This window comes from Hyla sarda, chromosome 4 (assembly GCF_029499605.1).
Source record: "Hyla sarda isolate aHylSar1 chromosome 4, aHylSar1.hap1, whole genome shotgun sequence".
Taxonomy (NCBI): domain Eukaryota; kingdom Metazoa; phylum Chordata; class Amphibia; order Anura; family Hylidae; genus Hyla; species Hyla sarda.
In genome coordinates, this window is record NC_079192.1 from 132,035,546 (window position 1) to 132,323,903 (window position 288,358).

General features: G+C 42.4%; 1 protein-coding gene and 1 long non-coding RNA gene across 14 annotated transcripts; one reads left to right on the forward strand and one right to left on the reverse strand.

The window, feature by feature from the left end:
• Nucleotides 1–13,123: 13,123 nt before the first annotated feature.
• Nucleotides 13,124–23,910, reverse strand: LOC130368464 (uncharacterized). The gene is made up of 4 exons (XR_008892476.1): nt 23,780–23,910; nt 15,976–16,039; nt 15,197–15,256; nt 13,124–13,165 (listed from the first exon to the last, which is right to left on the reverse strand). It is a non-coding gene; the product is annotated as an uncharacterized LOC130368464 (long non-coding RNA).
• On the forward strand, nt 23,814–235,999 carry BNC1 (basonuclin 1). 13 transcript variants are annotated; one of them, XR_008892475.1, is made up of 10 exons: nt 24,095–24,230; nt 129,317–129,422; nt 171,899–171,992; nt 218,650–218,716; nt 220,881–220,983; nt 221,069–221,304; nt 226,349–228,243; nt 231,328–231,797; nt 233,158–233,331; nt 235,799–235,999. XR_008892475.1 is itself a non-coding variant. In XM_056572151.1 (10 exons), exons 6-10 carry the CDS (start codon nt 218,708–218,710, stop codon nt 232,004–232,006), a joined length of 2,922 nt encoding a protein of 973 aa, XP_056428126.1. In that variant the 5' UTR covers nt 24,095–24,230; nt 129,317–129,422; nt 171,899–171,992; nt 172,756–172,947; nt 211,264–211,302; nt 218,650–218,707; the 3' UTR covers nt 232,007–235,999. The 13 variants fall into 13 exon arrangements, 12 of the variants coding, with proteins under 12 accessions (XP_056428128.1, XP_056428126.1, XP_056428125.1 ...); XM_056572151.1 differs by adding exons at nt 172,756–172,947; nt 211,264–211,302 and having other exon boundaries at nt 231,328–235,999; XM_056572150.1 differs by adding an exon at nt 211,264–211,302 and having other exon boundaries at nt 231,328–235,999.
• The last annotated feature ends 52,359 nt before the right edge of the window (nt 236,000–288,358 follow it).

The window sequence follows — 288,358 nt, forward strand, 5'->3', positions numbered from 1 at the left end:
ATATATACATATATATATATATATATATATATATATACATGCGCTACCAGGGGGAATGTATATATATATATATATATATATATATATACATATACGCTTCCAGGGGACAAGACATATATAGCACAGCAGGGGGAAAGATATGTAGAAGCTGTGGGGGCCAGACATATACATTCTCCCCAGCGATTCTATATATCTTTCCCCACCGTAGCGCTTCTATTTGAAAACCCGCCGGGAGCCCTGAATGGCTCCTCATTACTGGCCATTCAAGACTCCCGGAAGGGAATTTAAAAATAAAAGTAAAAGTACACTGTATATGGCTGGGGAGGAGCATGCCGCCTGCTCCCCTGCCTAATAACTCTGTGCGATACAAAAAAAACAGATAAGGGTGACAGATAACTTCCCTGCGACAGAAAAAAAAAAAAGAGATGGGCGACAGATTAGTAAATCAGGGAGAAAAATACTCGGAGTAAACCTGAAATCACTCCAAGGTAAACACGCCATTCTTAGTAAATCAGGGCTATTGAGTTTTATATATATAGATAAGATGGTGCTGGGGCGGGGGGAAAAGGCACACTTACTAAGCCTAGATCTGCTGATTCCCCGCAGCTCCTGTTTACCTCCATCCAGTTGCCAGATCTATTCTCTTTTTCCTACTTCTGAGACGAGCAATTGGTGCAGTAACTGCCTGATTAATCATTCCCTGGCCACAGCAGTACCCCATCTTGGCCAGTGATTGGTTGTGCCAGCAGGTCCTGGAAGCTGGAAGAGGAGAGAAGATCGTGTGATCGGACAAAGGCAATCAGGAGCTGCTGGGGACAAGCAAGGGACTGGGGCTAGGTAAGTATGCCTTTCCCACCCCATCCCAACACCATATTATTTGTAAGACACATTAGAATACCCCATTAGGCTTTATTCATAAGTACAGTATCATGCGTATATTTGACGTGCAGGATTTTATGCTGCAGATTTCAATGTAAACTAAATAACTGAACACAGCTTCAAATCCTGTGTATCAAATGGACCCTTAAGGTTATGTTCACATGTCTACATGTAAAAAAAACTGTTTAATCTAACTTAATGGGGTTGTTATGGCAGCAAGCACATGGATTTCTGCAAGACCCATTCAGATGAATAGCACAGTCCAGAAATTTCTGTAACAAATCTGCTTAATGTGAACAGATCGTAAAAATTCTTCAACATGGTTAGCGTCAGGATAGAAGCTTATTTCTGCTCCACTTTGCAGAAGGACCCCGTAGGCTGCATAGGCCAGCCTATGGGGTTTATAGTAAAAACAGGTTGATATTATTTATAGAGCATCAACGTATTTGATAGCACAGTTAAAAGAGTGACTTATTTGATCCAGAAAACACTGCACCTAGTTAGATAAAATAGTCTTTGTTACAAGAGAGGCTTATTGAGCACATGTTTTTGTATGACACAGTCTGCTTGAGAGAAAAACTCTTGCTTCCATTTGTGCTTTACCACAAACCTTGTGATTTATGGATTACTATATATAATATTTTTAAAGGACACTAAAAGCATTACATCTACTTTGACAGAGACACCAAGACATTGAAATACTAAATAAATCATATTATAACCTGTGGGAACCACTTGAAAAAACATCATCTAAGGAGAATGGTTACAGCTCATTGGAACTCTATTAAGTATATGCTCAGTGAGAGCAGGGCTCGTGGAACAGCTAAAAGCTATGAATGAAAATATTGGCAAAGTATATGTTTGGAATAGCAGTCAGTTCAGTGCAATGTAAGTATGGATTGCACTGCCATTCTCCAGCACTCATAACATCTTCAGTAGACATTATGAATCTTATAAGAGACACTAGAGCAGCAATAGTTGTGAGTGGAGAATAAATCAAGTAAGCACCATTATCTGTATACATGCAATTATGTAAACTTGGACAGGGATTTAGCTGTTGAGGTTATATGAGTACCATCAGCAGTCTGCATAGATAAACACTTTCCAGACTGCATACTATTATAAATCTTTATAGAAAATAGAACAACCGCCAAGGTATAAAATGGGCATCGCTGTCAATCAAAACCAGAGACTTTGTAAACTCTGTGGGGCAGACTTATGTAGCATGGGGTTTCATATAGCAATCTAAAAATAGATTTTGGGAGCTATTCTCAACAAAATTAAAATGTGTACCTTTTCCTGGCCTTAGTAAAAATAAAAATTTTAGACCACATTCCTCCCAGCGAACCACAAGTGAAATTTGTATGCAATTTTGATGCATGCAATTATTTCAGATAATGCTAAATGTTTATACTGTTGTAGCTTATACAAATGCTATATACTGACTGACATCACAGTTTATGTCAAAAACTAAACTCCCCCTGTGTATGTGAAATCCATAACATGTTATGTCTGCAATGCTATCTCTTGTAATTGATTTGGGGTTATTAGCCTAATATTACAACATGAGAAAGCCAAAGGAACAAGCCCAGCTTACAATATTCCTTTTGAGGTCACAAGGACTGTATACCAGATAGCACAAACATGAATGCACTCCAGCATCAAGAGTGAGGCATAGGAGGCCCTACTTGGTCAGGCTGTGACTGGTTTACTACATGAGTCTCACAAGTAGGTGGCTTGCATCTTAAAGGAAACCAAGCATTTCATTTCACCATATAAGATTTTGCCATGGCAAAGCATTATCTATGGTAAAATCTTTGGGGGAAATACATCAATGTGTGTCTGTTTGCAGCCACCTCACAGCCTTTTTTTTTTGCAGTGTTTTTGGCTTTGCACAAAATTTTTGTCAATAAAATGTCAGGAAGGCAATGATAAATCTCATCCTTTATCCTCACCATCTCCGGGAATGTTTTTGGCCGCAGGAATGGTAAGGATATGAAGTTTGAAAGTCTCCCCCACTGCCCCATGAGTAGTCCCCTGGGCTGGAAGCTATACTTACCTAGTCCCATCGCTCCAGTTGTAGAGACGCCCCCTCGGCATGATTGACAGCCTGTGTCACTGCTCTGCTCCCTAAGCAAAGAGAGCAGAGCAGAGACACTGGCTGTCAATAACGCAGAGGGGGCGTCATCGGTTACTACGGTAAGAGCAGCAGGACTAGGTAAGTATAGCTCCCCATCCAGGGGACTACTTACAGGATGGCGGGGGAGACTTAAAAAGTTCATATCCTCACCATCCCTGGGGGCAGAAATGTACCCCGGGGATGGTGACGATGGAGATTTTACCATATATAACACGTTGCCAAGCGTTATATATGGTAGAATCTAATGCTTGTTTCCCTTTAATGCTTCCCTTGATGCTGCCTGGGAAAAACATGATGACGTAATTGAGCACATCCCATTGAGCACATCCCATCCCATAGAGAAGATAACTACGGGCCTATATAGAGGGGGTAATACAGAGGGAAAGCTAACTTTACAGTATATGCTACTAACAGGAGGCAAGGTAATTACAGGGGGCCCTATAATCAGGGGCAAGCTAACAATAGTGGGAAAGCTACCTACAAGGAGCAAGCTAACTACAGGGAGGGCCTTATATACAGGAGGAAAGCTACCTACAAGGAGCAAGCTAACTACAGGGAGGGCCTTATATACAGGAGGAAAGCTACCTACAAGGGACAAGCTAACTACAGGGGTCCTATTTATGGGGAGAAGGCTACCTACAGGGGGTCCTACCTAGAGGGGTAATCTGACTACAGGGGGAAGCTACCTACAGTGGGGTCCTAACTACATGGGGGTCCTCCATACAGTGGGCAAATTACCTACAGGGAAGGGTCCTACATCCGGGGAGCAAACTATCAACAGGAGAAAACTGAACAGGGGAAGATCGGTGTGCCCTGCTAAAAATATTTTACTTGCCGTCTCCCCTGAGCTGAAAAAGGTTAGGAAACACTGGTCTAAGGTATTATGTTAGATGAAACATAACTGTATAACTGCAACATATCTCACTATATATTCACAAAGTGGGATATATTGCTCTCCCTCAGGAGAAGGGCCCAGTGTGGTTTTGATTATGTAATTGTTCATATATGGACAGTTACTGTACATCATTGGAGCTTCCCTGGAGGAGTCAGTTAGTCTTCTCTTCCTGAGCTTCCTCAAAGGAGTGGTACTGCTGACAGCCAGCAAACACATATTTTATTGCAAAATGACGGGTGTCGGAGAAGAGAAAGGAGGTCCCTGAAACTCTGCCTCAGTAAGCTCCAATGATTTTGTCGATAAATGGACAGTGATGACACTGAGAATCCTAAGGTTTCTGTTAAATGGATGGCTGTGACAGATGCTATATGTTGGCATCCACCAACCAAATGCTGGTATGGTACCTGATTGATGGATCAGTTTTTACTAAGAAGACAATTTTTGGCCACCATCTGACAATGGACCCCTTTAGATATGCTCAGCTTGCATGCCTTGGCCAGAGGATTCCTGAGGATCCACAGTGACATCCAAATAAGTAATGCCGAAGTAGTCCATGACTGCAGAATATTGTCGTTTGGCAGTGTCTACAAGAATAGATACCATGGGGATCATGCTCGAGGTCAGTGGGGATAAAGATTAGCTGCATTAAAAACACCAGCTTGCATCCATCTTTATACAAACTGTGCCTCTACTCGAGAACCATCAAATTTTGTGAACCTGTAACCACCACACCTATAGTGCCTCATCGGTGCCTAGGTTTAAGTGCAACAAGTGTTTCTGATAAATTACTTGCTGTGCCATCTCCTCAGCTACACCAGCAGTCCACTAGGTAGGGGAAGTTAAAGATTAGGCATGAGCTGTTGTTACGCCGAGCGCTCCGGGTCCCTGCTCCTCCCCGAAGCGCTCGCGGCGTTTCTCTCCCTGCAGCGCCCCGGTCAGACCCGCTGACCGGGAGCGCTGCACTAACATGGCCGGCGGGGATGCGATTCGCATAGCGGGTCGCGCCCGCCCGCGAATCGCACCCCAGGTCACTTACCTGTCCCGGTCCCCGGCTGTCATGCTCTGGCGCGCGCGGCTCCGCTCTCTATGGCGCGCGCGCGCCAGCGCTCTGAGATTTAAAGGGCCAGTGCACCAATGATGGTGCCTGGCCCAATCACCCTGATTAGCTGCACCTGTTCCTTGCCCTACTTATGCTCACTTCCCCTGCACTCCCTTGCCGGATCTTGTTGCCTTGTGCCTTGTGAAAGCTTTACTGTGTTACCAATACTGTGTTCCAGACCTCCTGCTATCCCACCTTGACTACGAACCTTGCCGCCTGTCCCGACCTTCTGCTACGTCTGACCTTGCTCTTGTCTACTCCCTTGTACCGCGCCTATCTCAGCAGTCAGAGAGGTTGAGCCGTTGCCGGTGGATACGACCTGGTTGCTACCGCCGCTGCAAGACCATCCCGCTTTGCGGCGGGCTCTGGTGAAAACCAGTAGCAACTTAGAACCGGTCCACCGACACGGTCCACGCCAATCCCTCTCTGGCACAGAGGATCCACCTCCAGCCAGCCGAATCGTGACAGCTGTGCTTTAACCCCTTAAGGATGCAGGGTTTTTCCGTTTTTGCATTTAAATTTTTTCCTAATCACCTTCTAAAAATCATAACGCTTTTCATTTTGCACATAAAAATCCATATGATGGCTTATTTTTTGCGCCACCAATTCTACTTTGCAGTGACATTAGTCATTTTACCCAAAATTCCACGGCGAAACGGAAAAAAAATTCATTGAGCGACAAAATTGAAGAAAAAAATTCATTTTGTAAGGTTTGGGGGCGTTCGTTTCTATGCAGTGCATTTTTCAGTAAAAATAACAACTGATATTTATTCTGTCGGTCCATACAGTTAAAATGATACCCTACTTATATAGGTTGGATATTGTCGTACTTCGGAAAAATCATAACTACATGCAGGAAAATTTATATGTTAAAAATTCTCATCTTCTAACCCCTATAACTTTTTTATTTTTCTGCGTACGGGCCGGTATGAGGACTCACTTTTTGTGTTCTAAAGTTTATATCGGTACCATTTTTGTATTGATCTGACTTTTTGATCGCTTTTTATTCATATTTTTCATGATATAAAAAGTGACCAAAAATACGCTATTTTGGACCTTGGAATTTTTTTGTGCGTACGCCATTGACCGTGCGATTTAATTAACAATATATTTTTATATTTCGGACATTTCCACACGCGGCAATACCACATATGTTTATTTTTATTTTTATTTACACAGGTTTTTTTTATGGGAAAAGGGGAATGATTCAAACTTTTATTAGGGGAGGGGTTAAATGACCTTTATTAACTTTTTTTTTTCACTTTTTTTTTTTGCAGTGCTATAGCTCCCATAGGGACCTATAGCACTGCACACACTGATCTCTTATGCTGATCCCTGCAAAGCCATAGCTTTGCACAAATCAGTGAGACAGGGGCTCGATTGCTCAAGCCTGTAACTCAGGCTTGGAGCAATCAAACCCCGATCGGACGCCGCGGAGACAGGTAAGGGTACCTCCGCTTCCGTCCTAGCTGATTGGGACATCGCGATTTTATCGCAATGTCCCCATCAGCCCGACTGAGCTGCCGGGAAGCGGTTACTTTCACTTTCAGATGCGGCGGTCAACAGACGCGGCGGTCTGAAGGGTTAACAGCACGCGACACAACGATCGATGCCGCGCGCTTTTATCCCAGGGTCCCGGCTATGACTAACAGCCGGGACCAACCCGGTGTGATGTGGGGTCACGGCGTGACCCCGTTTTAAACACTGGGACCGGGCATTGGGCGTACAGGTATGACCTACGTCCTTAAGAGGTTATGTGGGCCGGTACGCGCCGGAACTCAGTACCGCGACTTCCAAAAATTGCTTTTGAGCGTACCACCACCTCTCTGTGCACCCAGAACGTGCTTTTAGCATACCGGAACTCAGGCCCGTCGCTACAGGACAGGCAAACCAAGCAATTGCTTGGGGCCCCGATCTGGCCCAGGGCCCCTGAGCAATGCTGGTGTTTGCCTGTCCTATCCTCCTGCGCTATCCCGGTTTGGCAGGCAGCTTGCCCTGTCGGCCTGCCGGGCCAGCAGTGCGAGAGCCTGCCTGGAGCGGGACGGGAGGCAGAGACTAAAGCCGCTGCCTCTGGCTTTTTGTTCCCGCCCCCGGCTCACCATCCGTGCGGCTCACGCTCAGTGACGTCTCGGTCCGAGTCCCAGAATTCAAGGGCCGGCGTTACGTCCTGACGCTGGCCCTAGAGCGTGACGTAATGACGTGCTATGCGCAGTGCGCGAACTGACAGTGGTTTCATTACTGCGAGCGGCGCTATTGCTGCCACCTCACTCTGCCAGTAAGTGTGAGTGTGAATGTGATTAAAGCAAGGTTCTGCCCTGTATTCCTAGGGGTACTGTTAGTAGTACCCCCAGATTAACCCCCCTACAGACGCAGTAGGCATCTGTATATAAAACACCTTCAATATAGTTGTTGTTGCCTCAGGGGAGGAGGGGAGTCAGCAAAAAAAAAAAAAAATTATAATAGAGTACCGCCACCTTAAAGCAGTGGGCATGAGGGAACAAAACTACGAAATACAACTATACCATAGCGATACATAAACAGTAACAGACACTTTTTTTTAGAACATGTTATGCGAAGGAAAGGTGGTATGGCTTACCTCCTTTACATGGGCATATGTTTTGGTGTTTTATGGACATTGCTGGGTACACTTATACAGACTGGACACTCTGAAAAACAGCCAGTAACACCAAGACTAAGAGACACATTTAACTGAAATCTGGTCAAAACAAACCCTTCTCAATGATAATCAGGATTATTTTCTTGGTCTTCAGGGACACCCTGTATTATTTTTATTTATGTGAGAATCTTTAAATTTACTGTAAAATAGGTTCTGTCCTTTTAAAAGGCATGTAATCTTTGTTTCACTTAACAGACATATTGTCTTGCAGAAGAGATATCTCTGACATAGGGGATTAGCTAGTAGCAGTGAATCATCACAGGTCTGGTCCTCCTTACACATTCCACAGTGTGCCACATAAGCAGGATGGCAGGTGGGGAGAGGTCCTTGAGATTACTACGGCTGTACTCTTTCCCAAGGTTTGGAGGTTTGATTTTGTGATGGCAATAATAACTATTGCCACTTTATTATAAATCAGCTATTTCATCGGCTCCAGTTATTTTGCAGACAGTTGTTTTGAAAACATATAATTATGATTCACCATTTGATACTTAGTTTCCATGTACAAAGCATAAAGCAATGCAATCTCTAACTGCAAAACTAGGTGGAAGTAAAGAATAACACAGCCAGGATTAGATGTGTAGTAAATAAATCCAAATTTGGCTTGTAAAATATCCAAGTAATGCAGCTACACTCTCACCTCTCAGACACGCCTGTGCCACGGACCCCTTGGCGGGCCGGCACCGCCCCGGCTTCCATGAACAAATCCAACCGAAGAAAATAGCTGTCCAGCTCAAGGTGATCCGATAAAACTTGCCTTTATTGAAAATTCACACATATTCCACAAGACATAGAAACTGAAAACTTCTGACACGTTTCAGCGCTTTGTCATAGAAAGATAGATTCTATGAATAAGCGCTGTACTACGTGAAACGCGTCAGCAGTTTCCTCTTTCTATGTCTTGTGGAATATATGTGAATTTTCAATAAAGGCAAGTTTTATTGGATCACCTTGAAATGGACAGCTATTTTCTTCAGTTAAATTTGGCTTGTAGGTATATTAACAGGAACTCTGAGGGGAATTTATCAATCTGTTTAGACTGCTTTTTGACCATTGAAGCTCAATACATGTTATACAGTCATGGCCGTAAATGTTGGCACCCCTGAAATTTTTCTAGAAAATGAAGTATTTCTCACAGAAAAGGATTGCAGTAACACATGTTTTGCGATACACATGTGTATTCCCTTTTTGTGTATTGGAACTAAACCAAAAAAGGGAGGAAAAAAAGCAAATTGGACATAATGTCACACCAAACTCCAAAAATGGGCTGGACAAAATTATTGGCACCCTTACCTTAATATTTGGTTGCACACCCTTTGGAAAAAATTACTGAAATCAGTCGCTTCCTATAACCATCAATAAGCTTCTTACACCTCTCGGACAGGATATGAGGATGGCACATAAGGATGGGGTATGAGGATAGCATATGAGGACAGTATATGAGGATGGTACATAAGGATGGGGTATGAGGACAGCATATGAGGACAGGATATGAGGTCGGGATATGAGGATGGGATATGAGAACAGGATATGAGGACGGGAATGAGGTCAGGATATGAGGACGGGACATGAGGTCAGGATATGAGGACGGGATATGAGGTCGGGATATGGGAACGGGATATGAGGATGGGATAAGAGGTCGAGATAGGAGGAGGGGATAGCAGGTCGGGATATGAGGATGGGATATGAGGACAGGATATGTAGTCAGGATATGAGGACAGGATATGAGATTGAGATATGAGGACGGGATATGGGGATGGGATATGGGGTTGGGATATGACAACAATATATGAGGATAGGACATGAAGTAAAAAGCTTCCTCCTTTGTTGGTTTTCCTCCCCAACAAGGATTAGGAAGGAAAAACCAGGCAACGCCAGGTACTTAGCTAGTTATTTAAAAAAAAAAAAAAAGGCATCTGAAAAAGGAAAGAAGAAATTTGATTGGTTGCTACACAGGTTTTGATACCCTCCTCCCCCCACACCTAATATCTATTCGACTTTGATGCTTTAAAGTTCATGCCGGTGAGTTGGTGATGCTTGATACTAATACTTGTTCTCTCAGGGACTGGTGTCTAAAGGGAAAGAAAGTGGACACCAGCTGCATGTTTATATGCTATACAATAGTGTTGTGCCTACTGAACCACACTGAGCAATGTGATAACATTAACTTTCTTGGCTGAGACTTTCTAACCCTATAAGCGTCGCCCAGTTCTGTTTAAAATCTAGTCAGTAAAAAAAACAAAAAAAAACACTTTCTTACTTTTCTCACTTCCGGACATTATGAATCCTAAAATGGTAACATTAAAAAGTACAACTTCTCATAAAAACATATGCCTACATTGACACAAGAATACAAAAGTAATGGCGATGATGGAAAAACAAAAAAATAGCTTGGGCATTACAGATATGTTTACACGTCCGGAACGTCCATGTGGACATCCTGCAGATTGCGGGCACCGGCATTACATGCCGGCACTAGGACCGCACAGGAATTCGCCTTCTCATAGACAACAATGCATTCCGTGCAGATTCTGCAGAAAAAATGGACAGGTTCATTCTTTCTGCGGACAGAGAAATTGGAATTTCCACACCAGATACATCTGTAGCGGAAAATAAGCATTGTGCACAATGCAACAGAATCCCAGACTCTGCTGCTGTGTAATCTCCAGTGGAATACCGAAGTGCGGAATTCCGCACAGACGTGTAAATATGGCCTTAGGTCCACAAAGCATGCAAGGGGGAAGGGCAACAATTAGGCATAACCATCAAACAGATAAGGTTTTGCCAGTAAGCAGCAGGATTTTTTTTTTTTGGACTTGCTGTATGGTTTTTGTGCACTTTGGCACAGTTTTTGTTGTGGAAGTGTGCCAATAATCATTCCAAAAATAGCTTGGAAAAAAAAAAAATTTCATATCTGAGAGTTTTTAGAAGCTGGTATCTTAGATGGTATTTTATACACATGGGGGAGATTTATGAAAACCTGTGTAGTGGAAGAGTGGTACAGTGGCCCATAGCAACCAATCAGCTTGCTTCTTTTGTTTTTAAAGAGGCCTATGAAAAATTAAAGAAGCAATCTTTCTCTACACTGGTTTTGATAAATCTACCCCATGGTTTTGTCCATGTAAATGTTGACATGGAAAAAGATGCCTAAAAAACTCCTCATAAAATGCCATAGAAAACACACAATTTCCATTTCGCATTGACTTCAATGGGAAGGGTTAAAAAAAAAATTGGTTTCCAAAAAACATCCCCCCGAAAAGCTTCATGAAAAACCACATCAAAATGATTCAGGCATCTTATAGCCTGTGTAAAGCTAGGATTCCACTGAGGTTTTTGTCTCAGAAAAAAACACAAGAAAAACTGACAATGATTTTCCCTGTGTTTTGGCGGTTTTTCTGGCATTTTTACCTTTGTGTTGAAATTGCATTTTTGGCCCATTTGGCCTGTAGGCGTTTTTTTATTTTGTTGGATACTAAAACAAATGTAAAAAATAAAAATGATGCAGTAGGGATGGAAACAATTGTAAGGAACAAAATTTAAATAACAACAGGGATCAATTTATGTCAGGGACATAAAAATATAGCAAAAAATAATAAAAATATCTAAAGGAGCCATGTAATTGTAAAAATATTTTTTTAATTAATTTTGTGAAACTTTATTAAAAATGTATTTTAAATATGTGTTTTGTAAAGTGTGTGTAATTTTTACTATTTTAAAATGTTATTCTCTTTATTTTAGATATTATTTTGGTACTACTACTACTCCCAGCATGGAACAGATTGTTCAATGCTGGAAGCTGTAGTACCTGCACTATGGATAGATCACCCTGGGTGCCACTCTTGACACCCATTGCGATCATCCTTTATATTTCTGAGATGCAGAGCGGCTCTCTGCAGGGCTCCACATCTCTGCTCTCTATGGCCGGCCAGTGATGTGAATAGAAATTCGGGAGAAGCTGGCATCATGGCCACACTTTTCTGCTTCCCTGCCCGGCACTGTACTCCTCTGTCATGTGAAGTTCTCTTCACATCACAGATTCATATATGCCGCTGAGAGTTGTGATTGGCTGGCAACATCTGGCCAATCATCGCTCTGAGCGGAAAATATGAATCTGTGATGTGAAGAGCCTGCTTCTCCATATTATAAAGGACAATCACAACAGGTGTCAGGAGTGACACCTGCTGCGATCTGTCTATTAGTGCAGGTACTACAGCTCCCAGCATGGAACAGTCTCCTCCATGCTGGGAGTAGGAGTAGTACCTAAATAATGTCAAACATGAAGAGAATAAAGTTTAAAAGTAGGAAAAATCGCATATACCTTATAAAACACATACTGACAATACATTATTAATAAAATGTTTCACAAAATTAATTAAAAAAATATATTATTTTTACAATTACATTGCCCCTTTATCCATTTTTAATATTGCCGGCTACATTTTTATGTCCCTGCCTGCTCACATAAATTGGTCCTTGATTGAAAATTTATAAAAATTTGGCTATAAAAAATATAAATTTTGTTCCCTACAATTTTTCCATCCCTACTGTATCTTTTTTTTTTAAATGGTAACCTATGAAATAAAAATAAAAAAGCTAACTTCATCCCTTTTTTGGATCGCTAAAGTAAAAAAAAGAATTAAAAACACCCGCAAAAATGCCATTGTTAATACCCACATGGCTTTTTTTTGTGTTTTTTCACTCCCATAGACTTCTAAGGGAGAAAAACACTAGTTTCAAAAGAGGTCTTTTTTTTTAAACTGCCAGGGAGCACAAAATAGCTGAAAAATACCACAAGTAGAGATGAGTGAATTGAAGCTGACGAACCTGAATTTGTTACAAATTTAATGAAATATTGCACAAATCGCTTCATTAAACCCCATTCACTGCAGTCCAGGCTCATAGGCATCTACAATGGCGGATCTCCATGTCAGTACATGGGGCACGGAATCCAAGTAGAGGAGGACGGCACAGGATCAGGTGCGCCATGCTCGAGGATCAGGTAGATCCAATGATAGAAAGAAAGAATCCCGGCACTGGCGTCTTAGATGCAGGTAAAGGTTTATTTACACGTATGCACGTTACAAGACGCGTTTCGGCAATAATAGCCTTTCTCAATCATATACAAACTGAAGTGAACAGTGTGCTTTTATACGTAATGTCCGGCGGTTATGGACTGCAGCTGGCTTAAATGGTGATTGACAGGTCCTGCTGACGTCAGATGAATGTGTCTTTAGTGGGTGGATGAGAACGCCGCACATCAACATCGTATATTCGTAGAACGTGGAGAAGGCCGGTAAACCAAAACATAAACAAATACACGTGGGGCAACATGAGGTAAGGAAGGGAGAGACAAGGGAAAAAGGTAAACAAAATAACGAAAATAATGCATAGACTATGTTATGGGATCGCTAGATTCCGTGGACTCACAAAATTACAAAATTAGTCTAAATTTCCAACAGGGTCACGTACATTTATCTAGGAAGAATAAAGGAGCAATTAGAAAATATATACAAAATATGTACAAGTTATGCAAAAAATCGAAATCATTCGAGAAACAGTTGAAGTGATTTCACTAGATTGATCTGGTTACAATAGGAAACTTGTCAATTCGTAATCTCTAAACGTAAAACGCTTCTCTCTGCCTAAGTAGCCTTTTGATATCACCACCCCCCCCACCCCCGCGGGGTGATGTGACTTCCTCTAAGACCTGGAATTTAAGTTGTGAAATGTTATGGCCGTGTTTCTTGAAATGGTAGGGAATTGGAAAAATTGTATTTTCGCACCTGATGGAAGATTTGTGGCGATTTATGCGATCGCCAACACTTCGAATTGTCTCGCCGATATAAAGCAGACCACAAGGGCATTTGATGCTATAAATTATGTTCTCGCTTTTACAGGTAAAGAAATCTTTGATTGTGATCGGTTTGCCTGTATGAGGGTGATATAGGATAATGATAATATGACTGCACTGTGCGCATTTTAGACATGGATATGTGCCTTGTTTTTAACTTTTAAGAAATTGTTGTTTCGGGATTTTCTTGTTTGTACCTACATCAGCTTTTATCAATTTATCTTTTCAATTCGGGGGTCTCTTATTACAGATTAATGGTGGAGTTTGAAATTCTGAGATTTGTGGAAAGCTTCTATGTAGTATTGGCCAGTGTTCTCTTATGATGCAATCTATTTTTGACTGTAGAGGATGGTATGTTCTAACAAAAGGTATTCTTTTCGTGTTCATTTGTGTTTGTGTTTGTTTGGGAATTTTTGATACAAGTTAAGCAAAAAATCGAAATCATTCGAAAAACTGTTGAAGTGATTTCATTAGATTGATCTGGTTACAATAGGAAACTTGTCAATTCGGTTCAATAGTGTTCAATGGGGCAAGGAACGCTGGGAAGGCAGGAAGGCAAGGTGGGAAGGGAAGTAGGCGGGATGACCCTGAATCACATGCAGGATGCAGCAGCCAGTCACCCCTGTGATGAGCCCTATATATATTCGGCAGCCATTTTGTGGCTCGTCATTTCATTCATTACACTGCATACAGATAGGACAGACATCGCTGTGGGTGTTACACAGAAAAGCTCATTCCAGCAGCATTTCACATCCTAGTCACATCAGCGTTCTGGTGGACAGAGAGCAGTGTTTTTTTCACTGAAAAGGATTTTTGCTGCAGCCATTAACCTCCCAGTTACTTTCTTCAGCATTGTATTACAGAGAGGGGCAGATAGCTGTGTGTGTTGCCTCATACACTTCAACAAGCTGCCTTAACTTCATAAACCTTAGCAGAGGAGGCAGGAATAATTTTTCAGCACAACTGTGTGTCTTTGTTCCACAACAAATCATCTGCTGGTTATATTAGTCTGTAGACGGTATAATACCCAGTAGTCCATTCCTAATAGTCTTTGACAGAGTCAAATTTTGTGTTTAACACAGAGCTTTTTTGTGCTGCAGCACTGTTGTATTCTGCTGGTGTGCAAAAATACTTTTTTTTAAAGCGTACTGTACCACATTTTTCTGCCCTCATAAGTGCATACCACATACGTACATCTAAGTAGTGTACTATTTTATCTGTCAAGGGCCTACATACTGTGAAAGGACAGCCAAAAGTAATCATCGGCTGCTGTTTTACTCAAATAATTTTTGAAGCGTACAGTAGCGCATTTCTCTGCTCTCATAAGTGCATACCACATACCTACATCTAAGTAGTGTACTATTTTGTACCTGTTAATCTTTCAGGGGCCTAGATACTGTGAAAGTTCAGGCAAAAGTAATCACCAGCTGGTGTTTTACTCAAATAATTTTTGAAGCATACAGTAGCGCATTTTTCTGCCTTCATAAGTGCATACCACAGGGGCGTGGCCACAGTGACTTCAAAGCGGCAAAAATATGACAATTCAAGTCAGATTGAGCTCAAACTTTCCTAGGGGGCTTAAGAAGGTATAAAGAATGACCCCACCGACTATGAGCTGAATCGGTACTAGCACAAAGACACCGCTATTCACTCACCGGGCAAATGGGGGAAAACAGAGCTCCAGCCTAACAGTGCTGCAGAAAGTGGTGCCGAAACTACCCTGAAAGACAGTGGAGGTCAGTAACAGAAATAAGGAGCACAAATATCACTATTATTGCAGGGCTTACTGACCTTGAACTAGCTACATCAGATACAGCTACTGAAGTTAAAAACATGCTGCTAAACCAGATCCAGAAAGATACAAAGACTAAAGTAGCGGAGATTAATAAAAGTGTTGACGTCTTGGGAGCACGGGTCGACCCCACTGAAAAAAAGATGGGAAAATAGATTGGCAGATGCTCAATACTTTCTGTGCGACGAGGTGGAGTCCCTTAGAGCAAAAGTCATTGACTTAGAAGACAGACACAGACGTAACAATCTAAAATTCAGGGGTGTTCCGTAAAAAATCACTAACTCTGAAATAGTACCTTACTTACAGACCATGTTAAAGAGTCTAATTCCAGAATGCTCAGACATCAAGCTTACTATAGACAGAGCACATAGGCTGCCCAATCCAAAAAACCTGCCGGACTCAGTTACGAGAGATATAATTGCGAGACTCTTGTTCTTCCATACAAAGGAAACATTTTTAGCGGCAAGCAGAAAAGTTGGATCCCTCCCGGAACCATACAAAGGAATAACAATATTCATAAACTTATCCCCATCTACTCTAGCGGCAAGGAGAAACTTTTTCCCTGTAACCACAGCGTTGAGAAAAAATGGCTTCAATTGCTGATTCAGATAAAAAAAATCATATGACATGTTATTTAAACACCTGTCAAAGTTTCCTGAATCACATTCTGACCTACTAAAAAGTCTTCACACATGGATGCAGGACCCTGTAAGAAAGAAAAAGAAAGGTTTAAAAATGTTTTATATTTACTTTAACGAAGACAAATGGTTAAATAAAATTCAGGTATGACTAGTTGGGAATCAGACATGGGGAAGACTTTCTCTGAGTCCAAGTGGTTGATTTCCTTTAAAATAATTTTAAAAAAGCAACGGTATGCACAAACTTATGGGAACACCATTGTAAACTTGTAAATAGATGGTGTTACACGCCCAAAAAACTATCCTTAATTTTTCCTCACTTATCACCTTTGTGTTGGAGAGAGTGTGGAGAACAGGGCTCCTTAAAACACATTTTTCTCACATGTCCCAACATAATACATTTTATTACAGAAGTTAACAACATGATCTTGAAACTGACCCCTCAAGGTCCACAACTTAAAGATGAACTATTCCTTTTGCTCCTAGGACTAGAAGAATTCCCCAAAAATGTTCAAATTCCCATTGTACACATGTCTAACATTTAGAGTACTACTGGCCTCTAAATGGAAATCCAAATAGGTTCCGCACATCAAGGAGTTGATAAATACTTTGTTAACCCCTTAAGGACGCAGGACGTAAATGTACGTCCTGGTGCGGTGGTACTTAACGCACCAGGACGTACATTTACGTCCTGGGCATAACCGCGGGCATCGGAGCGATGCCCGTGTCATGCGCGGCTGATCCCGGCTGCTGATCGCAGCCAGGGACCCGCCGGCAATGGCCGACGCCCGCGATCTCGCGGGCGTCCACCATTAACCCCTCAGGTGCCGGGATCAATACAGATCCCGGCATCTGCGGCAGTACGCGATTTGAATGAATGATCGGATCGCCCGCAGCGCTGCTGCGGGGATCCGATCATTCAGAACGCCGCACGGAGGTCCCCTCTCCTTCCTCCGTCCGGCTCCCGGCGTCTCCTGCTCTGGTCTGTGATCGAGCAGACCAGAGCAGAAGATCACCGAAAACACTGATCTGTTCTATGTCCTATACATAGAACAGATCAGTATTAGCAATCATGGTATTGCTATGAATAGTCCCCTATGGGGACTATTCAAGTGTAAAAAAAAAATGTAAAAAAAATGTAAAAGTTAAAATAAAAAAAAGTGAAAAATCCCCTTCCCCAATAAAAAAGTAAAACGTCCGTTTTTTCCTATTTTACCCCCAAAAAGCGTAAATTTTTTCTATAGACATATTTGCTATCGCCGCGTGCGTAAATGGCCAAACTATTAAAATAAAATGTTAATGATCCCGTACGGTGAACGGCGTGAATGAAAAAAAAAAAAGTCTAAAATTCCTACTTTTTTTAATACATTTTATTTAAAAAAGTTATAAAAAATTTATTAAAAGTTTTTTATATGCAAATGTGGTATCAAAAAAAAGTACAGATCATGGCGCAAAAAATGAGCCCCCATACCACCGCTTATATGGAAAAATAAAAAAGTTAGAGGTCATCAAAATAAAGGGATCATAAACGTACTAATTTGGTTAAAAAGTTTGTGATTTTTTTTAAGCGCAACAATAATAGAAAAGTATGTAAGAATGGGTATCATTTTAATTGTATTGACCCTCATAATAAAGAACACACATCATTTTTACCATAAATTGTACGGTGTGAAAACGAAACCTTCCAAAATTAGCAAAATTGCATTTTTGGGTTTTAATTTCCCCACAAAAATAGTGTTTTTTGGTTGCGCCATACATTTTATGATATAATGAGTTATGTCATTACAAATGACAACTGGTCGCGCAAAAAACAAGCCCTCATACTAGTCTGTGGGTGACAATATAAAAGAGTTATGATTTTTAGAAGGCGAGGAGGAAAAAATGAAAACGTAAAAATGAAATTGTCTTACTCCTTAAGGCCAAAATGGGCTGAGTCCTTAAGGGGTTAAAGGGGTATTCCAGGAAAAAACTTTTTTATATATATCAACTGGCTCCAGAAAGTTAAACAGATTTGTAAATTACGTCTATTAAAAAATCTTAATCCTTTCAGTACTTATGAGCTTCTGAAGTTAAGGTTGTTCTTTTCTGCCTAAGTGCTCTCTGATGACACGTGTCTCGGGAAACGCCCAGTTTAGAAGAAGTTTGCTATGGGGATTTGCTTCTAAACTGGGCGTTTCCCGAGACACGTGTCATCAGAGCACACTTAGACAGAAAAGAACAACCTTATAGGGGTACTCCGGTGCTTACACATCTTATCCCCTATCCAAAGGATAGGGGATAAGATGCCTGATCGCGGGAGTCCCGCAGCTGGGGACGCCTGGGATCATGCACGGGGCACCCCGTTTGTAATCAGTCCCCGGAGCGTGTTCGTTCCGGGTCTGATTACAGGCGACCACAGGGCCGGCGGCGTGTGACGTCACGCCTCCGCCCCCGTGTGATGTCACGCTCCGCCCCTCAATGCAAGCTTACGGGAGGGGGCGTGATAGCTATTGGTGGGAAGATCAGCTACTTGGCAGTGTGGCAGTTTTTCACCAAGCATCCGGAGGAGGTTCACATAGCCACATGCATGAGATGTCAGCAGAAGGTGAAGCATGGCCAGGGTCCCTATGTTGGCACCACGGCCCTGCATCAACAAATGCTTTGCCACCATAAAGTGGCCTGGGAGAACCGTGGCTTTGATTTAGTGGTCCAGTCTGCTGCATCACCCAGTGGCACACCGCTCCCTCCACCTCAGCCGAAGGGAGCTGTGTGTCATACCCTCCTTCTGTCACTCCAGATGTTCCTGCTTCTCCTACTTCTAGTCAGCCATTCCACCAACAATCCATCGGCGTAACCATGGCACAGAAGCTGAATGTGCTCCTGTCCAAGTTGCTGGTGCTGCAGTCCCTCCCTTTTCAAGTGGTGGACTCTGCACCTTTCAGAGAACTGATGTCTTCTCCCGAGCCGAGGTGGAGAGTGCCAAGCCGTCATTTCTTTGCGAAGAAGGCAGTACCAGCCCTGCAACATGTTGTGGAAGAGAAGGTAGTCAAGTCCTTGAGCCTGTCGGTGAGTACCAAAGTGCACGGCAGCATCGACGTCTGGAGTTGTAACTATGGTCAGGGACAATACATGTCCTTTACGGCTCACTGGGTGAATGTGGTTCCTGCACAGCCACAACACCAACTTGGACAGGTCACTCCACTTCCTCCTCCATGCTCTCAGGCCGTGTGTCCTGTAACAGTGTGCGACTCCACCTCCTCATCCTCCACTGTGTCCTCAGCCTCCACTGCCCAGACAAGTCTCAGTGGCCCTTCAGCATACCATGTGTGCAGGGCACGGTGGTGTCACGCTGTTCTTCACATGGTTTGCCTTGGCAAAAAGAGTCACACAGGGGAGGAACTGCTAAAGAAATCAGAGCATGGCTCACTCCACGAAAACTGGGAACCATGGTGACTGAGGATGGCGAGACAGAGGACCTAGACACATCATGGCAGTATGCAGGGAGTCCCTCCGAGTCACTTGCACAAATGGCACAATGCATGCTCACTTGCTTGCGTAGTGACAGCCAAATTGTCACCATTCGGCAGTGGGATGACTTCTGGATCTCCACCTCATTGGACCCTTGCTACCGCCATAAAATAGGGCCTTTTTTACACCCACTGACATGGAGGACAAAGTGACCTACTACAGAGGCATCCTATGTAGTCAGTTGGCCGATACCTATCGGTGCCAGCGTCATCCTCTCGTAGGTCTGAAGCTGGGGGCCCCCTGCGCTCACCTTCCACTTCCATTGCTGCTGGGGAGGGGTGGGGTGGCAGGAGCAGTATCAGCTCCATCAGCAGCAAAGTGTTCTACACCCCTATTGAGGCTCTGTGTAGTCCAGAAATAGCTGTTTTTAATATAGATTTGCCACAAATAGATACGTATCGAACCAAATTTTTTCAAAAAACTCGGCGAATCAGCCGAATCAAATTTTTCAAAAGTTTGCTCATCTCTAACTACAAGGATTAAAAACCCACCAAACTGAAAGACGGCAAGTGGACATGGCATTTTGCAGTTCCCTATTGACTAGCAGCTAACATTTGGCCATGGCGTTTTTCACTGAAAAAAAGCCATGCGGCAGAATGGGCATTTTTATGGGCGTTTTTGCCTGAAAAACCTTAGTGGAATTTTAGCCTGAATATCCTTTTTTTGTTGCAATTGTTTATTATTTGTTATTTTGTAATGTCTGATTTGTCTTTACATGTATCCCCTGTATTGTAAAATGCTGTAAAATATATAAGTGCCAAATAAAAATGATTATATTTTTATTATGGCCGACACAGCCAACATTCCAATATTAACACTTATATCAGAATGCTTTCTGTAAGATATTCTCTAGGGTAGTTCTAAAAAGTACAGTTAAGTTCATGTGCCAACATACCTATACATATATATATATATATATATATATATATATATATATATATATATATATATATATATAGCTATTGGAAATCCCCACCCCCCCCCCCCAAAAAAAAAAATGGAGTGAGATGAAACGTTGCTGCTTTGCACATATTTTTTGATGGAATAAAGCTTACTTTTTTCACTTTATTGGAGTGCTGCTTGGATTTCCAATTTTTGGGATCTGTGGGAGACTCAAAGGGGTTCTCCGGTGCTTACACATCTTATCCCCTATCCGAAGGATAGGGGATAAGATGCCTGATCGCGGGAGTCCCGCAGCTGGGGACGCCCGTGATCATGCACGGGGCACCCCGTTTGTAATCAGTCCCCGGAGCGTGTTCGCTCCGGGTCTGATTACCGGCGACCACAGGGCTGGCGGCGTGTCACGTCACGCCTCCGCCCCTGTGTGACGTCACGCTCCGCCCCTCAATGCAAGCCAACGAGAGGGGGCATGATAGCTATCACACCCCCTCCTTTGGATAAGATGTGTAAGCACCGGAGAACCCCTTTAAAGGAGTACTCTGGTGCAGAGTATTCCTGCTCCGTCCTGCCCGGGCTGCAAAAAAAATGAAAATAAACCATCTCTCTCCTTCCTGGGTTCCTGCGGAGCGCCACTACAGCTGATCGGTCCTCCGGTCCATCCTCTTCATACTTCCGGTTGTAACGAAACGTCACATGGCGCTCAGCCTATCGCCGGCCGCAGCGATGTTCTACCTCGGCCGGCGATAGGCTGAGCGCCATGTGACGCTTCGTTACACATGGAAGTATGAAGAGGATGAACCGGAGGACCGATCAGCTGTAGTGGCGCTCCGCAGGAACCCAGGAAGGAGAGAGATGGTTTATTTTCATTTTTTTTGCAGCCCGGGCAGGACGGAGCAGGAATACTCTGCACCAGAGTACTCCTTTAAGGACCTGGGGGGACATTTATCATTGGCTTCACACCACTTCAATGTTCTAAATGTCCCTAAAAATTTTGCGCAATTGCATTTTTTGTCGATTTTTTCCCTGCAATTTTTGGTAGAACATCTTTCAAAGTTGTCTACTAGTTGGTGCACCATATCCCACTTTTTGCAGTGGAGCTGTATTTATTATTTGCGCAAATTAAATTTAGAACAGTTTTTTTTCCGCAAAGCCTACATTTTTTGTGCAAACCTACACCACCTAATAGGACACGTACAAAAATGTCAGGTTTTTATTCTTTTTTGGACTTTAGCGATCCAAAAAAGTGATGGAGATACCTTTTTTAATAAAATTTTGTAGGGTACCATAAAAAAAAAAAAAGATACAGTAGTGAAGAAAAAAATTGTATCTAACAAATTTTATCATTTTTATAACAAAATTTTTATTAATTTTTAAAACAGGGATGAATTTATGTGGGCGGGTGGGGACCTAAAAATATAGCCGACAATAATAAAAATGTAGTGTGTGTGTGTTTTTCACTTTTTTTCTTTATTTGTTAAATTTTTTTAGGTAGTACTACTACTCCCAGTATATGTACACATATTCACATTTCCCGCAGAGAGCTGTGATTGGCCAGATGGTTCCAGCCAATCACAACTCTGTGGGATAAAAGAATATGTGTGTATATATAGGTCAGTGCAGGGGACCATAGAAGAGCGTCCGGCCGCATCTTTACATTATACAGGAGGATCACAGCGGGTATCAGAAGTGATATCCACTGTGATCTTTCCTTAAAGGGGTACTCCGGCGCTTAGACATCTTATCCCCTATCCAAAAGATAGGGGATAAGATGCCTGATCACGGGGGTCCCGCCGCTGGGGGCCCCCGTGATCTTGCACGCCGCACCCCGTTTAAAATCAGTCCCCGGAGCGTGTTCGCTCCAGGTCTGATTACTGTCAACGTCACGCTCAGCCACCCTCAATGCAAGCCTATGGGAGGGGGCATGACGGCTGTCACACGGGGCGGAGCCTTGATGTCAGGACACTCCGGCCCTGTGATCGACAGTAATCAGACCCCGAACAAACACGTTCCGGGAACTGATTTTAAATGGGGTGCGGCGTACAAGATCACGGGGGTCCCCAGCAGTGGGACCCCCGCAATAAGGCATCTTATCCCCTATCCTTTGTATGGGGGACAAGATGTCTAAGCGCCGAAGTACCCCTTTAAATGCAAGTACTACTACTCCCAACATGGAGCACACTCTGCTCAATGCTGGGAGCTGTAGTATCTGCATTAATAGGCAGATAGCAGCGGGTGTCAGAAGTTACACTCTCTGCGATCTGTCTATTTATGCAGATACTACAGCTCCCAGCATGGAGCAGAGTGTGCTCCATGTTGGGAGTAGTACCTGCAGGTAAGAACAGATCACAACGGGTATCACTACTGACCTGACACCCGATGCGATCGTCCTGTCTATAGCAGAGATGGAGCTGCTTTTTCCTGCACTCCGCATCTCTGCACTATACTACGACCGGCCACTCACTCACTCATTCATTTATATTTCCCTCAGAGCGGTGATTGGCTGCAACCATCCAGCCAATCACCACTCTGGGCGGAAAATATAAATGAGTGATGTTCTATTCACATCACTGGCCGGAGTGTAGTGCAGAGATGCGAGCGCTGTATAGAGCCGCTCCGCATCTCTGCTATATTATCGACGATCGCATCGGGTGTTACGACTGACACCAGGGGCGATATGTCTATTTGTACAGGTACTACTACTCCCATCATGGAGCAGTCTGTTCCATGCTGGGAGTAGTAGTACTACATAAAAAACTAGAGAAAAAAATATATACCGTAAATTTCGTCAAATAAAAATAGTTTCCATCACTACTGCATCCTTTATTTTTTTTTATTTTTTTTGGTACCCAACAAATTTTGGGTACCCAAAAAAACTGCCAAGGTTCAATTTCCACACAAACGGAAAAAACACCAGAAAAACGGCAGAAAAAACGCCAGACGCAGGAAACTGCACTGGCGTTTTTTTCAGACGTTTTTTCATGTGTTTTTTTTTTCAACCCAAAAAACGCAGGACAAAAAAAAAACAAGTAGAAACTTAGCCTAAGGTTAAACAGTGTCATACATCTGGTCATCACACCGCAAGTATACATCAGGGAACACTCCCAATATACACGTCAGATATATGCGATAGTATAAAACTAGTCTAGCCAGGTGAACTCAGAATTGGAATGATTCTTTTGTACCACTATTGGACGGTCTGTCCTACTCTTTACGCCAGTGGTATTCAACCTGCGGACCTCCACACGTTGCAAAACTACAACTCCCAGCATGCCCGGACAGCCGTTGGCTGTCCGGGCATGCTGGGAGTTGTAGTTTTGCAACATCTGGAGGTCCGCAGGTTGAAGACCCCTGCTTTAGGCCCTCCCTATATGTGTGTATAGAAAGGGTTAAGGCCTCCTTACAAGTGACTGGTGTGTCACACTGGGTGTCTGCATCTGGAACCACTTCACAGGGAATTTCTCTCAGGAACATTTGGGGAATTTTAGAAGGACTTGACTTTCTGAGGAGCAAGGAGGCAGTATGCATGGGAGGGGGCTGCAGCCATCACACAGGTAGGTAGGCTGTGTCCCTCCCTGGGTTTGTAGTCTGCACCTGGTGTAATCTGGGTGGCTGTGCATTTCCTCACAACTTGCAGACCTATAGGAAGTGGCTGGGGATTGTCTGGTACAGCACTAGGAAATAGTCCCCAGGTGTAGGTGTCTGGGGGAGGGGCTGTGCAGGGTTAATGAGGGACATGATGAGGGGACACTGCACAGGGGAGGCCAATCTCTGCTGATAAGAGCAGGTGACGTGCCCCATTGCGCCCCCTGCTGGTGGAAGTGCAGCTAGTGCCTTCAGCTACGGGACACAGAGGTAAGAGGTGACCTGCGCTACTACTACTGTATGTGTGATGGTGGGGGATACAGTACACGCTGCCCTCACAGCAGTGACTGGACAGTATATACAAGTTGCTAGGAATAATGGGGACAGTGATATGAATGTGGGGTCCGGGTCTGGCCACATTCACATGTCATTTGCCCCCAGCAGAGGACCACATGAGGCGCGTACTAAAATGGAGGAAATGTGCTGCAAAAATCCTTACACTGCACTGTAGCACTTTACAGCAGGCCTTGTAGTCATTGGCATAGGATGTGTGTGGAGCTGCATGTGGGGAATGGGTGTATCCAAGGGACACAAATGATTGTGCTGAGAATAACAGTGCAAGTATTATTCGGGGGAGGGGAGAGATTTACCAAAACCTGTGCAGAGGAATTGGGGTGCAGTTGCCCATGGCAACCTATCAGATTGCTTCTTTAGGGTGCGTTCACACGCTCTTTGTTTTTGTGGGTTTTCCGCAGCGTATTTGAAAGGGGCGGGCTCTCCTCGGCTGTCCATAGCAGATTGTCCGCGGCGGAATTTACGTAATTTCCGCTGCGGACAATCTGCTATGGACAGCCGAGAGAGCCCGCCCCTTTCAAATACGCTGCAGAAAACCCGCTAATACAAAGAGCGTGTTAACGCACCTTCAATTTTTAAAAAGGCCTCTGAAAGAGAAAAAGTAAAAAAAACAATCTGGTTGCTTTGGGCAACTGCACCACTTTTCCTATGCACAGGTTTTGATAAATATTCTTAAGTTTTTTTCTGTTTTTTGCTGTAAGTGTTTAATAGATACATAGGCAGCTATAAGAAAACATAAGGCAACATTACTTAAGTTTGTTTCCATAAAATTCCTTTGCTTTTTATTTTTTTATTTTTTTAAAGCCACATAGAAAAGCATTGTGCTCTGCGCTATTCTGCACATCGAGAAAAAGAGAAAAAAATAGATATTTTACTTTAGCTCCATCCATCATAAATTAGTATGCAGGGTACAGGGTAACATAACACTGCATGACATCAAGGTTGTCCCTATTTTGTGTCCTTATTAGCTCTTATTGTTTCCTATTTGTATGTGTCTGGTTTTTAAAACAAACAGTGCAGCTTTGTTTTTGTTTTTTTGTTGTTTTTTATGCAAACTTTGAAAGCTGAAAATACCTTTATAGAATAGATCCATTTTTAAGATGGATCTCGGTAATAAAAAAATAAATAAAAAAGTGTCCAACACTGTGGTGTGAAAAGTGCGCCTAGTTCTTAATCTGCACGGTATGTAAACATTTTGGTCATAATTTACCAAAACCGGTATGGTAAACCGCATAAGTGTATTTCTTACACCTGGGGCTGGGTTCCCATTACGTTTTTTCCCATACGGGAGCGCATACGGCAGGAGGGAGCTGAAACCTCGCGCTCCCGTATGCCTTTCTATGTGCTCCAGTATGTAATCCATTTCACTGAGCCGGCCGGAGTGAAATGTTCGGTCCGGTCGGCTCATTTTTGCACCGTATGCGCTTTTACAACCGGACCTAAAACCGTGGTTGACCACAGTTTTAGGTCCGGGGGAAAAGCGCATGCAGCGCAAAAATGAGCCGACTGGACCAAACATTTCACTCCGACCGGCTCATTGAAATGAATTACATACGGGAGCGTGAGGTTTCAGTTCCCCCCCCTGCCGTATGCTCTCCCGTATGGGGAAAACGTAATGGGAACCCAGCCTTAACCCCCTTAAGGACGCAGCCCTTTTTCACCTTAAGGACTGAGCCCTTTTTCGCAATTATGACCACCGTCACTTTACAAATTAATAACGCGAAAACGCTTTTACCGAATATTCTGATTCTGAGATTGTTTTTTTTCGTGACCTATTCTACTTTTTTTTGGTGGTAAATTTTCGGCGTTAATTGCATCCTTTTTTGGTGAAAAATCCCCAAATTTCATGAAAATTTTGAAAATTTTGCATTTTTCTAACTTTGAAGCTCTCTAATTGTAAGGAAAATGGATATTCCAAATACATTTTATTTTTCTTCGCAAACACAATGAGGGACATTTATCAATGTTTGCTTATGTATTCTTTTTTTTAGTAATTTTTTCCTTACTTTTTTTTTGCTTATCTGTGACGTATTTATCAACTGGTTTCAGCCTGTTGATAATTTTCTTCCACGTAAGCAATTTTTCCTTTTTTACTTTGGTAGTAGCTTTTTCTGCTCCATGTTTGAGCTGGAGTAAATTTAGTCAATTTTTAACGCTGTTGCGACTTTTTTTTTGCGCAGTTGCGACTGTCGCAGTTAATAAATACCTGACTACCCATAGTCCATTTTAAAATTATTACTACATAGTAAATTTTAGGAAAACTTGCTTTTCTCGCTTTCCAGTCAAAATGTCGCACGAAAAATCGTGTAGTCGCAGTTGCGACAATTTTGCGACAATTTTAGTAAACAAAACCTGACTAAACCCGTTGATAAATGTCCATAAATATGTCCACTTTATGTTGGCAACATAAAATGGACATATTTTTGCTTTTTGAAAAAAATTAGAGGGCTTCAAAGTAGAGCAGCAATTTTCAAAAATGTCATGAAAATTGCTAAATCTGAAGGGACAGATGTTACAGAACTACAACTCCTGCCTGGGCAGTCGAGGCATGCTGAGAGTTGTAGTTTGGCAACATCTGGAGGGCTACTGTTTGGGCACCACTGTAACAGTGGTCTCCAAACTGTGATCCTCCAGATGTTGCAAAACTACAACTCCCAGCATGCCCAGACAGCCTTTGGCTCTCTGGGCATGCTGGGAGTTGCAGTTTGGCCCCCCTAGTGGTTGCCACAGTAAAGATCGATTTACTTTCACTTTCAATTCCCCCCCACTGTCGATTCCCTACCTGATCAGGATCCTGCAGGCTCCAGCGAAGATCCCAGGTCCCCAGGCATCTTCGCCTGCAGGTACGGCCTCCATCTTCTTTCCAGAGCCCCTCGACATCCAGGGGCGGGCAGAACGGGGGTTGCCATGGCAACCCCCTGTCCTGCGCTGCCATTGGTCAGAACTCCGTTCTGACTAATGTCAGGGGATAGGAGTAGATCGCAGCTTTGCGACCTCACTCCTATCCTTTGGGCTGATCGGAGCTGTTGCTGACAACTCCGATCAGCCCTATTTTCCGGGTGATCGGGTCACCAGAGACCCGATCAGCCCGGAATTGGAGAAAATCGCATGTCTGAATTGACATGCGATTTTCTCCGATCGCCGACATGGGGGGGGTCTCAGGACCCCCCTGGGCGATGTGCCAGGGTGGGGACCGGATTTCCCACGGGCGTATGGATATGCCCTCGGTCCTTAAGGACTCGGAATGTAGGGCGTATCCATACGACCTGTGTCCTGAAGAGGTTAAAGAGGTACTCCGCTGCCCTACTTCGGAAGCTTCGCTCCCCAGCGTCCGGAAGTTTATTGTTCCGAATGCTGTGTACGGGCTTCCGTGTTCAGGGCCGCCCCTCGTGAAGTCACGCCCGCCCCTTCAACGAAAGTCTATGGGAAGGGGGCGCGACGGCCGTCGCGCCCCCTTCCCATAGACTTTCGTTGAGGGGGCGGGCGTGACGTCACGTGGGGGCGGGCGTGACTTCACAAGGGCGGCCTTGAACACGGAAGCCCGCACGCAGCGTGCGGAACAATAAACTTCCGGACGCTGGGGAGCGGAGCTTCCGAAGCAGGGCAGCAGAGTACCCCTTTAAAGAATGTGTCACTCTCTTGATCAATAAAGTATTAGGCTATTGCGGCAGAATTTATGTGTTTTCAGCTGAAATTCAAGCCCTATTGACTTCAATGGGATTCCACCACGGAATTCCGCAAAATATAAGACTGGTCTTATATTTTTGCAAAAAGCTGAACTTAACGAGGAATGCCTGTCGCAGAAATTCCGCTGTCTGAATGGGAATGTAGAATCCCACTGAAATCAATGGGTAGAACATTTTGATGGAATTCCGCCGTCTGAACGCTCAGTTAGGGGGAGATTTATCAAAACCTGTTCAGAGGGAAAGTTCCTTGAGTTGCCCATAGCAACCAATCAGATTGCTTCTTTCATTTTTGAAAAGGCCTCTGAAAAAATTAAAGAAGCGATCTGATTGGTTGCTATGGGCAACTGTGCAACTTTCCCTCTGAACAGGTTTTGATAAATTTCCCCCTTAGTGTACACTCCTGGTAATTATGCCTTTCTTTCCTGCTCTCCACCCCGCCAGCACTAAGTGACTCCTATACATTGGTAGAAAGACACATGTCACTAGGGCGGGGAGCAGTCACGCAGAACCACCCCAATTACTACTTGCCCGGGTCCTGGCAGACGAACGTTTAAGAGTTAACCACCATAGTGATACCACCCTGCTAGAAAAGGCGCATTCTGCTGGAAAAGGTGACAGGTGCCTCTTAGGTGAACATGGGGAAAAAATCTCACCCTTTTTCATCGCTGCGCTGATGCTTTCTCTGACCTATGGTCAGCATGCGGGTGGGGACTACTGTCCCGAAACTCCCAATAAAGACAATGGAATAAAACCATGTGCAAAGCAGTTACATGCCTCCACTGAATTCAATAAGTGAAACCACATAGTTTTTGACACTGTTTTTTTCTCCGCTTTGACGAAAAAACGTCAGTGCAATTTCTCGCGTCTGACGTTTTTGCATTTGAGTGGAAATTGCTTTTTTTGCCCCTTTGGCATTTTTTCCAAAATGTATTGGGTACAAAAAATATATTAAAAAAAAAATTGTATTTGAAATTTTTCTTTTTTATAACAAAATTTGGATAAATTTTTAAACAGGGATCAATTTATGTGGGCGGTCAGGGCACTAAAAATGTAGTCAATAAAAATGTAGTGTGTGTGTTTCACTTTTTTTCTCTTTATTTTTAAAATTTTTTAGGTAGTACTACTATTCTTAGCATGGAACACATGTTCCATGATGGAAGTAGTAGTTGATGTACTAATAGACAGAGCGCCCCGGGTGTCACTCCTGACACCCGATGCGACCGTCCATAATATAGCAGAGATGCAGAGCAGCTCTATACAGCGCTCGCATCTCTGCACTTTACTCCGGGCCGGCCAGTGATGTGAATAGAAATTCACCTCACTCATTTGTGTTTTCTGCCCAGTGTGGTGATTGGCCAGATGGTTGCAGCCAATCACCACTCTCAGCGGGAAATATGAATGATGAGTGGCCGGCCGGAGTACAGAGCAGAGATGCGAGTGCAGGAGAAAGCCGCTCCACCTCTCAGGGATGAAGGATGATCGCAGCGGGGGTCAGGAGTGACACCTGCTGTGATCTGTCCTTAACTGCAGGTACTACTGCTCCCAACATGGAGCACAATATGCTCCATGCTGGGAGCTGTAGTACCTGCATTAATAGACAGATCACAGCGAGTGTCACTCCTGACACCCACTGTGATCCTCCTGTATAATGTATAGATGCGGCCAGACGCTCTTCTATGGTCCCCTGCCCTGACGTGTATATACACTTTTTCAAATTTCCCACAGAGAGTTGTGATTGGCTGGAACCATCTGGCCAATCACAACTCTCTGTGGGAAATATGAATAGGGGTATATATAGGTCAGTGCAGGGGACCATAGAAGAGCGGCCGGCCGCATCTATACAGAAGGATCGCAACTGGTGTCAGAAGTGACACAGGCGATCTGTCAATTAGTACAGGTACTACTACTCCCATCATGGAACAGTGTGTTCCATGCTTGGAGTAGTAGTAATACCGGGGGGAAAAAAGTTAAAAACACATGCTACATTTTTATTATTGTGGGCTACATTTTTAGTGCCCTGCCTGCCCACATAAATTGATCCCTGTTTAAAAATTAATAAAATTGTTATAAAAAAGATAAATTTGGTTAAATACAATTTTCCAACACTACTGTATCTTTAATATATACATTATTTACTATTTTAATGGTACCCTACGGAATTTTATTAAAAAATGTGTCTCCATCACTTTTTTTGGATTGCTAAAGTCCAGAAAAGAATAAAAACCGCCTGCAAAAACGCCAAAGTTAAAAACCACATGTCGTTTCCTTCTTGGCGTTTTTTTTTTTACTGACATGGACTTCTATGGGAGAAAAAAACAATACGATTTCAGGGGAAAACACGCCAAAGGCTCAACATGCTGCGACTTTGCAAAACAGCCAAGGAGCTGAAAAACGCCCAAAAAGAGTGAAAAAAAAGTCAAAAGGATAAAAAAAAACGCAAAATGGAAAAGAACTTTGGAATTTCTCATTGATTTACAGCTAACATCTGGTTGCAGCGTTTTTTGGCCGAAAAAATGCCATGCGGCAGAATTGGCGTTTTTCCAAGGAAAAGTCGACACTTAGCCTTAGGCTATGTTCACACGGCAGAATTTCCGTGCAGAATTCTGCTAGGAAGTTCCACAAAATTTACTTCACATTAACATTGGGAACTCCACTGCCCCATTCACACAGCGAAATTTCCGCAGTGGAAATTCCACATTCCGATATCACAAAATTATAAGCCAGGTCTTTTTTTGTGCCCCAAAACTCTGAATTCCGCTTGGAAATGCATTGCTGTCCATGAAGACTGTACAGTTCCGAGCAGTTCTAGCGCCGCCAGAACATGTAAATGTGCGAAATCCGTCTGTGGTTTGCTTGTATACCAATTTGGGGTTTATGGAAAATGTGTGTAGGTTGGAAAAAGGTAGGGAATGTACAAGAAAAGGGCAGAAACTAAGATGTTTGTTTGGCAGATTCGTGCTGGAAGAAGTCATCTAGGGGGCCTGGGATGGACAAAAAAGGGAAAGTGACCTGTGAGTCACTACATTTAACTGTATGTAATCCCTTAAATCAGTGGTCTTCTAACTGTGGACGCTGGCTGTTGCAAACTACAACTTCCAGTATGCCTGGACAACCACTAGTTGTTCAGTCATGCTGGGAGTTGTAGTTTTGAAACAACTGAAGGACCATAGTTTGGAGAAGACTGACTTATATGGTACAGTAATCCTGTGTTGAGCTGGAATACACAACTATATAGGGGTAATGTTGATCTTATTATAATGGTTTTATTAATAATGGTATAATTGTATTAGTTACATGTTTATTGCTGATGGTAGTGTTACTGTGTTGGTGGTGTTATTTGGACCTTACATAATGGTATTATTGGTAATGTTGTATAATGACCATAGCATATAGTACAGTTAGTGAATATGTTGTTGGTAAGATATTTTAGATTTTATTTTGGGTTTTTTTGTCATCCTCATACCACAATTGCTGGGGCGGCATTAATAAGAAGTGGAAGACTGATGGGACACAGGCAGAATACACATATTAGTGACTCTCGAGTGTGTGGTCTTCATCTGGCTCAGGCACCAGGACTACTTCCAGTTACATCTTACCTCTGCAGAGTTTGATGCCTGGACATCATTGGCTCTATATGAAGACAATAATAATCATATCCCTGCCAGACACTGCCCCTAATATTTAATCCTGCCACACACTCCGCCTCTGAAAATAATAATGCCACACACCATGCACCTTACTATAACCCTGCCACACACTGTGCCTCCTCTGTCATTGTCCCTTCTTTCTCCCACAAAGCCCTAACTTGCCCTCTGTAATAAAATAACAAGAGGGGCTTCCTTGTGTGATATCCTCCCAAAAGCTAATAGCAAATTGAAAAGGTGAGCCAAGAACTGATTTGTGAGGGGTGGTTGTGCTAATGTCGGCACAACATGTACAAGGCTGCAGCTGCCTCCTCCGACACGCTAGGTTGCAGGTTCCGTAAAATTCAAATCCACAATCGTACCACCAAGGTGGATAATGGAGCCCGGACCACGATTTCTTGAATGATATTTATTTAAAAGGGATTATAAAAAAACGTACAACGCATTTTGAAGCCGGACTGGCTTCTTTCTCAAGTACGATACAACAAAAAAAACTTCTAAACCCATATATACAGAGGACCACCCCCATTAGGGAGTCACATGACCGGAAATACAAAGTACTACATAATTCATAGAAAATACAGTTATATAATAAAATAAAAAAAATAAAAAAATAAACACTGCACAGAAAAAGCCTGAATAACCTAGCAAAACCAATGTTTATACATCATTTGCATATATATTTTACAAATGCGAAATACAAAGTACTGCATAATTCATAGGAAATATATAGTTATATAATAAAATATAATTAAACAGTACAAAAAAAGAACCTAAATGACCTAGCGGAACCAATATTTATACACCGTTTATAAAATAAAAACATATATACAGTACGGGGGATATTCAATCAGATCGCTTCTTTCATTTTGCAGAGGCCTTGTTAGAAATGAAAGAAGCGATCTGATTGGTTGCTATGAGCAACTGGGCAACTTTTCCTCTGGACAGGTTTTGATAAATCTCCCCTTACAAGTGCAAAATATCCAGAACTCAGATGCACAGCGAGTCAGATAGGACGTCCCAGATGGTAGTACGTTCACTGATCTCATTGATACCATCAGGAGTTAACCCCTTAAGGACATAGCGCTTTTCCATTCTTGCACTTTCATTTTTTCCTCTTTACCTTTTAAAAATCATAACCCTTTCAATTTTGCACCTAAAAATCCATATGATGGCTTATTTTTTGCGTCACCAATTCTACTTTATAATGACATCTACGGCGAAACAAAAAAAAAAAATCATAATGCAACAAGATTGAAGAAAAAAAAAGCCATTTTGTAAATTTTGGGGGCTTCCGTTTCTACACAGTACATTCTTTTGGTACAAATGACACCTTCTCTTTATTCTGTAGGTCCATAAGCCTAAAATGATACCCTATTTATATAGGTTTGATTTTGTATTACTTCTGGAAAAAATCATAACTACATGCACGAAAAATGAAGAAGTTCAAAATTGTCATTTTCTGATCCCTATACCTTCTTTATTTTTCCATGTAAGGGCTCATTTTTTGCATCATGATCTGAAGTTTTTATTGGTACAATTATTGTTTTGATCTGACTTTTTGATCGCTTTTTATTAATTTTTTGTAATTGTATAAAAAAGGGACCAAAATACGCCATTTTGGACTTTGGAGTTTTTTTGCGCGTACGCCATTGACCGTGCGGTTTAATGAATGAGATATTTTTATAGTTCAGACATTTACACACGTGGCGATACTTCATATGTTTATTTTTATTGACAGGTTTTTTTTAAATGGAGGGAAAAGGGGGGTGATTCAAACTTTTATTAGGGGCGGGGTTAAATCATCTTTATTAACTTTATGTATAACATGCATTATACAGATTGCAGGCACAGATCAATGTTATGCCATTTCATAGCATTGATCAGTGTTATTGCTGCTTCATAGCTCCTGCCTGGATCTCAGTCACAGATCAGTCATTCGTGAATTCTAGCTGATAGGGACACAGCGGTTTTACCGCGGTGGTCCCGATCAGACCGACTGAGCTGCTGGGAAGTTTTCACTTTAGACGCGGTGATCAACTTTAATTGAGTTTTAAAGAGTTAATGCCGGACATCTGCCTGAGCGGCGATGTCCAGCATTAGCCGCGGGTCCTGGCTGCTGATAGGATTCAAAAGGATTCTCTGCTAATAAGAGATTGAAACCTATCATTTACTTCTGGTGATATGGACTCAATGATGGATAAATGTAGTACATTAATGTTCCGCCATGTTTCATGCAAACATGCCGGGAAACGCTGTGTTGCATAAAAGAATTCTGGATATTTGCCCTATGTTTGTTCATTCTTTGCTGCACAGTCTGTACTGTGCAGCCAATATATAGACTATTACAATCACATGTAAGTAAATAAGCAACATAATGGGAACTGCATGTGGAAGTCCCCTTTACTTCAAAACACTAACCTGTAGAATTCGAGCGTAGACACTGATTATCAGAGGTGGATATCCAGGAGCAGCAGAGACAGCATTTTCCGCCGCAACGGAAAGTCCCCAGTACTTGATTACCTGATCGGGTCACATGAAGAAAGACACCTTATGAATCATGTGACTCGATCTCAATATTGCCTGACTCACTACTCTTAATGTTGAGATCGAGTAACATGATTTACAAAGGCGTCTTTCCTCATGTGACCCGATCAGGTGATCAAGTATGGGGGACTTTCCGTTGTGGCGGTAAACGCTGTCTCTGCTGCTCCTGGATATACACCTCTGATAATCAGGGTCTCCAATATACAGGGTGGGCCATTTATATGGATACACCTTAATAAAATGGGAATGGTTGGTGATATTAACTTCCTGTTTGTGGCACATTAGTATATTTGAGGGCGGAAACTTTTCAAGATGGGTGGTGACCATGGCGGCCATTTTGAATCCAACTTTTGTTTTTTCAATAGGAAGAGGGAATTTCACAAGAAAAACAATGATGTGCTTGGTTTTAATGTAACTTTATTCTTTCATGAGTTATTTACAAGTTTCTGACCACTTATAAAATGTGTTCAATGTGCTGCCCATTGTGTTGGATTGTCAATGCAACCCTCTTCTCCCACTCTTCACACACTGATAGCAACACCGCAGGAGAAATGCTAGCACAGGCTTCCAGTATTCGTAGTTTCAGGTGCTGCAGAATGGGCAAAACAAAAATTGGAACAGGACCCTCAGTTTACGCAGAAGATTTTGTTCAGTGATGAGGCAAACTTTTATGTGAATGGTGAAGTTAACAAACAAAACCACTGCTATTGGTCTGACACTAACCCACATTGGAGAGATCCCTCCAAGACTGTTGGAACACAAAAATTGATGGTATGGTGTGGTATATGGGGGTACAAAGATAGTGGGGCCATTCTTCATCAATGGAAACCTCAAGGCCACTGGATATGCGAAATTGCTCCATGATGATGTGTTTCCCTCTTTATGCACTGACGCTGGCACATTCCCTGAGTTTTTCCAGCAAGATGGTCCGAGCATTCCTAGATGAACAGTTTCCTGGAAAGGGAATTGGTCGTTGTGGCCCAGTTGAATGGCCCCCCAAGGTCTCCCGATCTGACCCCCTTAGACTTTTATCTTTGGGGTCCTCTGAAGGCAATTGTCTATGCTGTGAAGATACGAGATGTGCAGCACCTGAAACTACGGATACTGGAAGCCTGTGCTAGCATTTCTCCTGCGGTGTTGCCATCAGTGTGTGAAGAGTGGGAGAAGAGGGTTGCATTGACAATCCAACACAATGGGAAGCACATTGAACACATTTTATAAGTGGTCAGAAACTTGTAAATAACTCATGAACGAATAAAGTTACATTAAAACCAAGCACATCATTGTTTTTCTTGTGAAATTCCCAATAAGTTTGATGTGTCACATGACCCTCTTCCTATTGAAAAAACTAAAGTTGGATTCAAAATGTCCAACTTCAAAATGGCCGCCATGGTCACCACCCATCTTGAAAAGTTTCCCCCCCTCACATATACTAATGTGCCACAAACAGGAAGTTAATATCACCAACCATTCCCATTTTATTAAGGTGTATCCATATAAATGGCCCACCCTGTATTTTACATTTTGAGCCACAGAAATTATTATAATACCCCCCCCCCCCCAAAAAAAAATATGGCCATAGGCTCCCCACAGACAAGCATGCCCATTTTGCCATCTTTATTATGGACACTAGTTGCAGCCTGACCACAGGTCTAATGACCCAAACTGTTCATATCTCCAGTGCGACAGTTTTCTTAATTACACCGACCGGAGTCACTATCTTACTGCGGTCGGCTCATTCAAATGAATGAGATGCGGGCCAGGTCCGGCTGGGGTATGGGATCGATTTCCACTCCCTCCAGTTAGATCCTGTGACCGTATCGTCAATGTAGTGTGAACCCAGCCTTAGGGGGATGGGACACAGTTTCTCTGCACATCTTCCAGCCTTTCTCAATCTTGTGCCGCACATCCGCCATCCGTCCGCCAGTTGTTGAAAGACTACAATTCCCAGAATGTCCCTGCTGTAGGTGCATGCTGTGGGAGAAAGGCTGTGAATTGCTCCACAGGTAAGCGGCAGGGACATGTGCGTAGAAACTGTTTCCCCGTCCCCCTGAGAGAGTGTGGCAGGGATGGAGTGAGAGGGAGTGGGCTGTAAACCCGAAAACTGTGTCCCTGTGCGAAGGATTAAATTCCGCTACAGGGATAGTTTTCTTTATTACATCGGCTTATTTTTGCCCTGTATCCAGTCTTATGATCGGACCTAAAACTGTGGTACACCACAGTTACAGATACAGGGCAAAAAATGAGCCGATGGGAGTCACTATCTGACTCGTCTGATTCATATGAATGATTTGCCGGCCGGGTCTGGCTGGGATACAGGAGCGCCCTGTTCTCCCATCTCCCAGCCGGATCCAGTCCCCTTGGTGATAAACGTGGTGTGAACCCAGCCTAAGAGAGGATAGCGCTGATGGAGTGACAGGGAGCGGGTTGTGAAGCAGAAAACTGTGGGGTTTTACAGTCCAAAAAACTGTGTGCGCTAATAGCCTAAGGCTAAGTTTCCACTTGTTTTTCATTTGGCTTTTTGCCCCCCCAAAAACGCCAAAACAGCCCCCATGGTGTTTTTTCATTGAAAAAAATGCTGTGGCCAGATGTTAGCTGTAAATCGATGAAAAAAACACAAAATTCTTTTTCCACTTTGCGTTTTTCAGGGTGGCGTTTTTTTCTTTTTTTTTTTATCCTTTTTGCGTTTTTTCACTTTAGAAGTCTATGGTAGTAAAAAAAAAACGCCATGTAGGTTTTAACTTTGGCGTTTTTGCCGGCAGTTTTTATTCTTATGTGGACTTTAGCGATCCAAAAAGTGATGGAGATAATTATTTTTTTTTTTAATAAAATTTTGTAGGGTACCATTGAAAAAAGATACAGTAGTGATGCAAAAAATTGTATTTAACGAAATGTATCTTTTTTATAAATTTTTAAACAGGGATCAATTTATGTGTGCGGGCAGGGCACTAAAAATGTAGCCGACAATAATAAAAATGTAGTGTGTGTGTGTGTGTGTGTTTTTTTATTTATTTTTTTATTTTATTTTTTTGGTAGTACTACTACTTCCAGGATGGAAGACACTGTTCCATGATGGGCGTAGTAGTGCCTGTACTAATTGACAGATCACCCTGTGTCCGTTGTGATCCTTCTGTATAATTTATAGATGCGTCCGGCTGCTCTTCTTTGGTCCCCTGCACTGCCGTATATATACACCTATTCATATTTCCCACAGAGAGCTGTGATTGGCCAGATGGTCCCAGCCAATCACAACTCTCTGTGGGAAATATGAATACGTGTGTATATATAAGTCAGTGCAGGGGACCATAGAAGAGCGGCTGACTGCATCTATACATTATACAAGAGGATCACAGCGTGATCTTTCCTTAACTGCAGGTACTACTGCTCTCAACATGGAGCGCACTCTGCTCAATGCTGGGAGCTGTAGTATCTGCATTAATGGACAGATCGCAACAGGTGTCAGAAGTTACACTCGCTGTGATCTGTCTATTAATGCAGGTACTACAGCTCCCATCATGGAGCAGAGTGTGCTCCATGTTGGGAGTAGTAGTACCTGCAGTTAAGGACTGATCACAGCCAATGTCACTCCTGACACCCGATGCGATCGTCCTTTCTATTGCAGAGATGTAAAGCGTCTCTCTACAGTGCTTTCATCTCTGCACTATACTCCGGCCGGCCAGTGATGTGAATAAAGCATTGCTGATTCATATTTCCCTCTGAGAGCGGTGATTGGCTGCAACCATCCAGCCAATATGAATGAGTGATGTTCTATTCACATCACTGGCTGGAGTACAGAGAAGAGATGAGAGCACTGTATAGAGCTGCTTCCCATCTCTGCTATATTATGGACGATCGCATCGGGTGTCAGGATTGACACCCGGGGCGATCTGTCTATTAGTACATCAACTACTACTCCCATCATGGAAAGTCTGTTCCATGTTGGGAGTAGTAGTTCTACCTAAAAAATGGAATTTAAAAATACACACCCTTTTATTAAATATGAAAATTTTCTTATAAAAAATTGCGTTAAATAAGTTTTTTTCCCATCTCTACTACATCCTACATTTTTTTCACGCACCACTTGTTTATTTTTTTTTTTTCTTCTGCGTTTTTTGGGTGGGAGAAAAAATGCCAGTGCAATTTCCTGCGTCTGACGTTTTTTCTGGCGTTTTTGCATTTGAGTGGAACTTGCATTTTTGGTGGGTAACAAAAAAAAAAAAAAAAAAATGCAGTAGGGATGGGAATAATTGTATTTAAAGGGGTAGTCCAGTGGGGAACAACTTATCCCCTAACCTAAGGATAGGGGATAAGTATGAGATCGCGGGGGGTCCGACCGCTGGGGCCCCCTGCGATCTCTCTGTACGGGGGCCAGGCTCTCCGGCCAGATAGCGGGTGTCGACCTCCGCACGAAGCGGCGGCCGACACGCCCCCTCAATACAACTCTATGGCAGAGCCGGAGATTGACGAAGGCAGCGCTTCGGCTCTGCCATAGAGTTGTATTGAGGGGGCGTGTCGGCCGCCGCTTCGTGCGGAGGTGGACACGCCCCCTTCCCGCGGGCTGTTGGGGCTCCGTACAGGAGATCGCGGGGGGCCCCAGCGGTCGGACCCCCCGCAATCTGCAACTTATCCCCTAAGTTGTTCACCAATGAGTCACCACTGGACTACTCCTTTAATGACATTTTTATTTTTGTAATGAAATTTTATTGACTTTTTAATAAAGTGTCTGCATGCGTTTCACTTTTTTTTTCATATATATATATATATATATATATATATATATATATATATATATATATATATATATAATTATATTTTAGGGAGTAGTAGTACTCCCAGCATGGAGCAGACTGTTTCATGATGGGAGTAGTAGTACCTAGGGATCGACGATTATCGGTTTGACCGATATTTATGGTTTTGGATGTTATCGGTATCGGTAATTACCTTGCCAATAATCCGATGATGCCCCGCCCCCCCCATCACACCGCCCTGACCAGAGACCGCCGCTGCCCCATTGCCTCCCCCATCCTTGCTTTTATAATTACCCGTACCCGGGGCCCGCACTACTACTGGCTCCTGCGGCGTCCTGTGTTACGCTGCGCAATGACGAGTGATGTTTTCAACACGACTTCACCATCAGTGCGCACAGTGACAGGTCAGGACGCTGCCAGAGCCAGAAGTAGCGCGGACCCCGGGAACAGGTAATTATAAAACCGGGGGGGGGGGGGTCAACGGTGGTGGTAGGACTCAGGAGGACCCCAGGACAGGCAGGGAGAGAAGCGAGTGGCGGCGGCAGTCTCTGGCACCGCAAAAGCCGCTGCAGTCCATTGATTTAAAGCGCCCGCTTTAAATCAATGATCTGCAGCAACGTCGCCGGGGGTGGGGGGGGGGGTTGGGAATAAACAGCTGATAGCTTATACCGTTACTCCGGTATAAGTTATCGGCTTTAATCACAGATTAGCGGTATCGGCCCTAAAAAATCGATATAGGTCGATCCCTAGTAGTACCTGTACTAAGTACCGCCCAGAGTGGGGATTGGCTTGATGGTTGCAGCCAATCACCGCTCTCAGAGGGAAATATGAATGAGTGATGTTCTATTCACATCACTGGCCGCAGTACAGAGCAGAGATGCGAGCGCTGTACAGAGCCGCTCCGCATCTCTGCAATAGATAGGACGATCGCATCGGGTGTCAGGAGTGACACCTGCTGTGATCTGTCCTTAACTGCAGGTACTACTACTCCCAACATGGAGCACACTCTGCTCCATGCTGAGAGCTGTAGTATCTGCATTAATAGACAGATCACAAGTGTAACTTCTGACACCCGTTGTGATCCTCCTGTACAATGTATAGGTGCGGCCGGTTGCTCTCCTGTGGTCTCCTTCACTGACTGTGTGTGTGTGTGTGTGTGTGTGTGTGTGTGTATGTATATATATATATATATATATATATATATATATATATATATATAATTAATTGGCTGGAACCATCTGGCCAATCACAGCTCTCTGCGGTAAATATTAGAGATGAGCGAACTTACAGTAAATTCGATTTGTCACGAACTTCTCGGCTCGGCAGTTGATGGCTTATCCTGCATAAATTCGTTCAGCTTTCAGGTGCTCCCATGGGCTGGAAAAGGTGGATACAGTCCTAGGAGACTCTTTCCTAGGAATGTATCCACCTTTTCCAGCCCACCGGAGCACCTGAAAGCTGAACTAATTTATGCAGGATAAGTCATCAACTGGCGAGCCGAGAAGTTTGTGACAAATAAAATAGATACATTTCGTTAAATACAAATTTTTTCCATCACTACTGTATCTTTTTATTTTTTATTATTTTTTTTTCTTAATGGTACCCTATGAAATTTTATAAATAAAAGGTATCTCCATAACTTTTTTGGATCGCTAAAGTCCAAAAAGAATTAAAACGCCTGCAAAAACCCACATGGCGTTTTTGTCTTGGTGTTTTTTTTACTCCCATAGACTGCTATGGGAGAAAAACGCCACGATTTCAGGGGAAAAATGCTTAACATGCTGCAACTTTGCAAAACCACCAAGGAGCTGAAAAAACGCCAAAAAAGAGTGAAAAAATTCCAAAAGGATTAAAATAAGCCAAAGTGAAAAAACGCAAAGTGGAAAAAGAATTTTGTGTTTTTTCACTGATTTACAGCTAACATCTGGCCGCAGCGTTTTTCAATGAAAAAACGCCATGGTGGCCGTTTTGGCATTTTTTCAGGCAAAACGCCAAAAATAAATAAATAAAGTGGAAACTTAGCCTAAGGTTTATTCTAGTGTCCTTCAGCCTACTTTATAAATAAAATAAAAATTATTCTGGTTTATTATGTAAAGTTACCAAAGGTGTGTGTGATATTTTTCTGTCCATAAAACATCATGATGTATAATCTTTCATGGTATACATATGGCATTGTGTAATTGGCACAAAAAGTGGATTTGTGCATATATATATATATATATATATATATATATATATATATATATATATATCTATCTCAATGTATTAAAGGAGTAGCAATTTGCAGATAACTATTATCCTGAGGAACTGAGCATTCTGCGTTTAGTGATCCATGACTGAGGCCTGATGGATAGTAATAGGCGCATAGTGATTATAGCCACCTGTGTAATGTCAAAAGCGTTCAATTGCTACGCTTAGTCATATAACATTAACTCTATAATGCACCAAGGGCCCCCGGCAATATGGATTATGTCGCTCTTGCCCGCCTCAGCATGCAGTTAACCTAGATATGTGTTACAAAACATTTTCATGTAGATTTTTGGTTACGTAAATTACAGAAATTGCTACATTACACATGTTTTGATTAGCAACAAATGATCACAAAGACAAAAAGAACAAGTATCAGAGTGGTGGCACCCAAGTATACAGAGGAAAGAGCCAGAAGTTGACCTCTCCGTACAATGGCCATGATTTACGAGTGGAGTTTTCTTTGTGTTTTTTTTTTATTTATTTATTTTTTTCCTTGGTATTTACTAAGGTTTCCCACCATTTTGCACTTTTACCTACTTCTTTGCCTTTTTTTTTTAATACACATGCTGTGGGGTTTTCCTCAGCTCAAATCTACCACATTTTCTGTGGAAACCTTAGTAAATATATTGGGCCCCCCTTTTCTGATACCACGCCCCATTTTCGGGTTTTCTCAGTAAAATGAAGAGTTGGTCAGGGTTTTTTCAATTCTGGTGCAGACAGCATCTGGCACACAACCCGACAAAACAGTCATCCAGTCCGCCGACCGGATCTCCCCTTATTCATTTATAGCAGTGTCTTTAAGACACCGATACAAATGAATAGCCATGGCCCAGAGCAAGGGAATACTGTGTCCCTGCTCGGCCGTGCTTCTCCTGTGATGCAGGTGGTACGACTAGCGTGGCCTGCATCATCTGGGGTGACCAGGCCTGACAAGAAGAGGCCAGAGCAGCAGAGCAGCGCGGGACCTGAGACAACGAGCCAAAGCTCTCAGGTTAACATTTGTGTTCCCCCACCTGTGACTCTCCAGTTGTTGTAGAACTACTGCTCCCATCATGATCTTTTGTCTGTGCATGATGGGAGTTGTAGTTTACAACAGCTGGAGAGTCACAGTGGCAAATTTCATGTGGGGGCACAGTGGCATCATAAACTCTATGGGGGCACAGTGGCATCATTAACTCTGTGGGTGGGACAGTGGCATCATTCATTGTTGGGGCTCAGAGGCGTCATTCATTGTTTTAGGGACACGGGTACAATTGGTCAGTACAGGGCACAGGGTTTGTCAAAAATTCATTTTGGGGGCATATCGTGTGGCAGTATTATTGCAGGGGAATAGCGCGTGGCAAGAATATTGCAGGGGAATAACAGGGGCCCAGTGTGTGGAAGTATTATATTCAGGAGGTACAGTGGGTGGCAGAAATATACCAGGGGTACAGAGTGTGGCAGTAATATACCAGGGGCACCATGTGTGGGAGTTTTATATTCAGGGGTACAGTGTGGCAGTATTATATTCAGGGGTACAGTGTGTGGCAGTATTATATTCAGGGGGTACAGTGTGTGGCAGCATTATATTCAGGGGGCACAGTGTGTGGCAGTAATATACAAGGGGCTCAATGTGTGGCATTATTATGTTCAGGGGCACAGTGTGTGACAGTAATATACCAGGGGCTCAATGTGTGGCATTATTATATTTAGATGGTACAGTGTGACAGTATTCAGGTAATAAATCCTCCACACTTCAGTCGCTTGTTTTGTGTAAACCAGGCCTTAACGTTCAACTCGGACCTTTACCAGATGGCAGACCTGAGTAAGCGGACCTCACTAAAAATAGTTGAGTACCCCTGCAATATTGTGTGGAGCCCATGATCCAGGCAAACAGCAATTTGGGCTGCTGGAAATCGAACCCAACAATCCTGAGGATTAGCCATCATTGATACAAAAGCCTCTGAAAACCCCATTTGGATACCGCATCCGCAGTGTTTTTTTACACTGAGAATGCATGCTGACGTACGATCCAGCCTTTAAACATTACTATATACACAGGGCTGTGGCCGGTTAGCCCTGTATGTCTGCTCGTAGCAGATCCGCAATGTAATTGCAATTGCTGATGCTTAAGTAGTTTTGGGAGAGCTGAATGACAACCATCATCTATATAATCATGCTATATAAATAAATAAAAATAAATTGTGGTTGTCATAGATTCCGCTAGGGTAGTCGCACTCAGTTTACCCAGGCAAATTCCACCTAGTTGTATAATAGACCCTGACTCTAATCATGGCTCATACATATGGGCCATATTACAGATCTTGTGTTGAGTAAATACTTTATAAGGGTAGGGTCACACGTGCCATATTTTGCTGCATATTTGCTGCTGCATATTTTCCTACCCATTGAAGTTAATGGGTAGCAAAATCCGCAGCTGACTTTGCTACCCATTGACTTCAATCGATAGGAAAATATGCAGTAGCAAATACGCTACAAGTGACCTTACCCTTATGGTAGCCAGAGAAATCTGTGAACCTTTATTATGCCTCACTATGCCCTTAGGGCACTTTCACATATGCATATTTTACTGCAGATTTTCTGCTGCTGATTTTCTTACCCAATAAAGTGAATGGGCAACAGAAATTTTGAACATGAAATATGCATTTGTGAACCGACTCTTAGTATGAAATTTAAATTCATCTGGAATCTGCGTAAAAAAATCTTGGCATCTTCCACTTCATGCAATATTACCGAGGGAATTTAGAATGTGGAACTGTACCATATGGCAGCACATTGAGCGTCTAAACCTCAGTAATGTGGAAACTGTCTGCGTGAGGCCTAACTATACGTTTGCAGCATGTAATCCTTTTCAGACTAGCCGTCATCTAACTCCGCACATATAAGGTTGCAGAATAATTTTTTTTATAACTTTATAACAAAACAATAGTTTGAATAACTAACATACTACTATCATTTAATAAAATGTTTGTCGTGTTATAGAAACATGTCAAAAGTTGTGATGGATTGGGTTCTAGGTGTTCAGACTGCCATCAATTGCTAGAACAAGCCAGTAGAAGCACTCGATTGAGTGCTTCTATCCCTATCTCTCTGCGGAGACTAATTATATAGTAAGTCAATGGAGCCCATCTACAGCAAGACCAGGATAAAAGCATTCAGCAGAGTGTTCTTCTGGATCATTATAGCAATTGGTAGGGGTCTTACTACCCGGACCATGGCCCAATAAAAGCCTTTTAACCCCTTCAGGACCAAGCCCATTTTGGCCTTAAGGACCAGAGCGTTTTTTGCACATCTGACCACTGTCACTTTAAACTTTAATAACTCTGGAATGCTTTTAGTTATCATTCTGATTCCAAGATTATTTTTTCGTGACATATTCTACTTTAACATGGTGGTAAAATGTTGTGGTAACTTGCATCCTTTCTTGGTGAAAAATCCTAAAATTTGATGAAAAATTAGAAAATTTTGCATTTTTCTAACTTTGAAGCTCTCTGCTTGTAAGGAAAATGTATATTACAAATAAAAAAAATTTTTATTCACATAAACAATATGTCTACTTTATGTTTGCATCATAAAAGTGACGAGTTTTTACTTTTGGAAGACACCAGAGGGCTTCAAAGTTCAGCAGAAATTTTCCAATTTTTCACAAAATTTTCAAACTCACTATTTTTCAGGGACCAGTTCAGGTTTGAAGTGGATTTGAAGGGTCTTCATATTAGAAATACCCCATAAAAGACCCCATTATAAAAACTGCACCACCCAAAGTATTCAAAATGACATTCAGTCATCATTTTAACCCTTTAGGTGTTTCACAGGAATAGAAGCAAAGTGAAGGAGAAAATTCACAATCTTCACTTTTTACACTCACATGTTCTTGTAGACCCAATTTTTGAATTTTTACAAGGGGTAAAAGGAGAAAATGTATACTTATATTTGTAGCCCAATTTCTCTTGAGTAAGCACATACCTCATATGTCTATGTAAAGTGTTCGGCGCAGTAGAGGGCTCAGAAGGGAAAGAGCGACAAGGGGATTTTGGAGAGTACGTTTTTCTGAAATGGTTTTTGGGGGGCATGTTGCATTTAGGAAGCCCCTATGGTGCCAGGACAGCAAAAAAAAAACACATGGCATACCATTTTGGAAACTAGACCCCTTGAGGAACGTAACAAGGGGTGCAGTGAGCATTTGCCCCCCACTGGTGTCTGACAGATCTTTGGAACAGTGGGCTGCATAAGTTTTCATTTTCACGGACCACTGTTCCAAAGATCAGTCAGACACCTGTGGGGGGTAAATTCTCACTGCACCCCTCATTACATTCCGTGAGGGGTGTCGTTTCCGAAATGGGGTCACATGTGGGGTTTTGGTTTTTTTGCGTTTGTCAAAACCGCTGTAACAATCAGCCACCCCTGTGCAAATCACCTCAAATGTACATGGTGCGCTCTCCCTTCTGGGCCTTGTTGTGCGCCCCCAGAGCACTTTGCGCCCACATATGGAGTATCTCCGTAGTCAGGAGAAATTGCGTTACAAATTTTGGGGGGCTTTTTTCCCTTTTACCTCTTGTGAAAATGTAAAGTATAGGGCAACACCAGCATGTTAGTGTAAAAAATTGAAATTTTTTACACTAACATTCTGGTGTAGACCCCAACATTTCCTTTTCATGAAGGGTTAAAGAAGAAAATACCCCCCAAACCTTGTAACGCAATTTCTCCCGAGTACGGCGATACCCCATAAGTGACCATAAACTGTTGCCTTGAAATACGACAGGGCTCCAAAGTGAGAGCGCCATGTGCATTTGAGGCCTAAATTAGGGATTTGCATAGGGGTGGACATAGGGGTATTCTACGCCAGTGATTCCCAAACAGGGTGCCTCCAGCTGTTGCAAAACTCCCAGCATGCGTGGACAGTCAACGGCTGTCTGGCAATACTGGGAGTTGTTGTTTTTCAACAGCTGGAGGCTCTGCTTTGGAAACAGTGGTGTACCGGACGTTCTTATTGGGGGAGGGGGGCTGTGTAGGGGTATGTGTATATGTAGTGTTTTTAACTTTTTATTTTATTTTGTGTAGGTGTAGTGTTTTTAGGGTACAGTCACATGGGCGGGGGATTACAGTGAGTTTCCCAGCGCAAAATTTGCTGCATCTCAAACTTGCAGCGAGAAACCCACTGTAAAAGCCTCGCCCATGTGAATGTACCCTGTACATTCACAGGGGGGGGATGGGGGGTGCACCAGCTGTTGCAAAACCACAACTCCCAGCATGCATGGTCTGTTAGTGCATGCTGGGAGTTATAGTTTTGTAACAGCTGGAGGCACACAGGTTAGGAAACACTGAGTTAGAAACAGACAATGTTTCCCAACCAGTGTGTCTCCAGTTGTTGCAAAACTACAACTGCCAGCATGCCCAGACAGCTGAAGGGCATGCTGGGAGTTGTAGTTCGGCAACATCTGAAGGGCCAGATGTTGCTGAACTAAAACTCCCAGCATGCCTGGACAGTCAGTGCATACTGGGAGTTGTAGTTTTGCAACAGCTGGAAGAGCACAGATTGGAGACCATTATACAATGGTCTCCAAACTGGGGCCCTCCAGATGTTGCAAAACTACAACTCCCAGCATGCCCAGACAGCCAAAGGCTGTCTAGGCATGCTGGAAGTTGTAGTTTTCAGACTCCTACAAGCAGCAGTGAAGTTCTTCACTGCTGCTTCTGAGGACCATATACTCACCTGCCGGTCCCGTCGCTGCTCGTCCACGTGGCCGGTCCCGTGCTGCTCCTCGGTCCCACCGCTGGTTCGGGTAAGGCTGCCGGTCCCCACGTGTTCCCCCACCTATGCCGCGAGCCCCCGCAGCCATCGTCCCCCGTTCTGCCCGACTTCCAGGGGCGGGCAGTGCGGGGGATCTGAACTTTCACCCTAGATCACTGTGATTGGTCCACAGGGACCAATCACAGTGATCGCTGACCAGGACCATCAATGGATGGTCCTGGGGGTGAAGCAGAAGTTGTCCCCTGCTGGAAACAGCGGGACTTCTGCCAGTTAACCCATGCGATGCTGTGCATCGCCGGGTTAACTGAATGTCATTTATAAACGCCGGGATGCGCGAACGCACTGCACAACCCGGCGTTTATATATGCCATTCTGCGGGAAGGGGTTAAGAAGTCTTTGACATGTCAATTGTTGTCTGAAATTATAGCAACGTTTTAAAGGGGTACTCCAGCGGAAAACATTTATTATTTTTTTTAATCAACTGGTGCCAGAAAGTTATACAGATTTATAAATTCTATTAAAAAATCCTTAATCCTTTCAGTACTTATCAGCTGCTGCTGTATACTACAGAGGAAGTTCTTTTCTTTTTGAATTTCTCTTCTGTCTGACCACAGTGCTGTCTGTTGAAACCTCTGTTCATGTGAGGAACTGTCCAGAGCAGGATAGGTTTGCTATGGGGACTTTCTGGCACCAGTTGATTTGGTGCGGCCAGATGTTAGCTGTAAATCAATGAGAAATTGCTAAATTCTTATTCCACTTGTCGTTTTTCACTTTGGCATTTTTTTTATCCTTTTGGCGTTTTTTCACTTTTTTTATATTTTTTTATTTTTTGGTGTTTTTCAGCTCCTTGATGGTTTTCCAAAATCGCAGCATATTGAGCCACTGGTGATTTTGCTATTAATCTGTCTATTAATGCAGGTACTACAGCTCCCAGCATGGAGCAGAGTGTGCTCCATGTTGGGAGTAGTAGTACCTGCAGGTAAGAACAGACCACAGCAGGTATCACTACTGACACCCTCTGTGATCGTCCTATCTAATGCAGAGATGGAGCAGCTGTATACAGCGCTCGCATCTCTGCACTATACTCCGGCCGGCCACTCACTCATTCATATTTCCCTCTGAGATCTGTGATTGGTTGCAACCATCCGGCCAATCACCACTCAAATGAATGAGTGATGTTCTATTCACATCACTGGCCGGAGTACAGAGCAGAGATGCGAGTGCTGTATAGAGCCACTCTGCGTCTCTGCTATATTCTGGACGACCGCATCTGGTGTCACGACTGACACCTGGGGTGAGATGTCTATTAGTACAGGTACTACTACTCCCATTATGGAACAGTCTGTTCCATGCTGGAAGGAGTAGTACTTCCTAAAAAAAATAGAGAAAAAAAAAAGTGAAACACACACACTTTATTAACAATTAATTAAAATTGTTATAAAATATTAATTTAGTTAAATAAAAATGTTTCCATTACTACTGCATCTTTTATTTTTTATTTTTTATTTTTTTGGTACCCAACACATTTTGGGTACCAAAAAAAACTGCCAAGGTGCAATTTTCACATAAATGAAAAACGGCAGAAAAAAGCCAGACGCAGGAAATTGCACTGCCGTTTTTTCAAACCAAAAAACAAGTAGAAACTTAGCCTAAGGCTAGTTTTTCCATGCATTAAAGATACTGTTTTTTTTTCATAAAATTTGCAGTATCTTGTTTAGTAAAGGAGATTCTGTGATTATTATTCTGTAGCATGTTAAAGGGGTTATCAACCATAAGGTGATTTTAGTACGTACCTGCCAGACAGTAATGGACATGCTTAGGAAGGATCCGTGCTTGTCATGGGGCAAAATGGCTATGTTATGAGATTAAAATAAAGCTGAGGCTATCTTTTTGTGAACTGGCTATTTCCTTTTGGAGTTTGTTCCCTTAACCGCTTAAGGACCAGGCCCATTTTGGCCTTAAGGACCAGGCAAATTTTTTTTTTGCCTTTTTTTTTTTTTTTTTTTTGTTTTTTCCTCCTCGCCTTCTAAAAATCATAACTTTTTTTTTATATTTCCATTCACAGAACCATATGAGGGCATGTTTTTTGCGTCACCAATCTTACTTTGTAATGACATCACTTATTTTACCATAAAATGTATGGCGCAACCCAAAAATGATGTGGGAAAATTGAAAAGAAAACCGCAATTTAGCAAATTTTGGAAGGTTTTGTTTTCACGGTGTACACTTTAGGGTAAAAATGACAGGTTTTCTTTATTCTGTGGGTTAATACGATTAAAATGATACACATGATATATGCTTTCCTATAATTATACAGCTTAAAAAAATTGCAAACTATTGTAACAAAATTAGTATGTTTGAAATGTTTCCGTATACGGGGCAAATTTTTTGCGCCGTGATCTGTAGTTTTTATCGGTACCTCTTTTGCTTAGGTTTTACTTTTTTGTATACATTTATTCAAAAAATAATTATTTATAAAAAAAAAAATGTGGCGAATTGTTGGGGGAGGGGATTTTTAAATTTTTTTTTTTTTTTTTTTTTTACACTTTGCTATAAATAGTCCCCGATGGGGATATAAAAAATAATTTAATTGCTGATACTGTTCAGTGCTATGCATAGGGCATAGCACTGATCAGTGTTATCGGTGATCTTCTGGTCTGGTCGATGTCAGACCAGAGCAGAAGACCCCGGGAGACGGACGGACGGAGGCAGGTGAGGGGACCTCCGTCTGCCATTATGGATGATTGGATCCCCGTGGCGCTACGTGTGATCCGATCATGCATTTAAAGTGCCGCAGATGCGGTGATCTGTATTCATCACGGCATCTGAGGGGTTAATGGCGGACACAGGTCCGGTGCTCGCGGTCATGGCAGAGCGTAAATGTACGTCATGGTGCGTTAAGTATCATGGCAACATGACGTACATTTACGTCCATTGTCGTTAAGGGGTTAAAGGAGTACTCCGGTGGAAATAATTCCATAAAAAAGTTAAACAGATTTGTATATTACCGTACTTCTATTTAAAAATCTTAATCCTTCCAGTACTTATCACCTGCTGTATGATCCACAGGAATTTGTGTAGTTCTTTCCAGTCTAACTACAGTGCTCTCTGCTGACACCTCTGTCCATGTCTGGAACTGTCCAGAGCAGGAGAGGTTTGCTATGGTTATTTGCTCCTTCTCTGGACAGTCCCGGACACAGACTGAGGTGTCGGCAGAGAACATCGTGGTCAGACAAAAAAAAACTCTACTTTCTCTGTAGTATACACCAGCTGATAAGTCCTGGAAAGATTATGATTTTTTTTAAAAGAAGTAATTTACTTTCTGACACCAGTTGATTAGATTTTTTTTTTTCCACCGGAGTACCCATTTAAACTACAAACCCTATGATTCCTTGTTTGTAGGTGTGAGGTCACTTTTCCCCCTCCCACACATCAGCCACCCCACCTATTGAAACACACCTGTGATCCCTTCAATGCAATAGTCCAGCGTTTTCTGAACAGGGTGCCTCCAGCTGTTGCAAAATCAGAATGATCTTCCACCCACTGAGGCAAATACAGGCTTCCTTGGATCACCTGAGTAGTGATGTAATGTCTCAGGCAGCATGACAAGCTGGGAAAACCTGAGTCACTCATTTTATATGCTGTTAAAAATAAACAATCGGGGCAAAAATCACAGAAGAATTGCGAGATCACCATAAAACATAGGAACAAACACTATATTATAAACTGCAATAACTACACATCTATATCAACTATATCAAATCTCCTTGATTGATCATCCCTGGTGTTTTAAAGGGGTATTCTAGGAATTTTTTTATTGGACTATGCTACAGGGGCTGTAAAGTTAGTGTTGTTCATTATATAGTGTCTGTACCTGTGTGTGACCGTTTTCTCACAAGTCTTCTGTGATTTTCACTCCAATATTTATTTTTACCATCGTACAAAATGACTGTTGTCTCAGATTTTTCCCAGGTTACAATGCAGCTGAGACCTGACTCACTAGCTGATGACAGGGAGCCTGTCTGCTTCAATGGGTGGAGGGATCATTCTGCAACTAATGCAACAGCTGTAGGCACCCTGATTTAAAACCACAGGTCTTTTGAATGGATGCAGTTCATTTATGTTTCAATGGGTGGGATCGCTGATGTGTGGGAGGGAGGAAAATGGAATTGTGGGATTTGTAGTCAAAAACAGAAAAGTCAAACAGGAAACACCAGTTCACAAAAACCTATCCACAGTGTTATGGTAATCTCACAACATAGCCATTTAGCATCAAGACAAGTGCAGACCCTTTTTAAGCATGTCCATTACCGCCTGCCAGGTACGTACTAAAATCACCTTATGGTGGAAAACCCCTTTAACGTATTGTGGATTTTTTGCACGCAAACAAACGCAGAAACTCAACTTATCTGGTCATTGATAAAGTAACCTAACAACAATTGGATTTTGTTAATACAGTATATGCATCAGATTAGTGACATTCTCACCACTAGGACTCCAGCGGATCCTCAGAACAAAGGAACAGCATTGCGGCATTCCCTCACTGTCTTTTCAAGTGAATGGGGCCAGCGTTCCCAGCACAGCTGGCTGACCACCAACAACAACAAAAAACGTGGTCTCAAATGGCTGGAGGTGCTCAATCCCAAATGCAGTTGTGCATATATACTGGGGGAGCAGATCCTGCCCTTGTAGTCCGTTGCTAGGCGCGATCCCCAGCATAAAAATGCATACAATGGAGGATGCCTGCAGTGGACTACAAGTGCCACAATAGAATCCTACACCAGATAAAGGGTGTGGATGTGTAACAATTAGAATACAATACAGAAATGTAGGTGCACTACTGTGGTAGATGTATGGTGGTGTGTCCTTAATATAAGGATACACTGGCGAATGTCTCAATTTTAACATCAGTGTTGAGGGATAGTCAATGTCATTGTATACATCTACCACAGTAGTGCACCTAAATTTCTGTATTGCATTATTCTAATTGTTACACATCCACACCGTTTATCTGGTGTAGGATTCTATTGTGGCGCTTGTAGTCCACTGCAGGCATCCTCCGTTGTATGCATTTTTATGCTGGGGATCGCCCCTAGCAATGGACTACAAGGGCAGGATCTGCTCCCCCAGTATATATGCACAACTGCATTTGGGATTGAGCACCTCCAGCCATTTGAGACCACGTTTTTTGTTGTTGTTTGTAAATTTATACGTGGAGGTGTGTAAACTCCATATGTTAATGCGCCTTGAACATTTTCCAGGCAGCATTAGGGTTGCACCTGTGAGGCCATGCACCTATATCAGCCAACTTGGGTGGGGCTTGTGGCCTCTCTCCCCCTTCCATTGTATGTGTGCTAAGTCACACTGGAGGGAACAGGGAGCAGGCTACATGTCGACCTAGTGCTGCTGTAATTGCCCACTGGCCCCTGGTTTTTGCTTATTACGCACAGGTAGGTTTAGCGTTAGGTCCCGTGCCATCTGAGAAACCTTGGCGTTGGTGTGCGGGCTCTGGTGTGTCCTTAATATAAGGATACACTGGCGAATGTCTCAATTTTAACATCAGTGTTGAGGGATTAGCCAATGTCATTGTATAGATCTACCACAGTAGTGCACCTACATTTCTGTATTGTACAGCTGGCTGACCAGAAGCACCACTGTGCATTGAAACATTGAAGGGGATAGAGCACTTTAGTCTTGTTATTATCCAGATCCTAGGGGTGGAAGAGTTGGGATATCATAGCAATATGCCATCACGTTATAACATAGGAATACCCCTTTAAGGATGAGCAAAAATTCATAAATGAATAAAATAAATGAAAATATATGGATCAGACCCTTTTTAAAACCATATTGTATATTCCTGCAGAAAATGTTCTTATCTTCAGGTATTGAAGCTCAGTCCTATAAATCATAGTGAATCTTAGGTCAGATCTGTGTCATTTGCGCATTAAAAGACACACAGCGCACACAGGACTGCAGAACATTTTGTGCCACTAAACAAGCCATAGCAAGTTTAGAAGCTTATAAGGAAGTCTCGCAGTGATGTGTAACTCTGCCCATGTCTGTGGTTAGGAAGAGGTTAATATGGGTGACCTTAGTAGGAATACTACAGCATGTCCCAGCTGGTGCCTGATTGGAACATCCTGCCGCCTGTGGCAGAGGAATTCCAATACACAATGGTCACATTCACAACCCAACCCTGACAAAGAGCAGGATTGGGAAACTTTCATAAATAATGCCTCAAAACATAAGGATCAAAGATTCCATACCAATGTTTTCAAGGTGTAGTCCCACATCCCACTGAGGGCACAAGGCTGCGAATCCTGAAAGGTTTTAATGGCTTGCATATTGCAGACTATACATATTTTTTCCAGACAGATTTTCTTTTCAATATTGTTTTACTTCACTTAGTGGTGATATTGGATTTTACTCTCCTGCACAGCTACAGTCAGTGTTACATGGACACACTGACACAGAAGAATTGTAATGTTTCCCCTGTATTAACCCCTTAAGGACACAGCCCATTTTGACCTTAAAGGGGTACTCTGCCCCTAGCATCTTATCCCCTATCCAAAGGATAGGGGATAAGATGTCAGATCGCGGGGGTCCCGCCGCTGTGGACCCCCAGAGATCTCTGCTGAAGCACCCCGCTATCATTACTGCGCAGAGCAAACTCGCTCTGTGCGTAATGACTGGCGATACAGGGGCCGGAGCATCATGATGTCACGGCTCCGCCCCCTCGTGACGTCACGGCCTGCCCTCAATACAGGTCGTCACACCCCTTGCCATAAACTTGCATTAAGGGGACGGGCCGTGATGTCACGTGGGGCGGAGCCATGACGTCACGCTGCTCCGTCCCCTGTACCTACCGTCATTACGCACAGAACGAACTCGCTCTGTGCAGCAATGATAGCGCAGTTCCGATCCCGGGGCTCCCCAGCAGCGGGACTGTGGCGATCTGACATCTTATCCCCTATTCTTTGGATAGGGGATAAGACATCTAGGGGTGGAGTACCCCTTTAAGGGGTTAAACAAACCTAATAAACTGATTTTGTTAGAATTGAGAACTACACTGCTCAAAAAAATAAAGGGAACACTAAGATAACACATCCTAGATCTGAATGAATGAACTAATCGTATGAAATACTTTCGTCTTTACATAGTTGAATGTGCTGACAACAAAATCACATAAAAATTATCAATGGAAATCAAAATAAAAAAATCTGTGTGAACCTGCTTTTATCTGTGAAGAGCACAGGGTGCCAGTGGTGAATTTGCAAATATTGGTGTTCCCTGGCAAATGCCAAATGTCCTGCACAGTGTTGGGCTGTAAGCACAACCCCACACCTCTGGGCGTCGGGCCCTCATACCACCCTCATGGAGTCTGTTTCTGACAGTTTGAGTGGACACATGTACATTTGTGGCCTGCTGGAGGTCATTTTGCAGGGCTCTGGCAGTGCTCCTCCTGCTCCTCCTTGCACAATTGTGGAGGTAGTGGTCCTGCTGCTTGGTTGTTGCCCTCCTACAGCCTCCTCCACATCTCCTGATGTACTGGCCTGTCTCCTTGTAGCTCCTCAATGCTCTGGACACTACGCTGACAGACACAGCAAACCTTCTTGCCACACCTCGCATTGATGTGCCATCCTGGAGCTGCACTACCTGAGCCACTTATGTGGGTTGTAGACTCCGTCTCATGCTACCACTAGAGTGAAAGCACCACCAGCATTCAAAAGTGACCAAAACATCAGCCAGGAAGCATAGGAACTGAGAAGTGGTCTGTGGTCACCACCTGCAGAACCACTCCTTTATTTGGGGTGTCTTGCTAACTGCCTATAACTTCCACCTGTTGTCTGTTCCATTTGCACAACAGCATGTGAAATTGATTGTCAATCAGTGTTGCTTCCTGAGTGGACAGTGTGATTTCAAAGAAGTGTGATTGATTTGGAGTTACATTGTGTTGTTTAAGTATTTCCTTAATTTTCTTTGAGCAGTGTATATAGATAAACCAAGGACATGCAGTGCTTACACAAGGTTTACACACAATGGGGACAATTACTAAAGACATGAATGCCATCTTTATGACATACAAAACAATTTATGCCACACTCCCTTCTAAGTGGGTGGGGTTTGGTGGAGAAGAGGTGTGGCATTGGGCCCAAGATATTTAGTATAATTTTATGGCAGAAATGATCATAGCTGATAATAATTTTCAGCATGTGGTGCGTGAGCAGTTACAATGGGACCAAAGGAGGCCTTCTTAACCCCTTAAGGACTTAGCCCTTTTTCACCTTAAGGACTCGGACGTTTTTTGCAATTCTGACCACTGTCACTTTAAACATTAATAACTCTGGAATGCTTTTAGTTATCATTCTGATTCCGAGATTGTTTTTTCGTGACATATTCTACTTTAACTTAGTGGTAAAATTTTGTGGCAACTTGTATCGTTTCTTGGTGAAAAATCCCAAAATTTGAAAATTTAGCATTTTTCTAACTTTGAAGCTCTCTGCTTGTAAGGAAAATGGATATTCCAAAAATATATTTTTTTTAATTCACATTTCCAATATGTCTACTTTATGTTTGCATCATAAAATTGATGAGTTTTTACTTTTGGAAGACACCAGAGGGCTTCAAAGTTCAGCAGCAATTTTCCAATTTTTCACAAAATTTTGAAACCCTCTTTTTTTCAGGGACCAGTTCAGGTTTGAAGTGGATTTGAAGGGTCTTCATATTAGAAATACCCCGTAAATGACCCCATTATAAAAACTACACCCCCCAAAGTATTCAAAATGACATTCAGTCAGCATTTTAACCCTTTAGGTGTTTGACAGGAATAGCAGCAAAGTGAAGGAGAAAATTCACAATCTTCATTTTTTACACTCGCATGTTCTTGTAGACCCAATTTTGGAATTTTTACAAGGGGTAAAAGGAGAAAATGTATACTTATATTTGTAGCCCAATTTCTATTGAGTAAGGACATGCCTCATATGTCTATGTAAAGTGTTCGGTGGGCGCAGTAGAGGGCTCAGAAGAGAAGGAGCGACAAGGGGATTTTGGAGAGTACGTTTTTCTGAAATGGTTTTTGGGGGGCATGTTGCATTTAGGAAGCTCCTATGGTGCCAGAACAGCAAAAAAAAAAAAACAAAACACATGGCATACCATTTTGGAAACGAGACCCCTTGAGGAACGTAACAAGGAATACACTGAGCCATAATACCCCACAGGTGTTTCACGACTTTTGCATACATAAAAAAATAAATAAAAAAATTTCACAAAAATGTGTTTTCCCCCCCCAAATTTCACATTTTTGCAAGGGTTAATAGCAGAAAATACCCCCCAACATTTGTAACCCCATCTCTTCTGAGTATGGAGGTACCCCATAAGTTGGCCTGAAGTGCACTACGGGCGAACTACAATGCTCAGAAGAGAAGGAGTCCTATTTGGCTTTTTGAGACCAAATTTTGCTCGGGGGGCATGTCGCATTTAGGAAGCCCCTATGGTGCCAGGACAGCAAAAAAAAAACCAAACACATGGCATACCATTTTGGAAACTAGACCCCTCGGTGAATGTACTAAGGGGTTAAGTGAACCTTTATACTCCACAGGTGTTTCACGACTTTTGCATATGTAAGAAAATTATATATTTTTTTTTACCTAAAATGCTTTTTTCCCCAAAAATTTAAAATTTTTAAAAAGGGTAAAAGCAGAAAATACCCCCCAAAATTTGTAACACAATTTCTCCCGAGTACGACGATACCCCATATGTGACCCTAAACTGTTGTCTTGAACTACAACAGGGCTCCAAAGTGAGAGCGCCATGCCCATTTGAGGCCTAAATAAGGGATTGCATAGGGGTGGACATAGGGGTATTCTACGCCAGTGATTCCATAACAGGGTGCCTCCAGCTGTTGTAAAACTCCCAGCATGCTTGGACAGTCAACGGCTGTCCGGCAATACTGGGAGTAGTTGTTTTGCAACAGCTGGAGGCTCCGTTTTGGAAACAGTGGCGTACCAGACGTTTTTCATTTTTATTGGGGAGGGGAGGTGGGCTGTGTAGGGGTATGTGTATATTTAGTGTTTTTTACTTTTTATTTTATTTTTTGTTAGTGTAGTGTTTTTAGGGTACAGTCGCACGGGCGGGGGTTCACAGTAGTTTCTCGCTGGCAGTTTGAGCTGCGGCAGAAAATTTGCCGCAGCTCAAACTTGCAGCCGGATACTTACTGTAAACCTCCGCCCATGTGAGTGTACCCTGTACATTCACATTGGGGGGTGGGGGGGGGGGGGGTATAAAAAAAACTGAGTTTCACAACCAGTGTGCCTTCAACTGTTGCAAAACTACAACTCTCAGCAGTCACCGACAGCCAACGGGCATGCTGGGAGTTGTAGTTATGCAACCAGCAGATGCACCACTACAACTCCCAGCATGCACTTTAGCTGGGAGTTGTAGTTATACAACAGCTGAAGGTACACTTTTCCATAGAAAAAATGTGCCTCCAGCTGTTGCAAAACTATAAGTCCCAGCATGCCCAAAAGGGAATGCTGGGAGTTGTGGTGGTCTGCCTCCTGCTGTTGCATAACTACAGCTCCCAGCATGCCCTTTTTGCATGCTGGGAGCTGTTGCTAAGCAACAGCAGGAGGCTGTCACTCACCACCTGCTGCTGCTCCGCTGCATGTCAGTCCCTCGCCGCGGCCGTCGCTCCTGGGGCCCTGATCTCAACAGGGACGCCGGGGATCGGGGTCCCCAGCACCCGGGGTCGTCTTCCCGCTCACGTCCTCCGGAAGAGGGGCGGAGCGGGTTGCGGGAGTGACACCCGCAGCAGGTGCCCTGATTGGTCGGCCGGTAAACCGGCCGACGAATCGGGGCGATCGTGAGGTGGCACCAGTGCCACCTCACCCCTGCTGGCTCTGGGTGGCACTGGTGCCACTGATTGACCCAGAATCGCTGAAGATCGCTGGACTGAATTGTCCAGCGATCTGCGGCCATCGCCGACATGGGGGGGCATAATGACCCCCCTGGGCGATATGCCGGGATGCCTGCTGAACGATTTCAGCAGGCATCCGGCTCCTGTCCCCAACCGGCTAGCGGTGGGGACCGGAATTCCCACGGGCGTATGGATACGCCCTGCGTCCTTAAGGACTCGTAATGCAGGGCGTATCCATACGCCCTGCGTCCTGAAGAGGTTAAAGTCACTTTTATACTTGTTAAACTGGTGACACAGTGTAGAAGGTGTTAACAAAGCATATGCCAGGCTGTAGTTTTTGTAGTTTTTAGCTCTGTAGGTTTCAATGTGGTATGAATTAAAGGAGAATTCTTGTGAAAACATTTTTTAATGGACTTGAAAATCTTTAAAATAAAAAGAATGCGTACTTTCCTGCCCACAGCTCCCAATCCTCACTGACTTACCTTTGTCAATGACTGGTTGAGTAGGCATTTCCTGTGAGCAGAACTGTGGGTGATCAGGAAAGGGATAATGCGTTTAAAAAAAAAAAAAAAAAAAAAATTTTTATAAAGCACCCCAAGTCAACTATTAAAATTAAAATCACCAGAATACCCCTTTAAAGGGTACCTGTCACCAAACTAAACTTTTAATGTATTGTTCCTTGTAATTATAAGACACTTTTCTATTTAAGTTTTTAATGTGATTGAAAAAAACAGCCACTAGGTGGCTCTGTTCTGTTCCCTGCTGCAAGTCAAACAGTTAGTTTGGTCTCCTCCCGGCCTGGCAGGAGACCAAAATCAGGAAGTGCGTGCAGGGCATGGCAAGGCACAGCTCTCACAGGCCTCAGTGATATTGCGCCTTCTGGGGAACACCCACTTTCTCCTGCCGGGAGCTCATACAATGTTAGCAAGGGGAAAGGTATGATACACAGCTTTTTTTAAGCTCAGAAAATTGTTTTAAAGGCAGGAGGGGTGTTAGGAGTAGTTAGAGAATATAATCTATATTGTTTGATGACCGGTACTCTTTTCAAGATGGCGCGCAAGCACTTCATTGTGCAACTATATTTTCGTCTTGTAAAGGTACAGTCATATGCAGCAGGTCTAATGTGGAAATGCCAGAGATAAAAAATTGTTCATGAAGATATAAGTGGGGTTCTACCTGCAGCATATGCATAGATTTCTGCAAGCCACATTCTTATAAATGGGACAGGTGTAAAACATGTCTACAACAAATCTGCTGTTTGCGAATATATCCTAATAATGAAAACATTTTATGCCTATAGGCTACGTTTCCACTTGTTTATTTTTTTTTTTTTTGGGGGGGGGGGGGGGAGGAAACGCCAAGAAAAATGCCAATTCTGCTGCATGGCGTTTTTTCAGAACGCTGCAGCCAGATGTTAGCTGTAAATCAATGAGAAATCGCAAAATTCTTTTTTCCACTTTGCGTTTTTCAGTTTGGCGGTTTTTTTTAAATCCTTTTTGGCGTTTTTTCAGCTCCTTGGCGGTTTTGCAAAGTCACAGCATGTTGAGCCTATGTTTATTTTTTTCCCTCAAATTTTGGCGCCAAGAAAAACGACGTGGGTTTTAACTTTGCAGGCGGTTTTTATTCTTTTTTGGACTTTTGCAATCCAAAAAAGTGATTGAGATACCTTTTTTTTAATTAATATTTTTTTTATGGTACCCTACGAAACTTAAAGATACAGTAGTGATGGAAAAAATTGTATTTAACGAAATGTATCTTTATTATAACAAAATTTACATTTTTAAACCCGGGATCAATTTATGTGAGCAGGCAGGGCACAAAAAATGTAGCCGACAATAATAATAATGTAGTGTGTGTGTGTGTGTGTGTGTGTGTGTTTTTCACTTTATTTATTTTTTATTACATTTTGTTTAGGTAGTACTACTACTCCCAGCATGGAACACACTGTTCCATGCTGGGAGTAGTAGTACCTGTACTAATTGATAGCCCGTGTCACTTGACAACCGTTGTGATCCTCCTGTATTATGTATAGATGCGGCCAGCTGCTATTCTATGGTCCCCTGTAGAGATGAGCGAAGTTATAGTGATTCGATTCGTCACAAACTTCTTGGCTCGGCAGTTGTTCACTTTAGTCTGCATGAATTAGTTCAGCTTTTCAGGAGCTCCGGTGGCCTGGAAAAGGTGGATACAGTCCTAGGAGACTCTCTCCTAGAACTGTATCCACCTTTTCCAGGCCACCTGAGCACCTGAAAAGCTGAACTAATTCATGCAGGCTAAAGTCAGCAACTGCCGAGCCAAGAAGTTTGTGACGAATCGAATCGCTATAACTTCGCTCATCTCTAATCCCCTGCATTGACACCTATTCATATTTCCCACAGAGAGTGGTGATTGGCCAGATGGTTCCAGCTAATCACAACTCTCTGTGGGAAATATGAATAGGTATAAATAAGTCAGTGCAGGAAAACATAGAAGAGCGTCCGGCTGCCCACATCTATACATTATACAGGAGTGACAATCTCTGTGATCTGTCTATTAATGCAGGTACCACAGCTCCCAGCATGGAGCACACTCTGCTCCATGTTAGGAGCAGTAGTACCGGCAGTTAAGGACAGATCACAGCGGGTGTCACTCCTGACACCCGCTGCGATCATCCTTCATCCCTGAGATGTGGAGCGGCTTTCTCCTGCGCTCGCATCTCATTTCTGTACTCCGGCCGGCCACTCACCATTCATATTTCCCCTCTGAGAGCGGGGATTGGCTGCCACCATCTGGCTAATCGCCACTCTTGGTGGAAAATACGAATGTGAGTTGAATTTCTATTCAAATCACTGGCCGGCCTGGAGTATAGTGCAGAGATGCGAGCGCTGTATAGAGCCACTCCGCATCTCTGCTTTTTTATGGACAATAGCATCGGGTGTCAGGAACTACTACTCCCATCATGGAACAGTGTGTTCCATGCTGGGAGTAATAGTGCTGCCTAAAAAAATATATAAAAAAAAAAAAAAAAAAAAAAAGAAAAACAAGTGAAAAACACTCTACATTTTCATCAGTCGGCTACATTTTTAGTGCCCTGCCTGATCACATAAATTGATCCCTGTATAAAAATGTATATTTCGTTAAATACATTTTTTTACATCACTACTGCATTTATTTATTTATTGTTTTTGGTACCCAACAAATTTTGAAAAAAAAAAATCCAATTTCCACTCAAATGCAAAAACGCCAGAAAAAAGCCAGAAAAAAAAAGTCAGACACAAGAAATTGCACTGGCGTTTTTACTGGTGTTTTATTTTTTTTATTTTTTCTCTTTTTTTTCTCTCACAAAAAACGCAGGAAAAAAAAACAAGTGGAAACGTAGCCATACAATGATTAAACGCTTTTCAGCATTTTGAAGTTCGGAGGAGGGGACTTGGGCACCTCAACCATCACATGCGTTCAGTCTAACCATGAATTTTTATGATGTGGTCAGTTAAATAACCTCTGACCAAATATTATCAAGTGCTGACTGAAGAAATCCAACATAAATCATATTTTGATTGATTTATTTTATTTTTTTGCCTCGTGTCCAGAAATTAGTAAATATGATCAGTTTATGCTGTTATTTATCTTTTGCCTGTTGCCAGTCTTAGGGGGGGGGGGGTTATTGGTTCCATGCTAAAATAATAATCTTTAAATTAGGTCGGTAGGGTTTCCCATGACAATTAATTATGTTGCTAACTTGGTTTATCATTCTGTGCTTTGGGGTGTCCTAAATCTGCATAACTCAGCTTCCTCCCTCATTCTGCTGTGCTGGGTCTCTTTATCCAATCACTGTAGGCTGTTCTGTAACTCCCTGCTCTGTTTTTCATGCTGCAGTCTGATAGGACAGGAGTGAGCACAGAGGAGTGCTAGTCAAGCCCACACTTACTGGACTTTGTCCCTGCCTGTGCTTCAGCTTGGACAAACGTTGCTGCAGCTGGACAGGATTATGTTCTGGATGGTGGTAATATGTGCTGCTAATAGATAGAGTTTTCATTCATAGCACTGCAGGGGTATATGTATATAGATGTGCTGGGGGGGGCAGACATATAGCATTATCTGCCCCCCACAGTGCATCTATATACATATGCCGCTGCAGCGCTATGAATGAAAAGTATTTCTGTCAGCAGCATAGGGCTGCCCGATGCTGCTGCTAGAATGCTTTTCACATATAGCGCTGCGGTGGCACATATATAGATGCACTGCGCTGCGGAGGGTACATTATACAGTGATCCCCCGACCTGCCCCGCCCCGACATTTGATAATTTCAACATACAATGGCCTCTCAGAGTGATGGTCACTCACTTGTCCCCGACGTTCCTGGAGGGCGACATCTAGGGTAGCGGTGACTGTCCGGAGCGCCAGGGACAGGTGAGCTTAACTTCCTATACTTTACATTGCACGGATCCCTGAACATACAATGGTTTCAAGTAACGATGGTTCATTTGGAACAAATTACCATCGTATGTTGAGGGACCACTGTACATGCGCTGCGGAGGATACATTATAAATGCGCTGCTGGGGGTATATAATATAAATGCACCGGCAGGGGTCATATCTTTATTAATGCGCTGCGGGGGGCATATTATAAATGTGCTGGGGGGGCTAGATATATAGGCTATATGTCTGCACCCCACAGGACTTTTAATATACATATGGCCCCCGCTGCCACTCAGTACCGGCCATTCAGGGCTCCCCGCGGGGGATTTAAAAATGAGAGTTAAAACACACGATACATAGCAGGGTTGCGGACCATGCCGCCCGCTCCCCTGCTTAATAACTTTAGTTCGCATTGGGTCTCAGAAGTGAAGCCGGTGCAATCAATCCCTCAACCCCTGTACTACAACCCCCATCATGGAACAGACTCTGTTCCATGATGGGGGTAGTAGTACAAACACTAATGTAGCCTCCCCAGCTGTCTGCAGACTCCCGCAGCCAGGGAATTACTACTCCCATCATGGAAAGAAGTCTGTTCCATGATGGGAGTAGTAGTCGTCCCGGCTGTGGGAGTCTCTAGGCAGGTGTTACGGCCATACGTGAGGGATGTTATAACGGGTCTTAACGGATGAATATTTATTCAGCCGTTAGCACTTGTTATTTCATCCGATAATATACATCTGTTTTTACACAGAAAACGGACGTTTAATAATGGATGAATACTCATAGTGTGAAAGGAGCTTAAGCATCACCTGGTTTCTATTAAAATCTGCATTTTTTGTTGGTTTAATATATTATTAATAATAATTTATTATTATTATTATTATTATTATTTATTTCTCTCAAAAATGAGCAACTGCCCTCACCCAAGAAGTATAAATGTCTGGCCCTAGTGTTTTTTATTTTTTATTTAATTTATTTTTTATGAAAAACAGTTGAACTTCATGATAATGTGGTATTTTTTTTTTTTTTTACTGGAGATGTCTATATGAGGTTTTCAGATGACTACCATGTGTTAAGGATCGTTGACACAATTATCGGGAATAGCTGGTTTTACAATTTCATAATGTGATTGTTGGCTTTAAATGTGTACATTCATGTTAAAAGCCCATGGATAATAAGTTTTCCCCCTAGGTGGCATTTACGGCTAAGAACAGTGGCTTGGCATGCTCAGACGGCATCTGTATGCAGTCACATGGCAAGTCACATTCAACAGTATTTAGCAACTTTAGTGGTGACATGCCCTGTCACGTTCATGGCTCCTGCATTTGTAATTATATTTATGACTTCTCGAATGTCTTCTAGCAAGAGCTTTTCTAGTGGTTGGGACCTGCCCAGGTAGCACTGCTATCTAGCATGTTGGAGAGTAAAACAATGTTCCTTTCTATTGCCAGTCTGCCATTGTACAATAACTTACAAGTGCAGAGGTTGATTTTCTCTCAGAAGGGCAGGTTTTGTTTATATACTGTAGATCACTATCAGCCTGTGACTATTGAGAGGCACACGGTATAAAATTTTAAAATATTTTTAGGGCTATATGACACCAGGGGTGGAGTGTTTTACACAAAAGAAAAAAAAAATCTAGGATATGGGACCAATTATCCTCCAATTGTATAGTGTGTGTGTGTGTGTGAAGTGTGTATATACACTGCTCGAAAAAATAAAGGGAACACTTAACACAATGTAACTCCAAGTCAATCACACTTCTGTGAAATCACACTGTCCACTCAGGAAGCAACACTGATTGACAATCAACTCCATACTCCATATCTAGACCTCCATGGGTTGATAAACTTGATTTTCTTTGATAATTTTTGTGTGATTTTGTTGTCAGCACATTCAACTATGTAAAAGACGAAATAATTTCATACGATTAGTTCATTCAGTTCTAGGATGTGTTATCTTAGTGTTCCCTTTATTTATTTTTTTGAGCAGTGTATATGTCCTATCTGTGTGTATTTCCTTATTTTATTTATTTTTTGATCTCCTCACTTAGTCCAAAAACCTAGTTTGCTTAGCAGCATATAAAGGTTTACCCCAATTGGTTGCTTGATACGGATTTCTCTGGACCTATAATGTACCTATACTGTGGCGTGCTGCATTGAACTTAGTATTATGAAAACTGCATTGGGTAGCTCATGTTTTATGATTCTGTAATATGGACCTGTAGACACCATACAGGATCACTGCCCTTGACGTGTGTATAAGGCATGAATTCTACTGCTTATTTCCCTTTTTTATGAACATAAAATTTCAAGATAAACAGATCTGTGGGGGGGGGGGGGAAATGAGAATGATCCATAAAACAAAAAATATTTTTATAAAATAGAAAAGTATACCTATTGGCACAGCAGTAGGCAAAATAGCCAGTTTACAGTGGGGAAAAGATCTTGTTTTACAGTGCCTCCTACTGGAGGTAGCTTCCCTTACAATCTGTGGGTTATCCCCCCAGATTGGAGGAGATTCTTGCTTGGCATATAAAGGAAGCTACCTTCACTGCAGAGCAAGTATTTTTTTCCTTCTGGAAATAAGCTACTTTGCATATTCTTTTCTCATGAAGCATTGTACAACTTTATAAGGCTCCATACACCAGTCTGACAGCCTCCTCTAGGAGACACTCTACCCCTCTAGTCTAAATGTATTATAAGCATTGTTACCATTGTCTTGCATTAAATTGTATTGAAAGCTAAATGATTCAGTATCTCACATAACTGAGTCCACCCCTCACACTAAATATTTTATTATATCTCTCCATGAAGAAATTACATTGGGGGGATATTCAAAGAATTTAGTGCCACTTTTTTTGCTTTAGCTGCGACACATTTGCTTAAAATGTGGTGCACACTATTAGCACCACATATTCAGATAATTAGCATCTGATTTAGTACCCTCTTTTTTTTTTTTTTTTTTAAAGGGTCGTAGTTAGGATTTTTGTGTTTTTAGCATCCAATTTTCAAAGGTTTAGCACCACTCTGGTGCTTAGCGTCGCAGCTAATACAAAGTATACCTGGTGTTCAATGATTTGCTATTTGTGCTATTTGCCCCAAATTTTCAAATTACCAAACATGCTTGGGAAAATGAGGCGCAGTTAACACTCTTTGAGGGGCAAAATAAAGAGCCTGAATAACACAAGTCTTTGAATATCCCCCCAACTGTGTGTAAAGTAGTAAATGCACAGCCTGTATAACAGTGTTTAATGTTGTGTCCCCACAAAATAAATTAGCACACAGACATTAATGACTAGCCTTGTAAACAAAATTGAGTACACCTCTATGTCCAAAATGGGCCCAAAGTGTTGCCACCATTATTTTCCACAATTGTCATAAGCCATTTGGACTTGAAGTTTATCAGAATTTTCCGCTGGAGTCCTCTTTTACTCCTCTGACAATATCAGGGGGCTGGTGGATGTTAGAGGATTTGTACTCCCCACCTTTTACTTGAGGATGCCCCACAGATGCTCAAAAGGGTTAATATATAGAGACATGCTTGGCCAGTCCATCATTTTAGCCTCCGCTTCTTTAGCAAGCAGTGGTCGTCTTGGAGGTATGTTTGTAGTTGTTTTCTTGTTGGAATTCTGTCCTGCATCCCAGTCTCCGAAGGAAGGGGATGATGCTCTGCTTCAGTTTGTCCCAGTACATGTTGCCATTCATGGTTCCCTCAACGAACTATAGCTTCCCAGTTGCCACCACACATGCTTCAAACCATCTGGACCAAATACATTTATCTTGTTCTCATTGGACCACAGGACATTGTTCCAGTAATCCATGTCTTCAGCAAACAATTAGTGGGCTTTCTTGTTAATAATCTTTAGAAGAAGCTTTTCTTCTGGAACAGCCATGCAGACAAATTTGCAATGCAGTGTGCAGCGTATGATCTGAGAAATGACCGGCTGATGCGCCTCTCATATGATGCTAAGCACATGCACTCAACTTTATTCTCTATTATGATGAGGCCTGTTCTGAGCGGAACTTGTCCTGTGAAACCACTGTTTGGTCTTGCCCACTATACTGCAGCTTTGTTTGAGTCTTGCCAAACTTCATATAGCATAGGTCATCTTTGTTATGCCATGAGGTGCTATGTTAAACTTTCTGTAACTAGTATTAGAGAGTGTGAGAGTGATAAGACACCTGCCTCCTCCATTCACACCTGAGACCTTTTAACACTAAAAAGTCACATGACACGGGAGGGAAAATGGCTAATTGGGCTTAATTTCCACTTAGGGGTGTACTTACTTTTGTAGCCATGGTTTAGACATTAATGGCTGTGTTGAGTTATTTTGAGGGAACTGCGATGACTGGTTCTGCCAAAACCCATAGGGTTAATGACTTCTAGCCCTGTTGTTTGTTTTGGCTGCTGGGATGACTCCTCTGTGCTCTTGGGTGTGGTTAAGCTTGCTGAGCCAATTAGAGGCCTTCTGGTTGCAGCTCAGGCATATATAAGGAGGCCCTTTTCAGTCATTCTCTGCTTGTGATAGTTCTTAGTAACTTACCTAGCTATCTCTGTGCTCATTCTGTTTGTTCTGGTTTTGTGACTCTTGGCTTGACTTTTGACTTCCCTTTGATACTCTGTTACTGTACTTTGTGCTCTCCCGGTTTAGACCCTGCCCTCTGACTTTGTATTTTTGTGTGTGCATGATTAGGTTTGTTTTCTGTTAGTCGTGTACCTCCAGCCTTTCCCGACCTTTTGTCAGTTTTGTAGTTTGTTGTTTTGACTTTTTGACTGTCCCTCACTTATTAAGGAAGGGACTGTCACTGTGGTTACGGACCTGTCGTCTAGGGCAGGGACAGGGGAGTGGGCGAGAATAGTGTCCACTCCTTCCCTGCTCAGATATGACAGGAACACAACATTAAACACTATTCGGGCTGGTTCACACTAAGATTGGGCAATTCGGGAACCGGATACGGCAAAAAAAACGGGTGTTCCCGTATCCCAGCCAGACCCGGCCCATATGTAATGCATTTCAATGAGCCGACTGGAGTCTAACGCTGTTCTTTAACCAGACCTAAAACCGTGGTATACCACAGTTTTAGGTCCAGTCAGAAAACCGTATACGGGGCAAAAATGAGCCTACCGGAGTCAGTGTTTCACTCCGGTCGGCTCATTGAAATGAATGGGGTTTGGGCCGGATCTGGACCGGGGCTGGGATACAGGAGCCCCCAGTTAAGGACCAGTTAAGTCCAAAAACATATACTTTGGGGTAGCCAAATCTAAATGTACCTTAACAGACCATTACATGCATATATAGTATCTCACATAAGAGAGTACCCCTTACATTTTTTGTAAATATTTTAAGAGGTACTCCCTTATGTATGATACTATATATGCATGTAATGATCTGTTAAGGTACATTTAGATTTGGCTACCCCAAAGTATGTTTTTGGACTTAACTGGTCCTTCTCCCCAAAACAAATCCTGAACTTTACAAGTTGATGAATGTTATAATCAGATGAATGTTCTAATATTCTAATGTGTGGTGGCCCAGTAAAGGAGTTACCCTGCTGTTCCGTTTTCCGTCCTTTGTGGCAGACTCTATTTCAGTGTCTCTGAGTCCACCTCCATTCCACAATATTTATATGTTAATATGCCTTCAAATGTTGTTACCAAGTCATGTAACCAGGGAAGGTATCAGTGACAAGGTGACTTGTGTGGTGACCTATGGGAGTCCTCAAAATTGCTCCCTTATATACTAGGGAGGAGCTATATAGTTTAGTTGTTGCTGAGCTACAGTACAGTCAAGACCTGAAAGTGTCTGGTGTCCTAAGGGAGACCTAGGCCTAACCACGCAGCCACGCTTCCAACAATGTACCCCTACAGGTGAAAGTCAAAACCTGGTAACAGTCAGTGTGGGTCTGATTCATTCAGTCAAAGTCCATTACAAGACCCAGCGAGCCTGCAAGTCTCCTAAGTCACTGGTCATCTCCTTGGGCCTAACTGAACTGTAAAGACTAGAACACCTGTCTGCCTCAGTAAAGCTGCCGTTGTTCCGTAACCTTGCATTGGAGTGATTATTTGCCCCACGCCTGGCCCAGGAACCAGCGGCCATACCTCTGGTGGTGTAGTTGATCACCACACCCTGGCGTCACGAACCCAAGGGGTTAATGCCATTTTCCTCTAGGGCAATAACATCTGCCCTTTCATCGCACCCTTACCACAACATTTGGAGTCACGAACAGGATACGGGTGTGCGCCTTATGCGAAAAGTACCCAAGCTGGAAGTTCCCTTGTCGCAGCCATCTTGGAAGTTCCGGTTGCTGCGCTCATCTCCGGCTGTTGCCCACAAAGTCAGTGCTGCACTATTTCTGCAAGTATAAAAATCATCAAGATAGAGTCTCCGGTACCAAAGTCTGTTGTCATCATTCCGGTAGTGTCTGCAAGCCTGGTGATTAAGTCTCCTGTTACTGGGTACCTACAAAGTAGAGGGGGGGTGGCTGCTGTTGCTACCCCATCCTTCAAACCAGAGCCGCTGCAGCACCTCTTCAGCTCTCTTAAAGAGAAATGTACCTTATCTCTCTTAAAGCGACAGCACACTTAATTCCACAAGATGTCTGAACCCAGCACCACAGATCAACTGGGCGTCAGTTCCCCTTCATCTCCCACGGCCAGCTAGTGTCCTGGCTCCTGCAAGCATCAACAACCCTGGTATTCCAGCGTCAGCACTGGTATTCTTGGGGAATCCTGTCCTTCCTACCTACAATGGAGACCCCTTCACCCTGAGGGATTTCAATAAGAGGATCCAGAGCTTGTTTGTCTTTTACTCTTTTCCCCGTAACCAACAGGTGCAACTGCTTATGGGACAACTCCAGGGACCGGCACTAGAGTAAGTCAGCATCTGATCAGCATTTGAGAAGGCGACTGTGGAGCAGATTTTTGAAGGAATGTACCAGGTATTTGAGTCACATTCTCCTTCAGAGGTACAGTACAGACCAAAAGTTTGGACACACCTTCTCATTCAATGTTTTCTTTATTTTCATGACTATGAAAATTGTAGATTCACACTGAAGGCATCAATACTATGAATTAAAACATGTGGAATTCGAGACATAACAAAAAAGTGTGAAACAACTGAAAATGTCATATTCTAGGTTCTTTTGCATAGATTACTCCCTTGCACATTCTTGGCATTCTCTTGATGAGCTTCAAGAGGTAGTCACCTGAAAGGGTCTTCCAACAGTCTTGAAGGAGTTCCCAGAGATGCTTAGCACTTGTTGGCCCTTTTGCTTTCACTCTGCGGTCCAGCTCAACCCCAAACCATCTCGATTGGGTTCAGGTCCGGTGACAGTGAAGGCCAGGTCATCTGGCGCAGTACCCCATCACTCTCCTTCTTGGTCAAATAGCCCATACACAGCCTGGAGGTGTGTTTGGGGTCATTGTCCTGTTGAAAAATAAATGATGGTCCAACTATACGCAAACCGGATGGAATAGAATGCCGCTGCAAGATGCTGTGGTAGCCATGCTGGTTCAGTATGCCTTCAATTTTGAATAAATCCCCAACAGTGTCGCCAGCAAAGCACCCCCACACCATCATACCACCTCCTCCACACCAGCACACCTGTGAAGTGAAAACCATTTCAGGTGACTACCTCTTGAAGCTCAACAAGAGAATGCCAAGAGTGTGCAAAGCAGTAATCAAAGCAAAAGGTGGCTAGTTTTAAGAACCTAGAATATTACATATTTTCAGTTGTTTCACACTTTTTTGTTATGTATATAATTACACATGTGTTAATTCATAGTTTTGATGCCTTCGGTGTGAATCTACAATTTTCTTAGTCATGAAAATAAAGAAAACTCTGAATAAGAAGGTGTGTCCAATCTTTTGGTCTGTACTGTACGTCTCTGGCTATATGAAAGGCGACAAAAGCCAGGTGAGACCTTGAGAGCATATGCTGTAGCCCTACAGAATGCCCTAGAGACTGTCCAGAAGTTAGATGGTATAACCCCCGAGCAGGGCAACAAAGTGTTAATGGACAGATTTATTGATGGAGCCCATAATAAGTGGGACAAGGCCCATTTGAGAATGTTAGCAGTCCAAAATCGCATGTCCTTTCCTGCTTTTAAAAACTGCCTATCCGAGTAAATGAGTCCGGGACTGAGTTAGAGGACTCCCCTTACACCTGCTCAGGAACCACTAGGGGCAATGGCCAGGCCTATACCATCTCCGTCGCCTGTACCCGCCCCAGTGCAAACTACTCTGCCAGTCACCACAGTTTCGAATCTACAGAGTGTTCGGCAGGACATTGACTAAAGCCGAACTGTCCTGTCCTTACCTAGAAAACCTTCTGCTCCTGCCCCCCGCAATCCCAGTTACCATAATCCTCCACCCAACAGATATTCGGGGACTCAGAGACCTTATTCCACCTATTGTAACAAGCCCGGCTATTGGAAAATGCAGTACTGGGATTTAAACTCATTCACCCTAAAGTCAAGGACCGGCCCTCAGGAAAACAGTCATCAGGTCCAACACCCGAATGACCTAAATAAGGACTCTCACTTTATGTCGCCTCCTGCCCCCTTGTAACGGCTATCGTAGAAGGTGTACCTTTTTAGAGGCGTTAATAGATACTTGGTCACATTGTGATGCTAGTATATTGTGCGAGCCTGATGATGTTAATTTTAAAGTAGTTGCAGGTAATGGGCAACCAATTCCCAGACATGGATACTGGGAGCCAACCATTCAACTGGGTTAACATGTGCATACAGGGCAGGGAGTGATTGAAACTAATGTGACAGATAAGGGTACTGCTTAATTTAAATTGGGGATGAACATTATGAGAAATTTTTTGAGATCTGCAGAGTACGAGTCCAAGACATCAGATCTGTGACCCTGCAACCCAACACTGGTATGGTGCCGTGCTCATCCCGGAATCAAGAATCGGGATTATCAGGTCCTGCTGGAATCCATGCAGCTAGAAGATCATCCATTAGTCCAAGTTGCGAGAAGTCTTGTCACGACGAAGGAGAATTACATTGGAAGACTACCTATTGATTGGGCCGAAGAGCAAGAGACAGCGTTCCAAGCTTTCTAATATCTGCTAACACAGCCACCCATCTTGTCATATCCGGACTACATTCAACCGTTCCGGTTATATACTGATGCCAGTTTTGATGGTCTAGGAGCTGTTCTGTCCCAAGTTCAAGATGGTCAAAAGAGAGTGCCTACCCCAGTCGAAATCTGCGAGGTGGCGGAGAACGATGCCAATTATAGTTAATTTAAATTGGAACTTCTCGCCCTGGTATGGGCCGTGACAGAAAAATTCAAAGATTATTTGTCTGCCACGCCATTTACTGTCTACACGGATAATAACCTATTGGCCCACCGGAACACTGCCAAATTGGGCGCTCTTGAACATAGATGGGCTTCATGATTAGCTAATTACAGCTTCACTATAAAGTACAGAAGCGGCAAGTCAAATGTCAATGCTGATGTACTGTCTCAGATGAACCCCGGCGAAGAACCACCTGTCAAAGACTAGTGGGAAGACGTGGAGATGCCCCCATTTTACCAACTATTTGTCAACCAGAATGTTGTTACCGCCCTTGTGGATGGTGAGCCCAGATCCAAATGGGTTAAAGAAGACCTGTACACCTGGAAGACTCTACAGGACGAAAGTAGTCATGGGGATCTTTTGGACTACCTTCTGGTGAACTAATCTACGCAGGGCCCATTGTGACTACGAGTTGAAGAGTCTGTGGCGACAGAAGAAGTGACTGTTTGTGCACAATGGACTGTTGTAGTGAAATTCTTTTGGATCCGGTCTCTGGTGATCGACTTCATCAGATTCTAGTTCCCCGGAAAGAAACAGCGATGGTCCTCAACACATATCATGACCAGTCGGGACACTTTGGAGTTCCCAAGACCGAAGCCACAATCCAGCGAAGATTCTACTGGATTGGAATGCGGAGTGACATTGAGAAGTGGTGCAGTGAATGTTCTGTCTGTAACATCACCAAGACTGTGCACAAGGACACGAGCACCTCTCCACTCCATCCAGAGCTACAGACCCAACCAGTTGGTTGCGCTAGACCATGTGAAATTGTCTCCATCCCGGTCCGGGCATACCTATGTGCACACCATGGTGGAGCACTTCTCCAAGTGGTGGTTGTCCCTGTCAAAGATCTCCACAGCCAAGACAGCGGCCCAGATGTTTCACTCTAAGTGGGTGCAAACCCTTGGATGTCCCGATTCTGTCTTAACGGACCGTGGAACGGCCTTTGAGGCCCAACTATTTCAAGAACTGTCATTTCCACGACTGCAAGAAACTCTGAACCACCGTCTATCACCCTCAAGGGAACAGGCTCTGTGAGTGGATCAATCAAGTCTTCGTTCATATTCTGTGAGCAGCTCATACAGCATCTGATAAGTGCTGGAAGGGTTAAGATTTTTTAATAGAAGTAATTTACAAATCTGTTCAACTTTCTGGCACCAGTTGATTTAAAAAATTTTTTTTTCAGTTGAGTACCCCTTTAACTGCTAACTTAATGTTATGGGGAGAAGTAGTGCAAGCCGATGGGCCCCATTAGCACAGGCATCCAGGTAGAGAGCCTTAGGCAGCCCGATCCACAACATCCTACAGCAAGATAAAAGGAAAACTCATAATGTTGTTCATCTCACCCTAGTTCAAATACCCTATTATTTGAGCATGTATGGCTGATGTTCAAAATGCCACATGGACTCTTCCCCAGTTCACCAGCCCCATGAACTGTCTTTACTTCTGGCCTCCAGTGGTCACTTCATCTCATCCGCCCTCCAGGACTATACGCAGAGGACAGCTTCTGTTAAGAGGGGAAGTTTGTGGTGGCCCAGTACAGGAGTTGCCTTCCTGTTCCCTTTTCCGTCCTGTGTGGCAGACTCTATTTCAGTGTCTCTGAGTCCACCTCCATTCCACAAACCCTAAATGGTTAACAGTGCCTTGTTATTTATTAATTTTGTCTTTCTGATGTTAATATGCCTTCAAATGTTGTTACCAAGTCATGTAACCAGGGAAGGTGTCAGTGACCAGGTGACTTGTCAAAATTGCTCCTTTATATACTAGGGAGGAGCTAGCTAGTTTAGTTGTTGCTGAGCTTCAGTACAGTCAAGACCTTAAAGTGACTGGTGTTCTAAGGGAGACCTAGGCCTAACCACACAGCCACGCTTCCACCAATCATGTACCCCTACAGGTGAAAGTCAAAACCTGGTAAACTACAGGGGAGAAGTCTAGTCAGTCATAGTCAAGTCTATTCAGTCTGCTAAAGTCATTCAGTCCAAGTCCACTAAAAGTCCCAGCGAGCCTGCAAGTCTCCTAAGTCACTGGTCATCTCCTTGGGCCTAACTGAGCTGTAAAGACTAGAACACCTGTCTGCCTCAGTAAAGCTGCCGTTGTTCCATAACCTTTCATCGAAGGGATAATTTGCCCCGCGCCTGGCCCAGGAACCAGCAGCCATACCTCTGGTGGTGTGGAGGATAACCATGCCCTGGCGTCATGAACACAAGGCGGTAATGCCATTTGCCCCTAGGGTAATGATATCTGCCCTTTCATCGCACCCTCATCACAAATGAATACATGAGGAAATGTAATAACATAATACACACCTACAGATGTCTTGATCATTTTCCATCTTTTTCTATGCATGATTGCAATAACAGCAAAAATTTATTTTTAGAAAATAATTTGTAACCGCTACATCTTGGCTGAGATTACAGATTATTTAACAATTATTGATTAGAATTAGAGCTGGACGGTATGACCAAAAATGTGTATCACAGTATTTTTGTAAAATAGGGTGGTTCCACAGTATTTAACGGTATTTACCCCCCCCCCCCCATCGTCATGTGACCCGTGGGCGCTGCTTCTCTCCCCCGGTTTATCAGACCAGCGCTGCGCTGTCCCCCACATCAGGGGACAATTCATATGTGGCCCGCATATGAATTATCCCCCAATGTGTGGGGGACAGCGCTTCTCTTTCCCCCCCCCGCCCCCCAAATAATTATCAGCCGCTGCCCTGTACTGTACTATCCTGTGCCCAGGCTGCAAAAATAAACAAAATAAACTTTAACTCACCTTCCTTCGTTCTCCCGTTACCGGCCTCACGGCGATGCGAGCCTCATGCTGCTTTCTGGGGATGGGAACGTTACAGAGCTGTCAGCCTATCACCGGCCACAGCGATGTCCCGCATCGGCCGGTGATGGGCTGAGCGCACTGTCATGTAAGAAGCCGGCCGGTTCCTTACATGACAGTGCGGCCGGTGATAGGCTGACGGCTCTGTGACGTTCCCATCCCCAGGAAGCAGAAAGAGCAGCGAAGGGACCATGAGTCCCGTAACGGGGGAACGTAGGAAGTTGAGTTAAAGTTTATTTTGTTTGTTTTTGCAGCCCGGGCACAGGATAGTACAGAACAGCGCAGCGGCTGATAATTATTTGGGGGGGGGGGGAGAGAAGCAGCGCTCGCGGGTCACATATTAGTCCCCCGTTGTGGGGGACAGCGCAGCGCTGGGCTGATAATTCATTGGGGGGGGGGGGGAGAAGAGAAGCAGAACAGCACCCGCGGGTCACATATGATTAGTTGCCCGATGTGGGGACAGTGCGCTGCGGCTGATAATTCATTAATTCGAGGGGGGCCCAACCGGTATTGCGGTATAGGAAAAATTCATATCGTACAGGAAAAAAAAAAATTCTGTATTCGGTATGAACCGGTATACCGCCCAGCAGTAATTAGAATATTAGAATTATTAGAACAAAATGTTTTTGTTTTTTTTAGGGGAAGACTTATCAAAATCTGTGAAAAGAGAGAGTGGTGCAGTTGCCCATAGCAACCAATCAGATTGCTTATTTCATGTTTCAGAGGTTTTTTTTTTGTTTGTTTTGTTTTTTACACAGGTTTTGATCTGTCAGCAGGGATATGCATGAGTTGGCACTGTTTTCTTAATGCTTTCTCTAAAAAATTAAAAAATTAGAAACTATACGTATATGTCAGAATGAAATAGAAATTGTTTCAGGAATATTTACATATGTACATGTAATCTGTACATCAAAATAAAGAAAAAAAAGTTTGCCTTTAACTGTCTTTGCAGAATATTTCTAATTGTAATCCTTTCATTCCAGATCAGTCTGGAATTTAGAAATTGCCGGTGTTGGAACATTTTTCTTATCATTTCCAGCAAGGTATTTATGTAATGGTGCATACTTGCAGAACAGTGTGATTATATAAATGACCAGTAAATGGGTTAGAAAGAGCCAAACAACTCCTTCAGTGCCAGAGATTCATTGCAGACCAGTACAGATGGGTCTATTCTAACAAACACCAGATACATATACGAGGGAGGAGGGATTTATGGATGCCAGCCTCTCCGAGGAATGTAAGGGCTCCATGAATCAATAATCCACTTCTTATGACTTTTCATTGACTGCAAGAAGTCACCATAAGAAAATCTGAAAAACAAAGGATAAGGAGCAGCACTCTGTAAATTATAGGTCGAAGATGGGTGCACACGGTCGGAATCCCAGGTCACGGGAGACACTTCACAATGTAGAAAGGAGAAGACTGTAGCACTCCAATAAGATGAAAAGTGAATGTGGCTTTATTCCAATTCAAACATCAAGGCAACGTTTCAGCTGCACGCAGGCAGCCTTTGTCAAGCAGTTACATAGTGCACATGGTGCGGTATATATATGGTGGAAGGACATGACGTCACAATTACATCACATCATTAGCATATCAAAACAAACAATCAATATATATTATATTACATCATAATCATTGTATATCAGGCAGTAGTGAACTACAAGTGCATATTAGGTGTACAGTGGTAATAAACGTAAGAGAATGTGAAGAGAACTCACAACGTAAATCTACAGAGACGGGATCACTGGGCGGGTCCTGCGTGATGTAACAGAAGAGCATCGGGCGCTCCGTCCTATGGCGGAGTGGCGCGCGATGTTCAATGCAGCAGAGAAATGCTTGGACCGCAACCGGAAGGTGGGGTTGGAACGCAACCGGAAATGGTGCGATCGCACCCAATCGCATGGGTGGAAAAGAGCAGAGGAGACTGCAGTTCGGGCATGGGGGGATGTCGCGCACGCGCAGTGAGTGGGTATCACATGCGCATGCGCAGAGAGAGCAAGGAAGCATGTCTGGCCATTATTGTTGAGGGCAGCTGAAAGGGCAAAAATAAAATAAGAGAAAATAATAAAGAAGGTAATGAAGAAGTGGCGGAGCAGCAGGAGTATGAATAGGGGTGCACCTAAAAATAGTTGTTGTACTGTGTAAGGGCGAAAAGTCTTATATATATCTCTCGCCTAGCACAGACAGCAATGGATAAATGGGGCCACACAAGCAGAACCATGCATACTGGACACTGCACTCTGGACCCTCTCTAGGGAGTTGGGAGACCTGCCGAAAGGATCCCCAACATACAGATGGAGGGAAGGGACTACCTCTATGTAGATAGGGGAGTCCTGCCCACCAAACCCCAGTCACTGAGGGTGGCCTTTATTTGATGCCCACGCCAGAAGTGTCCATCAAGGACTCGCACACGTCGCTGGCCCACCTATAATGAAGGTAAGTAAGGGGTGCACCAATTAGAATATAGAAAATATGCTCCACCACTGCGGTTAAGAAATTGCAACAGGGGAAAACGACAGACATGAAAAGCAGGCCATATAAGTATAGGAAAAATATAGGAGAATAAAAAGTAAATAAAAAATGCATAAAAAAGAATAATGAAGGCAAAAAATGAAATAAAATAGAACTGATGAAGTTTTTCCGGTTGCTGTTCAAGGTGAGAGGAGCAGGTGAATATAGGTCACGCAGGATCCGTTCCGCCGTCTCTGTAAGAAGGAAATAAAAGGAGGAGATAAATCATCTCGAATGGCAATATGTAAACATACATACTCAGGGGGGCAATCTACAAGACAACAGAGTGTCTGGGGTAACTTAGAGGTTAGAAATAGGAAAATCAATATTCAGGCCGTTAGGTTTAAGACATTTTAATTCAAAGATCCACCATAGTTCTCGTTTATGTAGTAAGGCCATTCGGTTACCACCTCTTTTGAGAGGAGGAATATGGTCGAGAAGTACAAAACGTAAATCACGTTCAGAATGGCCGGACTCAATAAAGTGTTTCGGGACTGGGAGATCCAATCTCCCCTTGCGGATTGTGTACCGGTGTTGATTGAATCTGGTACGGAACTCACCGGTTGTTTCCCCCACATACAAAAGATTGCAGGGACAGAGTAAAGCGTAAATGACAAAACTGGAGGTACATGTGAGGTAATGTCTCAACGTATAAATTTTACCGGAGTTGGGGTGTAGAAAAGTGGGACCTTTTATCATTTTGGGACAGTTGATGCAGTGACAGCATGGATAGCTGCCTCTGCTTCTCACTGTCAGGTAGCGTTGTCCTGTGCGGGATTTATCTGCCACATCTGCCTTAACAAGCCTGTCACGTAAGTTGGGTGGTCTTCTATATGACATGAGAGGTGGTACTTGGAACTCTTGAATATGTGGGAAAGCCTGTTTGAGTAGGGGCCAGTGTTGTCGGATAATGGATGAAATTTGACTGGATTTGTCGCAAAACTGTGTGACAAATGCAATGCGGTTAGAGGGGGACTTAGTTTTTGGTTGATGAATCAGGGACTGACGGTCCATCGCTAGGACTTCCTGTTTGCATTGTGCAGTAAGTTTTTTGGGGTAACCCCGTTTAGAGAAATTGGAGGCCATCTTATCCAGTGTGTCAGAGATCAGATGTTGGTCACTGACGATCCTACGGGCCCTAACCATCTGGCTGCGGGGAAGAGACTTAATCATGGGGCGTGGATGATGACTAGAAAAGTGGAGAATCGAGTTACAATCAGTGGGTTTGGTAAAGAGACTGGTGGTTAGTGTGCCTTCGCTAACAGAGACCAAGGTGTCTAGAAACTGAATAGAAGAGTGAGAGAAATTGAGAGTAAACTGAATGTGTGGACAGATGGAGTTAAGGAAAGACTGAAAAGAAAGCAGAGACTCGTCGGAACCGCACCAAATGAGGAACACATCGTCGATGTATCGCCACCACCCCAGCACTTGGCTGAAGTGGTGGGATACATAGACGTGTGACTCTTCCAGCGACGCAACAAAGATGTTGGCGTACGTTGGGGCCACATTGGTCCCCATGGCGGTTCCGGCGATTTGTGCATAAAATGTGTCATTGAACAAAAAATAGTTGTTAGAGAGAACAAAATCGAGAAGAGAGATAATAAACTGAGTTTCAGGTAAAGAGAAATCAGGAGTGATAGCGTGAGTGACTGCTGCGATGCCTTCCGCATGGGGGATTGAGGTGTACAGGGACACTATATCGAGGGATGCTAGTGTGACATCCCTCGGTAATGGTACTGATTCAAGTTTTAATAGAAAATCAGAGGTGTCTCTAAGGAATGATTTAGCACGAGTGGCATATGGGCGTAGAAGCTGGTCAAGAAAAATGGAGGCATGACTAGTGATGGAGTCCCTCCCGGAGACAATTGGTCGTCCGGGAGGGTCCACCAAGGACTTATGAATTTTGGGTAATAGGTAGAAAATTGGTGTCACCGGATGCGAAACCATCAGAAAAGAACAAAGGTTATCGTCAATCAATTGTTGGTCGAGAGCAGGAGTAAGTATAGCTGCTAATTTACGTTCAATATCATTGATAGGGTCTCTGGACAGTTGTTTATATGTACTGTGGTCATTAAGCTGGCGTAAGGCCTCGCAAATGTATTTGCTGCGGTCGAGGACAACTATTGCGCCTCCTTTGTCGGCAGGTTTTAAAATCAAATTATGGTCCTGCATAAAGGATTGTAAGGCTAAGATTTGCTGGGAAGTAAGGTTAGGATGCTTAAGTTGACCCGGACTAGATCTTAGTGTAGCAACATCTTGGTTAACAAAAGTACAGAAAGTATCAAGTATACTGTTGTTAACAGTAGGAGTAAATTTACTTTTCTTGGGTAAAGCAAAATCATCAAATTTAAAGGAAATCTTAGCTGATTCTGCGGGTGTGGTTCCAGGCCCCACAAGAGCATGGTTGGGGTCAGAGAACCAGAGCCGCAGTTTCAGTTTACGAAAAAACTGTTGTAAATCAATTTCAAGAGAAAACCAATCTACTCTGTTAGCGGGGCAAAAATTTAAACCTTTACTCAAAACATCAAGTTGATCATGAGACAAATTAGTTGAAGAAATATTTACCACGTTTTGTTTTGACGTTTCGTGGTCACTTTCACTGGTTGGGCTTTGGGGGGACGTCCCCTTGTTCTTCCTACGCCTCCATTGTTTGCTTCCTCCCCGTCTGGTGGGTCGCTTAAAGGTGGACGAGGTCCTAAAAAAGACTGGCTATTATGTTTAAGTCCATGTGGGCCGGTGGTAGTGTCCGTTGAAGAAGAGGTTTGTGCAGTCCGAATGTCCTGATTCTTAAAGTCTCTAATCCGCTTGGAACGTTTGTTGGTGACATCATTCCATGTGTACACACGGGCATTCTCATAGTCAAGGCTGTCCCTGTGCCATTTATGGCGTTTAAAGTTCTCTTGCTCGCTCCTCGATTTTTGGAGGGAGCCAATTTGTTTTTGCATAAAGGTATCAACCTCAGTGGAGGAGGAGGATGATTTTAAAGTATCCTCCAGTGAAGTCATTTTAGTGCGTGTAGTAACAATGTCTCTCTGGAGAAAGTCGATATTAAGCAAAATAAGTTCAAGAGAGAATCGATTAGCAATAGATTCATATTTGGTCCGGTATTCTGGGTCACTTGTATATGCATTGTCCTGTGGTTGTACCCTAAGGCCACGGGGAATCCTTTGGGTTTTAAAATATTCGCCCAAGGTGGTAAGATGTAAGGTTAAAGACAACATTTTGCGAGATTCCATTTCATATAGACGTTGAATATCGTTAACAGAAGGGGTATGAAGGAAAGTAGCGTCCCCATCAACACAGGACAGAAGTCTGTCAATGTCCCCATCTGAGTATGTAGATGTTGTAGTTGGTGCCACAGTACCTGTTGGTAAGGAGATGGAAGATGCATCCATATTGAAGGTGTTGAAATCCAACTGTAGGTGCAAGCTCTGATGACCAGTAGCAAAACAAAGGATAAGGAGCAGCACTCTGTAAATTATAGGTCGAAGATGGGTGCACACGGTCGGAATCCCAGGTCACGGGAGACACTTCACAATGTAGAAAGGAGAAGACTGTAGCACTCCAATAAGATGAAAAGTGAATGTGGCTTTATTCCAATTCAAACATCAAGGCAACGTTTCAGCTGCACGCAGGCAGCCTTTGTCAAGCAGTTACATAGTGCACATGGTGCGGTATATATATGGTGGAAGGACATGACGTCACAATTACATCACATCATTAGCATATCAAAACAAACAATCAATATATATTATATTACATCATAATCATTGTATATCAGGCAGTAGTGAACTACAAGTGCATATTAGGTGTACAGTGGTAATAAACGTAAGAGAATGTGAAGAGAACTCACAACGTAAATCTACAGAGACGGGATCACTGGGCGGGTCCTGCGTGATGTAACAGAAGAGCATCGGGCGCTCCGTCCTATGGCGGAGTGGCGCGCGATGTTCAATGCAGCAGAGAAATGCTTGGACCGCAACCGGAAGGTGGGGTTGGAACGCAACCGGAAATGGTGCGATCGCACCCAATCGCATGGGTGGAAAAGAGCAGAGGAGACTGCAGTTCGGGCATGGGGGGATGTCGCGCACGCGCAGTGAGTGGGTATCACATGCGCATGCGCAGAGAGAGCAAGGAAGCATGTCTGGCCATTATTGTTGAGGGCAGCTGAAAGGGCAAAAATGAAATAAGAGAAAATAATAAAGAAGGTAATAAAGAAGTGGCGGAGCAGCAGGAGTATGAATAGGGGTGCACCTAAAAATAGTTGTTGTACTGTGTAAGGGCGAAAAGTCTTATATATATCTCTCGCCTAGCACAGACAGCAATGGATAAATGGGGCCACACAAGCAGAACCATGCATACTGGACACTGCACTCTGGACCCTCTCTAGGGAGTTGGGAGACCTGCCGAAAGGATCCCCAACATACAGATGGAGGGAAGGGACTACCTCTATGTAGATAGGGGAGTCCTGCCCACCAAACCCCAGTCACTGAGGGTGGCCTTCATTATTCTTTTTTATGCATTTTTTATTTACTTTTTATTCTCCTATATTTTTCCTATACTTATATGGCCTGCTTTTCATGTCTGTCGTTTTCCCCTGTTGCAATTTCTTAACCGCAGTGGTGGAGCATATTTTCTATATTCTAATTGGTGCACCCCTTACTTACCTTCATTATAGGTGGGCCAGCGACGTGTGCGAGTCCTTGATGGACACTTCTGGCGTGGGCATCAAATAAAGGCCACCCTCAGTGACTGGGGTTTGGTGGGCAGGACTCCCCTATCTACATAGAGGTAGTCCCTTCCCTCCATCTGTATGTTGGGGATCCTTTCGGCAGGTCTCCCAACTCCCTAGAGAGGGTCCAGAGTGCAGTGTCCAGTATGCATGGTTCTGCTTGTGTGGCCCCATTTATCCATTGCTGTCTGTGCTAGGCGAGAGATATATATAAGACTTTTCGCCCTTACACAGTACAACAACTATTTTTAGGTGCACCCCTATTCATACTCCTGCTGCTCCGCCACTTCTTTATTACCTTCTTTATTATTTTCTCTTATTTTATTTTTGCCCTTTCAGCTGCCCTCAACAATAATGGCCAGACATGCTTCCTTGCTCTCTCTGCGCATGCGCATGTGATACCCACTCACTGCGCGTGCGCGACATCCCCCCATGCCCGAACTGCAGTCTCCTCTGCTCTTTTCCACCCATGCGATTGGGTGCGATCGCACCATTTCCGGTTGCGTTCCAACCCCACCTTCCGGTTGCGGTCCAAGCATTTCTCTGCTGCATTGAACATCGCGCGCCACTCCGCCATAGGACGGAGCGCCCGATGCTCTTCTGTTACATCACGCAGGACCCGCCCAGTGATCCCGTCTCTGTAGATTTACGTTGTGAGTTCTCTTCACATTCTCTTACGTTTATTACCACTGTACACCTAATATGCACTTGTAGTTCACTACTGCCTGATATACAATGATTATGATGTAATATAATATATATTGATTGTTTGTTTTGATATGCTAATGATGTGATGTAATTGTGACGTCATGTCCTTCCACCATATATATACCGCACCATGTGCACTATGTAACTGCTTGACAAAGGCTGCCTGCGTGCAGCTGAAACGTTGCCTTGATGTTTGAATTGGAATAAAGCCACATTCACTTTTCATCTTATTGGAGTGCTACAGTCTTCTCCTTTCTACATTGTGAAGTGTCTCCCGTGACCTGGGATTCCGACCGTGTGCACCCATCTTCGACCTATAATTTACAGAGTGCTGCTCCTTATCCTTTGTTTTGCTACTGGTCATCAGAGCTTGCACCTACAGTTGGATTTCAACACCTTCAATATGGATGCATCTTCCATCTCCTTACCAACAGGTACTGTGGCACCAACTACAACATCTACATACTCAGATGGGGACATTGACAGACTTCTGTCCTGTGTTGATGGGGACGCTACTTTCCTTCATACCCCTTCTGTTAACGATATTCAACGTCTATATGAAATGGAATCTCGCAAAATGTTGTCTTTAACCTTACATCTTACCACCTTGGGCGAATATTTTAAAACCCAAAGGATTCCCCGTGGCCTTAGGGTACAACCACAGGACAATGCATATACAAGTGACCCAGAATACCGGACCAAATATGAATCTATTGCTAATCGATTCTCTCTTGAACTTATTTTGCTTAATATCGACTTTCTCCAGAGAGACATTGTTACTACACGCACTAAAATGACTTCACTGGAGGATACTTTAAAATCATCCTCCTCCTCCACTGAGGTTGATACCTTTATGCAAAAACAAATTGGCTCCCTCCAAAAATCGAGGAGCGAGCAAGAGAACTTTAAACGCCATAAATGGCACAGGGACAGCCTTGACTATGAGAATGCCCGTGTGTACACATGGAATGATGTCACCAACAAACGTTCCAAGCGGATTAGAGACTTTAAGAATCAGGACATTCGGACTGCACAAACCTCTTCTTCAACGGACACTACCACCGGCCCACATGGACTTAAACATAATAGCCAGTCTTTTTTAGGACCTCGTCCACCTTTAAGCGACCCACCAGACGGGGAGGAAGCAAACAATGGAGGCGTAGGAAGAACAAGGGGACGTCCCCCCAAAGCCCAACCAGTGAAAGTGACCACGAAACGTCAAAACAAAACGTGGTAAATATTTCTTCAACTAATTTGTCTCATGATCAACTTGATGTTTTGAGTAAAGGTTTAAATTTTTGCCCCGCTAACAGAGTAGATTGGTTTTCTCTTGAAATTGATTTACAACAGTTTTTTCGTAAACTGAAACTGCGGCTCTGGTTCTCTGACCCCAACCATGCTCTTGTGGGGCCTGGAACCACACCCGCAGAATCAGCTAAGATTTCCTTTAAATTTGATGATTTTGCTTTACCCAAGAAAAGTAAATTTACTCCTACTGTTAACAACAGTATACTTGATACTTTCTGTACTTTTGTTAACCAAGATGTTGCTACACTAAGATCTAGTCCGGGTCAACTTAAGCATCCTAACCTTACTTCCCAGCAAATCTTAGCCTTACAATCCTTTATGCAGGACCATAATTTGATTTTAAAACCTGCCGACAAAGGAGGCGCAATAGTTGTCCTCGACCGCAGCAAATACATTTGCGAGGCCTTACGCCAGCTTAATGACCACAGTACATATAAACAACTGTCCAGAGACCCTATCAATGATATTGAACGTAAATTAGCAGCTATACTTACTCCTGCTCTCGACCAACAATTGATTGACGATAACCTTTGTTCTTTTCTGATGGTTTCGCATCCGGTGACACCAATTTTCTACCTATTACCCAAAATTCATAAGTCCTTGGTGGACCCTCCCGGACGACCAATTGTCTCCGGGAGGGACTCCATCACTAGTCATGCCTCCATTTTTCTTGACCAGCTTCTACGCCCATATGCCACTCGTGCTAAATCATTCCTTAGAGACACCTCTGATTTTCTATTAAAACTTGAATCAGTACCATTACCGAGGGATGTCACACTAGCATCCCTCGATATAGTGTCCCTGTACACCTCAATCCCCCATGCGGAAGGCATCGCAGCAGTCACTCACGCTATCACTCCTGATTTCTCTTTACCTGAAACTCAGTTTATTATCTCTCTTCTCGATTTTGTTCTCTCTAACAACTATTTTTTGTTCAATGACACATTTTATGCACAAATCGCCGGAACCGCCATGGGGACCAATGTGGCCCCAACGTACGCCAACATCTTTGTTGCGTCGCTGGAAGAGTCACACGTCTATGTATCCCACCACTTCAGCCAAGTGCTGGGGTGGTGGCGATACATCGACGATGTGTTCCTCATTTGGTGCGGTTCCGACGAGTCTCTGCTTTCTTTTCAGTCTTTCCTTAACTCCATCTGTCCACACATTCAGTTTACTCTCAATTTCTCTCACTCTTCTATTCAGTTTCTAGACACCTTGGTCTCTGTTAGCGAAGGCACACTAACCACCAGTCTCTTTACCAAACCCACTGATTGTAACTCGATTCTCCACTTTTCTAGTCATCATCCACGCCCCATGATTAAGTCTCTTCCCCGCAGCCAGATGGTTAGGGCCCGTAGGATCGTCAGTGACCAACATCTGATCTCTGACACACTGGATAAGATGGCCTCCAATTTCTCTAAACGGGGTTACCCCAAAAAACTTACTGCACAATGCAAACAGGAAGTCCTAGCGATGGACCGTCAGTCCCTGATTCATCAACCAAAAACTAAGTCCCCCTCTAACCGCATTGCATTTGTCACACAGTTTTGCGACAAATCCAGTCAAATTTCATCCATTATCCGACAACACTGGCCCCTACTCAAACAGGCTTTCCCACATATTCAAGAGTTCCAAGTACCACCTCTCATGTCATATAGAAGACCACCCAACTTACGTGACAGGCTTGTTAAGGCAGATGTGGCAGATAAATCCCGCACAGGACAACGCTACCTGACAGTGAGAAGCAGAGGCAGCTATCCATGCTGTCACTGCATCAACTGTCCCAAAATGATAAAAGGTCCCACTTTTCTACACCCCAACTCCGGTAAAATTTATACGTTGAGACATTACCTCACATGTACCTCCAGTTTTGTCATTTACGCTTTACTCTGTCCCTGCAATCTTTTGTATGTGGGGGAAACAACCGGTGAGTTCCGTACCAGATTCAATCAACACCGGTACACAATCCGCAAGGGGAGATTGGATCTCCCAGTCCCGAAACACTTTATTGAGTCCGGCCATTCTGAACGTGATTTACGTTTTGTACTTCTCGACCATATTCCTCCTCTCAAAAGAGGTGGTAACCGAATGGCCTTACTACATAAACGAGAACTATGGTGGATCTTTGAATTAAAATGTCTTAAACCTAACGGCCTGAATATTGATTTTCCTATTTCTAACCTCTAAGTTACCCCAGACACTCTGTTGTCTTGTAGATTGCCCCCCTGAGTATGTATGTTTACATATTGCCATTCGAGATGATTTATCTCCTCCTTTTATTTCCTTCTTACAGAGACGGCGGAACGGATCCTGCGTGACCTATATTCACCTGCTCCTCTCACCTTGAACAGCAACCGGAAAAACTTCATCAGTTCTATTTTATTTCATTTTTTGCCTTCATTATTCTTTTTTATGCATTTTTTATTTACTTTTTATTCTCCTATATTTTTCCTATACTTATATGGCCTGCTTTTCATGTCTGTCGTTTTCCCCTGTTGCAATTTCTTAACCGCAGTGGTGGAGCATATTTTCTATATTCTAATTGGTGCACCCCTTACTTACCTTCATTATAGGTGGGCCAGCGACGTGTGCGAGTCCTTGATGGACACTTCTGGCGTGGGCATCAAATAAAGGCCACCCTCAGTGACTGGGGTTTGGTGGGCAGGACTCCCCTATCTACATAGAGGTAGTCCCTTCCCTCCATCTGTATGTTGGGGATCCTTTCGGCAGGTCTCCCAACTCCCTAGAGAGGGTCCAGAGTGCAGTGTCCAGTATGCATGGTTCTGCTTGTGTGGCCCCATTTATCCATTGCTGTCTGTGCTAGGCGAGAGATATATATAAGACTTTTCGCCCTTACACAGTACAACAACTATTTTTAGGTGCACCCCTATTCATACTCCTGCTGCTCCGCCACTTCTTTATTACCTTCTTTATTATTTTCTCTTATTTTATTTTTGCCCTTTCAGCTGCCCTCAACAATAATGGCCAGACATGCTTCCTTGCTCTCTCTGCGCATGCGCATGTGATACCCACTCACTGCGCGTGCGCGACATCCCCCCATGCCCGAACTGCAGTCTCCTCTGCTCTTTTCCACCCATGCGATTGGGTGCGATCGCACCATTTCCGGTTGCGTTCCAACCCCACCTTCCGGTTGCGGTCCAAGCATTTCTCTGCTGCATTGAACATCGCGCGCCACTCCGCCATAGGACGGAGCGCCCGATGCTCTTCTGTTACATCACGCAGGACCCGCCCAGTGATCCCGTCTCTGTAGATTTACGTTGTGAGTTCTCTTCACATTCTCTTACGTTTATTACCACTGTACACCTAATATGCACTTGTAGTTCACTACTGCCTGATATACAATGATTATGATGTAATATAATATATATTGATTGTTTGTTTTGATATGCTAATGATGTGATGTAATTGTGACGTCATGTCCTTCCACCATATATATACCGCACCATGTGCACTATGTAACTGCTTGACAAAGGCTGCCTGCGTGCAGCTGAAACGTTGCCTTGATGTTTGAATTGGAATAAAGCCACATTCACTTTTCATCTTATTGGAGTGCTACAGTCTTCTCCTTTCTACATAAGAAAATCTGGAGAGATTTGTCACCAGTGGCAGTGGCTCACAGGAAATAACTTCTGTATGACAAACTTTAGAAAAATGCAAATAAGATTAACTTCTTTAAAGATGTTGGATTGAGACAATTTTTTAGACTGTGTTCTTGTTGTGCAGCAGGACAGTTTTTTTGTTTTTCAGTTTTGTTTTTTCAATTTAATGATTATCTAAAATATTAATCAGCTGCAATAGTCAAATCAATTGTTTCTGCACAAAATTCTGCATGAATATATAGCCATACACTTCAATGAAACTCCTGCAGCAGAAATTCTGCTGTGTGAATGGGACAGTAGAATCCCATTCAGAAATTCTGGCTTGTGAACATTAGTCTTAGGCCGTGTTCACACGATAGAAATTTAGCGCAGAATTCCACGTGTTTTCTGTGTGGAATTCTGTAAAAATTTATGGCTCATTAACTTTAATGGGATCATGCAATGTCATTCACACATTAGAATTTCCGCATGCGTCTGGTCTTATATTTTTCCGTACTTTGGCTGCGGCATTCGCGCAGGATGTGGAATTTCTGCAGAATTTTCCACACCAATTCCGCATTGATTCCGCAAATGATAAAAAAAACAAAACAAAAAAACATTCTGCACAGAACCAATGCGGATGCATAATTCTCGCAGGTATGCACATTTGCCTCCATGTGAACGCAGCCTTTTGCCGCGTTTACATGGCTGAATTTCTGCATGGAATTCTGCATGAATTTATAGCCAATACACTTCAATGGGATTCCACTGTCCCATTCACACAGCAGAATTTCTGCTGCAGAATTTTCGCTGAGGGAATTTCATTGAATTGAACTGGCTATAAATTCATGCAGAATTTTTATGCAGTATTCAGTGCAGAAATTCTGCCGAGTGAGCCCCGCCTTAGAGTAGTCTGTATTTTCTGAAGCATTTACCCACAAATCCTGTTTAAGTAAGGCTGGGTTCACACTACGTTTTCCCCCATACGGGAGGGCATACGGCAGGGGGAGCTAAAAGCTCGCGCTCCCGTATGTCACCGTATGCGCTCCCGTATGTCATTCATTTCAATGAGCCGACCGGAGTGAAACGTTCGGTCCGGTCGGCTCATTCTTGCGCCGTATGCGCTTTTACAACCGGACCTAAAACCGTGGTCAACCTGCCGTATGCGCTCCCGTATGGGGGAAAACGTAGTGTGAGCCCAGCCTAACAGAACTTATGGTCTGCTCACATGCCCTTTCGTTATCTCGGTGAAATGAATCTGTTAACTGATAAATTGATTTTCAATGTCACGTCCTTCATGGCTAAAGAGTTACTGTCCTTTTTAAAACCACATTTGACATTTTGTTCAGATGCTTAGCGACCGCTAGGTGGGAGATCATTCTGCAAGAATTTGCAACAGCTGGAGGCACCCTGGTTAGAAAACACTGGTCTATTGTATTGAAGGCAGCACAGATGTGTTTCAATGGGTGGGGTGGCTGGTGTGTGCGTGTGTGCGTGTGTGTGTGTGAGGAAGAAAAATGACCGCACACTTCCTCAAACAAGGAATCCTGGGATTTGTAGTTTGAGAGAATGAACTCAATCAGGAAATGGCCATTTCACAAAAAGATGGCCTCAGCATTATGTTAATCTCACAACATAGCCATTTAACCCCAAGACAAGTGCAGTTCCTTCCTAAGCATGTTCATTACTGCCTGGCAGGTATGTACTAAAATCACTTTATGGTGGATAACCCTTTAAGGGTACATTCACACGAGCGGATTTTCACAGCGGATTTCGCTGCGGATCCGCCGCTGAAGGACCCTCTATATTCTGCCTTCACATGTGCGTGCTCGGAGCAGCAATACATCGTTACATGCAGACACGCTGAAGCGTTGTGCGAGTCGCCGCGCATGCGCGGTGTACTCGCACACATCACGGCCGCTCTCCCTGCTCGACGAGCTAGGCCGAGAGCTGCCGCGATGTGCGAGTATACTGTGCATGCGCATGGTGACTCGCACATCGCTCTGTGTCTGCTCGAAGCGGCATATTGCCACTCCAAGCAGGCACATGTAAAGGCAGAATAGAGAGGTCCTTCAGCGGTGGAACCGCAGCAAAATCTGCTGCAAATCCGCTCGTGTGAACTTACCCTAAATCTGACCTTTTTCATTGCAGAAGTCTATGTGGTGAAAACGTTGGGTCTGCCGGCCAAGGAGTGGAGCTCGATGCAGCACACATCCCTGGCTTATAACTCAAGAACTGCATGGTCTGGGCAACATGTTATAAGTTGTTTTAAATAACAGTAACTGTTTGTGTCTATTTGACAAGTCTTAATAAGTATACTTTTAAATTTTATTTTTATTTATTTTTAAATCAGAATAAGTAACATGTTAACATATTCCATAGGAATTTTTTCATAAATGCGCGTCAGAGATACAGGGCGCAGGTTTACCCTATTGAATGACCACAAATTTTTGATCAAAGTGTAATAAGTGCCAGAAATACAAGTATTCTTCCACATATTGTACAGTGTACTTTTACTTTGTGAAAAACGACATACCTTTTAGAGGTGCTGGTGTCTTGGCAATAAAATTATAACTTTTCTAAAGTTATACTTTTTATTGTCTTTTTGATTTATTTGCAATTGGAATTCCACAACTAGGTCAGCAATGGCCCATCTGTGTGCCAGTTAATCCTCTCTGGCCCTAGATTCTGACACAAAATAGCAGAAGATAACTCCATGTTGTACTTTGAGAAATGTTTACGCCTTGGGTAATATTATACATGTCTACTGCATATGGGAGGTGTACATGGTAGTTTTGTACTTTTATTTTCTGATTTTAAAATCAAGATTTACCAAGAATCTTTGCAAGTTGCCATAGACTTGTAACTAACTAAAGCTGAAACTCGTCAGCAGTTTTTCAGTAAACTACTTAATCATGAACTTACACAGGTTACTGCAGATTCACAGTAACTACAGACTCATTGCCAAAGAGAGTAAAACTAACCCCAAAATGTTCTTTAACTATATAAATAGCAAAAAAGGTCAAAAATGAAAGTGTAGGCCCTTTAAAAAATTGAGGAAGAAATTATAAACGGTAATCAGGAAAAAGCAAATATATTAAACAAATTCTTCTCCACTGTATTCACCGAGGAAAATGAAATGCCAGCAGTGAAATACAGTGTGATAAGGTAAACTCCCCAGTACAGGTCACCTGTCTAACCCAGGAAGAAGTACAGTGCCGCCTACAAAAAAACAAAATAGACAAATCACCAGGTCCAGATGGCATCCACCCCCGTGTTCTAAAGGAATTAAGTAATGTAATAGACAGACCCCTATTTTTAATATTCAGGGACTCTATAGGGACAGGAACTGTTCCCCAGGACTGGCGCATGTGGTGCTAAAATTTTCCCAGCCAGGGTGCCTCCAGCTGTTTCAAAATTGCAACTCCCAGCATGCTGGGAGTTGTAGTTTTGCAACAGCTGGAGGCACCCTGTCAGGGAAACGGTGTTCTCCATAACCTGTCACTCTCTGAAACTACAACTCCCATCGTGCCCTGACAGATATACAGGCTGTAAGGGCATGATAGGAGCGGCAGTTTTATAGCGGCTGCAGAGTGACTGTTTTTTTAGGGATAATATAAAACTTCAAATCCCATCATGCCCTGACAGATATACAGCCTGTCAGGACATGTTAGGAGTTATAGTTTTAGAGAGTCTACTGTACCCAACATGTCCTGACAGCCTGTATATCTGTCAGGGCATGATAAGAGTTGTAGTTTCAGAGAGTGACAGGTTATGGAGAACACTGTTTTCCTTACAGGGTGCCTCCAGCTGTTGCAAAACTACAACTCCCAGCATGCTGGGAGTTGCAGTTTTGAAACAGCAGGAGGCACCCTGGCTGGGGAACAGTGTTCTCTATAACCTGTCACTCTCTGAATCTCTGCATCTTCATACTGCGACACCCCCGGGGGACCACGACACCAGGTGGGAGCCGCAATACTTCCGGGGGACCCGAAACACCAGGGGGGAGCCGCAACACCAGGGGGGACTGCAACACCAGGGGAGACCGCAACACGAGGGGGGAGCCGCCCACTCCCTCTGTGGGCACCTAGTGGAGGACTCCCCCTTTCTTGCACATATGCAAATATGAAAAAATATGCACTTACCAACTTTCCTGGCTGCTGCTGCTGATGTATGTGCACGTGCTCTGCTCCTGGTGGCCACGCGCTCACACAGGCAGTGAGAGGGCCGGGAGTGAGCACAGGAGGGCGGGACCTGCTGGCAATCAAGGAAAACGTCTCTGACGTAGGCGATGAGCGGGACGTTTCTGACTGGTATGTGTCCCAGAAGGCAGGAGTGGCCAGTTTTTTCACTGGCTTTTTCTACATGAAATCCTAAACCTTTTCTGATGAAAGCAATCTATAACCTATCAAAAGTTTTTTTTTTTTTATCTGACAGTGCCCATTTAAATGGGAGAACACTTGGGACGACTGATGTGGAAAAGGACTTGGGAGTCTTAGTGAACAGTAAATTTAGTTGTAGTGACCAGTGTCGGGCTACTGCGGCCAAGGCAAATAAAGTCACAGGGTGCATCAATAGGGACATAGATGCCCACGACAAGGAAATAATTCTACCGATGTACAAATCACTAGTCAGACCACACATAGAATACTGTGTACAGTACTGGGCACCAGTGTACAAGAAAGATATAGTGGAGCTGGAGAAGGTTCAAAGACAGGCAACCAGAGTAATACGGGGAATGGGAGGACTACAGTACCCAGAAAGATTATCAGAATTAGGGTTATTTAGTTTAGAAAAAAAAGAAGGCTTAGGGGAGACTTAAAGGGGTACTCCGGTGGAAACCTTTTTTTTTTTTTTTTTTTTTTTTTTTTTAAATCAACTGGTGCCAGAAAGTTAAACAGATTTGTAAATGACTTCTATTAAAAAATCTTAATCCTGCCAGTACTTATTAGCTGCTGAATACTAGAGAGGAAATGCTTTTCTCTTTAGAACACAGTGCTCTCTGCTGACATCTCTGTCCATTTTAGGAACTGTCCTGAGCAGCATATGTTTTCTATGGGGATTTTCTCCTACTCTGGACAGTTCTTAAAATGGGCAGAGATGTCAGCAGAGAGCACTGTGGTCGTGATGTCAGCAGAGAGCTCTGTGTTCCAAAAAGAGAATAATTTCCTCTGTAGTATTCAGCAGCTAATAAGTACTTGAAGGATTAAGATTTTTTTTAACCTCTTAAGGAGAGCCTGGTCCCGGTGTTTAAAACCGGGTCAAGCCGTGACCCAGAATCACACTGGGTCGGTCCTGGCTGCTATTGATAGCCGGGACCCTGGGCACGCGGCACAGATCGTTGTGCCGCGCGCTATTAACCCTTCAGACGTGGCGATCAAAGTTGATTGCCACATCGAAAACGAAAGAAAAAGCTTCCCGGCAGCTCAATCGGGCTGATCGGGACTATCGCGATAAAATCGCCCCCTTACCTTGCTCTGTCGCGTCCGATCGGCGTTTGATTGCTCCAAGCTTGAGCTACAGGCTTGAGCTACAACCCCCTATTATGCTGATCCATGCACAGCTATGGCTTTGCAGGGATCAGGGTAAATGATCAGTATGTGCAGTGTTATAGCTCCCCATGGGAGCTGTAACACTGCAAAAAAAGTGAAAAAAAAAGTAAATAAAGGTCATTTAAAGCCCCTTCCCTAATAAAAGTTTGAATCACCCCGCTTTTCCCATATAAAAAAAAATAAACATGTGTGGTATTGCCGCATGCGTAAATGTCCGAACTATAAAAATATATCGTTAATTAAACAATGTCAATGGCATACGCGCAAAAAAATTCCAAAGTCCAAAATAGCGTATTTTTGGTCACTTTTTATATCATTAAAAAATGAATAAAAAGCGATCAAAAAAGCCCGATCAATGCAAAAATGGTACCGCTAAAAACTTCAGAACACGGCACAAAAAATTAGCCCTCATGCCAGCCCGTACGTGGAAAAATAAAGTTATAGGGGTCAGAAGATGACAATTTTAAACGTATTAATTTTCCTGCATGTTATGTTTTTTTTTTTTTCAGAAGTACGACAAAATCAAACCTATATAAGTAGGGTATCATTTTAACCATATGGACCTACAGAATAAAGATAAGGTGTCATTTTTACCGAAAAATGCACTGTGTAGGAAAGGAAGCCACCGAAAGCTACAAAATGACATTTTTCAAAAATTTTGTCGCACAATGAATTTTTTTTTTCTGTTTCACCGTAGATATTTTGGTAAAATGACTAATGTCACTGCAAAGTAGAATTGGTGGCGCAAAAAATAAGCCATCATATGGAATTTTCTGTGCAAAATTTAAACCGTTATGATTTTTAGAAGGTGATGAGGAAAAAATGAAAAAGCAAAAACGGAAAAACGCTGAGTCCTTAAGGGGTTAATAAAAGTAATTTACTAATCTGTTTAACTTTCGGTCACCAGTTGATAAAAAAAAAAAAAAAAAAATAACTTTAATAACTGTACAGTGGTCCCTCAACATACGATGGTAATCCATTCGAAATGAACCATCCTTAGTCGAAACCATCGTATGTTGAGGGATCCATGCAATGTAAAGTATAGGACAGTGGTCTACAACCTGCGGACCTCCAGATGTTGCAAAACTACAACACCCAACATACCCAGACAGCGCACGGCTGTCCGGGCATGCTGGGAGTTGTAGTTTTGCAACATCTGGAGGTCCTCAGGTTGAAGACCACTGGTATTGGAGGTCATACCCACGTGTCCCCGCTGCACCAGACCGTCACCGCTGCCCTGGATGTCGCCTTCCATCGCTGTCGCTGCGTCCCCGACGCTCCGGCAAGGCCTCTGCTTCCCTGGCATCCTTGCTCTCCGTCTCCACCATCACGTCGCTACGCACGTCGCTCCTATTGGATGACGGGACGGCGTGCACAGCGATGTAATGACTGAGTGAGAGTGGCGACAATGCAGGGGATCCCGAAGAGGAGCCCCGAGGACTGGTAAGTGATCGTCACCGGACCACAAGGGGCACCATGACTGCACCTGACTGCTTCAGCTGCCACCGGATAGCCGTTTATGTGATGGCCCCGACATACAAAAGCATTGTATGTTGATGCTGCCTTCAACATGTATTGGCCTCTGAGCGGCCATCGTATGTTGAAATAATCGTATGTCGGGGCCATCGTAGGTCGGGGGGGGGTCACTGTATAAATATATCAGGGGACCGTACGGAGATCTCTCCCATGATCTATTTATACCCAGGACTGTATCTATAACAAGGGGGCATCCTCTACGTTCAGAGGAAAGAAGGTTTCTACACCAGCACAGATGGGGGTTCTTTACTGTAAGGCTAGGTTCAGACTATGGAATTTCGGCCTGCAATTTTGCTTTGAAATTGCAGGCGGAAATTCCGCTTTCAAAAATGTATAGTGTAGTGAATGATTTTCCATTCACAAATTCACACTTCGGAATTTGTGAAGCGGAATTTGTGAACGGACAATCTGCTTGGAAATTTCCGCCTGAAGAAAGGCGGGTCTCTTTCTTCAGGCGGAAATCCAAGCGGAACACATTGCAGTCTATTGGAGACTGCAGTGTCTGCGCGGTCCTATCGCCGACTGATTCAACCGGCGCTGGCCGCACTCGGAATCTCCGGGCGGAAATTTTCTGCCTGGAGATTCCGTAGTCTGAACCTAGCCTAAGTGAGACTGTGAAATTCTCTCCCGGAGGAGGTGGTCATGGGGAACTCTGTAAAAGAGTCCAAAAACGGGCTGGATGCATTTTTGGACAATAACATCGCTGGTTATATATACTAGTAGATTTATAGGGAGAGAACATTGATCCAGAGATTTATTCTGATTGCCATATTTGGGTCGGGAAGGAATTTTTGGCCTTCCTCTGGATCAACTCAGTAGGGACTCATTAGGGTTATAGGTTGAACTTGATGGACTCTGGTCTTTTTTCAACCTTATGAACTAAGTTACTATGTTACTATGTAAAGTATAGATAAACTACAGATAAAGTAAAAGCTGCCACATACAGTAACCGTGTCATGTAAGATCACCCTCCTAAGTACTGTAGATTGACTGACTGACTCAAAGGGGTTCTCCCGTGGAAAACTTTATTTTATTTTAAATCAACTGGTGCCAGAAAGTTAAACAGATTTGTAAATCTGTGCAGAGAAGCATATGTTTGCTATGGGGATTTTCTCCTGCTCTGGACAGTTCCTAAAATGGACAGCAGAGAGCACTGTGGTCATGACATCAGAAGAAATGCATTTCTTTTTTGGATTCCTCTTTAGTATACAGCCCCTAATAAGTACAGGAAGGATTAAGATTTTTTAATAGAAGTGATTTACAAATCTGTTTAACTTTCTGGCACCAGTTGATTTAAAAAATAAAAAAAATAAAAAAAGTTTTCCACAGTACCCCTTTAACTATCTGAACATAAGTTGACTACATCACTTAATTTGGGTCTTTAAAACCAGGTGATTTCTTTCTGCTTTTTTTTTTTATTTTTTTATTATTATTAATAATTTTAGCATTTTTCTGTGAATGACAGAGTTATTACATAACAAAGTAAAAAAAAAAAAAAAAGGCTGTTTTTACATTGAAAAACCTTAGAAGGGTTATTCAGGAGTAGAGAAACCAAGAATTACTTAAAGAAAATAACTAAATAAATAAACATCACATCTTTCCCTGAAAGCCACCAGGGACCAATCACAGCGGTCCCTGCCTGGCAATTCACACACCACCAGGCTATGAATGTGAGCCCGGTGTTCCCTCCACCTCTGAAGCTTCACTTGAGAAGAGGGCAGTGTCTAAGGAGTATCTGTCATGGTGACAGAGGGAGGATGCTCCCTCTGTTCCTAATTTGTGCCCTGCAAAGCGATCACATGGGAGCCAATGGTAGCCTGAGGCAGTCCCTTCTGCTGGACTATCAGCGTAACTCTAATACAGATGTGTATTGCACTGTATTTTGTGCATAAATATGTAACCTAAACATGTAAATAACAATGTCAAAAAAATAAAATATGTAAAAAAATAAATATGTATATGAAAAATAAATAAATATTTAACTGAAGTCTTTAAAGAGTACCTATCATCAACAAAACTTTCCCTAATCCCCCTCCCCAACTGTGAGGGCCATGTGCGAGTGAGTAAGGGGCGTGGCCCGGCAGGCGTGACGTCAGCTGAAGCCCTTCTTCTTCTTCTTCCGCCCTTCTTCCTCTATGTGAACTATAATCTATAAAACCTACTTGCAGAGTTTTTTTGGTATAGGAAGACCTCAATCAGGCTAGGGAAAGGCAGACCCGATCCTTCTTGCAGGGCAGCGCTGCACTGACATTTGGCCAGCGCGCGTCGTCTCTCCTTCTCAGGGGGCGGAGCCTGATGACACAACCGGCCAAGTCAGGAGCGTGCCCTGCTGTGCTGGGAGCACAGGGCTTGCTCCCGCCTGTCTGACAGGCAGGGAGCAGCGCTGTGCTCTTCATGTGTCCCGGCTGCAGTCCGAAATCACTAGAGACTAGAGGCAGGATATGTAGCGAGACCCCTAGTGGTGGGTTTTCCCAAATTAAAGTAAACATGTAAATCACAATTTTTTTTTTTTTTTTTTTTTTTTTTAGGAACTTGTTCAGAATACATTGCATTACAACATATTAAAACTTTCTTTGCAGACAGGTACTCTTTAAAAGTAAAATGATGTTTAAGAAATTATGCCAACGTTAAGTAGAAATATTGTTGATGTGAATAATTTGTGTCATAACTATTTCTTGTATAAGCATACATGCGTATTTTCTGCTGCAGATTTACTGCCTATTGAAGGCAATGAGCAGTAAAATCTGCAGCAGCAGATCTGCAGAAATATTATGCATGTGAAAACGTACACAAAGTCTAGAAAAATGCAAACTTTTAAATATTTTCCTTTTAAGGCTAAGTCTCCACTTGTTTTTTTTTTTTTTTTTTTTTTTTTTGCAAAACGCAAAGAAAAACGCCAATTCTGCCACATGGCATTTTTTTGGTCAGAAAACACTGCGGCCAGATGTTAGCTGTAAGTCAATGAGAAATCGCAAATTTCGAATTCCACTTTGCGTTTTCACTTTGGCGTTTTTTTTAAATCCTTTTGGCGTTTTTTTCTGCTCTTTGGCGTTTTGAAAAAAACGCTGTAATTCCCTCAAACCGGCGTTTTTTGTCAAAATCGTGGCATTTTGCTCCAATAGAAGTCTATGGGAGTGCGAAAACTCCCAAAAAAGCTATGTGGATTTTAACTTTGGCGTTTTTGCAGGCGGTTTTTAATCTTTTTTGGACTTTAGCGATCCAAAAGTAAAGAAGTAGATATCCGTTTTTAATAAAATTTTGTAGGGTACCATTAAAAATTTTTTATCAAAAATATACAGTAGTGAAGTAAAAAAATTGTATCTAACGAAATGTATATTATTGAAAAATAAAAACTATTACTTTTTAAACAGGGATCAATTTATGTGTGCGGGGAAATAAAAATGTAGCCGACAATTATAAAAATGTATTGTGTGTGTGTGTGTGTGTGTGTGTTTCACTTTTTTGCTTTTATTTTTTTAATTTTTTTTTTTAGTTAGTACTACTACTCCCAGCATGGAACACACTGTTCCATGATGGGAGTAGTACTACCTGTACTAATAGACAGATCGCCCACTGCGATCTTTCTGTATAATGTATTGATGCGGCGGCCACTCTTCTATGGTCCCCTGCACTGATGTATATTTACACTTATTCATATTTCCCACAGAGCTGTAATTGGCTGGAACCATCTGGCCAATCACAGCTCTCTGTGACAAATAGGAATATGTATATATACGGCCGTGCAGGGGACCATAGGAGAGCGGCCGCTTCTATACATTATACAGGAGGATCACAGCGGCTGTCAGAAGTGATACCCACTGTGATCTTTCCATAACTGCAGGTAATACTACTCCCAACATGGAGTACACTCTGCCTCATGCTGGGAGCTGTAGTACCTGCATTAATAGACAGATCGCAGCGGGTGTCAGAAGTTACACTCGCTGCGATCTGTCTATTAATACAGGTACAACAACTCCCAGCATGGAGCAGAGTGTGCTCCGTTTTGGGAGTAGTAGTGCCTGCTTAAGGACACATCACAGTGGATGTCACTACTGACACCCTCTGTGATCGTCCTGTCTATAGCAGAGATGGAGCGACTCTATACATCGCTCACATCCCTGCTCTGCACTATACTCCGGGCCGACCACTCATTCATTCATCTTTTCCTCAGAGCTGTGATTGGCTGCAACTATCCGGTCAATCACAGCTCTGGGTGGGAAATATGAATTTCTGTTGACATCAGTGGCCGGAGTATAGTGCAGAGAGGCAAGCGCTGTATAGACCCGCTCGCTTCTCTGCTATATTATGGACGATATATGTCTATAGTACAGGTACTATCACTCCCAGCCTTTGGCTGTCTGGGCATGCTGGGAGTTGTAGTTTAGCAACAGCTGGAGTCTCCCTATCTGGGTAGACACTGGCAGAAGGGTCTGTTCCCATTATCCAAAACGGACAATGTGAACAGAGCTTCAGACTTACTAGCCTGGATCTCGTCTGTAGCTCCGCCCCTAATGACGTCATCACTAGGCGGTGGAGCTACATGGACCCGCGGGTACTGGACGGAGGTAAGGGGACTTCTCCATCTATAGATAGCTGTATATAGTGTATACCGCCCAAAGGGTTAACCTACACTGTCCAGCAGTGTAAGTTAACTCTTTCCTTGCCGGGCTGGCTTAGCGCACAGCTCAGCAAGGGGTTAAGTGAGCCAGCAATGTGAATACTGTATACACATTGCAGGCTCACTGTAAGTTCTTGCTGGGCAGTAGGTATGATGTATACCTACGGCTCAGCATCAGCTGATCTCCCGTCTCTGTAGCCTTGAGAACAGCTGATCCCGACAGTCACTTCAGGAGGATCGCAGCCGTTGTCAGGAGGATTGACACCCGCTGTGATCTGTCCCTTACTGCAGGTACTACTGCTACCAACATGGAGTACACTCTGCTGGGAGCTGTAGTATCTGCATTAATAGACAGATCGCAGCGGGTGTCACTCCTCCTTACACCCGCTGTGATGCTCCTGTACAATGTATAGATACGGGTGGCTGCTCTTCTATGGTCCCCTGCACTGCCGTATATATATACACATATTCCTATTTCCCACAGAGTTGTGATTGGCTGGAACCATCTGACCAATCGCAGCTCTCTGCGGGAAATATGAATAGGTGTGTATATATAGGGCAGTGCAGGGGACCATAGAAGAGCGGCTGCCGCATCTATACATTATACAGGAGGATCGTAAGAGACCCCGGCGATCTGTCAATTAGTACAGTTAACTACTACTCCTATCATGGAACAGTGTGTTCCATGCTAGGAGTAGTAGTACTACCTAAAAAAAATTTAAAAAAAAATAAAAGTGAAACACACACTACATTTTTGTCTGCTACATTTTTAGTGCCCAACCCGCGCACATAAATTGATCCCTGTTTAAAAATGTATTAAAATTTTGTTATAAAAAAGATAAATTTCGTTAAATACAATTTTTTCCATCACTTCTGTATCTTTTTTATTATTTTTAATGGTACCCTTCGAAATTTTAATAAAAAAGGTATCTCCAACACTTTTTTGATCGCTAAGGTCCAAAAGAGAATAAAAACCGCCAAAGTCTCGACAAGAGGTAGTTTTTTAAAAAACTGCCAAGGAGCCCAAAAACGCCTAAAGGATTAAAAAAACGCTAAGTGGATTTGGCATTTTGCAGTTTACTATTGACTTGCAGCTAACATCTGGCTGCAGTGTTTTTTCACAAAAAAAGCCATGCAGCAGAATGGGCGTTTTTATTGGCGTTTTTGTAAAAAATAAATAAATAAATAAAAATAAAAAAGTGGAAACCTAGCCTAAGACACACAGGTTTGAAACATGGGGCTAGGTAAGAATGAGTTATCAGTCAGGATTTGGCCCAGGAGTTGATATCCAGAATGCTAGGGCGAATAGCAGAAGTCCTTTAAAAAAATAAAATAAAAAAAATCAACACTATAAATATTAAGACTTAAATTACATTTTTAAAACCTATGAAATGCTTATTTGTTCTTCAGAAATCATAAAAACATTGGACTAAAAGGTCTAAAACCCTGAAGCAGCAAACTATGTGAAAAATAAAATGTGTAATTCTGAAAACTTTTGGCTATAACTGTGTGCCTTCTAGTTTTGATTGCAGTTTAAGACTTTGTTCATATTCAATTTGTTCACCGTTGTGTGTGTGTGTGTGTGTGTGTGTGTGTGTGTGTGTCTCACATTTTCAAGCTTTTTAAAAAAAAAAATGTTTTGCTTTGTTTTATACACTTGTATTAAAGGAAAACTGTAGTGGTATAGAACTATAACTGACATGCCCCCTCCATGTATCTCTATGGGATATATGGAGAAGGATATGTCGGCCGATGCGTAATGCTGGGGATGGACACGCCCCCTTCCTGCGCACTGCTGGGGCCCCGTACAGGAGATCGCTGGGGTCCCAGTGGTCAAACCCCCTGCGATCTAGAACTTATACCCTATCCTTTGGGTAAGGGATACGTTATATACCACTACAGTTTTCCTTTTAAGGAGCATCTGGCAATTATGTGAATCAGGTCTTTACTTGCAATCTTCAAGTATTTTCCCATTGAGTTCAATGTAAATCAAAGGGATGAAAACTGATGGAAAACGGAGAAAACACTTTAAAATGATGCTTCAACATTGCATTTATTCTGATCAGTAAGGCTATCAGGACTTGGTTTGTATAGAAGTACCAATAGTGTATGTGGATAAGTGTCAGTATTCCAGTTTGTGTTAAGTTTTAATAGCTGCTTTTGTCTGTTCAGTCTATCATGTTATCCTCTGGAATTGTTCCATGCATGTGTTGGAGTTTGGACTAAGATAACATACCACACCCATGTTAATATGTAGAAGATGCTTTACTTGCTCATTAAAATAGCCTACAGAAGTGTTTCCAACTTTTTTTTTTTGTCAACTTTGGGCACACCTACACTCCCCCTTTTGCAGTTTTCCACCTTTCAGGTTGTTTGCTCACTGTAGGTAGGAGCGGCCTGTAGGTAGGACCCCACGGCACGTACTCTGCCCCCTTTTGGTAGGTACCTGTACGTAGCACCCCCTGCAAGCTGCCCCCCCAATAGGTAAGACCTCTCTGCAGGTAGCTTGTCCCCAGTGTAAGGCACTTACTTACATAGTTCATACTATAAAAAAAAACTTCATATCGTGGCAGAGGAGCATGTGACCATAGACACCACTCTGCTTTTTTTAAAGCGCTACACACAGGCTCTGTAGAGGTGGCAGGTTGATGTGTATGGTCACACACCTGTCTATGGGATGTCATAAAATGGACAGGGAAGTCAGCTGTCACACAAGAAAATGGGGCAGCAGACTGGAGCTACAGTTTTAGACAGAACAGGGCTGCAGACAGGATGAACTTCATGTAAGAACTATGCTAGCTTGGGCACACCTACAGATGTGTCACACCAGTGAAGAAAAAAAACTGGCCTAGAGCATCAGTCTGTTCACAATATCACCACAGCTTGAAGATGGAAATTTATACTGGTTACTGTGAGTGTTCATGAATCACAGCCAAGGTTGTCGTAGTGCTAGTCAGTGATGTGTTTCTCCACATGTATGGGAGTATCAAGTCACCAGTACTGCATAGTCTTGTATCACAGGATGCCTGGATAAACTCTTTGGATGCCTTTTCTATCTGATGACCTTGGGACCTGCAGAAGTATGGGGGATTTGTAGAATCCGGAATGCAGACTTTCCACACCAGATAATCTGCCTTGTGAATATTACAGGGGAAATTACATTGACCACAACGTTAACTTCATGTAGCAGAATTTTCTAGCTGAATTTTTTATTTGGATTCCACCAGCACTGTGTGAAAAGGCCCTTAGTGTTCACTGGTTTCTACATGGAAACAAAGAGGATTCCAGCTTCTTATCATCATCATCATCATCATCATCAATCTTCATAATCATCATCATTTTTTCTAGTCATATTTTCTGTGTACACAGACATAGATTCTACATAGGGAGTTCAGTGCATACATGGCCTCAAAGGCTGGGTTCACATAACTGAGTCTCCAGCCAGAATTCCTGGCCAGTGGTCAGCGCTAGGACCACACAGACTGCATTGCCATCCCTTTACATGGCAATGCAGTCCGCACACCGACCGTGGTTGCCCTCTGGATTTCCGTCCGGAGATTCCGTGGTGCAAACCTGGTCTTAGTGCACAGAGTTTAATTCTTGTTCATGATGGCAAGCAATTTTTAGCTACAATAGTAAATGCTATAGACACTGTTGGGCGCATTTTTTATTTTTATTTTTTTAATGGAATTCTTTTATTTTGTGATAGCAATTTTTGCAATAGATTTGTAACCACTTGACCTCTAAAGCCGGTTTGCAGGCTTTTCAAGGTTGTTGTCATATTTGATGGGAAATGTTCTCTAAACACAGAATTCTGTCGAAATTCAAGCCCTATTGAGTTAAATGGGATTCTGCCCGCAATTCTGCAAAATTTAAAGGCAATCTTGCAGAATTGGAATCCCATTGAAGTAAATGAGTAGTACATTTCGGCACAATTTTCAGAGGAATTCTGCACAATTCCACTGTGGGAATATGGCTTAAGGCTGTGTCAACATGGCAGAATGTTCAAACAGAATTCCACCTGAAAATAAAACTCGGAAATTCCACAAAATTTACTGCACGTTGAATTGTATTGAATGGAGATTCCGCTGTCCTATTCACATGGCATAACTTCTGCTGCAGAAATTCCTCTTTCTAGATTTAGCAATAACATGAAACATGTCTTGCCATAATAGGAAACATGTCATGCTATTTTTTGCGGAATCCTATTAAACTCTGCGGCTTTAAAGGGGTTCTCCGGCGCTAAGACATCTTATCCCCTATCCATCGCTGGGGACCCCCGTGATCTTCCACACCACACCCTGTTAGCATCAGCCCCCTCCGTAGGCTTGCATTGAGGGGACGGAGCCGTGACGTCACACGGGGGCGGAGCCGTGACGTCACTATGCTCCGTCCCTGTGATCGCTAGTAATCAGACCCAGAGCGAGCATGCTCCGGGGGCTGATGCTAACCGGGTGCCGCGTGCATGATCCCGGGGATCCCCAGTGACGGGACCCCTGCGCTCAGGCATCTTATCCCCTATCCTTTGGATAGGGGATAAGATGTCTTAGCACCGGAGTACCCCTTTAAATTTTGTCCAAATTTTGTGTTTTGAGCACACAGAAATGCTCAAAAAAACTGCAAACATTTGCAGAGTGGAATTTGAGTGGAATAGCAGAATTTCTGCCATGTAAACATGGGTACATGTGTTGTTTGCTGTAAATTTTAAGTTGTGTTCAGTTATTTTACATTTAATTTATACAACATAAAATCCTCAGTGTGAAATCCGCAGCAAACACATTGGGGGTTATTTACCAAGAGTGAAGTGTAGTTTTCTTTGTGGGTTTTGATTCCCGAAAGATATATTTTTACTACTTTTCCCTACATTTTGCACTTTTCCTTTTAGGTTTTTCTTTCTTTTTTTTTTTTACTGATCTGTTGCTTTTTCCCAACTCAAATCCATCACTTTTTATGTGGAAACCTTAGTAAATATGTTGGGATTTTACAAAACTGTCAGACATGCCCTTTTTGTTGGGTCCACAACCCTTTCTCCAGTGGCCATGCCCTTTTCAGTTTTTTTCTTGTGAAATGGAGGGTTTTCGGGGTTTTTTGGGTTAAGAAAAAGTTGGGATCACGTTAGTAAATAACCCCCACTATGTGAGAATGTACCCTTATTTCCTTTCTTTGTTTGAGCAGGGTTTAGCAGTGTGCAATATCCACAATTTTTTTTCCTGTTTAATGTCAATTTTTTTTTTGTTACATTTTTTTTTTTTATCACTTGTTACAAAGAAGTTTTACACATTTTACTTTTTTTTTTTTTTTTTAATTGCTGCCAGAATTATCATCTTCCCAAAGTATAAAAAAATGGATAGCATCCAAACATTTTATTTATTCTGTTTCATGTACTGTCTTGAATTGCAGGAGGCAGTGCCACTGCTATCAAATCTGCTTCTAGTTTCAGAATGATCTTAGACTAATCCTGACTACTCTGGACCCCCCTCCTCACGGTGTCATGTAGCACTGAGATCCTCCGTGTTCCATCGTGGGGTTAAAGTGTCCGACCTCATGAAGACATCTGGCAGAAGCTGTGGGTGTTGGCTGTGGCAGATCCTAGGTTCGTACCAGTCTCTACAAGGGAGCTGTCACGCCTGCTGATTTATCATTCCATAATGTCATGGGATATGGGATGTTGAAATTGTGGCGAGAATGTGAAATACAAAAAAAAACATGAAGTTTATGATTTAGAGTCTGGGGGAGATCTCTGCTGGCCCCTCTGCTCACGACTTGGAGATATTGGGCTTTGAGACCTCTATTATTCGTCTGTGTATATATAATGGATGCGCAACTTGTTAATTTAATATTTGTAATTCAGGTTTAACTACACTTGGTCAGATTTACTATTGTAGTTTCATGGCGAGTAGGCTTTGCTGTAGTCTGTCTTCCAATCACTGGTAGCTTATTCACTACTTTTGCACATAGGCTATAGTAATTTTGGCATTACATGCATGATCTGGTTAGTATTCTGATTGCCTAGATCTTCTTTATAGCAATTTTAAAAGTGGCATATTCTATGATCTGTTTATGCACAACAATCTGGCTCTTCATTTCATACATCTGACTAGAAAGTTGCACAAAGCAACAACAAGTTGGTCTCTTTTTGGCAAATTAAGAAAGAATATAGAGAACCATATACAGGGTAAAAAATTAGCCGACCAGAGTCAGCGTCTGACTCCGGTCGGCTCATTGAAATGCATTACTTACAGGCCGGGTCCAGCTGCAATACGGGAGTGTCCGGTTTTCACTCCCCCCAACCAGATCCAGCAACCGTACACTACAAACGTAGTTAAGCCTAAATTACCCTTTAAAGTATAAGCTTATGTTCATACATAGTATTTTGGCCAGTAATTTTAGCCAAAAAATGCAGTGAACCCAAAACTAAGAAAATGGTGCAAATCTTACCATTATAGTTTTTCTTACTTCTGGTTTAAGCTATAAATACTGACCAAAATGATTCATAAGCTTGGTTTCACATAGGCTATTATGGTCAAATTTTGTATTTGTATTACAGATGCAATTCCCATCCAGACTGTGTGATAACCTTTTAGTTTAGGTTGTCAGAAATGCAGTGTGTGGAATATGTGCACAGAAAACACCTGTGGACATTACACGCACTTGCCTGATCAGGCGGGCACTAGAACCGCTCGGAAATGTGCCATCTCATAGACTGCAGTGCATTTCCTTGCGGACATTGCAGAAAGAATAGACTTTTCTATGCTTTGTGCGGATGCCAGTATTAGACTGTCTGTGGCAGAAACATCTGGCACTTTGCTGCAGCGGAATATTCAGTGCGAACATTGTGCAGAAAATCCACCTTGTGAACATGCCATAATTTAGACCTAAAAATGTCACTGTATAATGCCGGAGTATAAACCAGCCTAACAGTTGCTTCAGGTGAATTTTTAGATCAGCTGTCATGTTATAACTATTTCTGGCCATTACATGACTTGCATGCTGCATTTCTCACTAGTTTTCCTCTCTCCATGATCCATTTTCCATAGTTGATTTTCTTTAAACGTCATTCCAGAGAGGAAGAAGGCTGGCAACTATGATGTCTTTTATAAACCGTACACTGAGGAAAATAGGAGTTAACACATCCCTATTTCTCTGTAGAAAACTCTTAAAAGCATGGAGGACATTACACAGCAGTACTGAGTAGTATTGCTGTAAAGCCAACACTGCCAGGAGCAGAATCGGAGTCAGTGGGGAAGATTTATCAAAACTGGTGCAGAGGAAAAGTTCACCAGTGGCCCACAGCAACCATTTAGTATGTTTCTTTCATTTTTGAGAGGCCCTTTTAAAAATGAAATAAGCAATCTGGTTGCTATGGGCAACTGATCAACATTTCCTCTGAACAAGTTTTGTGTGTCTATATGCATTTTTCTCTACACCTGCTTCCTGTGACAACTCCACTCTCTATAGACTTCTATAGGCAACACCAGTTGGGTTCACATGTAGTAGTTTTTTTTCATAATGGAAAAATTTGCACCTTTCTGTCAGTTCCACTCCTGGTTTGGGCTAAAATACTGACCAATATAAGCTGACAAATGATGACGAAATACTGAAAAAATGTGTAAAACCAACTTACCATCAAAATCGGCATTTTCAATCTGGAGGAGGAGGGGAGTCTGAGGCCATGTTCACACGTTGGAATTTCCGTGCCTGCAGAGTAATTTTGGATTTAACTGGATTGTGCTGCGCTCTGCACACAGCAGAATTTCCCTGCCAGATGTTTCTGGCACAGAAATTCCAAATTCAGTGGGGGAGATTCTCAAAAACTACTGTAATTTCTGTTCCAGCGATATTCACCCTTTTTTTTTTTTTTTTTTTCTCCTCACATTTTCAAAGGTCTTTTGTGCTTCTATGAAAACTTGCGAAAACTCATTTTCGCGCCAAAATATATTTTTTGTTGCAGCCATATTGGATTTTTTTGCGTCAAAAGTGCAGAGTTTGGCGCCAAAATCGTCAATGTTGGCCCCAAAATGTAAGATTTTTGCGCCAAATTTTACATCCCAGAAAATTCTGGCAGAAACATCTCACGAAATATTCCATGGTTACTAGTGCCCAGACAAGCGATAACTGTATAAATAAAACATTTCTGAGCTTAAATGTGAGTGCAGGTGCAAGGACCAAGAATAAAAAAATATAAATAAATTTTTCAAAAATTTTTTTTTTTTAACCCTTTAAGGACTCATGACGTACCGCTACGTCATGAGTCCGCTCCCGATCTATAACGCGGTATAGCGGTCATAGCAGGTCGGGCCGGCCTCTAACAACAGCCGGGACCCGTGGCTAATAGCGCGCGGCACTGATCGCAGTGCAGCGCGCTATTAACCCTTCAGACGCGGCAATCAAAGTTGATCGCCACATCTAAAAACGAAAGTAAACCGTTCCCGGCAGCTCAGATTTTATCGCGATATTCCGATCAGCTGGGATGCAGGCGGAGGTCTCCTTACCTCTCTCTGCGGCGTCCGATTGTCGATTGATTGCTCCAAGCCTGAGCTACAAGCTTGAGCAATCGACCGCCTATCTGACTGATCCCTGCAAAGCTATGGCTTTGCAGGGATCAGCATAGGAGATCAGTGTGTGCAGTGTTATAGGTCCCTATGGGAGCTATAACACTGCAAAAAAAAGTGAAAAAAAAAAGTTAACAAAGGTCATTTAACCCCTTCCCTATTAAAAGTTTGAATCACCCCCCTTTTCCCATAAAAAAAAAAGTGTAAGTAGAAATAAAAATAAACATGTGGTATCGCCGCGTGAGAAAATGTCCAAACTATAAAAATATGTCATTAATTAAATTTCACGGTCAATGGCGTGTGCGCAAAAAAATTCCAAAGTCCAAAATAGTGTATTCTTGGTCACTTTTTATATCATGAAAAAATTAATAAAAAGCGATCAAAAAGTCCGATCAATACAAAAATGGTACCGATAAAAACTTCAGAACAAGGCGCAAAAAATCAGTTCTCATGCCGGCCCGTACGTTGAAAAAAAAAAAAAGTAATAGGGGTTAGAAGATGAGAATTTTTAACATATAAATTTTCCTGCATGTAATTATGATTTTTTTACGAAGTACGACAAAATCAAACCTATATAAGTAGGGTATCATTTTAACCGTATGGACCTACAGAATAAAGATAAGGTGTTATTTTTACCGAAAAATGCACTGCGTAGAAACAGAAGCCCCCAAAAGTTACAAAATGAAAAAAATTTTCTTCAATTTTGTCGCACAATGATTTTCTTTTCCATTCGCCGTGGATTTTTTGGTAAAATGACTAATGTCACTGCAAAGTAGAATTGGTGGCGCAAAAAATAAGCCACAATATGGATTTTTAGGTGCAAAATTGAAAGCGTAATGATTTTTGGAAGGTGATGAGGAAAAAATGAAAATGCAAAAACGGAAAAACTGAGTCCTTAAGGGGTTAATATTTACTTACCCCCTTAAGGACGCAGGGTTTTTCAGTGTTTGCACTTCCGTTTTTTCCTCCTTTTAAAAAATCATAACCCTTTCAATTTTGCACCTAAAAATCCATATGATGGCTTAATTTTTGCGCCTCCAATTCTACTTTTGTAATATCAGTCATTTTACCCAAAAATCTATGGCGAAAAAAAAAACCATTGTGTGAAAAAATTGAAGAAAAAACATAATTTTGTAACTTTGGGGGCTTACGTTTCTACGCAGTACATTTGTCGGTAAAAATTACACCTTCTCTTTATTCTGTAGGTCCATACAATTAAAATGATACCCTACTTATATAGGTTTGATTTAGCCTTTCTTCTGGGGAAAAAAAAAATCATAACTACATGCACGAAAATTAATAATTCATATTAATTAAATATTAATAATAAAATAGTCATCTTCTGACCCCTATAACTTTTTTTTATTTTTACATGTACAGGCGGTATGAGGGCTAATTTTTTGCGTCGTGATCTGAAGTTTTTAGCGGTACCATTTTACCATTGTATTGATCAGACTTTTTGAACGCTTTTTATTCATTTTTTCATGATGTAAAAAGTGACCAAAAATATGCATTTTGGAATTTTATTTACGTGTACGCCATTGACCGTGCGGTTTAATTAATGATATACTTTTATAGTTCGGACATTTATGCACGCGGCGATACCACATATGGTTTTTTTTTATTATGGTTACATATTTTTATATGGAATTTGGGAAAAGGGGGTGATTTTAGTGTGTGTTTTTTTTTATTAATTTTTTTATTTATTTATTTTTTACCTTTTTTTTAATTCAACTTTTTTTTTTTTTTTTTTTTCTTCTTACACTTTTAGTCCCCTTAGAGGACTTTAGGGAATCATTAGATTCCTCATACATATAAATGTGGTTTCATAGAACCACGTTGATCTGTGTGCTCTACACTCGATTAATATCATTCTCAGCGCAGCAGCCGGCATAGGATGAGAGGTAAGCCCTCCAGCTACCTCAGCGGTGTATGGCCAAAGCCACCCCACCCCCACCCCCGCATGATCGTGCTGCGTGGGGGGGGGCAGCCACCCCACTGGACCACCAGGGAGCATTTAAATGTCCCTTTTAAATGCTGCTTTGAAGAAGCAGTATTCAGAGGCAGGGGAGAGCGGTGATGGCTAGCGGTCTCCCCTGCCTCTGCACTAGGTGACACACATTCCTACATCCTGTTCTCAGCTTCTGTCCCGATCTGCTCTCATAGCGAGGATACAGTTTGCCTTATCCTGCTGTGAGAGCGTGCATATCTGGGTGTAGTGAAATGTGTCCAGGGAGCTGGTACCAAATACTGAGCTGATTGAGGCTGCAACCCCCCCCCCCCCCAACAACCAATAGTATGGGGCGTGTGTGCGCGTCTTTTATCAGCTGCTTGGACACCTTTCTCTACAGGGAACAGTTTTCTTCACTACACCGGCTTATCTAAGTGAGTTTGCAGACATTAAACACCATTTGGGATTTCCTATATTCACTTAGGCACAATTCTAGGACAGGTTTTTTTTTTGTTTTGTTCCCTGCTAAATGTTTATCAGTACTCCTGCTTAAAAGATAAACAGTTCCACTAGCCATGTATCTGGTTGTTGTTTATCAGTTATGTAAGTGTAGGTGAAATAGCTGTGGTCCTGTATGGATTTACCACTATCATTCATGTGGCATGAGTCATAACTGACAGCCATGTCCACTTATTAAATCAGTCTGATTGTTCTTCCTCTCCTGCTCCAGCTCCAACCAATGCTTTTCTCTGGCTGCTCAATAGTGTTTTGCTCGCTTACTAAGGTAACCATAGTTAAAGATGTCAGGCCTGGTGACCTATTTAAAGGGGTGTTTTTATGCATTGTCTTGCCTGCTGATTGTGGTTCTTTCCCTGTACTGACCCCCTTCATTCCTTGTGATTTTGTTCCTTGTTTGACTCCTAGTTGAGCCTCATTGGCCTGTTAGATCTAGACTACGGTCTTGGCACTTTACTCCATTCCTGACTCTTTACTAGTCTACCAGTACTTCTACCATTAGTATTATTTAGACCACCACCTAGGGATCCTCTTGCAGCAAAGTTAATATCATGTTTTGAGGTTTAAAGGTGATGACTAGAGCATAATTTAGCCTCTGCACCCCAGTTCAGCCAATACCAAAGGTATTAGGACAAACGAGAATACTCATTTCCAGTACATGACCATAATATATGCCTAAACAAAAACTTTTAGGGGTACCCCCCCCCCAAAAGGGGTTAACCCTAAAACTAGAAATCCCCCCCCCCTAATTGTATTTAAATTCCCAATGCTTTATTTCGATCTTTTAAAATATAATGTGGAAACAAAAAACTGTAAGTGCTGATTAAAAACACAGCCAATGCTCAGTGACGTCACTGTGAAAGTCCTGTGAATTACTGAGTAGTTCTATAATAATAAGCTATTTGCTGTGGACATTCACTAATGTATTGCTGCTGGCATATATGGCTGCTTATTTAAAAGGTGAAGCTAGCCATCCGCCCCCCCGACGTTTTGTCAGGCCACGCTGACTTTCTCAAGGGAGTCCGGCTAATGGCCGCAGTGCCGGGATGTTCTCCTTTTCTGTGTTTGGATATGACGTACATCCTGAGCGCATCACTGGCGCATCAGTTTTAGCCTATCACGATCTGACACGTATGTGTCTTGTTCTGCATTGGTCAGAGTAGGTACTATGTATCGGAGGTCACGTAATGACATCAGCAAAACGTCTCCAGTGTGCGGTGCATGCGTAAATACCCTGTAGTCTATTACCTCCGTATTACTGTGTATACATCGCGCATGCGCGAGGGCCAGTGCCGGATGTCTGAGCAGACTCGGAACTGGTAAATTGCGTGTGCGGCAAATGCGCGGACTCTGAACCAGTTCAACAATCTCAAGGTTACACGTCCATCGCCAGAGATCTAGATTTGTCTTTGTACATAGTGCGCAATGTTAGCAAGAGGTTTGCAACCCATGGTACTGTAGCTATTATCCCTGGGCGTGGACGGAAGAGAAGAAAAATTTATGAAAGGTGTCAATCCAGGATAGTCCGGATGGTGGATAAGCAGCCCCAAACCGGTTCCAAAGATAGTTCTCGCTGACACTGATGCTTCCTGAGCCTGCAGGACAGCTTGAATATCTGTCGACATTTAAATGAAGCGCTATGGCAGGAGACCCAGGAGGACCCCACTGCTGACACAGAGACATAAGGCAAGACTACATTTTGCTAAAATGAACTTGAGTAAGTCAAAATCCTTCTGGGAAAACGTCTTGTGGACAGATGAGACCAAGATAGTGTTTTTTTTTTTTTTTTTGTAAAGCACAGCATATTACTGTTTACCGAAAACAGAATGAGTCCTACAAAGAAAAGAACACAGTATCTACAGTGAAATATGGTGGAGGGTCAATGATGGTTTGGGGTTGTTTTGCTGCCTCTGGCACTGGATGCCTTGAATGTGTGCAAGGCATCATGAAATCTGAGGATTACCAAAGGATTTTGGGTCGCACTGTACAGCCCACTGTCAGAAAGCTGGGTTTGCGTCCGAGATCTTGGGTCTTCTAGCAGGACAATGACCCCAAACATAAGTCAAAAAGAACCCCGAAACGGATGGCAACAAAGCGCTGGAGAGTTCTGAAGTGACCAGGAATGAGTCCAGATCTAAATCCCATTGAACACCTGTGGAGAATTGCTTTTGGGGAAAAGGCGCCTTCCAATAAGAGACCTTGAGCAGTTTTCAAAGGAAGTGTGGTCCAACATACTGGCTGAGAGGTGCAAGAAGCTTATTGATGGTTATAGGAAGTGACTGATTTCAGTTATATTTTCAAAAGGGTGTGCAACCAAATATTAAATTAAGGGTGCCAATAATTTTCTCCAGACCATTTTTGGAGTTTGGTGTGACATTATGTCAAATTTGATTTTTTTCCCCTACCTTTTTTGGTTTAGTTCCAATACACACTAAGGTAATAAACATGTGTATAGCAAAACATGTGTTACTGCAATCCTTTTCTGTGAGAAATTCTTCATTTTCTTGAAAAATTTCATGGGTGCCAACATTTACGGCCATGACTGTACATTTATAGCCATCCTGTTTAATATGGCTTATTACAGCTATTTGGCTATAGCCTAAGGCTCCATATACAGTGCCTAGCAAAAGTATTCACCCCCTTGACTTTTTTATTTCAGATTTTGGTACATTACAGCCTTAAGTTCAATGTTTTGTTAATCTTAATTTTATGTGATGGATCAGAACACAATAGTCTGAAGGGAAATGAGAAAAATATATAAATAAAACTATTGTTCAGAAAATTGGCATGTGCGTATGTATTTACCCCCTTTCTTAGGAAGCCCATAAAAAGCTCTGGTGCAAACAATTACATTCAGAAGTCACCTAATTAGTTAAATGATATCCACCTGTGTGCAATCTAAGTGTCACATGATCTGTCATTACATATACACACCTTTTTTGGAAGGCCCTAAAGGCTGCAACACCTAAGCAAGAGGCATCAGTAACCAAACACTGCCATGAAGACCAAGGAACTCTCCAAACAAGTAAGGGACAATGTTGTTGAGAAGAAGTCAGGGTTAGGGTATTTAAAAAAAAAAAAAAAAATATATATATATATATATATATATATACAAATCTTTGACAATCCCCAGGTGCGAGTACCATCAAATCTGTCATAACCACATGGCAAGAACATGACACAACATCTCTTGGCAGGTTTGCTGGCCATCCACCAAATCTCATGGACCTGGCAAGGAGGGCATTAATCAGAGAGGCAGCATAGAGACCTAAGGTAACCCTGGAGGAGCTGCAGAGTTCCACAGACTGGAGTATCTGTACATAGGACGACAATAAGCCGTACGCTCCATATAGTTGGGCTTTATGGCAGAGTGGCCAGAAGAAAGCCATTATTTTCAGCTAAAAACAATAAGGCACGTTTTGAGTTTGCAAAAAGGCATGTGGAAGACTCCCAAAATGTATGGAGGAAGGTGCTGATGAGACTAAAATGGAACTTTTCGGCCATCAAAAAAACAACTGTCTGGCGCACACCCAACACATCACATCAACCAAAGAGCACCATCCCCACAGTGAAACATGGTGGTGGCAGCATCATGCTGTGGGGATGTTATTCAGCAGCCTGGACTGGGAAACTGGTCAGAGTTGAGGGAAAGATGGATGGTTCTGGGGGCGTGGCTTGTGCAGCGGTCTGAGCGGTCACATGTAGCGGTAGCTCCCGCACCGAACCTGGGATATCTTTCTCCTGTCTAGTATCCTGACTCCCGAGACACCACCTGGACGCACCGGAACCATGGGGCTCACTAATAAGGCTGACCAGAACCGGAACAAAGATAAATCTGCAGTGGAAAAGCTGCATTAGTTTGCACGGGGCCCTGTCCAAGATGGCACCGGCAGCGCGGCCTGCACGTCCCCGGAGCCGGAGGATGTGGAGGACGATTCTCCTGAGTCCGGAAGCCCCGGAGACTCCGGCTCGGATCTCACCTTGAAGCAGGTGACAGAACAGCTACTCCAAGCGATCTCGTCTTGCCAGACGACGCTCACAGGGAAGCTGGAGGAGGTGAAGGTGGACGTGGGCCTGCTGCGTCAGGACCTGCAGAATGTACGAGGCCGGTTGGTGCAGGTCGAGGACCGTGTCTCTACTCTGGAGGATACGGTATCTCCGATACCGAATACTATCTCCACGCTGGAATCGCAGCTGTCCATGTGTAAACAGAAACAGGATGATCTGGAGAACAGACTGCGAAGAAATAATGTTCGCATTATTGGACTACCTGAGCGGGCTGAAGGTCAGGCGCCGGCCATGTTTGCTGAGCGGTGGTTCCGTGAGTTGTTCCCTAATGCCCCATTCTCCGTGGCGTTTACAGTTGAGAGGGCCCATAGGGTCCCGGCCCGGGCTCCACCACCTGGGGCCCCTCCTAGGCCGTTCTTGGCCCGTATCCTGAACTGTAACAACCGTGATTTATTACTGCGTCAGGCTCGACAATTGGGGGACATCACCTATGATAATGTGAAAGTATCCTTTTTCCCAGACTTTTCTGCTAATTTACAGTAAAAAAGGGCGACCTTTGCTACTGTGAAAGCGCGTCTTCGAGAATTGCAAATTTCTTACTCAATGGCATATCCTGCCCGCCTGCGGGTACAAGATGGAGATCGAGCGGTTTTCTTCACTGATCCAGCGGAGGTGTTGGAATGGCTGCGCAGAAGGAGAGGAGCTTCCCCCCGCATGGTGGCATGAGTGATCCTGCTAGTCCTGATCCCCTTTTTTCATGTTTGCTCCCCGGTGCACAGTACCCTGGCCCTGATGGGTGGTAGTTGAAGCCATTCCCGGTGGTGGGAGGGGGTCTTCGTTTTATTGATAACATCCCGGGTTCACCCCCGTATATAGAAGTCACCTATATTACATCTACAGACTATGGTGAGCTTGTTATAGCTGGTTGAGTGCTGGACTTGGATTTTTGACTTTGTGTTTTTGTGGGATGCTACGGTATCTCAATTTTTGGGTTTTCAATTGGTTAATGGTTTTGGCCCGCACTTATGATTCTTTGCTGGGGACTGTATGGTATGTGTTGCTTCTGGGGGGGGTGGGGGGTGGCCTCGAGGAGGGAGGGGAGGTGGGGGGTTTTTGACTTTCTGTTTAATGCTCTTTTTTGTTTTCTTTAATGATGGCTGCTTATAGAGTGATGTCCTGGAATGTTAGGGGATTGGGGTCCCCTAAAAAGAGGGTACTAGCCTTTTCTCATATACGGAAATTTCAACCACAGATAGTGTCTACAAGAGACGCATCTCGTCCCATCCAGGTGTCACCTCCTGGGGAGGCCGTGGGTGCAGTGGCGAGCTCACTCCTGCCACACGTCCTTCTCACGGGGTGTCTCCTTGTTGATACATAGATCCCTTAGATGGGAGCCCGTTACTGTCAAGATCGACCCCTTAGGTCGTTTTATATTGGTTCACGCCTATGTGAATAATGACCCCTTAATCCTGATTGGTATTTATAATCCCCCGCCAGCTACGTTAGAGGTGTTCCACATAGCAATATCCTTTGCAGCAGCGTACCCGGGTGTTAAATGTCTGTGTATGGGAGACTTCAATAAGATTCCAAATATGTCTATAGACCGACAAGTGGGGGGACTGGGTAACCCTTCCGGGGGCCCCAGTCCCTTCGCGGCTCTCATGCTCGAGGTGGGTTGGATTGATTTATTTAGGGTTAGACACCCAAGTGCAAGAGTATATTCCTGTTATAACTTAGGGCATAACTCTCTATCCCGTATAGATCACGCTTATGGATCCTCCGCTTTGGCGGGGGTGGTGTCCGAGATTTATTACTATACCAGAGCTATTTCTGACCATTCACCCCTGTTACTTTCAATTAATGTCCCTTCTGTTTCTGTTCATAGAAGATGGAAGGTGCATCCCTTTTGGCTGCAGCTTTTAGATCCGGTGGACAGGATCCCTGACCAACTGCAGGTATTTCTAGGGACACAGGACTGTGAGACGGACCCTGGTATACTGTGGGAAACCCTGAAAGCATACTTGAGAGGTTGTCTTAGATCATCCATCTCTTATCTGAAGAGGGAAACCTCAGTCAGAGAGGAGGAACTGGCGGAGCGGTGTGCTGGATTGGAGGCCAGGTACACGGAGGATCCTACAGACGCTCATAGGGAAGCTTGGCTTGCCATGGGTAGGACATATTTACAACATCTTAATGAGAAAATGAACCGTAAGTTGTTTTTTTCTAAACAATTCTTCGAGCATGGCAACCAGTCCAGCAAGCTCTTAGCCCAACTGGTGAGACAGGATAAGGCCGCTCCCCCTATTCTCCGCATTTCATCCTCTGCCGGGATGGTTCTACTGGACTCTACCAGTATTGCTGATAGATTTGCTGACTTTTACATTGACCTATACAGATCTAGAGTGACGTACTCGACTTCTGACCTGTTGGACTACCTGGCGAGGATTACATTTCCCAGACTTTCGGTCGTGGATAGGGAGGACTTGGACAGGGACATTACGACTGACGACATCGAGGAGGCTGTGACTGGGATGACTGGGGGCAAAGCCGCGGGTCCTGATGGGCTTCCTTTGGAGGTCTATATTAAGTATCTTCCTCAGGTGGCCAGCAGTTTGCAGTCTATGTATAGCAACGCATTTGTGTCTGGGTCCTTGCCGGCTTCTCTATGTGAGGCTACCATAGTGGTTCTCCTTAAGCCCGATAAGGACCCCTTGGATTGTGGATCGTACAGACCAATATCGTTGCTGAATATCGACTACAAAATACTCACAAAGATATTAGCATTGCGCCTGAATAAATGTATACGGACCATTATTCATGAAGACCAGTCCGGCTTTATACCGGGCAGATCCACTACTGATAATATAAGGAGGGTCCAGACGGCGGTGCAATTGGGGTCCGCATTGGAACAGGACTGGGCTTTGGCCTCGCTTGACGCGGCCAAGGCCTTTGATTCAGTTGAATGGCCTTATCTCCTGGCAGTACTACAGAAGTTTGGCTTTGGAGCTAAGTTCATTCGCTGGATACGTATTCTTTACACGAATCCCAGGGCGCAAGTATGTGTTAATGGGATTTGCTCTACCCTTTTTAGTCTTGGGAGGGGTACCAGACAAGGGTGCCCGCTCTCGCCTCTGTTGTATGCTATTGCGGCGGAGCCCTTGGCTATCCAAATTAGACAGGACCGGGATGTTTCCGGTATAGTGTATGGTGGTAGGGAGGACCGAATCGGTTTATATGCTGATGATATGGTCTTGTTCTTGAGTAACCCGCGGTCCTCACTCCCTCTAGTCATATCTACGATAGATAAATTTGGTGTGTACTCTGGTCTTGTTATTAACTGGTCCAAGTCCTTTTTACTTCCTCTTCGGCCTTCTGGGTGGCCCGCTGTTTATGCGGGCCTCCAGGTGGTCGAACAGTTTAAGTATCTGGGTATTCTGGTCCATAGAGATATGTCTAATGACTTTGCATTAAACGCCCTCCCACTCCTCTCCTTGATTAAAGACAAATTTAAGATCTGGGGTACTTTGCCTCTGTCCGTCCCGGGCCGGATAAACTTGATCAAAATGATCATTTTGCCTAAATGTCTCTACATTCTGGAGCATGCTGCTACTCCCGTACCCATGTCCTTCTTTAAATCCCTCCACTCGCTTTTACCTTCTTTTATCTGGGGCAATTCCCGGTCTAAATTGAAGTTGGTAACCTTGCAGCGCACGAAGGCCCGGGCGGGTTATGCCCTCCCGGACTTTCAGGCGTACTACTTGGCTGGACAATTGAGGCTACTTCGCTCATGGGTCAGGGCGGAGCCACTACCCAACTCGGAACACCACCTTGCCCATTATGCTCATCAGACCCATTTAAGGGCCTGGTTGGACAGGCCTTCCTCTGGGAGCGGTAGACTCTTACCTTTACATCACCTGGCATCCCAGGTGTGGACGACGGTCAAGAAGCTTCATGACTTTACGGACGTAGCGACTGACCTTCCACTTTGGGATGCCCCATATCTGACGCACTTGACAGCTGACTTAGACCCGACCTTTTGGAAATCTCATGGCATTAGAGAATTGTCTCACCTGTACTCGGATAATATTCTTTCTTCCTTCACCCAGCTACAAGGAAAATTCGACCTACCTAGAACGGCTTTTTATAAATACCTGCAGTTGCGCCATGCCTTATTGACTCAATTCCCCCCGTCCACCACTAAAATCTCTGATTACCCACTGATAGGAGTTATCAGGTCTCAAGGTCCTGGGGGGTTAGTTTCTGTTCTTTACGCTCATATTATTGAAATTAAGCATGCTCGGGCACCGCTCCCTGCGGAAGCATACTGGAGATCCCATATCCCTGGTTTGACTGAGGAACAGTGGAGGGAGGTCCAATCGTCTCACACACTGGTGTCCCCCGCTGCGAATAATAAGATTACCCAACTCTACATTATTCATAGTTGCTATCTCACACCGATTAGACTGCATCGAATGGGTAGGACACAGAGTGACCAGTGCCACAGGTGTAGCTCTCCCAGGGCAGATTTTTGGCACCTTATTTGGTCTTGCCCATATGTGTGTTATTTTTGGAAGGAGGTCACATCCTTTCTCTCCTCATTATTAGGTAGAACTGTCCCTCGTATTCCCCTGTTTTGTCTGTTTGGTATTATTGATGAAGACAGTTGGCCTTATTTCACTAGAGTTTTGCTAAGAGAATCACTGTTCATGGCCCGTAAGGCCATAGCTTTAAGGTGGATGGATCCTAGACCTCCTAATGTGTCTATGTGGAAGAGATTGATAAACAATGTATTACCATTTGAACGCTTGGTATATAAACATAGGAAATGCGAAGCAAAGTTTGATAAGGTGTGGGGTGTGGGGTGTGTGGTGCGCTTCTAATGATACTCTGTTTACAGCCCACGACTACTATACATCTAGCGACGCATTGCTGCCTCGCACTCCACCCTGAGACAATTGTTGATTGTTGTTTACCTGGGGACCCTCCCTTTGATCCCCCCCCTCTGTTCCTTCCTCTCTTCGTTCTATTTTTCCTTTTTAGTGCTTTCCCCTTCCTCCCTTCGGCCCTCCCTGTTTCCCCCTTCCCCTTTTTTTGTTTTTGTTTAATCCTGCGCTAACTGATTCTTTCGTTTTTCTTACTCCTCCCATCCACCCCCCCACCCCCACCTCTCTCTTTTTGTTTTGACAGTGGCAGTGGCTTGCGGATAGTGCCCATAGTGATTTCCATCTGATATATACGATACATTGGTTTTAATATGTCACGGAGCACTCCTACGTCTTATTTACACTGCACCTGACCGCTGTACTATGCTTTTATCCCGATATATCAATGCCTCCCCTGCGTGGGAATTTTGTCGTGTGTAAGCATGGCTTGTGCGGAGCCATGTGTTTTGGTTTTACTGTTTTGTTATCTTTATTTCCTGTTCAATAAAACGAATTTAAAAAAAAAAAAGATAGATGGTTCTAAATACAGGGATATTCTTGAGCAAAACCTGTACCACTCTGTGCATGATTTGAGGCTAGGACGGAGGTTCACCTTCCAGCAGGACAATGACCCCAAACACACTGCTAAAGCAACACTTGAGTGGTTTAACATGTAAATGTGTTAGAATGGCCTAGTCAAAGCCCAGATCTCAATCCAATCGAAAATCTGTGGTCAGATGTAGATTGCTGTTCATAACCTCAAACCATCCAACTTGAATGAGCTGGAGAAGTTTTGCAAGGAGAAATGGGCAAAAATCTCTGTGGTTAGATGTGGCAAGCTCAGAGACTTATCCAAAGTGACTTGGAGCTGTGATTGCTGCAAAAGGTGGCTCTACAAAGTATTGACTTTAGGGGGTGAATAGGTATGCACGTTGGGGGAGATTTATCAAAACCTGTCCAGAGGAAAAGTTGCCCAGTTGCCCATAGCAACCAATCAGCTTGCTTCTTTCATTTTCAACAGGGCCTCTGTAAAATGAAAGAAGCGATCTGATTGGTTGCTATAGGCAACTGGGCAACTTTTCCTTTGCACAGCTTTTGATAAATCTCCCCCATTGACTTTTTCTGTAGTTGTTTTGTCCCATTTGTTGTTTGCTTCACAATAAATAAATAAACAAAACATATTCAAAGTTGTGGGTATGTTCTGTAAATTAAATGATCAAAATCCTCAAACAATCAGTGTTAATTCCAGGTTGTGAGGCACCAAAATACGAAGTCAAGGGTGTGTGTGAATACTTTAGCAAGGCACTGTATGTCTACAGTATCGCTCCATACAAAGTCCAAGAGTGACGAAGTTGTATGACTGTGCAGACTTTGTGTGCATGGCTCTTTTTGGTATGGCCTGAGAAATGTGTGTTGTAATCTAGTAGGTAGAAATCTTTATTAGGCACTGGGCAGTGTTATACAAGGGGGTTATACCTAATTGTAGACTAGTCAGTCACCTAGGTATAACATTAGCAGTATTACAAATGGTGATTGTAAGATCACTTTTAAGAAACCTTTTATAAAAACAGAAACCTCTCGCAAGGAAATCCAGTACACAATGGTGCAAAGTTGTATGGAATATTCTTGATGGATTTATGAACCGATTTTATGAATGTTTAATCTCTAAAAGATCACAAGTGGCAGAGTCTAAACCTGACATTCTACTCTAAGGTTTTCCAGGATTGAGTTAGAAATTGCTCTCCAAACCAGAGCTAATTGGACGTGGAGCATTGAATTTTGTTGTCTGGAAATTGTAGCATTAGTCAGAGTTCAACATTCTTTGTTGTCGAGGTCAACGATACAAGATCTACTGTAGTATATAAACTATTGCTGCTTGTTTCCACTACTTTTTTTAATTATGGGTAGATTTAAGTCCAGATCTTTGTGTGTGTGTGTAGGGGGTGGGGAATGTTGCTGTATTTATTTCATGACTATTCTGGGTGAAAAATTTTGCTGACAAATGGAATACGGCCACATCATAAAGTACCTCTTAAACAGTCACAATCTATTTGAGCTTTGCATTTCAGAAATGTCCTTACATACCCATTATTGATGCCCTTTTGTTTAGTAATGGGTATATTCACACGTGTAGAATTCAGCACAGGATTATTTGCTGCAGATTTTAATATAAACGAAATGACTGAACACAGCTTCAAATCTGCGCAGGATACTGTACGTGTGAATAGACCCTAAGGATGCATTAAAATGTTGCATGTTTGATTTTTATCCTAAAAGATATGTGTGCATTTTGAAGTCTCTTCCAGATGGTTTTATTTTGCTTTTGAGAAGTTTGTTTTGCCATGTACATACAAACTGTATATTACATCAAAACCTGTGTGGAGGAAGAGGGGGTCAGTTACCCATAGCAACCCATGAAATAACTTCATTTTTAAAGAGGCCTGTGAAAAATGAAAGAAGCAATCTGGTTGCTAAGGGCAACTGAACCACTCTTCTTCTACACCGGTTTTGATAAATCTCCCACATAGAACCTGGGCTAAAATATGACCAAGGTAGGTTCACGTGTTCACAAAGGTTTTCTCATGAGTACAGAACAATACAGTGTAAAAAAATGCCATTTTATTGGCGTCTAGAAAATGTGGTTATGTCTGATATAGTGGTATCAATGGAGAGCTCGCAGGAGACTTAAATTGGCTTTCTGAGATAAATTAAAAACAAAATCCAGTCTGCGATGGGTGCATAATATGAAAATACACTATACTCACCTTGCTGAGGCCAATGCCAATGCCCTGGTCCTCCTTGCTACCTCAGCTTACTTCCCCTAATGATGCGTTCTCTCGGCTCTTCCAATGACAATGTGCAGGGTGTTTAGAATGTCATTAGGGACTGTGTCAACAGTGTGTAAACAGAAGCAGCAGGGAGCATCGGGCATCTGCATTAGACTTGGCAAGGTATGTAAGTATTTTTTTTCTTATTGTTTTTTTTGTCCCATCTACCATGTTCATGAGCCTTAATGCCTTTTCTGTGCAGTGCTGTAGGTATAGTGGCACTGTATAAAAATTGGGTAATACATTCTAGATTCTAATTGATGTAAAGACCCTATTCTGTATATCCGTTCCTGGACCAGTTGGTCAAGATGGTCATTAAGAAGCCCTAAAATTACTTGTAGCAGGATACCAAAGGGTGGGTGCTTCAATTCATTCTACTTATGAAGTCCTTAAAGAGTACCTGGCAGAGGCTCTTTTTAGTAGGCGGCTTTATTCCCTGGCAGTGAATCTGTTCTGGTCCTGTTATTTGCCCACTTGATCAATGTTGTGACTGTTCTCATACCACAGCTGCTGCTGTGTGGCCTGGAAGTCACTTTCTTAATGCATCTCTATGTGAGTCTTTTAGAGGTGCATAGGCAAAGTGACTGGTCATGAATAAAGGTAATGATGTACTATACGCAGCATGATTACCAAGTGATATTTTAATATCCTGAATGAAGGACACCTTGAGATAGGTAGGAATAACATACATGTACATTTCATAAATGTCCAAATATTTTATAAATCGTGGTTATACAATGTTCTGTTGTACACATTTATGGTACATTGATAACTTTAATATAAAATAAATCAAGATACTGCATAAATCCCTGAAGGGTAGAATGAGCAAAACCACTATTTCAATAATGATGAATGAAGGAGTGTTTTAAGGTATTCACACCAGATCCCTGTGCGCCTGATATGCAGCCACCAGCGTGCAGAATGTAGTGTAGGCTGCTGTTAACACGCTGTCCATCACTACTGTTTACTCTAGTAATGACAGTTTAACACATCTGGACTACATACAGCTTTTTGATCTGGACAAGCAGATGCTGTCCACCAGTATCAATGACAAAACCATGCCCAGGGTGAGGAGTTCAAATTGTAATATTTGAAGGTGTTTGGATGTCAAGGATACTGTTTTGTAAGAGAAGATCCATACACTGTAGATTTTTCCATTGACTATCTTTCAGCAAATCGTGGGAGATTGGCAAATTCTATATGCAAATTTTGCTGTGCATTTAACTTTTTTTAAATCCTCGCTGCATGTCAATCTCTTCCACTTACCTGTTATTATGCTGCGGATCTTACCTGCACATATCCACCCCTAAAATCTGTCACATGTGACATTACCCTTGCTGTGGAGCATGAATGAAGTGTGTGTGAGTATGTATTAATTAACATATATACATATATACATACACACAGTAATGACTGGGATATTTTAGAGTACCTGTCATGAGCTTTCTATATATATATATATATATATATATATATATATATATATATATATATATATATATATATATATATATATATATATATATATCTGTGTATGTATGTATGTGTATATAATATCCCCCTGCCTTTATTTTTCTACCTTGATATTGTTCGATCTCTTCTGCTCATTCTCAGTGAGCTCCACAGACTGGGAAGGGGCATTCCCTGGCAGGCTTGACCTCATCTGAAGCCCTTTTTGGAGAACTTACTCCTTTACTCTGCTACATACAGCCCAGAGCAGTTGAGTGTGAGATGGGCTGTGATTAGCTGAAACCGCACACCCCTCCCTCAGCTCTCAACTTTACAGTGTCAACTCTGCCCAGAAGTTTTCAAAAGAAGCAGAAATATTCTGCACTATGCACTGAAGGCATCATGACTCTACAGTCTAACTCAAAGGGAAAGGAAGCTGAAATGTTCAACTCTATACACTGTGCTGAGCTGGGGTTCCGCCTGCATTTCCTGACTTTCGTCTCTGCCAGGCTCCTGCAGGAAACAATCTGCAGGCAGGGTCATAAGGAGGACCGCTAGTTGCCAAGCTATTAGGGGTTAATTTAACACACAAAGCTGCAACATTGTATTAAGTATATTAGAAAATAAATTTAAATGGGCTAATTTCTAACCTAATAAATTTTATTACTAATAAACGGTACCATTTAAGGTCATTGAAGGAATTTGTGGTATCTGTGACTTTATTGTACACACATTGTTGAACTATAGAATGTATTTGCAATATTTATTTTGCTTTCTACAGCACCCAGTCAATGTTCTATGCCTTTAGCAGAATTCTGTTGAATTCTCTAACCTTTTAACATAATTTCATCAATCGAGTTTTTATGGAAGCCAAGTTTCCTTATATTTATGAACGAAAGGAGGGAAAATGCAAACTTTACATCTTACCATGGACAGTGTTCTATATGTTTTATATATAACTTCAAAACATACTTTCACCATAATCTTGGTAGAGAAATCTAGTTCAGTCCCTTCCTCACATCCCCTCAGAGCTTTTCTTTACTTACAGAATTGTACTGTTTCTAATTTTTATCATTCATGATAGACTTTTTTTCTCATCTCCTGTCATAAAATGTTTATTTGATGATCGTGTATGCTGACTGATGTAAATTTGGCTCGAGTGGCCTTTTGACATAGGTGGAGCAGGTGTGTATGTGTCCTATGCTGTAGCTAAGGCACACTCCATCAAAGTACAATGAGGTCATTGTTTAACGCCAGCATTCCTACAAAGACTAGATACTTTAAGCAGCAAGCATGACATCTGGGAAATGGATCCCAGGTGAGAGATTGGAGCCATGTTGTTCAAAGACCAGGTTTTGCATCTGCTTGTCCTATTTATTTAGTGTGCATTGGCTCTTTAAAGTTCCTTCCAAAAATGTGATGAAATGTAATGTCACTTAGTATTTCATGTACAAAGACTTAAAGAGAAAAAAAAATACAAATAAAAAAAAAGTCCGCCTCTTGGCAGTAAAGGGCATGCAGATCTTGCCATACCTTCAAGTAGGTTCAGTAGGATTCCTTTCTCTTTTTTTTTTTTTTTTTTTTTTTTTTTCCGTCTGCCTGTGAATAATACATGATCAGCCATAAAATTAAACCCAGCCACCCACCCACCTAATGTTATGCAAGTCCTTCTACTGCCTATTAAATGCATGGACTCCACAAGACTTCTGAAGATGCCCGCTGTTGTCCTGTTGAACCAATACAATAGCACAGCACCACAGGTTGTGTGTGGTATAACAACTTGGCTCCATTGGTACTGACCTGCAAAACCACACAACCTGAGGACAAAAGTGGTGATATTTTGGAAGTAATCAACGCTGTTTTTCTAAACCTGGAAAACCCCATTAAGTTATGATGTAGGGTTTTTGTGGTTCGGTTGTCAATGAGCCTGGCCAATGTATAAACTTTAGGAACCATCTGTTTACTTGCTGCCCAATATATATATATATATATATATATATATACATATATACATACATACATGTGTATGTATACCACCACATGACAGATGTCCCCTGATAAGCAGTGTTATTCACATCAGTGTTATTTTACATCCTTTCCCAACACAAATCTGTTAATGTATAAAATTTGGATATCCCTTAGTGGCTGCAGGCCACATTCTGCCAGAAACCACGCATACATGCATGCAGTGTTATTGGCCACACAGTTTGGTTAATATAATAGCTATTTACCTACAAGAATTGTCTAGTCACAAGAGTGGTGACAAATGATATGGCTACTGTTACAGCTACTCTAGTGAACCACACAAACCTTTTCTATATCATTGGCTTCAGTTCTAGTTCATGTGTTGTAGAAGTATTTTCTGCATGTAGAACTCCGTTCTTTATGTCACATGCAAAATATATAGTTGCCTAATAAAGTGCTGGGTTACCATGACCCAACACACCCCTCCCCTTCTGTGCTAGTGTGGACAGGAAGATGCCGGTAAATGACGTCACCATCCTGTGCCCTTCTGCTATACATGACATATACATGCGATAATATAAGATGTCAGTATAGCCTGTAGATTAATTTTTTTTTTTTTTAATACCTTTTTTTTATCATTTAAAAAAAAAATTTTTTTTAACAAAACCAATTCCAAGTGATCTGCACTTAAGAAAAAGGTGTAAATCTTTTTCTATTAGTTTTTGCACTGTTGGTTCCACTACTGTTTTAGCTACAAATTCTAACCAAAATGAGTTCCAAATACTGACCAAAATACTGTATTTGAACATGAGCATGACACATTGTTGACCTATCTCACCATGACTACCACAATAATGCCAATGCCTTTTATTGCAGTTATTAAGCCTAAAGATTTCCATATGCATAACTATTGGCCTGACCTGTTTCTCTCCTGAACTCAGCATATACATGCATACTGGCCAGGTTTGCATGTTTTAATTCAGTAATTCCTTTATATAGAGTTAGCATATTTCACTGCACTGTACAGTATACTGTACAATAAAATTGGTGCCTGTTCCCATTGGGGCTCACAGTCTGACGTCACCTGTCTGAGTGTTTTGGAGTTTAAATGGGCACTGTCATTTAAAATGATTTTTTTTGCATATGAAATAGGTAAAATAAGATTTGTAACTTGCTTTCTGTAAAAAAGTATTTTGTCATTTTTAGAGATGAGCGAATTTACAGTAAATTCGATTCGTCACGAACTTCTCGGCTCGGCAGTTGATGACTTATCCTGCATAAATTAGTTCAGCTTTCAGGTGCTCCCGTGGGCTGGAAAAGGTGGATACAGACCTAGGAGACTCTTTCCTAGGACTGTATCCACCTTTTCCAGCCCACAGGGGCACCTGAAAGCTGAACTAATTTATGCAGGATAAGTCATCAACTGCCGAGCCAAGAAGTTCGTGACGAATCGAATTTACTGTAAATTCGCTCATCTCTAGTCATTTTCTTTGCCTTATACATTTGGCCACTAGGAGTCTCCCTTCTGGTCCAGACTGCATTCCGCCTGCTCAAAAGCACAGACTTTGGTCTCCTGGCTGTCTGGCCATAGGCAGTAAATATCCCTCGCATTCTGTCTGTGTATGAAACGGAGTAAATTACAAATCTTATTTATTTTACCTGCTGTATCATATACAAAAAAAATAATTTTAATGACAGTGCCCATTTAACCCCTTAACAGTGGATGTAAATGTACGTCATGGTGCGGTAGTACTTAACGCACCATGGAATATATTTACGCTCCGCCATGACCGGTGCTCGCGTCATGCGCAGCAGGTCCCGGCTGCTATCAGCAGCTGGGGACCCGCCGTTAATGGCAGACGTCCGCGATCGCGCGGATGTCCGCCATTAACCCCTCAGATGCTGTGATCAATACAGATCATGGCATCTGCGGCAGTGTAGTACTTTAAATGGATGATCGGATCGCCCGCAGCGCTGCTGCAGGGAATCCGATCATCCAGCATGGCAGCCGGAGGTCCCCTCACCTTCCTCCGGCCCTCTCCTGGGGTCTTTTGCTCTGGTCTGAGATTGAGTATTAGCAATCAAATGATGGGGACTATTAAAGTGTTAAAAAAAAAAAAGTTAAAAAATGGGAAAAATCCCCTCCCCCGACTAAAAATGTAAATCATCATCAGTTTTTCCCATTTTACTCTCAAAAACCGTAAAAAAATAATTAATCATATTTGGTACCACCACATGCATAAAAGTCTGAACTATGAAAATATATTGTTAGTTATCCCATACAGTGCATGGCGTAAACGTAAAAAAATTATAATAATAATAATTTTAAAAAAGTCCAAAGTTGCTGCTTTGTCACATTTTATTCTAAAATTTTTTTTATAAAAAGTTAATAAGTTAAAATTAAGTAAAGCGGTACAATTATTAAAAAAAAAAAGGCCTATAACATGAGTATCATTTTAATCATATTGACCCACAGAATAAATAAAACATGTCATTTTTACCGAAAAGCGTACAGCGTGAAAACAAAACCTCCCAAAATTTGCAAAATTGCGGTTTTCTGTTCAATATTCCCACATAAATAATAATTTTTTGGTTGCGCCGTACATTTTATGGTAAAATAAATGATGTCATTAAAAAGTAAAATTGGTGACTCAAAAAACAAGCCCTCATGGGTCTGTGGATGGAAATATAAAATAGTTATGATTTTTAGAAGGTAAGGAGAAAAAAATGACAGATACAAAAATAAAATGGGCCTTGTCCTTAAGGGGTTTAGGGTAGGGTCACATGTGCTGTATTTGCTGCTGCGTATTTTCCTACCCATTCCTGCTCCAGATCTGCTTCAGCATATTTTTGCTGCCCATTGACTTCAATGGACAGCAAAATCTGCAACAGCAAATCTGCAGCAGAAAATCTACATGTTTGAATGTACCCTAAGGCTAAGTTTCCACTTGTTGTTTATTTTTTTTTATTTTTTTTTTTTTTTTTTCTGGCAGCTTTTGGAATACAGCCACTGCAGTTTTTGAGCCAAAGCCAGAAGTTTATTCAAAAGGAATAGGACATCCACTTCTGACTTAGGCTAAGTTTCCATTTGGTTTTTTTTTCTGGCAGTTTTTGGAATACTGCCACTGCAGTTTTTGAGCCAAAGAGTGCATTCCCACCTGGCGTATACGAAACGTATTTCACATTGCGCAAAATTTTCGGCAGCAGCGGGAAATACGCTGCGTATTCCTCGCTCACTATACACAGGGCTTTCCAGCAGCAGCCCTATGTGTGTAGTGAGTTTTGGAGGCGGAGCCGCTCGTCAGTTATGCTGGCACACGGCCCCGCCTCCAAAACTCACTACACGCAGAGGGCTGCCGCCGGAAGGCCCTGTATACTCCAGGTGGGAACGCACCCTAATAGAGGAAAGTAAGAAACTGCTAGATTCCTATGGGAGGGCTGATCTTCTGGGTTACTCCAGAGCATTAGATAGCATTTGAGCAAATAACCAATTTTTCTAGGACAGTCTTATGTGCATGAGCAGCTTTCATTATGCATGTTAAACAAACGTCACCAAGAGGTTAGGTTCTCCGATTTTATAAAAAGTTCCTCCCAGTTGCATATGTTTTAATGTTAAATATTTAGTCCTTTCTTAGTTATACCTGTATTTTGAAAAACTGGATGACAAGTACAGCATTTACAGCTACTTGGCTTTCCTGAAATCCTGAATGGCAAATCTGCCCAGCTATGCAGCAACACATACCTTTTCATTGTAGGAAAATGAATGTCCATTTGAATGTCAGATTCCAGAGAACACAAACTGTTTTTGGCATTAAACCCTTAGAAGTCTCCTGTATAGCCTGACATTAGACAGTTCTTGCTTTATGATGGCCATGCAAGATACATTTCGCTTTCAGTAATCTCTCCTGAGAATTTTACAGCCCTCAATACAGCGGTGATAACTGAGTAACTAAACACTGAATTCCACAAAAATAAGTTAAGCAAGAAAGGAAAAAAAACCTGAAGGAGTTGGAAAACACAGCCAAGTCATGGTACTGACACTGTCAGCCCTCTGTGGGGAGTGAAGGAATGAATACCTTATGTAACCCAGTGATTATACCAAGTACATGGTGGTACTCCTTAAATAAACTTTTTTTCCTGTCTTAGGTATGTTTGGAGCTCTGCCTTATGTTTAAGTGGACCAGAGACGTTTACGGATGGTACAAGTCATGCACTTTCATTAACTCCTTGAAGGGAGGCCATCTCGAGACAGGTCAGTGTAAAGTATACAACCCTGCGTGCTGAGGAAGATACTACCAATGCTGGTAAATTCTGTCATGACACTATATACTTCTGTGTGATACATACATATTTTCTTCTGCAACTCTGAGACATTTTTCTGGATAATGCCAACCTACATCAAGCTTATTAGATCAGAATCACAAACCAGTAAATGCCTCATACATTGATGATATTAGTCTGGAGTACATACATAACATTCCCAGGTTATAATTTAACCCACAAACAGTGTTGCATGTACTTGTAGGATAACATTTGCAAAAAAGTCTTGATTGAAAATGTTATACTGTTAAAAAAAACTAATGATAAAACGGTGGTAAAATTGGGCATCTTCGTGGCCAGATATGAGGATTTTGTTTCTTAGACATACAGTTAGTATGCATCTATTTTATGGGGGGGAAAAAAACATATTTGTTGATCTGTTTTGATGGAAAGTCATTTATTTACGTATATACTTAACAACACAGGACGTAAATGTACGTCCTGGTGAGGTGGTACCTAACGCACAAGGACGTACATTTACGTCCTATACATAACCGGATGCTCGAGTCATGCCAGGCAGGTCCCGGCTGCTGATAGCAGCCAAGGGACCCGCCGGTAAAGGCCGACATCCGTGATCGCGCAGATGTCCGCCATTAACCCCTCAGATGCCATGAGCAATACAGATCACGGCATCTGCAGCTCTGCGGTCACTAAAATGAATGATCGGATCACCCGCATCGCTGCCGCGGAGATCCAATCATCCAGAATGGCAGATAGAGGTCCCCTCACCTGCCTCCACTGCCTGGCAGGGGTCTTGTGCTCTGGTCTGAGAATATTAAAAAATATTTAATAAAAATATTTGATATCACCGCATACGTAAATATCCAAACTATTAAAATATAATGTTAATGATGCCGTACGGTGAACGTAAAAAAAAGTCCAAAACTGCTGCTTTTTTTTATTTTATTTTTTATTCCAAAATTTTTTATAAATAAATGTATTAAAAATGTTATACATGCAAATATGGTATCAATAAAAAGTACAGATCACATGACAAAAAATTAGCCCTCATACCACCTCTTATACGGAAAGTGAAAAGTTATAGGTCTTCAAAATAGGGGGATTTTAAACGTACTAATTTGGTTAAAAAGTTTGCGTTTTTTTTAAGCACAATAGTAATAGAAAAGTACATATTCATGGGTATCATTTTAATCGTATTGACCCAAAGACTGAAGAACACATGTCATTTTACTGTAAATTGTATGGTGTGAAAACGAAACCTTCCAAAATTAGCAAAATTGCGGTTTTCTTTTTAATTTTCCCACAAAAATAGTATTTTTTTGGCTTGGGCCATACATTTTATGGTAAAGTGAGTGATGGCATTACAACGGACAACTAGTTACGCAAAAAAAGTTATGATTTTTTTTGAAGGCGAGGAGGAAAAAACGAAAACGTAAAAATAAAATTGTCTGAGTCCTTAAGGCCCAAATGGGCTTAGTCCTTAAGGGGTTAAAAATTCTAGAATCAGAAAACATACAGTGGGTACATCCCTACCTATAACAAATACACATGTACGGGGGGGGGGGGGGGAGGGTGTTTTTGGAGAATCAACACAGTACAAGAAGAAAGTCAGAAACACAATTAAATGGTGCACACACAAATATATTCATAAAAGCTGTACAAAGTTGGTGTAATTTATTACAACAATATGGTACACAAGACACACATTTAAAACCACTAAAACAGTCCACAGTTGGGCTCACTGCAAACTAAGGGAAAATATTCTCTTCTTCAACGGAAGCCTGCACAAGATGAAAGCATGTGTGAGACGAATTGGCACAAATAAATATGTGATAAGATAGAATACATAGATGCCCAATAGCCCTAGATCTGGAAAAAGGTACAGTATAACCTATCACAGTTCCCCGATATTGCATAATCTATACACGGTAGCATAGGGTGCATGGGACTAATGGAAAATGGGCTATATTAACCCCTATTGCTGAATGTAAAAATCATAATACAAAGCCACAGTCACAGGCCAGTGGCACCGATCAAAAGGAGAGTGCATTCATCACAATGATAAAGAAATAACAAAGGGGGGTGTACCCCTTCATTATGCATGATGTATATTTAAGCAAAGTGCATGGTCAGGAACTATAAAGCAAGTTCAGAAGCTTTATTTGTAGCTGATGAGTGACAGCTGAGAGTGGGTTTGGGGTTTCGCCGGTCAATTCAGACAATTCCGGGGTCATACGTGTCTCTGGTGACCCGGAAAATAAGGGGGATCGGGAATGTCCAAGACACCCACGATCCCCCTGAAGGGATAGGAGTGAGGTGGCAGGGATGCCACCCCTCCTATCCCTGCTATTGGTCAGTCAGAAGCGACCAACCAATAGCAGATCGGAGGTGGGGGGGGTTAAAGTTCGGTTCCCCCTTTCTGCCCACCCACAGTAGTGCGGCAGAACGGAGGAACTGTCCTGTGACCGGCATAGGAGCTTACTTACCATCAGCGGCAGCAGGCGGCGATGATGTACGGCTGGCTCCCTGGTGCAGACTATGGAAGCCGTTGAGTTGCCTAGCAACATCTGGAGGGCTACAGTTTGGAGACCACTATATAGCGGTCTCTTAACTGTAGCCCTCCAGATGTTGCAAAACTACAACTCCCAGCATGCCCGAACAACAGTTTGCTGTCTGGGCATGCTGGGATTTGTAGTTTTGCAACATCTGGAGGGTCACAGTTTGGAGATCACTGTGCGGTGGTTTCTAAACAGTGTCCCTCTAAATCTTGCAAAACTACAACTCCCAGCATGCACGAACAGCAAACGGCTGTCTCGCCATGCTGGGAATTGTAGTTGCGTACCTTCAGCTCTTGTATAACTACATCTCCCAATATGCCCTTCGGCAATCAGTACATGCTGGAAGTTGTAGTTTTGCAACAGCCGGAGGCACACTGGTTGGAAAACAGAATTCAACTGAAGGTTTTCCAACCAGTGTGCCTCCAGCTGTTGCAAAAGTACTCCCAGAACGCACGGTCTGTCAGTGCATGTTGGGAGTTGTAGTTTTGCAACAGCTGGAGGTTTGCCAACCCCCCAATGTGAATGTACAGGGTACATTCACACAGGGGGGGGGGGGGGGTTTAGTGAGTTTCCTGCTTCAAGTTTGAGCTTCGGAAAATTTACCGCCGCAGCTCAAACTCCTAGCGAGAAACTCACCGTAAACCCCCGCCAGTGCGAATGTACCCTAACACTACACTACCACATTTTCGGACAGCCACTGACTGTCCAGGCATGCTCAGAATTTAGCAACAGAGAATACCCCTATGTCCACCCCTATGCAATCTCTAATTCAGTCCTCAAATGTGCATGGTGCTCTTTTACTTTGGAGCTCTGTTGTATTTCAAGGAAACAGTTTAGGGCCACATATGGGGTATTTCCGTACTCAGGAGAAATTGCGTCACAAATTTTGGGTAGCAATTTCTCCTTTTACCCTTTATGAAAAGGAAAAGTTGGGGTCTACACCAGCCTTTTAGTGTAAAAAAATAAAAATGTTTAAACTAACATGCTGGTGTTGCCCCATACTTTTTATTTACTCCCAAAATTTGTACCGCAATTTCTCCTGAGTACGGAAATACCCCATATGTGGGCATAAAGTGCTGTGCGGGCGCACAAGGCGGCTCAGGAGTGAGAGCGCACTATGTAAATTTGAGGCCTAAATTGGTGATTTGCACAGGGGTGGCTGATTTTACAGCGGTTGTGACATAATCGCAAAAAAATAAATACCCACATGTGGCCACATTTTGGAAACTGCACCCCTCACGGAACGTAACAAGTGTTATAGTGAGCCTTAACACCCCACAGGTGTTTGACAAATTTTCATTAAAGTTGAATGGGAAAACGAAAAAAAAAAACATTTTGACTAAAATGCTGCTGTTACCCTAAATTTTCTCATTTTCACAAGGGAAAAATAGGAAAAAAAAGCCCCCCAAAATTTGTAACCCCATTTCTTCTGAGTAAGAACATACCCCATATGTGGATGTAAAGTGCTCTGCGGGCGAACTACAATGCTCAGAAAAGGAGCGCCAATGGGCTTTTGGCGAGAAAAGTTGTCCGGAATTGAAGGCCACGTATTTTTTACAAAGCCCCCATAGTGCCAGAACAATGGACCCCCCCCCCCACATGTGACCCCATTTTGGAAACTACACCCCTCACGGAATGTTATAAGGGGTATCTGACAGATTTTTGGAGCAGTGGTCCGTGAAAATGAAAAATTTTATTTTTCATTTGCTCAGCTCACTGTTACAAAGACCTGTCAAATGCCAGTGGGGTGTAAATTCTCACTGCACCCCTTATTAAATTCTGTGAGGGGTGTAGTTTCCAAAATGGGGTCAAATGTGGGGGGTCCACTGTTCTGGGAGCTTGTATGTTTACAAAGCCCCTGACTTCTATTCCAACCAAATTCTCTCTCCAAAGGCTCAATGGCGCACCTTCTCTTCTGAGCATTGTAGTGTGCCAGTAGAGCACTTGATGTCCACACATGGTGTATTTCCTTAGTCAGAAGAAATGAAGTTACAAATTTTGGGGGACATTTTCTCCTATTACCCCTTGTAAAAATTTAAAATATGGGGGGGAACAGCATTTTTTTGAGGAAAAAAAATTAATTTACACATCCAACTTTAACGAAAGGCCTTCAAACACCTGTGGGGTGTTAAGGCTCACTGGACCCCTTTGATAGGGGATAAGATGTCTAAGCACCGGAGTACCCCTTTAAGAACCTTTGAGTTAGTCACATGATAATGTGTTCACATGATGTCTTTGTCACCCAGGGAGCACCAGGTGATCTGCAGCTTGACCTATGGGCTTCTGGCTCAGCCCTTCATTATAAGAGGGGGAGCCATTTCAATTTGCCTCTTTTACTCTTCTACCACACTTCCTACTGAGACACAGTAAAGACCAGACATCTTAGAGCTAGTGTCCAGCACACCTGGATTTCTCAAGCCTAACCTACAGCCACATGCCAGTAAGTCAAGTCATCTATGTCTGCTGTCACTACCTACAGTCAAGTCAAGTCTATAGTCAAGTCTATTATAGTCAGTGTGGCTGTCACTACAAGTCCCAGCTGCAAGGTCACCTCTATGGGATCCTGGCCTAGCTGTAAAGACTATTTCCATCTGTCTACCTCAGTAAAGCTACCATTAATCCTAACCTGATCTTGGACAATTATTGCCCTGCCTAACCTTGGGATAGCGGTGCTACCGTTCGGGTGGTTACCGGAAAAACCACACCCTGGCGTCACGAACCTTTAGGGGTTAATAACACCTGCCCCATGGCTACAACATCTGCCCCAGAAACCTCATCGCACACCCGTGGTTCACCACATATTCATTTTTTTGTAATTATTTTTTTTATGTAATTTAAATGAAAAATTGGGTATCGTTAGAATTGTACTGACCAACAGAATAAATATTTTTAGAAATTTTTATAATTTAATTGCACTTTGTAAAAAGCCTCAAAGAAGTTTGAACAGACTATAGTACAAAATTGTGTGAGAGCACGATGTAATCTCACGCTATGTAGGTGATGTTAGCAATGCAGTAGATGCAGTTGTAGGTCAGCTTTAGTGGGTACTCCGGTGGAAAACAAATGTTTTTCAACTGGTGCCTTAAAGTTAAACAGATTTATAAATTGCTTCTATTTAAAAAATCTTAAGTACTTATCAGCTTACAGTACTTATCAGCTGCTGTTTACTACAGAGAAAGTTGTGTAGTTCTTTCCAGTCTGACCGTAGTGCTCTCTGCTGACACCTCTGTCCGGGTGTAAATAACTACACATCTTTCTCTGGAAGGATTAAGATTTTAAAACAGAATTAAGAATAACAGTAATTATCTGTAATTCTCTGGCACCAGTTGATTTATTTATTTTTCCATAGGAGTACCCAAACTGCAGCATCGCCATCATGTCTCATATGCACGTCAGTGTGATTTGCTGCCAGGCCCTTCGCTTAGGCTGTGTTAATTTGTTGCAGTATCGCAACTAAATAGCGCGTGTTTCTGCCGTGAATGGCAGAATTTGTGGTGAAAAATGGCTAATTTTACCAGGTTTTAATTTTTGTTCTTAAATGGTCCACTCCAGAAATCAAATATTCTGTAGCAGTACATAAGGGATATGATCTTGACTATGCCCCGCATGGATGTTTTTAACTTCCATAAAGATGACCTGTTAACTCTCTTAAAATTTGTTTCCCATAGACCACACCTTCTTTTCTTTTTTCTTTAATCCAGAGCAGAGAGCCAACAGTAAAAAGGGTCCCTCTTGTTCTTGAATGCTGTTATTCAGATAGGAGCCATGTAGTGTTTCACTCTTTTTTTTGCAGGTGCTCTCAAAAGAAATGATCATGAAAATCCCAAGGGCAAGGGGTGGTGGTCTGAAGAAAAGAGTGCAAAAAGCAGAAACTCCCCCCCCCCCCCCCCCCTTTTATTTTATTTAATTTTTTTTTACTTTTTTAAGTCTGTAACCCATAACTACCCTTATCTCTATATTTCTATAAATTATGAAAAGTTAACACTTTCTGTATCTGGATCTCTTGCTAAAATAACAGATATCTTTTTTCTTTTTTATAAAGAGAACGATCTGCAGAGCTGTAATTGTCAGCGAGTAAAGCTCATTCTACAAGAGGAATGTCTGCTACTATCAGCTTGCAAAGTGACAGCACTGTGGTTTTCACCGTGAAGTTTGAATGTCTGGATTAGGTCACTTAGCTCCTTTATACTTGGAACCAGCCACAACTTGTACTGCAGTGACACACATCTGCTGACTCGATGGATCAGCGCTTTAAGCTTGAGGCTGACTGGTGGGCCATGCTTGAAAGCGTTTTGGCATGTGCTGGTGCCTGCATTTTTCACCCTTGACTTAAAGCATATGCTTCATACAATTGAGACAGTGTTAGCGTGTGGGTCTCAGGCAGCTTCCTACACATCTGGCAGAGCCTGGCCCTCCTTCCAGGTGAATCATCTCTCCTGGGAGGGTGGCTTCAAGCACTGTGGCATCTGCAGAGTGGCAGGAAGTGTCTGAATTCATCTGAAAGTGATTTCTATCTACACATGCTTTTCCAATTTCATCAGGCCCCGTTCTGCTCCATTCCAAGTGACATGATCAAATACGGCAAACAAAGGAAAGATTGATTTATAAAAAGTTTCCCTTTGACCTCACAGACTTTAGAGGGAACTATGAGGGCAAACTATTAAAGTGTAAAAGTTTTGCTTCCTAATGAACGCCTTGAAAAAACGTAAAGCAAACATTAGTTCATTTGAGACCTGAGCAGATAGTTTAGAAAGTGTTTGGTTTCTGTTGTGCTAGATATTTCCCCATGACGTTTCTCTTCTATCCTCCGGGTTAGTCCTCAGGATGCTAGAGATCTGTCATAAATGGAATTTTTTCATATAGATCTGATAGTTATCAAGGTAACAGCAATCTGTATATACTAAATATCCAACTACATCCTGTTGTGTTCAAGTACAGGAACTTACAGTAACATCATAAGCAGGGCCGGTGCAAGAATTTTTTTTTCTACACAGGCGAAGGTGCATTTTGGTCCCCCCCACCCCCCTTCATCACTGACATAACGTGAGTTTGAAGCACCCAGGAAAGGCAGAGTATTGTGCCTCCCCCTATGGCCTGGTGATATAGTGTATTCATCGTCACTCACCAGGGGCACACACAGGATTTTCTCACAGTGGTGACATCGGCTCTACACCCGCTCTGCAGACCATATTAGTAATTACATAGGTAAATGTAGTGACCTCTTCTCTGTTCAGAGTCGTGCACTTTTCTTTTTCTTTTCCATCCAGCCCAGACTGTCATGTTGATTCTTATATCCACAACACGTCTCCACAGAACCTGCCAGACAAACCTTTTAGGCTGCACACTCCTTAAAGGGGTATTCCAGGGAAAAAATTATATATTTTTTTTTTAATATATCAACTGGCTCCAGAAAGTTCAACAGATTTTTAATCCTTTAAATCTTAATCCTTCCAATAATTATCAGCTGCTGAAGTTGAGATGTTCTTTTCTGTCTGACAACAGTGCTCTCTGCTGACACCTCTGTCTGTCTCTGGAACTGCACAGAATAGGAGAGGTTTGCTATAAGGATTTGCTTCTACTCTGAACTGTTCCCGAGACAGGTGTCATCAGAGAGCACTTAGACAGAAAATAGCAACTCAACTTCAGTAGCTCATAAGTACTTAAAGGATTAAGATTTTTAATAGAAGTAATTTACAAATCTTTTTAACTTTCTGAGCCAGTTGATAATAAAAAAAAAAAAAAAAATGTTCCCCTTAAGGATTGAGCGTTTTTCCATTTTTGCACTTTCGTTTCATCCTCCCTACGTACATCAGTAATTTTACCCAAAGATCTACAGCAAAACGGAAAAAAAATCATTTTACGACAAATTTGAGGAAAAAACGCCATTTCGTAAATTTTGGGAGCTTCCGTTACTACTCAGTACATTTTTCGGTAAAAAAGACCCTACTTATATAGTCGTACTTCTGGAAAAAATCATAACTACATGCAGGAAAATGTATACATTTAAAATTATCTTCTGACCCCTATAACTTTTTTATTTTTCTGCGTACGGGGCTCATTTTATTGCGCCGTGATCAAAAAGTCTGATCAATACAAAAATGGTACCGCTAAAAACTTCAGATCACTTTTTATTAATTTTTTCATGATATAAAAAGTGACCAAAAATATGCTATTTTGGACTTTGGAATTTTTTTGCTTGTATGCCATTGACCCTGCGGTTTAACGATATATTTTTATAATTCGGACATTTCCGCACACGGCAATATCACATGTTTATTTTTATTTAATTGTTTTTTTTTTTTTTTTAAAGGGGGTGATTCAAACTTTTATGAGGGAAGGGGTGAAATTATCTTTATTAACTTTATTTTTTTTTTTTTTCCTTTTTTTTTTTTTTTTTGCAGTGTTATAGCTCCCATAGGGGGCTATAACACTGCACACGCTGATCTTCTACATTGATCTTTATTATCCCATAGGATACCATAGATCAATGATTCTACAGCCAGAAGGCAGGTAAGGGGACCCTCCTTGTGTCCTACAGCTGTTCGGGATGTCACGATTTTGCTGCAGCAATCCCGAACAGCCCCCTGAGCTAACCGGCAGCAGTTTAGTTTCACTTTAGACGCGGCGATCAACTTTGAACGCCGCATCTAAAGGGTTAATAGCCTGAGGCACTGCAATCAGTGCCATGCGCTATTAGCCACAGGTCCTGGCCATTGCTAGGTGCCGGGCCCGACCCGCTATGTCGTGGGGTCACGCCATGGCCCCTGCGTTATAGTAAGGGAGAGGACTCAGGACGTACCAGTACGTCCTTGGTCCTTAAGGGGTTAAGCACCTATAGCGCTCTATACAGTAATAATAACCCCCATGGTGTCTCACACTGTAGAGTGGGTGGATAAGCGGATTGGGGGAAGAGTACGCAGGTCCCTTGCATTAAGTAGATCCCTTCACGTGGTTTTCCCCATTAGAGGTGCCCCGAGTAGGTAGGTGCCACCTGTAGGTAGGTCTCCGTGTAGATAGCTGTAGGTATTTAATCCCTGTAGGCAGTAGCAGCCTCCTATAAGTATGGGTTACTTCCTGTAGGTAGGTCCCAATGTAGATTTAGGTAGTAGTAGAATCCGCCCTCCCCTAGGTAGTAGTAGTAGCAGCCCCCTTTTAGGTAGAAGTAGTAGCAGCAGTATACTTTGGGTAGTAGTAATAGCATCAACACCTTTTAGAAAGTAGTAGCAGTAGCAGCAGCAGACCCCTTTAGGTAGTAGTACTAGCAACAGCCCTCTAGGTAGTAGTAGCAGCAGCTCCCTTTAGGTGGTGGTGGTAGTAGTAGTAGTACTAGTAGTTTAGTAGTAGCAGCAGACATAACGGCCCTCTTTAGATAGTAGTGATAACAGCCCCTCTTAGGTAGCAGACAGAAGCAGTATCCATCATACATACACCTCATACGTACATACATGTATCATACACACATCTATCATACATACCCACATCATTTATACAAACATCATACACACATCTATCATACATACATAAATCCATCTAGCTTACAAACATCTGTCATACATACACACATCTATAATGAATTCATACACACGCACACATCATACATGCATACACACTTCATTCATTCATACACACACATCCTACATGCTCACTTCATACATGCGCACACACATCAAACATATACACACATCATACATAAACATACCCCCCTCTACCATACCTCCCACGTGGTTTTCTTACCTGCAGCCGCCGCAGTGCCACAGCCTGCTGCTCATCAGCCCGGGGGATATCGGGTCGGAGGCAGCACGGATTTCATTGTAGTCTTCACTTCTTCCCCGCAAAGAAGTTCAGCGTTGGTGACCAGCAGCTGCAGGCAGGGACATCTCAGGGGCTAGGCGCAGACGTGCGTTCCTGCGCAGGGCACGTCTTCTCCCAGCTGCACTGTAGCTGTTAAAGTGGCTGTGTCCCTGCCCCATCGAGTGGAAGGAGGCAGACGGCCCAGGCCCACGGGCAAATGCCGGTCTTGAGGTCAATTAAATTGGGGGGCACAGCAGTGCTACCTGAATACAGCATTTACAGGAGTGGGTATTAATGTTCCCTGCTCCTGTACAGTAATGAGTGGCGATGCACATTGCCACTCATTTTAGGCCTGTGATCAGAATCCTCTGCCAGTGGATGGGAGTTCAGCTGCCTTAGCTGCCTAAAGCTTGCACCAGCCCTGATCATAAGGCTTTGACCACACATAGAAGGGATTATAAATACCAATACTGATTCATAAGACTGATGCAATAAGGCTAAAAGTGTCTGTTTGCTGTACATGAAAAATGGCATGTGATTCTTGCTTATTACATTTGTATAGGAAATTTTTTTATTTATTTATTTTACTTTTTCTACTTAAAAAAGGGGCAAAACAAACAATAAATGGTATGCCAGACCTACAAGCAAAGAAGCTCACACTTTGTATTATTCCATATATGCTTCACAGCAAATCTCCTGACCAGAAGCCAAAATGACATACTTTGCCCTCTTTCAGATCCTAGAGGTTCTGTAGATAAAGATGTAAATACTGTCAACATGTAGGTGGCACAACCCACCTGCATGTACAGCCCCGTACTTCTTGAAACTGGGTGGGTGCAATCTAGACAAGTGTACATGAGCAGCGATGTATGCATCGTCTAGCACTTCATTTGCTGGGCTGGAGAGTGAGCACTGATGTGCATGGGACAGTGTGCATTGCTGCTCTTTACACTTGCTGGGACAGTTAGGAGAGCATCCAGTGAATGTATACAGTGGCCTGGAGATGAGTGGCTATGCTGTATTCATCTCTGCTCAGTGGACAGGAGCAAGTAGTCTGACGTTTGACAGGAATTGCTGCGCATATATATATATATATATATATATATATATATATATATATATATAAACATTTCTATAGACCATATGCAGAAAATGTAGCTTTGTGGCTACATTTGTATGTCTAGATGTATAACTGAAGATTTCCTGGTGCTTATGGAAAACGGGCACTGAAAAGCAGAGTGAAAATAGCTTCAGAATTAAAGGAGTTCTGTAGTGAAATATAACTTGTCCCCTATCTAAAGGACAGGGGATAAGTTATAGATCGTGGGGGGTCCGACCACTGGGGACTTCCTCGATCTCCTGAACAGTGCTCCGGCAGTCTGCTGGACGGGATTGTGCCGACCCCCGCACAGAGGAGCGGCCAACACACCTCCTCCATGTATCCCATGGACATGAAGACTACCGAGGCCCCGTTTAGGACATTGTGGGGGGTCACGCTGCTGGGACCCCCCCCCCCCCCCCCCCTTTCCACGATCCATAACTTATCCCCTATCCAAAGGAGATAGGGGATAAGTTATATTTCACTGCCCTACACCTTTAACAAGGACTATGCATTATATATTTTAGAAGTATTGGTAGGAATATCAAATAATACAATGTAATGGCAAACAGATGCCATTTTAATAGCAAAACCTTTAAGAGTTTTCTGGTATCAGACAATTGTAGTTAAATAAAACTGTTACCCCAAGATATACAGTACCTCACATAAGTGAGTACACCACTCACATTTTTGTAAACATTTTATAATATTTGTGACAACACTAAAAGATATGACATTCTGCTACAATGTAATGTAGTGAGTGCACAGCCTGTATAACAGTGTTCAATGTTGTGTACCCTCAAAATAACAGTGTTGTGTACCCTCAAAATAACACAGAACACAAAACACAGCAATTAATGTCTAAACCTTGACAACAAAAGTGAATACATCCATAAGTGGAAATGTCCAAATTGAGCCCAAAGTGTTAATATATTCTGTGGCCATGATTTTTTTTCAGCACTGCCTTAAGCCTCTTGGGCATGAAGTTCACCAGAGCTTCACATGTTGCCACTGGAGTTCTCTTCCACCAGTTCTGTGATGTCATCATGGAGGAGTGGATGTTTGAGACTTTGCACTCCCCCACCTTCCATTTGAGGACACCCCACAGATGCTCAGTAGGGTTGAGGTCTGGATACATGCATGGGTAGTCCATCGGCTTTACCCTCTGCTTCTTTAGCAAGGCAGTGGTCATCTTGGAGGTGTTTTTTTTATTTTTTATTTTTTTTTATCATGTTGGGATACTGCCCTGCATCCCAGTCTTCTAAAGGAGGGGATCATGCTCTGCTTCGGTATGTCATAGTAAATGTTGACATTCATGCTTCGCTCAATGAACTGTAGCTCCCCAGTGCCAGCAGCACTCATACAGCCCCAGACTATGACACACCCACCACCATGCTCGACAGTAGGCAAAACACACTTCACTGTAGGCAAGTACTCTTTGTACGCCTCACCTAGTTGCTGCCACACATGCTTGACACCATTTGAGTTTATTTTGGTCTCCTCAGACCACAGAACATGGTTCCAGTAATCCAGGGGTTTCAAACTCCCGGCCCGCGGGCCATTTGCGGCCTGCGGAACGAAATTTTGTGGCCCACGCCAGGTATGTAGTCAAGAAAACTGTGTCTTGAAGCAGTTCTGTGTCCTGAGCAGAGCAGAGACTGCACACACACCCCCATCAACCAATCACAGTGTCCCAGCACTCAGCACAGTGACTCAGCACTTTCCTCAGCTATTCTGGACACACAACACTTCAAGACACAGTTTTCTTCACTACTCCGGAGAGAAGCGCAGTGCAGGACAGGTAAGGTTGTCTATGTGTGTGTGTCTGTCTATCTGTCTGCGTGTGTGTTTGTCTGTCTGTCTATGTGTGTGTGTGTCTGTCTGTGTGTGTGCATGTGTGGGTGTCTGTCTGCTTGTGTCTGTGTGTCTGCATGTGTGTGTGTCTGTCTATGTGTGTGTGCATGTGTCTGTCTGTCTGTCTGTGTGCGTGTGTGTGTGTCTGTGTGTGTGTGTGAGTCGGGGGGAGGGGGGGTAATCGAAAATGCTACCTAATGTGGGTAACCTGCTACTTACTACCTAATGTGGGGAACCTGCTGACTACCTAATGTGGGGAACCTGCTGACTACCTAATGTGGGGAACCTGCTGCCTACCTAATGTGGGGAACCTGCTGCCTACCTAATGTGGGGAACCCCCAGAAGTAGCACCCCCATCATCCGTCAGCTCATGCTATTACCACATGGGGTTTGGGAAATGGGGGGGTTGGTGGTGGATGATGGGGGTGCTACCGCTGGTGAAGGGTGTTGCTGGTGGATGATGAGGGGCGTATGATGAGGACATTATATGTAATGGGCGCATGCGGCCCAGCCTCACCCAGCTGCTACCTCCAGTGGCCCCCGGATAATTTGAGTTTGAGACCCCTGCAGTAATCCATGTCCTTAGTCTGCTTCTCATCAGCTAGTTACCAGGGTGTGAATGTATTTGACACTGCAGAAAATCTGTAGGACAGCAAAAATAATGCAGCGTATTTTGCTACAAGCAGACACACACAGGGCTTCTCTGACGCAGACCTGTGTGCGCAGTAAGTTTTGGAGATGGGCCCAGCTTGCCGGGTGGCTGCAATACGCAGGCCCGTCTCCAAACCTCACTTTTCACAAAGGGATGCCGAGAGAGAATGCCTGTAGCTAAATATTCGGTGTATTTCCTGCTGTCCAGCAGATTTTCTGCACCGTGAAATATGTAGTGTATAAACTACATATGACACTTCCCTAAAGGTGTTTTTATGGATACTACTACAGTAGTTTGTGTGCCTCTTTTCTTGTACATAGGTCTTACTTGTGTGTATCTTATTGGCTCCAGAATATAGTGGATCTATGGAGACCACCATTTATAGGTTAACTAAAGTGTAATAGTCTGTCATAGGGTACAAACATGTCTAAGGCACACACGTTCTAAATGGATGTTCACCTTAATTTACTAGATCTTGCCTCTGGATTAAGAGTGTAACTAGAGCTGAAAATGATCTTACACCTGTCTAGCCTCCTGCTACATGACTATGTATGAATGCTCAAACTGTAATAACAGATTTGTCCCCTGTAAGAAAACCTAACAGTGATATCCAGCCTACAATATGTAACTTTTTTTAAGGCAGGGATTGAGAAATTTATTAAGAATCTAGGAGTCGGCAAAAAGTTAGGAGCCAAGGTGCTGCATGTCATGCAATGTGACATTTACCGTATTTTTCGTCCTATAGGACGCACCGGCGTATAAGACGCACCCAATTTTTAGGGGCAAAATCTTAAAAAATATAGATTTTGAACCCAATAGTGGTCTTCAACCTGCGGACCTCCAGATGTTGCAAAACTACAACTCCCAGCATGCCCGGACAGCCGTTGGCTGTCCGGGCATGCTGGGAGTTGTAGTTTTGCAACATCTGGAGGTCCGCAGATTGAAGACCACTGCATAGGAGGTAATACTCACGTGTCCCCGCCGCTCCGGACCAGTCACCGCTGCCCTGGATGTCGCTCCATCACTGTCGCCGTGTCCCCGTCGCTCTGGAACGTCTCTGCTGCCGGCCGGGTATCCTCACTCTCCGTCGCCGCCATCACGTTGTTACGCACGCCGACACACGTATGCGACGACGTGATGACGAGGAAGGAGAGCACCGGACATACAGGGGATCCCTGAACGGAGAAGACACAGAGGAGGCAGGTAAGGTCCCCCCCCGGTGTCCTGTAAGCACTAACCCGGCTATTCAGTCAGGCTGTTCGGGACCGCCGCGGTGAAATCGCGGCGGTCCCGAACAGCCCGACTGAACAGCTGGGTTAGTGTCACTTTCCCTTCAGACACGGCGGTCAGCTTTGATCGCCACATCTGAAGGGTTAATACAGGGCATCACCGCGATCGGTGATGTCCTGTATTAGCCGTGGGTCCCGGCCGTTGATGGCCGCAGGGACCGCCGCGATAGGGGTGTATTCGCCGTATAAGACGCACCGACTTTTCCCCCCAGTTTTGGGGAAGAAAAAGTGCGTCTTATACGGCGAAAAATACGGTATGTGACGCTATATGATCAGTCCTTAGTCTCCCATCACCACTCCCTGCATGTCAGTTATTATAGGGCCGGCTGAGGACACCTTTCAAAGTTCATTTCTCTATCGGCTCCATTGGGGGACATAGACCGTGGGTGTATGCTGCTGTCTCTAGGAGGTATGACACTATGGCAACAAAGAAGTCGGTTCCTCCCAGCAGGATATACCCACCTCCAGGCCCTGAGCTAATCAGTTTTAAGCTTCGGGTCTAAGGAGGTGGACATGGTCTGGAGTTCTCTCCAGACCAGTTCTTATGTTTTATTATTTTCCTAGATTTAGGGATGTGTTTAGATTTTTTTTATTCCATTTTCTTTCCTGTTTTCAGGTGGGGACTCAGGAACTGAGGCTCACTGTTTCCCCATTGCAAGTAAGGGGGCACAGACATTGTGTATATGCGATGTTCACCCCCTCTCGCCAATGGTCAGCGCCTGGGTTTGTACCTCATGGGTCACCCTATCTCCCTGCTCGCCTCGCTCGCACATGGTAGCCCGGCATGATGCAGGTGATAAAAGCTGGCTGAAGACTTCATAGAAAGACTTCATGAGGTAAGTTCTTCTGACTGAGGTGAGTATATTTCCCTTTCTCCTTAGGTGCAGATTTGCAACATCTGGAGACCCTCAGTTTTTGGCCCACTTTCTCATGGGTCTAATGGGGCTGGCCTGGACAGGGGGTCCTTTATTAAAAACTGGGGTGAGCAGTGGCAGTTTGAATGGGCAACTTTCTACACTTTATTCTTATATATATATATATATATATATATATATATATGCATGTGTTTTTACATTGAAGCGGCGTTCTCTATGCGGGCGCTCTGAGCGCCAGCTTACTTTCACTTTCAGCAGCGGCTGCTGCCGGTGGCGTCTAGTCCGTTCTATTCTTTTCCAGCGTCCTCTGGCTTCTAATTCTCAGGTCTGGACCTTCCTTCAGGGAGTGGCGCATGCTGCCCCTCCTTATCGGTCACCTTCTCCCCCTTGGGATTTGAATCTGGTTCTGGGGGTACTCCAAGGTGAACCTTTTGAACCCCTTGTGGAGGTGTCCCTATGCCTCCTTTCTTGGAAAGTGGCGTTTTCTTGTTGTTATTTCCTCCATTCGGAGAGTGTCTGAATTGGCAGTTCTCTCCTGCCATTCTCCGTTTCTGGTGCTTCACCAGGACAAGGTTGTCTTCCGGCCAGATCCTTCCTTTTTGCCTAAGGTTGTTTCGGCCTTTCATCTCAATGAGGACATTATTCTTCCGTCCATTTGTCCCGCTTCTTCTCATTCTAGGGGGCATTTACTCCACAAACTGGATGTGGTTTGGGCTGTTAGGTATTACCTCTCTATCTCTTCTTCGTTTCGTCAGTGCGATTCCCTTTTCGTCCTTACGGAAGGTCGTCGTAAGGGACAACCTGCTTCCAAGGCTACCACTTCTCGGTGGATCCGATCTGCCATTTCGAAAGCCTATCGCTGTAGGGGGAAGATTCCTCCCTTCAGGGTTGTGGCTCATTCTATCCGTTTCTGTTGGGACATCCTGGGCTCTCCAGAACAAAGCCTCGGCCTCGCAGATTTGCAAGGCAGCTACTTGGTCATCTTTGCACACTTTCTCGAGGTTCTACCGGGTTCATACTTTCGCATCGGCTGATGCTAGTCTGGGCCATAAGCTGCTGCAGGCGGCACAGCCGTCTGCCTGATTATCTGCCCACCCAAGGGACGGCTTTGGTATGTCCCACGGTCTGTGTCCCCCAATGGAGCCAATAGAGAAAAGGAGATTTTTTAACACTTAACATAAAATCTCTTTCTCGAAGGATCCATTGGGGGGACACAGCTCCCGCCCTTTTGGGTTTCTCTTTGGTTCTCTGTCCGAGGGTGTGTTCAGTTATATCCTTTCTTCTGGTTCTCGGACAGTTCGTGTTTTTTCCTTGACCTGTCGGTTCTCATCTATTGCTCTGGTACTAAAACTGATTACCTCAGGGACTGGAGGTGGGTATATCCTGCTGGGAGGAGCCGACTTCTTTGTTGCCATAGTGTCATACCTCCTAGAGACAGCAGCATACACCCACGGTCTGTGTCCCCCAATGGGTCCTTCAAGAGAGGTTTTATGGTAAGTGTTAAAAAATCTCCTTATTTTTACTATTGCTACCAGTAGGAATGTCTCCAGTGCATGGTAAGAAAGCAGATTTTACCATATATAAGGTGTTGCCGCGCATTATATGGTAAGATCTAATGCCAGGTTCCCTTTATCCCCTATATGCAAAATCAGGTACATGTACTTGGTGATTAGGGATGATTTTCCGCATCACCACATACATGTACCCGATGAGAATAAACTGTCACAGCGCCGCCGGGTGCTGTGACAGTTTATTCAGTTCGGCTGTGCTGCACAGCCGAGCATCCCTGAAGCTGGCCAGGGACCAGTCGCAGCAGTCTCAGGCCGGCGATCGCTCCTGTTGTATCACTGTGACGGCAGTGTCTATTAGGGTTACAGAGGGAGGGAGCTCTCTCTGATACCAATCGGCGCTCTGCAAAGTGAAAGCAGAGTGCCAATGGTTGCCTGACAATGGCCTCCTGCCGATGGTTGCTTATCTGCTATCCTATGCCTGCCAGTGTAAAACTGACATACATAGGCATAATTCAGTGGACTACAGAGGTGTACTCCATTGAATTATGTGTATCATAGTAATAAATATAGTGTCAAAAAAATAAAGTGAAAAAATAATAAAATAAATTAAATATTATAAAAAAATATTACAAAAAAAAAGTCAACATGTCCTGCAAAAAGAGTCCTCACACAATTGTGTCGGTGAAAAAAATAAAGTTATGGCTCACAGAATGTGGCGACTTACAAACAAGATTTTTTTTATGCTATAAATGTACTAAGATACAAAAAAAGTATATAAATTTGGTATCGCCATAATCGTATCAACCTGGAGAGTAAAGTTAACATGTCATTTATACTGCATGACGAACGACCTAAAAATCTTAATAAAAAAACAACCGCAGAATAGATTTTTTTAATTTTATTTATACCACATCATAAAAAATTAAAAGATCATATATACCCCAGAATGGTACCAATGAAAGCATCAACTTGTCTCCCAAAAATATTTTTGCACACCACGGCCTCTGCAACTTTATATGATGCCAGCAAAATATCCTAAACTAAAAGGAGGCCCCAAAATTCACACAGCACGCCTTAATGTTTGAGGTTTGTGTGTAAGACACATAGCACACAGAGGCCACATATGGGATATTTCTAAATACATCAGAATTCGAGGAATAAATCTGAAGTTGCATTTCTCTGTCAACACCTGCTGTGTTAAAGACTAAAAATCTGCAAAAAAATACATAATACACATAGTGGGATTTGAACCCAAGGCCCCAGGGCTGCAAGTCAGCAGTGCTAACCTCTGAGCCACCATGCTACTCTCACCATACATCTAATATGCATGGTTGCTGAAATAATAGACTCTATAATGCAGGATGGAGAAACAGACAAAGAAGTTCTTTTCTAAATAAAATTTTTCATCAAATAAAGAAACAGAGTTCTTCCCTCTCTGTATTTTACTTTTGAAAATTGAAGTTAAAAAATCACACGCAACAAGCGTTCCTTTGTGTAATGGTTAGTACTCTTGAAAATTCAAGTTTAAATGATCCTAAAGTCCAGAAGACTCTATAATGCAGGACGGTGAGAAACACAGAGAAATCCTTTTCAAAATAAAAGGGTCCCTCAACAGGCACAACAGCATGAAAGACCCCATTTGCACAAGGTTGGATGCCGAGCTACTCATGTCCCGTTCCTCGTCCTCAGTGATGTCAGGGAAGGTATCATCTTCTTCCCCCCCCAGTCACGTACAACACCACGGGAACCAGATAGGTGACAAGGAGCACCCTGTGATGCCTGTTGTGGTTGGTCTGCCTCCTCCTCTTCAAAGCCACATTCCTCCTCTGACTCCTCTTCCTCACAATCCTCTTCCAGCGTTGCCACAGGTCCAGCAAGCGATGCTGATAAGGCTGTTTCTGGTGGTGATGGTGTCCACAACTCTTCCTCTTCACGCTCATCTACTTCCTGATCCAGCACTCTTCGCAGGGCACGCTCCAGGAAGAAAGCAAATGGTATGATGTCGCTGATGGTGCCTTCGGTGCGACTTACCAGGTTTGTCACCTCCTCAAAAGGATGCATGAGCCTACAGGCATTGCGCATGAGCCTCCAGTAACGTGGCAAAAAAAATTCCCAGCTCTGCAGATGATGTCCTAGCACCACGGTCATACAAATATTTGTTGACTGCTTTTTCTTGTTGGAGCAGGCGGTCGAACATTAGGAGTGTTGAATTCAAACGTGTCGGGCTGTCGCAAATCATGCGCCTCACTGGCATGTTGTTTCGCCGCTGGATATCTGACAAGTGCGCCATGGCCGTGTAGGAACGCCTGAAATGGCCACACACCTTCCTGGACTGCTTCAGGACATCCTGTAAGCCTGGGTACTTGAGCACAAAGCATTGTACAATCAGATTACACACATGTGCCATGCACGGCACATGTGTCAACTTGCCCAACCTCAATGCCGCCAACAAATTTGTTCCGTTGTCACAAACCACCTTGCCAATCTCCAGTTGGTGCGGAGTCAGCCACTGGTCCACCTGTGCGTTCAGGGCCGACAGGAGCGTTGGTGCGGTGTGACTCTCCGCTTTGAGGCAAGTCAACCCCAAGATGGCGTGACACTGCCGTATCCTGGATGTGGAATAGCACCTGGGGAGCTGGAGGGGGGGTGCCGGTGATGTGGAGCAAGATGCAGCAGTGGAAGAGGACTCAGCCGAGGAGGTTATGGAAGAGGATGGAGTAGGAGGAGTAGAGGAGGTGGCAGCAGGCCTGCCTGCAAGTCGTGGCGGTGTCACCAACTCCTCTGCAGAGCCACGCATCCATGCTTGGCAGCCGTCACCAGGTTTACCCAATGTGCAGTGTAGGTGATACACCTGCCCTGACCATGCTTTGCAGACCAGATATCAGTGGTCAGATGAAGCCTTGCCCCTACACTGTGTGCCAGACATGCCATAATTTCCTTTTGCACAATGGAGTAAAGGTTAGGGATTGCCTTTTGTGCAAAAAAATGTTGGCCGGGTACCTTCCACTGCGGTGTCCCAATGGCTACAAATTTTTTAAAGGCCTCAGACTCCACCAACTTGTATGGTAAAAGCTGGTGGGCTAGCAGTTCCGACAAGCCAGCTGTCAGATGCCGGGCTAGGGGGTGACTTTGAGACATTGTCTTCTTGCGCTCAAATATTTCCTTGACAGACACCTGACTGTGGGCAGATGAGAAGGAACTGCTCAAGGCGAGAGACGGAGAGGCGGATGGTTGAGAGGGGGCAAGGAGGGCAGCAGTGGTTGACCTGGCTGAAGATGCTGGACCAAGAGGATGATGGTGGCTTTGACTTTGTGTGCTGCTTGTACTGACTTGTTGATCCCATAGGCGTTTGTGATGTGACATCATGTGCCTTTGCAAAGCAGTTGTGCCTAGGTGGGTGTTGGACTTCTGGCACAGGTTGCAAATTGCCGCCTCGCTGTTGTCAGAGGCAGACACACACAAAAAATGCCACACTGCTGAGCTCTGCGATGACGGCATTCTGGTGGTGGCAACAGCATGCGTTGATTGGCGTCCTGTCTGGCTGACCCCGGGTGCCGATGTATGCTGTCTGACTGTGCCACTAGCTCCTTGCGACGACCTCCCCCTGCTTCCAACTCGTCTCCTCCTCCTTTCTGTCTCCCCATCTGAACTTTCCCCCTCTTCTTCTCTTCTAGCTGGCACCCACGTGGCATCCACGGACACATCGTCATCATCAACACCTTCACCGCTATCTGACACCTCAAGAAAGGAAGCAGCAGCGGGTACAACATCATCATTACACCGTACATCCATGTGTGTAATGCTGCCTGACTGAGACATATCCCTGTTAACTACAAACTCTAGCAATAATGGTTGCGCATCACTCATGTCTTCAAACTGATGTGTAAATAACTCCTCTGACGGATCAAGTAAAGCTGCTGTGGTGTTAGTGTTGGTGGCAGCAGGCGGGCAAGTGGTAGCATAAGAGGTGCCCGAAGCTAAGCTAGAGGAGGAGAAGGATTGTGCGTCAACTAAGTCCTCAGAACTTTGGGGGTTCAGGGTACGTGGCCTCTGAACACTGGCCATTCTAGGGCCAAAGGGAATCCCAGCACCCTGCGGGGTGGCCTTCCTCTGCCTGTCATTGTTTTGGTTAAATTTGCACAAGTGTCACACCAAATGTGATTTGCACTAGGGTGACACAATTTGCCCTGCAGGCAAAAAAAAAACTGGCAACTGTGACATGAACTGACAGTGACTGCTTTTAACAGTCAAAAAAGGTATTTTTTTTTCTAATTTGCACAACTGTCACACCAAATATGATTTTCACTAGTGTGACAATGAGCAAAAAAGCTTGCCAGTGGAGTTCCCCTTTTAAGCAGTGGTCCCCAACCACGGTGCCTCCAGCTGTTGCAAAACACACGGACTGATATATTTCAGCCCTTAGAATAGTGTAGTAGTTAGTTGCTTTAAAGAAAAAAAGCTTTCCAGCGGAGTTCCCCTTTTTAAGCAGTGGTCCCCAACCAGGGTGCCTCCAGCTGTTGCAAAACACACGGACTGATATTTTTCAGCCCTTTGAATACTATAGTAGTTGCTTGAAGGAACTTAAGTTTTATACTGGAGTACCCCTTTTAACCAGCGGTTCCCTCCCAACCAGGGTGCCTCCAGCTGTTGCAAGACACACGGACTGATATTTGAGCCCTAAAAAGGGCTTTTTTGGGTGCTGTCCTTAAAGCAGATGTTACACTAGTGCATTAGGAGTAAACTGGACCCTGAATACACCACCTAGCAGCAATCTAGCTATCGCTTTCCCTATACAGCAGGAGCAGCTTCTCTGTCCCTCCACTTCCTAAGCCTGCAGCATGCCGAATGAGGGTAAAATGGCACACGGTCAAAGTTTACCGCAATGTTAAAGTATAGAGTATAGGGGGCGAATCGAACTTCTAATATGTTCGCCCGGCAAGGCGAACGTGAACATGCTAAATTCGCCGGGAACTGTTCGCTGGCGAACAATTCGCGACATCTCTACTGGTCCCTGAAAAATCAGATTTTGAAATTTTCGTGAAAATATGGAAAATTGCTGCTAAAATTATAAACCTTCTAACATTCTAAAAAAAGTAAAAGAATGTTTATCAAATGCTGGGAACATAAGGTAGACACATTGTAGATGTGAATTAATTATTAATTTGGTGCGGCATTACTATTTGTCGAACAAGCAGAAAATGTCAAATCTAGAAAAATGGCAATTTCATTTAATAAATTTTTTTTTATTTGCAAAATTTTGGAATTTTTCACAAAAAAACTTTTAATATATCCATTAAAATTTACCACTAATGTAAGGAAAAATATGTGACACTGAAAAAACTGTCTCAAAATCGCTTTCATAAGTAAGTGTTCCAAAGTTATTACCAAATAAGTGGACACAGGTCAGATTTTTAAAAAATTTCCTTGGTCATGAAGGTCAAAACAGGCTAAGTAGTTAAGGGGTTAATGTCCCTTCATTCCCTCTGTGTGTCAGTCAAGTGTCTCTTCTTTTTGAAAAAACTAAAACAAAAAAACCTGTTATACTTATTTGTCTCTGTTCTCACAATGATCCCATCTCCCCCCTCTCATTCTGCCTCCTGTGTTCAGCATCTGATGACTTTGATGCTCTGGTGTACAGCAGTTGATATCTTCGGTCTGTGCTCAGATTTCACGTGACGATCGCAGCCAATCAGCAGCTTTGCCGTGACTCTCTGTACTCCCAAATATGGAGTGTTACCGCCGAATCTGCTAATTGGCTGTGGTGGTCACCAAACGTCTGCCGCTCCTGTAACACCAGAGCGCCAACTGCAGGTAGAGCAGTGGATCAGCGCAGGGAGGGAGGAAATGGGTGTTACGCCGAGCGCTCCGGGTCCCTGCTCCTCTGCCGGCGGGGATGCGATTCGCATAGCGGGACGCGCCCGCTCGCGAATCGCATCCCAAGTCACTCACCTGTCCCGGTCCCCGGCTGTCACGTCCTGGCGCGCGCGGCTCCGCTCCTTATGGCACGCGCGCGCCAGCTTTCTAAGATTTAAAGAGCCAGTGCACCAATGATTGGTGCCTGGCCCAATCAGTCTAATTAGCTTCCACCTGCTCCCTGTGTATATTACCTCACTTCCCCTGCACTTCCTTGCCGGATCTTGTTGCCTTTGAGAAAGCGTTACAGTGTTTGCCTTACCAGTGTACCTGACCTCTTGCTGTTGCTATTGACTACGAACCTTGCCGCCTGCCCCGACCTTCTGCTACGTCTGACCTTGCCTCTGCCTAGTCCTTCTGTCCTACGCCTTCTCAGCAGTCAGCGAGGTTGAGCCATTGCCTGTGGATACGACCTGGTTGCTACCGCCGCAGCAAGACCATCCCACTTTGCGGCGGGCTCTGGTGAATACCAGTAGCAACCCTAGAACCGGTCCACCGACACGGTCCACGCCAATCCCTCGCTGACACAGAGGATCCACATCCAGCTAGCCGAATCATAACAGTAGATCCGGCCATGGATCCGGCTGAGGTCCCACTGCCAGTTGTCGCTGACCTTACCACGGTGGTTGCCCAGCAGTCCCAACAGATTGAGCAACTTGGACAACAGTTCACCCAACAAGGACAGCAGCTGTCGCAGTTGACCGCCATGCTACAGCAACTTCTGCCACAGCATCTCCTCCGCAGCTCCTGGCCGCTCCTGGCCTCCGCTTGTCCCTGCCGGACAAATTTGATGGGGACTCTAGACTTTGCCGAGGTTTCCTGTCACAATGTTCCCTACATTTGGAGATGTTGTCGGACCAATTTCCTACAGAACGGTCGAAGGTGGCTTTCGTGGTCAGTCTCCTCTCTGGGAAGGCCCTGTCATGGGCCACACCGCTCTGGGACCGCAATGATCCTGTCATTGCCTCCGTATAGTCCTTTTTCGCTGAGATTCGAAGTGTCTTTGAGGAACCAGCCCGAGCTTCTTCTGCCGAGACTGCCCTGCTGAACCTGGTCCATGGTAATTCTTCAGTAGGCGAGTACGCCATCCAATTTCGTACTCTCGCCTCTGAATTGTCTTGGAATAACGAGGCCCTCTGCGCGACCTTTAAAAAAGGCCTATCCAGTAACATCAAAGATGTGCTGGCCGCACGAGAAATTCCTGCCAACCTGCATGAATTTGGCCACCCCCATTGACATGCGTTTTTCGGAAAGATGCCAGGAGCTCCGCCAGGAAAAAGACCTTGATCTCAGGGCACCTCTCTCACAGTATCCTTTGCAATCTACTCCTGTGCCTCCCGCCGAGGAGGCTATGCAAGTGGATCGGTCTCGCCTGACCCATGAAGAGAGGACTCGCCGCAGAGATAAAAATTTGTCTGTACTGCGCTAGTACCGAACATTTCTTGGTGGATTGCCCTATTCGTTCTCCACGTCTGGGAAACGCACCCAGCTCACGTGGGAGTGGCGTCTCTTGGTCTGAAGTCTGCTTCTCCACGTCTCACTGTGCCCGTACGGATTTCTCCTTCTGCCAACTCCTCCTTCTCAGCTATGGCCTTCTTGGACTCTGGTTCTGCGGGAAATTTCATTTTGGCCTCTTTTGTTAATAAGTTCAACATCCCTGTGACCTGTCTCGCCAAGCCGCTCTACATTTCCTCGGTCAACGGAGTGAAATTGGACTGCACGGTGCGTTACCGCACTCTCCTAACCTTGACTGGACCACCGGGGAAATCAAGTGCTGGGGTGCTTCTTGCCACAAAAAATGCCTCACGTCTGCTCCCAGTCCCGTCAGGCAAGCCTCAGTGCCTGCTCCTACACCTGGTCTCCCCAAGGCCTATCAGGACTATGCTTTGCCTCCTCGTAGCCTCCGTCCTGGTAACACTCTGCCCCGTACCAAGCTTCACCCTCTGCCCCCCTCCCCATTCCCACTCCTTCTGTACTTCCTGCCGTTGATTTGTATACCCAGGACTTCTCTGTCCTCCAGAAGGAGACTCTACAATCGCTCCCAAAGTCCTCGTCCCTGGTGGAGCGACAACCGGACAAAAGGAAGGGGAGACCTAAGGGGGGGGTACTGTTACGCCGAGCGCTCCGGGTCCCTGCTCCTCCCCGGAGCGCTCGCGGCGTTCCTCTCTCTGCAGCGCCCCGGTCAGACCCGCTGACCGGGAGCGCTGCACTGACTCTGCCGGCGGGGATGCGATTCGCATAGCGGGATGCGCCCGCTCGCGAATCGCATCCCAAGTCACTCACCTGTCCCAGTCCCCGGCTGCCAGCTCTCTAAGATTTAAAGGGCCAGTGCACCAATGATTGGTGCCTGGCCCAATCAGTCTAATTAGCTTCCACCTGCTCCCTGTGTATATTACCTCACTTCCCCTGCACTTCCTTGCCGGATCTTGTTGCCTTTGAGAAAGCGTTACAGTGTTTGCTTTACCAGTGTACCTGACCTCTTGCTGTTGCTATTGACTACGAACCTTGCCGCCTGCCCCGACCTTCTGCTACGTCTGACCTTGCCTCTGCCTAGTCCTTCTGTCCTACGCCTTCTCAGCAGTCAGCGAGGTTGAGCCGTTGCCTGTGGATACGACCTGGTTGCTACCGCCACAGCAAGACCATCCCGCTTTGCGGCGGGCTCTGGTGAATACCAGTAGCAACCCTAGAACCGGTCCACCAACACGGTCCACGCCAATCCCTCGCTGACACAGAGGATCCACATCCAGCTAGCCGAATCATAACAAATGGGTTGAAATATGATGGGTGGGTTCAATCTAGATATGCCAATTTGCAAATAAAAAAATTATAAAAATAAAGTTTTGCTATTTTCCTAACATGGTGAGTGCCTTCCGAAATGCTTCTGTACCTGTTTACAAATAGTCTACCTGTATTTGGGATTTGGACACCACCATATGCATACACTTCTACACCTGCTGCCACACTCCCGAGCTTTGCTGGTCCTCCGCATTTAGAAGCGGAGCAAGTTGTGCCGATATCTGCTTCTCTTTGTTTGCAGTTATGTTTATTTGAAATTTGCCCAAATTGGATGAGGTAGGAGAAAATTGACCTGGAGTCCCACTGAACACAGTTCTTGGTATGAATGCTTGCAAAACCCATATCACTGAGGAGGTAATTCTAATATCATTACCACTTACGATAAGCAAAATTAATAAGTAATGCATCTATCTAGTGTAAAAAATATATTTTTAAAGATTCAAATATTTTTTTTTTTTTTTTTTTTTGCTTTAACATGCCTACATCGAATTTTTTTATTATGCATAAATCTCCACAGGTTCCTAATGTTAATTGAACTATGCCTGTATTTCATAGATTGAAATGGGCAAAAGGATAACTTCATGTCACAGATGTTTGTCCTATTGATTTCATGACTGATGTAATTGATCATATATAGAAACAACAAACAGCTGGATTTCCAGTCTTCACTGGCTTACCAGGGTAATATCAGATTATTAAAGCTGACAGACCCAGCATGTAGCATGAATGTACATAGTTTGCTCTTAATCCTAGTCATGCATACAAAAGAAACCTTATGCAGACCCTTACATCCATGGCAAAGATTGCAGAATGCATCAATGTTTTGTTATTAAAGTCTTGTAATCTGAATTCTAAATAGACTATCTCTGAAGGGGTATTGACATTAAAATGTGGAAGTTGTTTCAATATGTGCAGTAATGTGCAGTCTTAAGATGCTGTTCACTGTATTGCTGAGAAAACAGAATGGTCACAGCAGCTGCCTGTCACACCCTGAGATGATATTCCTGTGTGACCAATCATCTGTGGGAGTTCTTAAAAACTGTATTGTTCATCCTCCTGTGAACTTATTAAGCTTTGGTCTTGTGACTGCCATTAGCACATCCACAGCGTGAAAAACGCTTCGGATACGCTAGGTGTAAACCTACCATAAAAGGGGTCATCCAGTTAAAAACAACGTATCCCTTATCCTATCCTGTGAATTACCTGCGATCAAACCCTTATCCCCGATCACTGGACAAATCCTTTCCTCATCAGACCTGGCCTAACAAATAGCACCAGATTTGTTTCCATATTCATGGTCAGAACCAGGGCCGGACTGGCCTACCAGGATACTGGGAATTTTCCCGATAGGCCATCCACCCTGTGGGCCAGCAAGGGCCAGCTCGACATCAAAACTGTTTGGCCATCCGCCATTTTGTGGTCCGCTCACACAACGTCCTCTGTACAGTTAGTGGCAGGCCAGTAAGCTTAAAACGCTTACCTTCATTCTGTATGTGGACGGAGCTAAGAGCTTAAAGCGTACCTATCATAATAAAAAAAAAAAGCGATATGTTACCCGGTACCTAATCCTGATCGTGTACATATGTTTTATGTCTCTAGGATCTTTATTTCCAGAGATATAAGCATTTATCTGTTGCTCAGTTACAGGGGCCGTGTCTGTCTGTCTCCCTCACTGTGATGACTCATCTACTCTGAGTCTCGGGAGCAAGCATGAGCTGTCAGCCAATCACAGCACTCTACTCTGTAACCCTTTCCTCTCTGGTTTAATGCTGTACATGTTACACAGAGGAAGATGCTTGGAGCCTGCCTGCAGTATTCCTAAAACATTATGGCGAGTTCATAACAGGATAAAATGTATAAATATATAAGAATAGATCTTTATAAAATTAGTGCAAGGATTTTATAGACAAAAGTACAGTATTTTTATGAATATGTTTTCTATCTGTTTTTATCTTTTCCTAGTAAAGTTGGATGCTAATGAACATGGCTGTCACTGGCTAGCACCGGAGTTCCCCCAAAATAGGGACAGGCACCGGAGTTCCCCCCCACAGTAGCTTCCGGCACCAGAGTTCTCCACAGTAGCTTCAGGCACCAGAGTTCTCCACAGTAGCTACAGGCACCGGAGTTCCTCCACAGCAGCTACAGGCATCAGCGTTCCCCCACAGTATGTGCAGGCACCTGAGTTCCCCCACAGTAGCTACAAGCATTTGAGTTCCCCACAGTAAATCACAGGCATCTGAGTTCCCCCACAGCAGCTACAGGCATCAGAGTTCCCCCACAGTATGTGCAGGCACCTGAGTTCCCCCACAGTAGCTACAAGCATTTGAGTTCCCCACAGTAAATCACAGGCATCTGAGTTCCCCCACAGCAGCTACAGGCATCAGAGTTCCCCCACAGTAGGTAGAGGCATCGGATTTCCCCTACAGCAGCTACAGGCATCAGAGTTCCCCCACAGTAGTACAGTTTACCCACATTAGCATAGTTTCCCCCACATAATGTTGCAGTTCCCCCACATTAGGTTGCAGTTCCCCCACATTAGCATAGTTTCCCCCACATTAGGTTGCAGTTCCCCCACATTAGGTTGCAGTTCCTCCACAATAGGTTGCAGTTCCCCCAACCCCCTAACACACACATACAAACACATACAGACACACTAATACATAAATGCAGACACACACACACACACATACATACATACATACATACATACATACATACAGACACACACAGTCACCTGTCCTGCACGGCGCTTCATCTCTCTGGCGGCGGCCTGACGAGCAGCGTCACTGACATCCTCTTGCACTGGCCGGCTTGGGGGGGGTTGCTATGGGACACAGGATCGGGCATAGCTGAAAATCGGAGAGGGGTGCTTTGGGACACAGGATCGGGCGCAGCTGAGAGGGGGGGCCTGCCTGTATCCTGCACTGCCTGTGTGTGTGCGCGCTCCCTGCGCTCGTTCACCGGCAGTGCGTGCCCGCGCATAAGCTGTATGCATACAGCTGAAATCTCCTATACTGGATACCGGCGCACTTTACAGCCGGTATCTGGTATGCTGCAAAATCAACACTAGTCTGTCTGGCTAAAGACAGATTACCCCTAGTGGTGGCTATTTTTAGATTTAATTTCTGGCGAAAATTGAAATTTTTTTGTTGTAAATTTATATTGCAAAGAGCTAGAGATGAGCGAACTTAGAGTCAATTCGATTCGTCACAACTTCTCGGCTCGGCAGTTGATGACTTATCCTGTATAAATTAGTTCAGCTTTCCGGTGCTCCGGTGGGCTGGAAAAGGTGCATACAGTCCTAGGAAAGAGTCTCCTAGGACTGTATCCACCTTTTCCAGCCCACGGGAGCACCTGAAAGCTGAACTCATTTATGCAGGATAAGTCATCAACTGCCGAGCCGAGAAGTTCGTGACTAATCAAATTTACTGTAAATTCGCTCATCTCTACAAAAAGCCATCATATGATTAGTTCTGTAACATATAAAAAGTTTTCAACAATAACAGTGCCTCTTTAAAGCTCCCTGGTCCGCCACTAACTGTGCTCTTTGCTTTGGGACCTGCTTGATGCTGCACAGGACATTCGTGTGTCAACGTAGGTGGCGTGATTACATATCCTCGTGCCGCCTTCACCTGACCACCATACAGAGCGGCTCTTCATGGGCAAGTAAAGTGTTTTCATTTTTTCTAAGTTACTGGAAAAGAGGGGTCCAATTGTACTATGGAGAAAACAGGTGGAGGGGGAACCAGGCTATCTACCTAATCTATGGGAGGGGGATAAATCAGCCTACCTACTTCTTCTTCTTCTTCTTTTTTTTTTTTCTTTTTTTGAAAATGGCATCCTTCTTTAATGGGTAGATTTAATACAAACAATTAAGAAAACAAACAAAAAAAAAGAACAAAAACAATTACAAATAAAAATAATTAAAATACTTGTTAGAAACATTAGAATAAAACCAAAGCTGGCACCACGCCTTTAAAGGGGTCCCCCAAAATTAGGTTGGCAGCCAAAAGGAGGCCCGAGTGCTGCTTGCTGCCAAAGCCTTCCCATACCCATACGGAAATGCATTATCATCTTTGAAGACGGCGCATTTTCGAGTGGTCATAGCACCAGCATAGTCTGCCGGTACCCGCTACTTGTGAAATGTGCACCCGTGTTTTCCCACAGACATGCTGCAAATAATTTGCCATGTAAACATGGCCTGATAATGACATTTCGAAAAACATTTTGAAATAAAATTTTTGACTTATAAACATCTAGCTGCAGCGGCATAAGCCCCCCTCCTCAAAATGTTAAATGTGTTGCAAAAAGTGCCACAGAAGACGTTTTATATGTAACCAAGTAAAAGCCTCTAGAAAACGGAAGTCCACTTATGAGTATGGTAATATTTTCATTGTGATGCTTATATGTTGCAGAAGTGCTGAAGATATGCTATGGACATATGGTGGACTTTACTTTTCTAGGGGGTACTCCGGTGGAATTTATTTTATTTTATTTTTTAAATCAACTGGTGCCAAAAAGTTAAACAGATTTGTAAATTACAGTACTTCTATTTAAAACGCTTATTCCTTCCAGTACTTTTCAGATGCTGTATGCTCCACAGGAAGTTGTATAATTTTCTGCCTTACCACAGTGCTATCTGCTGACACCTCTGTCTATGTCAGGAACTGTCCAGAGCAGAATAGGTTTTCTATGGGGACTTACTCCTGTTCTGGACAGTTCTTGACATGGACAGAGGTGTCAGCAGAGAGCACTGTGGTCAGGGAGAAAAGAATTATACAACTTCCTGTGGAGCATACAGCAGCTAAGTCCTGGAAGGATTAAGATTTTTAAATAGAAGTAATTCACAAACTTTTCGGCACCAGGTCTGTAAGGCTGGTTTCAGACTGAAGAATCGCTTTCCAGAATTATCCACATAGACTGCAAAGTATTCTGCGCCTTCTTTCAGCATGTAAAACATAAGCTCTGTCGCGGAAATTCTGTAATACATTTGTAGAAATTTTTTTTTTTTACGGAAACAGATTTGCACAAACATTTTGCAGTGGTAAAAGGTTAAAATTTAGCAAATTTTTGGCCAGTCTCACTCCAGCTTAGACCAGACTTTACAACTTGCTTAAATCTAAGCTTTTTAGAGATTCATGAAGAACTTGCACCTTATTAATAAACTTACATGACTTACGCACAGGATAATGGTGGGAAAAATAACTATTTATTTTCCATTTTCAGTAAGGAAAATCTCTATTTATAGTTGAGATTTCAAAAATCATATCTACTTTTCTGCTGCAGATTTGCTCTGCAAATTTTGGCGCCAAAAAAATGTGCAGCAAATCCATCTAGTATGCATTTACTGGTACGTATAGTGGTTTTCTCTGGTGAAGCCTCATAACCAGGAGCAACTATTTTTGGCATGAAGTTCATTTTCAGACATGGTCCTGGAAACATTTCTTCTGCATATGAGAACCAGCAGGGTCTATCTGCTGAATATGATTTTGACTACCTCAGATGTCCACTTCTGCAGAATCACTCCGGGAGTGTCAGTCAAATCTTTTTTGTAAGAATTCCTCCTAATCTTGAGGGACTTGGACTAGAGAGATTGACAACATATGTTCCCAGTAGGTTCTGTCATGCAGTTGTCCAGCCATATGTGAATGTGTGTGGCCCAGTTAGACTTGACTTTTTTTTTTCCCCCCTGTAACCACTAACCAGAATGTCTAGTCTGCATTTGTAATCTGCCTTTTGAACATATTTTCTTATTCAATAGAAAATATCTTTCATATTAAATGGCCAAAGACTGTATATACAATCAAATGGGTGATATTTTATTTTTTATCTTTAGTTTCATTTAAAATGTATTAAAATCTGGTCCATCTCCTGCATTAAAAAATGTTCTCCGACTTGACTTCAATGAGCAGCAAAATCTGCTACAGCAGATCTGCAACCAAAAATAGGCATGTGTGAACTTACCCTTTAGGCTAAGTTTCTACTACTTGTTTTTTTGTCCTGCGTTTTTTGGTTTTAAAAAAAAAAAACGCAAGAAACAGCAGTGCAATTTCCTGCATCTGGCGTTTTTTCTGGAAATTGCATTTTTGGCACCTTGGCAGTTATTTTTTATTTTTTTTTTACCCAAAATTTGTTGGGTACCAAAAAAAAAAAAAAAAAAAAAATGCAGTAGTGATGGAAAAAAATGTATCTAATGAAATTGAATTTTTTTAAAACTAAATTTTAATTACTTTTTGATAAAGTGTGTGTGTTTCACTTTTTTTTCTCTCTTTTACATTTTTTAGGTAGTAACACTACTCCCAGCATGAAACAGACTGTTCCATGATGGGAGTAGTAGTACCTGTACTAATAGACATATAGCCCGATGGGATTGTCCATAATATAGCAGAGATGCGGAGCGGCTCTATACAGCGCTCTTATCTCTGCACTATACTCTGGCCAGTGATGTGAATAGAACATTACTCGTTCATATTTTATGCCCATAGTGGTGATTGGCCGGATGGTTGCAGCCAATCACCTCTCTGAGGGAAATATGAATGAGTAAGTGGCCGGCCGGAGTATAGTGCAGAGATGAAAGCGCTGTATAGAGCCGCTCCGCATCTCTGCTATAGACAGGACAATCGCAGCGGGTGTCAGTAGTGATACCCGCTGTGATCTGTTCTTACCTGCAGGTACTACTGCTCCCAACATGGAGCACACTCTGCTCCATGATGGGAGCTGTAGTACCTGCATTAATAGACAGATCGCAGCGAGTGTAACTTCTAACACCTGTTGTGATCTGTCTATTAATACAGGTACTACAGCTCCCAGCATGGAGTAGAGTGTGCTTAATGTTGGGAGTAGGAGTACCTGCAGTTAAGGAAAGATCACAGCGGATGTCACTTCTGACACCCGCTGTGAACCTCCTGTATAATGTATAGATGCGGCTGGCTGCTCTTCTATGGTCTCCTTCACTGACGTGTGTGTTTGTGTGTGTGTATGTATGTGTGTGTATATATATATATATACACATATTCCTATTTCCCACAGAGAGCTGTGATTGGCTGGAGCCATCTGGCCAATCACAGCTCTCTGCGGGAAATATGAATAGGTGTATATATACGGCAGAGCAGGGGACCATAGAAGGGCGGCTGGCTGCATGTATAAATTATACAGGAGGATCGCAACAGGCGATCTGTCAATTAGTACATGTACTACTACTCCCATCATGGAACAGTGTGTTCCATGCTGGGAGTAGTAGTACTACCTAAAAAAAGGAGGAAAAAAAAAGAGAGAGTGAAAAACACACACTACATTTTTATTATTGCCAGCTACATTTTTAGGTCCCTGCCTGGACAAATAAATTGATCCCTGTTTAAAAATTTATGAACATTTTGACTTCTATGGGAGAAAACTGCCACGATTTCAGGGAAAAAATCGCTGATGGCTCAACATGCTGCGATTTTGCAAAACCGCCAAGGAGCTGAAATACGCCCAAAAAAGAGTGAAAAAAAAGCCAAAAGGATTAAAAAAAACGCCAAACTGAAAAACGCCAAGTGGAAAAAGATTTTTTGCGATTTCTCATTGATTTACAGCGAACATCTGGCCGCAGCGGTTTTTGGCCGAAAAACGCCATGCGGCAGAATTGGCGTTTTTCTTGGCATTTAAAAATAAAGAAAGAAAGGAGAAACTTAGCCTTAGGCTATATTCACACATAGGAAGTGAAAGCTCCACAGATTCTCACAGAAAGCTACACAGACTGAAAGCTGCAGGGGAGCCTCACTGAATGCTGCACAGACTGAAACATGTACAGAGCCTGAGGTCTAATTCATCACAGCACTGCAACCATGTGAGGGTGGTAGTGCTCTCCCAGCAGGCTTCAGTGATGTCATGCCTGCTGGAAAATGCCCACTTTCTCCTGCTGGGAAATTGCACTATGTGAGCAAGAAGAAAGGTAAGATACAGCTTTTTAAAGCTCTGACATTTTTTTAAGGGTTGGAGGGGTTTTAGGAGTAGTTAGGGAACATAGCTTGAGTTAGTTTAGAAAAGTTTATTTGCAACCTTAGGGTTTGTTTTCTTGACCCTTGATGATTATTACTTAAGAGGATCTGTTATGGAGACAGACCTCCTCTTTGACTGTTCATTTACATACCGATTTACAGTTTTTCAGGCTATAAAATGTCTATTTCCTTTTTTATTTTGGCCCCTTTTTTTATACTTTTGGCTGTATTTTCAGCGGTTTGTATGGCTACAGCAAAAAATAAATAAATGCATAAATAAAATAAAATTGGTGTATAAATTGCTTAGTGTTGTGCACTTATTTTATGGCCGAAACAGTCACTGCCGTAAAATGTAACTCTGTGGGCGCTAAGAGATTTTTTTCCCATTAGAGTAAGTTCAGACACGTATTTTACGCTGCAGATTTGTCACTGAAGGACCTCTACAGGGTGCTTTTAGATGTGCCTGCTCGGAGCCGCAATACGCCGGTACGAGCAGACACACTGCTGCCATGTGAGAGTTGCTGCATATGCGCAGTGTAATCGCACACATCGCGGCCGCTCCCCCTACTTCCTAAACTAGTTTAAGAGAAGCCGAGATGTGTGAGTAGCGGCAGATTGCCGCTCCAAGCAGGCACCTATAAAGGCAGCATACAGCGGTCCTTCAGCGGCGGATCCGCAGCGTAATACGTGCTGTGGATCCGCTCGTGTGAACGTACCCTGTGTGCATATGGCCTCAGACAACCTAAGGCTATGTTCACACAATTCAGCTGTAGCAGAGTCCCATAACTATCAATGGGATTCTGCTGCACTGTGCACATGGTGTAAATTCTGCTGTGGAAATACCGATTTTGGAGTCTGCAGAGACAATTAATATGTTCACTGTTTCTGCGGATTCTGCTTGGAAATACATTGCTGAATATGGAGACAGCGCATTTCAGAGCGGTCTTAGCACCGCTAGAACATGCAAATGTGCAGAATGGCTACCCATATTTTCCAGGCGAACATTCTGCACATTTTCCGCAGTGTGAAAAAGCCTAGGGCCAAGTTTTCACTTCTCCCATATTTTTTTTACATACAAAAAAAGCCCCAATAAACTGCCATGTTATTTTGCACTCCCAAGACAGATTTTGTGGTATTTATTTTAGCTTTCTTACGAAAGCTACTCCTTTCTTACCTGGGTGGTGTGTTTGGGATCATTGTCATGCTGAAAGACCCAGCCATCTTACGATGCATAGCTCCATTCATTCTTTCCTTTTACACTGATCAGTTGTCCCGGTCCCTTAACAGAAAAACTGCCCCAAAGCATGATGTTTCGACCCCCATGCTTCACAGTAGGCATGGTGTTCTTTGGATGCAACTCAGCATTCTTTCTCCTCCAAACATGACGAGTTGAGTTTTTACCAAAAAGTTCTACTTTGGTTTCATCTGACCAAATGACATTCTCACAACACTCTTCTGGATCATCCAAATGCTCTCTAGCAAACTTTAGACGGGCCTGGACATGTACTGGCTTAAGAAGGGGGACACGTCTGGCACTGCATGATTTGAGTCCCTGGCGGCGTAGTGTGTTACTGATGGTAGCCTTTGTTACTTTGGTCCCAGCTCTCTGCAGGTCATTCACTAGGTCCCCCCGCCGTGTGGTTCTGGGATTTTTGCTCACCGTTCTTGCGATAATTTTGACCCCATGGGGTGAGATCTTGCGTGGAGCCCCAGATTGAGGGAGATTATCATTGGCCTTGCATGTCTTCCATTTTCTAATAATTGCTCCCACAGTTGATTTCTTCACACCAAGCTGTTTGCCTATTGCAGATTCAGTCTTTCCAGCCTGGTGCAGATCTACAATTTTGTCTCTGGTGTCCGTTGACAGCTCTTTGGTCTTGGCCATAGGGGAGTTTGGAGTGTGACTGTTTGAGGTTGTGGACAAGTGTCTTTTTTTATACTGATAACCAGTTCAAACATTAATACAGGTAATGAGTGGAGGACAGAGGAGATTTTTAACCGGTTGCCGACGAAGGACGAGCCAGCTTGTCCTGAGACGGCAACTGTTGTATGACGCGGGCTCCCGACTCAAGCTCTCGTCGTACTGCGCGGCCCCCAGCACATTCCTATAGCTGGGGGCCCGTGTTAAAAGCCGGCATGCAGCGATTTACGCAAGCGGCTATTAACCCTTAAGATCACCGCTGTCAAAGTTGACAGCGGTGTCTAAAGGGACATTTAAATGCTCCCTGATGGCCCAATGGGGTGGATCGCCCATCCGCAGCGCGATCGCGGGGGAACGATCCACTTCTGAGGTAACCGGAGGTCTTACCTCTCCTGCTGCGGCGGCTCCTGCACTCACAATCATAAAGCCTGGCAGGACCAGGCTTTATCAATCGAGCGCAGAGCACACAGATCAATGTGGTTGTATGAAACCACATTGGACTTTGTGATGAATCTAGTCATTCCACCTAAAAGTTCCCTAAGGGGACTAAAAGTGTAAAAAAAAAAATAAAAATAAAAAAAGTTTAAAAACACAAACATTAACCCCTTCCTTATTAAAAGTTTAAATCACCCCCCTTTTCCCAAATTCCATATAAAAAATGTAACCATAATAAAAATAAACATGTGGTATCGCCGCGTGCCTAAATGTCCAAACTATAAAAATATATTGTTAGTTAAACTGTACGGTCAATGGCGTACGTGCGAAAAAAATTCAAAAGTCCAAAATTGCGTATTTTTGGTCACTTTTTAGATCATGAAAAAATTAATAAAAAGCAATCAAAAAGTCAGATCAATACAAAAATGATACCACTAAAAACTTCAGATTATGGCGCTAAAAATGAGCCCTCATACCGCCCTGTACACGTAAAATTAAACTTATAGGGGTCAGAAGATGACAATTTTAAACGTATTAATTTTCATGCTTGTAGTTATGATTTTTTCCAGAAGTGCGACAAAATCAAACCTATATAAGTAGGGTATCATTTTAATCGTATTGACCTACAGAATAAAGAGAAGGTGTAATTTTTCCGAAAAATGTACTGCGTAGACAATGTTTTGTCGCACAATTATTTTTTGGGGGGGGTTCACCATAGATTGTCATTACAAAGTAGAATTGGTGGTGCAAAAAAATAAGCCATCATGTGGATTTTTAGGTGCAAAATTGAAAGGGTTATGATTTTTAAAAGGAGGAAAAAAACGAAAGTGCAAAAATGGAAAAACCCTGCGTCCTTAAGGGGTTAAAGAAGTTGTTACAGGTATGTGAGAGCCATAAATCTTGCTTGTCTTTAGTTGACCAAATACTTATCTTCCACCATAATTTGCAAATATATTCTTTAACCCCTTAAGGACTCGGGGTTTTTCAGTTTTTGCACTTTCGTTTTTTCCTCCTTACCTTTTAAAAATCATAACCCTTTCAATTTTCCACCTAAAAATCCTTATTATGGCTTATTTTTTGCGTCACCAATTCTACTTTGCAGTGACATTAGTCATTTTACCCAAAAATTCATGGCAAAACGGAAAAAAAAATAATTGTGCGGCAAAATTGAAGAAAAAACGCCATTTTGTAACTTTTGGGGGCTTCTGTTTCTACGCAGTGCATATTTCAGTAAAATGACACCTTATCATTATTCTGTAGGTCCATACGATTAAAATGATACCCTACTTATATAGGTTTGATTTTGTCGTACTTCTGGAATAAATCTTAACTACATGCAGGAAAATTTATACGTTTAAAAATGTCCTCTTCTGACCCCTATAACTTTTTTTTATTTTTCTACGTACAGGATGGTTTTGATCTGACTTTTTGATCACTTTTTATTCATTTTTTAATGGTATAAAAAGTGACCAAAAATAATTTTTTTTTGGACTTTGGAATTTTTTTGCGCGTACGTTCGGACATTTACGCACGCGGCGATACCACATATGTTTATTTTATTTTTTTATTTACTCTGTTTTATTTTTTTTATGGGAAAAGGGGGGTGATTCAAACTTTTATTAGGGAAGGGGTTAAATGACCTTTATTAAAATTTTTTTTTTTTTTTTGCAGTGATATAGGTCCCATAGGGACCTATAACACTGCACACACTGATCTCTCATGCTGATCACTGGCGTGTTATCGGCACTTGACTGCTCCTGCCTGAATCTCAGGCACGGAGCAGTCATTCGTCAATCGGACACCGAGGAGGCAGGTAAGGGCCCTCCCGGTGTCCTGTAAGCTGTTTGGGACACCGCGATTTCTCGAACAGCCCGACTGAGCAGCCGGGATACTTTCATTTTCACTTTAGACGCGGCGGTCAGCGTTGATCGCTGCGTCTGAAGGGTTAATACAGGGCATCACCGCGATCGGTGATGTCGTGTATTAGCCGCGGGTCCCGGCCGATGATAGCCGCCGGGACCGACCCTATTTGACGCGGGGACACCGCGGCATATCGCGGGAGCCGGCCCAGGACGTAAATATACGTCCTGCGTCGTTAAGGGGTTAAAAATAAGACAATGTGATTTTATGGATTTTTGGTCTCATTATGTCTCTCATAGTTGAGGTATACCTATGATGAAAATTACAGGCGCCTCTCATCTTTTTAAGTGGGAGAACTTGCACAATTGGTGGCTGACTAAATACTTTTTTGCCCCACTGTATGCTCCTGAGCTGAGCACGCTTCAAACCCCGTGGGTCCCGACTGCTATTGGCAGCCAGGACCCAGGGTTAATGCTGGGCACCACCACTCATGCCGATACCCAGCATTAACCCTTTAGACACCATTTTTAGAAGGGGAGGAGGAAAAAACGAAAGTGAAAAAACAAAAATTGGCCTAGTCCTTAACCTCTTGGGAACGAAGGGTGTACAATTACGCCCTTGCTCCCTGGTGGGAACTTCGGTCCCCGCCGCCTCCTGAAATAATTCAGCAGGCATCCCGTGCAAATTAACCCTCCCCCCCCCCCCCCCAATGTCAGAGATTGACGCAAATCACTACTTGCGGTGATTCCGGACTGATCGGGTCTCTGATGACCTGATAGCCCAGAAAATAGGGATGATCGGAGCTGTCAGATGTCGGGGCAGAGCGGGGGAAGATGGCGGTGAGGTGCAGGTGGCCGTGGATGTGGCGGGGACCGGTGGCAGTTACCTCTGATCACGCAGGGACCGGTGGCAGGCAAGTGGTGCAGCGGCGGTGTCAGATGCTGCAGTGAAGATCACCGTAAAGTGATCTTCACTGCAGCTTCTAGGAGTTTCAAACCTACAACTCTCAGCATGCCCAGAAAGCCAAAGGCTGGAGGACCACAGTTTGGAGACCATTGTGCAGTGGTCACCAAACTGTGTCCTTCCAGATGTTGCAAAACTACAACTCTCAGCATGCCCAGACAGTCTCAGCATGCTGGGAGTTGTAGTTTTGCAACATCTGGAAGGGCACAGTTTGGAGACCACTATACAGTGGTGTCAGAACTGTAGCGCTCCAGATGTCAATTCAAAGCATGCCGAGACTGTCCAGGCATGCTGGGAGTTGTAGTTCAGCAACATCTGGCTCTTCAGATTTTGCCGAACTACAGCTCCCAGCATGCCTGGGCAGTCTGGGCATGCTTGGAGTTGAAGTTTTGCAACATTTGGAGGGCTACAGTCTGGAGATCACTACACAGTGGTCTCCAAACTGTTCTCCTCCAGTTGTTGCATAACTACAACTCCCAACATGTCCTTCGGCTGTCTGGACATGCCTCCAGCACACTGGTTGGGAAACATTGTCTTTTCCCTAGCTCAGCGTTTCCCAACTTGTGTGTCTCCTGCTGTTGCAAAACTATAACTCCCAGCATGATTTGACATGCATGCTGGGAGTTGTAGTTTTGCAACAGCTGGAGGTACACGGGTTGGGAAACACTGAGTTAGGAAACAGACAGTGGTGCGGAAACACTGCGGTAGTCTGTTACCTAACTCAGTGTTTCCTAATCCCAACCAGTGTGCCTCCAGCTGTTGCATAACTACAACTCCCAGCATGCACGGTCTTCAAGTTACAGATGCGGGAAACGCACTGTAAATCTCACCCATGTGAATGTACCCTAAAAACTTTACACTACACTAACACATAATAAAGAGTAAAACACTACATATACACTACACCCTTACACTGTGCCCTCCCCCCCCCCCCCCCAAATAAAAAAAAACATCTTGTACGTCGGTTTTTCCAAAACGGAGCCTCCAGCTGTTGCACAATAACAACCCCCAGTATTGCCGGACAGTCATTGACTGTCCAGGTATGTTGGGAGTTTTGCAACAGCTGGAGGAACCCTGTTTGGGGAAAATACAGTATTTTTGGTGGAGGAGGCAAGTGTAACGCTTGCATCCGGGTACATCTCTATGAAAATCCCTAATTTAAGCCTCAAATGCGCATGGCGCTCTCTCACTTCAGAGCCCTGTCGTATTTCAAGGAAACAGTTTAGAGCCACATATGGGGTATCTCTGTACTCGGGAGAAATTGCACTACAAATTTTTTGTGGCATTTTCTCCTTTTACCCCTTATGAAAAGGTAAAGTTGGGGTCTACACCAGCATGTTAGTGTAAAAAAAAAAAAATTTTTTTTTACACTAGCATGCTGGTGTTGCCCCATACTCTTCATTTTCATAAGAGGTAAAAGGAAAAAAAGAGCCCCAAAATTTGTAACACTCTTTCTCCCAAGTACGGAAATAACCCATATGTGGACGTAAAATGCTCTGCGGGCGCACTATGTACATTTGAGGCCTAAACTGTTGATTTGCACAGGGGTGGCTGATGCTTACAGTGGTTCTGACATAAATGCAAAAAAATAAACACCCACATGTGACCCCATTTCAGAAACTACCCCCCCTTACGGAACGTAACAAGGGTTATAGTGAACATTTACACCCCACAGGTGTCTGACAGATTTTTGGAACAGTGGTCCATGAAAATGAAAAATTACATTTTTAATTTGGACAGCCCATTGTTACAAAGATCTGTCAAACACCAGTGGGGTGTAAATGTTCCCCTTCTTGTGTTCTTTGAGGGGTGTATTTTCCCAAATAGTATGCCATGTGGGGTGTTTTTCGCTGTTCTGACACCATGAGGGCTTCCTAAATGAGACATGCCCCCCAAAAACCATTTTAGCAAAATTCACATTTAAAAAGCCCAATGTCGCTCCTTCCCTTCTGAGCCCTCTAGTGCACCCACAGATCACTTTACAACCATATATGAGGTATTTCCTTACTCAAGAGAAATTGGGTTACAAATTTTGGGGGCCTTTTTCTCCTTTTACCCCTTGTAAAAATAAAAAAAATATGGGTCTACAAGAACATGTTAGTGTAAAAAATGCAGATCTTGATTTTTCTCCTACACTTTGCTGCTATTCTTTTGAAACACCCAAAGGGTTAACAAACTTTCTGAATGTCTTGAATACTTTGAGGGGTGCAGTTTCTATAATGGGGTAATTTATGGAGTATTTTTCACAGAAAGGCCCCTCAAATCCACTTCAAACTTAACTGCTCCCTGAAAAATTCTGATTTTGAAATTTTCGTGAAAATTGCTGCTATAATTTGAAGCCCTCTGATGTCTTCAAAAAGTAAAAACATGTTAGCTTTATGATGTCAACATAAAGTAGACATAGTGGGGGAGATTTATCAAAGGATTTAGACTGTTTTTTTCCTGTTTAAATATGTCACACAGAAAGTCGCAGTCTAAATATGTGCGACTTTTCTGCGACTTTTGCTGTAGAAGATTTTTAGAACATGATGCATGCAAGTCTATTTTAGATGGAAATGCATTGGAAAATGCATTGGTGCTGAATTTATCAAGTGCAACTTTTGTGCGACAAGTCGCATCTGCCAAAAATACGCTGAAATGTCAGAGCATGTTGGAGCAGGTCTAAATGCAGTTTAAGCTGTAGACCCTGAAGTCTGAACACAGAATTTATCAAGGGCTGTGAGACCTTTGATAAATTAGGAGCACAATAGACAGGAGACTACCACATATGCTGGTCTATAAGCATACCCAGAATAGACTAGATTAGGAAATGTCCCCCATTGTATTTCTGAATCCATATATAAATTATTGGGAATTTGCATTTTCCTTACAGAGTTTCAAAGTTAATAAAATACAAAATTTAGATAATAAATCAACATTGCATTTTTTTTATTGATTTTTTTTTCCTCTAGACAAGATTTTGTCCAAAAAAACACCATAGTGATCAACATGCTGTGATTTTGGGGAAGCTGCCACTGAGCCTAAAGTTGCAGAAAAACACCAAAGGTGAGTGAAATGTGAGGTTGGCGTTTCATAAATCTTAACTAACATCTGACCACAACGTTTTGTTTTGTTTTTCCCACCAAAAAATGCTTTGCAAAAAAAATATTTTTTTTTGTGTGGGGGGGGGGGGTTTGACAAAATCATGATGATTCTGTATTTTCTCTTATGAGCTGTGAGTTATATTGAATATCTGTTATAGCTTCACTTGAAATTGTTAAACTTATAGCCAGTATATACCATGATGCCAATCTTTGAATGCTGTAGTCCTGTAGCAATCGCTAAAGCCGACATACATAATAAAATTGGTAGACGTCATACTAAACAGATACAAGCTGCCCTGCCAAGCCCTGAACACCTGCACACAAAAGAAGTATGTCACAATGCCAGAATGTCCCTACTGTTATTAATTTGTATGTGTGCCCATAAGCTGCTTCTCCAAAAAAGCTTCCTGAATGAGAGGCTTGAATACGGAGAATGACTGACTGCATTGTTGAAAATGCTCACATGTATTACAACAATCTACATTCTTCACTGCCTCTGGGGACATTTTTCTAACCTCTGTGTTTAAAATGTTTTTGCAGGGAACGATTCTCCTTAGTGTAGATTTCTACTGTAGTGTGACATTCATCTGTGAACCTTTTAAATATGAGTATTTATCTTGTGTGACTTTCTGCCCTAGTTTCCCTTAAATACTTTGGGTGAAATGTGTAGGAACAGAAATAAAATGGTGCAATATGATCCTTTTCCATGCAATCTCCTTCATTAGAGAGTTGCTGATGGGCGCTGTCACTCAACAGCTGTAAGCCCACAGCTCCGAGACGGCCACCTGTAGACACTTCTTCAAGAACCGAACTTCAAGTCCACTCATCAGCTGGAGGGGGAGGACACAACTCTATTGGAATTCTTTGGCACTGCAAGGGAATATTCGGCAGCATTTCACTTGACTCCTTGTACCAGGGTGGGCGTCTACATATAATACTTTAAAGATATATAGTAGCCTGTGAAATGGAAAGTTTTATCACAAAACCCATAAGAATATCTGCCTTTTTACGTGTGGCTGTTCAATCTCACATTCAGTGTTAAAATATCTAAAGCAGAAATGCAAAACTTCGGTATTTTTCTGTGTATAAGGGTACGTTCACATGTATAGGATCTGCTGCATATTTTCTTTAGCTGATTTTGCTACCTAGTAACTTCAATAGGTAGCAAAATCAGCTGCAGAAAATATGCAGCAGATCCTGTATGTGTGAACGTACACTAAAGGTATTTTTTATTAATCCCTGAAAAGGGGAGGGGAAAGGAAAAGAATGCATCATTAACATACAGTGGCAAATGTACAGTTTCATTTTTTATTTTTCTTATCTAGTTGATAAAAGCTGATAGTAACCATCCCTTTTCTAGGCTTGTTTTCAGTCAGAGACGCCACCACACTGGGTCCTGATACCAACCAGTGTAGCAATTTGCGATAAGAGCCTTATACTTACAAAGCACTTATTGTGGAGTTTATTTTTATTTTTAATAGTATGTATGTGTGTATGTGTATATATATAGTAAATTTGAGTAGCCGTATTAGTCCAGTGATGCAGATGCAAATCATAAAATGTTGCAGTATTTTGTAATACCTTTATATATATATATATGCAAATTATAAAAATGTTGCAATATCTTGTAATACCTTTTTTATTGGACTAACAGCATTTTGTAGAGACAAGCTTTCGGGATTCCTCCCTTTATCAAGGGATTTGCTTTGGACTTGATAAAGGGAGAAATCCCGAAAGCTTGTCTCTACAAAATGCTGTTAGTCCAATAAAAAAGGTATTACAAGATACTGCAACATTTTATAATTTGCATATATATATATATATATATATATATATATGTGTGTGTGTTCTTGATTTAAGGATTTATCTTGAAATATGAGAAAAAATACTACAAAAAATTGTGCCAAAAATACTAAATATTTCCCTACTGACTTACATGTAACAGCTGGCCACATCATTCTTAGGCATAAAAAAACCTAAACAAAACTTTGGGGCTCATGTATCAAGCTTATTGCACCTTTTTTGGTATGTTTTGCAACTTTTGTGGGACCAGCACGATGACGTGACTGTAACACTCAGGCCTGTCTCCAAATACGCAGGGTAGGTTCACACGTGCATATTTTTGTTGCAGATTTTTCTTCCCATTGAAGTCAATAGGCAGCAAAAATACATACATGTGAATGTACCCTGAGGGTGCGTTCACACGTGCGTATTTTTGCTGCACATCCATTGCAGACTTGCTACTGCAGATTTTGCTGCCTATTGAAATCTGCTGAAGCAAATCTGCAGCAAAAATATGTACATGTGAACGCACCCTCAGAGTGAAAAAAAACAATGCTAGTAAAATCTGCTGCTGTGTTCTATTTTTTTTTGGTGGGGTGGTGGGGTGGTGGGGTGGGGGTTCTCACCAAAAGAACACTTAAAATGAAAAAGCTGCAAAATATTGTGTGTTAACCCAGCAATTGGCTCTTCACCTGCTTTGGAAAAAAGAAAAATGTATAAAAGTGTGAACAGGCCCTTATTCTTCCTCTCTGTTACCTGTTGCGTATACAAGCTGAGAACTGTCCGATAAATGTAATTATAATCCGTGGTTGGTAATCACGTTCCCCTGAGCCGCTGATGTAACGGAGATAATGAATAGCTGTGATCACTTTTACCAGTTCTCAGCAAAATAAGTGAAGGCTTGTTAGGCTTACATTGTATTGTCAGGTGTAGACTGGGCATATGCTTTGTGCACACTTTGTAATGTCATGGAAAATTAGATGTTTGCCTTAAAATAAACAGTTGTCGCAGAAATTACATGTGCACAAGATTAGACTACAAATTCTTAAATGCTGCTGACCTGGCAAAGTTAGTAGACATATGAGACCATTACTATAGCATTGTTAAATTTAATGGATCAGACTACAAACACATGCAACTTTTCTTAGTTTTTTTGGCCAGAAAAAAAATACTACACCAAAGATTGCCCCCTAATTTTTCACTTACAGGATGCAGTTTCGTATAGTAGTTTGGCGTTTTATCCCCTGCGTTCTTATTACAAGTAATGTCATTCATCATGTAACTCAAGAATCTTTATTGAAGATTGAGGGACAAAAGTCAGAAAAAAAACAATATCCATACACACAGCATTTATTTTTTTTCACCCGTAGAAGTCAATGGGAGGAATAGCACCACAAACTCTGAAAAAAATTAATATCCAGAGCATGCTGCAATTTTGAAAAACTGCCACTGAACCTAAAGGGTGAAAACAAGACATAAAAACAATACAACGTGGGTATGGTTTCATATTTCCCTATTGACTCCCAGCTAAAATCTGGCCACAGCCTTTTTGGTCTAAAAATAAAAACCACACTACAGCGTTTATTCACAAACACCCTGTGTGTTTTTAGCCTCATAGAGGTTTTTGTCTATTGCTATAAAAATAACAAACCTTTTTTTATCATTACTGTTCCCTCCTGTTCCTTTGTCTACTCCTATTTGTCTACTGTTTACGCTGGAGCTTGATGACTTATTGTTCATACTGACATATCATAGGGCTACTATCATGTCATTACAGACAATACATCACTGCTGCAGGCTGCTATGAACCAATGATTAGGTGAAGGGTCATGAGTATGTGGTGGCCTAGTACGGGAGGAATTCCGCATTGAAGCACTGCCCTGTCTGTCAGGCAGCATCCTTCAGTGTCCCCAGGGCCCCCTGCTTTAGTTTCCCCATTGTAAATATGTTGTACTGTATAAAATGTGTTATCACCTTAAGAGTTGTACCATGTGATATGTCATGTGGTTGTTACCCAGGAGGTACCAGTGACCAGCTGACCCCAAGAGTGACCTATGGGCTCCCGGCTAGTCTCCCCCATAAAAGCCCTGGGTGGAGCTAGCTTCTCTCTCTTTACACCAAGTCATTGCTGAGGTCAGTCGTGCCTAGTGTGTGTGTCCAGAGTGTTGGAGACCTCAACTCAAGTCCTGCAGCAGCATTCAATTGCAAGTAAGCTAAACGTGCAGCATGTTCAGTAATCAGTCAAGTCAGTCTCTGTCAAATTGTCAAGCAACGTGGCCTGCACCAAATTGTCTAGTCCTACTACAAGTCCCAGCAAGCCCTTAAGGTCTCTGAGTCACTAGTCACCTCCTTGGGCCCTGGCTAAACTGTATAGACTTTACCAACTGTCTACTCTCAGTAAAGCTACCGTTGTCCGTATCTTGGCGTAGGTGTCTTTACTGCCCCCTTACCTAGCCCAGGATCCAGCGGTATAACTTCGGGTGGTTATATGCTAAACCATGCCCTGGCATCGCGAATACAAGGGGTTAATGCCATCTGCCCCTAGGGTAACATCTGCCCTGCACCACACACGCCGTCACCACAAGTAGAGATGAGTTGTCAGGAGCTTTGGTGGACAACCCTGAGGCCATGTTCATACGGTGGAATTTCCATGCGGAATTCCGCAAAATAATTCTGCACAGACAATCGTGCTGCAGCAGAGTCCCATTGATTTCAATGGAATTCTGCAACACTTTGCACATATGTTTCTGCCACGAAAATCCTGATTCCGTAGTCTGCAGAAAGAATAGACTTGTCTATTCTTTCTTTGGGGTCTGCATGGAAATGCATTGCTGTCTATGCATTGCCGTTTCCTCTGTCAGTGGAATTTTCCGTGCAGACATTCCACCGTCTGAACATATCCTGAGGACAAGTTTCTACTTGTAGTTTTTTTTTTTTTTTTGGGGGGGGGGGGGGGAGGGGGATTGGGTCAACACCAAAAAAAAAAAAAAGCCAATTCTTCTGCATGGCATTTTTTCGGCCAAAAAACGCTGCGGCGAGATGTTGGCTGTAAATCAATGAGAAATCGCAACATTCTTATTCCACACGTTTTTCACTTTGTTTTTTTTTTTTTTATCCTTTTGGCGTTTTTTCCCCTCTTTTTTGGCGTTTTTCAGCTCCTTGGCGGTTTTCCAAAATCGCAGCATGTTGAGCCACTGGCGATTTATTTATTTTTAGTCAAAATCGTGGCGTTTTTCTCCCATAGAAGTCTATGGGAGTGAAAAATCGCCAAGAAAAACTATATGTGGGTTTTAACTTTGGTGTTTTTTCAGGCGTTTTTTTTCAGGCGATCCAAAAAAAGTGATGGAGATACCTTGGATACCTTTTTTAATAAAATTTCGTAGGGTACCATTAAAAAATAAAACTAAAAAAATATACAGAAGTGAGGGAAAAAATTGTATCTAACAAAATGTATCTTTTTTCATAACAAAATTTTTATTAATTGTTAAAACAGGGATCAATTTATGTGGGTGGGCAGGGATCTAAAAATGTAGTCAACCATAATAAAAAATGTAGTGTGTGTGTTTTTTACAGTTTTTCTTTATTTTTGTTAATTTTTTTTAGGTAGTACTACTACTCCCAGCATGGAACACACTGTTCCATGATTGGAGTAGTAGTACCTGTACTAATTGACAGATTGCCCGTTGCGATCCTCCTGTATAATGTATAGATGCGGCCAGCCGCTCTTCTATGGTCCCTGCACTGACTTATATATACACCTATTCATATTTCCCGCAGAGAGCTGTGATTGGCCAGATGGTTCCAGCCAATCACAGCTCTCTATGGGAAATATGAATAGGCGTGTATATACGTCAGTGCAGGGAACCATAGAGGAGCAGCCGCATCTATACATTATACAGGAGGATCACAGCGGGTGTCAGGAGTGACATCCGCTGTGATCTGTTCTTACCTGCAGGTACTACTACTCCCAACATGGAGCATACTCTGCTCCATGCTGGGATCTGTAGTTCCTGCATTAATAGACAGATCGCAACAGGTGTCAGAAATTACACTCTCTGTGATCTGTCTATTAATGCAGATACTACAGCTTACAAGGCATGTGTGCTCCATGTTGGGAGTAGTAGTACTACCTAGAAATGTAAAAAATAGAGAAAAAAAGTGAAACACATACACACTTTATTAACAATTAAAATGTAGTTATAAAATATATAAATTTCGTTAATTTTTTTTCCATTACTACTGCATCCTTAGCCTGAGAGATGCAGTATGGTAAAGGAACAGAAAAACAACATTTGAAGTGTGCTGTTGAAATAGATTTAAAAAAAAATGGACCAAAAGGGAAAAACTGCTGAAAAAGTCTTAATTTTTTGTTTTTAGGTTGAGGCTCAAAACATAGCTGAAAAAACTGTTAAAACCTAGCATTGTGTTGAGAGCACAGCTTTAGGATAGTCTTTATATATAAGTTTTTTTTTCCAGAGATGTGTGACAAAGGTCAATGATGTAGTGACGTGTATATTATTAATGGATCCCTATTTTTTTTTCTTTCTGTAGAATACCAATTAATAAACAGGAAACGAGGGATTTTTAAGACTTTGGGCTTCAGCAAAAGAGGAGTGTTTTCAGTACACATTATAGCAGGTTAGATTGATCAATGCAGTTACCAGAACTACATTGAAGAAATGTCTCTTGGTTTGTGGTCACATGTTAGGCTAATTAGAAGTACTGCAACTAATTACCAAATGCGTTCTTGGTGCAAATTACCGAAATCGCTGTAAAAATGGCACATTTTACCACCAGTTACATAATTGGCATAATCTTGGTAAAACATATGATTTTTACAGTGATTTGGGGCTTTTGTGGCAGTAAACACACAGTAATTAGTTGTGGAACTGCTAAATATCTGCAACATGCGAACCCAGCCTTACAGAGGACAAACTGTCCCTATCTTTAAATTGGTTTACTATAATTCACTTACACCTTTGTACACAGAATAGTAGTACCAAACACCACCAGGTGCAACACCAGCAGCTATGCCCAACTGCAGCACAGGACTGGACAGTTCTTTATTAAGGCTAAATTCTCTAAATTGAGAATTGTGTATCTATATGTGTGTATGTATGTATGTGTGTGTGTGTGTGTGTGTGTGTGTGTGTGTGTGTGTGTGTGTATGTATGTATATATATATATATATATATTTGTGTGTGTGTGTATATATATATATAGCCAGATGCTGTAATCTAGATAAAAGCATAATTGCCAATGTGAGAGATTTTACTTCTTCTGCTCTAGCACAGTCATGCTTCGTCCTGCCCCTGGCATTGAACTAGTTGTGACTGTTCCTATTCTGCAGGAATGAGCACATGGACACTGCTAATTACCACACATTAGACTGGCTTATTTCCAGAGGTTGTGGCACAAATTAATGAAGGGAGTAGGTAACATATGGTGCCGCACTGGTCAAATGCTTGGTGGTCTAAAATAACATCACATTACGTTACATGTAAAGTTAAATAAGGAAAGACCAGATTGATTTTGGTTTTGAGAAGTTTTATTTTATTTTTTATATTTATTTAGTAACTAACAAATAATAAACTTGTGTTTTTTACTTTGTAAATCAAGCATATGCCTTTGGGGGACACTTGGCAAAACAAGTACATTGAAAAACCCTTTTACAGGTACATTTACACATGCATATTTTTTGCTGCAGATTTGCTTTAGCAAATAATGCTACCTATTGAAGTCAAAGGGCAGCAAAATCTGCTAAAGCAGATCTGCAGCAAAAATATGCACATGTGAATGTACCCTACTAGTTCAAATGAGATTCCATTATGCCCTTGCATTAGGTTTACACTACAATTAAAGGGATATTCTAGTGGTATATACAAAATGGATAAGAGCTGCCACTAAAATAATGAAGAGCCCTGTACTCCCCCCTGAATATGTAGCTGCTCCGTCGCTGTCCCAAAAGCATCTCGTGCACAATGTATGAAGCAGTGTAATTGCAGCACTTCTTCTAGTGAGGCATACCAGAGTGACAGCACCGCCGGGGCAGTGGTGAATTTGGAGGTGCGTGTAGCTTTTACATTTTTATTTTTTTCACCTTTTGTCTTGGCATTTATATACTGTTTTTTATTTTATTTATTTTTTAACAGGGTTTTATTTTTAATCTTATTTTTTTTTAACAATCTCACAAAAACATTTTTAACCCTTACAAATGATCACTGTTTAAAACAATCTTCTTTTCATGTTGGATTTGGGCTGGTGCTATGTGTAGGAGATGGAAGGGGGGGGGGGGAGCCTGGGCTGTATACCTGCAATTTTTGAGCCTGTCTGCCTCTTACAGAGGATTCACACTGTGCTTAGAAGGTAAATCAAGGTGTGGTGAGCCATGGGGTGTGATGTGAGGTGTAAGGAGCAGATGGTGCTGCCCAGGGGTAGATGGTATTAACCCCTTCGTGTTTGTGACGCCAGGGCGTGGTTTAGTCCTAGGTTAGGCAGTGGCAAATAATAGTCCAAGGCCAGGTTAACAGTAGCTTTTATTGAGGTTAGACAGATGTTACCATCTATACAATTGGCCAGGATCCCAGAGAGGTGACCAGTAACACGGGGAACCTCGCAGCTTGCTGGGACTTGCAGTGACTTGAGAGACTATAGGTGCAAGCCACGCTGACTACAATTGACTTGACTGAAGATGATGACAGCAAATAAAGATGACTTGACTTACTGACTTGTGGCTGCAATTTAGGTTGAGGCCTCCAGATGACACTGACCTTGAGACATCTGGACTGGACTTGACCTCAGCAGAAAGTGAAACACGAGAGAGATTGTAGTACCTCCCCTCTTATCAAGGGGGCTGAGCAAGGAGCCCATAGGCCAACTGCAGGTTACCTGGTGCTCTCTGGGTAACAAACATATGACTTAAACATGTGACAAACATGTGACCATATCAAAGACTTAATATACAACCTATTCCCATTATGGGGGAACATTGCAGGAGAGCCCTGAGGATGTACAGGGACTCAACCTGACAGGACTGTAGGAACATATCCTGTACTGGGACATCACAAAGGCTTTACCTCTCTTCTCTGCAGCCTCAGTGCTTGGAGTAACCCCTTGCTGGAGAGCTGTTTTTTTACCTTTTTGCTCACATAACCCCCACGAAAGCCTGTGGATTACTAACACTTCTCCCTCCACTTGCCATACTTAGTGGTTTACTGTAAATTATCCCCAAGTACAGTACCAGCTTGTTTAATCCTGTGCACTTTAACCACCACTATGTCATGTAAGCTGTAGGGGCTGTGATTGGCCAGACAAGTAAGGGAAAGGAAGGACCTGTGGTTTCACCCCTAAAATGAACAGAAGGAGAAGTATCAGGAGCCCCATAAACGCAGTAAAAGGCCATTATTTTGTCACTACTCTGAAGGCTTAATGTAACAAATCATGCAGGTTTTTAAAATCTTTAGGCCACGTTCTCACATGCGTTCACCAATAGTAGCCTTGTAATGTTGCTGATAAACATGGCAAAATTACTGCCTTAGATTGTACGTTTGTGTGGATTACACTACTTCAATAAGACAGGTTGTACTAGAAGTACATTACTAGTATGCATTAAAAAAAATCTGTTCCCCCTACATGGTTTTTATTTTAATATTTTATAAAGTAACAGTCCGCATAAATCCATGATTAGTTATAAGGGGAGTTGTTAAATTGATGCCATATGTAGTAGCCATTTTGGAACCCAAATTAAGATGGCAAAGTTAGTTTTTTTTTTTGTTTGTTTAATGTTTGTTTTTTTGTTTTTATACAAACTGGGGACTTTTCTTGCTGTTCTGAAAATTATTATTCATTTTGTGAGGGTCATTGGGTCAAATCCAACCTGGAGTGTCTGTATTCTGTCAATGCCAACAAGAGGGGCTGTCATGATGGCCTTCGGCCCATCAAGAAAGCTTTCCCTGTTTATTGACAGAATGCTAGTTCTGTAAACTATAGCTATGCTCTGTGATAATGAGAGGAGCCAAGGGGAATCTGAATTAAAGGTAAAGCTTCACCATTAAAGGGTCTCTTGGATATGTATCAGTCAGGCCATTAATAAGTTATGCATCTTCAGATGCACACATAGAAAGAACAGAGAAGCCATATATCTCTCCAATAATCCTCAAAAAAATATACATTTAAATAGAAATGTGTAATTATCATGCCATACACTAACAATGCCTTTATAGGGCACAAATATCAATGCCAACCATACCATTGCCTACATTATGCTGCCAAATAGTTTAAAATATAAAAAAAAAAAAAAACACTCATCAGCTGTGATATTAAATCCGCCTTAATAATATTGTGTAGATTACGGTATCTAATTTATAAAAGCATGTACTCCACAAGAGCAGTATAGATACCCTGTGAAATCTGACATGAATACATTTGCAGCATATATTTTAGGTCCTTTAAGTTGTATGATGGGACTTGTTTTTCCAGCACATCCCGATCAGATTTAGATGTATGGAATTTGGAGGTGAAGTCAACAACCTGACTTTTTATCATTTTCCTCACACAAATTCTGAACAATTTTTGCAATGTGACAGGTCGCAATATTCTGTTGAAAGAGGCCACTGGCATTAGCACATATGGTTGTCATAATTGAATGTATGTCCACAATGTTTAGATAGTTGGTGTGTGTCAAAAGAACATCCACGTGAATGCCAAGATTTCCCAGTAGAACATTGAATATAGAATTACATTACCCTTCACGCTTGCCTTCTTCCAATGGTTCATCCTGATGCCATCTCTTCCCCATGTAAGTATCACATCATACACACTTAGCCATCCACATTATGTAAAAGAAAATGTGATTCATCAAACCAGGCCACTTTTTCCATTGCTCCAGTTCTGATGCATACTTGCTTATTGTAGGCACTTTAGTCAGTGGACATGAGTCAGCATGGGCATTCTTATTGGTCTGCAGCTATGCCAGTGCATTAAATCTTAGCCAATATTAACATTTTCAGCATTTTGCATTTCAGATGCTCTTTTGTGTGATAGCCATCTCTCCCCTAGGGACACTATTGGGCTATATAAAACCATGACACTGCTGTTGATTTACTGGATGTAGTTTACAATGTGCCCAATAGATCCCATTGCTTGGCAGTTGCCACTTTCATGAGATAACTACTTAACATGAGTGAATTTAATGCTAAAGTTAATAACTGCACTATATTTCGTAATATAGAGTGATAATACTAATATATACACTAAGATAACACATCCTAGATCTGAATGAATGAATTAATTGTATGAAATACTTTTGTCTTTACGTAGTTGAATGTGCTGACAAAAAAAATCGCACAAAAATTATCAAATTTATAAACCCATGGAGGTCTGGATATGAAGTTACACTCAAAATCAAAGTGGAAAACCATACTACAGGCTGATCCAACTTTGATGTAATGTCCTTAAAACAAGTCAAAATGAGGGTCAGTAGTGTGTGTGGCCTCCACGTGCCCGTATGACCTCCCTACAATTCCTGGGCATGCTTCTGATGAGGTGACAGATGCTCTCCTGAGGGATGTCCTCCCAGACCTGGACTAAAGCATCCGCCAACTCCTGGACAGTCTGTGGTGCAACGTGGCGTTGGTGGATGGAGCGAGACATGATGTTCCAGATGTGCTCAATTGGATTCAGGTCTGGGGAATGGGCGGGCCAGTCCATAGCATCAGTGCCTTCCTCTTGCAGGAACTGCTGACACACTCCAGGCATATGAGGTCTAGCATTGTCTTGCATTAGGAGGATCCCAGGGCCAACTGCACCAGCATATGGTCTCACAAGGGGTCGGAGGATCTCATCTCTGTACCAAATGGCAGTCAGGCTACCTCTGGCAAGCACATGGAGGGCTGTGCAGCCCCCCAAAGAAATGTCACACCACACCATTACTGACCCACCGCCAAACCGATCATGCTGGAGGATGTTGCAGGCAGCAGAACATTCTCCACGGCGTCTCCAGACTCTGTCATGTCTGTCACATGTGCTCAGTGTGAACCTGCTTTCATCTGTGAAGAGCACTGGACGCCAACCTTGGTGTTCTCTGGCAAATGCCAAACATCCTGCACTGTGTTGAGCTGTAAGCACAACCCCTACCTGTGGACGTGGGGCCCTCATACCACCCTCATGGAGTCTGTTTCTGACCATTTGAGTAGATGCATGCACATTTGTGGCCTGTTGGAGGTAATTTTGCAGGGCTCTGGCAGTGCTCCTCCTTGCACAAACGGAGGTAGCGGTCCTGCTGTTGGGTTGTTGCCCTCCTACAGCCTTCTCCACATCTCTTGATGTACTGACCTGTCTCCTGGTAGTGCCTTCATGCTCTGGACACTACGCTGACAGACACAGCAAACCTTCTTGCCATAGCTCGCATTGATGTGCCATCCTGAATGAGCTGCTCTCCCTGAGTCACTTGTGTGGGGTGTAGACTCTGTCTCATGCTACCACTAGAGTGAAAGCACCGCCAGCATTCAGAATTGACCAAAACATCAGCCAGGAAGCATAGGAACTGAGAAGTGGTCTGTGGTCATCACCTGCAAAACCACTCCTTTATTGGGGGGTCTTGCTAATTGCCTATAATTTCCACCTGTTGTTGTCTGCTCCATTTGCACAACAGCATGTGAAATTGATTGTCAATCAGTGTTGCTTCCTGAGTGGACAGTGTGATTTCACAGAAGTGGGATTGACTTGGAGTTACATTGTGTTGTTTAAGTGTTCCCTTTATTTATTTGAGCAGCGTATTTTGATGTACACAACCTATGTTATTGAGAAGGAACACATTTGATAAGGGACAAATGTTTGTAACAGGATGAACCCTAATGATGATCGTTTTATGTTTCTTTACATAACTTCTCTATCTGGCTGGACCATTGTATCAATAAAGCACCTTCTGCCATTTGTCTCCACCCCATTCCTCATAGTCTGTAAGCTCTCCTGAGTCGGGCCCTCACTCCTCCAGTTTGAATATTTATTTTGTAATATTGTAATGTCTGATGTCTAGTACATGTCTTTATTTGTACCCCCCCCCCTCCCCCAGTGCTAAGGAATCTGTAAATAAATAAATAAATAAATATGATCTCTTACTAGTCATCAGTCACTAGTGGTGATTTATGGATCTATCTAGAATAAAAGTGTACACAGTAGCATTGCTTAATTTGCTATATACTATGACTACTGGTATTCTACCAAACTTTATCTGGTCTTTTTTTTTTTTTTTTATTGTGAGGTGCATGTCCCTCCACCTTACCCCTGGTTATGTTTTACAATAACTTTAATATTTGGAACACTTGTATGGAATTAAGGAGAAAGATGATGACTTTCTGTCCCGGTTCCTCTGATGACTTCCAGATCATCTATTGCTTCAGGCACAGCTTGGTCGCCCTTATGTCTCTGTGACCCTTCCTAACCTACACTGGTCAGCAGGCTAAATCTGGTGTCAGGATTGTTTACATGGCTGAGACTGATGGCATCCAGGTGGACCCTTCTATACTGTTACCCTGAACTGCTACTTTGGAGCTTTTCTAATCTCTGATGGAGATGTGAGACCTTTCTGCTGTATCAGTAGTTTCTTGCAGATATCCTAATCTTCTAGACTCATGAACCTAGCTTTGTGTGTTACTTTTGAACTCTCTTTTTTGTAATTTAGGCTATGTATTTTTGACATAAAGACCTTTTTGAAGTCTTTATGCCTCAGAATTCCAATATTTTTTTTTTTCATTTTGCAATAGACAACATCACTGTCCTTGGAGATTTATAGAGCTTTCTTTGTAAACATTAGTCCATTAATTCCATTAAATGGGCTGTCTACTCTAAACCTATTTGACCTTGACAGTCCTGTTGAAGATGTTGATGAGTGAACATTCCTACAACAAATTTAACCTACGCCAGGTTTAGTTACCAGCCATAGCAAAGATTCACTACAATGAAATTAGCTGCACAGAGCTATATCATTTTACTTACTTAACCCCTTAAGGACTCAAGCGTTTTTCAGTTTTTGCATTTTCGTTTTTTCCTCCTTACCTTTTAAAAATCATAACCCTTCCACTTTTCCACCTACAAATCCATATTATGGCTTATTTTTTTGCGGCACCAATTCTACTTTGCAGTGACATTAGTCATTTTACCCAAAAATCCACGGCGAAATGGAAAAAAATAATCATTGTGCGACAAAATTGAAGAAAAAAGCCACTTTGTAACACTTGGGGGGCTCCCGTTTCTATGCAGTGCATTTTTCGGTAACAATGACACCTTATCATTATTCTGCAGGTCCATACGGTTAAAGGGGTACTCCACCCCTAGACATCTTATCCCCTATCCAAAGGATAGGGGATAAGATGTCTGATCGTGGGGGTCCCGCCGTTGGGGACCCCCGCAATATTGCATGCAGCACCCATCTGTTTCTTGCCCGGAAGCACTGGAGGGTCTGGGTCACGACCATAGACTTGAATTGAGGGGACGGGGCGTGACATCACGGACTTCCGTTCCCGTGGTCACGACCCACACCCTCCAGCGCTTCCAGAGAAGAAACAGGTGGGTGCCGCATGCAGGGGCGTAGATAGAAACCACAGGGCCCCGGTGCAAAAATTTGCCCAGGGCCCCCCTATCACCTGACGACCCGCTTCCCCAATCCCGGGCGACCCCTTACTCAAAGATATCCGTGACTACAGCACTGATGAGAGACAGTCAGGAGAATACACAACTATATAAGTGACTAACAGGCAGGGCCAGACAGACAAAACATATGCCCAGGCATTTAAGAATAAGCAGCCCATTTTTCTAGTGGGGGTCCAACTGTTGGGACCCCCTACTATCACCTTGGTTCCAGTTGCTCTCCAGCTGTTATAGCTATAACTCTCATCATGCCTGGAGAGCCTCAGGCATTATGGGAGTTGTAGCTTTGCAATAGCTAGAGAGCCACAGATTAGGCTACATCGTCACCTATCATCACTGCAGAACTAACAAGTGACTACAGCTCTGATGGGACAGTCAGGAGAAAACACAGTCATATTAGTGACCTGAGTGACGTCTTCTCTGTTGTCTTTTCTTCTCCATCTGGTCCAGACATCAGGACTTCTTCCAGCTCCATCTTCTCTACAGAGTCTGACACCCGGACATCATTAACTCCTCACTTTGTCAGTAGATCCTCATCCTCTGTATGAAGATATGAATCATTATTATTCTGCTAAATACTGTACCCCCTGAATACTGCCACCCACTGTATCCCCTGAATATAATACTAGCTTCCACTGTACCCCCTGAATATAATACTGCCACCCACATACAGATCATACATACATCATACATACAGTACATACACACACCATACATACAGTACATACACACACCATACATACATACACCATACATACAGTACATACACACACACCATACATACATACACCATACATACAGTACATACACACACATCATACATACATACACCATACATACAGTACATACACACACATCATACATACATACACACACATCATACATACATACACCATACATACAGTACATACACACACATCATACATACACACTCTGCCTCCGGACCCAAAATTAAGCCCCAGCAACCCGACCACCTGGCCACCCCCGCCGCTCCACCGGACCCCAAATTAAGCCCCCCGCCGCTCCTCCAGACCCAAAATTAACCCCTCCTCACTCACCTGCGGCCGCCATGAAATTCTGTGAAGAGACCTGCTGGTGATCCGGTCCCTCCTCTGTGCTCACTCGTAGGCCGTTGCTGCAGGCATTAGGAGCGTGTCTGCATATGGTGAGGGGAGGAGGGGGTGTACGTCTCGTCAACATTAGGTGTGCTTAGGGGTTGTGGGGGGGGGGGGGGGGGGTTGAGGCTAGCGCCGCGCCTGGTACTGGCAGCACCGCTGCCACAAGCCTCCCCTTCAGGCCCGGGACCTCGGCGGGGGAGGGGCGGGGGTTTTGAGGCTAACGCCAGGCCTAGTCCTGGCAACGCCACTGCCGCAGCGTCCACGGCGACAAGCCTCTCCTTCAGGCCCAGGATCTCTGGCTTTGCATGCGGGCCCGAAGTGCGGCAATAGTATAGTATAGTGGCAGGGGGGCCCTGCGGGCCCCCTGTGGTCAGGGGCCCGGTCGCGATGGCGACCTTTGCGACCTCTATAGCTACGCCACTGGCCGCATGCAATATTGCTGGGGTCCCCAGCGGCGTTACCCCGAGATCAGACATCTTATCCCCTATCCTTTGCATAGGGGATAAGATGTCTAGGGGTGGGGTACCCCTTTAAAATGATACCCTATGTTACGCCGAGCGCTCCGGGTCCCCGCTCCTCCCCGGAGCGCTCGCAACATCCTCGCTACTGCAGCGCCCCGGTCAGATCTACTGACCGGGTGCGCTGCGATACCGCCTCCAGCCGGGATGCGATTCGCGATGCGGGTGGCGCCCGCTCGCGATGCGCACCCCGGCTCCCGTACCTGACTCGCTCTCCGTCGGTCCTGTCCCGGCGCGCGTGGCCCCGCTCCCTAGGGCGCGCGCGCGCCGGGTCTCTGCGATTTAAAGGGCCACTGCGCCACTGATTGGCGCAGTTGGTCTAATTAGTGTGTTCACCTGTGCACTCCCTATGTATACCTCACTTCCCCTGCACTCCCTCGCCGGATCTTGTTGCCATTGTGCCAGTGAAAGCGTTTCCTAGTGTGTTCCTAGCCTGTGTTCCAGACCTCCTGCCGTTGCCCCTGACTACGATCCTTGCTGCCTGCCCCGACCTTCTGCTACGTCCGACCTTGCTCTTGTCTACTCCCTTGTTCCGCGCCTATCTTCAGCAGTCAGAGAGGTTGAGCCGTTGCTAGTGGATACGACCTGGTTACTACCGCCGCTGCAAGACCATCCTGCTTTGCGGCGGGCTCTGGTGAATACCAGTAGTAGCTTAGAACCGGTCCACTAGCACTGTCCACGCCAATCCCTCTCTGGCACAGAGGATCCACCTCCTGCCAGCCGAATCGTGACACCCTACTTATATAGGTTTGATTTTTGTTGTACTTCTGGAAAAAATCATAACTACATGCAGGACAATTTATGCGTTTTAAAAATGTAATCTTCTGACCCCTATAACTTATTTTTTCTGCATATGGGGATGTATGAGGGCTAATTTTTTGCACCGTGATCAGAAGTTTTTATCGGTACCATGTTTGTTTTGATCTGAGTTTTTGATTACTTTTTATCCTTTTTTTTTTTTAATGGTATAAAAAGTGACCACAAATACAGTATTTTGTACTTTGGAATTTTTTTTCTGTGTACGCCATTGACCGTACGGTTTAATTATATATTTTTATAGTTTGGACATTTGCGCTTGCGACAATACAACATATGTTTATATTTTATTCACATAGGATTTAGTTTTTATTTATGGGAAAAAGTGGGTGATTCTGACTTTTATTAGGGAAGGGGTTAAATTACATAGGGGACTATAACATTGCACACACTGATCTCTTACACTGTTCACTGCCATGCCATAGCATGGCATTGATCAGTGTTATCAATGCTCGACTGCTCCTGTTTGGATCTCAGGCACAAAGCAGTCCTTCGGCGATGTGACACTGAGGAGGCAGGTAGGGATCCTCCTGGTGTCCTTCAAGCTGTTCAAGACGCTGCGATTTCACCGTGGCGGCCCCGAACAGCCTGACTGAATATTTGCAGAATATTTGCATAACTACATATGTGCGCATTTTTGCATATTTGCATAAATTAGCATATTCGCTAAAAACGAATGTTCGGCTCTACGAATATATATCGCTATATATTCTAAATATTCGCAAAATCACGAAATGCCGATATTCGTGGTAAAAATTTGCATTTTGAATATTCGCGCTCAACACTAGTTCTGAACGGGATGAAGAACAACAGATGGTGTTTATGTAGCCTAAAATTATATATATATATATATATATATATATATATATATATATATATATATATATATATATTTTTTTTTTAAAGGAGCACGCAGTTTCTTAACTTTGACACACCTTTTGCACTCCAATCAGCTGGCATAATTTTCGTCTGCAATTTACACTAGTTTTTTACATAAGTTTTATGGTAAATCTGTCGGGCAGCAGGTGGCCTCTGTCCCCTTCTGCAAAGTTGTGCCCCCTTATTTGGAAAGTGGCCAGAGAAGTGCAAAAACAGAAAAATTATATTTTTTTTTTTATGCATGATATTTAATTTTTTTTGTTTTGTTATTTGCGCAACATGCCTTTGTATTGGGAAACTTAGTTGATTGTACTTTACAATACAGTAAGAAAAGGTATACTGAAGTGTTGACAAGATGAATGCTAAAAGAACAGCTATGTGCATTACTGTACTTTTATGGAAAGCACCAGAAGCATGTGGAAGACATACACTGCAAATACAGTGTGAGCGGTTGGAAAGAAGCATGTATAGGTTAAACCTTGGCAAAATATTTTCTTTCGGGTAGGGTTATGGCATTTTGTTGCAGAACATATACAACATTTAGGTTAGTAATAAAGAAGATTATTTCTAAAATAAATGTAATCTGTACACTGTGGACAAACTGAACAAATATTTCTAGCATGTTTGACACTAAATTTGACCTGCTGCGGATTGAAATCTGCACCACAGGTCGATTTCTGCAGCAGATTTATTGCTCAATTGCCCAGGCTGTCTTAATAGGTAAGGCAAAATCCACAGTGTTGCAAATTTTTCTGCACAGGAAAACTTGCCATACATTGGCCCAGATTTATTCATCCGCCTAAAACCAAAACTGTCTGGTCTTGCCCATAACAACAAATCACATCACAGCTCCGCTTTCATATCTCTGGTAAAATGAAAGCTGAGCTGTGATTGGTTGTTATAGGCAGACTGTTTTGATTTTAACATCATTTGCATGGTGGACCACCGGGTGAAATGGGAGGACCACGGTTGTAGAGGTCTGAGTGGTAGGATCAGATGGTATTAACCCCAGGGGCTGGATGGCATTAACCCCTAGTGTTTGTGACGCCAGTGGGGTTTTCGGGTTACGGAACACCACATGCCCGGATTCTCCGCTATGCCAATTGCTACAAGTGAAATGAGAGTTCACAACCAGTTATTGTCAAACGGAGGCTTTACTGAGTAGAAGACAGGTGTAACTATCTTCACAGCTAAGGCCAGAATTCCCAGAGAGGTGGCCAGGACCCAGAGGACCTCGCATCTTGCTTGACCAATATACTTGTAGTTAACTTGACTTGAAATTAGACTTGACTTGACTATGTGCAGGACTTGACTAGTTTCAATGACAGCAGACATAGACTTGAGACTTACTGGAATGACTGTAGCTTTTGGGGTCTTCCAGATGCTTATCACTTGCACTTAGATCTCTGGTGGTTGCTGTGCTCAGTAGCAGATGGAATCTCTGAGAAATTGTAATTGCCGCCCCTTTATATAGTGTGGGGGGGGGGGGGGTTGGACTACAGCCCATTGGTCAAGCTGCGGGTGAAAGATTAAGCTGGTGCTCTCTGGGAGAACATGTGACAACAAATCATGTGACTGCATAACATAACATGTGACAGACTTACACAGGACCTTGAGACCTCCCACAGGTCCTCTATACTACCTGTACATAAGGATCCTGTCTAGGCATTAAAGTGACACACACCTTTATGAAACCAACAGGGAGAGACCTTGCAGGGGAGCTCCCTGGTCACTGAGGGACTCAACCTGACAAGGCCTAAGGGTAGTACAGGACCGTGCCCTTGTACTAGGATATCACAAACCCCCTTACTTAACATAAGTCGTCCTCGACGTAGGTTCTGTCAGCGTTGAGAAACAAAGTGGCCGCAGGGCCAGATGCAGTCCTGAGGCATTTTTTGCACAAACGTCCATTTCAAGCTGGTGAAATAATGCATAACATTAGAGACTTTGTATAATAGTCCATACACTCTTTGTTTTGTGGTTGAACAGAATTAACTGCTTAAGGACGAGGGTTTTTCCATTTTTGCATTTTCACTTTTTCCTCATCACCTTCTAAAAATCATAACGCTTTCAATCTGCACATAAAATTCCATATGATGGCTTATTTTTTGTGCCACCAATTCTACTTTGCAGTGACATTTGTCATTTTACCCAAAAATCCATGGCGAAACGGAAACAAAATTGAAGAAAAAATGTAATTTTGTAACTTTTGGGGGCTTACTTTTCTACACAGTGCATTTTTCAGTAAAAATGACACCTTATCTTTATTCTGTAGGTCCATACTGTTAAAATGATACCCTACTTATATAGGTTGGATTTTGTCGTATTCGGAAGAAAATCATAACTACATGCAGGAAAATGTATACGTTAAAAATTCTCATCTTCTAACCCCTATAACTTTTTAACTTTTCCGCGTAAGGGCTGGTATGAGGGCTAATTTTTTGCGCTGTGTTCTGAAGTTTGTATCGGTACCATTTTTGTATTGATCAGACTTTTTCATGACTTTTTATTCATTTTTTCATGATATAAAAAGTGACCAAAAATATGCTATGTTGGACTTTGGAATTTTTTTTGCGCGTATTGACCGTGCGGTTTAACAAATAATATATTTTTATAGTTCGGATATTTCCGCACCCGGCGATACCACATGTTTATTTTTATTTACGCATTTATTTATTTTTTATGGGAAAAGGGGGGTGATTCTAACTTTTATTAGGGAAGGGGTTAAATTACCTTGGTTAACTTTTTTTTTTTTTTTTTTGCAGTGCTATAGCTCCCATAGGGAACTATAGCACTGCACACACTGATCTTTTACTCTGATCCCTGCACATGGATCAGCAAGATAGGGGCTCGATTGCTCAAGGCTGTAGCTCAGGCTTGGAGCAATCAAACCCCGATCGGACGTGACGGAGCAAGGTAAGGGGGTCTCCGCTCGCGTCCTAGCTGATCGGGACATCGCGATTTTATCGCGATGTCCTGATCAGCCAGACTGAGCTGCCGGGAAGCGTTTACTTTTCACTTTGAGACGCGGTGGTCAACTTTGATCGCCACGTCCGAAGGGTTAATATTGTTACCCCAGGGTCCCGGCTATCATTAGCATCATGGTGTGACCCCGTTTTAAACACCGGGACAGGGCGTACAGGTACGCCCTACGTCCTTAACAGGTTAATGATGTTATATAACTTGTACATATACATTTTCTTGACTTGTAAGGGCCTTTGACTATGCACATAACTATGCATTTACTGACTTGCATAACTGTTTACTAAACATAACATGACATTTTTGACCATGCATGTGATATACTGTACATGACTAGGCTATATACTAGACATGGTATACACAACTAGACTTATAATTGTGGATTGGATTGCCAGAGGCTCTCTGCCTAATGCCTTGGCTACTGGGGTCCCTAGGCATAAAAACACATCTCCCTAGAACTCTATTTTTAGTTTTCTCTAGACATTTTTCTTCAGCCAAACCTTGTCACCTATCTGGAGAGGTTTGGTGGAGGTCTGATGGTTGTAATCTTGCTGCTGCCTCTGTTGAGCCTCCCCCATCTTTCTGTTGACAATTTCCTTGGCTTCCTAGATCCTTTTCTGGTGGTCTGAGACCCACTCCATAGAAACTTGGGGAGAATTAATGAAAGGAGCTTGGAGTCCAAACGTCCTATCTTTAGGTAGCTGGCCATGTCACCCCATCATCAAATAGAATGGAGTGTTCTATGTTCCTGTTATGTTTATGGTTTGTGACAGACTATTCATTAGTATGTGTTTTTATTAGGCCCCTGCACTTTAGTTTATGGAGGGACCGGCACCCAGTTGTCGATCCACCAGTCATGGTGGATGGGCAAGTAGACAGGGAGAGCGGTTTTAGGGTCAGTTTATGGCTCACTCTCCCTGTCCACCGGTCGGTCCCTGACATTAGGAGTTCCAACTTGAAGGAGCTGTAATTCTAATCATTCTTCTCGGCTCCTCACAGATTACGACTGGCATAGGCTATCACCCACTCTTGTCCTTCCTGGACTTGGTATAGGACCACCCCTAACCCTTTGAAGCTGGCATTTGTGGGTATGCCAAGATGGGTGGTGCTGTCAACAGGTGTTTAAGGGCTTGGAATGCAGTCTCTTGCTCCTTGGTCCAATCCACAGGTAGCTTCCCACTGTAGTTCTCCTTTGCTATGCCCCACAAGAGAGCTGTGAGGGGATCTGCAATCTGGGCGAAGTGAGGAATGAAGCGGCGGTAATAGACAGCAAATCCCAGGAAGCTCCAGACATCCTTCACCCTGCGCGGGGTAGGCCAGTTCTTGACAATTTCCACCTTGTCAGGATTAGGCTGGACTCCCTCAGTGCTGACAACATGACCTAGGTTATGCACCTGAGGTTTAAGCAGTTGGCACTTGGACGGCTTGACCTGTAGTCCGTGTTTAATCAATACTTGGAAGACATCTGACAGAAGACCAAGGTGCTCCTTTTAGGACTTAGAGTAGACGATGACATCATTGAGGTACAGCAGGACACTCTGGAAGTTTAAATGGCCCAAGCATCGCTCCATCAGCAGCTGTAAAGTAGCAGGGGCATTGCACATCCCAAACGGCATACTCTTGAACACGAACAGTCCCATTGGGGTTACGAAGGCTGTCTTCTCTGTCTTCCACAAGCACTTACCAATTCCCACTGGTTAAATCCAAGGTGGAGAAGTATGCGGTGAGGGATTCCTCGATTCTTGGGAGAGGGTAAGTGTCCTTATGGGTCGGTGAGGGATTCCTCGATTCTTGGGAGAGGGTAAGTGTCCTTATGGGTAATATCATTCAGTTCCATATAGTTGACACAGAAGCGGATTATCCCATCCTTCTTTTTGACTAGTACCATGGGTGCTGCTCAGGGGCTCTGACTTTCTTGAATGATGTCTGCGTCCTTCATTTTGATGAACATCTTATCAACAGTTTGGTACATGCCTGGTGCGACCGGACGGTGCCTCTCCTTGATAGGTGGCTTGTCACCAGTTAAAATCTGATGCTGAATCATGGACGCACATCCAAAGTTCGTCGGGTGTTTACTGAATGCTTCTTGGTACCTTTTGGCTACATCAATGACTCGGTTAACTCTATCATGCAGGGTGGTTTGGTCTCCCACCTGCAGTTGCGTCAACACCAGGGCTCAGGGGGACTTCCTGTAGAAGTTGAGGCTACTTGAGCTGCTCGTTGCTGAGCCACTTTGCGCTTGGACAAAACATCACTTTGTTCCAGAAGATACAATTGGGCTGCTGGCATGTACTTTGCTAAAACTGTAGTCACACTGGACAAATTGACTAGACGAACTGGAACTCTCCTGTTGACAACTGTGACTAAGCTCCTTGCAGCTCGAACTAATGGATGACCTTCCGACTGTATAGGTTCTAATAGGGCTTGATAGTCTTGGATTCTCACTCCAAGGCATGGCTCCATAGGATAGTCTCTGTGTTGGGCTGTAAGGTCACCGACCTGATATCTTGAATACGGACTTTGCAAACATCTCCTCATTGATTGACAAACTTCTGCTCCGCTTGGAGAACCTTTTAAGTGGTGCTGCTCAGCCTGCTGGCCTGAGGGGGACATGTAGGGGAGAGAGGCATGCAAAAAATCTACTATGTCTGTGAAACAGTGTCTCATGCCTTATCGGGCACATCAGTTACAATTACTGCCTACTCTAAGCACATGGTTCCCCAACTGAATGGTGGGCTCCCAGTATCCATGTCTGGGGACTGGTTTCTCATTACCTGCCATTACCCTGAAATCAACATCATCAGGTTCACACAATGAATCAATATTCCGGTACTGGTAGAAAAAAGCTTTTAGATATGGTAGACACCTGTGACCCTGTGTCAATTAATGCTTCTAACTGAATACCATCTATGATGAGTTACATAGGGGCAGGGCGTGACGTATAGTTAGAGTCCTGACTTAGATTGTTCTGGGTTTGGACCTGAGATCTGCTCGTCTGAGGGCCATTCCTCGACTTCAGGGGAAGTCTGTTTAAATCCCAACATTGCATCTTCCAATGTCCAGATTTATTGCAATAGGTGCAAAAAGGCCTTTGAGTCCCTGGGGGCCTATTGGGCGGATTATAACGGGTTATTTTGATGAGGGGCAGGAGCAGATACCGGCCTTTTAAGTAGAGACTCCTCACAGTTGGCCTGAGGGGCCTGACTAGCAAGTTCCTTCACAGCCTGAGTCAATTGTTCAATGTCCTGTTTAACACTCTGAATTTCTGAGGTTGTGGAGGATGGTAGGGTATTGGTCACTGGGGCGGAAGTCGGTGGTGGTATGGGGCCGGTTGCCGCACACAGTGGTTCTGGCATAGGGGTATAACTTTCTTCAGAATCTGTCCCGGGCTCTATAACTTGAATAGCCAGTCTTTTAAAGGCAGAGAAGAACAGATTAGGGTTCTGTACCGCTAGCATTCTCAACTGAGCTTTGTCCCATTTGTTACGAGCCTCATCAATTAACCTGTCCATCAAGACTTTGTTGCCCTGATCGGGAGTGATGCCGTCTAACTTTTGAACAACCTTTAGGGCATTTTGTAGGGCCACTGCATAAGATCTGTGTCTCACCTGGCCTTTGTCACCTCTCGTACAATCAGAGGCGTACCTCTGAGGGAGAATGTGATTCAAATACCTGGTATAACCCCTTGAAGATCTGCTGCACAGTCGCCTTCTCGGAGGCGAGCCAGGTGCGGACTTCCTCAAGTGCTGGTCCTTATAGTTGTCTGGTTTATTAGGGGGAGAGAATGGAAGACAAACTCTGGATACTCTCCTTGAAATCCCTCAGGGTGAAGGGGTCTCCGCTGTAGGTAGGAAGGACAGGCTTCCCCAGGAATACTGGTGCAGTTGCTGGGGCACCAATGTGATTGACATGGACTGCAAGCGGGAACGGCAGTACTCCTACCACTGGTGTAGCAGGTTTTCCTGCTGTTGGTGATGGAGGGGTACTTACGCTGGGTCGATCTGGAGAGCTGGGGGCTGACATGTTGAAAAGCTCTTTGAGGGTGCTGTCGCTTTAAGATTGAGTATGTTGTCTTTGTAGGATGAATTGAGTGCGCTGTTTCTTTAAGAAGAATTGAGTGTGTCTCTGCAAGAAGAATTGAGTGCACTGTTTCTTTAAGCTGCCCAGCATTGTACTGTAACGAGAACCTGCAAACTTTACTGAGCACCGAGGGGTTAACACTGACTGCCAGCGGTGCTGAAGAATCTTAGCAGCAAATTGTGCATTTATGTAGCGTCCGGCTGCAGCGGGCACTTGCCGGTATTCTGTAGAGCCGGACGCAGCTGCCAGAATCTTCACTATGGTTGCGCCCAGGGAACTTCCTGTTTGGTCTGGTCTGGTAAATGCTTCCCCTGTGCAACAGAGGGTGGATTCTTAGTTCTGGCACTGAAGAGGCGTCACCGCTGGTGACTGACTGGGCGGAGCTGCGACCACTCCCACACCCGGGAAACACCGGACTTGACTTAACCCCTTCAGGTACGGACTTTACACACTTAGCAATGGTAATTAACAGTCTTTCCTTCACCTTCCCCACTACTTTTATCCGCGCCACAGTAAAAACAAACTTCTGTAACACAGTCCCATACACTTTGCTGGCGCATACTTTTCCACGACTGTATGCGGTTTTTTATTACACAGTTCAGACATGGGGTGGGGAAGGACTTGCGGCAACTTCTATATGGCACACACCCATATACTGTTGATGGGTGGCCTGACTTGACTGGGTGGCTGAGTGGTTAGGGCACACACCATATCCTGTTCGTGACTAAGATTGTGGTGAACCACCGGGTGAAATGGTGGGACCACGGGTGTAGTGGTGTGAGTGGTGGGATCAGATGGTATTAACCCTGGGGGCTGGAGGGTAATTAACCCCTAGTGTTTGTGATGTCAGTGTGGTTTTCGGGTTCCAGAACACCACACTCCCGGATTTTCCACTATCCCAATTGCTAGAAGTGAAATGAGAGTCCACAACCAGTTATTGTCAAACGGAGGCTTTACTGAGTAGAAGACAGGTGTAATTATCTTCACAGCTAAGGCCAGAATTCCCAGAGAGGTGGCCAGGACCCAGAGGATCTCGCAGCTTACTGGACCAATATACTTGTAGTTAATCAAGCTGACCAAGCTGCGGCTCTGATGTCCGTGCCACCCGCATGTCTGCACTGTTGAAATAAAGAAGTTTTTGTACCGCATCCCGGTGAGTGATGTCCCCGTTATTCCTTTCACGCTCTATGTATGGACACCTTGCTCTGAGGGACTGGGAACCCGAAGGTTAGCGGTACTCTGTGTATCACTGCTATTGCTTAGTTTAACTCCTTGCTTGCCAGCATAGCGAGCAGCTGACTTTATAGGCTGTATTGAGGTAGCGGTGCCGACCAGCTTGTTTTTCACACTGGTTATACTTGTAGTTAACTTGACTTGAAATTAGACTTGACTTGACTAGTTTCAATGACAGCAGACATAGACTTGAGACTTACTGGAATGACTGTAGCTTTTGGGGTCTTCCAGATGCTGATCACTTGCACTGAGATCTCCGAGAAATTGTAATGGTCGCCCCTTTATATAGTGGGGGGCTGTATTCGTCCTATTGGTCAAGCTGCGGGTCATAGGTTAAGCTGGTGCTCTCTGGGAGAACATGTGACCACAAATCATGTGACTGCATAACATAACATGTGATAGACTTACACAGGTCCTTGAGACCTCCCACAGGTCCTCTATACTACCTCCTGTCTAGGCATTAAAGTGACACACACCTTTATAAAACCAACAGGGGGAGACCTTGCAGGGGAGGCCCCAGGTCACTGAGGGACTCAACCTGACAAGGCCTAAGGGCAGTACAGGACCATGCCCTGTACTGGGACATGACATATGTGTACATGTTATCTATTACATTATTATGATCATTATGCTGCCACGACGGAAAAGCTTAATGATTGAAGACTACTGAGCTATAGAACTGAACCTTGCTTTCCTTTGTGCCGATTCCGAATACTGCCTTTCTAGTAGTTTATTTTCCATTCCTCTGAAGACAGCTCTGACGTGATTAGTGCATCTTCCTGTTTTCTACCTATTCCACACTGCTATCTGCACTTCTGAAAACATCACTGAAGTTGAAACCTGACTTGAGGAATGTTATGTTTATGTGTACTCTTGGCCTATAGGCTTCTTTTAATTGGATGCAACAGAAAAGGGATCACCAAGTAGATGGATATCTTTGCAAAGCAGAATAGTGCTTTTGCTCACATGTATCTCTCATAAACCATTAGGAAAAAAGATGTTTTTTGTTAATTACTAAACTCCTGGTGACAGACCAGACTTGCCTGTTAAAACTTGTGTTGCAATTTATGGATTAAAAGCCACACCTCTGGGGAACATCCGTACCAGAGCTGTTTTGTTGTGGGAGACTGTGCTTGCTTAAAATCAGTCCTCTTCTTTGCCAGACATAACTCTGGAGTTAACCCTACAACAGATGTGTCAGCAGTGAAATTTCTACAGGTCAGGTTCACACATGGAGATCTGGGGGGATAGTGGAGAGTCTGAGAACTGCACTGCTTTATTAAAATGCATTATATTTCTCCGCTGAAATAATTAAGAAGATTGAATATCTGACACTTTACATTGATACTGTAAAATTACCTAAATGTGTGTGAATAGAAAATAATTTTCCACTGCATTGTTATTGCACTGAAAAACACCTTCAGTGACCCTGGCACTATACAGAGTAGTCCATTCATCATATACGGTATTTTACACATTATTGTATCTTTCTGTTCTGCGCTTGTCTTGGGGCTAAATGGCTATGTTGGGAGATTACCATAACACTGTGGCTAGCTTTTTGTGAACTGGTATTTCCTGTTTGACTTTTCTTTTTTTGTCTACAAATCCCACAATTCCATTTTCCTCCCTCCCCCACATCAGCCACCCCACCTATTGAAACATAAATGAGCTGCATCCATCGAAAGACCTGTGGTTTTCAATCAGGGTGCCTACAGCTGTTGCATTAGTTGCAGATTGATCTCTCTCCCACCAAGCGATCGCTCCACCCATTGAAGCAGACAGTCTCAGCCGCATTGCAAACTGGGAAAAATCTGAGACAACAGTCATTTTGTATGCTGATATAAATAAATATTGGAGTGAAAATTCCAGAAGAATTGTGAGAAAACGGTCACACACAGGTACATACACTATATTATGAACTACACTAACTTTACAGCCCCTGTAGTATAGTCAAATAAAAAAAATCCTGGAATACCCCTTTAACTCCTTCGTGAGTTTTTCCATTTTTGTTTTTTTCCTCATTACCTTTAAAAAATCATAACTCTTTCAATTTTCCACCTTAAAATCCATATTATGGATTATTTTTTGCACCACCGATTCTACTTTGTAATGACATCAGTCATTTTACCCAAAAATCTACGGCAAAACGGAAAAAAAGAAATCATTGTGAGTAAAAATGTAAGAAAAAACACCATTTTGTATATATATATATATATATATTATTTTTTTTTTTGAAATGTTATAGCCCCCATAGGGGGCTATAACACTGCACACACTGACCTTTTACATTGATCATTGTTATCCCATAGGAGACTATAACATGCAGTACATTGATCTCTCATACTGTTCACTGCTATGCCATGGCATAGCATTGATCAGTGTTTCTGCCGCTTGACTGCTCATTCCTTGATCTCAGGCCCAGAGCAGTCATTCGGCGATTGGACACGGAGGAGGAAGGTAAGGCACCCTCCTCGTGGTGTCCTCCAGCTGTTCAATCACGCTGCGGCAATCCCGAGCAGCCCACTGTGCTAACCGGCACTTATTAGCTTTCACTTTAGATGCAGCAATAAACTTTGAACGCCGCGTCTAAAGCATTAATAGCGTGTGGCACAGCGATCAGTGCCACGTGGTATTACCCACGGGTCCCGCCCATTGCTAGATGCTGGGCCCCGCGTTATAGAAAGTGAAAGGACCCAGGATGTACTGGTACAAACTGGGTCGGGAAGGGGTTAAAAATAGTTTTCCACCGGAGTACCCCTTTTAAAGGGGTTCTCCACTTTGGAGAATCACTACCTTGTGTAAAAGTCTCTTGACAAGTAACAGATTACAGAGTGTCCCCCCTGGACCCTTCTCTGTGGGACAATTCTGCTATTTCTCTTCGCTAGCCACCACCACAAGAGAATTTGTACATGGACAAATCAATGTATTTGTCTGTGTAATGCAGTACAGGAGAGAGATGCTGTTTGTAGCTTCTCTGGCCAAGTGATAAGCATCCCTAACAGGGTATATTAAAATAGGCTTTCTAAACTAGACAACTCTATCAAGTGTTAAGTTGAATTATGCAATTGCATGAACGCCTAACTGTCTCCTCATTCAACTTAGGGGACAAAGGACCTCTATTCTCATGATCAGGGCTGCCATCAGAAATTTTAGGGCCCCTTACACAGCTCAAGGCCTGGGCCAAAAAGCGCAGAGGACGGAAGCACAGGTCTCTTGTCGGTGCCTGCATAATGTTGGCAGGCCACGAGAGTGATTGATGGGGCTCAGTCAATCAGCCAAGCCTGAGCGCCTCATTGAACTATAGGCGCGTCTGTAAAACGCGCTTATAGTTTAATGCATGATGGACCGGCAATGGAAGCAGGGGTTTCCCCGGCTTCTGTGCTGCGGCAGCTGCAGGGGGTTGCAGCAGGGGCACTAGCACTGCATCTCCACCTCTCCAATACAGATACGCGGCATCATGCCTCCTGCACGGGAGAGTCGCAGCAGAGCCGTGGCCCCGTACAGGAAACTTATGGGCTTAAAAGCTAGTGAACTACAAGTGAGAATAGAAATCTCACCTATTATATGCAGCCTAGCAACATTGATAGAAGTCTTGTAAATATATATATATATATATATATATATATATATATATAACTCAGTGTGTGTGTGAATGTTCCAGCATCACGTCCAAACGGCTAAAGATATTAACATGAAACTTGGCACACATGTTACTTATATGTCAACAACAAACATAGGATAGGTAATTTAACCCTTACTCACCCCATTTGCCAGGGTCTGGGTTTTTGTTTAAAGTCCCATACAAGTCAATGGGAAATATATGTTACTGCATAACTTCCAAATGGCTGGAGATATTTCGATAATACTTGGTCACATGTTACTTATATGTCCACTTAAAATATAGGATAGTTAATTTAACCCTTAACTACCCCCATTTGTAAGGATGCAGCCCTTTTTCACCTTAAGGACTAAGCCCTTTTCGCATTTCTGACCACCATCGCTTTACGAATTAATAACTCAAACGCTCTTACCAAATATTCTGATTCTGAGATTGTACATATTCTACTTTATTTTGGTGGTAAATTTTCAGCGTTACTTGCATCCTTTTTTGGGGAAAATCCCCAAATTTCATGAAAATTTTGAAAATTTTGCATTTTTCTAACTTTGAAGCTCTCTACTTGTAAGGAAAATGAATATTCCCAATAAATTTTATTTTTATTCACAAATACAATATGTCCACTTTATGTTGGCATCATAAAATGGACATAAAAAATTGGAGGGCTTCAAAGTAGAGCAGCAATTTTCAAAAATGTCAAGAAAATTGCAAACTCTGAAGGGACAGATGTTACAGAACTACAACTGCCAGCATGCCTGGGCAGTCTAGGCATGCTGAGAGTTGTAGTTTCGCAACATCTGGAGGGCTACCATTTGGGCACCACTGTAACAGTGGTCTCCAAACTGTGACCCTCCAGATGTTGCAAAACTACAACTCCCAGCATGCCCAGACAGCCTTTGTCTGTCTGGGCATGCTGGGAGTTGCAGTTTGGCCTTCCTAGTGGTTGCCACAGTAAAGATCACTTTACTTTCACTTTCATTCCACCCCCCCACCCACCGTAGTTTCCCTTCGTGAGCCAGGATCCAGCAGTCTCCAGCGACGATCGGGGGCCCCCACGCATCTTCTCCTCCAGGTACCGGCCTCCATCTTCTGCCCACGTTCCCCTCGACATACAGGGGTGGGCAGAATGGGGGGTTGCCATGGCAACCCACTGTCCTGCCCTGCCATTGGTCAGAATCAGTTCTGACCAATGGCAGGGGATAGGAGGAGATCGCAGCACTGCGACCTCGCTCCTAGCCCTCAGCATGATCGGGGCTGTCACTGACAGCTCCAATCATCCCTATTTTCCGGGTGATCGGCTCACTAGAGACCCGATCAGCCCGGAATAGCAGCAAATCGCATGTCTGAATTGACATGCGATTTTCTGCAATCGCCGACATGGGGAGGTCTCAGGACCCCCCTCGGTGATGTGCCGGGATGCCTGCTGAATGATTTCAGCAGGTATTCTGGTCCAGTCCCCAACCGGCTAGCGGCAGGGACAGGAATTCCCACGGGCGTATGCATACGCCCCACGTCCTTAAGGACTCTGGATGCAGGGTGTACACATACGCCCAGCGTCCTTAAAAGGTTAAAGTCTCATGCAAATCAATGGGAAATGTGTATTCCCAAATAACTTCCGTACGGCTGAGATATTTCAATAATACCTGGTACACATATTACGGGTCGGGATAGGAGGACGCGATATGGGGTTGGGATATGACTACAATATATGAGGACGGGATATGAAGTCAAAATCTTTCTCCTTTGTTGATTTTCCTCCCCAACAAGAATTAGGAAGGAAAAACCGGGCAACGCCGGGTACTCAGCTAGTATTAGATAAAATATTGATGTTGCTTCACTCAATGCCACACAGTGATCCAACGCTGCCAAAATGTTAAGCAATTTTCCAATACATTCTGGCCTAGATGTTTTAAAACTCTCTACAAAGGTGCCAGATTTATTACAGTGGCTCATGCTGTTTGATAAATTTGGCACATCTTTAGACCCCATTTACACTATTAACATTGATCTCAATAAGGGACTTCTGCTTGCTTCATGTGTCGGAACTTCCACCAAATAAATATATGTATGTATGTTCTCCCAGCGCTCAGAAAAGCCCAGAATTCCACCCAGAAAAGTCCATTAGTCAAAGGGATTTTGAAATTTAAATTTAAATTCTGCACATAATTGGCACATATTCCAGGTGGTGTGGATCCACGGATGAAATTCCACTAGGAACTTTTTGACACTATTAGATAGCTGATAGGGAAAGGAGACATGTGGTACCTTTTTTGTTGCAGCATTGTGCTAATATCCAAACAATTCAATGTTCACCCGTCCATCCTTTGTGAAGTACCCTATATGGAAAATATTGCATTGACAGACCCTTTACTCAGTACTTTTGGCAGTGATTGCAGCCTCCAGTCTTCTTGGAGATGCTACTGCAAGGTTTGCATACCTGGATTTGAGGGTTCTCTGCGATTTTTTATTATTTTTTTTTTTTTTTTTTCTTCAGATAATTTGAAGCTCTGTCACGTTGGATGGGAACAGTCTTTCCAGAGATATTCGGTAAGGTTCAAGTCAGGGCTCTGGCGGTGCAACTCAAGAACATCCTCAGAGTTGTCCTTAAAGGGGTACTCCGGTGGTTAGACATCTTATCCCCTATCCAAAGGATACAGAATAAGATGCCTGATCGCGGGGGCCCCGCCGCTGGGGACCCCCGTGAACTTGCACGCAGCACCCCAGTTAAAAATCAGTCCCCGGGTCTGATTACCGGTGACCACGGGGCAGGCGGCGTGTGACGTCACGCCTCCGCCCCCGTGTGATGTCACGCTCCGCCCCTCAATGCAAGCCTATGGGAGGGGGCGTGACAGCTGCCAGGCCCCCTCCCATAGGCTTGCATTGAGGGGCGGAGCGTGAAGTCACACGCCGCCGGCCCTGTGGTCGCCGGTAATCAGACACGGAGCGAACATGCTCCAGGGACTGATTTTAACTGGGGTGCTGCGTGCAAGATCACGGGGGGTCCCCAGTGGCGGGACCCCCCGCGATCAGGCATCTTATCCCCTATCCTTTGGATAGGGGATAAGATGTCTGAAGTGCCGAAGGACCCCTTAAAGCCAAATCTGTGTTGTCTTTGCTGTGTGCTTAGAGTTACTGGGGAAGATTTATCAAAGCTGTCTATGTCCCGCATCAATATAGACCAACCTACTGAGCGTTAGGCCGGTCTATTGTGCACCTAATTTATCAAAAGGCGCACAGCTCTTGATAAATTCTGTGCACAGACTTCGGGATTTATGCTTTAGACTGTATTTAAACCTGCTCCAGCATGGTCTGACATTTCAGTGTACTTTCAGCTGATGCGACTTGTCGCTGAAAAGTCACTTTTTCTGTCTAAAATAGACTAGAATGCATCATGTTCCAAAATCCTCTAAAGCAAAAGTCGCACATATTTCAACTGCAACTTTCTCTGCAACAAATTTAGACAGGAAAAAGCAGTCTATCTTCGGCTCAGCCTGAGGTACAGAGCACTCTGGGTCAGGTTTTTATTAAAAATATCTCTGTACTTTTCTCCATTCAGCTTTGCTCCTCAGCTCTAACCAGTCTTCTGTCCCAGCTGCTGGAAAGCACACCAATAACATAATGCTGCCACCACCATGCTTCACTGTAGGGATGTATTGGGCAGGTGATGAGCAGTGCCTGGTTTCTTTCAGACATGATCCTTAAAGTGATACTCCAGTGGAAAACATTTTTTTTTAATCAACTGGCTCCAGAAAGTAAAACAGATTTGTAATTTACTTCTATTAAAAAATCTGCATCCTTCCAGTACTTATCAGCTGCTGTATACTACAGAGGAAGTGGAGATGTTCTTTTCTGTCTGACCACAGTGCTCTTTGCTGACACCTCTGTCTGTGTCAGGAACTTTCCAGAGTAGGACAAATCCCCACAGCAAACCTCTCCTGCTCTGCACAGTTCTTGACATGGACAGAGATGTCAGCAGAGAGCACTGTGGTCAGACAGAAAAGAACTACATAACTTCCTCTGCAGCATAAAGCAGCTGATAAGTACTGGAAGAATTAAGTTTTTTATATAGAAGTAATTTACTATTTTTGTTTAAACTTTCTGGCACCAGTTGCTTAGAAAAAAAAAATGTTTTCCACCGGAGTACCCTTTTAAAATTGAAGCCAGAAAGTTTCATTTTGATTTCATCATTTTCACTTTGCTCTTTGTACCCTTCTCCAGATCTGAAATGCATTGGTGACTCTTATTAAGGTGCAGAAACATTTCAGAGAGGATCAAGAGAACGAAGAGGCCCCCAGATATAAAATTAAAGTGTCATAGCAAAGTGTCTGAATACTTACATCCAAATTTTAGATATTCTTTTTTAATAAATTTGCTAAATATTCTAAAATTTGGTTTTGAACATTTCACATTGAGTGCAGAATGATGGGGGGTGGGGGTCTTTATTATTTTTATTTTATTTTAGCACAAGGCAACAAGATAACAAAATGTAAAAACAGGTGAAAGGGTCTGAAGACTTTCTGAATGCATTCTATCTCTCTGTGCTTTCATAATGTCGAAAAATGCCTTTATTCTCTGGTGTCATGTGTCGGAGGTTTTTCTGAGCTCCTGAAATGCTGATGGCTGGAACACTTCCTTTCTTTCATCCCTGTTTGTGCTTGACTGACAGTCAGTTGGAAGCCGAGCCTGGTTTCTAAGCCAGGTGTGTGTATGCATGTGTGCACAGCACAAGAACCACATTTGAAGACAGACTTTCAGCTGACTGTCAGTCAAGCAGAGACGAGGATGGGAGGCAGGAAGAGAAAGCGTCCAGCCATCAGCACTTCAGGGGCTAGGGAACACTTTTCAGTTATGGAAGCCCAGATAAATTTATGAAAGGCACCATGTGTCTCCTTGCCTTAACTACCTGGTATTATACAGTGTTAACAAATTGAAACTTGAATTGCAGCTGAGAGATTCCCTTAAAATACTAACATTTAGAGGTAGAAAATATAACCTAAAATGTTCTGCTCACAATACTGTATGTGATGTGCACCTATGTAAACCTGATATGAGCAGGGCAGATTGCAAGGTACATAAAATGCTTTATTTACATAAAATAGGAAAACTCATTGCATGTTGCTGCAAAGGAAGATGATATTTGGGTAGAATTTCTCTTTAGTAAGGAATGCAATATCTTTGTGACTTGGTGATTTCCTCCATATGACACTGCTGACCAAATGATGTCCTTTTTAAAATAAAGGAATGTCTAAAAGCTTTCTGTGCACCTTTTCAAAGGTACAAGTATATGTGTCCTTAGGATGTAATCTGACTCTCACTTGTACCCTTCAATTTTCATAGCCTTCAGCAACACTAAAGTGCCCCATAAATCCCTTGAATGGCTGACAATACTTGGATGACTGTCTGTGATGTTAAAGGAGCACTACCAGTGTACAAGACGTGCAACCCTGTCATGACCTTATTCTGAAGGGTATTAAGTGGGGCCTTCTGCTACTCTCCTGGTCTATTATCAGCTCACCCAAAGTAAAGATTTTTGTCTCTGTTTACCTTTCCTAAAAGAGACTGTGTTTACCACCTTCTGATGCCTGCCACCAGTTCATGGCTATGTTAATTCTAAGTACTATGGGAGGACACTGGGATTTGTGAAGCCAAGGTCAAAAGTAGAGTTGTCTTTTACTGTATAATGGTGTTTGTGTGTGTGTGTGTATGTATATATATATATATATATATATATATATATATATATATATATTTATTATTATTATTATTTATTTTTTTATTACACAAACTTTTGGACATTTGTTTGTGGTAGCCTGGACTTTTATGTTGGTAGCCTGTTGTAAGCATAGGCTATCAATATCTAATTGGTTGAGGTCCAACTGATCACAAGCTGATCAGTACTGAGGCCTCTTCACTTCATGTCAGACACAGCTCTGTACATTTGGTAGCAACGTTACATTTAAAACGAGCTGCAATACAGGGTCAGCTTCTACAGAATGAATGGAGTTATGTCTGGAATAAAGCGAAGAGGCCGCAGTGCTCATGTCATTCAGGTGATGGGTTTTGGTCTGTTTTAATGAAATGCTTTCAATAGAAGTCCTATAAAATCAGTTTAAATCAAAGTGACTTGATAAAGGAAGCTTTGAGCTAGCAATTGTTTATGGAGATTTTATTACTATATGTATCATGTACCTGGTCGAGATTTAGAAGACCACCCAGTGGGTGCCATTTTGATAGCAATGGGAAGTATATATATTTTGATGAAACTTCTATTTTTTTAATCCATTTTTATGCCATTGATTTTTGGCTACCTGTTTGGAGGGAGACTGTATGCTTTCTTGTGTATAAACCAGAGCACAGAAAATTGATTCGTTTTCAGTGTTTCAGCTTTGGAATTGAAATCTGAGGTAGGTTGGGTTTCCAGAATACACTTCTTGGGAATGTTGGACAAAGCACTGTGAAATCTGAAATGTTCCCACAGGTGCTTTATATTTTCATGTGGAACCTTTTCAGAACTGTGTGCGGATATGTTATTGCATAAATAATTTACCAAGTCTGCTACTTTTCAGAATAAAAGTGACCCTATAGGTCTGGGTTTAAAGGGTTTTCTGTAAGTTTTTTTTAAATGAAACCAACCACAGTCAATGGTATAAAATAAAAAGACAAAGATTACTCCCCTGTTAAACTACCTGCCGCTCCAGCTTCTTTGGTCCCCACTGGTCTTTGCTGCAGCAGTGATAGTCACTTGCACCCATGTGGCTACAGCAGCCAGTCAGTGGCCTCAGTGGTAATGTACTGTACATACTAGGATCACTGCTATAGTCAGATTACATGCAGTGATCATGTGGAACAGCACATCCTGCTCCAGAAAAAGTAAACAAGACAGTCAGGGACCACAAGAGCATTGCTGCTAGAGTGGAAGGGGATTCACAGGCTGATGATTGAGCAAATAAGCATTCCCACAAACATACATTCATTCCCAACCATGAGCCAATGTAAGCCTCCATTAATTCAGCCAGCAAATATGCAAAGACAATGTCAGCTAATCGCATCTTTTATGTGGGCATTATTATCTGTGGTGTCCCGGTACAGAACATGGTTCTGTACAGTCCTAAAGTCCCCTTAACCCCTTAAGGACTGGGGTTTTTTCCGTTTTTGCATTTTCGTTTTTTGCTCCTTGCCTTTAAAAAATCATAACTCTTTCAATTTTGCACCTAAAAATCCATATGATGGCTTATTTTTTGCGCCACCAATTCTACTTTGGAATGACGACAGTCATTTTGCCCAAAAATCTACGTTGAAACGGAAAAAAAAAATAAAAAAAAACAGCGTTTTGTAAATTTTGGGGGCTTCCGTTTCTACTTAGTACATTTTTCGGTAAAAATGACACCTTATCTTTATTCTGTAGGTCCATACGATTAAAATGATACCCTGCTTATATAGCTTTGATTTTGTCGTACTTCTGGAAAAAATCATAACTACATTAATACGTTTAAAATTGTCATCTTCTGACCCCTATAACTTTTTTATTTTTCCGTGTATGGGGCGGTAGGAGGGCTAATTTTTTAAATGATATAAAAAGTGACCAAAAATGCACTATTTTGGACTTTGGAATTTTTTTGTGCGCACGCCATTGACCGAGCGGTTTAATGATATATTTTTATAATTCGGACATTTCCGCACGCGGTGATACCATATATGTTTATTTTTATTTTTATTTACACTGTGTTTTTTTTTATGGGAAAAGGGGGGTGATTCAAACTTTTAATAGGGGAGGGGTTAAATGATATTCATTCACTTTTTTTTCCACTTTTTTTTTTGCAGTGTTATAGGTCCCATAGGGACCTATAACACTGCACACACTGATCTTCATCATTGATCACTGGTTTCTCATAGGAAACCAGTGATCGACGATTCTGCCGCATGACTGCTCATGCCTGGATCTCAGGCACTGAGCAGTCATTCGGCGATCGGACAGTGAGGAGGCAGGTAGGGGCCCTCCCTTTGTCCTGTAAGCTGTTCGGGATGCCGCGATTTCGCCACGGCTATCCCGAACAGCCCACTGAGTTAATCGGCAGCTTTCACTTTCGCTTTTAGCCGTGCGGCTCAGCTCTGAGCGCGCGGCTAAAGGGTTAATAGCGCGCGGCGCTGCGCGCTATTAGCGGCGGGTCCCAGCTTCACTATGACGCCGGGCCCGCCGTGATATGATGCGGGGTTACCGTGTAACGCTGCGTTATATCAGGAGAGCAGGACCAAGGACGTACCAGTACGTCCATGGTCCTTAAGGGGTTAAGTAGAGTTCCTCAAGTCCACAGGGCTCTCCTGCAGAATCGCCCCCTAAGTCATTATATGGTATTCTCTTGTATATTAAGTATGTACATCTATTATATGTATTGTACAGTGAATGTAAGTAATATATGAAGGTTGTTAGGATGTTTACACTGTCTAGGACCTTCCTAAGGTCATGTGATATGTGATCACATGATATCCAGAGTTCCAGAGGCACAGGTAACCACAGGCAACCAGCTACCAATGGGCTTTAGTTCAGGCCCCTGATATATAAGGGGCTGTAGTCTCCACTCTGGCTTTCACTTCCTGGACCTTAAAGCAAGCACAAGTCCTGTACAAGCCAAGTCCAGAATAGCTAGGCCAAAGCCTAAAAGTCTGCGGCCACATCAAATCTGTGAGTGCAGTCTCTACTGTCCCTACCAAAATCATAACAGTAGCACAGTGACCTGCATCATCATTATTACCACTACAAGTCCAAGTTCCATGTGTCCTGGTCACCTCTGTGGAAGTTGGCTTCTGTAAGAACTGTTATACTGCCTTCTTCAGTAAAGTTCCAGTTGCATCAAAACCTACTTTGGACTCTCATTTAATATATGCCGTTTCTGGGTTGGTTGTCGGCGGTACCCTACACCATACAACCACATTCTGGCGACATGAACACTAGAGGTTAACAACATCTTGCCCCAGGTGTTAATACCATCTGGCCCTGCTACCTATATCACTACACCCCATGGTCCCGCCATACAATGGGGGCTCACCACATATCCCTCTCCCCAGGTAAACTGGGAATGTGCTGCTGACAGTGTATGTCTGTTCATTCATTCAAACCCTTCTGATACTAAGCTATTTAATATTAAAGTAAAGAATTGCCTATCTATGTCCTATATTATCCATCATCTACTTGTGTAAAAGGATCTGACCTGTTGTTTTTTGTATTTTGGAACAGTTACTTTTGATTTTTAAAACTTTGACATCCCCTGTCTGAGCTTCTGCATGTACCGAACCAGGTCTCCCTGACGTGTTTTGTATAGGGCATTAACCTTCACCTGATCATTTACAGTTACCAAACATTCATAAGGCAATTTACTGATCATCTCTCACAAAAAACTTTATCAGCTTAGAAAAACTTGCTATCAGTCCTACGTCTTTATTGTGTTTTAACTAAGCATTCACTCCTAGAAGACCAGCTGCTTTAAGAAGACAAGCATAAGAAAAATAAAAAAGTCTTTAACTGAAACATGTTCTTTTTGTTTTCCTTCAAAAAATAAATCTTTCTAGCTGTGCATACTTGGCATTTCATGGGTGCTCTGCTGACAGGTAAGATAACGGAATATTAAAATGTCATATGGGTCGTGACCTGTAAGTCACAGGAGAATGCAAATATTTCACTTTTTTTTCCCCTAACTGTTAAATTTTGTGTTCTCAAAAAAAATAAGGATCCTAGGTGTACAGTAATTCAGGATCTGACAGGTGCAGGGATAGCAGACTGACATGTACATTTTAAGATGTTGCTTCAACAGAAATACTTTGAAGAAACGTTATTGTTTTAAAGAATAGCATTTTGTAGAATTTGTATTAAAATGATTTGCAGTATTTACAAACGTATGTTCAAACTCCTGTTCTCTGCCACATCTTATTGTTAGATGTCAGAAAAGCAGTGAACAAATTTTAGTTTGGGGAGTTAGTTTAGGTGGGGTTAGGTCACTTGTTCGAACAAGTAATTTTAATCCGAAATAAGGCTGGTGGTTTATACACAGTTCTGTTTTCAGAGGGAAAAAAAATGGTAAGTGGCCTTAGGTCAGCTGCATTGATTTAATGCATTACTTAGGCTGCCAGAACTGAGGTAGAATCTCCTTAGACTGCATCAGGAGTGCCTCAAGCCTCTGATTCCTTTTGATCAAATCTCTGTGAAAGATGAGTGTCATGCCCTCTTCAAGCCAGCTGTGAGGGGACTGCCCTGTGACTCTGAGAGAGCATGCTGGAACAGAGCACACCAGGGCACTGAGGTGAGAGCATGCTGCAGAGGTGAGCGAGGCAGACACAAACTTGGAGGGCCCACAGATCACCAAGTGGGAGGATCTCATTCCACTCCCCTGTGCACAGTCTTAGTATTCATCAGACCTTGAGGTGCTCATATTCAGACAAGGCTAAGAAGGCGTGTGATGTTTTAGTACTTGTACAGACAGGAGTGCACTTAAAGTACATAGCTGGAGTACTCATTGAGGGAATGAGGAACTGCCTGGGACATGATATCTATCTAGCAATGGACAAAGTAAGGAAACTTTTTTTTAAATATATTCATTTCTTTTATTCTCAAATAGTTTTGCAGTTTTACAATAGATAGAAAATCATAAATGTGTACTTTCAATATTGTTTAACTATATATTTTTACTGAGATGCCGGCACATGGCATCATTTTCTGTTTTATTGTGCAGTTTTCGGAATTCATTTAACCCTACATTCGCTAATGCTGATAAGTGACTATGTAACTTTAAAGGAGTCCTGTATAAAGTGCTTTAAGCAAGTGCATTAATGTCCTTATTATGATGCAGGAGTGCTCTTTAGAGTAGACAGTAAAACCAATTTTCCTATAGTCGTTCTTAGCGTTATTAGTGGCTGGTGATCAGTGTCTGTAAATTATGCATACAATCCCATCCTTTTATTGAAGAGGGCTATTGTCCTCCCTTAGAGCACACTTAGTCCTGTAGTCCCTTTGCATTGAAAGCACTGTGGTGGTGGTGGTGATGAGGATGATACAAGTGTGGGCTCTCCGTTCTATTCAGTTCTAATTTCACAGAGTATTCTCAGTGCACTCTACTGTCGTAACACTTAATGGTCTAAATATATGCTCCTTACCAGAGCACTTTATACATTTTTAAAAAGCAGCTATTTTATGGGAAAGCTTGTCGAGATTTTTTTTCCCTCCTTTTCATTCTTCTTTTTTTTTTTTTTTTTTTTTTTTTGCTTTATGTTCAGCTTTTCTGCAGTTGTGGATAGGAAACCAATCTTTCCACTGAACATGGTACAGAACAATCAATACACTGATAGATGGCTTTAACTATGCAGTATCCATTAAGATAGGTGTGCCCAGCCCATTTTCTTAGTTTGACGTAATGCTGGAGATGGAAAGTGCAATCTAGAGACAAACTGTCCGGTTTCTCCTGCACGGAGGTGTCTTTCTGCTGTTATGTTAATCTGTGATTATCTCCTTTTACATTACTCTTCTGCACTGCCCGGAATCATGTAGCTGTTTTGGCTTCTTGAACTGGAAAGCTTATTGTGTTTTGTATCTTTTGGGTGAGCTAACATCTATGTTGCAAGGACCTCCAGGCATGTTGTGCTGCTTCGTGTTTCTGCAGTCTACAAGTGAAGTCAGCTTCATTAGTTTCATGATGGCACATCAGTACAGAGCTGGTGTTACCGCTTCCTTCTAGCAAGTCCTGGAGCATGATCTGGGCTGCCTAGGTTTGGATAAGCTTGTAAGGATTTGTCAGCCAGATGTGACACGATTGTCAAGAGGCAAGTAAAGGAGGAGATCTGATATTAATCAGTGCATAGCTGGAAGCCAAACTTTCTCAAAGGCAGTGTAGAAACATGTTCTTCTCTACTGCTCCTCTTTTCTTACCATTGAGCTGCCACTGTCTCAACTTCTGGGTTTATTACAGGCTAGAGTGGATAATGGTGTGCCCCCCCCCCCCCCAACCCTGTGCATGTCTGTTTGCAAACCAGTTTAAATTGCCTACTCCCCCCCCCCCCCATAGAATGCTAAAATGTTATCCTAATTCCTAAACATGCATAATTTACCACTGATTTTAAGTTCCTTTCCTGAAGTTAACATGCTTTTTCACACAGGGCCCTGGCATGTATGTAATTCTCTACATTATGGCCATGTCTGATCAGAGGCATAGCTGCATAGGTCAGTTCATCCAAAACTTACACCTCTATTGATTAGTTCAGCAAGTAAGTGGGGTGCTTGATCTTAAGATTTGTTTGCATGGACTAAACTGTTTTGCAACTCTAGACTGAAGTGATCAATATGGGGGGGGGGGGGAGATAAGGGGCAGTATATCTTAGGAGAGACTTGACTTGACTTGATTTTCTTCCTTACGGGAATCGTGACATCTTAGTCTGTCTGTCTGAGCAGGTGCTAAGTTTTATAGAAAATCTTCGACAGATAATGTTTTATGGCTTCTACAAGAATTGAGATATTGTGTAATCATTTCCCACCAGATTTCACTGTGTATGTATTTGCAGTTTGCAGATTGATGCAGATTATGAAACAATCATGTAAACTTTGACACCTCAGGCATGACTTCAAGATCTTTACTCTACTTTATGTGCCTTGTAAATAAGAGCATTAGATCTCTGAAGATATTGACATTCTTACTGCATTTAATGATGCATGGACCAAATGTCTAGTGTTTAGACACAGGGTGACAACAATGGTCCAACCAGCTGTAGTCATGTGATGGATGAGCAGGTAACTGTACAGGCATCAGCAAGAAAAGCAGAATTGCTAATTGACAGGTTCTGTCAATTGGTCTATGTGTTAACAAGCATCTCTGCTGGTATTTAAAGAGACCTCTTCTCATGTCACAGAGTAACATCTTTAAAAATTCTTAAGGTCTGCATTTGGTAGCAAAGGCCAGTTAACCCTTCAAAGTTACTTAAAGATGTTAAGATTTTTTTTCTCTTTTAGATATTTCATAAAATGTGACTTCTTTGTTTAGTACATTTTAGTAGTAGTAGTAGTGTTAACTTTACAGACCATTATCATGTCTGATAAGTTTGGTGCCATGTTTATGTTACAAATTCCATTCAGTTTCAGATACTTATACGCACATCAAACAACCAGATGAAGGTGCTGTTTTATAGATCAGATTATATGCACAAATGTAAAAAAGTGGACATTGTCATTCTGCCACAATTTATTGTGATATTTGAATGCAGTGCGTGAAGAAGGTACAGGTACTTTAAAGAGATGTCAAACAGTGGCATCCATTGCCCATAGGCTGTAATGGCTATTGTTATTTAAATGAATCATGGAAAAAGTTCACAATTTATTCATTCAATAGATTCAGTCTTAGTCTATGCGTGATAGATCCCACTGTTTAAAATATACATCAGGAGCTTTCTCCCAGTGTATATGTTCCACAGAGGCCAAGAACACAGTGTGAACCTAGCCTTATTCATCCAAAGCCTGGACCACTTCAGAAAATGTCCACATGTGGCAGATGTGTTGCAGAAATGTCAGCAACTGTTGTCTACATCTGAATAAGGTTTGTAAAAAGATAAAACAAAACCTTGCACATACAGCAGAAACAACCTGATATTCAGTCACAGAAATATTTACAACAAATGTTCCATGAGTAAATATAACCTTAGTATACTAAACAAAAACATGCAGCATTTCTACATAGGTGACACGTCCAAAAAAACATAGTAATGCTTTTTACTGGTTAGACTACTTATTTATAAATTACATGTATTGTACATGCTTCACATGTAAAAAGAAAACAGTATATTAAATGTCGTATCTAATGTGCAATTGATTATATATTAGGGCTAATGAATGTATCTATACCAATTGGATTAGGTGCATGTGATAGGGCAGTCTGTGTAGTTACTCAAGATTACTACATGACCCTGGTGAGTGGAAGTGATTCAGGACCAAATGATGAGCTCATCCTTTCCTGTATGAGTTGCATCTTATGGTCGGTCTGCCTTCTAAATTCTATTGTGTCATTATTTTGTCTGCCACGGTGTTTAGGGGTTACCTGACTACAGCCAAATGTTGTTACTTAGGATTTGTAAGACATATTGGCTGTGTTCTTAGATCAACTTGATTGTCTGCCCATTAGTCATCAGTGACAGATCTTTGTCTTGTATGCAGTTAGTGTACACTGGACCTGAAAATACATTATTGTACTAAAATGCTTCTATAGAAGGAAAACATACATGTGTTGCAGCTTCAAAACTGGAGTTATAGTGTAAGTTGACACATAAGTGTTAACATTGATGATGTTAAAAGGGTATTCCAGGCCAAAACTTTTTTTTATATATATATCAACTGGCTCCGGAAAGTTAAACAGATTTGTAAATTACTTCTATTAAAAAAATCTTAATCCTTCCAATAGTTATTAGCTTCTGAAGGGGAGTTGATGATTTCTGTCTAACTGCTCTCTGATGACTCACCTCCCAGGAGCTGTGCAGCGCCTATGGGGATATTTTCCCATCATGCGCAGCTCCCGGGACGTGACATTATCATTGAGCAGTTAGACTGTAAACTTCAGAAGCTAATAACTATTGGAAGGATTAAGATTTTTTAATAGAAGTAATTTACAAATCTGTTTAACTTTCCGGAGCCAGTTGATATATAAAAAAAAAAGTTTTTGCCTGGAATACCCCTTTAACTGCCATGTTCTTGGTAAAAATATGCAGACAGTGAAGTAAAATATGTACTAAATGTAACCCCTGGCACTAAGTGATCACAGCGGACAAAACGATACACTTGCAAACATACTTTTTGACTCTCTTTAATTTTACTTGTCAATTGGATCTGCCATTGACAGGTTAGACCTGACCCATAGCTTGAGGCTTTTCTTACTAGATTCTCTTCAGTAATATTTATTAGTTAGCCATCAATAGAGAGATCTCCCAACGTCAGATGCCACTCGACTAATGGTTGTCGTTACACAGCACCACAACCTGTCCCTGTGACCTTACTAATGAACCTGGCCTTTAGGAGTGGCAGTCTGCTTTCAGTGTACCAGGAGGCAGCAGTGTGGGATGCTTGTCTGCTTTCTGTATGCCACACAGACTTTGACAAACACACACAAGGATTGTGGTAACTTTATAAGAGCTAGTCATATCGCATCTTAAAGCTGGAGGTCAGCAGATCCTTTGGTTACACTACAGCTTTAATGGTAATTGTACAACAACGCTGCAGTTGCAGACATGCCACTACTACAGTATTTTCCCTTTCGTGTCTGTCTATCTCACATATTACAGTGGTCCCTGAAGTTACAATATTAATTGATTCCAGGACGACCATTGTATATTGAAACCATTGTATGTTGAGACCAGAACTCTATGGAAACCTGGTAATTGGTTCTGAAGCCACCAAAATGTCATCCAAAAAATGGAAAAAGTGAGGATTAAAGAAAACTAAGTAGATAACTAATGCAGATAAAGCAAATCCTTACATATAAAAGTAATAAAGATCTGCTGGCAGCTGTAAATCACTGTCTATTTCAGTGTTTCCCAACCAGAGTGCTTCCAGGTGTTGCAAAACTACAACACCCAGCATGCCCGGGCAGCCGAAGGCTGTCCGGGCACACTGGGAGTTGTAGTTTTGCAACAGCTGGAGGCACCCTCTTTGGGAAGCACTGGTCTATGTAGCTTCTTCAGGGTCCTGTACAGAACACGCAGTGTCCTAAAAAAAAGGAAAATTGAGCCGCCCTCACCTGGTGTCCAAAGGAGCAACTAACCATGGCAGAGGTAAAGAGTACAGAACATGTAATACCTCCCTGTACTGTAGGGGGCACTACCAGACACCAGTCAGTGCATGCACTTTAGGAATACACGGGTTTTACCAGTGAGATATCCATTCTGATTGGTCGGTTCTTCCAGCCATTGACACGTTTCACAGATTCCATAGCATTGTATGTTGAGTCTGGTTTCAAGTTACAATGGTCCAGAAAAGACAATTGTATGTTGAAACCATTGTAAGTTGAGGGATCACTGTACTTTCTTGGCTGGGCTACTGAACGAGCGCCCCCTAACAGAAGCTATAACATTGGAATTCTACTACGGTTTCCTATTCATTGTCATATTCTTATCCACTGTAGACTCCAACCAGTTTATAGAGGTCAAGATCACTGAAATGTCCAAATGAATTAGTATTCTATCTGATTTAGATGATTTTGGCTAATACTGTAGGATTTCTACCTCATTGTCTTCTGTAATAAATGTGAAATGATGACACAGAGCTGTATAGATGTCTAACAATGTTCAAATCTTTTCTCATGACAACCTTCTGTGCTTCTATAATAAACTATTTGTTCAATAAGTGGGATCCTGCTAAAAGAAAAACATATACAGGATATACTTTTTTGCCTGGTGAACCAATGGGCTCCATATGCAGCTTTATGGCACACAACAATCACATACATAACTAGAAGTTTCTCAAATGCAGGATGATCCTACTGTATATAGGGGGAAACCCAACTCTGATGTCTGCTGTGAGGGTAAAGAAAGATGGGGCTTGCTGGATTAGAATGTGTCTGATTTTCCCTTGGGTGATGAGCACAGTCTGAGATGTCTGGCAGTGGCGTTTACTCTTTCCTCAGGCACGGATGTTTGTGGGGGAGTCAGTGGAGAATGCAACTGTTGGCTGTGTGTGGCCACCCTAAGGTGGAGACAAGTAAAACTCTAAGCACTGCTGGAGGACAATGACCTTGCTTTTTTATTGGCTATGAAACCAGCTTCATAAGTGTGCCCCAAATAAATGATATATACTCTGTACATATGGCTTATTGATACTGAACAGAAGTCGTTAGCTGTAGCCGAGGGAAGATCTGTAATGAGGGTGGTAGCTGCTTTAGGAAGCATTGCCAAGAAGTGTTTTCAGAAAGTAACTTGACCTTCTGTTTTGTGTGTTAGTGAGTGCATTCCAGGGAATGAGATTCAGCTGTTTGTGGGGACTGAACCAAAGCGCAAAATGAATGAGGTAAGTTTTTGTTTTTTTCTCTCTCCCCCCAATTTTAACACTTTATCTTCAGTAGCTTCATACTGATAAATTCAAATATTTATTTTGCACATACTTGTCATGCTGCTTTCCAGGAATGTGTGTGAAAATATTAAAGCACCATTTATATCAATGACTTGTCTGCTGTTTAGTTGAGTTGTTTTATATGACCACTTGCTTATGACAAGTGGCCACCAGATGTCACAAAACATATCCACCTGAAATACCAATGGATGCCAGCCTGCTGTATGTCAGCCATGTACCCAAACTTCACATATAGTCACCAATACTTAAGGTGTACCTCCAATGTATGTATGAGAAATGACTATTGTACAGCACTGCGCACGCCTAAGTACCTTAACTGAGGCCCTGTAGTGCCCATTCCCCTCTGCTCGTAGCTGTGCAATAAGAGATAGAGCAAGAGTGGGTGCTAGGGAGCCAGTGTGGGATGCTCCTTCTCCTATTGCACAGCTACAAGTGGAAGCAGGGACCACAGTGCTTCTGTTAAAGTATCTAGGCTCCAAATTCAAAAATGAGAAAAATTGGTATCTTGCACGGTGTCATTGTGTACAATAGTCATTTGTCCTAAAAACATTAGAGGTACACTTTAACTTGCATAAAACATACCATGAATGCAGCTCAGATATGTTAGTAAGATAGAAGTTAGTCTGGAAATTCTATCCATCCTTCTATGACTGTAGGCAAGGCTAGTGACTTGAGCTCTGTAAAGGACCTCCGGTAATGAGCAGATCCATGCTGGGACCACCAGCAAACTGCTGTAGTCTAAATGTGGCAGAAAGTTTTCCTATATGACCAAGGGAAATATAGATTTATATCATTCTAGTTGCAATCAATAGGTATTCACACACAGTAATCCATGGCTGGGCCATCCAGAGCAAGAGAAGCTCTTTTGTAGCTGCTCTCCTCTCTGGTTAATAGACGAGGGTCATAAATTCCCCTCAAACTATGAATATCCCTGGGCATTTGAAAATGTTTTTGTTCTAAACCAGACAACCCCTTCAGAATTATTTGCAAAAAAATCTTCCAACTTGACAATGAAAGGGGGGGGGGGGGGGGGGCATTATATTTGCATAAAGTTTTTATACCCATTAATAGAATTTAGATTTTTTTTCATGAAACTCGCCTGTTTTTGTGTAGTCCTAGGCTAAATGCAATGTAACATGAGGATTGTCAAAGTAGTGTAGTTGAGCCATACACTTCTATACAGCTTTTCACTTATTGATCATGTAAATCTATAAATCAGTTGTACACAGTTTTAGCAGATGTCCTAAACCCCTGTAGGAAGTGCTGCTGATGAAATGCTAATAGGGGTAACATGAGACTGGTTTTCTTACACCGCCATAATCCGTTTTCCACTCTAAACAAGAATGGTTTCCCCAGAGGATTATTATACATTCCCAGCTTTGACTTGTTACCATACAGCTGGGTGTAGTGTCTTCCAATATGGGACATTTAGGAATTCCTTGACTCAGTCACCAATGGAACCAGTGATAAAGTCAGCCTGTCGCCATTTTTAAGATACGTGTATTTCAGATTCATTAATCGACAAAGTTGTGTAAATGCAGCTTCCCTCACTGGCAATGCAGAGTTCATAAATCGCCTATCTAGAAATGATTTATAAAGAATTTTGTGTTTGGGAAATAGATTATCACCTTTTTCATCTTTTTATTGTATAGAAACATCCCTGAGAACACATGTTCTCTATCCCGTACAACTTATAGAACTCGCGATTATGTCTGTAAATTTGTGTCTGACTTTGAAACTTACTATATTGGAGATTACAGTATTTATATCCTGCATAAGGCATCCAGATGGGTAACATGTACCATGACAATGAAAAGTGATCATTACATTGCACTTGGAAGCTATAAAAGTATGAAAATGCTCTATAATCTGTTACTGATGTCCATTTTATCTGTAACTGATCTCCTTAGTACAGTGTCTGTCTGTACTTGATAACAGTACCATCAGTTGCCTACTTACAGGAAATAAGGTGGTAAGCTCCAAGATGAATAAGTGAAAAATGTGGAAGCTTAAATCATGATTATAATGGAAATCAGAATTCACTGTTCTGCTTTCTGAGTTGTGGTATTAAAATCTAATATTCAGTGTGCTTATTTTGTAGACAATAAGATGTACATTGGTAAACTGCATCTGTTTGGGATTCAAACCTGGCAAAATAAATCCCCGTCAGTGTGAACAGTGCCGACATGGATGGGTAGCACATGGTAAATGTTAATTGTTACATTAGTTAATTTAGAAGTTCATTATTCTCATTATTCTAATACATATTTTATTCTATTCTTCATATAGCACTGAGTAAGCTACGGATTCCACACTTTTACCCCACCAGTCAAGTTGAAATTGTTCAGTCCAGCGTAGTCTTTGATATTAGTAGCCTTATGCTTTATGGAACTCAAGCCATTCCTATTCGGATGAAAATTCTGCTTGATCGACTCTTCAGTGTCTTAAAGCAAGAAGAGGTCATTCAGATCCTTCATTCACTTGACTGGACGCTCCAGGACTATATCCGGGGTTATGTACTTCAGGTATTTCTGCAGTAGCTATGGGCAAAATTGGATCTATGTATTTCATATCTATCTAATATCATATCTATTTATTTCATATCTATATCTATCTATGTCATATCTATCTTTGTCACATCTATCTAGGCAAGGAAGAACCTTTGCAGCACTCCAAGATAATGAACAAAGTGTGTAGATTTATTCTATAATACGTTCAAGATGCGATGTTTCAGCTACCTATGTAGCCTTTATCATGCTTTAAAATGGCTACATGGGTAGCTGAAATGTCCTACCTTGAACACATGATAAAATAAAGCTACACATTTCATTATCTTGCAGTGCTGCAAGGGTTCTTCCTACACTGTTGGATGTCTTGACCTGGACTGTCACCTGCCGGCACCCCTGCATTTTCCTTGGGATGTGTTGCTTTGCTTCCTTGTATATCTATCTATCGATCTATCTATCTAATCTATCTATTTATTTATCTATACAGTGCTTGTGTACCTTTGTCGCTAAACTATTGTCAATAAAAAGGAAACATTAGGTAGTATTATTGAGCTGCAAATAACAGCCATGGTGCGGTCCAGTATGTAAATGTTTAGAAATCTTGAGTACATGACTTTTGAGGAGCATTCAATGAGGAAATCAGAAGCAATGGGCTAAAGCCTTTCTAAAATGGTTCTACCTGCAGCTCCTCTCACACACAGCATTGTGGTGGTGCTGTTTTATTGCCACTAAACAAAGTGCTACATGCAAGGCAAATACAGTAAAATCTTGTTGACTTCAGTCATTTGTTGTCTTTACCAATTCCAGTAATAACTGTAAATCAGTTGTAAATCATTTAGTTTTCAGTCAATTAGGATCATCTTGTAAGTCCTATTTGCACCCAGTAAGAGCACAATGGACTTCAGTTAAGTTCTTATAATGAAATGGCCTGCAAGATTCTCGCTCTTCCCACTGCTTGCTACAATTATGTTTTTTTTATGCAAAGCTCCATTATGGTCTTATATCATGACACAGATCAATATTTAATGATCTGGATAATCTTGTGTTTTAGTGTTGGGATTAAAAATATGGAATCAATTATCTCAAAACCTCTACAGCATGAAAAAAATATTATGATACATTCTTCATCAACCTGGAAAGGCTTTCATGGACTGTGAAAAATCTCAGTAGGCTATCAAATACATGTCCTATGATAAATTATTTATTGTAGATATTGGGAAAAGTTAGACAAGGCCAGAGTTTGATATAACTCCAACACTCAAGTGTAATTACAGCTGTGCTTTGTGGATGCTGGCTATAGATCAATACGCCTTCATTTATTCCACGATCCTTAGTTGCCTGGAAGATTATTAAATTTACACTGGGGGGGGGGGGGGATTGGTCTCGAATAAAATGTGCTGCTAATGTGAAACCAGAATTGCATAGCCTTTTATCCTTATATTTAATTGATCCATTTAAATTTAGATGAGAAATCCTCTTTATGTGTTATCTGCTTTCTAAGTCCAAAAAGGAGTATGTACAGTTTGCATTTTAAACAAGTAATATGTGTGTTTGTTCTGAAGTTTAAAAGTCTACTTGATTTTATGGATTAATAGACCATTCCATTGGAGAGCACTTTTAAAGGGGTATTCCAGGCAAAAACTTTTTTTTTATATATCAACTGGCTCCGGAAAGTTAAACAGATTTGTAAATTAAAAAGGAAAAGAATGTGTGCAGCTCACAAATCTACAATCCGAGGATATAGTTGGTTAAATGCCGAAACCCCAAACGGACGGAAATAAATAATATAAAAAGAAAATATATAACCAATCCTTCTAGGATTTTACCCCGAAGGGTACACAATGAATGCAAATATAGTATAGAGAAATTTCAATTGATATAGATTTTATTAAACATGTATAAAACAATTGATAAAATTGTATAAAATTAATCTAATCCTGGCACAGATATATAAAGGTGAACAAGGTGTGATCAATACCCCTAGGGCCCAGTGGATTGTTCACCTTTTATATATCTGTGCCAGGATTACATAAATTTTATACAATTTTATCAATTGTTTTATACATGTTTAATAAAATCTATATCAATTGAAATTTCTCTATACTATATTTGCATTCATTGTGTACCCTTCCGGGTAAAATCCTAGAAGGATTAGTTATATATTTTCTTTTTATAAGATTTGTAAATTACTTCTATTAAAAAATTTTAATCCTTCCAATAGTTATTAGCTTCTGAAGTTTTCTGTCTAACTGCTCAATGATGATGTCACGTCCCGGGAGCTGTGCATGATGGGAAAATATCCCCAAAGGAACTGCACAGCTCCTGGGACGCGAGTCATCAGAAAGCAGTTAGCCAGAAAACAGCAACTCAACTTCAGAAGCTAATAACTATTGGAAAGATTAAGATTTTTTATTAGAAGTAATTTACAAATCTGTTTAACTTTCCGGAGCCAGTTGATATATAAAAAAAAGTTTTGGCCTGGAATACCCTTTAAGACTGACCTATTTGGTAAAACTGAGTAAAAGTTAAACTTTTGGTCTCAATAATATATTCAGAATGTGTATTCTTTCTATATAGAATAGGTTTCCATACCCTTTATTTTTCATATGATACCATGTCACAACTTTATTCTCATTCACCCCTTCAGTACAGACAAAATTACCTTGTAGGCTATTATCAAGAGCTCATTAGTAAATGACCCCCAATATTTCTTATTGTATACTACTCTATGGAAACTTGTTGTGAAACACCTGAGTGGAGGCAGAAATTAGACTCCTTTTTGCCTATAGATACGTAAAGGGGGCATATCACTTTTTTGTAAACATCACCAGGCTGCTGGCATAGAAAACAAGAGCCAGGATTTACCTCTGTGCCCTGGTATGACTGCTCCAGTCCTCCGATGAAGTTGTCTTCCTGGTTGCTGGTGGTCAACCTGTTCATATTGTTGCTCAATTAATCGCATATAGAAGCGATGTCCTGTCTCAGCCAATGATAGATTGAGCTGCAGTGTGACATATTTAGCCCTGGCACCAGGAAGACCAGTCCCAGGGCTCAATATGTCACGCCACTGCTCAGCCTATTTCTGTCCAAGGCGTAACATTAGTAAATAAAATGCTGCCATCCCCCCATTTTGACCAGGGGCAGACTGGCAGAATTATTGCCCCTCTGCCCCCCTCAAACAGTACTGATAGGATATATAACAAATGAATAGTAAAAAAAAAATGCTGACCATATAAGTGATTACAAGAACAACCAGCAAATCACAGGTGACCTCTTCTCTAAGTAAATCACAGGTGACCTCTTCTCTAAGTAAATCACAGGGGACATCTTCTTTGTTCGGCATCAAGAGTGCGTTCACACTGAGGAATTCAAGAGTAATTCACGAGGAATAATTTCGGTCAGGAAATTGTTGCCTTCTGTCATTTTATCCATCAAGCGGAATTCAAGTGGAATTTCCATGCGGAAATGAAGAGAAATGAAGGAGGAGGCTATTTAATCTACTCCATCTGAATTTTTTTTTTACCATTGACTTCTATTGGATTCTGCTCGCGGATTACGCTTGAAGAATGAACATGTTCTTTCTTCAAGCAGAAAGGAATTCAGCGTCAGAATTCTGCTAGCAGAATTTCCGCTGTGTGAACAGGACAGCAGAAATAACATTAAAGTCAAGGGGCAGAGAAGATGTGCATTAATTTGGAGAAGAGAATTCAAAAGGAATTACTTGAGTAAATTCGTCTTGAATTACTCAGTGTGAACGCACCCTAACTAACATCCAGTCCAGGACATCTTGATGACTTTATAAATTCACAACTCGTCTTTAAACATCTCACTTCAGCACTATTCTCACTTAGATACAAACTCCCCATGTGTGGAGCCCCACAGTGATTTGCCCCTCTGTCACACTGTTTCCCCTGCACCCTTCCCTCACACTGACTGCTCCCTATGGTTCCTTTATATCTTAGACTAACCCTCCCCCCCCCCCCCCCCACACACACACCACTTACTGCTTCCCATTAGATACTACACATTAGATTCCCAACACCAAAAATGCTTGCAGCATCTTAAGTCTGGCCCCTGCACAGAAATACATCAGAAAGCACCAGTTTGCTTTTAAATTTCAGATCTGCAATACTGTACAGAGGGCCTGGGCGAAAACCACCTAAACAGCAATTCTTTTATATAAAACCATCATTGAAGATTATTCCAATTATAGTTGTATATGCTGTAATTGTTGTTTAGGTAGAATGCCTTTTAAATTTCGCATCTGTGAAAGCACCTACCTCCTCCTGAAGACAGTAACATCGCTGCAGCTGCCGCTCTGGAGGACCCTTCCCTAGCTGCTCCAAGATGGTGTGCGTGCTGATTTCTGACATCATTGCACATACTGACATACAGGACCTTTAGAGGGAAACATTCTTAGCAGAGAACAATACGCCTCCTCCTAAAAAAAATGTGCTAAAAGGCTGCTGTAGGACGCAGGAAATGTTGCCCATAGTGCAAACTGATTTAAGATTAAATAAAAAAAAAACTAAATTCCAAAAAAATATCTTGTGGCGGCAATGCAGCCCCTGTATAAATGCTGCCTGGGTTCAAAGGTCCTGGGTAGGGAAGGCCCTGTGTGATATGATACATTTAGCACAGTTGAAACAACCATAAGGAGAAAGTGAAGCTTGAAAAAGGCACATGCAGCAAATAGGCACTATGGTGTGAAAAGAGCCTAAACTTTAGAAAGTAGATAAAGTAAATATAAAGTAAGAAAACCAGAAAGGAAAATGTTCAAATGCTAATTTAAAGATCACTGTTCTGTTTCTTTCTAGAGTAAGCAATCTGGAAACAATAGCTACATACCGTTTTACTGAAGCACACGCATACACACATGCATACACACACATGCAACCACACACTATTAGTATTTTCCCCACGTAATATGTTTTTGGTATAATATTTTGCCTGCTTAGTATTGTATTTGTGCATTTGTATTTCATAAACTTTCAAGCACTATTCAGGTGTGTTTAAGAATTGTTTTTTTCTTTTTCTTTTTCTCAAATAAAACTGACTTTAGGATGCATCTGGAAAAGTCTTGGATCACTGGTCAATCATGACTGTTGAAGAAGAATTAGCCACATTGCAGCAGTTTCTTCGTTTTGGAGAGACGAAATCTATTGTAGAGCTTATGGCAATCCACGAGAAAGAGGGGTACTCTGTGATTGTTCCCAGCAATCGAGCAAATTCTGACATCAGATCATTTATTGAAGGCAGCAGCCCCAGGAATAGTCCTATTATAGTTCCTAACCCATTGGAGAAAGTGTCTCCATCTTCCATACATCCATTTGAGAACATGATCAATAACATGGCATTCACATTACCATTTCAGTTTTTCAGCCCTGTGCCTCCCCCTCTCATAGGCTCACCACCTGAAAGGCCACTTACTGAAAGAAGTCATGATAGAGGGAATGAAAGCAAACAAGATGCCCATATATCATTCTCTGAAAGCAGCTTCTTGACTTCTAGTTCTGCATCATTTAATTTAGAAAATGAGTCCAGCATAAGTGCTCAGGATGTCGTCACCAAAGCAGAAGATGATAGTCCATTAAGTGATTCCAGTTCACACAACACCTTGACAAACTATGAGATGACTCCACTCTCTCCTGAAAATAAACTGAAGTCTGCTGAACGAAATGGCACTGGACCCAGAAAGGGCCGGGTCTTCTGTACTGCTTGTGAAAAGACCTTTTATGACAAAGGAACATTAAAGATACATTACAATGCAGTGCATCTGAAGATTAAGCACAGGTGTACCATAGAGGGCTGCAATATGGTATTTAGTTCACTACGCAGCCGAAATCGGCACAGTTCTAATCCCAACCCACGACTTCATATGCCAATGAATAGGAATAATAGAGATAAAGATCTTAGGAATGGACTCATTATCTCTGTACCTGAGGATCACAAAAGGCTGGGACTCAAAAGTCCTTGCTTAGATAACAGATCTCCTAATAACTATGGAACTCACAGCACTGACTCAAAGATGCCACCTGGCCTGCCCAATCTTGGACAGTCATGTGTTCTCATTCCTAACTTGAAAACTGTTCAGCCAGTTTTACCTTTCTATCGAAGTCCTGTTACTCCAGCTGAAATTGCCAACACTCCCGGAATGCTTCCTTCCCTACCAGCCATTTCTTCATCTATCAGTGATAAGATAGCATCCGCAGATCTCCATTTGGATAACATGCCAAAAAAGAAATCTCGAAAATCAAGCATGCCAATCAAAATCCAGAAAGAATCTGTGGATAACCCAACAGAAAGTGAAGAAAACATGGGTTCTGAAGAGGATCTCTCACCAAATAAAGATGATTCCAGTGTATATGAGAGCTCTGATAGAAATGTTGAAAATTCTGCTGAAAGTCCAGGTGGACTTGAGACGGATCATGTTCGTTCTTCAATCTCTTTCCATTCCCAAAATGGAGAAGACCAGAATTCTCACTCTGTGGATAAAAGTTATGACAATACATCTTCTGACTCTGAGAATGAATTTCATCCCTTCACTCAAGGGCCAACATTGAAAGTGGATTCCAGTGAAAATAAATATGAACGCTCAAACCACTTTAATGTTGTAAGGCAGCTGGCTGACCCCTCCCTATATAATAGAGAACAGCCAAAACATGCTGATTCTGAGGACAGTATTGAATTTCGAAATTCCCCTTTCAACAGGGGCATTTTTGGTGCAATATCTAATAAAGGCCCTAGCTTGAGTGACTCTACACACTTGGAACATGGAGATCAGCACTTAGATGTTCCCAAGGATGAAAATCGTTTCCACTGTGAGATCTGTAAGAAAGCATTTAAAAACCCATACAGTGTTAAAATGCATTACAAAAATGTACACCCAAAGGAAATGCATTTATGTACAATCAATGGTTGCAATGCTGCTTTCCCTTCTCGGAGGAGCAGAGACAGGTAAAAATCTATTTAATAAATATTAAAAGTGTATTTGAGTTTACTGCACGTTCCATCAGATCAATCAATCTTCATGACTCGTTTTGACTCACCCTAAGCCTTTTTCAAATGTGTATGCAATGTAGCATTTAAATAGCACCCCAGGCACATAATAATGACGTCCCATCACTTAGCAACATATCAGCAAATATGCAGTCACATGGAATTTTACAGACTACCACAAACAGCCCTTATGGTATATATGGTGACAGATTTAGTTGTAATTTTTGGACTACTTTTTTCCTTCAGAAACAGAAGTTGTTATATCCACAAGTTGGTTAAACAATAGTATTTATTGTATTTTTATTTTACTGTTGTAATGATGATGGCTGGAATGTATTGTAAAGTGTAACTATCACTAAAATAGGCTTATGAATCTGCACACAAAGTGCACTAAGGCTTTACTAGCCTATTGTAGCCATACCTGTGCTGATAAAGCAGGCTAATATATTCTCAAAAACAAAACCCTTTGTAATCCCTCCTGGACTCGGCTTAACTGTTGGAGAGGCGGGGCCCAGGGTCTGCTATGTTCCTGGGCCGCATCCCCTCTCTGGCAATGTCATGCTTTTGATTGACACTCGAGGCTCGCCTGCCCACGGCGGCTCTGTGTACGTCTTCTGCACACTGCCACAGGAGAGGGATTACAAGGGCGATTTTTGTTGTTTTTTCTTTTTGTGGATATACAGCAGCCTGCTTTATCAACACAGGTATGGCTCGAATAGGCTTGTGAAGCCCCTTGCACTTTTCCTGTGGCTCCCAGTATTCAGATACACCCAGGACTTACCATAGAGTAGAACAGAATGGGTAGCAAGGAAAAGAATACAAACACATATCAATATCAGAAGGTGACAGAATGACATTACAACTCACCATTTGCTGACTGAAACTGTAAAGGTCTTAACTAAGTAGTCTTAATCTTTCCCTAGATTTTAACCTAAATTGAAAGCTAACCCCATTGCCCTGTAATATCTCTGAAATAGCCCTATACTAAATGATGGCAAAAGAAACAATCAGAAGGCACTGAGCAAGAGAACACATGACCCACAAAACAAGACTTCCAGCTATCCAATGTCAGGATAACATTTGCGGGAATTATAAAACAGACAAGGAATAAAACAGATGGAACTAATTAGGACCAACACTTGGAGAGGCATAATCAACACTTGTCTATAGTTAACTAATAAAAATGAACCCAGTCGGTACAGGCCTAACCAGTCAACAATTACCTGATCCATTAGTCTGGAATCGGGCTAGGACACAGTTGCTTAGCAACTGCTTCAGATAGCCAAGTATACAGAAGGAGAAATAGCAGGAGAATTACTGCTATTTGTAACTGTATCTGTTTGTGTGCAAAATTGCGTGTTGTGAAGTGATGTGATATTTTTATGTGCCTAGGGTGCTATTTAACAATGCATTGTATGCACACTTGAAAAACTATTCTATCTATTGCTGTTATCCCCTTAAGAACACGGGTCATTTTGGTTTTTTTCTTCCTTGCCTTTTAAGAGACCTATTTATTTTTCCATCCACAGACCCATATGGGGGCTTGTTTTTTGCACAACCAATTGTATTTTGTAATTACACTTTTCATTTTACCATAAAATGTATAACAAAAAAATATCATGTGGGGGAAATTTCAAAGAAAACCACAATTTTAAAGTGCACTTTACAGTAAATATGACGATTAAATTACACCCATGTTACATGCTTTTCTATTTTGGACTGCTTTTTAAAAAAAAAGTCAAAACTGTGCTATTAAAAGGCATAACTTTACATAGAAAAAGGTTCTAAAATATTTCATCTGTTAGATATTGTGAATTATTTATGTTCATACAAAAGATTGCACAATTGTTTTCTTTTGTTAAAACTTTGGTAGTCACTGATTTTACCGCCTAACTCCTGAAATCTCCGAGGGCACCATCATTATCACAAGCCATTTATAATAGTGGTGTCTTCTTATGTAGATGGGGGTTAACACCTCAGATATCAGGACCTTGGTACAGCTGGATCTCTGCACCCCCCCCCCCCCCTTGTTTTGTACCTTTTATCAGATTGCAATATTCATGTATGTAATAGTATAGACTGGTTGGTAATCTACACTGCATTTTGGATTGTACTACAGCAGCACTGCCCATTAACTGCAAATCATGTCAGGCTGGGTTGACACTACGTTTGTAGTGTACGGGTGCCGGATCCGGTTGGAAGGAGCGAAAATCATCCGGTCCCGTATCCCGGCCCGATCTGTCCAGAACCCATTCATTTCAATGAGCTGACCAGAGTCAAATGCTAACTCCAGTCAGCTCATTTTTGCCCTGTATATAGTTCTCTAACCAGACCTAAAACTGTGGTAAACAATGGTTTTGGGTCCGGTGGGAAAACTGCACACGGGCAAAAATGAGTCGACCGGAGTCAGCGTTTGACTCCGGTCGGCTCATTGAAATAAATCCGGATCCGGCTGAGATACGGGAGCAGCTGGTTTTCAACTGGATCTTGCACCCGTATAGTACAAACGTAGTGTGAACCGGCAAAGCCAGTTTTTGGGATAAAATTATGCCAAGACTGAGGGTGTGCTTCTAGTTTATAATGTTATTAGTCTGTATAGGAGAAGTACAGAAAAACCATAGAAAATAAGAAAACTTTTATGGGAATCTGTCCAGTCATATTGCTACTAAGAGTGGCAGACGCTATCGGATAGCTGGTAGGGTATAAAGGCAAACCTTTCCTTGTACCATTTTTCTGGAGCTGATGGTGCTTCCCTGCCTTGTACGCCTCTTGGCTTGTCCTCTCCTCCCTGACTAACATACATGGCTTTTTAAGTTAAACACCACTAATATAGACTATAGTGGGATATTGTATTTTGTCATTTATAAACCATTTGTGCAGACCTTGTTTCAGATTATTTTCTTTGTGTCAGGAATTATAAAACCTCCCTAGTCGTTTTTTTTTCAAGGCAATGTTATATTTTACCTTAATAAATTCTGAAGCAGGTTGTTTCAGTCTGTGCATATATTGAAATTTCAATTACTACTAATTTTTGTTTTTCAGGCACAGTTCTAATCTGAACCTTCATCATAAGCTTCTAACCAGAGATGCTTTGGAACTACATAACAATCCTTACAATATACCTTATCTTTTGAAAGACATGACCAAGGATCACTATCAGGAATCCCCACTAAAAAACCCAGGACAGACATCTGTGATCTTCAAAGGAATGAATCGGACAGGGAGTCTGGTTTATCCCATGAGTAAGATCAGAGAGCCTTGTTTGGACAGCTTTGGTGCAGATCCTTTGAATGACAGCGTTGTCTTGGATTTAAGCACAACCTCAAGTGTCAAGTCAGCAAGCAGTTCACATTCCTCCTGGGACTCGGACGGAGGTAGTGAAGAAGGTAACCTACCAGTGGAAGATAGTGATGAAAACTTTGAAGGCTTGAGCTTCATACCACAGGAAGAGCTTTACCACAATTTGAATTTGGTCTGTAAAGCTGAGCAGAGTTTTTCAAATATGCCATCTGGTATGCCAATAACCTGCCACATCTGCCAAAAAATGTACAGTAACAAGGGGACATTCAGGGCCCATTACAAAACAGTACATCTGAGGCAACTGCATAAATGTAAGGTGACTGGTTGCAACATTATGTTTTCTTCTGTGCGAAGCCGAAACAGACATAGCCAAAATCCTAACTTGCACAGAAGCTTATTTGAGTCACCAAGTACTGTTTAGTACAATTATGCAGGGTTTAAAATAAAGAAAACAACTTCCTAATTTGAACATACTTTTGAAGGCACTTGATATTTTTATACAGTAGACCTTAAATGGGAGATGTCACTTTAAAACAAACATTTGGCATGTCCTAGAGAAAAGTCAAAAGTTTAGATGTGTCAGGGTCTCAATGCTGTTAGATACAGCCAGGAGAAGTGCTCCCAAGTACAATGCCTCTCCAATGTAAGTCTATGGCGTAATTTCCTGCTGTGAGACAGAGATTGACAGAGAACTGTGGAGCCAAGCACTTCTCAGCCAATCTGTCTCAGCACTGAGGCCCTGGCTATTCAAAACTTTTGACCTGTCTCTAGGACATGTCAAATGTGTTTTATTTTTTTATTTTTGTAAGTGACATGAACACATATTGTCCATCTTTGAACATGTTGACCCAGATTTATCAATCTGTCTAAGATACAAATTGAAGAGATTTGCCCATAACAACTAATCACCGCTCCTCTTTCATATCTTAATGAAGTTTGGGAAAATGAAAGCTGAGCTATGAGCAAATCACTCCAGTTGTCCAGTTTGTCTTGGACAGATTGATACATTCTGGTCTGTCTCTTGTTTTCCCCATGTAAAGATGTTCTAAATTCTGCATTTATTAATGTCTTTAATATATCTATAGCAGATGGAGCCCTTGTATTCTAAAAAAGGACTAGAAATCATATGCTCATAAAAAAAAATTAAAAAAAAATGGTTGAAATATCTGCAGCCGCTGCAGCCAGTATAGGAGCATTCTGCATACTGTTTGTACATTGAACTCAATTGTAAAACAGTATGCAGTAAGTGCCTCCTAGTGGTGGCTGCATCTTTTAAAACTTTAACCATGCAGTGGATTTTGGAGTGCTACATCAGAAAAAGCAAATGTCATGTTAAGAAATTAATCAGCACATCTAAAAACATGGCAATGAAAGGTGGAAATTCACTGAACTAAAGTTTTTCTTAACAGAATGCAAGGAATGCATGTGTGACTGCATTTTGTCAAGCTTTTTGCGGTGTGAAAGTGCTAATGCAAAGCGCTGCTAAATGATATGGAGATGGATTTCTACTTAGAAAACAATAAGGAACATGCCACTCACTGCTCTCTTTTTAATGCATCTTTTTCATCCTAGGAAAAAGCATGATCTTGAAAGAACGAAACAATGATGCATTTCAAAGTAGAGGATGTGCAAACAACTCCATTTACTGAGCACAAAAACACATAAAATGGTCAAACCACTTCTGTTATGATGCCAGCTGAACAAAATAAAAAGCGTTCACGTTTTTTGTAGACAATAGTGGGCTGTGTAAGTAGTAACGTCATTCTCTGATTTGTACAGTTTTGATAGCGTGTTACTTCAGCCATGTCACTGTATAATGTTTTTGTTATTTTGTATGCTATGCACTTGTTCCAGGCATTTGTATTAAAATGCTGTCTGTTCACTTATGTTATATATATATATATATATATTATGTCTTATTATTATATAAATGTTTTTGTTTTTTTCTTTGTTTAAATTGGAAAAGACAGATGTTTTCCAGAAGCATGATATTGATTACAGTTTGTATATAGTCAAAAGATTTCCTTTCATTCATTCTAAATATTCCAGTAGGACTGGAGATGTGAAATTGTTGTCTTGTACTGTAAATATATGTATATGAAAAATTTAAAACAAATTGATTTAATTTGTTGCCGTCTGTAGCAGTATTTCAGTTTTGTTGATATTTAACTTATTGGGAATGAGCCCAGTTGGTATGCAAGTTCTTGCATTGTAGCTGCAGTGGAAATCCTTTTGATAATGCATCTAAATTGGAAGTATTGTATCCTACCCAGGAAGGATAACTCCAAGATTATGGTTTATAAAATGCTATAGTGATTCCTCATACTTCACTCATTGGGGTGGTCTTTGCTTCTCAGACCCCAGGCTTGCTTTTGCATACAAGGGAGACCACTCTTGTCTATAGAAGGTATTTGGTATTGCCATTCAGTCAGGTTATAACAGACACAGTTTATGGATGCGTGGCGGGTTCCTGGAATATCTGACAATTTGGACAACCCTTTCAATCCTGCAAGATTTTGAGACTGATTAGTTGCTGTAGAAACACTGCCTTTTACATGCGTTTGTCAGGGAGTGTGTCCCTTGAAATCAGTCTGTGTAAAGTGTAAGATGCCTGTCATTAGACAAAACTTTTGACATGTTGCAGGGAAATGTCAAAAGCTTTAATTGGTCCTCTACCAATCTCTAGATATAGCTGGGTGAGGCAAGCTTCACTCCCTGGATAGCTATGATCTCTGTCCAGTTGCAGGAGACTGTACCGGGAGCCTATGGAGCCAGTCCCCTGCAACTGGACAGGGATTATGGCCATCCGGGAAGTGAAGTACGCCTCAACCAGCTGTATTTAGAGATTGGTAGGGATCTAAACACTCGGACTCCAACTGATCAAAACTTTTGGTCTGTCCTTTAAACATGTCATGTATAATGACAGGCACATTTTAAGGCAATCAGACATTTTCTAGCAATTTTTATTTTTGATTTTTTGCTAAGAAGTAATAAAACCTATTTGGGAGAATACAGAAATATATTGGACTAACCATGAGCAGCATGCACTAAGGACGATGGGGCAGTCAGTGCAAAAATGTTACCTTAAGGGTGCATTCACACAAGTGGACTTTGTTTCAAACTTGCAGCTGGTTGAAAGGGGCACCAGAATCTCCACTTTTGAATATCTGCTGCAGACCCCATTGACTTCAATGGGGTCTGTGATGGATTTTCCACAATGGAGTATCTGCTGCGGAGAACCCGTCCCTTCACACTCGCAGCAGCAAACCTGATGCAAGTTTGAAACAAAATCTGCCCGTGTGAACAAGCCCTAAGTGACAGATTATACATGTAGTTTGTTTCTTTCTTTTTTTGTACCCTCTAGCAATGGTTAGAAAACGAAAGCTTTCATTACTTTTGGAAATCCCTTTACTTACCAGTTTTCAGAGATGAGCCCGAACAAGTCTGCATTTCTGAGACCTACAGATGCATATTATTTCAGAGTGCCAATTTTCTTGTTTTCATAATTTCTCATTTACAGAAGAATTTTGTCTTTTTCCAGATATAGCATAAGGATGTCATTCTATGTGCCCAAAACAAATAAATGCTATGAGTATCATTCTCTTACAGTTTCCCTAAATGTGTTTGAAACTGGCAAGTATCTAAATATCGTTTATGTGCAATAATTTGTTTTGTACAGTCTAGAACCAAAAAGACCATGCCATGTGGACTTTATCATACTATTTAAAATTCAATTAGAGTCCTTTACTATTAGTGATTTTGGGTATATAATCCTGTGTGAGATGATTCTTTAAAAAGGTAACATTTGATGGACCATGTCAACGAGAAAAATTAGTAGTTGTATAGTTAAATGGATACAGTATAAGAGCTCAGGAACACAGCCCTGTCCTACATGTGTATTACCAGGGTATTATTTTCTAGAAGCACTGCTGCTAGGGAAGAATAAGGTGCTATACAGGGGTTCCATGCAGTGGTAGACACAGTGCCTACAAATTTAAAGTATAGGGATGTTACTGTACATCCTTTGTGAACACCCCTAATGTATGTTACACTTGTTCTATAATAGACAATTACAAAGATCTAATTTGTATTACTACGAGTGCTTAATCTGAAACATATGGCATGTGCAACTAGTAGCCTTCAGCCCTGTGACTGAGATCTTAGAGGAATAATGTCTTACTACTGGCTTTCTCTGATTATTTTTGTTTGACAGGAGATGGCATTGAAATGAACAGTATTCTGTATTTAATTGTTACACAAATCTGAGTGGTCCAGTTTCTTCACAGCTCTAAGAAAGGCAATTTCTACTTCTTTCAAAATATATATTGTATTTTGGTAGTTATTTAAATAAAAAAAAGTGTTTCCCAATAGCTACATTTGTATACCCTATGTACATTTTTTTGTAATAATAAAATCTTGCACACATTACACTGATTACTTCTGTTTATTCTGAAATGGCAATATGATTTCTATATGAGGTAATGCCCCCCCATGGCTTGGTCATGGCAGTTTGTTCTCTCAAGTAGTATACAGTTCTTTGGGGACATGCTGGTAATAATTACTTTTATATATTACATGTGTTTGTAATATTATATAATAAGGTCATTTGTTTTCTAGTTATAATATTTTTGCTGGGAAGAAAAAAAATATACTGCTGGAAATGGGAACCACAAGAATATTTTGCGATAAAATGAGAAAACCACTTACTGCTATACAGAACGGGTCCTGATGGTTTTAAAGTTTAATTCACAAGAAATACTCATTTTTACCCCTATAACAACTACATACAGTGCATTCAGAATGTCTCTAGTCCCTTTTACGGTTTCATTTAGTTATGTTGCGGCTTTGTGCTCAACCCCTTAAGAATGTTTTTTTTTTTTTTATTTTTTTTTTGCACCTTTTTTTGTTTTTTTCCTTCCCGCCTTATAATAGCCATAACACTTTTTCAATTTTCCATCTACCTACCCATATGAGAGCTTGTTTTTTTCCCCACTGATTGTACTTTGTATTGACAGCACTCATTTTACCCCAAAATCGACGTTAAAACAATAAATTATTTGTGGGGCAAAATAAAATTAAAAAACAACCTTTTGTAACTTTTGGGGGCTTCCATTTCTAATCAGTGCACTTTTTGGAAAAATTTTTAAATTTTCTTAACTTTGTAGGTCTATGCGGTTTATAATGATAGCCAATTTGTATAGATTTTATTTTACTACATTAAAAAAATTATAACTTTTTGTACGAAAATTAGTGCCTAAAATTGTGCTCTTCTGACCCCTATACATTATGAGGGCTAATTTTTTGCACCGTAATCTGTAGTTTTTATCTGTACCATTTTTGTTGTAATGGTATTATATTCAATTCTGGATGTGTACTCCAATGATCATACAATTTAAGTAACATATTGTATTTTAATAGTTTGGACATTTACGCAGGCGGCAACACCACCTTTGTTTACAATATAGAAAAAAATAGAAAAATTGGTATTATTCAAACTTTTAGGGAAGGGGTTAATTCACATTTATTATCTTGTTTTGTTTTTTTTTTGTTTTTTTTACTATTTTTTTTTTTCTCCATCCCCTCAGCTGATCAGGACACCACGATTTCATTTCAGTGGTCCCGATCCAACCACTGAGCTAGCTGGGATGAGGTTTCTCTCGTTCTTCTAAAGTGTTAATACTGGACATTGGTCCGATCAGCGATGTCCGGCATTAGTCGCATCCTGGTTCCTGATAGCAACTGGGAACCCACCAGGTATAAAGCACGCTTAGCTCCTAAACTTGCTTTATACAGCAGGAGCCGGATATAGAGGTAAATATATGTCCATTATCGTTAAGGGGTTAAAAAAAATTGTTATGAGGTATTGAGTGCAGAATAATAAAGTGAGAACAGAAAGTTAGAATTTCTGTACATTTTTTGAAAAGGAAAAACTATCATTTTGCATTGACAAAGACCCTTTACTGAGTACTTCGTTGAAGCACCTTTTGGCAGTAATTACAACCTCTAGTCTTCGTTGGGATTATGCCACAAGGTCTAGGGATTTGGGAATTTTCTGCCATTCTTCTCTGCAGATTCTCTCAAGCTATCTGTCGGTGGAATGGTGAAAGCTATTTTCAGGTCTGTTCGATTGGGTTCAAGTCAGTGCTCTGGCTGGGTCACTGAAGGACATTCACAGAGTTGTCACTCAGCAGTAACATTACTAGTGTTTGTGTCACCTGATGCAGTAGAAAATGGTGTCACCCCTTCCCCATCTCCCCCCTCCTACAGTAACTGCAAGGCACTGACTGCAAGATATCTGAGAGAGCCGTGGCGGCATTGAAACTTTACAAGATCTTCCTATGCATGTTGCATATTACGGTATATTACGAAACATGCATAAGAGCTTTGAAAATGTTGGCTTTAATGCTGCTGCAGCTCACTCTGAGCTCTCTGCATGGGCCCCAAGGCATGTATTTAGGACAGCTAGTGGAACTTAGGCCTAGTTAGAACTCCTCATCAGTAAATTACCTAAAACTCCTACCCATAGATATCTTAGCCCTGCCCTAAACAATTTATAGCGGTAAATACCGCTACTACACAGGATGTGTACCCGGTATAAATTATTACATACAGGTCCATTTAGAGGTAGATAGCAGCTATACTCAGGACGTGAGGTCCACATAACAGTTCAGGCATATTCATTGACTCAGAGGTGATGTCTATATACTCACTTATAATGCTGCAACTGTGACACCCCCACTCACTAATAATGCCCCACTGTGATCACATTCACAAATACCCCAATAGTACTTCCACTTAGTAATGGTGCACCCCCTGAGCCTTATGTAATGCCCCACAGTTCCCCATACAGTAATATGCCCCAAACAGAACTAATCCCCCTGTGCCCTCACACATTAATACTTTCTCTCATACATTAATAATGCCCTCGTGCCCCCTCATACATTAATAATGCCCCACTGTGTTCCCTCATACATTAATAATGACCCCCACATACATTGATAATGTCCCTCAAACTTTAAAAGGCCACCCTCATACACTATTAATGCCCTTTGTACCCCCTCATGTATTATTAATGCCCCCTGTGCCCTCTCATGTAGTATTAATGCCCCCTGTGCCCCTCCTCATACATTAATAATGCCCCTTCTCATGCACTAATAATGCCCCTTCTCATGCACTAATAATGCCCCTTCTCATACACTAATAATGCCCCCTCATGTATTTATAACGCCCCCTGTGCACCCCATACATTAATAATGCCCCCCTATGCCACCCTTCATGCATTATTGTGGCTAAAACTTATAAATAAAAGTCATTCATACTTAGTCTAGATTCCCATGATGTACGGAGTTCTATCCTCTTCATCATCCTATCCTTGCTCTGCCCTGCAATGCGTGGCTCATAGACTGCAGAGCTTAAGAGCCTGTAGCCTATGGGACAAAGCAGGGAGCTGATAGCTCCTACTCTGCCATTCAACTCCACTGCATCTGCGCTCAGAGGAAGCAGATGCAGTGATGGGTGGCAGAGGTGACACCACTGCAAGATAATTACTTCCCGCTTTGTGGTGTCACCTGGTGCGGTCCTCACCCCCTTAGCGATGCCACTACTCCTGGGTTGTCTTTGCTGTGTTTTTAGAGTCATTGACCCTAATTTTATCAAAAAGTGCAAGATAAATACTGGAGAGATTTTGGGACTTTTGGTAAAGTGAAAGCTGAGCTGTGATTGGTTGTTATGTGCAAAACCTCTCCAGTTTTCTCTCAGACATTTTGATAAATCAAGGTAATGTATTGTTGGTAGGTGAACCTTCATCCAGTTTGAGGTCCAGAGCACTTTAGATTGTTTTATTAAAATAGGTTATCCAGGATTAGAAAAGCATAGCTGGCTTCTTCCAGAAAGAGTGGTTCTGTGATATTGCAGCTCAGTTCCATTAACCCCTTAACGACGCAGGACGTATATTTACGTCCTGCGCCGGCTCCCGCGATATGAAGCGGAATCGCGCCACGATCCCGCATCATATCGCGTCGGTCCTGGCACTCATCAACGGCCGGGACCCGCGGCTAATACCACACATCGCCGATCGTGGCGATGTGCAGTATTAACCCTTTAGAAGCGGCGGTCAAAGCTGACCGCCGCTTCTAAAGTGAAAGTGACCCGGCTGCTCAGTCGGGCTGTTCGGGACCGCCGCGGTGAAATCGCAGCGTCCCGAACAGCTTACAGGACACCGGGGAGGGCCCTTACCTGCCTCCTCGGTGTCCGATCTACGAATGACTGCTCCGTGCCTGAGATCCAGGCAGGAGCAGTCAAGCGCCGATAACACTGATCACAGGCGTGTTAATACACGCCAGTGATCTGTGCAAGAGATCAGTGTGTGCAGTGTTATAGGTCCGTATGGGACCTATAACACTGCAAAAATAAAGTAAAAAAAAGTGTTAATAAAGGTCATTTAACCCCTTCCCTAATAAAAGTTTGAATCACCCCCCTTTTCCCATAAAAAAAATAAGTGTAAAAAAAATAAAAATAAACATATGTGGTATCGCCGCGTGCGTAAATGTCCGAACTATAAAAATATATCATTAATTAAACCGCACGGTCAATGGCGTACGTGCAAAAAAATTCCAAAGTCAAAAAATGCGTATTTTTTGGTCACTTTTTATACCATTAAAAAATGAATAAAAAGTGATCAAAAAGTCCGATCAAAACAAATATCATACCGATAAAAAATTTGTCCTCACACCGCCCTGTACGTGGAAAAATAAAAAAGTTATAGGGGTCAGAAGATTACATTTTTAAACGTATAAATTTTCCTGCATGTAGTTATGATTTTTTCCAGAAGTGCGACAAAATCAAACCTTTATAAGTAGGGTATCATTTTAACCGGATGGACCTATAGAATAATAAGGTGTAATTTTTACCGAAATATGCACTGCGTAGAAACGGAGGCGTTTTTTCTTCGATTTTGTCGCACAATGATTTTTTTTTCCGTTTCGCCGTGAATTTTTGGGTAAAATGACTAATGTCACTGCAAAGTAGAATTGGTGATGCAAAAAATAAATATGGATTTTTAGGTGGAAAATTGAAAGGGTTATGATTTTTAAAAGGTAAGGAGGAAAAAACGAAAGTGCAAAAACTGAAAAACCCTGAGTCCTTAAGGGGTTAAAGTGATTTTGTTGCAATTGATAGAATTGTCGAAAATATTTGCTTTGCTTACTTACTGTCATGGCCGTAAATGTTGGCACCCCCTAAAATTTTCCTAGAAATGAAGTTTTTTCCACAGAAAAGGATTGCAGTAACACATGTTTTGCTGTGTGTGTTGGAACTAAACCAAAAAATGGAAGGAAAAAAAGTAAATTGGACATAATGTCACACCAAACTCCAAAAATGGGCTGGATAAAATTATTGGCACCCTTTCAAAATTATGGAAAAATAAGATTGTTTCAAGCATGTGATGCTCCTTTAAACTCACCTGGGGCAAGTAAGAGGTGTGGGCAATATAAAAATCACACCTGAAAGCAGATAAAAAGGAGAGCAGTCTTTTGCATTCTGTGTCTGTGTGTGCTAAGCATGGACAACAGAAAGAGGAGAAGAGAACTATCTGAGGACTTGAGAACCAAAATTGTGGAAAAATATCAACAATCTCAAGGTTATATGTCCATCTCCAGAGATCTAGATTTGCCTTTGTCCACAGTGCGCAACAATATCAAGAAGTTTGCAACCCATGGCACTGTAGCTAATCTCCCTGGGCGTGGACGGAAGAGAAAAATTGATGAAATGTGTCAACCAAGGATAGTCCAGATGGATAAGCAGCCCCAAACAAGTTCCAAAGATATTCAAGCTGTCCTGCAGGCTCAAAGACCATCCGTATCAGTGCGAACTATCCGTTGACATTTTAAATGAAATGAAACTCTATGGCAGGAGACCCAGGAGGACCCCACTGCTGACACAGAGACATGAAAAAGCAAGACTACTTTTGCCAAAATGAACTTGAGTAAGCCAAAATCCTTCTGGGAAAATGTCTTGTGTACAGATGAGACCAAGATAGAGCTTTTTGTTAAAGCACATCATTCTACTGTTTACCAAAAACAGAATGAGGCCTGCAAAGAAAAGAGCACAGTATCTACAGTGAAATATGGTGGAGGTTCAATTATGTTTTGCAGTTGTTTTGCTGCCCCTGGCACTTGGTGCCTTGAATGTGTACAAGGCATCGTGAAATATGAGGATTACCAATGGATTTTGGGTCGCACTGTACAGCCTAGTGTCAGAAAGCTGGGTTTGCGTCAGATCTTGGGTCTACCAGCAGGACAATGACACCAAACATAAGTCAAAAAGCAAACAGAAATGGATGGCAACAAAGCACTGGAGAGTTCTGAAGTGGCCAGCAATGAGTCCAGCTCTAAATCCCATTGGACACATGTGGAGAGATCTTAAAATTGCTGTTGGGAAAAGGCGCCCTTCCAATAAGAGACCTGGAGCAGTTTGCAAAGGAAGAATGGTCCAACATTCCGGCTGAGAGGTGTAAGAAGCTTATTGATGGTTATATGAAGCCACTGATTTCAGTTAATATTTGGTTGCACACCCTTAGGAAAAAATAAGTTAAGGGTGCCAATAATTTTGTTCAGCCCATTTTTGGAGATTGGTGTGACATTATGTCCAATTTGCTTTTTTTCCTCCATTTTTTGTTTTTAGTTCCAATACACAGAAAGGGAATAAACGTGTATAGCAAAACATGTGTTACTGCTATCCTTTTCTGTGAGAAATACTTAATTTTCTTAAAAAATTTCAGGGGTGCCAACATTTACGGCCATGACTGTACTGATTACACCCCATTGTTTTTAGTTGGAATACATGCTGAAGTTCACACTGTGAACTGTGGTATATTTTGTTTGTTCAGCATGTATTTCAAGTAGCCCAGAATATGTGACCAGTCACTTTTTCTGATTTTGTATTGCTTTAGAAAGTGCTTTGGAAATGTTGTATGCGTATTAGCTCTATTGAATGAATTGAATGTGTGTCCATGGCCATTATTAAAAGCTTGGTCAAAATAATCAAATATATGGCAGAAAGCTAAGGCTACCCATTTCTGTCACATATTTCACTGTGTATTTTTCCGCTATTGAAAAAAATACTGTGTGAAAATATCTTAAGCTTTCTGCTCTATAGCATTCCTGGTGGAGTGTCACCAACCTCACATTAGACATGTGTAAGACTGAATAAGTGACCCTGTTACCACCTGGGACCATTTTTCCCATGAAGAATTAACCTGATTTTCCGGGTGCTATTGCCAAAACTCCTTGTGCTCTACCAGAAAGCAGGTGCAAACCCGAGAGGTTTATTCAACTAATAAACATCCATGTTGTCACAACTCTTGTCTGTAGGGAACAGCTGGCTTAGTTACTATAGCACTGAGACAAAATGAAGAGGGGTCAGCCAGAGGAATGCTCACCGTGACTGGGTCTGCCATGCAGCTTGTACAACATGCTATGCATTCAAGGCTGGCTTTTAAGTAAAAGAATTAAACCCCAAAAGAACACACCAATTTGATTTTGGCTCATGAATTCTTGGATGACCTAATCCGCCCATTTGAAAATTTACTAGCTTGAGCCATGCGGTGTATCATGTGTCCTGGAGCTTTCATTAAAATAACTGAGTAAACTTCTTTTTATAAATGTAATGTCACCTAACTAAATGTGTTGTAGGTAGCTTTATGGTCTGTGTGCTGTGCACATCATGGCACATGTGAAATAGGCTACTATGTTTTTATATTGGAATTTCACAGTGACAAAACAGGTATTTAAAACTTAAAGGGTAGCTCCCAACATCCTATATTTTTTTTTTCTGTCCCTGCCTATTGCACATCTATCCCTAACCACCTCCCTGCTCTTAATTTTTCTTTTTACTATATTAAAAATAACTTTTTGTCTGCCTGGTAGTGTGCTCACTATCAGGCAGACTTCCCCAGCAGGCACCACGTCACTGATGCCTGCTGTGGGGGACTTCCGCCCTTAGTTCATCTACACAGGGTGCCTCCAGCTGTTTCATCACTACAACTCCCAGCTTGCCCTGACATCTATTGGCTGTCAGGGCATGCTGGGAGTTGTAGTAGTGAAACAGCTGGAGGCACCCTGTGTAGGTAAACTATAAGTTAGTGCCATACGGCGCTACCCCATTCCCTCTGTCACCCCCCCCCCCCCGCATACCCCGTTCCCTCCGTCACAAACCCCCCCCCCCCCCCATACCCTCCGTTTTGATACCTGCAGAGTCCGGCAGCGGGCGTGCAGGGGCAGCGGCGGCGACATGTGCGGGAGGAGTGGCCTCCCAGCCAGTGGCCGGGGATCCAATGTGCTCGCTCCCGCCTGTCTGATTGACAGGCAGGGAGCGAGCGCAGTGTAAATGAATTAGGACCGATTGACCGGCTGCAATCAGTTCAAATTCAGGCGTGATGTCACGCCGTGCTGCAGCCGGCCACTAGGAGGGAGACCCCAAGTGGCCGGTTTTCAAACGTAAAATTCACCCATAAAATGAAAAAATAAATAATGAAAATATATTACAGATATGTTCTAGTACAACATATCAAAAAATAAAGTTGGTGACAGTGCCCATTTAACATTTAATAGTCTCTTAAAAAACACCACATATTTATATAAAACACTAAATATAGGTGTGACCTTAATTTCTCTATATTGAACAGTCAAAATCCACCAATGTCAGAAGACAACCCCGGAAAAAAGTATATTATGAACCTCTGATGAAAAAGAGGAACCAATAGTTGAGTATCCTAGTCCCAACGCGTGTTTCATTCGTAATATTCTGTACGGTAACCTGGCTTTAAGCACAAATACTTCACATACAAATAATACAAATATTACATTTGCTAAATATATAAAATCTAATTATATATGCTAAATAAACATGATGTAGATAAAAATCAATAATTCTCTAAGATGCAAAAATCTCCGTAAGATATAATTACTGCCCCACTGTGGTGTATTATCACCACATTAGTGGAACACCGTATGTGGGCATGTTACGCCAAGCACTCTGGGTCCCTGCTCCTCCCCGAAGCGCTCGCGACGTTCCTCTATCTGAAGCGCCACGGTCAGACCCGCTGACTGGGAGCGCTGCACTGACACTGCCGGCGGGGATGCCATTCGCATAGCGGGACGCGCCCGCTCGCGAATCTCATCCCAAGTCACTCACCTGTCCCGGCCCCCGGCTGTCATGTCCTGGCGCGCGTGGCTCTGCTCCTTAGGGCGCGCGCGCCAGCTCTCTAAGATTTAAAGGGCCAGTACACCAATGATTGGTGCCTGGCTCAATCAGCCTAATTAGCTTCCACCTGCTCCCTGTCCATATTACCTCACTTCCCCTGCACTTCCTTGCCGGATCTTGTTGCCTTGTGCCAGTGAAAGCGTTTAGTGTTGTCCATAGCCTGTGTTCCAGATCTCCTGCTATCCTCATTGACTACGTACCTTGCCTCCTGCCCCGACCTTCTGCTACGTCTGACCTTGCCTCTGCCTTGTCCTTCTGTCCCACGCCTTCTCAGCAGTCAGCGAGGTTGAGCCGTTGCCGGTGGATACAACCTGGTTGCTACCGCCGCAGCAGGACCATCCCGCTTTGCGGCGGGCTCTGGTGAAAACCAGTAGCAACCCTAGAACCGGTCCACCGACACGGTCCACGCCAATCCTTCGCTGACACAGAGGATCCACATCCAGCCTGCCGAATCGTAACAGGGCAGACAAACAAAGTAGTAATTTACATCCATAAACCAAAAATAGGAACTTGATAGGATTAAGGCTAGGTTCAGACAACGGAATCTCCGGGCAGAAAATTTCTGCCCGCAGATTCCGAGTGCGGCCAGCGCTGACTGAATCAGTCAGCGCTAGGACAGCGCGGACACTGCAGTCTCCAATAGACTGCAATGTGTTCCGCGCGGATTTCCACCTTAAGAAAGAGCAACTCCATTCTTCAGGCAGAAATTTCCAAGCGGATTTTGGTTCACAAATTCCGCTTCACAAATTCTGAAGTGTGAATTTGTGAACGGAAAACCATTCACTACACTATACATTTTAGCAAGCGGAATTTCCGCCTGCGATTGCAAAGCGAAATTGCAGGCGGAAATTCCGTTGTCTGAACCTAGCCTAATGATAAAGAAGAGGTCACAATAGGAAAAAATAAAAACCACTGCCCATGGTTAGGCCACTCATAGTGCCCGCAAGGATGGTAGGATATGTGTGCAGCTACAGACCACTCGCACGGAACTGGTATTTATATAGCAGTACCTAGTGTGGTGGTCCCGTAAGTCAGAGTAACTACGCTCAGGTAGGGTCCCCCAGGTGGGACAGCCCCTAGTCTCCTCTTCTCTACTCTAATTCTATAGTGTTAATATATGTATATATTTAGTAATAATGTATATTTAATATAATGTATAGTACTTACCTTGTTTAGCGTCGCAGGACCTTCGGTCATGTGACCATGTTAATATACTCTATGGTATGTTGGAGGACCTTTGGAGGTCCTTGGGTCACGTGTTACCCATGAACCTTTGTGATGGTGATTGACACAAGTATTGGACCAATTAGCACTAGTCCAGCCCCTACCCATATAAGGGAGCTGTAGCCAATTATCGCCCTCTTGGGTTGCTGCTCTCGTGGATGCCGGATTAGCAGGATGGATCTGCGCAACTTGAAAAGACACGCTAGGCCTGAAAACCTACCGGCCTCAGCGAAACTTAAACCGTGAGTTCTAAACTACCCTCCCTAAAGCTAGCGTGACTACTAGACCGCAACTAACTCCCCCTCCCCTAAAGTTCCAACCTTTGTCAATCTCCAAAGAAAGCTTGCATGTATAGCAACTGTTCCGGTTATGAAGCTTGCATAAAATCTTCAGTAAAAGTTACAACGGTTTCAGAAAACTCTCCGGTTGTGGACATTTCATTATTATCTACCTCCCTATCACTCTTGGGAAGGGTGGCGGTAGGATAAGCATTACTGAGGAGCCCTCACCCTGGCATCACTAATAGCAAGGGTTAACAAGCTCCCTTTAGTCACCACACAGCTACACTCCCCATACCCTACTCCCCCAGGCTATCACAGTATAATACGCGTGCTTTACTGTTGTGTGCGCGCCTACCTGCATAGTTATGGAGGCGTCCATGCGACTGCGCATTAACAGTGACGTACATCCGGCAATAACATACTACCCGTGATACAGACGCTAAGTGCTTATACACCCACTGAACGATAGCTGGACATATGGCGCATGCGTAGATGTGGATCAGCGCATAAGCGCAAGCGCGCACGTGACATAGGCCGGAATGGTGGCGCATGCGTAGTGAGTGCAATGCACATCAGTCAGGGCTCCAGGCCACGTGCACATTAGACAAGAGCTGTTGTGAGGGTCCATGCGTTGTGGGCACAGGTCAGCATAATACTGCATCATGAGGTGTAATAAGAGATACAGGATACAGCCCAAAATAATACAGTTACTGATTATGTATTTTGTCTGCCTACATGCGGTTTTGGCTTCCACTAATGTGGTGATAGTATACCACAATGGGGCAGTAGTTATATCTTAGATATTTTTGCATCTTAGAGAATTATTATTGATTTTTATCTATATCATGTTTATTTAGCATATTTAATTAGATTGTATATATCTAGCAAATGTAATATTTGCATGTGAAGTATTTGTGATTAAACCTGGATTTGTGGATCCCATACAGAATATTACGGGTGAAACGAGTTGGGACTGGGATACTCAAGTATTGGTTCCTTTCTTTCATCAGAGGTTCATAATATACTTTTTTCGGGGGTTGTCTTCTGACATTAGTGGATTTTGACTGTTCAATATAGAGAAATTGAGGTCACACATATACAGTGGTCCCTCAACATACGATGGTAATCCGTTCCAAATGGACCATCGTTTGTTGAAACCATCGTATGTTGAGGGATCCGTGCAATGTAAAGTATAGGACAGTGGTCTACAACCTGCGGACCTCCAGATCTTGCAGAACCGCTGCCCTGGATGTCACCTTCCATCGCTGGCGCCGCATCCCCGGGGTGTCCCTGACGCTCCGGCAAGGCCTCTGCTTCCCCGGCATCCTCACTCTCCGTCGCCGCCATCACATCGCTACGCACGCCGCTCCTATTGGATGACGGGATGGCGTGCGCAGCGACGTAATGACGACTGAGAGCGCCGACGATTGAGGGGATCCCGAAGAGGACGCGCCGGAGCCCCGAGGACAGGTACGTGATCGTCAGTGGACCACACGGGGCCCCGTAAACGGCTTTCCGGTGGATGCTGAAGAAGTCTGTGCCGCCGGATAGCCGTTTATGCGATGGCCCCGACATACAAAAGCATTGTATGTTGATGCTGCCTTCAACATGCATTGGCCTCTGAGAGGTCATCGTATGCTGAAATTATCATGTGTCGGGGCCATCGTAGGTCGGTGGGTCACTGTATCTAGTGTTTTTATATAAATATTTGGTGTTTTTTGAGAGACTAATAAATGTTAAATGCCTGTTTTGTCACTGTGAAATTTCTGTTAATTTCAAAAGCATGCACTTGATAGCTCTCTATTTAAGCATACTGAGGGGCATTTACTAATCTTTTACTATGTAGTCTGGTTTTTACCCTGTTTTTTTTTCTACTTCATTTTTGACTGTGTGACAAATTTACTAAATTGTTGCACGGCGTTAATTAATTTGGCACACGTAGGCAAAAGTGGGAAATTTACTTCATGTAGTAGAAAAAATAGTCTGTTCCTTTTTCCTGCTGTCTGAATAGATATGTCTGCTAGGTTTCCTTCTGGATCTTTTGTTTTTGAGTTTTTTTTTGTTAGCTTTTTCACCACATCTAAATAATTCAATAACTAAATTGTAGTCATGGCTCAGAATAGTGGTAAACGGCATTTTGTGTGTGTGTGTGTGTTCATTACATTTTTTTAACAGTTTTTTCTCCCTAAATGTACTTACTCTTTTTTTTCTTTTTTTTTTGTTACTTCTTCTACAGATCCGTGTATCCTGTGGACTCCCTCGGATTTGGTGGACTACTTCGACGACCAGCGTTTTTCTTTGCTTTATGTTAATAAATTGGTTAACGAGGGCTTGTGGGGGAGTGTTTGTTTGTAATAATGTTTTTTTTTAAACCTGTTGTGTTTTTTTTTTCTACTTTACTGGACAGGCTTAGTAGTGGAAGCTGTCTTACAGACGGAGTCCATTACTAAGCCTGGCTTAGCATTAGCCACAAAAACAGCTAGCGCTAACCCCCAATTATTACCCCGGTACCCAACGCCACAGGGGTGCAGGGAAGAGCCGGTACCAACAGGCCAGGTAGCGTCAAAAATGGCGCTCCTGGGCCTAGGCGGTAACAGGCTGGCGTTATTTAGGCTGGGGAGGGCCAGTAACAATGGTCCTCACCCACCCTGGTAACGCCAGGCTGTTACTGTTTGGTTGGTATTTGGCTGAGAATAAAAATTGGGGGGGACCCTATGCGGTTTTTAAAAAAATAAATAAAAATTAAATATAAAAAAAAAAAACACATAGGGTCCCCCCTATTTTTATTCTCAGCCAAATACCAACCAAACAGTAACAGCCTGACGTTACCAGGGTGGGCGAGGACCCTTGTTACTGGCCCTCTCCAGCCTAAATAACGCCAGCCTGTTACCGCCTAGGCCCAGGAGCGCCATTTTTGACGCTCCGGGCCTGTTGGTAGCGGGTCTTCCCGGCACCCCTGTGGCGTTGGGTACCGGGGTAATAATTGGGGGTTAGCGCTAGCTGTTTTTGTGGCTAACGCTAAGCCCAGCTTAATAATGGACTCCGTCTATAAGACAGCTTCCACTACTAAGCCTGTCAAGTAAAGTAAGGTAAAAACACAACAGGTTTTAAAAAAATTTTATTACAAAAAACACTCCCCCACAAGCCCTCGTTAACCATTTTATTAAAATCAAACAAAGAAAAACGCTGGTCATCAAAGTAGTCCACCGAATCCGAAGGAGTCCACAAGATACACGGATCTAAAATGAGAAGAAAAAAAAAATGGGTTAGTACATTTATTTTCACCTGCTCACACATCTCCCGCCCCGCACGACTACAACTGCCAGCATGCCCTTACAGTAAGGACATGCTGGGAGTTGTAGTTGTGTGGTGCAGGAGATGTGTGGGCAAGTGACAAGCTTGTCCCTTGCCCCCAGCTGCAGGACTACAACTCCCAGCATGCCCTTACAGTAAGGTGGGGCGGAGGCCGGGCACAGTGTTTCCCAACCTGGGAGTTGTAGTTTTGCAACATCTGGAGGCACCCTGGTTGGGAAACACTGTTTTAGGCCAGTGTTTCCCAACCAGGGTGCCTCCAGATGTTGCAAAAATACAACTCTCAGGATGCCTGGACAGCTAAAGGCTGTCCAGGCATGCTGGGAGTTGTAGTCTTGCAACATCTGGAGGCACCCTGGTTGGGAAACACTGTTTTAGGGCTTGGGCAACTTACCGGCTTCCGTACAATCCAGCGCCGCACGACATTGCCGCAAGACACTGCCGCCCGACGATCTCCGTCACCGATCATCACTGGAGCTTCAGAAGGGTAAGTGAACGTCTTCGCCGGTCCCCTTCAGCTGTTTAGTTTTGCAACAGCTGGAGGACTACAGTTTATAGACCACAAACCAGTGGTCTGCAAACTGTGGCCCTCCAGCTATTGCAAAACTACAACGCCCAGCATGCCCTGACAGCCAAAGCCTTTGGCTGTCAGGGCAGGAGCCCGGGCTGACATTACAGTGCAGCCGCCCGGGCTCCTCATACTGCCTCCCCGCTACCCTCACTTATGGGGACACTGATATCCACCCCCCCCCTTGTCTCCCGCCCGCGCCACTCAGCTCCCGCTGCTACAAGACTACAACTCCCAGTGTGTCCTCACTGTAAGGGCATGCTGGGACTTGTAGTCTTGCAACAGTTAGCAGACAGATGGGAGTTGTGTGGCGCTGGCAGGTGAGAGGGGTGGGATGTAAATCACTGCAGTGTCCCGGTAGCGCAGTGAGGGTAGCGGGGAGAAAGTATATCAGAGCCCGGGCGGCAGTAGCTTTTCCTGCTCCATGTTGGAGCTGGAGTAAATTTAGTCATTTTTTACGGCCGTTGCAACTGTTTATTGCGCAGCTGCGACTGTCACAGTTAATAAATACCTGACTACTGCAAGTCAAAAATGCAAACTAGCGTAACTCAAGCGGGAAAAAAAAAATTGACTTTCTAGCTCTTGCTAGAGAAAGTCGCACGAAAAATAGGGTAAGCGCAATTGAGACAATTTAACGCCAAAAATTGTCAGAAAAAAATGACTAAACCCCTTAGTAAATGCCCCTCACTGTGATTCTACTATTATGCTTTATATTGCTCATAAAAGGCTAAGTTCATACCAAATATAGGGATTATATTTATGGCCTGTCAACTGTATGCCCCAGATATTGAAGTCTGTATTACAGGCATACAGTTGCCTATTATTATAAACCTGTGGTGGGTGCTTTCTGTAGTAACCCACCTCAGCCAGTGATGGACATATCAGGAGCTTGTGGAATGTCTACAGCGCCATGCACTGTCAGTACAGATTAGATGGGAAGGGGCAGGGGATAGTCAAAGAATTTAGCGTCACTTTTTTTTGCTTTAGCTGAACCACAATTACCTAAAATGTTGTGTATGCTATTAGCGCCACATATTTAGCACCCTGTTAGCAAATTATATTTTTTTTTAAAGGGTTGTGGTTAGGCTTTTTGTGCTACTTTTTTTTATTTTTTTGTGCACCCTATTTTCAAAGGTTTAGCACCACTTTCTGGTGCACAAAGTGTTGCAGCTAATTCTAAGTATTACCTGGTGTTAAATGATTTATTTGCCCCAAATTATTTTAAAGACCAATCACACTTTAAATATAAAAATAAAGAGCCCTAATAACACAAGAAAGAGTGGGCACTTTGAATGTTCATCCCTTTATTTTAGCCAGCCTGATTCCATAACTATAAATTTAAATGGGGCTAGACAACACCTTTTTAACCCTTTTAAAGGAGTACTCAACTGAGCAACAGAGTACCCCTTTAAGGACCAGGACCATTTTGGCCTTAAGGACCAGGTCACTTTTATTTTTGCATTTTCGTTTTTTCCTCTTCGCTTTCTAAAAATCATAACTCTTTTTTATATTTTCATCCACAGACCCATATGATGGCTTGTTTTTTGTGTCAACGATTTTACTTTGTAATGACAAACCAATATTATTTATGTGGGAAAATTTGAAAAGAAAACCGCAATTTAGCAAATTTTGAAGGGTTTTATTTTCACGATGTACACTTTACGGTAAAAATGACATGTTATATGCTTTTCTACAATTTTACCGCTTTAAAAAAAATCTCAAACTATTTTAGCAAAATTAGTATGTTTGAAATCGCCCTTTTTGACCACCTATAACATTCTAATTTTTCTGTATATGGGGCGGTATGAGGGTTCATCTTTTGCGCCGTGATCTGTAGTCTTTATCAATACCACTTTTGCTTAGGTTTAACTTTTTATAAATTTTCTGTAATTATTTTTTTTAAATAAAATGTGACAAAAAAGCAGCAATTTTGGACTTTATATATTTTTTTGTTTACGGTATAATTAACCTGTTAAGGACCAAGGGCATACCTGTACGCCCTGGGTCCTTTCCCTTTCTATAACGCGGGGCCACGTTGTGGCTCTAACAACGGCCGGGACCCGTGGCTAATAGCGTGCAGCACTGATCACGGTGCCGCACGCTATTATCCCTTTAGACACGGCATTCAAAGTTGATCGCCACGTCTAAAGTGAAACTAAACTACCCCCGGCTAGCTCAGGGGGCTGTTCGGGACCACCGTGGTGTAATCGCGGCATCCAGAACAGCTGTAGGATACGAGGAGGGTCCCCTTACCTGCCTCCTGGTGTCCGATCGCCGAAATGACTGCTCAGTGCCTGAGATCCAGGCAGGAGCAGTCAAGCGGCAGAATCATCAATCAATGGTTTCCTATGAGAAACCATTGATCAATGCGAAAGATCAGTGTGTGCAGCCAAAGCCTGTCTGGGCATGCTGGCAGTTGTAGTTTTGCAACAATTGGAGGCTCCCTATTTGGGAAGACACTGCAATATGGGCACTCTCCCCAGCGGAGAGCGCAAAAAATGTCCTAATTTTTTGTGTTTCTTTTTTCTTCTAGTTTCAGATCCGTGTATGCAGAGGATTACAGCAGATTCGGAGGACTACTGCCAATGAACTGGATTTTTTTTCCCTTTTAATAAAATGGTTAACGAGGGCTGTGGGGGAGTGTTTTTTTTAAATAAAATAATAAAATTTTTGTGTAGTCTTTATTTTTTTTAAATTTAATTTTCAGGCTTAGTAGCGGAAGCTAATAGACGGAATCCATTACTAAGCCGGGGCTTAGCGTTAGCCCCAAAATGGGCTAGCGCTAACCCCCAATTATTACCCCGGTACCCACCGCCACAGGGGTTCCGGGAAGAGCCGGTACCATCAGTCCTGGAGCGTCAAAAATGGCGCTCCTGGGCTTGGCGGTAACAGGCTGGCATAATTTGGGCTGGGGAGGGCCAGTAACAATGGTCCTTGCCCACCCTGGTAATGTCAGGCTGTTGCTGCTTGGTTGGTATTTAGCTTAGAATAAAGACTGGGAACCCTATACGCTTTTTTTTTTTATTATTAAAAAAGTTTTTTTTATTCTCAGCGAGATACCAACCAAGCAGCAAAAGCCTGACATTACCAGGGTAGGCTAGGACCATTTTTACTTGCCCTCCCCAGCCTAAATAACGCCATCCTGTTACTGCCTAGGCCCAGCACCGCCATTTTTGACGCTCCGGGCCTGACCACTGTGGCAGTGGGTACCAGGGTAATAATTGGGGGTTAGCGCTAGCTGTTTTGGGGGCTAACGCTAAGCCTGGCTTAGTAATGGATTACGTGTATTAGACAGCCTCCACTACTAAGCCTAAAAATTCTATAAAAAAAAACACATTAGAAAAATTATGTTATTTTATAAAACACTCCCCCAAAGCACTCGTTTAACCATTTTAATAAAAGGGAAAAAAATCCAGTTAATCCGCAGTAGTCCTCCGAATCCGCCGTAATCCTCTGCATATACGGATCTGAAACGAGAAGAAAAAAGAAAAGCGCTTATAATGCAATGTCTTCCCAGAGAGCCTCCAATTGTTGCAAAACTACAACTCCCAGCATGCTTAGACAGCCAAATGCTGGGAGTTGTAGTTTAGCAACAGCTGGTGTCTCCCTGTCTGGGAGGACACTGCCAGAAAGGTCTGTTCACATTATACAAAATGGACAATGTGAACAGAGCCTCTCATCGTTACCAGCCTGGCTCCCATATGTAGCTCTGCCCCCTAATGATGTCATCACTAGGAGGCTGAGCTACTCGGACCCGGCTGGGACAGGAGCAAGGGAGGTAAGTGGACGTCGGCTACTGTATACACTATATACAGCTATCTATAGATAGTTGTATTTACTGTATACCACCCCAAGGGGCTATAAGAGCAGGGAGTCCTGTCAGTCTGGTGACAGAATTCCTGGCTCCTGTATAGTATACACGGGTACACTATGCACCCCTGTATACTATACGGCCAGGGGAGGTGAGCATTGATGCTATGCATCACTCCTCATCTCCTTACACTCTGTGGACCGGATGCTCAGCATCTGACCCACAGAGTGGTACCTGAAGATAGTGAAAAAACTGCCTCAGGGCACAAATTTGTCTGTTTCCACACACTAGGAAAAACACCAGAAAAACTGCCAAAATGCAGGAAAAAGCTGTGGCAGTTTTTCTGGCATTTTTGCTGGCGTTTTTTTTTTTTTTTTTTTAGGTGTACAGAAGAAGAAGAAAAAAAGTGGAAATCTAGCCTAATAGTCCCCATAGGGAACTATTTATAGCAATCATTTGATAATACTATTCCGTGCTATGCATAGGGCATAGCACTGATCAGTGTTATCGGCTATCTGCTGCTCTGGTCCGCTTGATCTCAGACTAGAGCAGAATACCCCAGGAGATGGATGCAGGTAGGTGAGGGGACCTCCGTCCGCCATTATTGATGATCAAATCCCCACAGCAGTGCTGCGGGCGATCCAATCATCCATTTAAAGTACCGCACTGCCACAGATGCCATGATCTTTATTGATCACAGCATCTAAAGGTAGATTTAAATGGACCCTGGTGGTCTAGGGGGGTAGACCCTGGTGGTCTAGGGGGGTAGCCAGAGTTCTTATCTCTAAGGCTAAGTCTCCACTTGTTTTTTTTTTTTTTTGCAAAACGGAAAGAAAAACGCCAATTCTGCCGCATGGCGTTTTTTTGGTCAGAAAACGCTGCGGCCAGATGTTAGCTGTAAGTCAATGACAAATCGCTTATTTCGAATTCCACTTTGCGTTTTTTCACTTTGGCTTTTTTTTTAATCCTTTTGGCGTTTTTTCCCTTTTTCACTATACTTCCCTCAAACCGGCGTTTTTTTGTCAAAATCGTGGCGTTTTGCTCCAATAGAAGTCTATGGGAGTGAGAAAACGCCAAGAAAAACGCTATGTTGATTTTAACTTTGGCGTTTTTGCAGGCGTTTTTTTTAATCTTTTTTGGACTTTAGCGATCCAAAAAAGTGATGTAGATAGCTGTTTTTAATAAAATTTCGTAGGGCACCATTAAAAAATGTTTTTTTTTTTTTTTTATTACGAAATGTATATTATTGGAAAAAAAAATATTACTTTTTAAACAGGGATCAATTTATGTGTGCGGGGAAATACAAATGTAGCCGACAATTATAAAAATGTATTGTGTGTGTTTTTCACTTTTTTGCTTTATTTTTTACATTTTTTTTAGTTAGTACTACTACTCCCAGCATGGAACACACTGTTCCATGATGGGAGTAGTACTACCTGTACTAATAGACAGATCGCCCTCTGCGATCTTTCTGTATAATATATAGATGCGGCGGCCGCTCTTCTATGGTCCCCTGCACTGATGTATATTTACACTTATTCATATTTCCCACAGTGCTGTGATTGGCCAGATGGTTCCAGCCAATCACAGCTCTCTGTGACAAATAGGAATATGTGTATATATACGGCCGTGCAGGGAACCATAGGAGAGCGGCCGCTTCTATACATTATACAGGAGGATCACAGCAGCTGTCAGAAGTGATACCCGCAGTGATCTTTCCATAACTGCAGGTAATACTACTCCCAACATGGAGCACACTCTGCCTCATGCTGGGAGCTGTAGTACCTGCATTAATAGACAGATCGCAGCGGGTGTCCGAAGTTACACTTGCTGCGATCTGTCTATTAATACAGGTACTACAGCTCCCAGCATGGAGCAGGATGTGCTCCATACATACATACATTTTTTTTTTAATTTATAAAAAAAAAAAAAAAAGTGAAACACACACTTTATTAAAAAATAATAAAAATTTGGTTATAAAATATATACATTGCGTTTAATAAAAAATTTTCCATCACTGCTGCATCCTTTTTTTTTTTTTTTTTTTTTTTTTTGGTACCCAAGAAATTTTGGGTACCAAAAAAAACGCCAAGGTGCAATTTCCACACAAATGAAAAAAACGCAAGAAAAAAACGCATGATGACGTTACTTGAACTGGCGATTTTTCAGGCGTTTTTTAATCCCTAAAAATGCAGTGCAAAAAACCAAGTGGAGACTTAGCCTTATCCTGTGGCTTCTGCAGCTCTGTAACTGATAGAGCCTGGTTGGACCAGGCTTTATCAATCAAGCGCAGAGCGCACAGATCAATGTAGTTCTATGGAACTACATTCATCTCTATGAGGAATCTAATGATTCCTCCTAAAAGTCCCCTAAGGGACTAATAAAGTATAAAAATATTTTTTAAATAAAGGTTTAACCCACATATATTAACCACTTTTCATATTAAAAGTTTAAATCACCCCCCTTTTCCCAAATTCCATATAAAAATATATTAACATAATAAAAAATAAACACGTGGTATCGCTGCTTGTGAAATTGTCTGAAATATTAAAATATATTTAAACATTATTTATGCCGTTAACAGTGTAAACGTAAACAAAATACCAAACTCCAGAATAGTATTTTTCAAATTTTTCACATCATATCTCAGAAAAAAAAGATCAAAAAGTATGATCAATACCACAATGATACTGATAAAAATTACAGATCACAGCTAGAGATGAGCGAACTTACAGTAAATTCGATTCATCACAAATTTCTCCGCTCGGCAGTTGATGACTTTTCCTGCATAAATTAGTTCAGCCTTCAGGTGCTCCGGTGGGCTGGAAAAGGTGGATACATTCCTAGGAAAGAGTCTCCTAGGACTGTATCCACCTTTTCCAGCCCACCGGAGCACCTGAAGGCTGAACTAATTTATGCAGGAAAAGTCATCAACTGCCGATCTGAGAAGTTCGTGAGGAATCGAATTTACTGTAAGTTCGCTCATCTCTAATCACAGCGTAAAAAATTAGCCCACATAGAGCCCGGTAAACAAAAAAATAAACACATTTTATAGTGGCCAGGAAACAGCAATTAAAAAAAAATATTCTAAAAAGTGTAGAATTTTATTTAACCCCTTAAGGACTGAGCCCTTTTTCACCTTAAGGACGCAGCCCTTTTTCGCAATTCTGACCACCGTCCCTTTAACCCCTTAAGGACACAGCCCAAATATACCTTAAGGACCAGGCCATTTTTTTAACATCTGACCACTTACACTTATGCATTATTAACTCTCGGAATCAGAATGAAAGGTAAAAGGATCCCAGAGTTTTTTCGTGACATACTCTACTTTATGTTACTGGTAAAATTTTGTCGATACTTGCATCATTTCTTGGTGAAAAATTCCAAAATTTTATGAAAAAATTGTAAATTTTGAATTATTTTTTAAATTTGAAGCTCTCTGCTTAGAAGCAAAATGGATATTCCAAATAAATTATATATTGATTCACATATACAATATGTCTACTTTATATTTGCATCATAAAGTTGACATGTTTTTACTTTTGGAAGACACCAGAGGGCTTCAAAGTTCAGCATCAATTTTCCAATTTTTCACAAAATTTTCAAAATCAGAATTCTTTAGGGACCACTTCAGTTTTGAAGTGGATTTGAAGGGCTTTCTTATTAAAAATACCCCATAAATGACCCCATTATAAAAACTGCACCCCTTAAAGTATTCAAAATGACATTCAGAAAGTTTGTTAACCCTTTAGGTGTTTCACAGGAATAGTAGCAAAGTGAAGGAGAAAATTCAAAATCTTCATTTTTTACACTCGCATGTTCTTGTAGACCCAGTTTTTGAATTTTTACAGGGGGTAATAGATGAAAAATCCCCCCAAAATTTGTAACCCAATTTCTCTCGAGTAAGGAAATACCTGATATGTGGATGTCAAGTGTTCGGCGGGCTCAGAAGGGAAGGAGGGACAATGTGATTTTGAAGAGAGAATTTTGCTGAAATGGTTTTTGGGGGGCATGTCACATTAAGGAAGCCCCTATGGTGCCAGAACAGCAGAAAACCCACACATGGCATACCATTTAGGAAACTACATCCCTCAAGGCACCTAACAAGGGGTCCAGTGAACCTTAACACCCCACAGGTGTTTGACGACTTTTCGTTAAAGTCGGATGTGTAAATGAAAAAATTTTTTTTCACTAAAGTGCATTCCCCCCCCCCCCCCAAATTTATAATTTGTACAAAGGGTAATGGGAGGAAATGCCCCCCAATATTTGTAACCCCATCTTAGGACGTAAAATGCTCTGCGAGCGAACTGCAATGCTCAGAAGAGAAGGAGTCATATTTAGCTTTTGGAAAGCAAATTTTGTTGAAATGGTGTTTGGGGGGGCATGTCGCATTTAGGAAGCCCCTAGGGTGCCAGAACAGCAAAAAAAAAAAAACACATGGCATACTATTTTGGAAACTACACCTCTCAAGGAACGTAACAAGGGGTACATTGAGCCATAACACCTCACAGGTATTTCATGACTTTTTGTGAAAGTTGAATGTGTAAATTAAAAAAAAAAAAATTTCACTAAAATGCTGTGTTTTCCCCAAATTTTACATTTTTACAAGGGGTAATAGGAGAAAATGACCACCAAAATTTGTAACGCCATTTCTTCTGAGTATGGAAATACCCCATGTGTGAATGTCAAGGGCTCTGCTGGTGCACTACTATGCTCAGAAGAGGAGGAGCGCCATCGGGGGCCATGTGCGTTTACAAAGCCCCCCATGGTGCCAGAAAAGTCGACCCCCCCCCCCCCCACATGTGACCCCATTTTGGAAACTACACCCCTCACAGAATTTAATAAGTGGGGCAGTGAGTATTTACACCCCACTGGCGTTTGACAGATCTTTGGAACAGTGGGCTGTGCAAATGAAAAATAAAATTTTTCATTTTCACGGATCACTGTTCCAAAAATCTGTCAGACACCTGTGGGGCATGAATGCTCACTGCACCCCTTATTACATTATGTGAGGGGTGTAGTTTCCAAAATGGGGTCACATGTGGGGGGGTCTATTGTTCTGGCCCTATGGGGGCTTTGTAAACACACGTGTCCTTCGATTCCGGACAAATTTTCTCTTCAAAATCCCAATGGCGCTCCTTCTCTTCTGAGCATTGTAAGTCGTTTGCAGAGCACTTTACATCCACATATAGGGTATGTTCTTAAATGGAGTTACAAATTTTGGGGGGCTTTTTTCCTATTTTCCCTTGTGAAAATGAAAAATTTAGGGTAACACCAGCATTTTAGCGAAAAAATTTTTTTTTCTCATTTTCCCATCCAACTATTTTATCAAACACCTGTGGGGTGTTAAGGCTCACTATACCCCTTGTTACGTTCTGTGAGGGGTGTAGTTTCCAAAATGGGGTCACATGTGGGTATTTATTTTTTCATGTTTATGGCAGAACTGCTGTAAAATCAGCCACCCTTGTGCAAATCACCAATTTAGGCCTCAAGTGTACATAGTGCGCTCTCACTCCTGAGCCTTGTTGTGCATCCGCAGAACATTTTACGCCCACATATAGGGTATTTCCGTACTCAGGGGAAATTGCGTTGCAAATTTTGGGGGTCTTTTTTGCTTTTACCGCTTGTGAAAATAAAAAGTATGGGTCTACACCAGCCTGTTAGTGTAATTCTTTTTTTATTTTTTAAACTAACAGGCTGGTGTAGACCCCAACTTTTCCTTTTTATAAGGAGTAAAAGGAAAAAAAGCCCCCCAAATTAGTAGTGCAATTTCTCCAGAGTACAGAAATACCCCATATGTGACCCTAAACTGTTTCCTTGAAATACGACTGAAGTGAGAGAGCGCCATGCGCATTTGAGGACTTCATAGGGATTGCATAGGGGTGGACATAGGGGTATTCTACCCCAGTGTTTCCCAAACAGGGTGCCTCCAGCTGTTGCTAAACTCCCAGCATGCCTGGACAGTCAGTGGCTGTCCTGAAATGCTGGGAGTTGGTGATTTGCAACAGCTGGAGGCTCCATTTTGGAAACCCTGCCATACGATACGTTTTTCATTTTTATTGGGGGGGGGGGGCAGTGTAAGGGGGTGTATATGTAGTGTTTTACTCTTTATTATGTGTTAGTGTAGTGTAGTGTTTTTAGGGTACGTTCACACTGGCGGCGGTTTACAGAGTTTACCGCTAGGAGTTTTTGCTGCGGCCCAAACTTGAAGCAGGAAACTAAGTGTAAACCTGCCTGTGTGAATGTACCCTGTACATTCACATGGGGGGACAAACCTCCAGCTGTTTCAAAACTACAACTCCCAGCATGTACTGACAGACCGTGCATGCTGGGAGTTGTACTTTTGCAACAGCTGGAGGCACACTGGTTGGAAAACCTTCAGTTACCTAACTCTGTATTTTCCAACCAGTGTGCCTCCAGCTTTTGCATAACTACAACTCCCAGCATGTACTGATCGCCGAAGGGCAGATGTAGTTATGCAACAGCTGGAGGTACACAACTACAACTCCCAGCATGCCAAGACAGCTGTTTGCTGTTTGGGCATGCTGGGATTTGCAGTTTTGCAACACCTGGAGAGCTATAGTTTAGAGACCACTGCACAGTGATCTCCAAACTGTGGACCTCCAGATGTTGCAAAACTGCAAATCCCAGCATGCCCAAACAGCAAACTGCTATGTGGGCATGCTAGGAGTTGTAGTTTTGCAAGATATGGAGAGCGACAGTATAGAGATCATTGTGCAGTGGTCTCAAACTGTAGCTCTCCAGCTGTTGCAAAACTACAAATCCCAGCATGTCTAAACAGCTCTCTGGGCATGCTGGGAGTTGTAGTTTTGCAACATCTGGAGGGCTACAGTTTAGAGACCTCTCTATAGCCCTCCAGATATTGCTAAGCAACTCACCGGCTTCCGTAGGATCCACGGAGCTGCGTCGCAGTCATCATCTTCCGTCGATCGTCGCCCACTGCCGTCGCCGATGGGTGAGTTTACTTCGGCGCCGGTCCTGTGTCGTTTCCCTGTTCTGCCCTGCCTATTGTGGGTGGGCAGGACGGGGAAACCGAAAGTAAAGCCCCCCGCCCCCGATCTGCTATTGGTCATCGCGTCTTGATGACCAATAGCAGGGATAGGAGGGGTGGCACCCCTGCCATCTTGCTCCTATCGCTTCAGGGGGATTGTGGGTGTCATGGACAACCGCAATCCCCCTTCTATTCCCGGTCTTCGGGTCAGAAATTCCCACGGGCGTATGGATACGTCCTGGGTCCTTAAGTACCAGAAAGCCAGGGTGTATCCATACGCCCTAGGTCCTTACCTTAAGGGGTTAAGCATTAATAACTCTAAGATGCTTTTACCGATTATTCTGATTCTGAAATAGTTTTTTCGTGACATTCTACTTTATTTTGGTGGTAAATTTGTGTTGTTACTTGCATCCTTTCTTGGTGAAAAAACCCAAAATTTCATGAAAACCTCGAAAATTTAGCATTTTTCTAACTTTGAAACTCTCTGCTTGTAAGGAAAATTGATTTTCCAAATAACTTTTACATTGATTCACAAATACAACATGTCCACTTTATGTTGGCATCATAAAATAGACATATTTTTACTTTTAGGAAAAATTTGAGGGCTTCAAATTATAGCAGCAATTTTCAAAATTTTCATGAAAATTGCAAAATCTGAAGGGACAGATGTTACAGAACTACAACTACCAGCATGGGCAGTCTAGGCATGCTGAGAGTTGTAGTTTGGCAACATCTGGAGGGCCACCGTTTGGGCATTACTGTAATAGTGGTCTCCAAACTGTGACCCTCCAGATGTTGCAAAACTACAACTCCCAGCATGCCCAGACAGCCTTTGGCTCTCTGGGCATGCTGGGAGTTGCAGTTTGGCAACCACTAGGAAGGGCAGCAGTAAATATCGCTTACTGCCCCCTTCCTTTCCCCCCCCACCGTCGCTTCCCTACCTGCGCCGCTGATCTCCGCAGTCTCCAGCGATGATCGGCGATCCCCACAGCATCTTCTTTCCAGGTACCGGCCGCCATCTTCTCCCCCCGTTCTGCCCGACATCCAGGGGTGGGCAGAGCGGGGGGTTTCCATGGCAATTCCCTGTCGTGCACTGCCATTGGTCAGAACTCAGTTCTGACTAATGGCAGGGGATAGGACCCCCCTCGGCGATGTGCCGGGATGCCTGCTGAATGATTTCAGCAGGCATCTCGTTCCGGTCCCCAATCGGCTAGCGGCGGGGACCCAAAAAAAGCCCCCCCCCCCCCCAAAAAAAAAAAAACATTTGCAAAATAGCCTTTTTTTTATTTATTTATTTTTTTAACCTTACATTTTTTTTTTCTGTTTTGGAGCATATGGTATGGAAAAAGGAATGAAGATATTACAAAGTACAATTGGTCCCGCAAAAAAACAAGCCCTTATATGGGTGTGTAGATAAAAGAAAGGGGTTATGGTTATTAAAGGGTGAGGAGGAAAACAAAAGTGCAACAATGAAAATTGGTCTAGTCCTTAAAGGGTTAACATATTTCAATAGTTCGGAAATTGACGCACACGGTGATACTACTTATGTTCATTTTTGAAGTCTTGTTTATTTAATTTTATAAAATAGAAAAAAAAGATGGTGATTCAAACTTTTATTAGGGGGGAATTATACACATTTATTACCTGTACCTGTATTAAATTTTGAGGTACATAGTATATACATATGCACACCATGCATGTAGCCAGGCCTGCAAAACACATTGAGGGACTAGGTGGGCCATTTATTTGGATACACCTTAATAAAATGGGAATGGTTGGTGATATTAACTTCCTGTTTGTGGCCCATTAATATATGTGAGGGGGGAAACTTTTGAAGATGGGTGGTGACCATGGTGGCCATTTTGAAGTCGGCCATTTTGAATCCAACTTTTGTTTTTTCAATAGGAAGAGGATCATGTGACACATCAAACAAACAAACTTATTAGGAATTTCACAAGAAAAACAATGATGTGCTTGGTTTTAACGTAACTTTATTCTTTCATGAGTTATTTACAAGTTTCTGACCACTTATAAAATGTGTTCAATGTGCTGCCCATTGTGTTGGATTGTCAATGCAACCCTCTTCTCCCATTCTTCACACACTGATAGCAACACCGCAGGAGAAATGCTAGCACAGGCTTCCAGTATCCGTAGTTTCAGGTGCTGCACATCTCGTATCTTCACAGCATAGACAATTGCCTTCAGATGACCCCAAAGATAAAAGTCTAAGGGGGTCAGATCTGGAGACCTTGGGGGCCATTCAACTGGCTCACGACGACCAATCCACTTTCCAGGAAACTGTTCATCTAGGAATGCTCGGACCTGACACCCATAATGTGGTGGTGCACCATCTTGCTGGAAAAACTCAGGGAACGTGCCAGCTTCAGTGCATAAAGGGTTAAACACATCATCATGTAGCAATTTTGCATATCCAGTGGCCTTGAGGTTTCCATTGATGAAGAATGGCCCCACTATCTTTGTAACCCATATACCACACCATACCATCAATTTTTGTGTTCCAACAGTCTTGGAGGGATCTATCCAATGTGGTTTAGTGTCAGACCAATAGCAGTGGTTTTGTTTGTTAACTTCACCATTCACATAAAAGTTTCCTCATCACTGAACAAAATCTTCTGCGTAAACTGAGGTTCCTGTTCCAATTTTTGTTTGCCCATTCTGCAGCACCTGAAACTACGGATACTGGAAGCCTGTGCTAGCATTTCTCCTGCGGTGTATATAGTAGTATATAGCAGTGTATACGGATACTGGAAGCCTGTGCTAGCATTTCTCCTGCGGTGTTGCTATCAGTGTGTGAAGAGTGGGAGAAGAGGGTTGCATTGACAATCCAACACAATGGGCAGCACATTGAACACATTTTATAAGTGGTCAGAAACTTGTAAATAACTCATGAAATAATAAAGTTACGTTAAAACCAAGGACATCATTGTTTTTCTTGTGAAATTCACAAAAATGTGATGTGTCACATGACCCTCTTTCTATTGACAAAACAAAAGTTGGATTCAAAATGACCGACTTCAAAATGGCCACCATGGTCACCACCCATCTTGAAAAGTTTCCCCCCTCACATATACTAATGTGCCACAAACAGGAAGTTAATATCACCAACCATTCCCATTTTATTGAGGTGTATCCAGATAAATGTCCCACCCTGTAGAACAGTATATACCAGTGTTCCCCAAACAGAGAGTCTTCAGCTGTTAAAAAACTACGACTCCCAGCATACTCAGACAGTCAAAGGCTGGGAAACACTGGTATATACTGTTCTATATACAGCCTGCAGCCCACCTAGTCCCTCTGTGTTTTGCAGGCATGGCTACATGCATGGTGTGCATAGGTATATACTATATTTAATGCACTGTGCACATGGTCACAAAAAGTTTTTTTTAATCAGATTCCCAGGTGGCAATTTACCCATGAGCGACGGCAGCAGGAGCTGGGAGGCAGGTGGGCGACAGACAGACGGATGGACGGTGGAGAACTACAAGTGAAGGGAGGCCCAGTAAGCATTCTTCCTGGCTCTGCAGATGCTCTGCTCCTCCTCAGCAGGCAGGAGTTTAAGGAATGCCAACAATAATTGGACAGTAATCTGATACCGGCCAATCTCTGCCCTGAAAAATACCGGCCATTGCATGGCCTATATTTTTAATAAGAAGATACTTGCAGGGTACTAAAAATACCGGTTGTGCCAGTAAAATACTAGTTATACCCTTGTTTGCCTGGTTGTACATTATGTATAGACAATTATCAAAGAGGTGCATGCAAAGAGTGCATCAATTTAAAAAAAGTATCAGTTGATAAATCATCAACCATTGCAAAAAAAGCTAACCATGCCACATTACAATCATGTTGATTTCTTGAATAAGTCTAAATAAGTTGTGCAAAAATATGCAAACTTTTCACCCATTGCACACAAATAAGACTTTTTAATACCTACAGAATGGTAGAACCAGGAATAAATTTCCCCCTAGAATTTACTAAAATAAAAATGACATAAATTCCTGATGTATAATAGAAAGAAAAGAAGAAAAAGAATATTTTGAAATCCTTTAAATCTGCAAGTAAAAAAAAATCTGGTCAGAAAAGGTGGAATCGATACTGGTCCGGAAGTGTTTTGGATTTCCAGAATCTGATGCTGGTATTATGAAGATAAAAATAACATGTAATCCTTTCCAACCGATTTTATTGCTCCAATTCATCTAAGGCTGCTTTCACACTATAAAATGTATCCATTTTAAAGATCCGTTCAATCCGTTATAAAAAAAACCTGAAAATTGGCCGTTAGAAAATCCCATACGGGCGTTAGAAAATCCCATTATAGTCTATAGGATTTTTCCATTATCCGTTTTAACCCATTATAGCCCGTTATTAATAATGGCCGTTATTTTATGATGGAAGATAGTAATGGGAGAAAGAGTGCATGCACTATTTCTTCCGTTCATTCATCCATCACAAAATAAAGTCTGTTATTAATAACGAGCACTAACGGGTTAAAACTGATAATGTAAAAATCCCATAGACTATAATGGGATTTTCAGTTTTTTTTTTTTTATAACTTAACATTGAACGGATCTTTAAAACAGATGAATTTTATAGTGTGAAATCAGCCTAATGTAGCTTTGTAAAATTGCCTAGATTCAAATGATCCTACTGTCGTGTGTCTAAATATTCAATGTAGGTCTTTGAGGGCCATTTATCAAAGTCAGTATAGGTGCACTAATGTTTTACACACATTTTGATGGTGTAGTTGGAGTGCACATGCATGGTGCAAGTCATGGGATATAATATCAGTACACGTATTTTTTTGAAATTTCACTTCAGAGCACCACTTTGTATGATTTGTTCCTGTGACTTTTCTGAGAATTTTTCATCTGTACAACTTTTTAAAAATGCTGTCCACAGCCAGTTTTGTAAGCAAGGTCTGTACTAGCCAGGTGTATATTTGTAGTGTTATTGAGGCCATAGCGACAAATCTGCGACTTCACAGTTCATATATCTATTAGCACTTCAAAGTGAAAAAGCAAACCTGTGTATATCAGTGGGAGTTTAAAAAATCACGTAGTGAGTGAAAGCCAAAAAGTTGCACAGGTTTCCACAACTGTGATAAAGTTGTGGAAAATTTACACAGAAAAACATGTGTATAAGCCTTGATAAATGTCCTCCAATGTGTCTCCATGGCAAAAGCTGTGTGTATTCTGATCCTGCAGTCAAGTGTTTAATCTGTTTCTTACTTCTTGCTAACATAACAAATGTATGTCCAAGAGAAGAGTTACGTTTGAAATTTATATGTACAGTATGTAATTTGTGATGCAATGGTGAGGAGAAATTCAAAAACTGGACATAACCTCACAATGTTCTCCATAGATCTAATTTCTTCCAACAGTTTAATGTGTTCCCTGACAAGTCCAGTCATTAGGTAAGGGAAGTAAAAGACCCGTGCTTCAGCCGCTGTTCAAAGTTCCATTGGTTGAATGAATATTCAAATGCAGGTATATCGTTTAAAGTGCCATTTTGCACTATGCTTATTTAGGAAATCACCAATGATACCAAATGGCACTTTAAATGATATACCTGCATTTGAATATTCATTCAACCAATAGAACTTTGAACAGCGGCTGAAGCACAGGTCTTTGGATCCTCCATCCCTGTGACCCTTTGGGCTTTGCAGTTCACTCCAGGCTTTGACTATACCGCTTTCCAGGGGTGATAAGTGCTGAAATTCTACCATAATGTGAGCGGCCAACCGAAAGGCTGGTACAGTCCACCCTCTACCCCTCCTGGTACCTTGGGTAATACACGAGGTGCGGTCCTTCTCTTTTATTTTTTCTTACCAAGCGCAGTCATTGGCATTTACTTGCCTGATCCTATGTTTCCTCATCCACCACTAAACTTTTCCAAATGTATTAACATTTAGGTTCAGACAGTCGTGGAACCATTTGTTCAGTCAACAGTTATCATTTGTCTATAGTTAGCTATCATTTAACCACTTCACTGTCAGTGTCACTGTCAGATACAAAAACTTATGATATGTTGTAAAGCATGTAAAACCAATAGGTTTTGCACTTGCTTTCTTGAGAAAATTTTCAGTATTTCATACTGAAAAAGCCAGTCAAACAACTGCCCCCCTGCCTGCTTGGACACATACTAGTCCTGTGTGTCCATGCGTCATCACCTATGTCATGGACACACTTCCTTGATTGACAGCTGTAAGCACAGGGCTCACAGCTGGAGTAAAAATCCTCCCACTGTCATCTTGTGTCCCGATACTGTCAGTGAGGACAAGCTGGGAGTTGTAGTTTTGCTAATGCTAGAGGAGATGTGAGCAGACAGCATACTGAGGGAGGGGGCGGAGACCTGCACAATGAGGCCACGCCCCTCCCTTTGAGAGGAATTCAGACTAGTGAGCTAAATTAAAAGTGTAATAAAAAAATAATTAAGGTGCTAGACACATAAAAATTAGATGTACATGGTCAGGATTAGTAACTGAGTGATATGGATCTGAATGGTATGCTTCAAGGACCGGGCCATTTTTCATTTTGCACTTTGGTTTTTTTCCTCCTCACCTTCTAAAAATCATAACGCTTTCAATTTTCCACCTATAGACCTATATGAGGGCTTTATTTTTGCACCACCAATTTTACTATGTAACTATGACATCAATCATTTCACCACAAAATCTACAGCAAAAACCAGAAAAAAAATATTTGTGGGGCAAAATTGAAAATAAAACGCCGTTTTGTAACTTTTGGCTTCTGAGTCTTCACAATGCATTTTTCGGTATAAATTACACCTTATCTTTATTCTGTAGGTCGCAAGAATACCTAATTTATATAGGTTTTATTTTATTTTACTACATAAAAAAATTATAACTACATGCACCTTAATTAGTATGTTTAAAATTGTCATCTGCTGACCCCTATAACTTTATTTTTCTGCATACAAGGATGTATGAGGGCTAATTTTTTTCCACCATGATCTGAAGTTTTTATCGGTATTTTTGTTTTGATGGGACTTATTGATCACATTTTATTAGTTTTTTTAGGGTATACAAAATGACCAAAATATGCAATTTTGGACATTGTAATTTATTTTTTTTTTTACGCATACTCCATTGACCGTGCGGTTTAATTAACATTATATTTTTGTAGTTTGGACATTTACACACGCAGCGATACCACATATGTTTATTTTTATTTAAAAAAAATTTAAATGGGAAAAGGGAGGTGATTCAAACTTTTATTAGTGATGGGGTTAAATCACATTTATTAACTTATCTTGGGAATTATTACTTGCAATCTTCTGATTGCATACAGTGTTCAATGCTTTGCTATAGTATAGCATTGATCAGTGTTATCGGCGATGGAGAAGCAGATCGCTGATCGGACGGAGATGTCCTCTCAGCTGTTCGGGACGCCGCGATTTCACAGCTGCGGTCTCGAACAGCCCGACTGAGCTGGCGGTAATGGTTTACTTTTGTTTTAGACATGGCGATAAACTTTGATCGCCACTTCTAAGGGGGTAATGCCGGGCATCACCACGATCGGTGATGTCCGACATTAGACATGGGTCCTGATAGCCACCAGGACCATGCAGCTATGACGCAGGGTCAGCCCGTGACCCCGCGTCATAGCAGGGGAGCGGGACCAGGGCGTACAGGTACGCCCTTGGTCCTTAAAGGGGTACTCCAGTGCTTACACATCTTATCCCCTATCCAAAGGATAGGGGATAAGATGCCTGATCGCGGGAGTCCCGCCGCTGGGGACGCCCGTGATCATGCACGCGGCACCCTGTTTGTAATCAGTCCCCGGAGCGTGTTCACTCCGGGTCTGATTACGGTCGACCGCAGGGCCGGCGGCATGTGACGTCACGCCTCCGCCCCCGTGTGACGTCACGCTCCGCCCCTCAATGCAAGCCTACGGGAGGGGGTGTGATAGCTACGGCGGGACTCCCGCTATCAGGCATCTTATCCCCTATCCTTTGGATAGGGGATAAGATGTGTAAGCACCGGAGTACCCCTTTTAAGGTTTTAAGACCGTTAAAGTAACATTTGGGAAAGAGGGCCCATGAGGAATACCTGCACAAAATAAAGCATTGAGATTTTTTCCCATTTCTAGAAAACAAGAAGGAAGCATGGATTGCCAGTTTCTTGATGATCTTGTTTTATTTTCTTGTGGTTTAGTAGCATGTGATTAATAATTCTATCTATGCTGGTTATATGAATCAATTAACTTTTTACTTACTGCCTGCTGGCATGTGGTTTGGCCAATCCAAAGAAGCATGAGTACAGAATTGGGATATGTTCACACGGGCAGATCTTCTGCAAATTTTTCCGCTCTGAGTTTTCTGCTGCATGTTTTGCCGATGCAGAATTTCTGCAGTGGAAAATTTGCAGCAGACCCTATTGAAGTTGACACAATCTGGAGCATTAAACTTATAGAAGAAGGGGAGGAGCAGCAACCTGTGCCACTGAGACAAAATAGCTTTAGAATACTTTACTCTCCCACTTGCTACTGCAGCTGCAGTCCTTGATCACATCTGCTTGCGCAAATAATTTCAAGTGCCCCTGTCATTATTATAAAAAAAAAAATAGTTTTGAGAGGTCACAGGGATATGATTGGTTAGAGCTTGAGTGTTCACCCCCTAACAGATCTCCAGATGTAGCTGGAGGAAGCATGCAGTTAGGCGCTTCACTCTGTGGCTCCCTGCAATCTCAGTCTTGCTAAAAGAAATGAGCACTCCAGACTTATACTGGAGTTTATCTCGTGCAGCAACACAAAGATTGCAGGGAGTTAAAGGGGTACTCCGCTGCTCAGCGTTTGGAAGCCGTCACGCCCCCTCCCATAGACTTGCATTGAGGGGGCGGGGCTATAATGTCACAAGCTCCCGGTGCCGGCTCCAAGGTTTGGAACAGTTTGTTCCAAACGCTGAGCAGCGGAGTACCCCTTTAAGTGCCTAACCATGCTTCAAAACTTCTGAAATATCCCTGCGATATGTCAAAAGTTTTTGTTGACAGGGACACCTAATAAATTCTATGACAAGCCATGTTAACTCTCCAGTTATACAACAAATAAATTACGATATTCTCCAATATTTTAGGCCAATTATGTCTATATCCTTAAAATCTTGGATCTAATGATTATTAATCCAACAATACTGTTTAAATTCATACAGAAACAGGACATATTGTAATAAAAGATTGTGGTAACCTTAGGTAAATCAGTTTGTCCACATGTTTTAGTTGTCTGAGGGTGACCTCTAGTGGGCAACCTCACAATAACAAACATATAGTACATTTATTGCCAATGAGTCTTCTACTTAAAATAAAAATTATTATTGATCATAGAAGTATATTTAAAGATAAATGGAATAAGAAGTTAAAGTATAGACACAACCAAAGAGTGCTTGGAAACTACACTGTGAATTACCACATTTTATATTTAACATAAGGTTAGGAATTAAGGTTGATGTGTCAATGTCATTACATGGGCACTGTCAGATCCAAAAACTTTTTAAAAGTTGTTATTGATGAAAATTAAAGACCTTTTGTAATATGGTTGACAACATTTTTTTTTAATATTTAATAAAGAAAGCTTCCCCTGAAAATCGCACCAATAGGGTCCCCATACCTACTGGGACACTAACCAGTCCTGCAGCAGCATCAGACTTGTCCATGAGTCACAGACAAGAGATGACTTATAAACAAGGCTGCATGAGCAGACACACCAATCACCTCCCTCCACCTGAAGTGAGGGAAACAGGTGAGATTCACGTAAAGAGTTTTATTTGGATAAGGTCTAGGTACCGAGACTCCCACCGATTGCAAGAATGAACAGGGAGAAGTGCAGCTGAGCGCCTTCTCTCCTCGTGTCTCTTCTTGCTGGAGGATACGGGCTCCACAGACTTTCTATAGAACCCTACTGAAGCAAGGTGGTGAGAGAAAAAACACTCAACTGAGCACTTCTCCTGGCTCGTTTTAGCAACCAGTGGGAGTCCCAGCACCCAGACCATAAACAATCAAAATTGTTGAAGTGTCAAAAGTTTATTGAAATGACTGTGACAAACTAAAACAATTATTTAGGGTATCTAACAAAGGATTATCCTTGTTAGATTTATGACAATTGATGAACTACCGTAGGTAAAAGTGGTTGGAGTAGGTAAAACTTACCTTTTTTTTGCTACTATTGTCTCTGTGACCACTTCTGATTTGCTAACTTCTAATAAATTTCAGATTTTATCAGGGCAAGACAGATGTATCTAGTAGACAGACCCAAAACTCCTTCATGGATAAGGCTTTAGACATAGCAGCTACTAAAGGGCCGCGGAGATTGAGAAAGTTAAAGCCATTGTAACTTGATGGATGACTTGTATTTAACCAAAGGTAGAAAAATCTAGAACAGCACAGTATTCTACTATAAGAGAGTAGTGTTTCGTTATACACGTATGTTTGATATGCAGGAACTACAAAGATCAAGTTAAGATAAAGATAAGAATGATTAGTATTTTTTTTTTTTTTAAATGCGTAAATTCCAGTAACACTTTAAAGATAATTCACTAAACTTTAGACATTTTGTCCAGACCTGTCAATAGTTTAGCTCGCACCAAGTCTGTCCTAAGACCCATTGCAATCATGAGTTACAGCTGTGCGAAGTGCACAGTAATGCACTTTACTCCCCAACCAGCCACCAACGGATGTGCTCTATTATAATCTATGTTTATGTAAATTAAAGTAGCCCTTTAATATCACCCACTAAGTACATTACACCATTAATTTGTCAGGTCTAGGTAAATGACTGCAGTTTTAGCTAATTTGTTCTTGGAATTTATAGAAATTATAAATGATCATTTTAAAAGCAATCAGTCATCAGTATCATCCGCACTAACCTGTTTTTCAAGCTTGTAGGGTGGATGACACAAATAACAGTGATACTTCCTGGTCCCCGCTCCATTACACCCAATTCTAGTTTTTCGGTACATGCAAAGGACCTGCTTGGTGCACTGGGTGTTCCCAAGTTCCCTGCGCACAGTAACGTCTGGCTGACATTTTCCTATTAATGCCTCCTCCCCTGTGCTGCAGCTCCATTCTGAAGCAGAAGAGGCTGAGCACAGTAGAAGAGGCATTAATCCCTTAACGTCCACGGACGTATATTTACGTCCGTAGCCGGCTCCCGATCTGTGAAACGTGCTCAGAAGCTGAGTGCGCTTCGTAACTGCTGGGTCCCGGTTGCTATCAGCAACCAGGACCCACGGCGAATACTGGACATCGCCGATTGGGCTTTACACGCTGTGAGGAAAGTTGATCGTGGCATCTAAATCGGGAGAAATCCATACCGGCTAGCTCAGTGGTGCTGTTTGGGACCGCTGTGGTGAGATCGCGGTGTCCCGAACAGCTGAGAGGACACCGGGAGGTGCCTTACCTTCTTCCCGGCTGTCCGATCTGCATTTGCCGATCCAGGCTTCAGCAATCAAGCGCAGAAAACACTGCTCAATTCATTTCTATGGCAATGCATTGAACAGTGCCTGCAATCAGTGTATGCAATGTTATAGCCCCTAGAGTGGGCTATAACACTGCATAAAAAAAAAATTCACATCTTTTAAAAAAAACTGTAAATAATAATAATAAATATATAATAATATATATATATATATATATATATATATATATATATATATATATATAAAACCGCACGATCAATGGCGTACACGCCCAAAAATTCCAAAGTCCAAAATAGCATATTTTTGGTCACTTTTTTTTACACTATAAAAAATGAATAAAAAGCAATCAAAAAGTCTGGGGAAAAAATGGTACCGATAAAAACTTCAGATCACAGTGCAAAAAATAAGCCCTCAAACCGCCCCGTACACGGAAAAATAAAAAAGTTATAGGGGTCAGAATATGACAATTTTAAAAGTATTAATTTTCGTGCATGTAGTTATGATTTTTCTAGATGTACGACAAAACAAACCTATATAAGTAGGGTATCATTTTAATTAAATGGACCTACAAAATAAAGATAAGGTGTCATTTTTGACGAAAAATTTACTGCGTAGAAACTGAAGTTTTTTCAAATTTGTCGTGCAATGATTTTTTCTCCCCATTTTGCCATAGATTTTTGGGTAAAATGACTGATGTCATTGCAAAGTAGAATTGGTGGTACAAAAAAAAAGCCATCATATGGATTTTTAGGTGCAAAATTAAAAGGGTTATGATTTTCAACCTGTTCAGGAGCCATGTCCTGAACAGTATGGTACATCATGGCACCCTGGTAGTTAAGGACCCATGACGTACATGTACGTCCGGGGGAATTTTGGGAATTCCGTGGGAAAACTACAACTCCTAGCATGCCCAGACAGCTGTTTGGGCATGCTGGGATTTGTAGTTTAGCAACAGCTGGAGGGCTACAGTTTGAGACCACTATACAGTGGTCTCTAAACTGTAGCCCTCCAGATCTTGCAAAACTACGACTCCTAGCATGCCCACACAGCTGTTTGCTGTCTGGACATGCTGGGATTTGTAGTTTTGCAAAATCTGGAGGGCCACAGTTTGGAGATCACTGTGCAGTGGTCTCTAAACTGTAGCTCTCCAGATGTTGCAAAACTGCGAATCCCAGCATGCCCAAACAGCAAACAGCTGTTTCGGCATGCTGGGAGTTGTAGTTGCGTACCTCCAGCTGTTGCATAACTACATCTCCCAGCATGCCCTTCAGCGATCAGTACATGCTGGGAGTTGTAGTTTTGCAACAGCTGGAGGCACACTGGTTGGAAAATATTCAGTTAGGTAACAGAACCTAACTGAAGGTTTTCCAACCAATGTGCCTCCAGTTGTTGCAAAAGTACAACTCCCAGCATGCATGGTCTGTCAGTGCATGCTGGGAGTTGTAGTTTTGAAACAGCTGGAGGTTTCCCCCCCCCCCCCCCCATGTGAATGTACAGGGTACATTCACACAGGCGCGTTTATAGTAAGTTTCCTGCTTGAAGTTTGAGCTGCGGCAAATTGTTTGCCAAAGTGCAAACTCCTAACAGGAAACTCACTGTAAACCCTTGCCAGTGCGAATGTACCCTAAAAACACTACACGACACTAACACATAATAAATGGTAAAACACTACATATACACCCCTACACTGTCTCCTTCCCCCAATAAAAATGAAAAACGTATTGTACGGCAGTGTTTCCAAAACAACAACTCCCAGCATTTCCGAACAGCCACTGACTGTCCAGGCATGCTGGGAGTATAGAAACAGCTGGAGGCACCCTGTTTGGGAATCACTGGCATAGAATACCCCTATGTCCATCCCTATGCAATCCCTAATTTAGTCCTCAAATGCGCATGGCGCACTCTCACTTCGGAGCCCTGTCGTATTTCAAGGAAACAGTTTAGAGCCACATTTGGGGTATATCCGTACTTGGGAGAAATTGCACTACAAATTTTGAGGGGCTCCTTTTACCCCTTATGAAAAGGAAAAGTTGGGGGCTACACCAGCCTGTGTAAAAAAAAAAAAAATGTTGCAGCAACATGCTGGGGTTGCCCCATACTTTTTATTTTCACAAGCGGTAAAAGGAAAAAAAGACCCCAAAATTTGTAACACAATTTCTCCTGCGTACGGAAATACCCCAAATGTGGGCGTAAAATGCTCTGTCGGCGCACAACAAGGCTCAGGAGTGAGAGTGCACCATGTACATTTGAGGCCTAAATTGGTGATTTGCACAGGGGTGGCTGATTTTACAGTGGTTCTGACATAAACACAAAAAAATAAATACCCACATGTTTCCCCATTTTGGAAACTACACCTCTCACGGAATGTAACAAGGGGTATTGTGAGCCTTAACACCCCACAGGTGTTTGACAAATTTTCGTTAAAGTTAGATGGGAAAATGAAAAAAAAAATTTCACTAAAATGCTGGTGTTACCCTAAATTTTTCATTTTCACAAGGGAAAATAGGAAAAAAGCCCCCAAAATTTATAACCTCAAAACATACCCCACATGAGAACATACCCCACATGTGGATGTAAAGTGCTCTGCGGGCAAACTACAATACTCAGAAGAGAAGGAGTGACGTTGGGCAAATTTGTCCGGAATTGAAGGCCACGTGTTTACAAAGCCCCCATAGTGCCAGAACAATAGACCCCCCCCCCCACATGTGACTCCATTTTGGAAACTACACCCCTCATGTAATGTAATAAGGGGTACAGTGAGCATTTATGCCCCACAGGTGTGTGATTGATCTTTGGAACAGTGGTCCGTGAAAATGAAAAATCTGGGGGGTCCACTGTTCTGGCACCACGGGGGGCTTTGTAAACGCACATGGCCCCTGACTTCCATTCCAAACAAATTCACTCTCCAAAAGCTCAATGGTGCTCCTTCTCTTCTGAGCATTGTAGTTCGCCAGCAGAGCACTTGATGTCCACACATGTGGTATTTCCACTCAGAAGAAATGGGGTTACAAATTTTGGGGGTCATTTTCTCCTATTACCCCTTGTAAAAATGTAAAACTTGGGGAAAAAACAGCATTTTTTCATTTACACATCCAACTTTAACAAAAAGTCGTAAAACACCTGTGAGGTGTTAAGGCTCACTGTACCCCTTGTTACGTTCCTTCAGGGGTGTAGTTTCCAAAATAGTATGCCATGTTGGTTGTTTTTTGCTGTGCTGGAACCATAGGGGCTTCCTAAATGCGAAATGCCCACCAAAAACAATTTCAGCAAAATTTGCTTTCCAAAAGCCAAATGTGACTCCTTCTCTTCTGAGCATTGTAGTTTTTGGGGGGCATTTTCTCCCATTACCTTTTGTAAAAATGGTGAATTTGGGGAAATAAATGCACTTTAGTGAAAAAAAAATTTTTTTCATTTACACATCCAACTTTAACGAAAAGTCATCAAACACCTGTGGGGTGTTAAGGCTCACTGGACCCCTTGTTACGTGCCTTGAGGGGTGGGGTTTTTTCTGCCGTTCTGGCACCATAGGGGCTTCCTAAATATGACATGCCCCCAAAAAGCATTTAATCAAAATTCACTCTCCAAAATCCCATTGTTGCTCCTTCCCTTCTGAGCCCTCTACTGCGCCCGCTGAACACTTGACATACACATATGAGGTATTTCCTTACTCGAGAGAAATTGGGTTACAAATTTTGGGGGACTTTTTCTCCTATTACCCCTTGCAAAAATTCAAAAACTTGGTCTTCAAGAACATGCGAGTGTAAAAAATGAAGATTTTGAATTTTCTCCTTCACTTTGCTGCTATTCCTGTGAAACACCTAAAGGGTTAACACACTTACTTAATGTCATTTTGAATACTTTGAGGGGTGCAGTTTTTATAATGGGGTAATTTGTGGGGTATTTCTAATATGAAGGCCCTTCAAATCCACTTCAAAACTGAACTGGTCCCTGAAAAATTCCAAAAGTAAAAACATGTCAACTTTATGATGCCAAAATAAAGTAGACATATTGTATATGTGAATCAATATATAATTTATTTGGAATGTCCATTTTCCTTACAAGCAGAGAGCTTCAAAGTAAAAAAAAAAAGTATATAGCTAGGGTTACACCAATAAAACAATCATTGAAAACAATAGAAAGTGCCCCTTCCAGAGGGTCTTTCCTAAGGTATATGTCTCTTGTGACTAATAATTAAAAAAAAAAGAAAATAACCGCTTACAATGCCATAGGGGTAAAATCTGATTAGGGGACATAATGTTCTTTTTTTAACATATTAAGTAGTTTATAAATTCCATGCAAGGTCATTATGCAGGACACAAGGAATTGTTTAGAAAATGTTTATTTTATACAGGGACAGTGAGAAGTATTATATTTTTAGTTTGTATAATTTTTTTTTGTGTGTACAGAGCCAAAAAATGGGTATAACAGGAGTGTTCATCTTTACTTTCGGTTTTCAGCAAATGATAGTTCATCAGCAAATGATAATTATTAAGGCTGTTAATGGCTGTATTTGTGCGAGGGATGTGAGAGTTCACCCCCTCCACCTTTAGGCAGGGTTATAGGAGTTAGGGCGGGGAGGGTATGCATATATAATGCCCCTTGAGCCTTAGGGCAGAGCACACGCAAAGTTTTTGGGAAAGGGCCAGGGTTTTGAATTTCCCGCCACCTGTGGCGGTGCTCTCTCTAGCGGAGACTCACTGCTTAGGAAACCCACAACAGGTGGCGTGGTCCCTGCATCTGTATGGTCCCTGGATGTATCAAGCGGCATGTGAGGCAGCTCACCATGGGTAAAGTATTCTAGGCGCTGTGGTATAGTGAAGAGGACCGGTAAGTAGGGGCTGTATTTGTTTGGGCATTACCGACATCTTACGTGGCCGACGGCTATAGTCACGTTCATAACAGCTATTTCAAATTTATCGCCAAGTCTGGTGGTACATCCACCCGGGGTCTCACACAGCCTGCCAGCTTACTCGCGGCGGGATGCTAATCAACTGCCATCCGCATGAGCTAGGTCATCCTTACCTCGGGTACTGAGGTTACCAGCAGGGACGCGGCAGGACATCACAGGCGGTAAGCGGCCAGTATGTGATGGGGGTGGCTGATTTGCGCTGGCAGTGTTTCCCGGCCGTGCTATTCTGCAGCGTGTTGCGTTGGCTGGCATGTGGGGCGGCGCTGTCGGCTCGTGCAGTGGTAAACCTTATGGGGTCACACGGCATAAGGTGATCTCTGGCAATGAGCTCGTCGCTCCGGGTAAGCACTTACTTGTCTGCCTCCTCTAGCTACAATAATTTGTTGCATTTTTTCATTTTCATTTTTCCCGGGCACACACTCACAATTGTTATATCAGATACATGCTCATAACATTTGTACGGTATACGCTCATAGCAGCATAAGGTACGTACACTCATAGAACTATACGGTATATGCGCTCATAACAGTATAAGGTATGTACGCCCATAGCAGTTAAATGGTATGTATTTTCATAGCAGTATACGGTACCTACACTCATAGCAGTATATGGTATGTACAGTCATAGCAGTGTATGGTAGGTACATTCACAGCAGTATACAGTATGCAGGCTTATAGTAGTATACTACATGTATGCTCATAGCATTTTATGGTATATGCTCTAGGAGTTATACGGTATACATGCTCATTCCAGTATACGGATGTACGCTCATTACAATTACAAGGTATAAACTTTGCAAGTGGAGAGTATAGATAAAGCACTCACCGCAGCCAGAGGTTCAGCAACAAACTTGAGCTTTAATTCGAGACTTGAGCCAGTAAAACAGAGCAGACAGACACACAGGGAGCATGGATGGAACAGGTGAGGTGGGGACGTGAGAAAAGGGGTGGCAACCGGTTTCACGCACTGAGGCGCTTCCTCCAGCCCAGGGAGGCGCTTTTTCTGGCCAGAGGAAGCGCCTCAGTGCGTGAAACCGGTCGCTACCCCTTTTGGCAAGGCCCCGCCTCACCTGTTCCATCCATGCTCCCTGTGTGTCTGTCTGCTCTGTTTTACCGGCTCAAGTCTGGAATTAAAGCTCAAGTTTGTTGCTGAACCTCTGGCTGCGGTGAGTGCTTTATCTATACTCTCCACTTGCAAGGTTTGTGTCATTATACTGGACTTTCTTGATACGAGCACCGCAATCACCCGTAGCAACTCTCGAGCAGACTGACACGATCACTAAGCTGTATCACACTGTTCCGCATATAGCTCTCTAGATGCATTCACAGTAGCGGTGCCAGACCCTACTTCTCACAAACACAATTACATGGTATATACGCTCTTGGCAGTATTGAATATAAAAACGCCCATAGCATTATACAGTATATACACCCATGGCATTATACGGTAAATACGCTCATGGCATTATACGGTATATACTTTCATGGCATTATACGGTATATACGCCCATGGCATTATGCGGTGTATACGCTCATGACATTATACGGTATATATGCTCATGTCATTATGCGGTATATACGCCATGGCATTATATGGTATATACGCTCATGGCATTATACAGTATATACACCCATAGCATACGGTACATACGCCCTCAGCATTATATGATAGATATGCTCATAGCATTATACGGTATATGCGCTCATAGCAGTATGCGGTACATTCGCTCATGGCTTTATACAGTATATAAATGCTCATGGCATTGTACTGTATAGACACGCATGACATGCGGTATATACGCTCATAGTATTGTACAGTATATACGCATAGCATTGTACGGTATATACGCTCATGGCATTACGCAGTATGTATTCTCATAGCGGTATACGGTATGTACACTCATAGCGGTATACAGTGTATGCACTCATTGCAGTGATACGGTATGTGCTCATAGCAGTTATACGGTATATACGATCATTGCAGTATACGGTATTTACGCTCATTGCAATTACATGGCATACACACTCTTGGCAGTATTTGGTACATACGCTCATAGCATTATATGGTATATACACCCAGAGTATTATATGAAGATATACGCCCATAGTATAATATGGTGTATACGCCCATCGCATTATATGGTATATACACTCATAGCATTATATGGTATATATGCTCATAGCATATTACGGTATATACGCTCATGGCATTATATGGTACATACGCTCATAGCAGTAGATACGCTCATGGCATTGTACGGTATATGCACTCATAGCAGTATACGGTACATTCGCTCATGGCTTTATACAGTATATACATGCTCATGGCATTGTACGGTATAGACGCGCATGACATTATGCGGTATATACGCTCATAATATTGTACAGTACGCATAGCATTGTACGGTATATACGCTCATGGCATTACGCGGTATGTATGCTCATAGCGGTATACGGTGTATGCGCTCATAGCGGTATACGGTGTATGCGCTCATAGCAGTGATACAGTATGTGCTCATAGCAGTGATACGGTATATACGATCATTGCAGTATATGGTATGTACGATCATTGCAATTACATGGCTTACACGCTCTTGGCAGTATTCGGTACATACGCTCATAGCATTATATGGTATATACACCTAGAGTATTATACTAAGATATACGCCCATAGTATAATACGGTGTATATACCCATTGCATTATATGGTATATACAGTCATAGCATTATATGGTATATACACTCATAGCATATTACGGTATATACGCTCATAGCGGTATGTACGCTCATAGCATTATACGGTACATACGCTCATAGCAGTAGATACGCTCATGGCATTGTACGGTAAATATGCTCATGGCATCATGCGGTATGTATGTTCATAGCATTATGCGATATATACGCTCGTAGCGGTATACGGTATATACGATCACAGCAGTCATACATTACATATGCTCTTAGCAGTTATATGGTATATACGCTCATAGCAGGCATACATTATATACGCTTTTAGCAGTTATTCAGTACATACACTCATAGCCGTCATAGTCATTTCACGTATACACTCTCATAGTAGTTATTCTTTCACTCTCATTGTTGTCACTAAAATGTATACAGAATAATCCAAAGGAGGAAAAAAGCATGTCTGTACTCACCATATAAGACGTGAAGAATCTGGACTTTATTGAAGCAATGTCCATATACAGAGCATATTCGGATAAATACGAAGCAATGTCCATAAACAGAACAAGTTCACCCGGGTGCAGGGAGGGAAGGCAGCTACCAGCCAGTAGCCAGAGCGTATCAGAAGAACGACAGCGCGGTTTCACGTCAGTGACGCATCATCCGGTTCCTGATCCATTGGATTACAAACCAGGTATATATGGGAAAAGGGGGAGGAGTGACCCTTCACCTACATGAATACATAGTGTGCAAAATATACATATATGATAAAACCAATAGAGATCATAACGATTATTCTGCTATTTCGTAGAAAAGAGCTAAAATCATTCCTTTCATTCAGACCTAAAGGGCCCAGCGCTTTTAGTTTCATAATCCACTTTGCTTCACATTGTAGCAATTTTATGTGTCTGTCTACACCTTGCGGTTTTTGTGGAATATGTTGCAGACCTGCAAACCGAATATCTTTGATTTTTCCACTGTGATGGTCATCTATGTGAGCGATAAACCGAGTAGCACCCATTTTTGTTTGTAAAGAATATAGGTGTTCTCGAAATCTAACATTAAGATTTCATTTTGTTTTGCCCACATAAATATTACCGCAAGTGCAGGTCAAACAATAAACTATAAAATTGGATCTACAAGAGATAAATTGATTAATTTTAACTGTGTAACTGCTGTGATAAAGTGGCAAGGAAAGGGTGCATTTCCTTTGCCCATTCTGAAGAATCCCTCACCTGGCGCCTAAGTAATCAGGCAGCAGAAAGGGGAGGTGTTGAAAAGGAAGAGGCTCAGTCTGATCTGGGCTCTCCCTGGGAAACAGCAGGTCGCTGTAAGGGGGAGACAGTGGGCCCTGTTGGATGCACACAGCAGGAGCTGTGAGTGGCCCAAGTGACAATGGGAACTGTGAGTAATCAGGTTGCAGGTGCACATGTTATGCTGGCTGAGGGTAGCTCACCAGTAAGTAGACAGGGCATTCTGAGAGTTGTAGACGGTCTAGGACTTTATTTTGTTCCTGTTTTATGTTTTGTTTTACCTGCAACCTGTGTAAATAAAGCTGGCAAGGTGCCAGGCTTGTATGCTGAACTTTTGTCTGGTGAGTTATTGCGAAGAAACGTGTCCCGTGGCAGTGACCAGGACGATCCCAGAGCTATCCCCGAGGACGGTCCCTCACATTGCCTAGTTGAATGTACCTTTTATACTTACAATAATTACAGTGCCCACATGGAAAATTGCCGAGTGGTGTATTTTTTATGAGCCAGTTGGATTCGGTATTAGTTTTAGATGTTTTTTTTATTTTTAATATAATCATGAACAGTTATGTTTTTTCTAAAAGTTACTAAATGTTTATTTTTAGCTATATAATTTATTAACGGATCTTGTTCTAACATTTACCAATTAGAAAAAATAGCATTTTTTTATTATTCTGTTCATGGGGCTGTTGTCAAAAGGAAAACATTTATTTTTCATCTCTCTTTTCCCCTTTTCTTTTAAACGTATTTGAAATTAAAAGCTCCTTTATATCTCTCTGTTCTGCTCTCAAAAACGCTCTATGAATAATAGATTTAGGATACTTTCTCTTTTAAACATTTTAATTCTTCTGCTTGTATGTAATATTGAGTATTGTCACTGCTGATTCTTTTTAACCTTATAAATTGTGAATACGGAATATTGTTTTTTATATAGAAAGGATGAGAACTTTAATGCAAATTTTTTGCTATGTTTTTTCTGTAACCAGTAGTTTTTAAATTAAGTTGTAACATCCAGGAAATGTAGACATTTTCCCCATATTCATGTGTAAACAACATGTTCATGTCATTATTATTCAAGTATCTGACAGAATCTTCAAAATCATTTTTAGTACCGTCCCAAATTATTAAAACGCTGTTAACATATTTTAGGAACCACTTCACACAACGGGTGAAGGGGTTCCTGAGAGCGTGGACATAAGTTAATTCAAAGATTGCAAGATAGATATTTGAGCCACTCTAGATAACTCGAAAGTGCCACGGTCACTGACCCGATCCCGTGATGATGGCTTGTCCCGGGGGACGGGTCAGCGACTTATGGACTTTAGGGAGCAAGTACCACTTAGCAGGTTTGGGGTTTTCTGGTAATAACTTAGTAGCCATTTTTTCAGTTAATAGATTTTTTTTCTACAGAGAACGAATAACGAAGACAACCACAAGGTGTAGACAGACACATAAAATTGCTACAATGTGAAGCAAAGTGGATTATGAAACTAAAAGCGCTGGGCCCTTTAGGTCTGAATGAAAGGAATGATTTTAGCTCTTTTCTATGAAATAGCAGGATAATCGTTATGATCTCTATTGGTTTTATCATATATGTATATTTTGCACGCTATGTATTCATGTTGGTGAAGGGTCACTCCTCCCCCTTTTCCCATATATACCTGGTTAGTAATCCAATGAATCAGGAACCGGATTATTCGTCACTGAAGTGAAACCGCGCTTTCATTCTTCTGATACGCCCTGGCTACCGGCTGGTAGCTGCCTTCCCTCCCTGCACCCGGGTGAACATCCTTACGCTCACATAATAGTCATTTCACATACACTCTCATAGTAATCGCTTCATGTATATACTCTCATAGCAGTCAATTCATGTAGACGCTCTCCTAGTAGTCATTTCATGTATACACTCATAAAGCATTCATTTCATGTATACGCTTTCATAGCAGTCAGTCATGTATACGCACTCATAGTAGTCATTCTTACGCTCTCATAGTTGTCACTTCATGTATACGCTCTCATAGTGGTCATTTCATGCATACGCTCCCATGGTAGCCACTCTTACGCTCTCATAGTTGTCACATTAGGTATAAATCTCATAGTAGTCACTTCATGTTTACGCTCTCTTAGTAGTCATTTCACGTGTACGCTTTCATAATAGTCAATTCATGTATGCTCTCAGAGTAGTCAACTAAGGTATACACGCTCATAAGTCATTCACACACGCTCATAATAGTCGTTCACACGCTCTCATAGTAGTCTTTTCATTAAGTCGACACAAGTGGCATTCCTCACAGTACCTGACACGTCTTCAGGTGAGAGGTGATTTTCCATAATAATTGTTACGGTCACGTTTTTCAGAGCAATAATGCCTCAACATATAGGTGGTTATATCCCCACAGTACCTGACATGTTTTAGAGGTGGGATGTGATTTGCTCAGTTATTGTTATTAACACATCTTCAGAGCAATAATACCTCGACATATAGGTGCTTGCATCCCTACGGTACCTGTTTTGCTTTCAGGTGAGAGTTAAACAGTTATTGTTACTGACACACCAGAGAACTAACATCTTGACACATAGGTGTTTCTAGTTTCTATTTGTTGTCTTTAGGTAGGATGCATCTATGTGGTTTAAGCCTTGGAGGTAAGCCCCATGCTGTTACTACAGCATATATATACCATGTACGCTGTTACCACAGCATAATTCATGCATTGGTTTCTAGCATGAGTTCTTTGTATATATCCGCGACACAGATATGCTAGGCATGCCTGTGCTGTGGTATCTTTTCTACATATATGGTTTGCTATGACACTGTTACTATGCAGTTGATACTATAGGGAAAAAACTATGCATTCAGTTATCAACTTATTAGGCTGTTTATAGCTTAGTCACGCTTCTCTCATACGTTCTGGTCTACTAATTGCATTAGGCTGCCACATTGGCATTGTGTTGGTTTCTTAGGTGTTGCAGTTTCATAAAAACTTGCTCTGCGTCCCACGTTCTCAGGTCGGTCACGTTTAGGCTTCATGCGAGCAGCATTTGTTTCTCATGTTAACAAATTGTTGGTTTCAGGCTGTGGCGTTAGCTGCACTGTATGGTTATTATGTCACTTAATTTCGCTTAATTTCGCTTAACATCACTTAATTTCGCTTAATTGTTGTCACAGTGTTCAATGCTATACTCGTCTTCTCTCAGGCCCTGCATTTTTAGACTGTCTGTCAGGTTCTCATTTCCTCACTGTTCTGCTCACGTCCGTCATTTTAGGGGTTATAGACTTGTTTCTGTGCATGGTTATATGTTTTACACTGTTCAGATCAATTAGTTCGTATATAGTGATAACATTATTGGCTATACGGTCTTAGCAATTAAGCAGTACACACGTCATGGCACTTTGTTACTGACACGTCTTCAGAGCAATAAGTTGACGACACTAAGGCGGTCATATACCAGTCAGGCCTTCCACGTCTGCAGGGGGGTCATATCACGTCAGTCACATTAGGCGGTTGAGGTTTTGCGTTGGTTCGGTTCATGGCCCTAACATTGTTAATACATATGGTCATGGTTAGCATCTGTTCTGTCCATATGGCTTAGGGTTTCGTTCGTTGCATATGGTGTTAGGTTGTGTACGGTGCATACGGTGTCAGTCCGTTTGGGGTATGCAGTTCAGCATGTTGTACTTGGGCACAGTGGTAGCAGTTATCTTCTGGCATGCTGTAATATAGGCCTGTGAATGTTATTGTGATCTTGCATTCAGGCGATGCAGGTTGTTGTTACTGACATGTTTTTTAGAACAATTACACCAAGACAGATAGGTGGTTGTTTACCTGTTGCCTGCCACATCCACAGGGGATACTCAGAGCAGGTTATTGTTACTGACATGTCTTCAGAGCAATAACTATGACACATTGGGTCGTTTTCCAGATTATGGGGGCCATATTCGCACACATCACGTAGGTTACTGTTACTGACACATTTCTGTAAGAGTTGGAAGGTGCATCTGGCGACTGAGGGTATGACTGTATTTAGTCAGGTTATGTCTTCAGGTAAGATTTTTACACAAGTTTTGGTTAGTCTACAGGTGAACGTTAGTCAGAGGTCATCATCTGAAAAGATCTGTCTGGTTGTCAGGTTATCGTGATTCAGCAGAGAGCTCGGTGTTCCAATAAGAAAATAATTTCTTCTGTAGTATTCAGCAGCTAATAAGTACTGGAAGGATTAAGATTTCTTAATAGGAGTAATTGACAAATATGTTTAACTTTCTGCCACCAGTGTATTAAAAAAAATGTTTTACACCAGAGTACCCCTTTAACCCTTCTCTATTGTCTGCTCAGTGAAACCAGCAATGTGGCTGGATTGCCCACTAGAGCAATGCTTTGAAACATTGCTGTGGACTTTGCAGACACTATAATCAGATTATAAATGGAGAGCACTTGCCATCATACTGCATATCTGTATGGATACCAGAGGCGAACACTATTTGAATTGGGTCAATGCAGACCCCATGGTGCTGTCTTTCAATTCTAGAAGAGGTCTGTGTTTACGACCTTCTATGTAGACATCAAAGAGAACAACTGTCAAAAGCAGAGTTAGTGATCTGCAAACTAAATCTACCTCTGACAGCATTTTTCTTTGCTGCAGTTATCTGATTTGGAATTATGCACACACTTTTGCTAGAGATATCACCAAATGACTATGCTTAAAGGCAATTCCTACAGAGCTGCCATACAAGTATGAAGTGTTGCCTCTGTAATGCAGGGCAATGTGAGGTCAGAAATCGGAAGTGAAGATCAGGGTAAGATACAGAATAATTAGTTTAGAAAAGTTCTGAACATTTAAAAGTTACAAGAACAAGTAGCAAATGATCATTAATTTCACCCACTATTAAGATAACAATAGTCAGCTCTGGATAAATGAATGGAGTCTCTGATCATATATTCTTCATTCTGAAGGCATTAGAAAGCATATTATGCTATGTGGATACTCAAACTAAAAGGGGATTCTGGTATCAGAAAATTATATTTAAATTAAACCATCAATCCAAGCTATACACCTAATATGGTTTCTGTAATAAGAATGAATTGGAGCATTTACCAGGTAATCTAGAATCATAACTTCTAGCTACATGTACAACCAGGTCACACAGACAGGGAGCAGACAGGTAACAGGTGCAGGAGGATTGGGAGTGGTGACGGTCCGTTGCACGCACATAGCGATTTGCCATTAGTAGGTGTGCTTTTAGGACTGGACAATGATTACCATAGTGACAGGTAAACAAACTATACATGTGAACACAAAATAGATTTACATAAACGAAAAGTTTAAAAGCAATACTCTACTAAGAGGGTGAATCACTGGAATCAGCTAGTCATGAACAAGGATTAAAGAAATGGTCCCATTTAGTTAAACTCATCTAATCCTTTTAAAGAGTGGTCTAATGGTTTTCCCAATGTAATAACCACACTCACAGATCAGGGTGTAAACCACATAATTAGATCTACATGTTATACATTGTGTGACCTTAATGTTTCAGCATTCTAGTGTTACTACTCTAGTTTAGTATTATACCTGCAATATGAGCATGTACCACAAGCGTGATTGCCTAATGGATGACTGTCTCTTAGCCAATGAGATTTTTAAATTTTCATGGCTTGCTGCTTTTTCATGTAGCCATTTATTGTGATATGTTTAATATACATAATAACCAAAGTTTGAGCTGTAAATTCTTTTATGTTTTCATCTTTCTGAAGATATAAACCAATTGGTCATTATAGCTTTTATTTTACTGGCTATTCGTAGGTGTATTTTTAAATGTAAATATGCATCTATTAGAGTGGGGTTTATTTTGTTAAGTTCTAAGAAGGTTTTTTACGATATTTTCTCTATTTTTCACAGGCTGCTTGTAGGACCTCATAAGGATATCCTCGTTGTAATAGTCTGTGTTCTAACTCGTTAGCCTGTTTTGGAACATTGCTGGATCATTATCGATACCGTTTTTCGTATGATTAGGGTGAGAAGGGTCATAATGTAAAATGGAGTTTTTAGATGTAGGTTTTCTATATCCAGATGTAATTAAAATAATAACATAACCTACAAATTCCAGCACTGTCAGACACAATAATAGAAAAACCTACAAAACTGACAATCCATAGTAAAAAAAAAAGCTTTATTGAACATCCAAAAATTAAAAAAAACTGTACAAAAAATACTGACAAGGATCCACCCATTAAAAATACATACATACACACAAAAACATCAAACAGGGACATCTGAAGGGATAACCAGAAAAAGTCCTCAATGTGCTACCATACAATGTATAACATTAGCAATGCTGTATATAAGAATCACCATTCATATTCACCTGATTGAGACATTCAGAGTTCAGGTGTACCTTGCCTCACTCCTACATATGTTCCTGATGTAATTAATTGGCCATCTATTTCTTATATGTTCACATCCAAAAATTCTAACCATTTATTACCATACACTGATGTAAATATCATGTTGACATTGTTTTGTGGTGTTGAGATACTCAATGAATCCATTATATTCTTCCTCCATTCCATACCATGAAAATATTGTCAACAAACCGCATTATGGTTTTCATGCTGGATGTGTAGAGATTTATGGAGGTGAACACATAATTGCAATGCAGAGATATAGAAAAATGGAGCACTCACCCAGTCTTTGATAGAGAAAAGCTTCTTTATTGCATCAAGAAAATCTTGGCGTTCTCGTGGAGTGCGGGAGAGCGGACAGGAGCAGGGGGGGTGGGGGAGTGGGTTGGGCGATGGTCCGTAGTGCGCAAACTGCGCTTCGTCAGGCCTGATGAAGCACAGTTTGCGCGATACGGACCGTCGCCCAACCCACTCCCCCCTGCTCCTGTCCGCTCTCCCGCACTCCACGAGAACGCCAAGATTTTCTTGATGCAATAAAGAAGCTTTTCTCTATCAAAGACCGGGTGAGTGCTCCATTTTTCTATATCTCTGCATTGGATCTATATCTCATCTTATATGT

Coding starts and splice junctions, on each gene's coding strand:
- BNC1 (XM_056572153.1), top strand. Junction 221,305..226,348: donor TCCGGGGTTATGTACTTCAG/GTATTTCTGCAG, acceptor AACTGACTTTAG/GATGCATCTGGAAAAGTCTT. Junction 228,244..231,327: donor TCTCGGAGGAGCAGAGACAG/GTAAAAATCTAT, acceptor TTTGTTTTTCAG/GCACAGTTCTAATCTGAACC.